Below are 260,000 nucleotides of genomic sequence, written 5' to 3'. Positions count from 1 at the left end.
TGTTTTGACGGTGAATTGACTTGATGGTGAAATGTCTCAGAACCGTATGTTTGGGGTGAGTCAACTGTTCATACAATAAAGGAGAACTTAGCATACGGGAGACAGTGAGGGCTAGTGCTTCAGACTGCTAAAGTGTCTGCACCTACGCCTGTGAATTGTCTTGGAACCTGTGAATTGTCTTGTAACCGCATGTTTGGGGTGAATGAGTCAACTGTTCATACAATAAAGAAGGCAGAATGTAGCATACGGGGGGGGGGACTTTGATGCATGGTCGTGGAGAGTGTAGACGTGTTTTTCGCTGCGCTCTTCTCTAGTATTCAGGGCTGCCTCACCGGCATTAGCTTTTTTTTTTTTTTCACCCTTCTGGTGCTCGATAGGATAGTTAGTACTCATTTTCCTCCTCTTCCTGTTAGTTAGAACAGTAGGTGTCTGTTCCAATAAACTGAGTTTACCTTTGCTTATCGCCCACGGAGGGTCCCCCCCACTGATCGCTCTGGGGCGTGAAGAAACACGGTCGGGCCTCCCTGGAGTGGTTTGAGAGGGCAACATCAGTCTTAGGTGTGTGGTCCCCGGTTGTTTGTCCCTTGGTTGTTTTCTCTCCTTCTTCCCACTTCCCCCGCTAGGGGGGAGTGGTACTATGGAGGACGCCCCTACTGCCTCCCCCCCCTCAGGGGGGGAGGTAGTCCTGACCGACCCCTGACTGATCAACGGACTGACAGGCCCCAGACAGAACGGCCCCAGACTCGATTGCCTCTGGACATAAGTGTAAATAATGCTGAATTTGTTCTCATCCATGCTCTAGGTTCCACTCCCTTGAGCAGTCTCAATCCCTTCATGATTAAGAAGGTTATTGATGGCTGTGCTGGGGAGGTGGAACAAGTCAAAAAACTTGTGAACGGAGACCTCCTTGTAAAGATTTGCAATTCTTCCCAGGTTAAGGACTTGCTGAAGCTGCGCAAGTTTCATATTTATGATGTCGAAGCCAAGATCCCAACTTCCATGAATTCCTGCAAGGGTGTCATCACTTGCAGGGATCTCATGGTGATGAGTGAGGAAGAGATCATAGAGGAACTTGCTCAGCAAGATGTAATCGATGCCCACTTCATAACAAGATATTCGGAAGGTGTCAAGACGAAGACAGCAACCATTGTTTTGACTTTCGGTAAAGTGTCACTGCCTAGCCAAGTAAAAATTGGTTATGAAATTGTTCATGTGCGGCCATATATTCCCAACCCTTTCCGTTGCTTGAAATGCCAGATGTATGGGCATGGTTCAAAGACTTGTCGGGCTTCCCAGCCAGTGTGTGGCAAGTGTGGAAGCCAGGGTCATGATGCGGAACACTGCACATCTGAGACGGTCTGTTGCTTCCACTGCAAGGGCGCTCACTCCACTTCCTCTAGGGATTGTCCCAAGTGAAAGGAGGAGAAGGAGGTCTGCACAGTGAAGGCAACGGAGGGCATTTCCTACTACGAAGCTAGGAAAAAGGTGAAGGAGTTGCATGCAACTCCCACGCCGAATAGGTCCTATGCTTCGGCGGTAATGTCCCGTCCTGTGATGTGCTCTGTCGAGACGCAGACTGATCCTGTCCTTCTCCCTATTGCCACTCACAGTACATCTCCATCTCGACCTCCTGTCCGTTCCAACTCTCTCACTAACATCCCTAAGGCTTCAACTTATTCTCAGGCTGCTGCTGCCTCTCCATCAGTACGGTCTAAAACGAAGCCTGACAAGTCTACTAAAAGTAACATGACCACCCTCACAAAACAGTCTCGTCCTCATGTTCTTCCAGTTCCCACTCCAGCGAGGGAGAGGAAGGTTAGCTCTTCCTCGGGGGAGTCAGGGAACCTCGTAATTGACGACAATATGGAGGTTTCCGTGAACAAGCACCGGGATAGGTCCCCCGGTAGTCGCTCGCCTGCTGGCGGGCGACAAAAAAAGACAAAGCACACTGGCCCCCAACGAAAATCTTAAACCGTCGCTTTCACTATACTACAGTGGAATTGTAGAGGTATTGGGAATAAGTTACAAGATATAGCAATCTTGCTGTCAATACACAGGCCAGACGTTGTTTGTTTACAGGAGACGCGCCTGGAGGATCATCCTGATCCTCCACAGTTCAAACACTACCACTCGTATAGAAGATATGAAGGTCACGGAGTTGCCATTTACACACACAAATCACACCCACAAACGGAAGTGATTCTAAATTCTACTCTGGAAGCTGTCGCGTGCAGAGTAAAATTTCATAACACGTATCTGTCTATTTGCTCTCTGTACTGTCCTCCACATGGCCCCATTGATAGTGATGCTTTAAATTCACTAGTTGAACATCTGCCTGGAAATAAGTTAGTGTTGGGCGATTTTAACGCCCATCACTATCAATGGGGTAGCTTGAGGATTAATGGTCGTGAGGAGCAAGTAGCCGACCTAATGCTACAGTCCAACCTCTGTCTTCTGAACGATGGTAGAGCGACTCGTGTAGATGATCGTACTGGTAACTTTTCGGCCATTGACTTATCTTTGGCCTCCCCTGGTATACATCAAGATCTCTCATGTGACCCTTACGACGACTCCTTGGGAAGTGATCATTTACCCATCTGTCTTTCTTATACACGCGACATCATTTCGGACCCTCCACCTCCAAAATTTAACTATAAGAAAGCAGATTGGGGATCCTTCTCAAGGATCGCCAATTTAGATATATCTGGGGAGACCATAGATGTTAAGGTCGAAAATATAACTACTTCCATATTACACGCAGCTGAGGCTGCTATTCCCAAGACTTCTACAGTTCATGCGAAGCATAGAACACATTGGTGGACGCCGGATTGCCGACAAGCATTAAGAAAACGCAATAGGAGATACAGGATTTTTGATAGTCAGCCCACTGAGGAAAATTTTATTGCATACAAACAGGCACGGGCTGAGGCAAGGAGAATAATAAGAAGGGCTAAACGTGACTCCTGGCGGTCCTTTGTGTCCACGGTGACTCGTACAACACCATTACATAAGGTCTGGTCCACTATAAGATTATTAAATAATAAACGCCCATACTTCCCTGTCACCACCTTGCAGGTGAATAACACCATCTATGACGAGCCCGTGGACGTTGCTAACATCCTCGCCAGGAGTTTTTCTCATGTAAGTAGCTCAGCCAATTATGACCCGCGTTTCCAACATCATAAACGCACGGCTGAGCTACAGATAGTAGACTTTGCCACAGAAGACGTAGACTCCCCGTACAACCAAGAGTTTACGCTAGATGAACTGCTCCTTGCCCTTAAATCCTGTAAAGACACCAGCCCTGGACCAGACACCATCACGTACGGTATGATCCAGCATCTTAATCAGGACAACCTGATTAAGATGTTAGCATTGTACAATGAGATTTGGGCGTCTCGAACGTTCCCAAACTCATGGCACTTTGCGCACGTCATACCGATACCCAACAAGACTGGTCGTCTTATGAATCCCACTTCATTTCGTCCTATTGTGTTGACTTCTTGTCTATGTAAAGTCATGGAACGTATGGTTAACAATAGGCTTCTTTTTGTTTTAGAGTCAAAGAATTTGTTAAATGATCAACAATGTGGCTTCCGTAAATACAGAAGTTCACTAGATCATTTAATGAATTTGGAGCATTGTATTGCAGAGGCATTTGCCAATAAAGAATTCATGATAGGGGTGTTCCTGGACATCCATAAAGCCTATGACATGACCTGGCGACACGGTATATTAATGAAGCTCTATGCTTATGGTTTAAGAGGAAATTTGCCTGTTTTTATTTCAAATTTCTTAAGGGACAGAACTTTCTCTGTCAAATTGCCCCGTAACGTAACATCGGATATATTTATCCAGGAAAACGGGGTGCCACAGGGAAGTGTGCTTAGTCCTACTTTATTTAGTATTATGATCAATGATATTCTGTCATCAGCTCCCATCCCGAGGAATCTTAAATACTCACTCTACGCTGACGATTGTGCAATATGGCACTCTTCCCGTAATGCACAATTTTCGGCTGGGCGGATTCAAGCAGCCCTTGACTCCGTCCACCAATGGGCCTTGCAGTGGGGATTTAAGTTTTCCGTCCGTAAGTGTGCCGCTATAGTTTTCACTAATCGTAACGTGCCTAATTTGTGCTTAACTTTGGATAATCAGGCGGTATCTTTTCAAAATTCTGTAAAATTTTTAGAAATACATTTTGATCGTAGAATGAATTTTAAACTTCACGTTAATACTTTGCTTGCTCGTTGTGATAAACCATTAAATGTCCTCAAGTACCTAGCGGGTACTACCTGGGGTTCATTTTCGTTTCGTTTTCGTTTTTAAAGGCTCCAACATGCTTGCATGTGTCGGCCTTGGTCACCTAATGGCGGCTCTCCATGCTGCACGATCCATTGCAGCCTCCCTGTTCAGTCCCTTAACCCTAAGGTCACACTTAATGACCTCGTCCCATGTCTTTCTCGGTCTACCCCTCATAACCCCACCCCCAATATTAACACTTCTCACCTTCCTCACCCAACTATCATCCCCCATCCGACAGAAAATCTTTATTAATGGTGTATAAGTCCCTTATTCGATCAAAGCTAGACTATGGCGCACAGGTGTATGGCTCGGCATCTGATGCCACGCTGAAAGGATTGGATGTGTTACAGAATAAATGCTTGCGAATGTGTCTTGGAGCTGTCCGGTGTACCCGTGTGGCTCGTATGGAAGTGGAGGCGAATGTGCCTCCCCTCCGTATTCGCCGTGACCACCTGGCATTGTCGTATGGACTACGAACATTAAGGAAAAGTAATATCGGCAATGTGGCCTGTACCACCCTGCGTCAATACCACCACCTACTGCGGGGGGTGCGTCGGCCACTTGCCGCTCGCCTCCACTTACTGACGCAGGAGCTTGGTGTGGACCCCAGTGACTGTGACAAGTTGGTGCTTAAAAATATAGCGCCTTGGGAGCCACCCAGCTTTACAGTGGATGTATCATGGCTCCCAGCACCAAAGGCCAAGGCGCCTGAGGCGGAGGTCCACCACTTGTTTCGTAACATCATTGTTCGTCACTTGGGGTCCCATCAATTGTACACCGACGGCTCCAAGTCGAGTGAATGTGTGGGTGCAAGTGTGTGGTCGACTGAATGTGCCCTCAGGTATCGGTTGCCGACTCATACATCTGTGTTTACTTCAGAACTCTTTGCTATTGACAAAGCCATAGACTATGCTCTCAATTCTAGGCATGACTCATTGGTCATATTTTCAGATTCCAAATCAGCCCTTCAGGCAATTGCATCTTGTACTACGGACTCTCACGAGATCCAGGGCCGCATCGTTAATAAGTTGCATTCATGCAACAAGTCATTCACGCTGATCTGGGTGCCTGGTCATTGTCGTATCTACGGCAATGAGCAGGCTGACTTACTTGCAATGTCGGCTGTAGAGCTCGAGGAGACTTGGGACGTTCCTCGTGATCTACGGTCGAGTCTATCTCTCGGAAAGAAATCAATAAATCTTCTGTGGCAAGGTCAGTGGACCAGACTAAATATTCCAACTTGTAAGCCGTACCTGGGCAACTGGGACACTGCCAACCGTCCCAGTCGCCTAGAAGAAAAAGTGTTGGCACGGTTACGGCTTAATGCCACCATTGTAACCCACATAAAACCATATATGGAAAGACGCTTCCCACCGCACTGTGACATCTGTAATGCGGTGTTATCTATCAGTCATATCATCCTGCGCTGTCGGCGATTTATTCGTGAACGTGCTTCACTTATAAATTACTGCGGCGCAGTAGACGTCCCCTTCACCCTTTCCACCATCCTGGGTGATGGGGACATTGTTATGACTGATAAATTGATGGCTTTCTTGAGAGAGACCGGACTGATCAGAGTGATGTGACTTTTTTACTGCGTGGTTATGGTTTTTATGAACAGTAAATATGTATATATTGTAATATTAATTAGGGTTGACAGTTGACATATTTTAAATAGTTCCTCCTCCCACCGATCTATTTCTAATATAGATGTCCCCTACATTAAGCCAAGTTCCTCGCCTGACAGTCACCAGCTGATGAGTGCAAGTGTGCAATATAGAAAGGTATTGGGCACTTGCAGTCGATGGTGGTCTGCTGGGCGAGGTTCTTCAATTTTTGTACAAATTATGTAAATACATTATATTATCTTGCTTAAGTTGTTCTAATTAGGGACGACAGCTGACGTATATGGAAATGTTCCTGACTCGTCTGGTTCCCTTTCATATATTGATGTCCCCTATATTAGGTTGTGCCTCGACTGACAGTCACCAGGTGATGAGTGCAGGTATGTAATGTAGAAAGGCATTACATATCTGCAGTCGATGGTGTTCTGTTAGTCGAGGTATTTTTACCATTAGTGTAGGTCTAGCTATTTGTCTCTGTAGGATTTAGTATAGGTTAGCGATTTGTCTGTTAGGTGATTAGTTTTAGGGTCTTTAGATTAGTTTGTCTTTATATTATAAGGTATAAAAAATATAAAACCAAGAAAAAATAAAAAAAATAAAAATACAAAAAAAATAAATAAATAAGATTAAAATTATTATATATATATGTACGTTTGTATGAAAATGTGTCTGTATGTATGCATGGAAGTGTGTGTGTGTGTGTGTGTGTGTGTGTGTGTGTGTGTGTGTGTGTGTGTGTGTGTGTATATATATATGTTTGTATATATATGTATATATATTTAAATGTATATACATATATATATATATATATATATATTTTTATATCTATATATATATATATATATATATATATATATATATATATATATATATATATACATGGCCTTAATAACCAGGGGCTTCGGCCCCAATGGTTGATAGGCCGGGGAAAAAAAAAAAAAAAAGCATACGGGAGGCAGTGAGGGCTTGTGCACCAGGCTGCTGAAGTGTCTCCACCTACACCTGTGCTTGTCAGGTTTCAGTGTTAAATTTCTTTCATTTTTGTTGTTTTTCATACTTTATGCTAGTTTATAAGGTGTATGTAGTGCATAAACAGTATTATTCAGATGTAATATACTTAATAGACATGCGTAATTATGTGCACACAAGGGCAGAACATATACGCGAATTTACCACATACACGAAATGTCTGGGAACCTAACCCTCGCGTGAATTAAGGGCTTACCTGTACATATATATATATATATATATATATATATATATATATATATATCTGTATATATATATATATATATATATATATATATATATATATATATATATATATATACACACACACACACAATTCACTTCAGAAATGGCAAATTTGTGCTAATAAACACCTCAGTGCAATTACATACAAGTGTGTGTGTGTGTATATATATATATATATATATATATATATATATATATATATATATGTGTACCGGTACATTAAAAAAAAAAAAAAAAACTGCATACTGGCCAAACTACCTTAATGTCATCAACCCTCATCCTACTGTCCCAAATCCCTCCAGCTGACTGTATCAAAACTGATGGAAAAACTTGTCCTTAGTGGACTAAAACCTTTCATACCCTTCTGCCACTCAACACTGATTCAGACAGTATCACTCAACCAACAGTACAGTATTAACATATGGGATATGTAATAAATGCATATATTCAACATTTTCAACCAGAAACATAAATATTATGTCTTAAATCTTTCTCGTTGCTCCAATTCCCCCAACACAAACTGCACCAAAAAACTAAAAGTCACTGTCAGATTTACATAGGTCATCCTCATCTATACTCTCCAGCTCATCACTGCTTGTAGGGGAGCTAATTTCCTCATCTCCAGACAAACTAGCAGTGTCATGTTCACGTCCTACACTGCCTGCCATGGCCACAGTAGGATCACTGTCATAATTATTAGTTGGATCATTGGCTCCTACAAACTGACGATCCGCAGTCAGAGAAGTAGACCCCTCAATGCCAAATTCAGCTCTGTGCTTCTTGGCTGCAGCTCTGGTGGCAGTATTTTTCAAGTACGTGCACAATGCTGTTATTGCATGTTTTCTGTCAATATCCAGGATTTTAATAGCAATCAGCACCACAATGTTCATAATCGATGGCATCCTTTGGCACATTGCAATTTTTTTGGTGCCTGACCTTCCTAAGGCGCTAATATATTGCCACACTGCATCATCCGCTAAGCACTGCATTGTGGCCCGAACAACATCAACTGGGGTCATGTTAGCCTTCTTGCCTGGTTTCGGGACCAACTGCAGGAGGGTCTTTAATAAAGCATTTCTGTTTTTCTTGTAGTCTGTGTGTGTCTCTGCAAACAGCTGCTCCCGCTCGATGAGCTGTAGACAAATAAAATCACATTAGTATGCACTTTTATACCAGTAAATCTTTTTCATCACCCAGCTCGAACAAACCTCAGCTCTAAGATAGAATAATGATGGATTGAGCCTGTATAGGTTTCTATACGAGGGGTGGTTGGAATTTACTGATCACTTGATACGACTCAAGGGCGTGTGAGGCTGGTCACCCTTGCCTTAAATGTCAGGACCGATTAGCTTAGCCACAGTCTCGTACACTCCTCATAGGACAAATGAAGATTAGCTGATACATATAGATGGAAATTTAAAAAAACTAATGGTCAGACAGTAGAAAGGATATCAAGCATGGCATGTGAACAGAGGAGGTGAAAGCACAGTAACAGAATTGAACAGAGTAACAAGAGGGTATTGACTTAAGGTGATTATATTAATAAATTATGTATTTCAAGACATGCCACTATACAGACAAGACAAATAACTTTTCCCCAATAATACCATACGACTGTTGATTGTACAGTATCACATGTTCTGTACCTCCCTGGCATGGGCCTCCATCCTATCTAACATCCACTACAACACCTTGCAGACCATACCGAACAACACTCTACACATCATCACTGGCTGCACCAATACCACTCCCACAGCTTACTTACACTCTGAACCTAAAAGTCCTCCCTGTTCGAGAATATCTTGACATGAGAGGCATGCAATTCTACTCGGCAACTTGTGCTAACAGACAACACTCCCGTTATCATATGTGAGGCATATACCACAACTAGGTACATAAATCAATCACCACCCACATATTACATGGCCCTCTTCAACAACATGCCACCTCCACACATTCCAATGCAATCCAAATGCAAATAATTACAGACTGTGAGCAAGGAAGGGGACACAGCAATATTACACAGGACAATGATAAGCATCTATGTGAAGTGCTGGGAAAGAATTATTGAGACAGGAGCTACTAAGAGGGCATGCATGCACAGATAGCAATAAAGCAATGCCTTCCCTTTCCCAGTGCTGTACAGGCAAAATCACTCTAGTGCACTTGTGTCAACACAAGCCTAACTCGGGTAACACCACCACCACCATAACCACTACTGATGCTTGTAGGTAGCCAAAATACTGTACATGATACTTAGTACCAATAATCTCCAGGTAGTATGACTGCCATTGTTCCATCACTTGTACTTTTGATGAAATGTTGCATGTTCTCTCTGGATGCTCTGTAATCATGAATGCATCTGCTTAAATGTGTCGTCATTTTATTTATTTATTTTTTTTTTCATTAACATATGACATGCAAGGTTTACAGAGGCTGCACATGTAAAACATTTGCAAGAGACTAACTAAGAACCAGATGGAAAGACAAGCTGAAAGAGCATGTGGGAAGAGGTTGCTGCTGAGTGGGGACATGAATGTTTGGAAGTCTTCATGGGTATCTCATACACAATATGACACAAGGCCAAAAACAGCTAGACAAATATAGGTAGATATATGAATACAAAATGAAAGGAACTGCAGTAATGTAAGTACAATAGTGCAGACATATTGTCAGAAAGTCAATAAAATAAATAAAGTAGCTGTCTCTTGGAGAGAATGTTACCACAAGATGAATATGGTACCCTTATAAGACAAATTGAAATAACAAAAACTTTGTTCAACAGAGCTACAGGACAAAATACTAGGTAATTTACTGACTTCTTCTAGTGTTTTAGCTTTGAAGCCAAGTGAAATCAGCACATCGAAAGGGTTATCAATATAAGCTGAATCTGAGTCTTAAGAAGCTGGAGACAGCCGTTTACTGCCATCTACCTTTTCTTCCACTCTCTGCAGCTGCTCCTTTATGTCTCTGAGCATAAGCAGAATGTCCTGCAAAATATAATTCAGAAGTAAAAAGCAGGCTTACAGCAATTAAATATACCGATAGCTAAAACAAGGCAGAGATGAAATCTTATGTATACGGTGAATACAGTACTTTTACTACAAAAAAGACCCCCCCCCCCACACACACACACTCAGGTCACACTTCCTTTAGAAAGATTCCCCAAATCTCAGACTTACCCTACCTACCCACATGACCTTCTCTAATCACAGATACATTTCTGTGTTGAATATCATTATTAATTATGGCTAAGCTGTGTGGCAAAAAAAGCGAGGTGCCGTGGAAGAAAATTAACTCACAGAAATAATGCACTGTTCTTGATGGACACAGACATGGTCTTTGTGACTCTTATCTTTCAGAGTCGTGTTAACAGCAGGAAGATCATTTGGTTTATGTGTTGCTATGATGGCCTGCTTGTCAGAAGCATGTGTAGGACATCTAGCAGTTGACCTTGCAGTAGCCTGACCTGTAAACATATCAGTGATAAGTGTCATCATATATATATATATATATATATATATATATATATATATAGATAGATAGATAGATAGATAGATAGATAGATAGAAAGATAGATAGAATCTATCTATCTATCTATCTAGATAGATAGATAGATATAGATATAGATATATCATTCAATCCTATGTTGCCCCATGAGGAAGGTAAAAACCCTGGGGCTAGGTAAGTTGGCCTTGACATTTAAGATGAAAGTGATCAGCCTCACTCATCCCTGAGTGGCATAATGTGTACAATAAACCCCAACCAACCTTTGGATATAAACCTACACAAGCTCAATTCGACTGCAGTACCTCAATTACCCAACAACCCACCAAGCGCCATAATTTGGTTATATGGTTAACACCCAGAGTAGTAAATGCTTTCCTGGTGTACAGGCAACCATTTGGCTTGTCACTCAGTGTAGAATCACCCATAGGCAGAAGGAAGAGGAAAGACTGAAGGAAAGACGAGGGAGTGTAAAGTCACCCTTAGGCAAAAGGAAGAAGAATGAATGAAGGTAAGAAAGACAAGAGGGAGTGTAAAGTCACTCATAGGCAGAAGAAAGAGGAATGAATGAAGGAAATAAAGACAGAAGAGGAAGGAAGGAAGACAGAACTGGGTAGACACCCAACGCAGCACCACATCGAGTGAATGGATGGTGAGCGCCCCCACCTACCATACATACATACATACATATATATATATATATATATATATATATATATATATATATATATATATATATATATATATATATATATATATATATATATATATATATATAATTCTGTGGGCATATACAGTATAAGTGTAAGGTATTGTATCCCACTTTCTAGAGGTGACATCTCAAGTGGGAAAAAAAAATTCTAGCATGTAATAGTTAGCCTATGTATCTCTTACTATTTGTAGATAATGTAATAAGCGGAAGAGGAAGGGGAAAAAAAAATAGCTATGCAGTTTTCATATATGGTACTCTTATAAGAATATGACAAAGTGAACTGCAGCATCCGTGGAGGATGCTGAATATTTTTATGAGTGTAAGAGATGCCATTATCAATCGTAAAGCCTATTTAAAATTTTTATGGGTGTAAGATATTATGTCATTATCAATCCTAAAGCCCATCTTTAAAGAAATTTAAGGGAGTAGAAGTTTAGAAGCTATTATTGCAGCATCAAGTTAAAAGTGAGCATCTGCTATTCATCTGGGAACTTCTTGTGGAGCAAGTTGTCACGATAACCCGAAGAAAGCAAAAAGAACCTTAACATTACCATTTTGTGGGGAGATGGTTGAACTCAAGTTGCCTCCAACAGCTCCCATCTCATCTGCTTGTGCTGGCAGTGCCTCCCCAACTGCAACTCTGGCCTGCGCACCTGGAAACACAAACTCTTATTGTTTTACACCCGACACACAACACACACACACAAATACATACGCACACACAGACTGTCCTTGACTAACAACCTATACATCTTATGGCCACATGCACTTACAATCTCCAAAAAATTTCTACACTGTAAAGACACAGAATTAATAACCTGATTTTTTAAAGTTTGATCTAATGATATTTTCAGCTTAGTGATGAACTTAGCATAAATTTTCACACAAGCAGAGAAATTATTAGCCCTAACATGGTTAAAAATCCAGTGTTCGGTTGGAGGTTGTATTGTATTTACGAGTTACAACCAGTTTGAATTACAACATGCCTGTTGGAACGTAACTTGGTCATAAGTCGAGGACTATCAGTATGTATGTATATACATATTGTTACGGAACAGAGAAAGATAACGTACACTTTAAGTGAGAATGCTAAAAATCACTACTGTCCCGTAAAGTTCCAGGTTCAAAACAAAAGAGTTAGGGAAAATTACAAGTTAAAGTTTAATGCTCAAACTAACAACAAAACATTCAGGACTCATAAGGATAATGTAATGGCAAAAACAGGTTAAATATATGGTTAACTGCAATAGCCTCTATTAACACGAAATTAGCAAGAATAAATTTATCTAAGTCAGCCCTGATAAAATGAGATACCAGATAATACTCAGTGAATGCCAGATAAATAATTACAGATACAAACTATTATCAGAAATGACTGACATAAAGAACCCCACACGAATTACAAAAACTTCACTAGGCCTACAAATTAAACTTATGCTATACAGTACAAGAAAAAATGCAACAACAGTTATACTCAAATTACACACAGCTGCTAGATGGTTGGAGATTTCTTTGAGCACTCACAATAATAATATCTGTACAGGGGAGGACAGAGATGTGAACAAAATGAGGAGCAGATCTAAGTGGCAATGATGCAGAGACTGAGCTCATTATATAGGGGCTGGCAGAGCTTGATACAACTTGTAAGAGGGACGCGCAAATGAAGCCATGGGGACAGAGAGCTGAAAATCCCGCAAAGTATAACAGAGAGAACGACTTACTCTACTATTACGGTAGAAGGGGGGGACTGAGGCAGAACACGCTCGTGATCAAACATGCAGCAACTGTGCGTTAAAATTACACAAAGGATGATGAAATCATAGGCTATGTAACACCTCCCCACAAAGAAAAAAGAAATTTACAAAGGAAATTTCTTATTACTCTAAAACAATCTGTAAATGGCATTACAGAACCTGCAAAAGTCTTTCCTAATGTTACAAAACATGAGATCTCCCTAGCACGTTCAGTCATAGGTACTTGCCAGTATCCCTTTAACAAATCAAACTTACTTATGTACCTAGCCTTTCCGATCTTGTCTATGCAATCTTCCACACGAGGGAGAGGGTAAGTGTCTGTTTTAGTTATCTGATTAACACGTCTGTAGTCGATGCAAAGCCTCTGTGACCCACCTGGCTTAGGGACCAGAGTGACAGGAGAACTCCACTCGCTCTGACAGGGCTCAATCATCTTGTGGTCCAACAGGTAGCCAAGCTCCTTCTGGATGAGAGGAACTTTCACTGGGTTCACACGGTAAGGAGGCAATTTAATTGGCTTTGCGTCTCCAACATCGACATCATGCATCAACACAGTGGTTCTTCCTGGAGTGGCACGGAACACTTGCGGGTACTCCTGCAGTAATGCCGAAAACTCCTGCCTTTCCTTGGGAGGTAGATGAGAAAGCTTAGTCTGGAGATCATTCATGATATCAGGATTCTTCCCCAAACTATCACTCAGGCTCATACTGCATGGGAGAGCTTCACTTGCAGACTCGGGTGGAACAGCTACAGTGCAGACTGAATTATTTTCGTCCCGCCTGTGATATAACTTTAGCATGTTGATGTGACATAGTTGCTTGCTCTTTCTACGATCTGGTGTGGCGATGACATAGTTGACATCACTGAGTTTCTTCTCCACGAATTAAGGACCTTGGAACTTGGCTTGAAGAGGTTGCCCATGAACTGGTAGCAGAATCAAAACCTGATCTCCTGGCTGAAAGTGGCGTAACCTGGACTTCTTATCATACCAAGTCTTCATCTTCTCCTGAGCAGCTCCTAAATTCTCTCTCGCCAGCTGTAAAGCAGTGGACAGCCGTTCTTTGAAATTCATCACATACTCCAGCAGGTTGACGTCATCTTCCTCCGACAGCCAGCATTCCTTGAGTAACTTAAGGGGTCCTCTTACTTCATGGCCAAACAGTAGTTCAAAAGGTGAGAAGCCCAGTGATTCATTTGGAGATTCTCTTGCAGCAAACACAACGAATGGAAGACCTTTATCCCAGTCTTTCTGATGTTCCAAACAGTATTTCTTGAGCATCGATTTGAGTGTTTGATGATATCTCTCCAATGCTCCTTGGGTCTGGGGATGGTAAGCTGAAGACGTGATCTGGGTGATGCCCAACTCTTTCAGAGACTGTTTGAAAACGTTTGACATGAAATTACTTCCCCGGTCTGACTGTACCTCCTTGGGCAGACCAAACTTTGTGAAGAACCCTAGCATTTCCTTAACCACGTTCTTTGCTGAGATATTTCTAAGTGGAATGGCTTCAGGATAACGAGTAGCCATATCAATCATGGTCAACACATAAGAAAATCCTGAAGAAGTCTTAGGAAGAGGGCCCACAATATCCACCAACACACGGGTGAAAGGCGCCTCAAAAGGAGGAATGGGAACCAGAGGTGCAACCCCTTCGGTCCGATTACACTTCCCCACAACTTGACAGGTGTGACAAGACTTACAATACCAGGAAACATCCCTGAAGATACCTGGCCAGTAGAAGTGTTTCAAAATGCGTGCCACAGACTTCCTCACTCCAAGGTGTCCTGCCAAACTGGAATCATGAGCCACTCTAATGATAGCCTGCCTACAAACACGAGGGATGACAACTTGATGTACAACCTCCCATTCACAGTCGGCTGATGCTGTTGGGGGTCTCCACTTCCTCATAAGTACTCCTGACTTTACATAATAACAAGTAGAAGCAACAGCTGACTCTTCCTCACTGCAAGCAGAGTTAGCTAGACCTTTCAACTCAGGGTCAGCAACCTGCAACTCAACCAACTCTTGACGAGACAAATTATCAACACTACGGGGTACTGCCTCACCTGGTGAGTGGTCCAAATTAGCAAGAAAAGTGTCAGCTAGGATAACATCATCATCATCATTATCCTCTAAATCACCAGTAACTTTAGACTTAGCCCTAGTGACAGCACATGCAGGGAACACATCAGGGACATCACAATCCTGGGACGCAGCCACTGGCTCACTAGACAACTGAGGAGCTGGACACACTTGACTTCCACGAATATCATTTCCAAGTAAGAAAGTTACACCTGACATTGGGAGTGTCTCAACCAACCCAACCATAACAGAACCATTAACAAAACCAGACTCTAAATTCACTCTGCACAGAGGAACAGAGAAGTAATTATTCCCTACACATTGTAAGATTACAGTTTCATCAGAGGAATTAAAATTAGAGCCTAGAACACTGGTCAGCATAAGGGATTGGCAAGCACCTGTATCACGATATATTTTAACTGATTTCCTGTCATTACTGTCCAGAGGACTGACAAAACCATCAGACAGGAAATTAGCACATGAACTCTTGAGAGTGTCACCCACATTACTGCTCAAAAGAGGAGCTCCATCATGAGAATTTAAGTTACCCCTCAAAGCAGGTTCAGTTAACTCAGTTAAAGAATTCTGGGAACTCTCAAGAGTGGACACTAGACCAATTGACTGAATATTTAAAGACTCCTTTTTGTTCACATCACGCTGTCTCCTGAAACATCTCTCCGTAGTATGACCAAGCTTACTACAATAAGTACATTTACTTTTCTGAAATCTAGAGGTGAAGCTGGTATTTACTTCCTGAGAAACATCATCCTTATTCTCTTTCCTGTTACCTGTACTCTGAGTAGAGGCAACGTACTTACTCTCAGCTTTCCCTTTTTCTCTAGAATATGTCTTGTGAGTGAGAACATACTCATCAGCTAAAACTGCAGCATCATACAAATTATCTATTCTTTTCTCATCAAGATATAGGCTTACATCTTTACTAATACACCTTTTGAAATCCTCCAGCAAAATCATCTGCTTAAATTTACCAAAATCAGAATCCACATTCTTAGAATTTAACCACTGCTCTAACAGATCTTCTTTGATTTTTTGCATACTCAACATGGGATTGCTTATCTTGCTTATAAGTTGTCCTAAATTTTACTCTATAAGCTTCAGGAACAAGCTCATAGGCCTTAAGAATCAAGCTCTTAACTACATCATAATTATCAGACTGATCCTGAGGCAAAGATGCATAAGTTACTTGAGCTTTACCGGTGAGAACAGTTTGAAGGAGTACTGGCCAATACTCCTTAGGCCAATTAAAACCTGTAGCTACCCTCTCAAACAACTGAAAATACTTTGTTAAATCAGATTCATTAAAAGGAGGGACAAGTTTAACATTTTTAGCCACATCAAAATCATCAGAGCTAGATGATTCAGTTCCACCTTGTTTCATGCGATACTCATGGTCTGCCTGAATCTTAGCAATTTCAACTTGTGCCTTAGCCTCCTTAGCTTTTGCCTGAAATTCAGCCTCCTTAGCCTGTGCTTGAAATTCAGCTTCCTTCACACGAGACTCCGCCTCCTTAGCCTTAGCCTCCTGCAGGGCTAGCTGTAACTTAGCTAATTCAATCTGCGTTTGCTCATTTGGAGGAGTTACATTAAACAAGCTTTTATTAATCATGCCAACAATTTGATCTTTAGAATGATGAGAGTGAACTGCAATTCCCAATTGTTGAGCAACAAGCTTAAGTTCATTCTTTGTTCTGTTTTCTATATCACACACTGTTTGCACATTTGACAAAAAATCTTTGGCTTCATCAAGTGTAGAAATAGTAGCCATCATGAATATATCACAGTCACAAAATATCAAACAATATCCTTATGATAATATCCTGAATATCCTGATAAGAGGTCGCCAAATTTATGTTACGGAACAGAGAAAGATAACGTACACTTTAAGTGAGAATGCTAAAAATCACTACTGTCCCGTAAAGTTCCAGGTTCAAAACAAAAGAGTTAGAGAAAATTACAAGTTAAAGTTTAATGCTCAAACTAACAACAAAACATTCAGGACTCATAAGGATAATGTAATGGCAAAAACAGGTTAAATATATGGTTAACTGCAATAGCCTCTATTAACACGAAATTAGCAAGAATAAATTTATCTAAGTCAGCCCTGATAAAATGAGATACCAGATAATACTCAGTGAATGCCAGATAAATATTTACAGATACAAACTATTATCAAAAATGACTGACATAAAGAACCCCACACGAATTACAAAAACTTCACTAGGCCTACAAATTAAACTTATGCTATACAGTACAAGAAAAAATGCAACAACAGTTATACTCAAATTACACACAGCTGCTAGATGGTTGGAGATTTCTTGAGCACTCACAATAATAATATCTGTACAGGGGAGGACAGAGATGTGAACAAAATGAGGAGCAGATCTAAGTGGCAATGATGCAGAGACTGAGTTCATTATATAGGGGCTGGCAGAGCTTGATACAACTTGTAAGAGGGACGCGCAAATGAAGCCATGGGGACAGAGAGCTGAAAATCCCGCAAAGTATAACAGAGAGAACGACTTACTCTACTATAACGGTAGAAGGGGGGGACTGAGGCAGAACACGCTCGTGATCAAACATGCAGCAACTGTGCGTTAAAATTACACAAAGGATGATGAAATCATAGGCTATGTAACAATATAAACACACACATACATATATAAACACACACACACACACACACTCATATATATATATATATATATATATATATATATATATATATATATATATATATATATATATATATATATATATATATATATATATATATATATATATATATACTGTATATATATATATATCCATCATCCAATCAAACATTGCCCCATGAGGAGCATAGGAGCCCAGGGCTAGGCAGTTGGTCCTGACATTTAAGATATATATATATATATATATATATATATATATATATATATATATATATGGTCCTACACTCCTCATGGGGCAACGTAGGACTGGGTGATATATATATATATATATATATATATATATATATATATATATATATATATATATATATATATATATATATTACCACTCTGGAGGGAGATGGCTGAACTCAAGCTGCCTCCAACAGCTCCCATCTCATCTGCTTGTGCTGGCAGTGTCTCACCAACTGCATCTGTGGCTTGCATGGCTAGAATAAAACGAAAAGAAATACTTTACACCTCTGACAAACACTGATGAAATATCGTAATGTCAAAATGGAGTCCAACATTACTCTTAGTTACTAGTTGCAGTGTTACCATCATTATAACTGCCTGATGAATCATTTGGTATGCATTTGAGTGTGTAACCAAAAAACAAAAATACAATCAAACTGTTAGTTAAACCAGTAGGTAAAATTTAGGCATTCACCATCTGAGGAAGTGATGCAGCTAGTCTACCGTAGGTGTTGGTGACAGGTGTGGGAGTATTTATCATTTTAGGGGAAACACCTGTACTGTATATTATTTGAACGTGTGACCAAATAACAAAAACACAGTGAAACTGTTAATTAAATCAGTACGTAAAATTTAGGTAATCACCATCTGGGGATGTGATGCAGCTAGTCTGGGTGTTCGTGACTGGAGTGGGAGTATTTATCATTTTTGGGGAAATAGCTGTATTTGATGGAGTAGTTCCAGATTTAATATACTTTCCTGTAGATCCTGTTGCTGATTTTAATATAGAGCTGGCCCTCACACATGCCTTCTGATCCTTGATATGTTGGGCTGCCTTCTTGCTCAAAGCTGCCAAGCGCTCCATTTCAGTGTCGGTACTTTGAGTACCAAGTTTTTCAGTTATGAAGGCATCTGCTTCTTTTATACTCTTGAAGAAGCCTTTGAGAACCCCTGAAAGAGGTAATCAGTTCTTATGATCTGGTTCTGAACAATGTTGTATCAATCTGTGGACTGATTTTTCATCTGCAGAACCTCTTCTAGGCCAAAAACAACAGGTAGACTTCACATTCCTGCTGCTATTTCCATATTCTGCTGGCTTCTTGACTGCCTTTACCCATGAAGCCGGGACAGTCATCAGGCTACCAGGGCGTTCACTAGTGAAGTCAGAAACAGCCCATCGTTTCTGCATGTAAGATCAGGAAGAATTAAAGTATCCTGTAATAACTCCAGAACCTGACACTGAATGGATATAATATCCAGAAAGAACTTCATGAAAAAATATGTATGTGTACCCTAAAGAATTTCAAAACATTCACCCATGTTTAAATAAGCCAAGCTACAATGATACTCACCTGTGCCTTATCAGACTGCCGTACAGAGAAGCGACAACGAGTAGATGAATTTACGGCACACATCTTGGAGGAAGGCTCGACATCTGATGCCGAGGAGTCCTCTCCATTTTGTGACATGATGGTTAGCTGTCAACAAAAGCACAAAAACATGAAAAATCTTTAAAATATATGTGGATGAGACAAATACAGTATATCAAATTACTTGTAGGTGAACTGGTTATGGTCAGTGCCTAATACTAATGCTGTTTATTGGTCTCTTTCTCTACTGTATATAAGGTGTAAGCTTCGGTACAGTACTCACACTGGGCCTTCCTTGCCTGATCACACCAGTTTTGCGCAGCTGATCCCATACTTCCATACACATCATGAAGTATAACACACTTTTTTTGAATTTATATGTAAGTTTCTCTTTTTCTTAGTTGCCATGCCTTGTTATAGAGTTTAAACAGTTCCCTCATTACACATCTGCCGCTCTCAACTTCTCATTGTCTCTTATACCAGTCATACATCATTCAATAATCTCATCACTATCTTAAATATCCTGTATATTCATCTTTTTTTTTCTCTCATCTGTTCATATGTCTTCATTAAGGCTTAACAATTATGGTACCTAGTATCATACAAAGTAGTTTCTAGGTCATGAAGCACTGACATCAGTATGGATATATTTTAATTGTCTGGCATATCCATCCCCTCTAGCTTCCACAAGTCAATTTTCATTCCCCTTCTAAATTTCCTGATGTTAGTTGCAGCCACTGTGACATACTGGTATTTGTCTGAATGCACACGGTAACAACCAATCTCTCTGGAATCAATAGGTTTGGTATAGAATGGGCCAGTCTCAAGGAACTCAATGCACAGCACTCTCTCACCTCTGACATTAGTCACTTGGTAACACTGGCCTGTTTCAATATTTATGTAGATGTTGTTGGGAGGCTGGGAGTAGATATATGATGGTTTGACATGATCATCTACTTCAGACTCTGCAGCCTGCTTTCGCTGGATTCCCTTGACCAGTGAGAGGATAGGTCGATGACTTGACCTTACCATCTTCTTCAGTTCTCCTAGTTTACTTTAAAAAAAATAAGTGCTGACACTGTCCACACTACCATGCACACTGGCAACTGCTGGGAAGTGAAGCTGTGCATGGACATTATAGACCATGAATGAATTTCCATAAAGTTCTTGGCAGCCATCAACAAATAACTTCATTAACAAATGGCAAAACTCACTATGGTCGGGCAGTCCTTTCATCTACAAGGAGGGCACTTGCACAGTTGTAAGTGACAAGATGCTGGTAGTGCCGGTCTGTAGCCATTAACCCCTTAAATACAATCTTGCCAGTATACAGTTGCAGCTGTCGCACCTCAGTTGCCTTGAAGTAAGCAAGGTCACCGAACGTGCGTGGCTTACGGCTAAAGCAGTTGGGAATGCATTCCCTCAGTTGCATCATTCTCTTATTGAGAACTGCTACATTTCTGCCAGACATACGGCACACAAGATGACTAGTGCCAGCTCTCTTGGGACCAGAAATATTCCACATTAACAACTTCTTCATACATCCTCCTCCTTGGTGCATAAAATCTGGAGGGAAAGCATTTACCATATCAATATCTAGCTTTAAGAAAGGACTGTCTTTGCCGTCAGACCTGAGGTGATCTCTCTGGGACTTAGCTCTGAAGCTGGCATCCGTTCTGAGTGGTAGTTTCCAAGTTCGAGGCCATGTCATTCTTTGGCCATCATGGAACCCCATGCTTTCACACTGGTCACACCCAAACTTTGATGAGTATTGTTTGACATGCTTCACTAGAGCTCTAGCTGGTGCATCACACACTACAGCATTAACACCAACTGGGAAGTTCTTACCATGAAAGTTCAATCCATTGTCCATCAGATGCCTAAGTTCAGTGGTGAAATCCTCCAGGTACTCCAGGTCACATGGTTTCCCTGGTCCAGCAGTTACTATCACTGGAAACACTTTCCTTGGTTTGATATTCGAAATACAAACAAGTACAGGCCATGCAGACACACTATTACTTTTGAATAACGGCAGACCATCATTATTTATCATGATCAGCACGGTATCCAACTTTTGAATATGACTCTCCGGATAAAGCCCTAAATAAAACTACAGCTGGGCCTCCAGTCCAAAGTTGTAGTAATCATGTCCTGATAAACTTCTGATGCCAGGAGTTACGGCTTATAGGTGGCTCTGCAAAGGGTCTTAGCAGACTTTGGCAGCTTCCCACTACGCTTCTCATGTTTGTGGAGGGCAGAAAGTACAGCATCCACCTGAGCTGTGTTCATATTGGTGGCTGTGACAGCAGCTCTCAAATCATACCAGAGAGTACCAGGAGCATCAGCTTTTGCAGTTGCTAAAAAAGAGCACTCGTCATCACTGCCATCACTCATGTCACAGGAACTGTAACTTTCGCAAACTCCCAAATCGCAAACCTCAATATGCTTCACTGCCTCGTCATCAGATGTACTGAGGTCAAGATGGTATGTCTACTAAAAGTACCGGTACACCACCACTGTGGACTTCAGCACGATTATCACTTTCGTTGTTGCTCCCTGGACCAGATTCTGAAGGCATATAGACTTCTAAATCACTGCAATTACGATCCCTGACTGGATGGACATGAGTGGCTGGACCAGGCACCTCCAAGTCACTTTCATCACTGAAAGAAGCAGCAAGAGCAGCAGCTATTGCGGCTTCACGTTTTTCTCGGGTTGCTTTCCTGTGCTCAGCTACTTTTTGTCTAATGTATTCCTTTCTTGCAATTTTCTTTTTCTCAGCATAAGCAGTGTAATAGCTTTGTGTTAAATCTTCTTCACTAGAATTCGAAGCCATTGCTCCACAGAAGTGTCCATTTACATGGACAGCATGGCAAATAAGAACACAAATTAATGCACTGAAAACACAGCTTAAAAAAATAAACCAAACTGGGTGAATAAAATACTTATTACAGCAAAATTACTTCAATAACATATATATATGGTGGCAGGGATCGCTATGCATATTGAGGTTTGGGTACCGGTAATGTACACATGGTCTGGATTCACAACCCTTCGCCTGTATTCCAGGTAGCTGCCATACCTGAGAAAGAAAAATATAGTACAGGCCTACTTTACCCTCTGGTGCAAAACAAGCTTGGAAGAAAAATGGGTAAATTTTTAGAAGTAACCAACGTTTTCGTTTATTATTATTTTTATGGTTTCCGATGCAAAATACCGTGTTTTAATTAGTTTTGACCTTCATTTTTGGGGAAAATCCCCCTTTTGTAATTTTGAGTAAGATTTCCAAAAGTGGGTTTATCCCCCCAAATCAAGATCAAAATTAATTGAAAACACTAATCTGCATTAAACTAACCCAAATTAACCTAACCTAACCTAACCTGACCTAACCTAACCCAACGTAACCTAGGGCCTGACATGGACCGAGTCCAAATGCCTGCACCAGCCAATATGGCGCGACATTCATCCGCTACTGAGAGATAACCTAACCTAAGCCACTACATGACGACCCCTACAAAATTAGCTCCCCCAACTCAAACTGGGCTTAAAAGGTAAGTCTTGGTTAGAATAGTTCAGGGACGTAATATAATGAAAATCGGTAACGTTGGTTACTTCTAAAGTTATACCGAAAAATGCAATGTTATACGTGCCATATATTTTTGGCAACAATGTACAATACAGAACCAATGGTTGTGCTTTTCTATATGTAGTGCCACACATTTGATATTCATGTATGTGTTTAGTAATACTGTAATTTTAAGTTAGATAGGGTGTAACCTGAATATTAGTTTATAAGTTCCTACTCTAAGTAGTAATTCATATATTAATGATTAATGTAGGGTTGACTTTATTTTTTTCATGTATGTATCTCTGTATCTATGCAGTGGGTGATGTAATTGTGGATGTTGAGCTAAGGGAATTCCCCGTCTCGTAGAGTAACGAATAACAGACGCGCGCCACTTTTCTTGTCGTTGTTGGGCGCCGAGTTTAAACCTTAAACAGAGTAATGATGATTATACAATTCTTTCCGTAACCTAGTTGTGAAATGTTTGCTAATGAAGCTGCTAGAACACAAGTATGTAAGATTAGCAGTCCAAAAGGCCTAAATAATGTCATTTGTGAGGATTTAAAGTTCCGTTTATCTTGGCCGTCACTAGATGGCATGAGCTGCTCTCAGATTCAAATTGAGATAGTGATAGGATCAGTATCTAAATTAAGTAAGGAATAAATCCCAAATTTTCCCCAATTCAATCAAAAGTCCTGGCGCCATGGGTACACTGCTAAATAAATTGTAAGGAGAATTGAAACCCACCATATTTCAAAAACACCACCTCATTTGACTTGAGCAGTGGCGTCGCTAGCGTGCCTAACGGAGTCATTCGAGCCCCAGTCATCGTATCTAATGGACGTTCGTTTAGGTGAGTCGTCCACATTTCTTCTTCCTCTCCCTCTTTTTCTTTGTTTAATCCTTATTTATTATGAATATATGAAGTAATATTGTTGAGAGTTTAACGTAGAGTCACTCGAACCCCAGTCATCGTATCTAATGGACGTTCGTTTAGTCCCCCAGACACCGGCGACGTCCGTGTGAGCACGACGTTATTCCCATAGTATTGCCCGTAGACTTTTACACTTAAGGCTTGTCCAGACGATCGAGCAATGCCCGCGGGCACAAGCGAGCAGTTTGCCTGTTGACGGGCTCACCGCTTGTGCCCGCGGGCAAATGTGTAAATTGCCACGGGCAATTTACGCATTTGCCCGCGGGCACAAGCGGTGAGCCCGTCAACAGGCAAACTGCTCGCTTGTGCCCGCGGGCATTGCTCGATCGTCTGGACGGGACTTTACACTTACACTACCCACGAAGTATTTTACAAACCGAAAGTAGTTATGTTATTAATGATCCTATCAAGTGAACTTCTCTTTTGTAGATAAGGAATAGAAATATAAAAGTGATATGATCTGTAACGGAAAGGAAAAATTCAAATTCATTAACTGTTCTCTTTCTTTAAAATTAATTTATTAGAAAAAAAAAATCAGGAGCGTGGAAGGAAACTTACTGATTGTGAGCAATAATGTGATATTTGAGTTGTACCTCGAAGCTAAACAAGCCCGAGTGATTGGGTATTCTTGGTGATTATATTTCTTTTTTTTTAATTATTCCTCGAGACTAGACAAGCCCGAGAGATTATGTATTTCTAGTGACTATGTAACATTGTTGATGAACTGTAAATAATACTGACGATGTGGGAATCGAGAAAATTACATGAGGAGAATATATTATATGGGTGAAAGATGAACACAAATAATCATTCTTATTGATTCGAGGCTATGCCAGCCCGAGCAGACAAGTCATACCTGTAAAAAAAAAAAAAAAAAAAAAAAGTCCGTCTTGAGGCCATTGTTGAGCCCAAGAGTAACGGCCAAAAAGAAAGTAAAGTACAACAACTCCATACCTCGCGTGTATCAAATTGTTTCGTCTGGTAATAATGTTAGAGGAATGATCACCCAAAAACCTTGGTAACATATACAATCTACTCTCATACTAAAATGGGTCATGTAATTAGGAAAAAAGAAATGTTTTTTTGTGGAAATTAACAGAATTATTAAAGTAGAGTAAAGTATATATCATTTTCTTTTCTTTATTAGTATACCTAATCAAGGAAATTATGTCCTCAAGCCAAATTCACTCCCCTTCCAATTCAAGATTCCTTCGCTGAGGGAACGACAACCACCTGTGGTACCGACTAAATCTAAGCTCGGCCAAAAACTGCAAACGCTACCATAATATTTCATAAACATTTATTATAAACTGTTATACTAAGTCGAGTACCACTTGTATATCCATGGATGAATTGATCCGTACCCACAACAGGTAAGAATATAAATATCACTATCATTACCCTGGTGAATACCGGTGGGATAAAAATTCTTAACATTACATATACATTTATCCACTTGGTCAATTAATGGTTTAGTTTATGTGCCAGAGAGGGCTTACCAATTAGCTTTTTTTTTTTTTTTTTTTTTTCAAAAAAAAAAAAAAATCCCTTGTAATTTTTTCCTTATGATGATGATGATGGTAAACGAGTTCTTCGTGATAATTCTGTTTCCTTGTTGTTTTTATCTATGTTTTACTTTCCCAAAACATTTGCTTCTATGATGTAATGACAGACACTTTCTAAAATGTACTCGTATCTACCCAAATTCGTTTACTTTCACATTTTGGCTGGTTAGGTTAGATTAGATTAGGCTAGGTAAGGACAATACTGTACTGTGTAGGTTGGTTTACATTAAACCATTAGGTTAACATATGGTGGATTAGGTTTGATAAATTTACGTTGTTTGCTTAGGTTAGGTAAGGTTAAGTTATGCTTTATAAAATGTTGGTCTAATAATAATAAAATTTTGGTACATCTGACCAGGTTTTAACTTACTAGCGAAGTGGATAATATTCAGATGTCCTGTACTTCGCTTACCTGATTTCACTGTATTTTTCCTGATGTTAAGCTGGTCCAGTAATCAAGAAAAAATATAATTTGGTTGTGCAAATGATATTTCTGGTCGATATTTAAACCAAACTCTACTTCTTGTCCAAATTTGCATAGCGGCTGGCATGGAGCTGAGCAGACCCAAGCTGTAGGTACTGCACAATAAATACCAGTTCTATTATCGTTTCAACTCCTCACAGAATTCATTATTTTTCTCTTCTCCAATGGAGAGTTATCCCAGTGACAAGAATTTTGAGTACCCAGTTACTTCAGTTAATAGAGCACAGCCTCATATAGGTTATGTTGGATTGGTTTGGTTAAGGTAGGTAAAAAAAAAAAAAATGAAGTGAAGTTAGGGACTTATACGATAATTTTACCTAAATAGCTACCACAATTTCCATTCATTATTTTCTACATATTTCACAATAACTATTGTTGATTAGAACTGGTTGCTTTTAAGGTTAGGTTATTTGTATGTATTTAGGTCAATTTTGGTCACTGTTTTTTCTTAGTCAACTGAACATTGACCACCGAACTTAACTAATCTAACCTAACCTAACCTTGAAAGAAATTCAGTATAAATATCAACCAGGAAAATAAATTGCACGAATAAATTACATTTATTTCTTAATCACTGGACTAAAATAACATTGGGAAAAATAAAATGAAATCTGTAAAGCATGACATTCGAAGAAACACCTGATGTCTCCGATGTTGTATTTCAGAGTAACACACGTTGGGAAGCCGTAACAAACATGGATAAAAACAGAAAACAATAACTTACCATCATCAAAATGATTACAGTATTACAGAAAATATAGAGGAAGTTAAGTGATAATCAAGTGTTCCTCATTCTTCAAACTAAACTGTTACTCTACCACCCACTTTTCAATCACATTTCAGAGTTAGCACAAATAATTTTGCTATACTATTTTAGATTTAACATATGCCTAGGTTAACTAGGCCGATTTAAGTTTTGCTGCGATTCCTATCTATCTGGCTGGAGTCTTGAATTACCAGTACTCTAAGTTACAGGATTTTTAAAAAATTATTTGCCGTTAAGAACTGCAATGAATTTTCTCTGCACAGCTACTTGTTTTTCCAATATATGGGTTAGCTACCTGTAGGTCATTACTTACCGAAACGGGGAGAATGTATGTTGTTAATGACAGATTCAGTTATAAAAACAATTATAAGAAAGGTTTTTGGTTGTGCTGCTGCCGCGCTAATAACCATACCTCTTATTACACTTTGGAGCACTTTATATCTTATAATGCGTCAATTTCCAATGCCTGACAGCTGTGTGAATAATCTGGTAACATAGGTGTAATGCTGAGTAGAATTTGGCTCGACTTCTCGTCCCAAATCAATTCAACACTGAGCGGGGTCCTCTTTCGAGACCGGAGCTAGTGCAATGAAGAGAGGCAGGACATAAAAACTTTCGGCAACACCATACACGTGTATTATTTCAGTTAAACACAAGACATTTCAGTAGACATTACATCACAATATAGAGCAATACAAAACCTTATCTAAAATATTGTGTATCTCGCAGGATACTAGCTTCCTAGATATTAATGACAATACAACAAATCTTAGTACTAAGAGTACAGTAAATACCCGTGCGCGCGGAGCGCGTGAGGGGAGAGGGGTTTTGTGATCTACCAGGAAGGGGGGAGAGGTAGGGAGACACGGAGAGTGACTTAGAACGGCGAGGGGGAAGTTATGGTAATATTTAATAAGGCCCGATATTAACAAGGGAGTTTAGGTGTTTTCTGTTGGGAAGAATTCTTTGACAACTCTGGTTCTTATTTGGACTTTAAGAGCGGGGGTGAGGAGTGGAGAGAGTTTTTAGGGATAGCGTACGGAACAGGGGAATATAGTTATTACTCGCTGTCCTCGTTGTTTTGGTGACACTAGATTTCTGTCGGCACAACTTATATATTACACATCTCCCCGGTAGGTTATATAGACTTGCACTTCCCAACGCGTAACAAATTCGGAACCCTCGTAAATTCTATTCCACTATATTACTCAGAGCTTAGCCAATAGCACTCCAATAATGTGTTATTCTTTCTTTGGGCTCTAGAGAGAAGTCCTTAGTAAACTCGGGATGGCACTCGCACGTATCTTCACTTGAGGTCTCTACCCATATTCTCGCCCGTTAATGTAGCATTATGTCCTGGGATACCCCAATGGAAATTACATGAAATCACTGCACTAGTCTTATTCTAAGAGAAAAGGAGTCACACTTAACCTACTTCACAATTACAGGATCACTCGTATCTCTCGTGGAGAGAAACACGGTTACCTCAGTGATGATCCGGTCGGATTGAGGGCGTCGTCAGGGTAGGGCGAGCCGGGAGGGCACGGGGCGACTCACTAGGGCGTCCTCTCACGTCCGGGGGTTTCCGGACTGGGGCCGAAGAGGGCTAGGAACCTCTGGGTCAGGTCCCGGCGTCGCGGGGGCGTGGTGAGGTCTCGCCCGGGTGTCCTGGGGCGGGCCGGAAGAGGCGACGGACTGCGGTCTCCTATGGGCAGGGGCGCCGGCAGGGAAGGACTGCGGCAGCGGCTGTCACGGGGGCCCGACAGGTGGGTCTTCTCAAGGGCCTCGCGCAGGGAACAGAGGCCGGGGGAGACAGGGAGGTCTTTCCTCCTCACTATACCCTGGGAGCGACCATCGATCGTCTCCACCGGGGTGCTGAGGGAGCGACCGTGGATCGTCTCTACCTGAGCTTTCAGGGAGCGACCATTGATCGTCTCTTCCTGATTTTTATATGAGCGACCATAGATCGTCTCTATCTTTTTTTTATGGAAGCGACCATTGATCGTCTCTACCGGTGTGCTGAGGGAGCGACCGTTGATCGTCTCTACCTGAGCTTTCAGGGAGCGACCATTGATCGTCTCTTCCTGATTTTTATGTGAGCGACCATAGATCGTCTCTATCTTTTTTTTATGGGAGCGACCATTGATCGTCTCTACCAGTGTGCTGAGGGAGCGACCGTTGATCGTCTCTACCTGAGCTTTCAGGGAGCGACCATTGATCGTCTCTTCCTGATTTTTATGTGAGCGACCATAGATCGTCTCTACCTGGTTTTGAAGGGAGCGACCGTTGATCGTCTCTACCTTGACACTATTAGAGCGACCATAGATCGTCTCTACCTTAGAGGCGCTGCCTGGAGTACAGTTTCTGACTCCACCCACCCCTAGCTAACTCGGTGATTCCGCCACGCGAAGGTAGTGTCTTTCGCCTACGGTGGCGGCGGCGTGGTGGTTGAATGTCACAGGGGCGCACGGCCCGGGCTGACATACGTCGTTGTTGCCCGGAATGATGGTGGCTGGTGGCGGCTACCCTGTGGGGTCCGAGTGGGGGTGTCGGCATTCTCGTGGGCGAACTCCATTGTTTCTGGTTCGCCTCGTTGTCGGGGATACTATGGTATTCTCCGGAATATTCCGGAGTACCGTATGTGTGTCCGTTAAAGCCACGCATTTCAATAGGAAATCACCAACCTTACCTAGTTATTGAAGGTATTGGTAAAAAATTCGGTCAAATTTTACACGTTGCCCTCATCTGATTTTCGACTTTTCGTTAACATTTTCTAGTAGAATTGGTCATTCTAAGAATCTTTTTTCTATGGCATTTCTCTCGCAAATTTATAATAAACGAGTTAAACGCGATTTACTTCCGCCAGTCACAATCACAGATAGGTGGTATTTTTTCGTACTTACACCCAACTCACTGACGACAAAAGTGGCTAACTCACCTTATACTTTACGCAATTCTAAGCATTTTTTCTTCTATGACACTTCTGTCTTAAATCAACCGTTGATGAGTTGTGCAATTTATTACACTTATTATTTTCTATGAGAGAAATTTTCCCTGCCGTGGTCGGACAGTTGTGTGTGTTCGTTGGTGCGTGTTATGTGTGTGTGTGGGTGGATAAAGCGCATGTGTGGCACATGAATCAGCCAGTCTCAAAGTAGAATTTCAAATGCCCCACGCTAGGGGCAAGATTTGACAGTCAAATCGTCTCCAACCATGGACTGGGAAGCCTGCAAAATTTATTACTTCACCGCTATTTCACAGTTCTACCAGCAAAAAGATAAAACTGTAGCCTTTGTGCGATTGCATGGTGTTTTACCTTCAACAGGAACAAAGTACCCAAATCAAGGCAAAAGTCTCATTTTACGTGAGGATCAGACTGTTGCACTGTCGCCAGTTACCAGTTGCCGTTTACAGCTACAGACGACTCTTCAGATGCAGACGAGGAACTGTAAACTGCTAGGTAAATGCATTATTTCTTATTTACACCCGGTTAGATTAGGTTAGGTTAGATGAGGTTTGGTTAATGTCGTGGGGGGTCTGGGGGGCGAAGCCCCCCAGTTAGGAAGCACGGCCAGGGTTGGGGGGTCTGGGGGGGCGAAGCCCCCCAGTTAGGAAACACGAAATCCCTAAGAAGCTTAAAATTTTCTTCCGAAGGATTTAGTGTTTTTCGTTTGATTTTTATAACAGTTCCAGTAGGAAATCACTCGCTTTTGCGTCCCCCCCCCCAACACCCCGGTTTCCCACAGGTCCCCCAGTATTCTTGGGGGCAGGGGGAAGAACCGAAAAAAAAAAAAAAAATACGTTTCACGTGATAACAGGCATCCAACCTGAGTGTTTTCTGTTGTTTTTGGTGTGATTTTTGTTGATTTGGACCGGTCCTTTCCACCGGAAGTCGCTAGAGGCGTTCAACAAAAACTAGCAACTTGCGATAGAAACGAAGGTCAAAATCGATTGAATCACACCAAAAACAACAGGAAACACTCAGGTTGGATGAAAAAATCGGATGAGGGCAACGTGTAAAAATGAGGAGTACGTGTAAAGTTTGGTCTTCCGGGACAAACTTTCAAATGTGAGCGGGTGAGCCGACAGAGAGCACGCTCGTCTGGGATTGTGATTGGTGGAAGTAAATCGCGTGTAACTCATTATCAATTTGCGAGAGAAATGTCATAGAAGAAAAGATTCTTAGAATGACCAGTTCTACTAGAAAATGTTAACGAAAAGTCGAAAATCGGATGAGGGCAACGTGTAAAAATTGACCAAAAATTCGATGCTTTGGAGTCACCGTTATGTCAGCAATCCCGCGAAAAGTTGTAAACAAACGCGCGTATGAATACATGGCAGGAAACTATAAAGAACTTATGGACTTAAATATGCATAATATTAAATTTAAGCTGAAAATTTTAACTTTATAATCATATAGGAGCAACAAATTCCATTGGTGCTGCAAATGATGGACAACAGTTGGTTTTAATAGTGCGTGGGTCCGAGAAGGACTACGTGATACAGCGGAGAAAGGAGGAGGAATGTAGTTAAGCGGTCAAGTTCACAGGAAGTTTTTGACGTGCTTTATTTTACACATTTAAAAAATCAGTGTTTCTTTCCTAAATGCCAATGACTTGTTTATTAGATAGATTTATACAGGTTTTGCACCTGAATTACAGCCATTACTAATTCACGAACTTCAACGTGCTTGAAAATAACGTTCGTCGAACGTCACAAACTTTCTTGTACCTCCTACGAACTTGACGCAAACGTTTGCTGAAAGCTCGCAAACGTTCGTTTCCGGGGGTGAAGGGGCCGCATCCACAGCTTCCCCACCAGAGCCAACACTTAACATTAACACACACACACACACACACACACACACAGGCAGAATGATCCGGGAGCGACGACAGCACACAACGGCTAGCCTACTCTGCCGTGAATCGTCAGAAATTTTCTGAAAACTTTGATATTACTCACTGTGCCGATTGTACAGTAAAGCAAGATTATGCACTTGCACATGTATGATCAGTGTTACCCGTTACTTGGATGTCCTATAACAATATAAGGTACAATGATATGACTAATATATAGAAAAAATGATGAATAATGAGCAAAGACTCATACATGTAACAAGATATATAAATCATAATTATTGTGCCAAGATAATGCTAAAGATATGGTCATGTTCGCAAGAGAAATAAGAAATTTAATTATTAATACAGTGAAGCAATGAGTATTATGGAATAAAGAAAGAAGGAAATGAACACGGTGAAAATTACTCTCCCCAATAATATGAGAGATGCCAAAGAAGTTTCCCAGTCAAACTGATCCGTTTTCTGTCAGTGTGATCAACCAAAGACACTGCATACTATTGATGAAGAACTTACCTATTTCGGCTACCATGAAATCACGTTACCAAGAATGTAAAGGCTTGTATAGAATGATAAACAAAGACTGTAAATAATAATACGAATCATCTCAACACTACTACAGCACGGGCTGGGAGGGGTCCAATAAAATGAACATACAAGCACACAAGAAGGAGAATCACCAAAAATCTGTCAAAGTGGACAACGTTTCCATTGTGTTATTATTTAACCCTTCAGCATTTCTCTGCTCCATTTCACTAACCTAAACTTCAGCACGAATACGTTTAACAGTGTCTGACTTAGAGAACCCGGTACGTTCATATATATATATATATATATATATATATATATATATATATATATATATATATATATATATATATATATATATATGAAGTTCGTTGATAGGTTGAGAATGACGAGTAGACAGGCGGTGCTAATCAAAAGCTGCTGAACACTTCAGAAAGTTTATACCTTCTACGCACTGGTTCTCAAGCTGGGAGCCATGTATGGCCCCCAAGGGGACCACGACAAGATTTTAGGGAGGCCATGGCGGGCTAGTGTAAGTAGCATAAGTAGTAAATCAGAGTGTTGGCGCCCGCAGCTGCAAGTTTGTCATAAATATCTACTGCTTTGTTTATAGTATTCTAGTGTTACTAGTGTAGGCCCGTAATGTTCAACAGATTTTTTTTTTTTTTTTTGGGGGGGGGCTAGACCAAATGTATATACCTCCATACTACAAACTTAATATTTAACCGAAAAGCTTAAGTTTGCAGACCACCCAATAATTTTAAGTTCGATTGAACCTAAAAGTTGATGTTTAATGTGGCATGTATGTTTAGTGATGGAGCTGGGTGTGTAAAGAAAAGGCTTCACTTTCTGACAATCTGAACTTTCACCCCAAACTGTGACTAAGTTTAATAATTTGGCCATTTTACATTTTTATTGGAGTATGCTACATCCCTATGAAGACTGTTCCAACATGCCTGCGGTAGGATTCAGGTAGAAATGTACCGCCCTGCCTAAGCCTTTATTCTTTTGACGATGGTAAAATAGCCAGCTTAGCCGGTTGTGGGTCATTGTGCTCCTCAAGTAGGCTATGTCTCTCATTCAGTACATAGAGTTACGATAACAAAACACAAAAATACAGTATTATTATAAACACATTAGAGTAGATAATAAAGTCACTGGCCAAAAGGCAACAGAGAAGTTTCGATAATGCTTGGCGAATGACAAGAACAGCATTGCCACACAACGAAAACATTGAATAACATCATAACACTACCACGGTGCGTCTCAGATAGTTGTGCCAACAAAATTTATGGTTATATTCGACATATAGCATCATAATTTCCTTACAAATTTGACAGAATTCGTGAGTTTTTGCTAAACCCTCAAAATTAACTGAAATGTTGACACACACACACACACACACACACACACACATACTGTGTGTGTATATATATATATATATATATATATATATATATATATATATATATATATATATATATACTGTATATATGGATATATATATTGCCAGACGCCTCAATCCCGTTCGGGGTGGCCACAAACAAATCGCCTCCACGTCGCTTTGTCCCTCGCCATTTCACTGCCCTGCTCCCAACTCACGCCCCTCTCTCTCATATACCTCTCCACCCCATCCCTCCATCTCATCCTCGGCCTCCCCCTCCCTCTCCCCCCCTCCACCTCACTCACATACACTCTCTTCGTCAGTCTTTCACCCTCCATCCTCTCCACATGGCCAAACCACCTCGGTGTATTCCTCCTAACGCTTCCTATCACATCCACACCACAACGCTCCTTTATATCCTCATTTGTCAGCCTGTCTCTGCATGTGACTCCACAGGCTCCTTTTATATATATATATATATATATATATATATATATATATATATATATATAAACGTTGGAAGGCTATTGTCCCCCTAGCCCCCCAGAAATTACGGCCCTGTATCGAGATATTTAATGGATATGAGCATTATAAATTGAGATTTTTTTTTTTTTTTATCTCTCTATCTGTAGGTATGTTTAGATATATGATTGGATAATGGATGGCTGGATGGATAGATTTATAGTTTGTGTATTCCTCCACTCTGCCTTCCCGGCTCACTATGGTCTCCCTATCACACATCTACTGTACCTCTGATATTGCTCTCACATAATCTCTTTGTAATCTCGTTTCTCCAAAAAAATACAGCAGTGATTTAAAATGTATGGCGGATTTTAACTAATTCACTTCCACCAAACGATCTGTATTAAAATCACTGCTGAAACAAAAAAACAAAAAAATCACTGTGCAACGTTGAATTTAAATCAAACAGCATACACAAAACCCGATTTCAATGCATATTTAGAAGCTCTGACTTGAAATTTATTATAAACAATGTGAAATGTAAATGCAGTGTAGAGTCGGCTACAAATATAAAGCAGTATTTGCTCTTTGCCACTTTTTTATAATTATTGTGTGTTTGGATTATTACACATTCATATATGGTATCTTGTGTTTCATTTGTAGTGTCTGACACATTTTGCCTGTTTTTGCATCAACATTTACTGCTTCCTGTCAAAACTTGTGCATGAAAATGATACGGCATTGGTTTAATATGAGTATTCAAAGTGTAATGCTACATTTAGCAATTTCACACGATATTTCATATTGTTTTCTTACAATGTACCCACGAATTACTTGATATTTTGCATAAATGGAGGCGATGATGGAATCCAACTATCACACGCGGGGAATTCGGAAAATGTAATAGTCATTATGATGCCAGATGAATTTTGCTTCATTTACACTGATGGAAACATCTACATTATTTTATCGATAGTTTCGTTAATGAAATTATTTCGAACTTATCAGAAAAACAAAAATAACGAATAAATAAATGCAGTATTGTTTGCAAAAACATGAATAATGTAAAATAAATGGAATCCAGTTATAGGATTTAATTCACTTGGGTGTCAATCAACCAATCAATCATTTCCTGTGGCACCCTCGGGGATGCATAGGGCCTCGATGAACTCACACCACCACATCCTATCTTGTGCTAACTCCTCAAGATCTCCCCAACACTCATCTCCAGCTTCCCGTCTCATTGTCCTCACCCACGTCTCTTTTGGCCTTCCTCTACCTCTCCTACCAAGTGCCACCCACCCTGGTGTACCTCGTACTATTCCCTGTCTCCTATACACATGTCCCAGCCATTTCCATCGTGAGAATCTAACATATTCATCGATCGGCTGCACTCCCGTTATTTCTCTAATTCTACTATTTGGTATCCTTTCCCACCACTTAACTCCTAATATTCTTCTAAGTGCTTTATTTTCAAACACCAAGAATTTATTTTCCATAGTCACTGTGCTGTACCAAGACTCGTGTCCATAAATTAAGATACTCCTAACCATTACCTTATAAAGTTTGATTTTTGTATGCACAGAGAAATTGTTATTATTCCAAATATTTTTAAGCATTCCCATTGCCTGATTAGCCTTCTTTAACCTTTCCTCGAATTCAAAGTTCAAAGAACCATCCTTGGCTAAATAAGTACCTAAATATTTAAACCTATCAACTTGCTTTACAACCATACCTCCAATTACACATTCCTGCGCATTTTCCATATTCATATTGATTATTTCAGTTTTTCCACAATTAATAACCAAACCCACCTTGCGACCTTCACTCACCAAACAGTCCAACACTCTCTGCATCTCTTCTGGACCATCACAAATCAAAACTATATCATCTGCATAATCTAAATCCAAAAGTTTCCTGTTCTCTCCCCAAAGTATACCTGCACCGGTTTCTGTTCCAACGCGTTTCATAATGTAATCAATGACCAATATAAATAGTAAAGGCGATAGAACACCACCTTGAATTACTCCGGACTTGACTTCAAACGAATCACTCAGACAACCATCAACCATCACTTTACAAAATGTGTCCTCATGCATGTTCATAATGACCCTCACAAACTCCTCTGGTATTCCGTAATGTCTCATGATCTTCCCCATAGTCTCTCTCGAAACACTATCAAAAGCCTTTTCAAAATCAACAAAACAAAGACTTAACGGTACTCTCATTTCATTAACTTGCTGCATCAAATGCCTAACTATAAAGATCTGATCATTGCAACCACGTCCCTTTCTAAACCCAGCCTGTTCATCCCTCAGAATACCCTCAACCACCGGCTCCAACCTATTTAACAACACTCTACTGAAAACTTTCAAAGCTATCGGTGACAAAGAGATTCCCCTCCAATTACCACATTCACTCAGGTCTCCCTTCTTCGGAACTTTAACAATTACACCATTCTTCCAAACTGATGGTAGTAACCCCGTCACCCATATCTTATTGAATAGCTTGGTCAAGATCATTATTAATCTATCCCCCTCCACTTTAAACATTTCCGGAAATAAACCATCCTCCCCTGGTGCCTTATTATTCTTTAACTTCTCCACTTCTGCAAGCCTCAGCTCTCCTGTTTCTATATTTAAATCTTCCTGAGCAGACGGTATATCCTCTTCTGGTGGTATTGGTCTATTAAGAACTGTCTGAAAATGCTCTTTCCATCTATTTTTAATATCTCCATCTTTGGTCAATAAATTTCCTTCCCTGTCTCTAACTGGTATTTCCTTGCGTTTACCTGCATTACCACTCAGTTCTCTAATCGATTCATATGCTATTCTTTGACTCTGTCCATCATTTTTGTTTATTAAGATTTCAGTCTCTGCAACCTTTCCATCCACACATCTTCTTTTATCTCTCCTAGCTAACCTTCTTACTTCTGAATTCAAACTCCAGTACGCAGCTCTTGCTAATTCAATCTCTTGTTCATCAACGCATTGCATCTCACTCCTCAATTTAGCCTCACCTCTCTTTTTTATCATATCCCACGTTTCCTCTGATATCCATTTCTTTCTCCTGAAGCTATGTCTCCTTCCAATCGTACATTCACCAGTCTCATGCAAAACTTTGTTCACATCCTCCCACATCTCATCTACACTTCTCTCCCCCTCTTCCAACGTTTCCAACACCAAAAACCTATTTCTGCATTCTAATCTGAATTCCTCCTTTTCTTCTCCTTCCCTTCTAAGCTTAACAATATCGTATCTACCAACACCAGATTTTTCCTTCTGATTTTTAAGTTTAAACCTTATTTTTGCAATGCTGAGTTGATGGTCACTACCAATATCCGCTCCCCGATTAACATGAACATCTAGCAGAGAACTTCTATGCCTCCTACTGATAGCGATGTGATCAATCTGATTTTTATATTTTCCACACGGCGACACCCAAGTTGTCTTGTGTATATTGCAATGCTGAAAGAGTGTGCCCCCGATGACTAAGTCATTTGCGAGACAGAAGCTTCCAAACCTCACTCCGTTTTCACTCATCCTACTACCAACTCCCATCTTACCCATACATGCCTCAAATCCCTCATTTGAACAGCCCATTACTGCATTAAAGTCTCCAACGCAGATCAAAACATCATGTCTAGGTACCCTTCCTACTCCTTCTTGCAACTTTTCATAAAATGTGTCTTTCCTTTCATCGAGTGCATCATTAGTAGGTGCATAACACACAAACAGACTGATGTTGCCATGATTTGATTTAAACCGTGCGTATAACAATCGCTCATCTATAGGATCCCACTCACATAAAGCCTTATTTGCCTTACAACCCAGCAACAATCCTACTTCCTGATAATGCATTCCGTCCTGTCGGCCAGATATCAATAAACGTATACCATCCTCCAAATCCAACTTATCGACTCCAGTTAATCTAGTTTCTGTCAGAGCACAAATATCAAGTCCGTAATTTTGAAAAACCTTCACTAACTCATCGATTTTACCGTCACTTGGGTGTAGTTAAAAATAAATCATACTAGTTTTGGTGCAAGTTGTCTGATGCTTGTGGTTTCTTAGAACAATTGTTTTAAATCAATGTAGTGAATTTATTCAGTACATGTGTGTAAATGAGAGAGATGACAGGGGAACCGTGAGGCTGCAAGGTGTAGAGGTGGCAAATGTAGATGAATTCAAATACTTGGGGTCAACTGTACAAAGTAACGGAGAGTGTGGTAAAAAAGAGAGTGCAGGCGGGATGGAGTGGGTGGAGAAAGGTGACAGGAGTGATCTGTGACAGAAGGGTCTCTGTAGAAATGAAAGGGAAAGTTTATAAGACTGTAGTAAGGCCAGCCATGTCGTGCGGAATGGAGACAGTACCACTGACAAAAAGACGGGAGGCACAGTTGGAGGTAGCAGAATTGAAGATGTTGCGTTTTTCACTAGGAGTGACGAGGTTGGACAAAATTAGAAATGAACATATTAGAGGGCCAGCGCACGTAAGTCAGTTTGGGGACAAAGCTAGAGAGGCGAGACTGAGATGGTTTGGACATGTGAGGAGGAGGGATGAGGAGTATGTCGGGAGGAGGATGCTGGAAATGGAGTTACCAGGCAGGAGAAAAAGAGGAAGGCCAAAGAGAAGGTTTATGGATGTAGTGAAGGAGGACATGCGGGTGGTCGGTGTAAGAGAAGCAGATGCAGAAGACAGAGTAAGATGGAGACGGGTGATCCGCTGTGGCGACCCCTAAGGGGATAGCCGAAAGAAGAAGTGAATTTATTCACTTTGGTGCAAATGGGCACGTAATTTTAAACTTTATTATTCGTCTGTTTCTCTCTGTTTGGCTTTATATATATATATATATATATATATATATATATATATATATATATATATATATATATCTGCGATATATATATATATATATATATATATATATATATATATAGATAGATATATATCTGCGATGCCTGCTAGTGTTGCTAAGAAGCAGAGGTACAATGATGAATACATTAACTACGGACTGACATCATTCCTTGCTTGATGAGATTGAGAAACCTCAGTTTTTTCTGTGTTTCTGATTCTGAGGCCTAGTAAGCTGAAGCATCATCAGACAACAATCCACCCGCAGTATGTGGAGAAAGATTCCAGTTTCTTCAAGTGCCATGAACAGAGTTTGGGAAAGCAGACACTGGATGGGAGTGGTGCATTCCAACAACAGAATTTAAGTGAAATAGAGGCATCAAATGAGGTTTCCTTTGAAAGAGTAAGGAAGGAAAAGCCCCAAACGATTGGTATAGCTTTAATTAGGCCGAATGCTGTAAATATAACCAAGCTGGTTCTTGGAGAGTCAAGTGTACATACGATTCAGCAGATTTCCTTGCCAAAGGACAGAGTGAAAGTAGAATTAGTGAAATGCCAACTGATATCATGGAACATGTGGTACAGGAGATTAAATTGTCTCCAAATGGAGTGTTCACAGTACAGCTTGAAGGGACAATGGATGTGAGTTCTTGTGTACAGCTACTCATGTGCGTTAGGTATGTATTCATACGTGACAGCTTGAAACGACCACAAAAACTTCAGATGATAAGGAAAAGTTGACTTCTAAATTCACTGCTAACGGAATAGCCTGGGAATATTGTTGTGAAGTCTTTACGGATGGTGCTCCGGCGATGCCGGAATCAAAATCGGGGCTACAGATACATGTCAATGAAGTAGCTTCGAAAGCGAATGTGGTTCACTGCATGATCCATCGTTTTGCACTGGCGTCAAAAACCCTCCCTGATGCCTTTTGCAAGATCCTGGAGGCAGTGGTAAAATGCGTCAGCTCTGTGAAACAGGACATTTAAACTCTCACCTTTTTCAGAAACTCTGTGAAGACATGGATTCAGAGCATTAATCTCTCCTCTTCTATTCCAAAGCGTGATGGCTATCCAAGGGCAATGTTCCGAACAGAATATTTGAGCTTCGGAAAGAGCTTAAACTTTTCATGGATGATCAAATAAGTCTGGTCAACCAGGCATTGTGGAAGTCACGTCTTGCATACCTGGCCGACATTTTTGAGCCACTGAATCTGAAGCTACAAGGCAAGAAAAGAAATGTGTTTCATCTCATGGACTGTATATGGGTATTTCTTTTTAAGCTGAAGAACTTACAACGGAAATTGAGGGCAGAAAATGTTGCCATATTTGAGGATCTTGCAATTGTTCTTGACGAGACTGAAGAGGATCACCTACTTGACCCATCACTCAAAAGTGAAGTAATTCAGTACTTAAAATCCTTGAAAAGTGAGCTCAAAAGATACTTCCCAGAATTCCAGGAGGAAGAATCCTTTCTCTGACACTCTTGATATTGCTGCCATTCCCGGTGATGTTTAGGACTAATTCCTTGACCTCAAGAATGAAGCCAGAGACCATAATGAAGAAAGATCCCTGATTGTATTCTGCTGTTCTATGTATCAGTCATATCCAAAAGTTAGTGAAATCACACTTAGAGTCCTCTTGCCATTTTCCACAACATATTTATGTGAATCTGGTTTCTCCATCCTTCTACACATAAAAGGTAGAAGTCGCGACCGAATGGATGTGGACCCAGATATGAGATGTGCGTTATCAGTGACCCAACCTCGAATCAGTCGACTGATTGAAAGCAAACAGTGTCATCCATCCCAGTGATATGTAACAATTTATGCATTCTGATTGATAGCTGTAAGCATTAATATAAATGATGAGCACCAAAAGTTATTTCATCATTGTTTGTGAGAGGCTCAAGAGAAAACTGAAGGGGGAACACGAGGATGTTAAGATCCCCACAAGTGGGGAATGAAAAAGAGTATGAGAAACACAGTTCTTGGCACAGCTGAGGTACACTTAGAAAACATCGTGGCTCTTCTTTCTCTTACCAGCCCTAATGACAATAGATATTCTTGTCAACTCTCAAATCTTTCAATAATAATTTTAATAAGACATCATCCATTCTCCAACTAAAATCTTCAGATGGGAACATTTCAAATGACCCGCGTGGGAAAACAGATATCTTTGCCAGTACATTTGCCAGAAATTCTGCCATAGAGGAAGTCAGCCAGAACGTCCCAGTACTAGAACTTGACTCTCCCGAAATTGCTTCACTTAAAATTCGGACAAGGCACGTAAAATTCATCCTGGACAATTTACCTACCAACAGAGCTCCAGGACCAGACGAAATTCCTCCAATTGTTCCGAAAAAGTGTTCCCCAGAACTTGCCTCTGTTCTAGCTATAATATTCAGACTATGCATACATACTTCTTCATTCCCTAATTCGTGGAAAGAAGCCAATATCCACCGAATTCCAAAGGAAGGAAGTACCTCTGATCCTTCTGATTACAGACCAATAGCTGTCACATCTTCTCTTGGTAAAGTATTTGAAATTCTAATTAATAAGCTCATGGTTAAACATCTTGAATCCAGTAACTTAATTAGTGATAGACAATATGGTTTTCATCACGAAAGATCCACCACTGACATACTCAATCTCCTGACTCACACCATTCATCAGTCAATCGACCTACATGGATAAACTCATGCAGTAGCCCTTGATATTTCTAAAGCTTTCGACAGAGTATGGCACCGTTCCCTGGTGTTCAAACTCCCTTACTATGGACTAAATCTTTTGTTTCTCTGCTTTCCTCATATCTCAGCGACAGAAAAATAAAAGTAGATGATGTATATTCTAATTTCCACTCAATTAACGCCGGCGTGCCACAAAGGTAATTTCGGGCGCTATTCATGTTCCTGATTCTTATTAATGATCTCCTATCTGTCACTCACAATCCCATCTATTCATATGCAGATGACTCAACACTTCATAGTTCATTCACACTCAGACACACATTTACAAAGTCTAATATCTCTAATTCTCAACTCAGTACTGTACAGCCATCTCCATAAATCAAGACTTATCTACGATCAATGAATGGGGACAAAACAACCTTGTCTCATTTAATGCTAATAAAACCAAATATATACAATTTACTAATAGACATATATTGCCAGATTCGTATATTACCTTCAATGCTACTATTATTCCCATCTCCAAAAGTATTGAAATTCTCGGTGTCTCACTTAACAGTGCCCTTAGCTGGACCTCTCATGTCAGATCTATTGCTAAAACCGCCTCAAAGAAACTTGGATTATTGTACAGAGTCCGTAACTTCTTCACTGACGAGCAGTTAGCTATAATTTATAAGAGTCATGTGCGCTCCCAGCCTGAATATTGCTCACCCTTCTGGAATGGATGTGGAGAGGTTGCATTAAAAAAACTAGATAAAGTTCAGAACAAAGCTGTTGGAATTATTAATAACTCTGCTATTATAAATAAACTACCTCCCTTACAAGCAAGAAAGAATGTTGCCTCCCTTGCATTATTTTACAGGTATTTTTATGGCAAAGGCTCAGACGAAGTTGCATCCATTGCACCACATCTCCATGCCTTCCCTCGTGCTACAAGGACATCTGGCAGTATTCATGACTGGAACGTCTCTCACCCATATTGCAAAACTTCTGCCTATCAGGATTCTTTCATTCTCCGAACTGCATCTCCGGAACTCGCTTCCCCAGAGTTGTTTCCCTCCAAACTTCAACCCACAGCAGTTCAAGTCCAACTGTTAACAGATATTTTATGAATGGAGGACACCAGTAATTTGGTGTATGATTTTTTTTTTTTACTCATTTGTTTTTCCTTCCTCTCTTCTGTTATTTTACAAAAATGTGACTTGCAAAACAGTGTGGCCTTTCTTTCTCACGTCACCTCAGTCCTTCACTCACTGTTGCTTGCCCTCTGTCGGTTCACTGACTCACCGACTTTAACTGACTGCCTACTCCATCCTTCACTCATTAGCTCTCACTGTCTGACTCAATCACTGACTGTCTCTGTCCGTGTCTGTCCACTAGTGATTCTTTGACTGACTCACTAACTGTTCACTGTCTCACTGCCTGTTACTGACTCTCACTGCCTGACTGGCTCTCGATCACTGACTCACTGTCGCACACAAACTAATGGTCCGTACTACCTGGCTCCCTGCCGCCACTAACTCACTCTTTTCGTTATTGACTAAAACTTAACTGTCCCAGGGGCCGGGAATGAGACGGACACTTAATACCTCTCCTACCAGTACTGTCCAGAACACTCCAGAGCGTAAGAGAGAACTCATATTTCCCATGTAGTAGTGCACGTAAGTTAACAGTACACAAAACGTTAATGATAAAAATTTATTTGTAATGTAAGAAAGTAAACAAAAACGACATGCCAATATCTCCAGAATATTCCTCACATCTCCAGCTACAAACACTAAACAAATCCTACCGGCATAACATATATTTATATCTATATCTAAATATATCGATCAATCTATCTAAATACGAGGTACTACCCAAAAGTTCCCAAAATTTGACTAAAGGAAAAAAAAAAAGACATGTCCTAATCACCACCGCACACTTCAAACTAGTCTCCTTGGACGTGCAGGCATCGATCCTAGCGCTTCTTCCACGATTGGAATGCGTTCTGGAAGTCCTTGAGCATCAGCTTGCTCAGGACCTTCTGCTATCTTCTCCTGGATCTCCTCAGTGGTGTAAAATCTTAGTCCTTTCAGCTGGATTCTGATTTTCGGAAAGAGGAAAAAATCACAGGGGGTCAAATCTGGTGATTACGGGGGGTGTTTTTTATTATTATTATTATTTTTTTTAATGCCAAAAAGAAACTGCTAACAAGGAGGGCTGCGTGCGCGGGTGCATTGTCATGGTGAAGCGTCCATTTGTCTGGACGTTTTCGCTTCATATTGCCTGACAAAAAGCTTTGGCAAATTCCATACGATAAGCTAACAATGTCACAAACATCGTGGATTGTCCTCCTTCAACCTTCGAGGATGGTTGCACGAACTTTGGCCACATTGTCAGGAGATGAACTGGTGGAAGGGCGACCAGAATGGCCATTGTCATCTGTTGATGTTCGTCCGTTTTTACAACGCAACATTAACCAGTCGTAGTTTGTGTAAACAAGCATTGTCACAAAATGTTTGTTTTAACATTTTATGACAGTGCCACTGTCTTCCCGAGTTTCACACAAAACTTAATCCAAACACGTTGCTCTTTTACGTCCTCCATTTTTGACATCACAAAATTCGCAAACTAACACAAACACAATGATAAAAAAAAAAAAAAAATGCAGCAAACACAACAACTCTTCACAACGCCATTTGACATAACAACAAGTAAAGGGTGCGTGCACTGCCACCAAGCATCCACACACTGTCTGACAAGCGGTTTCTGCCCTGCTTCAAAATTCCTGGAACTTTTGGGTAGCACTCGTGTGTGTGTGTGTGTGTATATATATATATATATATATATATATATATATATATATATATATATATTCGTGGAAAAGGTTGGGAGAGGCCTTTGTTCAGCAGTGGACTAGTTATGGCGACGATGATGATGATTATATATATATATATATATATATATATATATATATATATATGATTCTGTGTACATGATGTATGTGTATGAACACGCTCATGTGTGTGTGTGTGTGTGTGTGTGTGTGTGTGTTCTTACCTAATTGTTCTTACCTAATTGTATCTTTACAGGAATGAGTCAAGCTCATATTGTCCCGTGTACTAAACCATTTTGATCATACATATCCCTAATTTTATGAATTATTTTGGGGCACACTATTTTATTTGGTAATGCATTCCACTGATCAGTTGCCCTATTTGGGAAACTAAATTTCCTTACATCTTTATCATCATACTTTTTATGCAGCTTTTTGCAGTGCCGTCTTGCTGTTGTTTCGCCATAGGTTATACACTCATTTATCTCTATTTTCTCCTTCCCTGATATGGATTTATATAGCATGATCAAGTCTCCTCTTTCCCTTCTCTCCTGTAGTGTTGGCAGATTCAGTTTTTCAAGTCTTTCTTCGTAGCTTAGATCCCTTAAGCTTTGTACCCATCTTGTAGCGACCCTTTGAACTTTTTCAGTCTTCTTTATGTGTTTCTTGAGATGAGGATTCCAGACTACTGATGCATACACCAGGGTTGGTCTGATGAATGATGTTATTATCTTTCTCGGCATGTCTTCATTTATGTACGTGAACGCTATTCTCATATTTGCAAGCAATGTATACCTGTTCCATACCTTCTCACTAATGTGGTCAGCCGGAAAGAGTCTGTCACTGATAATCACACCTAGGTCATTCTTTCTTTGTAATATGTGTAGGGTTTCTAGGTTTAGGGTATCGTTTGATATCCTTGATGTTAATTTTGTTTCAGTTAGGCAAACACTATGCGGTTCCTTTTCTTTAATATAATCATTCATTTCTAGTAATTTAGATACCATTCCATCTGCATTAGAATACATAACTTAATCATCTTGTTTACATACTTGTCATGACTTGGGTCTACTACCTTCCTCCTTGGTATTCCCTCCTGTTTATGTACCATTTTCGTACCTGCAATCCAATTACTTTGTAAACAAAATGTGTTCTTCTCTTCCTCTGATCTTCCCTCGTTCTTTGTTTTTGCCTCCTCCCTCTTCTCTTTTAGTAACCCCAGTTCCTCTTGAGTTAGGCATCTTTTCATCCATACATTTTTAAAATCCTCTTTTTCCATAAGATTGTTCGCATTGTTTAGTATTTCCTCCACAGTGTTTACACTCTGGAAGGTTACTTTCATGGATTTTGATTTATTTCTCTCATATTTCCCTAGCCTTTTGTGTTCCTCTATGTCTTTACTACAGATTTCCTCTGATACCTCCTTCAATATGCTCATTACATTTACCATCTCCTTTTTGTCTCTCGAAATCTTGTTTTTTTATTTCTTCCTCCTCTATGGCAGTGATTACTATAGATTTGTTGATGTCTGCTGAATCATTGACCAATTATGGATTGTTTTAGATTATTTTCGTCACTTCCTTTTTAATGATCTTTTCTTCGACTCATGTTTCTATGTCTTTCTTTACTTTCACGATTTCAGCATACGTGGTTTCCACATCATTTTCGTAGCTTTGCATAGCTTCTTTCACCTGAGTTATCTTCTCCTCAGTATCACTGCTATGATCTATCAGGGTGCTTGTCTACCTTATTGTCTCTGTATCATTTTGAAGTCTTCCATAATACTCTCATGGTTGACAGTTGTGTTTGCCATTTCAGTAATCTTCCTTCTAAGTGTACCCACCTCAGCTGACAGCTCATCTAATGTTGTGACTTGTTAACCTCCTTTACTAATTTTTCATTTTCCTCCTTGTGCATGTACAATTGTTTCTTAATTTCATCCATTTCACTCTGAAATGCCTTCTCTAATCTGTACATTCATCCTACCAGCTTCTTGTATATCTCCATTTCCACCAGTTCCTGGTAGAAATTATCATCCTGCCTGAAATACAGCATAGTATCCCTTAGAACGCCCAAACACCTCCACCAGGAATTCAGCATAGTGCCACTGTGAACTCCCAGATACCCCCACAAGGATCCCACGGAGGAGAAGCAGCGGTGCACCAAAACTTGGTGCAACAACGGCCCAAGTCAGCCCGGGCCGTACGCCCCTATGACTCGGAGCCCGCCTGCCGTCACCATAGCAGGAATCCTGCACTACCTTCTGGGCGAGTTTCCACCAACCAACCTTGGGGTGGAGCTGTCTGTCCAGCTCCTGCCAGTGCCCCTAAGGAGTCAGCCTGTAGCCACTCCCGCCTTCTTCAGGAGTCGGCCAGTATCCTCTCTGAAGGTGTCTTCCCTCTTGGGACGGCCAGTAGCCACCAGCCCCTCGCTAAGGAATCGGCCAGTAGCCGACCTGAGGGTAACAAGGAGACGGCCTTTAGTTGCTCCCGCCTTCATCAGAAGATGTCCTTCCGGAGACGGCCTGTAGTCGCTTCACACCCCCTCCTGAAGGAGTCGGCCTGTAGCCACTCCCACCTTCTTCAGTCGGCTGGTAGCTGCTCTGAAGGCATAGCCCCTGAGTCAGCCTGTAGCCGCTCCTCATTCCTGCTGAAGGAGTCGGCCTGCAGCCACTCCCGCCTTCGTCAGATGGCCGGTAGCCGCTCCGAAGGTGTTGTCCCTGAGTTGGCCTGTAGCTGCTCTCCACCCCTCCTGCGGGAGTCGGCCGGTAGCCGCACTGAAGGTGTCTCTGGGTTCGCTGGTAGTAATTCACCCCCTCAGGCCATGGCCAGTAGCCGGGCCTCGGCACCTTGTGGTTGCGCCCCTGCACCATGGTCAGTAGCCGGGCCTCGGCACCTTGTGGTCACGCCCCTGGGAAACCATGGCCAGTAGCCGGGTCCCATGGCCGGAAGCGGCAGAGAGCAGCCCTGCCGCCCCAGCATGAGACGAGTTCCCTGACCCCCGACGCAGAGGAGTTAGAGGAGTATTGGAGAGGCCCTATAGCTTCCCCCGGCCTCTGCTCACTACGACTGACCCTGGAGAAAACCCACCTGATGGACCCTGACGCAGACCGGTGCCGCAGCTCCTCCTTGTCGGCGCTGCCTAACTCTGAGGGCCGCAGCCCTCAGGAACCCCAGGCCCTCCCCAGAATGCCTGGGTGGGAACTCCCTATGCCTTGACGACGGAGGACCTCTGCCTCCGGCAGGAACCTGAACAAGAGGGTCAGGCAATTGTTTGGCCTCAGTCCTGAGGGCCACACACCTGTCCCCAGCCCAGAAAGTATGGGCCCCTTCGCCACCTGCAGCCCCGGACGTGAGAAGACGCCCCTGCGCGTGATCCCATGCCCTCTCGGCACGGCCTCCCCTGGTGGTGCCCTTGCTCCGGCAGAAGTAGAGCCGGCTTGTCTCCCCGCCGCACCCACTGCCCAGTGACCCATGAGACAGTGACTGCGCCCCTAGTGTAATATAACAGTGGCGAGATGATAAAGTGCACTCATAGTACCAGACCAAGTGTTTTAAGTGAAATTGGAATGATGATGGTCTAACAGTGACAAGGCGGAACAGTGAATAGTTCATATAGAGCCAAAGTGATAGTGAATAAGACCAATACACAATACCCATCATATCACAGTAAGAGAAATGCCCAAGCCGTGGAGTTTGTATTAATAATTAACCAAAAGTCCCTTGCTCCCAGAAAATAGTAAAATGAACACACTACCAGTAAACTCCGCCTCATACTAGCATAATCACAATTTGACCCCAGTGCCTTACACCCTTCCCTAGTGAGCCTCATCTTTAACTCCTCCACGTGCTCAGAGACCTTGGACTGTACTAATTCTGATGCTCTGCCTCGAGTGTTATTTTAAATGTATTCTCCCATAGTATCCTGTGAGATACTAATTACAGGTGTCTAGGTATAGGTGTTTGTGATTAACCAAAAATATGTGTTTGTAACATCTGCTGTTGTCCCTTGTCTGACTGAGTACTTACATATGTAAGGTTATTGCCTGGAGTTTTTGTGCCCTACCTCTCTCTTATTTGTCCTAAGCCCCGGTCTCGAAGTAGAACCCCGCTACATGATAGGTGTTTTAGGAACTGGAAGTCGAGCCTTAAACACCTAGCATTACACTGCCCTACCAGCTTCTTGTATGTCTCCATTTCCACCAGTTCCTGGTAGAAATCATCATCCTGCTTTCTACCTTTATCCCTTTTCTTAACTCCTAACAAATTAGCTCTGCTAAAAATGGTGGTCATCTTGTGATACTAAGAGAAAGATTCTACTTACAGTTTTGGATTCCTGTACGTCGCAGACAAAACAGTAAACACTAAACAGCTGATTTGCTTGTTCGATGCATCTGCACTACTTTGTTGTATTGTGTTATTGGAACAACACTTTTACTTAAACTTCCTCTTTTATATTAGAAACACTATTTAGTTGGATCTAGTACAAAGATACTTTTTAGGTATGGCAATTTGTGGCCATGATTGGCCAGTTGCGGCCAAGATTGGCCAGTTACGGAGCGATGCGAGGCACATCTGGCCTTTATTGTGTCTAGTGTGTGTGTCATCAGTGCCTGACGTCTATCTTGAGGTCTGGGGTTTGATTCCCGGTCAGGAGCGTATAAAACATCTGTACACATGCGTATAATGTGTCTCTCCAACATATAAAGACACTCGTGTTGTGTCAAGGATAGATTAAAACTGCTCTGTCACTTGCCGAGTTGCGTTTGGCTTAGAAATAATCCTAATGTGTTGTGATTTAAATATATCATCCCATAATGGATATACCTAGTTCATAAAAAAATTCAGGTGTTTCAACCTTTATCATTTCCTGGTGTAGTGGCATCAGTGCCTGACTTTTATCTAGAGGTCTGGGGTTCGATTCGCGGTCAGGAGTGTAAATAAATATATCTATCTATCTATATATATATATATATATATATATATATAATTGTGTGTGTGTGTGTGTGCGTATTTTAAACTAAAAAAGGACTTTCCATGCTTCCATGTATCAGGCAGGCAAAGAAATACTGTCAAGACTGAAATGTTGACCCACTCCCGGAGGTGAATTTGTTGAGGCTTAATGGGTGAAGGTTTACAATGTCTTAAGAAAAACATAATGTAAGGCCATCACAACCAGGGAATGATAAGGTATTTCTACACTGAAGAACTCTGTTTAGATGTACATTATAAGCTTTTAGAACTTATCGTATATTCTATCTGTTATAACCCTTAACTGGGAAGTATAACAAAGTGGAAAAATTTTGTTGACAGTGGACAAGAAGCAGCACCTTATTTTTTCCATATATAACTGGGGAGTGTAACTAATAGATGGGAAAGTTTTTGTGACAGTGGGCATAAAGTAACACTTTATTTTTATTTTACCATATATTAGTTATATGAATATGCAATGAATATTAATATTAACACACCGTATACCCTATATAATGAGTATGAATATCCGTTCACTGTACCGTATGTAGCGAGCATGAATATCTCTAAACAGAGTGGAAAACCAATGGTTACCTTGGAAAGGTTCGGGTTCATCAACATCTTTGGTTTAGGAAGCACCCAGCATACCTTCTACTGCCTCACTCATAATATTAGCCAGTATTGATTCTTGTACATGAATTAGTTTCTCCACATCACTGAATCCACCTCCTGGAAAGAAGATTCATAAGTGTAGAACTAAAAACAGTAATGGGGGAGAAACATTCAAGTAGGTCTTTTTGACTAAAGTATACAGGCTCATTCTTTAGCACATCTCTAAAAGGAACAGGTCTGTTTGGCCTAAATATTTGCCACCGGCAGTGCCAATAATTACTTTGCATCATGTTTTGTTAGGTTTGGTGTACATAGGTGTTGGTAGTACTCTGTACAGCCCAATGATCCCTACCACCATCCATCAAACAAGGTTTTCTTTTTGTGTGCACTGTAATCCTTGGGAATAAAATGGGATAATTTTATTACTTTGCATATAAACCAGGATGAAAAAAGTGACACATTATTTATGACATGACAATAATTTTAATCCTCATAATTGCCATCACTTTGTAAAGCCACAAATGTACGAAAACATAAATTACTAAACATAAATTGCTAAAACAAAAAAATGCAAAAACCATGAAAAGCTATCAGTCCATAAAAAGAAAAGTCCTGTTTCATGGTATGCCCTACAATACTGAACTGTATAAATGTCTGAAAAGTGCCATTAAATATAAAATTCTTTGTGTTTGCTTTTATAGTATAAAAAAATTTGATTGCAAATTTGACAGTAATTACTAAATCCTGAATTTTACATCTGCTGAGAGTAGATGAAATCATTTATTTTTCGTGGTTTGATTAACAATAAAGCAAAATAATATATTATTGAAAAGGGGGATTTGCCAGTTAGGTAGTGCTAGAGAATTCCCGATGTTTCTCGTAATTCCGTACTTCCTTTACGAGTCAGAGTTGCCAGTTAACCTGCTGTTTGTGATCATAGTTATTTTGTAAGTTGTACATTATTTTTGTTCTCTTTTTCTCTATAATGTTTTAATTAGGTACTATGCAATTTAACTTATGCTTGTGCAGTATGCTAAATAATTTAGTGCGTTATGCAGTGTAAGAAAACTCTGGCATGTTTTGGATGTCTCTGAGTTGGTAACTCTTGTCATCGTTGCTCTCTCGGGAATATACTAGAACTGCGGAGAAGTGTAGAACTCTCTAGATATACAGGAAGCTATTATAAGGATGGGGAAGAGACTAGAGCAGAGTCAGTCAATTTCAATTCAGTTTGAATGCAGTGTTAGTGCAGTGCAGTTTGTGTATCTGGGGTGCTTGTGAAAATAATGAAGTGTTGTTGGCAAACAGTGAAGTGTTATTGCAGTTTGTGTATCTTCAGTGCTTGTGAGAAAAGTAAAGTTAAGTTGAAAGCATTAAGTGTAATTGTCTAAAAATACAATGAACTTATGAAGCCAGTGTTTATTTTTGCCTCAGCTGAAATCTTCTGTACTGTGCAATAAAAGGCTGACCATAGGAAGTACAACTCACTGGGCAACATCCTTCCTATACTGTACTACTGCTGTTGGAGCCTGTGGGAGTGTGGGACGGGGATGCAACACTGGTGTCAGGAGTTTGGATTAAGTGCTGCGCTGAGTCAAGTTTTCGACATGGAGCAAGGGGGTGTGCAGACAAGATCCCGAGCTGGGGAGGAGGATGAGGTGTCATTGGCTGCAGTCATGAAGCTATTGCAAGCACAAAGTGTCCAATTACAAGTATAAAGTTTCAAACGACAAGGACAGGATGAAGAACGGAAAGAACTCGAAGAACAATTACAGGCACAGAATGAAGAACAAAAATAACAGGAACAGCTTCAAGAAACATTACAGGAGCAATGGAGGAAATTACAGCTGAGGATGCAAGGACAGCCAGATGCTTTCTAGGGGATGTAAGGGATGAACAGCAACAGTTTAAGGAGGAAGTAGATACCAAGCTAAAGTAGCAGAAGTGTGAGGTAAGCAATAATGTGATGGAGTGCAGACAGCATGTGGAAAATCAACTGAAGATTAGTGAGGGCATTGTGATGGAGTGCAAACAGCATGTAGATGACCATTTAATTATAATTTGAGAGAATGGAGGCTGTTGAGAAGTCTTGCACTGCTGAGCTTCAGGTTAGTGTACTGTACATGGAGAATATAAAAAGAATGGACAGTGTATGGTGGATCTTGACAAATCCAAGCATCTAAAAGTAGCATTACAGGGTTGAATAATCAGAATGCAGAAGTTTTAAGTCCTGGACTTAATTATGATGCCCCAGTCTTTAGGCCCAAACCAGTGAAGTGCATGGCTATAATGGGTGTCCAATTAAAAAGAAACATCAGAAATTTAATGGTAGAGTATCTTGGGAAGCATACCGTGCATAGTTTGAGTTACTTGCTGATCAGAATGGTTGGGATGATAGGCAGAGGGCAGCACAGCTTGCTACTAGCCTTAGGGGTGCTGCAATGGGAATTCTGGGCCAGATGTCTGTGATGAGAGGAACAGTTATCAGTCCCTAGTAGAAGAACTGGAACACAGATATGGGACCATCAACCAGACTGAGGTTTACAGAGCACGTTTCCGGACCCGTGTATGGAATCGAGGCGAATCCCTACAGCAGCTTCCTCATGACCTCGACAGTATGGCATACAAGGCGTGTCCTGGGGCAGCACCTAACGTGTTGGCTATTCTTCATAGGGACCAGTTCATTGATGCTCTTGATAGTGCAGAGTCGAAAGTGAAGTAGGTACAACCAAGAAGCATGCAAGGAACACTAGACAGGACTCTAGAATTCGAGTCCTACGTCAGGTTCAACATGTCCACTTTTCAGGCAGGCCGTAGTGCAGGATTCAAGGCAAGAAAGGTGCAGGTACATGAAGTGGAAAAATTTGAAGGAAGTTCCTGATACTATGAAAAGACAGAACATAAGGAAGAGGACTGTTACAAGTCGAAGAGGGAACAGGAGAAGATCAGAGGAGGTTGCTGGTGTTGTGAGAAGCCAGGACATCGAAAAGTGGACTGCAACAAGTGGAAGAGAGAACAGGAGACCGGAGGAGGTTGCTGGTTCTGCAGGAAGCTGGGACACAAGAAGGTGGATTGTTACAAATGGAACAAGGAGCAAGAAGAGAGCTGTGCAAGGAAATCCTCGATTGTGACAAGAGGGTGTTGGACATGTGATGAGGTGGGACACTTCAGCTATGAGTGTCCAAATGAGAAGGATGAGGGTAAATTAGTGAAGGCTGGTGACGAGAGGCGATAACCAGCCAGTCTTTCCGAAGAAGCCCCACCACAGAGTAAATGCAGGAGAACCTTGATGAATAATGTGCGAAGAGACAGAAGAAAGACAGCAACCAGTGTTGTATGAATGGGAGTCTTAGCAAGAAATGCTGCCGTACTGTAGTGACTGGGATGGTGTCAGATGCAGAAGATCTGAAGAGGAAGGAGATGGAGGATGCAGATTTACAACCAGTGCTTGAGTAGCTGCAGCAGAGTACAGTGCGACCATCTTGGGAAGAAGTTTCCAGGTTTAGCCCTGTGACCAAGCATTACTGGAGTTAGTGGGACCTTCTTCATATGAACAACGGACTACTGGAGCGTCAATGGGAGACACATGATGGCCTCAGCAAGTACTGGCAACTGGTGGTTCCGAAGAAAATGAGGTCTGGGATCTTGGATGTGTCTCATAACCAGATCACTAGTGGGCACCTGGGAATGAAGAAAACTCTAAGTTCTACTGGACTGACAGACATCAGGATGTTGAAGAGTGCTGTTGAGCCTGTGACGTATTCTGTGCCATGAAGGGACCCAAGAAACATGGTTGCACCCTTTTTCAGCTGTACCAAGTGGGTGCACCAATGGAAGAGTCGTGGTGGCCATTGCTGAACCTGTGCCACTCACTGAAGGAGGAAACCAGTATACATGTGTCGCCATGGACTACTTCACAAAGTGGCCAGAAGCCTATGCCATTCCCAATCAAAAGGCTGTGACTGTTGCTCAGGTGTTGGTTGACCAGTTTTTCTCTTGTTATGGGATGCCTTAAGAGCTACTTTCAGACCATGGTAGAAACTTTGAGTTTACTGTGTTCCATGAGTGCTGCAAGTTATTGGGGATCAAGAAGACCAGGACGGCCCCACTAAGGCCACAGTCAGATGGGATCGTGGAGAAAATCAACTGTACCCTGGGACAAGAACTGGCCAAATACTGCATAGCGGGACAAACTAAATGGGACCAGATATTACCTGCGTTGTTGATGGCATATCGGTCTGCATCCCATGAGTCTACTGGCTACACCCCTGCAAAATTGATGTTGGGCCATGAGTTGCACTTACCCATTGACGTGTTAATGGGAAGATCACCTGGTGAAGAGCTGCCTGCAGACACCTCCAGCTATGTAGAGCATCTTCAGGAAAGGCTGGCTGAGGTACGTCATCAAGTGTGAGGAGCCCTTAGTATTCAGGAGGGATGATGAAGTGCGAGTATGATGCCAAGGCAAGTGAGGTGAGCTTCAAGGATGGTGACAAAGTTTTGTTGTACAGGGTGTCCCCCCAAAAAAGGTTTATTCTTTATTTTTCTCTAGCACAAAAGATATTAGACACAGCACCGTGAAATTTTGACTACAAATACACAGCACATTAGAATTTTATTTACAGTTACAAATATGTCAGTATCATGATTATTATGGGCACTGTGTGGTGTGAATGACATGCTCAATATGAGCGCCACGGCAGACGAGACAATTCCTAATTCTCACAGCAAAGTTCTGGACTGCTGCCTTGCATGTGTCAGCAGTAATGGTTCTCATGAACGCCTCAATCTCAATCTTGAGCTCAGTGACTGAGCCAGACTTTTCCGGTACGCATTGTCTTTAGCATAACCCCACAAAAAGAAGTCCAGCGGTTTGAGATCAGGTGAATGTGGAGCCCAGATGTGAGGAGTTTTCAGGGAAATGATTCTGTCCCTACACTTCTCAGATAGAAGATTTCTAGTCTCAGTTGCTGTGTGGGGTGTCGCCCCATCCTCCTGGAACCACTGCACGTTCAAGGTCAAGCAACGATGATGAAGGCAAGCACAAAATTTCCTTATGACACTGCGACAGTTCACCGGATTAACCATCACTGTATTCTCATCATCATCCAAGAATTGGAAGGGTCTGATGATCCCTTTAGTGCTTAGTGCACACCAAGCAGTGCACTTCTTGCAATGGAGTGGCCTTGTGGCTACAAAATCAGGAGGCTCTGTCCCCCAAAAGCAACAGTTCTGGCTGTTCACTTTGCCATCCAAATGAAATTGTGCCTCATCTGAGAAATAAACGTTTTAAATCCATTCTTCATCCTTTTCCAGCATTTGATTAAACCTTTCACACATTTGGACATGCAGGGCCTTGGCATTATCAGTCAGAGTCTGCTTTATTTGAATTGTATACGGGTATGATTTGAGGTCCTCTCACAAAATTCTTTGGTTAGAAGATTTTGACATGCCATGTTCTTGCGAACACCTACGAAGTGATTTCTTTGGACTTTGCAGTGCTGACTCACGGACCGACTAGATGTTTGCTTCAGTACAAGCAGATTTCTTTCTTTCAGAATTTCCATGATGTCTGTTCTGGCAGGTTCCATGGCTTTCAGATTTCTGGACAATGTTCTTGATAGCTGGTATAGATGGGGCATCTCTGACACCAAAGTGTTTCCGGTATTCTCTCTGAATCTGTACTAATGATTTAGTCTCTAGGTAAAATTTCACAATTATTGTTTGCTGCTCTGCTGCGAGTGTCAGGGTTGAGCTAGAATGATAAAACATTCAGGAAAGAAACTCCCACATGTCTAGAATACAACCTAAAAAAAATGTTGTTAAGTGAAATACTATCTATCTATCTATCTATAGCCCGACGCCCTAATCCCGCAAAGGGTGGCCGCAGACAAAACGCCTCCAAGTCGCTCTGTCACCCACCATTTGACTACCCTTCCCCCAACTCACCCCCCACTCCCTCATATACCTCTCAACTCCATCCTTCCACCTCATCCTCGGTCTACCTCTCCCTCTCCCTCCCTCCACCTCACCTACATACACCCTCTTATTCAGTCTTTCATTCTCCATTCTCTTCACATGTCCAAACCATCTCAGTGTATTTCTCCTAATCTTCTCAACCACATCCACATCCACCCCACAGCGTTCCTTCACTTCTTCATTCGTCAACCTGTCCCTCCACGTCACTCCACATGCTCCTCTCAAGTAACTCATTTCCACTGCTCTCACTCTTGATTTGTTCCCCTCTTGCAAGGTCCATGCCTCGCTTCCATACGTCAGGGTAGGGATCACAATACTATCATACAGTGACTTCTTAACTTCCATACTCACCTCCCTACTTCTCATCACTGCTTTCAGTGTACCAACAACCTTCCTTCCCTGCTGTACCCTTTCATGCACTTCATCCCCCAAAGTTCCATCCTTACTCATCACACTACCCAAGTACTTGAATGCACTCACATCCTCCATATCCTCACCATCTAACCTCACTGCACACTCTGTGACTTCATTCCTCTCAAACATCATAACTTTACTTTTGTTTACATCAACTTTCAGATTCCTCCTCCTACACACTGTCCCAAATTCATTCACCAAACCTTGGAACTCCCATTCATCTTCACTCAACAGTACTGTATCAGCAAACAGCAACACCGGAAGCGTCCAAATCTCACCCTCATTCATTAGAGCCACCCCCACATCCACTGCCCTACCCTGCACCTCCTTTACAACCCCATCCATGTATATATTAAACAGCCATGGAGACATCACACAACCCTGTTTCAGTCCCACATTGAGATCAAGAACTCACTCAGCTCACCAGCCACTCGCACCGTAGCCCTAGCTCCCTCGTACATACTCTTCACAGCACTCAACAATTTCTCCTCTGCTCCATATGTTCTCAATATCTTCCACACCTTGCCTATCTATTCTGTCATAAGCTTTGTCCAAGTCCATGAAGGCAGCATACACTTTCCTTCCCTTCTCTAGATGCTTCACTAAACATCTTAGAACAAATATCTGTTGAGAAGTGAAATACATCACAAGTAATTCAAAAATAAAAAGTTAACCTTATTTGGGGACACCCTGTGAAATTCTCAGCAGAAGGGAGAGTCACCAAAGCTGCAGAGCCCGTGGGACAGGCCTTACACTGCGCTGGACCGCCTATCAGACGTTATGTACTGGATTCGGGGAGACAGGAAGTCTCACCCAAAGGTGGTACACGTGAATCATCTGTGGCAGTACCATAGGCCAGGACAGTACAGCTGGGACATCTCCGAGGAATCGTGCCCTTCCGCAACTGAGGATGTTGAGGAGGACCAACAAACTGAAGTACAAAAGTATGGTGACAGTTTCCCAAGAGAAGTGCATCAGGAAGCGGACCAAGACATTCCAGGAGGAGTGGACTGTGTGGAGGAGCAGTGACGTCATTGGAAGCGGCATAGGAGAAGACCTGATAAGTTGAAAGATTACTTTGTGTATAATTGTTTAGAGTGCATAAGGACTATGTTTGTATATATTGTGTAGTTTTGTCTGGATGACAGAAGGACTAAGGCAGCGTACTGTTGAGAAGCAGAATTTGCCAGTTTGGTAGTGCTTAAGAATTCCCAGTGTTTCTCATCATTGCATACTTCTGTTATAATGTAAGTACGGAATGGTGAGAAACATAGTCAGAGTTGCCAGCTAGCTTGCTGTCTGTGATCGTTGTTGTTTTGTAAGTTGTATATTAATTTTTGTGCTCTTTTTCTCAATAGTGTTTTATTTATGTGATTGTTAAATTATATAATTTAAGAATAATTTAGTGTTATGTAAGAAAACTCTGGCATGTTTTGGATGTCTCCGAGTTGGGAACTGTTGTAATGTCACTCTCTCAGGAATATACTAGAACTGCAGAGAAGTGCAGAATACTCAAGAACATGGGAAGCCTATTTAAGGATGGGGAAGAGACTAGAGCAGGTTCAATCAGTTTCAGTTCAGTTTGAGTGCAATGTCAGTGCAGTGCAGTTTCTGTATCTTTGGTACTTGTGAGAATAGTGAAGTGAAGTTGGAAAGCATTAAGTGTAGTTATTTGGAAAGTAAAGACAGTAAATTTAAGAAGCCAATGTATATTTTTGCCTTAGCTGACCTTATGTGCTGTACACGGAAAGGCTGACCATAGGAAGAACAAGTCGCTGGGCAACGTTCTTTTTATACTGCACTACTGCTGTTGGAGCCTGTGGCAGTGTGGGACGAGGACATAACAATATAGTATGGCCAAATTTATTTGTTGTTAGTATAATGCCCCATTAGCATTTTTAAACAAAAATATTAATTTAATTTAATATTGTTGAAATTCTGAAGATCTAAAAATGCAGGAAGTAAACATTAAACCTATGGTATTGTAATTATTTGTTAGTTCCTGAAACATTTCATAAATATTCAGATTAAGCACTTTTCCTCAACTGACTAATTGACCTCTTTTTAATTTCTTGAAGCATTTCTTAATTATTTAATCAAAGGAAGCATTTTTCTTACAATTCCTGAACAAATATAATTGCGATGTTACACAGAATTTTCCTTACCTAAGCGAATACATTAACTACAAATTTTCTTCTGCATTTTTTCAACAGTAATGCTTCCGTGAATATAAACTGCTTGGGAAATTTTGCCTTTTGACATGACACATTTAACCTTAAGTCATGTCTTATATCTCTCCACAGCCTGATGCCAAAATACCATAAAGGGTGGCCGTTTGTCTTTGAGTTAGTGGTTTGACAAGGATGGGCACTAACCCTCCGCCAACCCACTTGTTGACACGTAGGGAACACGTGTGAGTTGGTTATATGGTTACCACCCAGCGCTGTAAATGGTTTCCTGGCTTACAGGAAACCATTAGGCTTGTCACCCAATTTAAAGCAACCTGAAAAGAAAAGAAGGGTAAGATAAAGTGACAGGAAAGATAGTAGAAATAGGACGAGTGAAGGGCTGACACTGAAAACGAATGATAAAGGTGAAGTAAGATGCAGGCAGCACTACATCAAGGCAGTGGATGCTGGTCACAACCATGTATGGCACCACAAATATCTTAACCCTAGAAGGGAAAACTTGACCAGGTCATGGCCAATGCCACCTTGATCATGTGACCATCGCATGACTTTCCTTCCAAGGCAGTTGGTGGGCTTAGCATTCTCAGTCAACATCTTCCTGCATTTGGGAGAGGTAGTGTTGCACCGCTTGCTCCATGGTTTTTTTTCCACAGTACTACGGTTGGGCACCACACGCCCATTGTTTGTGATACCGGCCTCGTAACAGCCCGGGCCTTAGGGGCCCATAGTTTGTGATAGTGAATAATTGTGTAACGTGTTTTTCCTTGAAGGTATTGAATATTGTAATCTCAGAGTGACATTATAGTGAGTTTATTGAAAAATGGCGCATAAAGCAATCAAGCTTGAAGAAATGGAGGATCTGACGAACACCACGGGTACATTTTCATCACTGGGTGCAACAGGTGTCAGAAACCTGTCTGCCTAGGGCACTGCTACCCTGTCTGTGGTGACTGTGCAATTCATGATTAGTAATGATGCTCTGGGAAACCTGCAAGTCAAAATTATTCAGTATACTAGCACTGCATACACATGAAATAATGTTCAGATACAGAGGGATACAATATTTTTTTTAGTTACCCCCCAAAATTGGGTTTGAATCACTGGGTAAAGCCTTAGAGAGGAAAACATAGCACTTACTGTGCATTTACAGGGGTAACTAGTTATAAAAAACAATGTTATTGAAGGTATGTCCATTTTTCACTCTAAAAAAATACCCCTTTTTTGTCTATCTCCATCACAGTGAGTTGTCCTGCCAGAGGGTTGTGGCTGCATTATGTGAGGCTCTCATGACCTGGGTGTGTGTGTGCCAGAGAAGAAGTTTCCAGCTGCTATCATATCATTACCTCAGACAGCTTTAGTCATGTAGTAAAATTTCCTATGTTCAATGTTTTTTTCAAGTTTTCCCTCTACTGTTAAAAATTGCTTTGAAGTCACTTATTGGTGGGGGAAATGAAAGTACAAAAGATGTATGTTCTATGTATCTTTTTAGATTTAACATATTCTTATTATATATATTTGTTTTTTCCAAAAACTGTGTTTCTCACACCCAACGTTTATGATAATATAACCTAGTACTTACTTAACGTTTGTGTTATAGGGTTAAATAACTTGATTTAAATTATACCAACTCTTCAAGTAGATATTACAGTGATAGCACAATCCTGTTTTGTGTTCGAGTATCTGATAATAATGCTTTCAAGGATGAAGTAATAATGCTTTTGAGAAAATCTTACTTGCTGATGCATCTCGCTCTTTATTCTTGCTGCCATAATCTTCACCACTGACCTTACTTTCTCCTCACTTATTGCATCTCATGAGGAACATTGGCTAACACTTGTCACTGTACTGCCTGAACAAAGCTTTTCCATTCATTGTCTTTCATTTCTTTTGTTCCATTTGGTCCTACCTTTTGCTCCATAAGTTCTTTTCTCTTCACATATTCCCTGACATAATTTTTATCATCATATTGGTTCATTTACATCTGATTATCAGAAATTTGATCAAAAATTTGTTTGATTATTCATTAAAAATCAGGATTCACAGCATAAACTTGCAAAAGTTAGTAGGAATGTTTTTGACTTTAGCACGACAACTTGCCTTGACAGACATTCATTTTGTAAAAATAATTATTAAACATGTAGACACATTTATTTGCACTGTAAGTCAATGTCTATGTGAAACAGAAGATTATCAAGGTAAACTGGCTATTTGAAGAGGAAATACCAGCTACTTTGGCATGCTTTCGCTATGAATCCTGATTTTTTATTAAGATTAACTTAACCCCTAAAGACCGATGCCACACGATCGTGTTTTTGTGTAATTTAACACGCCAGCCTATCCCGCACGATCACTAAAGACACACAAAAACCTGGGGGAGGGTAACTCCGCCCCTTTGGTGACATATATGGGATCAGACCAATGATAGCAAGAGTGTCTGGGATGGTATGGCGTGATTGGCCCCCTAAGGTGGGGGAGAAGGAACCCCCCTCACCGTCACTTTACCTCCCTCAGCCCCACTGCGTCATCTCCACATTCCCAACCAACCATACCCCAACATACCCCCTACACCGGTGTGTGTACATAGCAACCCTTCTTCCCTGTCCCTCCTCCCCCTCCCTCCTCCTCTAGTCCCTCCTTCCCCCTCCCTCCATCCTCCCTCCCCCCCCCCCAGCGATACACACTCCATCTCCACTTTTTACCTGGCTTGTTTTGTTGCTATGGGCATATGCCACACTGACAGCTTGTCCTATCAACTTCTCATTCACATTAGTTATGTACATATAATTATTTACTGTAATAATGCATTTTCTGTACATTTTCTATTTTCGCCCATGGGGGATTGGTAACTTTTTTGCATCTTTGATGGGCAATTGTGAAATAACTATTACATCAATTTGACTGAAACATACATTATCAGGTGTGTAAATTCAGTCTCTTGAAATGTGGAAGAAAAATTTTTACCTTGGTGAAACTCGAAAAATTGACCCTGTTTTGCAGCTGAACGAATTGCGTACTTCAGGGGTTAAGCACAATTTCTGGACCGGATTTCAGATAATGAGGTGTGTATGAACCTATATATATATATATATATATATATATATATAAAGAACCCTTGCGTCCAGGACGGTAATATTGTCGCCTGAGGGCCCCATCTAGGACGAAAAACGTCTTGGACCAACACAAGGCCTTATGGAAAGAATTAATGTTAGTCAGAAAATCTTCGAAAAGTGCCCCAAAAAACATCATCCTAGACCTATTTTGGCATCAAAACAAACTTCTTCACTCTAAAATGTGTGTTTCTGAGCTTGTTATCTTCAGCTTAGTAGCTCAATTATCTCCAGCTTAGTATCCTGAGGTAGCTGGCAGTGCTTCAAGGGGTTAGCAGACGGTTTCCTAGGCATGGTAAATTAAGGAGAGGCAATAACCTGGGAGGAAATGCTGAGTGCAACACACGGTATGTGTGTCCACGATCAGGGGCGCACCCGGGATGAGTGGGCACTTGGCCCAGGCCCCCACCCCTTAGCATTCTGGGTCTTTTAAAAATTTATATATATGTATTTCAATAACAGCAAAATACGAATAACTGGCAAATGGCCCCCTCCCCCCTTAGAAAACTCCTGGGTGTGCCCCTGTCGACGATGCTCTGGTGAGAGACAAAACCAAGCCCTGGTTGCTCATCACGTGACCAGATGCCAATATTGTATCGGTCAACATCTCAACCACGTCACTCTCCCGGGTGTAGGAACCGTGTTGAACCGAGTGGGACCGTCATAGCTGTATTCTCCTCGGTTTTTGGTCATTATGAACCATTGGTTCTGTATTGGACATATGCACCCATATTACAGGAATATTTTGGATTATTATTTATGGTCTCCGTCTTGGACGTGAAACGTCTTGGACAAGACCGTCTTGGACGCGAGGGTACTATGTAGTGTTTGTGTATGTATATATATATCGTCATCATCATCATCATTATCATTATCAGCCATTATATGTCCACTGCTTAACAAAGGCCTCCCCCAACCTTCTCCACGAATTCCTTGACTGAGCCAATCTTTGCCACGTTTTCTCTTCAAATTTTTCTATCTCATCCCTCCACCTCTTGTCTGGCCTTTTTCTGCTACGCTTACAATCTCTTGGTGTCCAGTCAGTCAACCGCTTGCTCCATCGATTATCCCTTCTTCTTGCTACATGGCCTGCCCACCTCCATTTCTGTTCTATTATAACTTCTATAATATCTTTGACTTTAGTCTGCTCTCTCACCCAAGTTGATCTTTTCTTGTCTCTTAAAGATATTCCCAACACTGACCTTTCCATTTCTCTCTGAGAACGAATTAGTTTATTTTCCATCGAATGTGTCAGTTTCCAAGTCTCACAGCCATAAGTCATAGCTGGTATTATACATTCGTTATATACTTTTCGTTTCATACAAACTGGCAAGTTACTTTTCATAATGTCCCTATGTTTACCGAAAGCTTTCAATCCAATTGTAATGCATCTTTTTATTTCGCAATGATTATCTTTCGTTAATTTAAGTATTTATCCCAGGTAATTGTATTCCTCGACCTCTTCAAGAATTTCTCCACTTATTCTGATGACGCTCTTTGATGTTTGAGGATTAACATTATTTTAGATTTACTCCAGTTCATCTTTAGCCCTACTTTAAGGCTTTCTCTGTTCAGGTCATTTAACATTTCTTGCAATGTCTCTGCTGTTTCTGAGATAAGGACAATGTCATCTGGAAATCTTAAATAATTTAGCGTTTCTCCATCTATGTTCACTCCTTTGTTTTCCCAGTCTAGCTTTTTGAAAATACTTTCTAGGCATGCTGTAATTAACTTTGGTGAAATTGTATCTTCCTGACGCACGCCCTTCTCAATCTTAATTTTCTCTGAGTCCTTATGTAAATTAACTGTAGCAGTTACCTCTTTATATATGTTTTCGAACAGTTTTACAATGTTCTCATTCACTCCTTGTTCTCGCAATGAATTTATAATTGTTATGTGCTCCACTGAGTCGAAAGCCTTTTCGTAATCAACAAAACCTAAGCACAGTGCTTCATTATATTCTGTAGTTTTCTCAGTTAGCTAATTCATTGTGTGTACATGATCAGTAGTCGAGTACCCGCTTCGGAATCCTGCCAGTTCACGAGGTTGGTTTTCCTCCAAATTTGTAGTTATTCTGTTTGTAAGGACTTTAGTGAAGAGTTTGTAAATGACTGACAGCAAGCTAATGGGTCGATAGTTACTAAGGTCTTTTGAGTGACCTTTTTTGTAAAGTAAAATAACTATTGCATTACACTATGTTTTGGGAATTTTCTTCCGTTTTATACATTGAGTAAATAAGTGAGCAAATCTAGTTTGTGCTTCTGCTCCTGCATCCAACAGTAAATCTGCTACTATTCCATCTTCTCCCGGAGCTTTCCCTCTTTTCATATTTATGAGAGAATCATTTATTTCATCTGATGTTACCTCAGGTATTTCACTTGTGTCAACTGAAAAGTTTGCTGTTGGTACTACTGTCTTTGATGCATACTAGTTCTTTGTAAAATTCTTCAACTCTCTTCAACATCTTATCTCTGCATTAAGACAACTAGACAAAATTCAGAATAAAGCTGTTAGAATCATTAACAACCCTGCCATTACATATAAACTACCTCCCCTGCAAGTAAGAAGGAATGTTGCCTCCCTTGCATTATTTTACAGATATTTTTTTGGCAAATGCTCAGACGAAGTTGCGTCCATGGTGCCACCTCTCCATGCCTTCCCTCGTGCTACACGGGCATCTGGTAGCGCTCATGACTGGAATGTCACTCAACCATACTGCAGAACTTCTGCCTATCAGAATTCTTTTATTCCCCAAACTGCATCTCTCTGGAACTCGCTTCCCCTGAGTTGTTTTCCTCCAAATTTCAACCCACAACTATTCAAGTCTAATTGTTACAGATATTTTATGAACAGAGGACACCAGTAGTCTGGTGTATGGATTGTTTTTTTTTACCCATTTGTTTTTCCTTCCTCCGTTTTGTTATTTATAAAAAAAAAAAAAATCAAAAACATCTCTCATCCCTCTCAAATTTTTCCATGCATGCTTCCACATTTGCCAAGAACTCTTTTTCCACTCTGAACGCTCTTGCCTTAGCACAAACACACACACACACACACACACACACAAAGATGGCAATTATAATGAGCATATTGAAGTAAGTATCAGAGGAAATCTATGATAAAGACATAGAGGAACACCAAAGGCTTGGGAAATACGAAAGATATAAGTCAAGGTCCCTAAAAGTAGCCTTCCAGAGTGTGGACACTGTGGAAGAAATAATAAAAAATGCAAACAAAATCATGGAAAAAAAAGGAATTTTAAAAAATGTCGATAAGAAGATGCCTAACTCAAAACGGATTAGGAATACTAAAGAAGAGGGAGGAGGCAAAAACAAGGAACGAGGGAAGATCAGAGGAGTAACTGGACTGCAGGTACAAAAGTGGTACATAACCAACACGGAAGAAGAAGGAGGAAGGTAGTAAACTCAAGTTATGGTAAGTATGTAAACAAAATGATTAAATTGATGTACTCAAATGTAGATGGAATGGTGTCTAAATTATTAGAGGTGGAAGACTATACCAAAGAACAGGAAACATATTATTTGCCTAACTGAAACAAGATTAACCCCAAAGATATAGAACGATACCATAAACTTAGAGGAATTCAATACATGAAGAACTGACAAAAATTTAAGAAAAGGAGAAATTATAATCTTAACAAAGGAAAATCTACAAGTCAAAGAAATAAAAGCAGATGTAGAACTGATTGCATTGGAGATTAACACATCTGAAGGGAAATTAAGTGAGGCAAATTTATACATGTCACCCAAAACAAACACTTGGAAAAGAGAAAAATATGATGACCTGGTAGAAAGTACAATGCAAGAGTTTAAGAAAATTACTGCATGGACTGGAAGAGAAATCGAAAGGATTATAGTAACTAGAGAGTTCAATACAAATATACATTGGAATACTCTAGATGTAAGAAGCCATGAAAGCTGTTGGGATCACAGGCTCCTGGATCTTGTGCAGGAGTTTTTCCTAATACAGCATGTAAAGGAAAACACCAGAATAAGAGGACTTGATAATCCATCAGTACTAGATCTTATATTTTTAAAGCAAGAAAATGATATTGACAATATAATATATTACCTTCCATCCGGCAAAAGCGACCATGTGGTATTAAATTACAACGTCAAGATTTCATATGACTTGGTTACCAGTAATGGGAGTTACATAAAGAGTGTAAACTACAAATAGGGCAGCTATCACGCCCTGGAGATGTACTTCTTAAAGATTTATTGGGAAAAGGAGCTCAGAGGACAAGATTTAAATACTACATATAGAGAATTTTGTGATTTTTATGAAATAGGAGTCCAAAATCACATCCCTCAGAACAAAGAAACAAAAATGAAAATAAAGAAATGGTTTAATACAGAATGCAAAAAATCAAAAGAAAAAATATTCTTGCTGTGGAATAGATACAGAAGACAATAGTGAGAGGGCAAATAACATATACAAACAGGCAAGAAATGATTATACAAAGAAAAGGGGAGAGGCTCAGAGACAGTTTGAGGAAGACATTATAAATAAAAGTAGTGACCAACCGAAGCAATTTTACAGCTACATCCGAAGCAAAACCAAAGTTAAAGTCCATTAACCAGCGGCGTCCCGTCGACGTGAATTAACGTCCACACGTTTTGTCACTGCCAATCCCATTGACGTTCATAAACGCGAATCAATTGCAAGGTCCCTAATTTGCACAATTTTCAATTTTCATGAGTGATTTTTGGTACGTATACACAGGACACCTTCCTCTACAAGATGCCAGGCAGGGACAATGCCTTACCCAGCATGACCTCCCCACCACCCCTGCATGCCATTGTCTCAGCAACTCACCTGTTACCAGTGACCTGGCCAGTAAAGCCATGTCATGCCACAGTACGAAATTCAGGGCCAGAGTGATTCCCCAATCGATGACAATGTGGAGGACAAAGTTTACATAGCATTAGAGGAAGAAACAGTCAGAAATGATGATCAGGTAATGTCGCCAAAAAAGGTCAGGTATGTTGATGTGTTTCATGAGTGAAACAATGCTTATATTGCCTATATTACTGTGTGAAAACCAATATTCTCTAGTACTACATATAAATTCGTACCAAATAAATAAATAAATACCATTTATGAATGGTGTGGAATGGTTACACTCCCATAGGACTCGTTTTCTTTGGAGCCAGCCTGATAGAAAACACAGTAAGGTGAGGAGGTACTGGTACCTGTATCAAGTATTTTAAACCTCAGATAAGCGATTTCTCTATGATTTTTCGATGTTTCCCACCAAAAGCGGAGGTTTGAGCCCCCCCCAAAAAAATTCCAAAAATGGTCGGGATTGGGGGGACTCAGTGGTGGAAAAGTGGTCGGGATGGGGCGGGTTAAGGACAAGGGGATCATCTATACACAAGAGGAAGATATTCGTGAAGCACAAAGTAAAAGTTTCCAATAAGTTTTTACAGACGAAAATAATTTTGAAAGAGATGATATAGAACATGCATGCCCACACACATTACCAGATATACAAAAATCAGAAAAAGAAGTACAGGATGTTTTAAGTAAATTAAAGAAAGGAAAAGCACATGGTCCTGATGAAATTTCATGTTTGGTGCTATCTGAATGGGCAGAAGAGATATATATATTTTTTTGTGAAGAAGAATGAACCAAAGACCACGATCCCCACCAAAACTGTTCCTTCCAAAAGAAAACCCAAATACAAGAGAGAGCCAAATTCAAGATCCGTTCATTTCGAGATGCCTGGACACACTGCATTTGAAAGACTAGAGATCATTGGAAGCAGGAAATACAGACAGAGGGAGACAGTTCCAGAGTTGACCTGTTGCATAAATGAAGGACTGGGGATAACGTTTAACTCTTGCATTAGACAGTTGGACAGAAAGGGGATGAGAGTTTGCTGCTAGACGGGTGCTATGTGCCCATTGAAGAGGTGGAGGAATGCATGCAGACAGTTCAGAGGAGCAGTGACCATTGAAGTAGCGATAGAAAAGTGATAAAGATGCAACAGTGTGGCGAAGAGACAGAGGTTGTAGCGAGTCAGTAGGAGGAGGAGAGTTAATGAGACATAAAGCCTTTGACTCCACCCTATTGATAAGAGCTGTATGTGGGGAACCTCCCCACGCATGGGAGTTGTACTCCACACAGGGGCAGAATAAACCCGTGTGTAGAGTCAACAATTGTGCAGGGGTAAAGAAGGAATGGAGTCGGCTTAGCATACCTAATCTCTTGGAAGCAGATTTTACAAAGATGTAATATGATATTTCTAAGATAAGTCCCGAGTAAATGAAACCCCAAGCATGTTCAAGGATCATGCAGGATTAAGCTGAATATTATTAACATTGGTGGGTAAACCTGTGGAAGACTTTGTCGGGTTTATAAGTGGAAGAACTGAGTCTTTGATGCATTAAAAACAGCAAGATTATTTTTACCCCAGTCAGAGATACGAGCCAAGTCAGACATTAGGTGTGCCATAGCCTCATCACTTGCCTGTTGAAGTAACTGCTGAGATGGGAGTTGAAGGAACCGAATGGAATGGTGAAGGGTGGAGTCATCAGCGTACGAGTGGGTAGGGTTAGATGTACAGCTTAGAAGGTCATTGATGAGCAAAAGAAAGAGAGTTGGTGATAGGACAGAGCCCTGAGGAACACCACTGTCGATAGATCTAGGAGAAGTACGATGGTCGTCTACAACAGCGGCTATAGAACGACCAGAAAGGAAGCTAGAGATGAAGGCACAAATAGAAGGATAGAAACCATAAGAGCACAGCTTGGAAATTAGTAATTTATGCCAGACTCGATCGAAAGCCTTTGAGATGTCAAGTGCAATGGCAAAGCTTTCGCCAAAGTCCCGAAAGGAGGATGACAATGAGTCTGAAAGGAAGGTGAGAAGATCGCCAGTGGAGCATCCCGACGGAACCCATACTGACGATCGGAAAGAAGATTGTGATTGGAAAGATGCTTTAATTTTTTTTTTTAATTAAGAACTGACTCGAAAACTTTTGAGATACAGGATGTTAAAGCAATTGGTCGATAGTTGGAGGGTTGGGAATGGTCACCCTTCTTTGGGACTGGCTAAATGAGGGCAACCTTCCAGCAAGAAGGAAAGGTACAAGTTGACAAAGATGAAAGAGTTTGCAAAGGCAGGGTGTAAGCACAGAAGCACAGTTCTTGAGAACAAGAGGAGGGACTCCATCATGCCCATATGCCTTGTTAGTACTGAGGCCTGTGATGGCAGAAAATATATCAGCTGAAGAAATTTTAATGTCAGACATCAGGAAGTCAGAAGGGTGAAGTGATGGAGGAACAGCACCGGAATCGTCTAAGGTGGAATTGGAGGAGAAAGTATGAGCGAAGAGATCTGCTTTATTAGTAGAAGAAATAGCTACAGAGCAACCAGAGTAGATAAGAAGAGGGAAGGATGATGAGGTAAAATTGTTAGAAAGGTTTTTGGTAAGGTAGCAGAAGGAGCGGGAAGAATTCGAATTGGAGAGTTGAGAGCATTTAGTACGGATGAAATTATTTTTAGCAGAGTGAAGAACAGACTTAGCACAATTCCAGGCAGAAAAAAGATGTGATTCAGGGGTGGGTTGGATACGGTACCTTTTATAGGCCGTCTCCTTGTTGCGGATAGCATTAAAACAAGCGTGATTAAACCAAGGCTTTCTTGCATTAGTCAAAGGATATGAAAAAGGAATGTATGCTTCCATGCCTGAGAGAATAACCTCCGTAATGCGCAAGGCACACTCAGATGGCTCCTGACCATAGAAGCAATAATCATTCCATGGAAAATCAAAGAAGTACTGCCTTACGGCCTCCCAATCTGCAGCTCCAAAGTGCCACAGACAACGTTTCTTTGGAGGGTCCACAGGCCGTACCAGAGCAATAGGACAGGTTAAGGTGATAAGGTTGTGATTGGAGGAGCCCAACGGAGAAAAATGATTAACAGTGTAAGCAGAAGGATTAATTGTAAGGAAGAGGTCAAGTATGTTGGAGCTCTCTCCAAGGCGGTCAGGGATATGGGTAGGGTGCTGTACAAGCTGCTCTGGGTCATTAAGGATAGAAAAGGTGTAGACTTGTTCACCAGGTGGATCAGTGAAAGGAGAGGAGAGCCAAAGGTGGTGGTGAACATTGAAATCTCCTAGAATGGAGATTTCACAGAGAGGAGAAATGGATAGAATGTGTTCCATCGTAGAAGTAAGATAGTCAAAGAATTTTTGATAGTCAGTAGGATTAGAGGATAAGTAATCAGCGCAGATATATTTAGTCAGAGAATAACAGGAAAGTCGAAGCCAGACTGTGAAGAATTCAGAAGAATCAAGTTCAGGAACACAAGAGCAAAATAAGTTGTTGCATATATACACAACAGCCACCTTTGGCTTTAAAATGAGTATAGAGAAAGTAGGAGGATACAGAAAAGGGTTTGCTGTCAATTACCTCAGACAGCTGAGTCTCAGTTAGGAAAAGAAGGTGAGATTTAGAGGAGGAGAGGTGGTGCTCAAAAGAGCAAAAGTTGGAGGAAAGGCCACGAATGTTGCAGAAATGAAGAAAGAAGTGAGTCAGACAGTGGCTCCAGGCAGCTCGGGTCATTACCGGGAGAAGGGCGGAAGGTGGGGGCATTTATGGTCCCCCCCACCCTGGGGACTCTGAGGCTATGTATGTTGAAGCCATGATTACGGTACTTTTTTTAATTTTGTAAAAGGAAGTGTAATGTGTTCTGTGCATGTAGTCTGGTGTTAATAGTTAGAGAGACTTGTATTGTAGAGCATGCTGGCCTACTCTCCGTGTTACTGAGACACTGTAAAAGTTCAGCAAAGGGGGATGGTCGGGAACAAGTCCTGAGAGCTGATGAAACGGTAGCTCCAGCTCTCCCTATCATCAGCTTTCCATCCACCTTGGGGGTACTGCCCTGCCCGATTGGTGCTACAGTCTACCATTGTATTTGATATTCAAAGAATCCTTAGATCAAGGTAAAGTACCTGATATTTGGAAGAAAGCAAACTTTGTTCCCCTCTTCAAGAAACAGAAGAGTCAGAATCCACTCAGCTACCAACCAGTGTCACTGACCAGTGTTGCAACATACTGGAAATGCTGATAAAAGGTTGGGTAAACCATGTAGAAGAACATAGGACAATAACAGAGGCAGTTCGGTTTTAGAAAGGGAAAATTAATCATGTGTTAATAATCTCTTAAGCTACTATGATAGAGTTGCAGAAACCTTACAGAAAAGAGAAGGATAGGTGGACAGTATCTATTTAGATTTCAAGAAAGCATTTGACAGAGAACCGCACCAAAGACTTTTATGGAAATTGTACCATCAAGAAGGTATCCAAGACAACCAGTACTGTCAGATGCAGGATCTTCTCAGAAAAAGGGAAATGAGAACAGTACTAAGGGGAAATTACTCATCATGGAGGGAAGTCCGGAGTTCCACAGGGCTCAATGCTGGCACCAATTAAGTTTTTAGCATATATAAATGACAGACTGAAACACTGGAAATGGAAGCTATCTGAATATGTTTGCGAATAATTCAAAAACACAAAGGAAGATTACTAACACAGATTCTTGCAAAGAGCTACAAGAAGAATTAAATAAGCTTCATGAATAGAACAATAAACAGCAAATGGAATTTAACACCTTAACCGCGGGGCGTCACTTTCATGATGCTTGGGAGCAAGGGATCATAACGCAGGGCGTCACTGTTGTGATTCTGTGTTATTTTAAATTCGCCCGGGCTTTCAAGTGGTGGCTTCTATCATCTATCAGTACTGCCAATGTCCAACACTATCTCATATGTACTCCCATTCATTGTTGACAATTTAGCCATTTCTTCCCGTTCTTGACTCCCCTCCTTAGCTCCCCTCCATTACCCTCTCCTCTCCCCTGCCCGGCCGCGCTGCGCTAAGCAAATCTTCCCCGGAATTTTCCACTGATTTCATCCATTGAAATAAGCCCTATGCCCTATTCTTATACAAAATAATATATACAAAAAAGAAATAAGGTAAGTGATAGTGCCATACACCTGGAATTGGCTAATTATCACCTGACAACACCTCATGTACACTCATTCGCTAATTTTCCCTGTTTATTTCCCCTTGAATTATGCTGTATAATCTATTCTCGTAATAAAAATATATATAAGAAAGGAAGGGAGAAGCCTAAATGATATTTACATTCATCTGGAACTACCTAATTTATTATATATTGTCCAGATTTCCTGCCAATCATTTCATAGCATATACATTAGCAGCTGTCGCCACGCTGACACTGGCAGCCTTTCACTGCCCCTAGGCCACCATAGCATTCAGTTTACTGTTGTCTTTCAAGGTGAAACCACGCCGCTTTTTAGCCCCATGCAAAGGGCCCTGTGACCTCTACCCCTACTAAACGTCGTGTGGAAAGGGGTAAAGGGCTAAGTGACTGCTGTGGAATGTGAACTGGCTAATTTATCAATGAAAACGATGGACAGTGACTACGATCTTTCTGGTGAGTAAAACAGTGCAAGTGGAAATGTAAATAATGTGTAAACAGCATGTGAAAGCAATGAATGTAAATATATGAACAGTGGAAAATAGTTTTATAAGTTACTGCAAGTGACAGTGCATAACACAGTGTAAATAAAATAGAAATGTAAATAATGTAAATAAAATAGAGAATGTAAATAGAAATGTTTATAAGTAGTAATATAAAAACATGAGTATATATACTAGGAGTAATGAAAGTGAAAGTTTCACTCTAGCATGTATGAATACTATGAGTTATGAAAGTGAAAGAGACAGATTCGCTCTCAACGCTAGTATACTGGACGAAAAAGTGAATGCTACGTATTTTACTGAAAGAGAAATTGAATGCCTACAGGGACAATAAACTACAATTACTGAAGGAAACTTATGGATAAAGACTGTAGATATATATAAGTGTTATATAGTAATAGAAATATCAAGTGTGAGTGTTTTTATGAATAATAAATAACAGAATACCAGCGGCGAACGAGAGCAAGTGGGAAGCTGGTATGCGCTCGTAATTTCTATTGCTTTCACAATTTTTTTTTTTTTGGAGTATGGATTCCAAACTATTTGAAAATCATAGAACAGTGTTTCTAGTGATAATATCAGGCTGTGGTAATCATATTACGGGGTGTCGGGGAGGGTAAAGTGGAGACTTTGTTACCCAACTTCAGAAGTCTCCACGGTACTCGTTGAAGGTGCAACAAACATCCCAGGAGAAAGCTAAAGGTATGTGCCATAAGCATATGTAATTAAAATATTCTAGGACTAATAACTGATTTTTCACAAATATTTTTACAAAGTCTGTTGGAGCGCGAATATCCCCCTGGGACACGCAAGGAGCTCCAAAACAACCCCTCGGTTTAGGGGTTAATGTGGACAAGTGTCATGTTATTAACCCTTCATACGCCAGGTGGGAAAACATAACACGGAGCACCATGTGGGGGCCTGAGAGACCCAAACTTAACTGGAGGATGTCTGCCATATGCACAAAGTTACAAACGTTTAATTTTGTACATATGTTGCCCAGGACACGGCACGTGGAGCCAATCCACCATGTGTCCCTTTTGTGTGTGTGTGTGTGTTTTCTTTTTTGAGTTTTTTAATAAAAGCAAAATTTGATTGAATTTCTACCAAATTTTTGAACGTCTCCAGATTTAATGACTGATGCGGCATATATTCTTAACTTACATCATTCTTATTCATTCAGCATGATCTCGACATAATAAAATAAATGTGTTATCAGTTATAATACCATAGAAATAAAAATTGACCCAAATAGGGCAACTGACCAATGAAATGCACTACCGAATGAAATACTGTGTGCCAAAACCATTAATAAAGTTAAGATGTATGATAAAAATGGTTTAAGACACAGGATAGTATGAGCTTGACTCATTCCTGTAGAGATACAATTAGGTAAGAACAATTGCCCGAGTTTATATTCGCACTTTCAATCTTACCCACACAATCCTTGAACCAACTGACCCATACCCTTATTCTTCTTCCATCTCTTGCACACAATACATACACCCTTTTTGGCCTTCTTTTTGTCACCTACTCCTGCGTATATACCTTATCCATATTCCCACTCTCTGACATTCTTACCTTTACTTTTGTTCTAAACTAATCCACATATGCTCACTTTTGCTCCCTCATGCACCTGGATAATCTCTCACCTCATCAGTTGCACCCCTTACGTTCCATGTTGCAATCGTACCATGTCCTTTGTCTGGTTCTTGGTCGTCACCTGTTCGTCCGTCCTGATCCTAGGCTTCTTGTTTATAATTTTAGTTAGTTGCTTTCTGGAGAGAGACACTAACTCTCTGCCAACCCACTTGCTGGCACGTAGGGAACACGTGATGGTTGGTTATAATGCTACCACCTAGGCTATTAACTTATTTCCTAGTTTACAGGAAATAATTAATAGGTTTGTCACTCTATGTGACACTACACTGGGTGAGTGGAAAATGGGCATCCCCATCGAATGAAATATATAGAATTATATGACCTGAAAGGTCGGATTGCTGGAAATCATTGCACGTAGTGCATTAGTAGATGATCTGTTTCCGCTCAGCATTGCTTGCATTCTTTCTATATCCACTCATTCGATTGTTTTCCTTTTGGTCCTGCGCTGCAGCCTCAACCTGCTAAGCCAGAGTTGCACTGATCGGATATGACCTTTTCCGCTAAAGGGTTTACCATTTGTAACACGTTGATAGAATTTTCCCTGCTGTAACCCTTCCTATTCTTAACGATTGATCATATGTCGTTTCTCTCACTGTTTTCTTGATTTTTAGATTTATCTGATTGAGATTGGGTGAGACATCGATCCTCATCTAGGTGTTCCTGCTGCTTGACAAGTAGCTTCGTCTGCCCTCTTGTCGTCTTATATTTCAATATAACTGGAAATCTTGTATAAAGTTCCCTTTGTTTTGTGTCTACAGGTTTCATGCAATATGTCTAGTGTGAACACTGCAAGGCTAACATTATGCCTGGGGATCCTGTGTGAGAGTGCTTGGAGTGCGCTTTTAGAGCACTGTAGATGACCATTGACTTTTCCCTTTTTGCCCTTCCGTGTTGAAATGCTGCACATATTGCTGATAATTCAATCTGCATTGGTAAGCATTCACTGCGAGTTTTCCATGTTATCAAGTCTGTTTTTGTTATAAAAGCTGACCCAACTTCATATGTTTCTTGATTTACCGATCCATTTGTACAATATATGCCTGCATCTTCTGCACTTGTGTCCTCTTTACTGTGTTTTCTTAACAAGTTGCACCGTACTATTATTTACTCTGCGGCAAATGATGGACAGTTGTATTAGCTGTGGGTGGTAGCCTTGGGGAGTTCTTTTAATAGTTCTTCAGTTGGTATCATTGCTGGGAAGTTTGTTGGGTTTTTATGGATGTCTTCATGCATGTATGACCACATTCCTTGTACGAAGACACTGCAGTCGTCTGTTATATTTCTTCTATCTATCTATCTATCTCTAGCCCGACGCCCTAATCCCGCAAAGGGTGGCCACAGACAAAACGCCTCCAAGTCACTCTGTCACCCACCATTTGACTCCCCTCCCCCCAACTCACCCCCCCTCCCTCATATACCTCTCAACTCCATCCCTCCACCTCATCCTCGGTCTACCCCTCCCTCTCCCTCCCTCCACCTCACCTACATACACCCTCTTAGTCAGTCTTTCATTCTCCATTATATTTCTTAATATGTAAAATTTTTGCAGTGTTGTCTCCTCGCCTATGGACTACTCTTGGCACATTGCTGGCGTTCATCTGGTCATCTCTTATTATTAATGTGCTTACTGTAACTTTGTTTCGCCAGGCATGATGGAAATTTTTGTCTACCAACAGGAGCCAAGTATAATCCATATTACCTGGTTTTGAACACTTTAAGTTTCTTTTGTGTATCTGAAACTGAGGCCAGAACAGGAGCACCACATTTTAGGCTGCCCATTGATCTCAATACACTTACCCTTGTTTCAGTCCTTGTCCTTAGGTACTGAGCTTGTTTGGCGAATGAAAGGCTTTTAACTACTCCCAGAAATATCCAAGTACGAGTCAGCCCATTCCAGTCTCATGTCATAAATTTTCAGTTTTTCAGTCAGGTTGTTGCCATTCACAATCGTTATCTTGAACTTCCCACTGAATAGCCCCTCATTTCTTTTTTCTTCTTTTTTCAAAGATTTAAGCCAGGTTAGGTTGTACCTTTCTTATCCGGTCGCCTTCCTCACTGACAACGAGTAGTATGTCATCTGTGTAACTCAGCAACTGTGCCTCAGCTCAGAAAGGGAGTCTGGCCAGGTTTTTCATTGACAGGTTTTATAGATACGGACTTAGCACCCCGTCATGGGGCATTCATTCCTCCTGATTTTTGTAATCAGAGGTAGTCTTGAATCCATGCCAGAATTCTTCCTTATCATTCCATTTCCATGAGGGTATCACATAATGTTCACAGGCTGGCCAGCTCGAAGGACTTGTCCAAGTTAAGGAAGGCCAAGATGGATTTCTTTCTCCCAGTCAAACGGAGCAGTAACATGACACTGGGTGAGGTTCAAAGTCCTTCGGCAAATCCATTGATGGTTTTATAAAATGGGGTCCAGTTGTCACTGCTGCCTGACCTTTATCATTCTCTGTGCTGTTTGGCAAAGACAGCTCATGAGAGACATTGGCTTGTGTTTGTTGTTGTTGTTTTTGGCTTAGTACTGTTGCTCTTCTACAGGTAGATGAGAGTGAGCCAATACGAGTATCACAGGAGTCATCAAACATCCAGACACTGCCTTTTTCCCAGCCTTTCCGGCAGGTGAAATCATGGCATTGGATACGTTATAGGCGCCAGTTGCTGTATCTTTGCCATAAGATTCGGCATGTTCCAGTTCTTCGAGGGTGAAAGCTGTGTCAGTCGATTCAGTCAAACGGCACGCACACTATATTGCTTCCCTTTGCAGCCTCACTAAGTCGTGTGCATACCTACTGTTGGAAGGGAACAGACTCTTGTGGCAAGCTTGTTGACGATTGTGTCAGCCCCAGATGTTGTGTTATATGCTCTGGCTGTCTATATTTACTGGTAGCTATCCTAACTTTATTCCACTTTTCAGCTAGACTGGTGTTCTGGTTGAAAATGGAACACCATTCGTTTCACTTGTCGCGTATCACGTTTCTGAAGAGTACCTTTACCTGAGCAATTGTCTCCCAGAGGTATTCCAGATTTGTGTGGGCTGTGTACTCCTTTACAGATTTTGGCCCTGATTTACTCTTCTATCGTGTTCTCTGCCTTCTTCGTTGTAATACCACCAGTCTCGTTTGGGGATGCTTCCCTTCTCACGAGGACATGCTTTTTCTGTAGTATCTTGAAAGGGTATAATAACGTACATTTTTCTTCATCCTGGTCACCGTCATCTCGCCTTGAACCATCATTGTCCAATCAATGCCTGGAACGTCCTCTAATCGGACTTTTTGACGTTAATTCCTGTCGTCCTTCTTCAGTAAGTGCTGATATGTATGGGCTGGTCCTGACTATCTTAAGAGTTACGTAATAGTTGCCAATTAGGGTAGGATATATATGCCAGCAGCAGTTAACTAGTTTCTTTGACTCGAACATCAAGTGTAGCCTTTCCCTGACCAGATGAGTTGGTTCTTCCTTGTTTAGCCATACATTATCCTGAAGCTCTGTCGTTAGTTCTGCTGTTTGTAGTCCCGAGTGATTCGCCTGTTTGAAGGAGCCCAGACTTTGATGTTTGGCATTAAAATCGAATGCCACTACATCATCTTTGGTAGTAAGCACCATCAGCTGATCTAAAGTCGTGGTCATAAATAATCACCTATCCTCCGGCACCCCCTGCCTCAGGCTGGCTCCTATATGCTCGACAAGTTACACAAGAGTAAGAAGGGTTGAGAGGGAGGGGCCAGAGAGAGGGGGGAAGTGGGTGGGGGGAGGAGTGATGGAGGAGAGGGAGGGTAGGTACGGGAGGGAGAATGAAATGCGAAGTGGTGATCACATTGTTTATTTATTGTCTTTCATTCAGGGCATGATATAAAGGAGTTAATACACGGTGGATAATGCTGCATTACACCTTGCATAGCGGCGTCAGATAAGAAGCTTTAGAATGGTGATAGCCAGGGCTAGCTTGTGAGAAAAAAATACTGACATGACAGATCAAACTTTAGTTCAGAGCCAGATGTTTCCAGCACAGCCCACTATTGCCTTGTCCAGCAGTTTGTATAAACAGCTGTTTTTTTGTTGGAGCAAAATATCATTCCGAGATGATGAAAGGGTGTTCGGGTTGTTGGACGGCCATACAAACCTATACCGGCATGGAGTCCAGGCAACGCCGTGCCATGCAACGAGGCTGCATTATTGGTATGCATGAGGCTGGCCACAGCATAGCCGACATTGAGAGAGACCTCGGGTTGACCAAGCAAGTAGTTCAGCGCTGGATAAGGAAGACCAGCTACCATAAGATATTACGTAATTATATAGTTTTTTTTTACATATTTAATCAGACTTACGGTATACAGTATATATATATATTGTTATTATTTGGCTTATCTTTCCTGCAACTGTTTATTCACATATATAAATTGTGTGTTTTATATATTTATTCATTTATATGTTTGTGCATTTTTGTTATCTACATTGCTTATCGTTCAATTTAGTTACAACTTTATTATATTTTATGAAATCTATTTACTAATCGTCTTCTCTGTTTGTGTATTTTACTGTTTCTTTAACCACTTAACCACGGGGCGTCACTTTCGTGACGCTTGGGAGCAAGGGATCATACCGCGGGGTGTCACTTTTGTGATTCTGTGTTATTATGAATTCACCCAGGCTTTCAAGTGGTGGCTTGTATCATCTATCAGTACTGCCAATGTCCAACACTAGTCAGCACTCTTAATCTCATCTGTACTCCCATCCATTGTTGACATTTTAGCCATTTCTCCCCGTTCTTGACTCCCTTCCCTGCCCCCCCCTCCATTACCCTATCCTCTCGCCTGCCCGGCCGTGCTATGCTAAGTAAATCTTCCCTGGAATTTTTCACTGATTTCATCCATTGAAATAAGTCCTATGCCCTATTCTTATACCAAATAATATATACAAGAAAGAAAAAAAGTAAGTGAGAGTGCCATACACCTAGAATTGGCTAATTATCATTTGACAACACCTCACGTGCACTCGTTTGCTAATTTTAGCTATTTATTTCCCTTTGAAATATGCTGTATCATCTATTTTCGTAATAAAAATATATATAAGAAAGGAAGGGAGAAGCCTAAGTGATATTTACATTCACCTGGAACTAGCTAATTATTGCAGGACACCACACTGTATTCTATGTTAAGTAAATCTTCCCTGGAATTTTCAACTGATTTCATCCATTGAAATAAGCCCTATGCCCAATTCTTATACCAAATAATATATACAAAAAAGAAATAAGGTAAGTGATATTGCCATACACCTGGAATTGGCTAATTATCACCTGACAACACCTCACGTGCACTCGTTCGCAAATTTTCGCTGTTTATTTCCCCTTGAAATATGCCGTATAATCTATTTTCATAATAAATATACATATAAGGAGGGAAGGGAGAAGCCTAAGTGATATTTACATTCACCTGGAACTACCTAATTTATAATGTATTGTCTAGATTTCCTGCCAATCATTTCACTGCTATATATTAGCTGCTGTCAAGAGGCTAACGTTGGCAGTAATGCATTTCCCTAGGTAGGCCACCACCCCGGCCCACCCTTATCAGTTCACTCTCATCTTCCAATGTGAAGGTACGTCTGTTTGCTCCTGCTAACTTCAGGCACTTTTCACCCCGATGCAAAGGGTCGTGTGACCTTTACCCCCTACTAAACCTCGTGTGGAAAGAGGTAAAGGGCTCACAATTGATAAAACAGTGACTACAATCTTTCTATTGAGTAAAACAGTGCAAGTGGAATTGTAAATAATGTGTAAATAATGTGTAAACAGCAAGTGAAAGTAATGAATGTAAATATACGTGAACAGTGGAAAATAGTTTTATAAGTTACTTCAAGTGACAGTGCATAACACAGTGTAAATAAAATAGAAATGTAAATAACGTAAATAAAATAGAGAACGTAAATAGAAATGTAAATGAGTAGTATTATAAGAATACGAGTATATACCCTAGGAGTAATGAAAGTGAAAGTTTCACTCTAGCATGTATGAATACTATGAGTTATGAGAGTGAAGGTGAAAGTGACATTCACTCTCAATGCTAGTATACAGGACAAGAAAGTGAATGCTACGTATTTTACTGAAAGAAATTGAATCCCTACAGTGACAATAAACTAATACTAATGAAGGAACCTTATGGATAAAGACTGTAGATATATATAAGTGTTATATAGTAATAGAAATATAAAGTGTGAGGGGTTTTATGAATAATAAATGACAGAATACCAGCAGCGAACTAGCGCAAGTGGGAAGGTCATACGCGCTCGTAATTTTCATTGCTTTCACAGTGGTTTTTATTTGGAGTATGGATCCCAAACTACTTGATAATCATAGAGTAGTGTTTATAGTGTTAATATCTGGCTGTGGTAATCATATTACGGGTTGTCGGGAAGTGTAAAGTGGAGACTTCGTTACCCAACTTCAGAGGTCTCCACAAGTCCTACGGTAATCGACGAAGGCTCAACAAACATCCCAGGAGAAAGCTGAATGTATGTGTCATAAGCATATGTAATTTTATTATTCTAGGACTAATAACTGATTTTTAGCAAATATTTTTTGAGAGTCTGTCGGAGCCCAAATAACCCCGCGGGACACGCAAAACGTTGGGAAACATGCCTGCGGTGTAAGGGTTAACAAATTCTTCGACTCTAAAACAAAAAGAAGCCTATTATTAACAGTTCATTCCATGACCTGACATAGACAAGAAGTCAGCACAATAAGGAGGAAATGAAGGGGGATTCATAAGACAACCAGCCTCTTTGGGTATCTGTATGATGTGCACAAAGTGCCATGAATTTGGGAATGTTCAGAATGCCCAAAGCTCATTGCACAATGCCAACAGCTTAACCCGCCCCGTCCTGACCGATTTTTCACCACTGACTCCACCCAATCCCAACCAATTTTGGGAAAAAAATGGGGGGCTCAAACCTTTGCTTTTGGTGAGAAACATCGAAAATTCATAGAGAAATCTCTTACCTGAGGTTTAAAATACTGAATACAGGTAGCAGTACCCCTTACCTCACTGGGTTTTCCATCAGGCTGGCTCCAAAGAAAACGAGTTCTATGGGAGGGTAACTATTCCACACCACTCATAAACAGTATTTATTTATTTATTTGGTATGAATTTATATGTAGTATGAGAGTATATTGGTTTTCACACCGTAATATAGGCAATATAAGCATTGTTTCACTCACCAAACACATCAACATACCTGACCTTTTTTGGCGACATTACCTGATCATCATTTCTGACTGTTTCTTCCTCTAATGCTACGTAAACTTTGTCCTCCACATTGTCATCGATTAGGGAATCACTCTGGCATTGAATTTCGTACTGTGGCATGACATGTCTTTACTGGCCAGGTCACTGGTAACAGGTGATTTGCCGAGACAATGGCGTGCGGGGGGGCGGAGGTCATGCTGGGTAAGGCATTGTCCCTGCCTGGCATTTTGTAGAGGAAGGTGTCCTGCGTGTATGTACCAAAAATCAAGCATGAAATTTGAAAAATGTGCAAATGACAGATCTTGATATTGCGGTGCGTTTATATACGTCAACGGGACTCAGTGACAAAACGTTCAGACGTATATATATGTCAACGGGGCTCGGCGGGTTAGGCAGGTTGTCCTGATAAAGGTGCTGGATCATACCATACGTGATGGTGTCTGGTCTAGGACTGGTGTCTTTACAGGATTTAAGTGCAAGGAGCAGTTCAGCTTGTGTAAACTCTTGGTTGTATGGGAAGTCTATGTCTTCTGTGGCAAAGTCTGATATCTGTAGCTCAGCCGTGCATTTATGATGTTGGAAACGCTGGTCATAATTGGCTGAGCTATTTACATGAGAAAAACTCCTGATGAGGATGTTAGCAACATCCACGAGATCGTCATATATGGTGTTATTCACCTAGAAGGTGGTAACAGAGATATAAGGCCTTTTATTTTAACAGTGGACCAGACTTTAATGTGTAGAACGATTCATCGTGGACACAAATTTCTGCCAGGAGTCACGTTTGGCCCTTTTTTTTTTTCTCTCCTTGCCTCAGCCCATGCGTGTTTGTATGCAATTAAGTTTTCTTCGGTTGACTGACTATCAAAAATCCTACATCTTCTATTATGTTCCCTTAATGCTTGTTGGCAATCCAGCACCCACCAATGAGGTCTGTGCTTCATATGACCTGTAGAAGTCTTTGGAATAGCAGCCTCAGCAGCGTGTAATATGGAATGGGTTAAACTTTCGACTTTAACATCTATGGTCTCTCCAATTATATCTAAAACGGCAATCCTTGAGAAGGTCCCCCAGTCTGCTTTCTTTTAGTTAAATTTTGGAGGTGGAGGTTCCAAAACAATGTCGTGTGTATAAGAAAGACAAATGGGTAAATGATCACTTCCCAAGGAGTTGTCGTAAGGATCCCACAAGAAATCTTGATGTATACCTGGGGAAGCCAGAGACAAGTCAATAGATGAAAAGTTACCAGTACAATCATCTACACGAGCCACTCTACCATCGTTGAGAAGATAGAGGCTGGACTATAGTATTAGGTTGGATACTTGCTCCCCATGACCATCAGTCCTCAAGCTACCCGACTGATAGGGATGGACATTAAAGTCACCCAACACTTACTTATTCTCTGAAAGATGTTGAAATAGTGAATTCAAAGCATCACCATCAATGGGGCCATGTAGCAAACGGTAGAGACAGGAAATAGACGGATACATGTCATTAAATTTTACTCTGCATGCCACAGCTTCCAGAGTAGAATTTAGAATCACTTCCATTTGTGGGTGTGATTTGCGTGTGTATATGGCAACTCTGTTACCATCATATCTTCTATACGAGTGGTAGTGTTTGAACTGTGGAGGATCAGGGTGATCCACCATGTGCATCTCCTGTAAACAAATAACATCTGGCCTGTGTATTGAAAGCAAGATTGCCATATTATGTAGTTTATTCTCAAGAGACCTACAATTCCACTGTAACTCACTGAGTGCGGCGGTTTAAGATTTACGAGTAGAGTTTGTCCTACAAAGCTCAAGGGGTGCTCAGAAGAATGCGTCTGCACTCCCTGTGACCATATGTAAGTCCTGAGACTCAGTTTTGCCCACACTGAGTATACCTGACTGCTGACTAATGGATTAAGTGGTAAGGCATATTTTTCCAATCTTATATGTAAATTTCTTGGACATTTTCTTGCATACTCAGCATATATAGAATAAATTCTCATTATTTTTATATTAATCACACTGTAACCCTCACATTTGTATATCACCCTAGGGTTTATTATAACTAAAGCCAAAATGTTTAGGGCTGGGCATCAGCGATTCTGATAAGGTAAACTTATAATCAATTCTCAACTTTGGAATCCATTCCCAAGAAGCGGTTCCACCAACACTAACATACTAATGGATGCAGCAGACAGACTGGCTGGAGCCAAGCAGGTGGCATTGCGGCAACGCAGCTGTGTGTCAGTCAGGCCCCAATCACACTGCAGGTACGACTTATCGCAAACCACCCGTGACCTGGAAGTCGTGGGTGGTTTTGGTGAGGTTTACGACCGGTCTTCATATGTCTCGGTCTAGCCGCAGGCCACCATGGCGACCAAAAAATCGTCGTGAGGTTTTTTGTGCTGTACGAAAAATCTCCCCGCGACCACCGTTTTCGTGGCACGGAAGTCACCCAGTGGGTGGCTGGACTGCATCTGGCCGGGTTACGGACTGTGACTGGTTGGCGACACCTGATTTTTAAGCGGTGGTTGCCATCCAGACGGAGGTTGGTTGCTGCCCTGTCTTTGTGGTGGCCGTCCCCACCCGTCAAGGCGATGACTGGACTGCAGCGGCCGCCATCCACAAGCCTCCTGTCTGGGGTGGTGGTTGAAGTCTGGCCGCTGTCGAGCCGGCGATTGGTTGAGTGCCAGGTGGTGGGCTGGTCTGAGACCAGCCGCCGACCAATCTGCGGCTGGTGTCAGTCTAGTGGTCGCGGTCTAAACTGAGACAGAACATGAACCGGCCGCCAACAAATGACTGGCCAGCCACCCATCGGTGTCTTGACCTGTGTATACCTGGTCATGGTCGCCGTTCGGCCTCACACTGGACGGACGCTGGACGGACTCTGGACGACCACTGGTAACCAATTGGTGGCACGACTGCTCGGAGACCTTCGTGGTCGGGGACTGGTTTTGCGATTTTCAGGTTTGCGACAAGTCGTACCTACAGTGTGACTGGAGCTTCATACAGTCAGTGCGACGGTCCTCGTCCACCCATGCATTGGCTCAGTCGGCAGTTGCTCACTCACGGACGGCTTAATCCTCTGTCACCTGTCAGTCCTTTCATTAAATTCATTGGTGACGATGCAGATATACTGATTATTGAGTTCTAGTGCAACACCAGTAAAATATTATCATATAACTAATTTCGTAGCTGGAGTGTACAGTTACCACTACCAGTATACTGTATAACAGGCTACAGTACAATCTGTTTCATGCTCATAATTTTATGAAAGAATCTGAAAATCTCTCTCTCTCTCTCTCTCTCTCTCTCTCTCTCTCTCTCTCTCTCTCAGATTGTTGTTTATTCAGCTTAATCTGGATACAAGTTTATTGCCACGATATCCTAGCATTTGTTTTTTCTTGTTTCAGATCATAGTCATGGCATCTAAAAGAACAAAGACGAATCCTGTGTGGACTTATAAGAAAAAAAAAAAAAAAAAAAAGACCCAGGAATTGTTAGTTGCCTCCTCTGTAAAGACAGATTCAAATACAATGGTAGCACTTCATGCATGACAAAACATATACACATCAAACATCCAATAGAGTATGCAGAACTCCAAGAGCAAGAAGGTCATTTGCAAGTCCAGCAGCAGCAGGAGCCTGCAGGTATTTCAAGCAAAATAAAAACCACACAACCCACCTTGCTAGAAACAGTCGACAAGAAGAAAATGTACAAACATGATTCTTATAGGAAGAGGCAATTGGACCAAACTGTATTACAAATGATCATCCAAGATCTACAACCATTTTCTGTGGTGGATGACAAAAGGTTTAAACGTCTGTTTAATGCACTGGATCCAGGATACGAACTTCCTAGTAGGCGAGAATTAACAAGAAACCACCTTCCAAACATTTATGACCAGGAAGTTTAAAGAGTAAAGGAAGAGTTGGAGGAGACAAATGCTGTTTCACTGACCACAGATATATGGACCTTAAGAACTACAAAAGGATTCATCACACTTACAGCTCACTTCATTTCACCGACGTGGAAATTAAAGTCAGTGGTTCTGGAGACACTTAGAATGCTCCACACCCACACTGCAACTAATATTGTTGAACTGACAAAGATTTGAAACAACTGGAACATTTTGAACAAAGTCTGTTCTGTTGTGACAGACAATGCAGCCAGTATGACTTCAGCTGTTAGTAACATCATGAAGCTATATCATCTACCATGTTTTGCGCACACGTTGCATTTAGTCGTAAGAGGCGCTATTAAAAACACAGAGGATGTTCAACATTCGCAAGAAAAAGTTGAACATATCATCGCCTACTTTCACCACATTGTAAAGGCATCAGATACATTGAGTCTTCAGGAACAACATGGTGTACCTGTCAAGAAACTTATCCAGGATGTTGAGATAAGGTGGAATTCAACGTAATTTATGAAGCTCTTCGTACAACAAAACTAGCTCATTACCACTGCTCTCTGCTTGATGGAAAGAAATGAAATGTGTCTGAATAATGAGGAACTGGAACTAATAACCAAGACTGTGAGTGTTCTCGAGCCATTTGAGGAAACTACTAGAGAGATGTCAACAGAAAAATTCACCTCATTATCAAAAGAAATTCCTATGGTTAGGGGATTACAAGACTATATGCACTCTGGCGAGGTCAAAGAAACTCATCAGTTGTACACGACATTCCTTCTTGGCATAGAATTCCTTTGGCATATGAGATTTCCCACTATGGAAGGAAGTTTTTTTTTTTTTTTTTTTTTTTTTTGTAGAAGCAGCAACCTTACTGGATCTTAGACTGAAAAAGTGCCCTTTGCAGACCTTAGTAATGTGAAAACAAGTGAAGATCGTTTAGTTAACCAAATGTGATGAACAGAAACAAAACAATTCAAGAACCATCTATAAGCACATCAGTACAAGCAGTAACCCCAGATTCCTCACCAACTGTTACAACACAGCAAAAGAGAAACTCCATGTGAACGAAATTCGATGCTAAGGTTGAACATATTGCAGAAGTTTCTTCAACATACCCCTCGACAAGACATGCTGAAAAGAGAAGATATATAGAAGAATCGCCAATTCCCAGAGAAAGGGACCTGCCAGAATCTATCTATCTATATACCTAGGCTGCTTTCCCCTAGGAAAGGGAGGTACCCGAGACAGGACGACACACTCCCATTTTACTCATTCACTCAAACACATTCATTTGCATCTTAGCCCCAAAGGGGAGAAGGGACAGATCCTCACTGCACCACACCACACGAGGGTCAACTGCACAGTGCAATCAGTGACATTCACAACAGAGCCTGACAGCAAAGCTGGTTTACCCCTGCCACATCATAATAGACCCATCCCCTTACTCGCACCTGACCTGATCAGCTGATCAGACCAAATGCGGGAGAATATCCCCTCAGCGCTATGTCATCAATTAATCATTCACAATTTCTCTCCATTTTTTTCTGTCACGCACAGCTACTCTTCCTTGCTCAACAGACATCCCTTTCGCATCCAACGCCCTCTTCACACTGTCCATCTATCCTATTCGTGGTCTTCATCTCAGCCTTACACCTTTCACATCAGATCTAGTTATCTTTCTCACCAGCCGCTCATTATCCATTCTCTCCTTATCCACAAACCATCGTAACACCCTCTGCTCAACTCGATCAACCATCTTCCGAACAACTCCAGTTCTCCTTCGCACTTCATCATTTCTCACTTCATCATTTCTCACTCGATCCATACACGTCACTCCACACATACTCCTCAGACACCTCATCTCCATTACATTCAAACTTTTCCTCTCTGCTACACCCATATTCCATGTTTCAGCCCCATATAACGCAGTCGATACCACAACACCCTCATACAGCCTTGTCTTTATATCCATTCTAAGTGAACGACATCTAAACACTTTTTTCATTCCTCCCGGCACCTTTCCCACTTCATTCATTCTAAACTTCACTTCTGCATCTATTCTTCCATCCACAGCAACATGTGACCCTAAATACTTAAAACACTGTACCTCCTCAAGCAACTCAGCTTTCAAAATTATATTCATCCTCCTACCATCTACCAACCTCGTACACTTCATCACTTTACTCTTATTCTCATTTACTTTCGGTTTCCTCCTTTCACACACCCTTCTAAACTCCCCTACCAACTGTCTCAATCTCTCCTCTGAATCAGCCACCAGTGCAGTATCATCTGCAAACAGCAGCTGCTTCAGATTCCACTCTCTACCATGAACATTCAACAGATTCAGACGTCCATCTAAAACTCTTGCCCGCTAGAATGGTGGGAGAAAAAAAAAATGACACTTTTCCCAAAACTACAAGAGCAAGTGAAAATGTATCTCTTCTTCCTTGCATCATCAGTACCATCAGAGAGGCATTATTTCTAAGGCTGGCGAATTAGTGTCCCAATGACGATGCTGTCTTAAGAACAAGAACGTAAACATGACAGTATTCCTCAACAAGAATATGAAATAAGTGTCAAGTGAGAAATATTTGTTAACTGCAAATTAGTGTGTTTAATTAACAAGTTAGACATCGGTAATTTTATTTCATAATAGCGGTGAATTAAATTTTCCAAAATTATTGTTTGTTTTTTAATATGGAAAAAATATTTTATGTTTTGTTAACTACAGTCTGTCACTGACAGCAGTGACATGAGACACGTTTATTTTTTATTTCACAGTGGCTGGGATAATTATTTTTGATCAAGACTAGGTGAAGCATATATGTTTATTTAATAATTCCCAGTGATTTAATTGTTTAACATTATTATTTTCGATAAAGCGAAGCATATGTTCATTTAATATATCCCAATGTTTGGCATTACTATTTTTGATAAAACTATGTTTTGATTAATTAATTTTTCTCTTCCCGCAAAATAAATGAAGAGGTAAAATTGTAAATATTATTTGTTGCACCTACATCACATGCCTTCCTTCTCAGCTTGGAAATTAGGGTTTTACAATAGAAAGAAATTATGCTATTCAGCAACGCTTAGGAACCGGTTCTTGAACAGGTGCCAGCGATTCCTTTGGCACCAAGAATCGGAACCGTCGGCTCCAAATTTTGTGGTTCTTGACCAGCCACCCAAATTCTTTTTGTATAGCAATTTACTTATTATTATTATTTTTTTTAACTGAATAATATTTTATCTGACTGATGACTTCTGTATCATGGTGTGAACATTATCTTCCCCATTATTTTCGGTAATTTTCTTGGATATTTTTTTACTAACTCAATAAAGAAATGGAATTATCATCACTCTTCAGTTTTCAAACCACAATATGAATATATTTTTCTAGGCTGATGATGTCTAAACCCAGTTATTTTGTCGCATTTTAAACTGAGCCAGCGTTCGTTCGTTCTTTCAAAGAATCCCGGGCAATCTATTAACCCGATGAATGACAGCTTGAGTCAGATCCATATATACTACCTGACTGCTGGCCTACAAATAGATTATGACAGATCTTTCCCAAGTTTTTTTTTTTTTTTTTTTTTTTTGGGGGGGGGGGGCAAGGGTTTCTTGACTAGTCACTGAGAGACGAAACTCATATAATTTATACTCTGCAGTATAAGTAATATTAATATCATTTACAGCTGATCACTGATACATTGAGGCAAACATTATAGACAGAGATAGATAGATATACACAAATATTGTCTGACTGCTTATATATATATATATATATATATATATATATATATATATATATATATATATATATATATATATATATATATATTGCCTGACTGCTGATGCACATATTGAAGGGTAAGGCACATCTACTGTATTTTTTGGGGGGGTATTTTACTTGAATATTAGTATTGTATTTTAACACGACTGAGTAATAAATTTGTCTTTTTTTTTTTTTTTTGTAAGACTATGACTTATATCATTTTTTGACTAATTATCAACTTTTTTTCCTTTACAAATAAAATGTACATACACTAATTTGTTTTCCTAGATGTGGCTATTATCCCAAGGGTCTATATTTCTAAAAACAATGTGATGCACGCTTTGTACAGAGTACAGCAATCTCAGTTTAGTTTTGTACAATGCACATTAGTCGTAGTTGGGTTGTATAGCTGTAATGTTAACTACAATTCAGTCTACACAGTATACTGAAAGTATTGTACATTACTGCAAAGCATGCAGCAATAGTTGAGCTGGCAATAATGTGAGTAAAGTTTTCATTCATCCTGCATTTCCCAAACTGACAAACATCTCATATATTTCATCCTACGTGAGAAGGCCTGTTTTGTTTACGAGTACTCGTCACCTGAGAGCCAGTATATCCAAACATGATGATTGGTTGAAGCTTCTAGGCAAAGAAGCATCCTGTGCTATGACTGGTCAAAGGGATTATCAGCTGGGCGGGGAAGAATTCCTCAAAACACAGCGAGTTCTCCCCTGCTATTAGCCTTACAAAGTGTGATGGTGGGAGAAATGTTGGAACACACTACATAGCAAAAAGCTGACCATCATACGGGTACCGTAGAGGCGGCGTTCTCTCAGGGATGCGTTAGTACATCGGCTCCCTGACCCTGTCTTAAGGCAGAGTTAAGTTTAACCCGTTGGCCTTAGCTAAGGCTGGCCTTAACCATAGGGAATGTTAGGAGGAAAATCTCATGCGCCAGTCGAGACCCTGTCGCCAGACAACAGAAGAGAAACGTTGGCCCAGTCACAAATTTGTTCACAGATTTTTACAAATCAAGCCACATCGAAGCCACCGGCTGCACTACAGTAAAATGATGTTCAATGCCAGCGGTTAAAAATTAAAAGAAACATCCACAAATTTGTTTCCTAGCTGGGGTTTTTATCACAGAGGCCTTTTCTTCTAGACATAGAGTAATGAACAAAAGTGTGCAATGTACAGCAGTGCCAGTTTATGTTCAGTGCACATTAATGCCGTTGTTGAGTTGTAGCCTATAACTGTAATGTTAAATATAATTCAGTCTGTGCAGTATACTGAAAGTAATGTACATTATTGTATAGACATAGTTACAGCATGAAGCAAGAGCTGTACGGCTAATAATGTGATTAGTCTTCTGCTCACTCTGCATTTCCGAAACTGTCAAATATTTCATATATATCATCCAAACGTGAGAAGGCTTGTTTTATTTTTGCGTTCTCTTTAGCTGCGGGTCAGTGTCTTCTAACACGATGATTGGCTGATGCTTCTAGGCAAAGAAGCATCCTGTACAGTGACTGGCCAAAGATATCATCAGCTGGACGGGGATGAGTTCCCTCAAATACAGCGAGTTCTCTCCCGCTCTTTGCCTTACAAAGTGCGATGGTGGGAGAATTGTTAGCACATAGTAAACTACTGACCATCGTACAGAAACCGTAGCAGCGGCGCCCTTATGGCCACTTTAGTACATCCGCCCCCTGGCCCTGTCTTAAGGCTGACAAGTTTATCCCATTGGCCTTAGATAAGGCTGGCCTTAATTACAGGGAATGATCTGGGGGAAATCTCATGCATCATCTGAGACCCTGTCGCCAGTCTGACGATAGAAAAGAATCGCTGGGCTAATAGTGAGCTTTGTGAATCGACTGTGAGTGAGAGCGTGTGGTTTACCTGTGTGACGAAATACTGAATCGCCGGTCATTTACCAAGTCAGCACAAAATCAACACTGAACCAGAACTTTTAGTGGGAATATATATATATATATATATATATAGGATTTCTAATTAACCCCTTAACCGCGGGGCGTCACTTTCGTGACGCTTGGGAGCAAGGGATCATACCGCGGGGCGTCGCTTTTGTGATTCTGTGTTATTTTGAATTCACCCGGGCTTCCAAGTGAGGGCTTGTATCATCTATCAGTACTGCCAATGTCCAACACTAGTCAGCACTCCTAATCTCATCTGTACTCCCATCCATTGTTGACAATTAAGCCATTTCTCCCCGTTCTTGACTCCCCTCCCTACCCCCCCACCATTACCCTATCTTCTCGCCTGCCCGGCCGTGCTACGCTAAGTAAATCTGCCCTGGAATTTTTCACTGATTTCATCCATTGAAATAAGCCCTATGTCCTATTCTTATACCAAATAATATATACAAGAAAGAAATAAGGTAAGTGAGAGTGTCATACACCTGGAATTGGCTAATTATCACCTGACAACACCTCACGTGCACTCGTTCGCTAATTTTTGCTGTTTTTTTCCCCTTGAAATATGCCGTAAAATCTATTTTCGTAATAAATATACATGTAAGGAGGGAAGGGAGAAGCCTAAGTGATATTTACATTCACCTGGAACTACCTAATTTATAATGTATTGTCTAGATTTCCTGCCAATCATTTCAGTGCTAGACAAGCTGTTTCAAGAGCTAACATTGGTAGCTCTGAATATCCCCTAAGTAGGCCTCCACCCCGGCCCTCCGTTATCAGTTTACTCTCATCTTCCAAAGTGAGGGTACGTATGTTTCTTCTTGCTGACTTCAAGGACTTTTTCACCCCCATGCAAAGGGCCCTGTGACCTTTACCCCCTACTAAACCTCGTGTGGAAAGAGATAAAGGGCTGACAATTGATAAAAGAGTGACTACGATCTTTCTATTGAGTAAAACAGTGCAAGTGGAATTGTAAATAATGTGTAAATAATGTGGAAACAGCAAGTGAAAGTAATGAATGTAAATATACGTGAACAATGGAAAATAGTTTTATAAGTTACTTCAAGTGACAGTGCATAACACAGTGTAAATAAAATAGAAATGTAAATAACGTAAATAAAATAGAGAACGTAAATAGAAATGTAAATGAGTAGTATTATAAGAATACGAGTATATACCCTAGGAGTAATGAAAGTGAAAGTTTCACTCTAGCATGTCTGAATGCTATGAGTTATGAGAGTGAAGATGAAAGTGACATTCACTCAGTGCTAGTATACAGGACGAGAAAGTGAATGCTACGTATTTTACTGAAAGAAATTGAATCCCTACAGTGACAATAAACTAATACTACTGAAGGAAACTTATGGATAAAGACTGTAGATATATATAAGTGTTAGTAATAGAAATATAAAGTGTGAGGGGTTTTATGAATAATAAATGACAGAGTACCAAGAGCGAACTAGTGCCAGTGCGACGATCAGACGCACTCGTAATTTCCATTGCTTTCGCAGTGTTTTTTTTTTTTTTAGTATGGATCCCAAACTACTTGAAAATTGTAGAATAGTGTTTATAGTGTTTGTATCTGGCTGTGGTAATCATATTACGGGTTGTTGGGAAGTGTAAAGTGGAGACTTCGTTACCCTACTTCAGAGGTCTCCACAAGTCCTACGGTAACCGACGAAGGCTCAACAATCATTCCAGGAGAAAGCTGAAGGTATGTGCCATAAGCATATATAATTTTAGTATTCTAGGACTAATAACTGATTTTTGGCAAATATTTTTTGAGAGTCTGTCGGAGCCCAAATAACCCTGCGGGACACGAAAGTCATTGGTAAACAAGCCCGCGGTGCAGGGGTTAACAGAAATCTTGCAGACAACATTGTTAAATTCAGCAGTGTATCTGACAGAGCGGCAGTGGTTGTAATCAGACTGTGCAAAAAATATACCCTGAAAGTAATACAAGTATATGCACTGTAATGCTACGTGTTTAAGGCTCGACTTCTCGCTCTTAGAACACCTAACGTGTAGCGGGGTCCTCTTTCAAGACCGGGGCTTAGCACAAAAAAGAGAGAGGCAGGACACAAAAACTTCAGGCAATAACCTTTACACGTGTATTACTTAGACAAGGGACAACAGCAGATGATACAGCACAATATTTGGTCAATTACAAACTCTTAAAACTAGATTCTCAGTATCTCGCAGGATACTACAGTAGTACGTACGTGGAATAACACTCAAGGCGTAGTGTAGTTTAGTATAGTCCAGGGTCTCGGTGCACGTAGAGGAGTGAGGGATAGGGCTCACTAGGGAAGGGTGTAAGGTCTAATTGTATTTATGGTAGTATGAGGCATAGATTAATGATAGCACGTTCAACTTATATTTTCTAAGTGCAAAGGGTTATTTGTTAATTATCACAATACGGTCCAAGGTTGTTGCACGTGTGGGGGGAGTTTAAGGTAAAGCTCACTAGGGGAGGGTGTAAAGCACTGGGGTCTAATTATGTTTATAGTAATATGAAGTGGACGGTATTGATGGCGTAATTGATTTATTATTTTCTAAGAGCAAGGGACATTTGGATAAATTACTAATATGAGTTCTACGGCTTGGTCGTTACACGGATTATAACGTGAAGGGAGTCATACATGAGTCTTATTCACTATCACTTGGATTTCACAGGAATTATTCACTATTCTGCCCTGTTGTACATTAGGCCATTATTTCCCTGTCATGTAAGCACTTGGCCTGGTGCTAGGAAAGTACACTATCACCTCGTCACTGTTTCACTGTACTTAGGGCACAATTACTGTCTCACAAGTTACTGGCAGCAGGCGCGGCGGGGAGACATGCTGGCGACAGTTCTGCCAGGGCAGGGGCACCGCCAGGGGAGGTCGTGCCAAGAGGGCACGGGATGGGGCGCAAGGGCGTTGTCTCTCATCCGGGGCTGCAGGTGGCGAAGGGGCCCGATTTCTCTGGGCCGGGAACAGGAGTATGGCCCTCAGGACTGGGGCCGAATAATTCCCTGAACCTTGAGGTCAGGTCTCGGCCGGAGGTGGAGGTCATCCGCAGTCGGGGTGTAGGGAAGTCCCGCCCGGGTGTTCTGGGGAGGGCCTTGAGTTCCTGAGGGCTGCAGCCCCCAGAGCCAGGCAGTGCCATCATGGAGGGGTTGTGGAACCAGTCTGCATCAGGGTTCGTCAGGTAGGTTTTCTCAAGTGCCAGGTGTAGGGAGCAGAGGCCGGGGGAGGCGATAGGGCCTCTCCAGTACTCTCCTACGTCCACTGCGTCGGGGGACAGGATACTCATCTCACACTGGGGCGGCAGGACTGCTCTCGACTGCTTCTGGCCGTGGGGCCCGGCTACTGGCCGTGGCCTGAGAGGAGGAATATAAACCAGCGCACCTCGGGACACGTTCGGAGCGGCTACCGGCCATCTGATGAAGGCGGGAGCGACTACAGGCCATCTCCTTCTGCTGGTATGAGGAGCGGCTACAGGCTGACTCAGGGGCAACACCTTTGGAGCAGCTACCGGCCGTCTGATGAAGGTGGGAGAGGCTACAGGCTGACTCCTGCAGGAGGGGTGTGGAGCGGCTACAGGCCGACTCAGGGGCAATGCCTTCGGAGCGGCTACCGGCCGTCTGATGAAGGTGGGAGTGGCTACAGGCCGACTCCTTCAGGAGGGGGTGTGGAGTGGCTACCGGCCATATCCAGAAGGACACATTCTGACGAAGGTGGGAGCGGCTACCGGCTGTCTCCTGATTACCCTCAGGTCTGCGTCGGGCCGATTCCTTTATGAGAGGTAGGCGGCTACTGGCCACCCCAAGAGGGAAGACACCTTCATAGAGGTTACTGGCACACTCCTGTAGAAGGTAGGAGTGGCTACAGGCCAACTCCTGAGGGGCGCTGATCAGAGCGGACAGACAGCTCCACCCGAAGATAGTTTGGTGGAACCTCGGCCAGAAGGTAGTGCTGGATTCCTGCTATGGTGATGGCATGGCTGCTCCGGGTCATAGGGGTGTACAGCCAGGGTTGGCTTGTGCCATTGTCGAGCCGAGTCTCGGTGTGCTGCTGTTGCTCCTCTGTGGGGTCCTTGTGGGGATGTCGGTGAGTTTCTGGGGGCACTATGCTGAATCTCTGGTGTGAGGGATTGGGCATTCCCGGGGACACTATGTTGTATTTCACCATCATCCCCCTGGAAAAAGTCACGTCCCTGTGACTGGAGGTGATAAATGTGTCATAGGTGGCGTAGGTGGGTTGGAGGTGCTTGAGGAGGGCTTGCGAGGTAGTGGTGGTGAGGTTCTCCTCCTGTTCTGCATCACAGGTGAGGAAGAGGGTAGAGGCGGTGGGGGAGGAGGTGGAGTAGGTGGTGCGGCCCTCAGAGCCTGCAGTTCCTACCAAGGGTAGGTGCCCATACAGCCCTTCTGATACGCATCGTCGTTGTTGTTGCTGGTGGTGTGGTGTGGTGCTGAATGCTAGAGACCGAGGGTAGGAGTCGGGTTTTGTGCTGGGGTAATGTGGCGTAGGGTCTCTGGGGAGTATAGTTGGCTTGGATTTTGGCCTGGTGTATCATGACGGTGAGAAGTTGCGGGGAAGTAGGTGGGGTGGGAGAATGGGTGTATCGGGCCAGTGGGCGTGAAAGGCGGCCCGAGCGGGTGGTGGTAGTTTTGAGGGTGGGTGTGGACGGGGAGGTGGGTGTGCATGGTGGGCAGGGGCGGGAGGTACGTGCCGTCGGGCGTGGGGTTGGGGAGGTGTGGTGTGAGGTGAGCGTGGGTGTGTGTAGGGATGGTGGATAGGAGGGGGTGGTGGTGGGAGGGGGTGGTGGCAGTGTGGTGGCATGAGCGGGACACATGGAGCTGGGCGTGGAGGATGGGGTGGCAGGAGGAGGTGGTGAGGGGTGAGGGAGAGTGGCGGGAGGGTGGTGGTGGGGTGGCAGGAGGAGGTGGTGAGGGGTGAGGGAGAGTGGCGGGAGGGTGGTGGTGCAGGTGAGCTGTCAGGTGGGTTAGCAGCCAGGGAGGTGGAGGTGGTAGGGGGAATGGAGGGGGAGGGAGAGGGGGAGGAGGAGATGTAGCACTCGTATGTGGAAGGTGGGGGTGGCGCCCGGCAGGAAGGGAGATGGGATGTGGGGCTTGGGCAGCAGGGGCTGGGGCACGGAAGGGACATACGTGGCAATTCCGGAGTGTGCGAGGGGCGCCGTGGTAATCGATGGTAACTTGGTAAGGGCTGAGGATGCGGGTGATGGTGTGGGGCCCCGTGAAGCAGGGGGCAAGTTTGTGCGGGGTGGGGAGTTGAGCAACCACGACGGTGTCACCAGAACGGTAGGGGTTGGATGCTGTATCGGGGCTGAGGTCCAGGTTACTCTGCAGGTGCACCAACCAGCTCTTAAGGTGGTGTAGCGGGTCTGTAGTTGGAGCAGAGGTGGGTGGTTGCAGGAGCTGCCGAAGGGGTAGTAGGAGGGGTGCTTCACCAAAGATCCACTCGTAGGGTGAAACTCAGTCTTGTCTGGGTCAGGAATTGATGCCCCATTAGACAATTTTGACGTGAACAGGCCAGTCATCGTTTTTAGTGGCTTTGATGCATGTGTGGAGTTGGTACATAAGGGGGCAATGGCTACGTTCGCACACTGCGTTTCCATGTGGCCAATAGGGGGATCAGTGGGAGATACTGTATCCGAAAATTTTTGTGAGCTCCTCCCAGACTTTGCCTGTGAACTCAGGGGCGTTGTCCGAATGGATGGCCTGGGGAATGACAAAGTAGGGGAAGACGTGTCGGAGTAGGGTGTCTGCTACGGCGACGGTGTGATGTTCCTTGGCTGGGCAGCCTATGATGAATTTTGAATAAATGTCCACGAATGTGATCACGTACTTGTAACCCGATTTTGGGGGAAGAGGCCGCACCATGTCGATTGCTAAAAGTTGCCAGGGTTTGTGGGTGGTGATGCGGCCCGAGGGTCCTGTGGTCCATGTGATGTCTTTTCCGAGCGCACAGGTGCGGCAACTTTGAATAATTTCCTTCGCGAGGGTGGAGGGGTTTGGTGCCCAGTACGTGTCATTGAACACCTGTAGCAGCTTTTTGGTACCCAGGTGGATGCCATTATGGGCATGAAGGTGGCGTAAGGCATCAAGAGCGGTGTCAGGGGCCAGGATTATATGACCGGAGGGGGTTAGGAGGTGGTCGCCCTGCCGGTGTAGCTTTTTGAATAAGTGGGGGGGGATCCATGGAGGTTGCTCCTTGCGGTGCCACTGCTGCAGGAGGTCGGTTTCAGGCTGGATGGTGTGGATGGGGAGCCGGGAAAGTGCATCCGCGTTGGTGTGGAGCTTGCCTGGTCTGTAGGAGATTTCATAATTAAATTCTTCTAAGGTCTCACAACACCTGATGAGTTGGGCATTGTGGGAATCCGACTGACATAACCACTGAAGGGACTGGTGGTCCGTGATGATGGTGACCTGAGTCCCGGATAGATATGCCTAAAAATGCTGGAGAGCCCATACTATTCCTAGGCATTCCCGTTTAGTGGCGGCGTAGTTCTTTTCTGGCTGGTTCAGGGTACGGCTGGCGCAGGCAATGATGTGCTCACGGCCCTCCTGAACTTGTGCTAATATGGCGCCTATGGTGGAGAGGGAGACATCAGTGTAGAGGTGGAAGGGGAGGGCATAATCAGGGAAAGCTACAATGGGGGTGGAGATGAGTTTATCTTTCATCTGCTGAAAAGCAGCTCATCTTTCCTTCATCCAGATGAACGGTTCCCCTTTTTGGGTCAAGTCATGGAGAGGTTTGGCGATGTGGGCAAACCTCTTTACGAACCGGCGGTAGTAGGACGTCAATCCTAGGAAGGCACGGATGCCGTGGACGTCTTGTGGTGGGGGAATGTCCGCAATGGCACGGAGCTTTTCGTGGTCAGGGGAGATTCCTGCCTGAGAGATATCGTGTCCCAGGAACGAGACGGTCCGAGCGGCCAGGACACCCTTAGTGGGGCGGAGTTTGAGGCCTGCCTGGCGAATTCTGGTGAAAACTCGGCGAGGTGCTGCAGGTGGTCAGCCCAGGTCTGGCTAAAGACGATAACATCATCTAAATACGCTAGGCATATTTCCCATGTCAGGCCACTGAGGACAGATTCCATCAGCCTGGAGAAGGTGGCGGGGGCGTTGCAAAGTCCAAACGGCAAGACATTAAATTCATAATGCTTGCTGTTACTTGTTGAGAAGGCTGTTTTGCCTCGGTCTTCTTGGCGCACGGGGACTTGCCAATATCCAGACTGGAGGTCCAGAGTGGAGAACCAGGATGCTCCGTAAAGGGAATCTAAGGAATCGTCTATTCGAGGGAGGGGAGTGGCATCTTTGATGGTGACATTGTTAAGGCGGCAGTAGTCAATACAGAATCGCATCGTGCCATCCTTCTTTTTCACTAGGATGAGGGGGGAGGATCAGGGGCTGGTGGGGGGGGAAATGACGTCAGCCTCTATCATTTCCTGCACTTGACGGTCCTCTTCTTCCCGTTGTCTGGGGTTCTTCCGCCGGGAGGGTTGTTGAATCGGTGGGCCTGTCATATGAACTTCATGCAACAGGTAAGTGTGTGCCCTATATCTGCTGGTCCTGCTGTGAACAAATCCTGGAAATCCAGGGGAAGGCGGCGTAGGGTGTCTGACTGCTGAGTGGAGAGATGGTCAGGGATGGATGGCAGGGGGGTGGGGGAGTGGGAGGGGGACGGGGCACAGGGCTTGGCTTCTTCCGTCTCTCTGATTATGAGCCCTTTCGGGAGGGTGAGGAGGGAAGGAGCGAGGTTTGTGATGCGACTGCCGTGTGATGCGGAGGAAGGAAAGTGGGAGACAACAGGCAGGCCGAAGGGGCTCCTGTTGGCAGGTGGGGGGAGAATAAGACAGAGGGGCCAGAGGGCTGGTTGACGGGCACCCAGGCCTAATGATGGGGGGAAATGGTAATGGTGGCAGAAACAGCAGCTGGGAAAGAGGGAGAAGGGTGGTGGGGGGGCACAGGGGGGAGGGAGGAGGAGGGGGGGGAAGGGAGCGGGTGAGTCTTCTGGCCGGGGCTGTGGTGTACAGGTGCTGACAGCCCGGGTGGGTTTGGGTGGGGCGCGGAACTGGAGCTGCCGGTAGCGGCAGTCTATAGTAGCTTCCAGCTTCTGGAGTAAGTCTAGTCCCAAGTACCCATCGTAGCTCCAGCAGGAGTCAAAAACTATGAACTGGTGCTGGGTCGACACTGGTTAGTGGGTATCAACCCGTAGGGCCCGTGTCTCCCCACGGATGGGCAGGAGTCCATCCCCCGCTTCCACAATCTGAGTGGCTGTGGGGCAGAGCGGACCAAAGGTCGATCTATGGCGGGAGAAGTAGCGGCTGTAAAGGCAGGATCTGGCTTCTCCCGTATTGACTAGCAGTCTGGCCTTTATGCCATTAAATTTCATCTTGTGGTACACTGGGGGGCGATATTTGGGGGAAATGGCCTCCGCCACCGTGGGTTGGTGCGGGGAGAGCCTAAAAATCCAGCTGTCTGGGGCCTCCTTCCTGCTCCTGCTCCTGTTCCCCAGAATCAGTCTCCTCTACGGTTGCCAGTTTGTCCTTGGGGGCCTCGTCCTCCAGCGAGGACACTTTACGTGAACCTGTGGTAATGGGCTTACGGCGTGCAGCCTTTAGCTGGTCCCGTATGTCATGCAGGGGACACTGGGAGCTGCAGGCCGTGAATTCCCAAGGATTCACCAGAATCAGGTTAGGATTTTCCCTGGGGGCGGGGCACCGGTACATGAGGTGTGCTCTAGGCTGGCTCGGTGCCGGGGTGGGGCTGGTGTGAGGCATGGGTGGATGTGGCTTAACTGGGGGAGCCGGAGTCTGTGTGGGAAACTTTTTCATCACACTGGTCTGCTGGGATGTCGGGGGGGCGGTCAGGAGGCATCGCATAAGCTGGATATTTCTATTCATGTCTCCAGTCGGGTCATGGATAGTAAAGTGTTGTTTTACAACACTAGGAAGCACTCTCAGAAGAGTGTCAAAAGTGTGTTGATCCCAGTTTTCCTCATCTGCCTCTGGGTAGGCAGCGATCACTAGGCGTTTTGCCTGAATTAGGGTATTATCCAAATCCCCGTCAAATGTAACACTATCCAATTGGGATAGTGCCACCACTTTCCCTAGTGATGGGGTGATGGCCTGAATTACAAACTTTGTGAAGTTCTGCCAGGTGAGCTCTGGGACGATTTTCGGTGCTATGTTCGCCGCCGCTTTGCCCAGCACTGGGAGTGTGACTGCGATCTTTTATTGGTCATTATCAAAACCAATATCTAGTAAGGGCCTGATAATCGCCAGATATGTATGTACAGACGTCGGAATAAGTTCGTTTCCTTTTCTGTGGACTAAAGCGTTTGTAACACTGCTCGATGGAGAGCTACCCCCTCCTCCTCCCTTCCTCATAGTCCCCCCCCCACCCAACCCCCCCACTTTTCTCTCCTACTCCATAACCCCACCCGGTACCCTCCATACTCTCGCTCACAGCCAGCTAGGGGTTTCTGTACTTCAAGCACCTCCCTAATGGGGTGCTTTCAAAGCTAGTATTCGGGTAGATGTCACCACCATTCGGACAACACATTCCCCACGTTGTATTTAATAAGTATATTTTTCTTTGTTAAATATCTACACTGTCGTGTGAAACAGTGAATCATAGTAATGTCATATACTGTAATATAAATAATACAAATAGAACACATATAAATAACGTAACGTGAATTGTTCATATTTATCATAAATGGAAATTAAAATATCATTCATGGAATATGATGGCACCTCGCCATTTCAGTGTTCCTATATTATTTCATTTCTGCTACATTTAGTGCAAGTTAGGTTCTTAATACATAGTTTGTTCAGACTGTAAATTACGCCTAGTGGGTGTCTTGACTCATTCAATCTCTATGTGAGCAGAAATTTAATGTTGAGTAAATACTGGGACTCAACATTTTGCTCACTCCCTTCACCCATGCACACCACAAGACCCTTGTGCCACGGTTTGAGAAGGCCGTGGTGTTGACCCCTCAGACCCTTTAAAGCAATTACAGTACCTTACTTTATCTAACCTAACTAGACCACACATAGCCTAGTCTAAATTGTATTATTTTAAGCATTAGCCCTAGGGCGTTTGTTTTGAAAACAAATCTCTCGTGAAAAAACGTAAACACTGGACTGTCTTGTGCGCATGCATGAAGGGAGTGAGCAAAATGTTGAATCCCAGTATTTACTCAGCATTAAATTTCTGCCCACGTAGAGACTGAATGAGTCAAGATATCTAGTAGGTGTAATTTACAGTCTGAACAAACTATGTATTAAGAACCTAACTTGCACTAAATGTAGCAGACATTAAATAATATAGGACCATCATATTCCATCAATGATATTTTAATTTCCGTTTATGATAAATATAAATAATTCACGCTACGTTATACATACTTGTTCTATTTGTATTATTTACATTACGGAATTTGACATTACTATGAATCACAGTTTCACACAATGTAGAGATTTAACAAAGAAAAAAATGCTTTTTAAACAGCGCGGGGACTGTGTTTGTCCCAATGGTAGTGACATCTACCGGAATACTAGGCTTTTCAGAAGCACCCCATTAAGTGTAGTCCGAGCAACTAATAAAGAAATAGTACAGTATATATCATAAACTAAGTTAGGAAAAGGTTTACCACACTGTGTGTGTGTGTGTGTGTGTGTGTGTGTGTGTGTGTGTGTGAGAGAGAGAGAGAGAGAGAGAGAGAATAAATCTGCTGTTAATAAATGTTGCAGTAGTAGACACCTCTTTTACACACACACACACACACACACACACACACACACACACAGAATAAATCTGCTGTGATTAAATGTTGCGAAAGTAGACACCTCTTTTACACACACACACACACACACACACACACACACACACACACACACACAGTGAGAGAGAGGAGTTGCAAGGAAGTTAGGATCTTAATGACTATGCAGCTCATACCGTGGAGATACTTCTTGTTTGCCTGTGAATGCATATCCAGTTCACATTTATTCTAGTGTAAGATCCTGCCAACGAATCCCTTAAACTTATTTACTGTAGTGTTAACAACGTCCATGTTGAGTCAGTTCCATGTGGAGCAGATCTTGCACGTGAAAAAGTTCTCACGTATTTCTGCTGGTAAATTTTCTCATTTACAGCTTCCAATCATGGTTGTGTGCCAAGTCCTTGTTAAGAGTAAGCAACTTTCTATGTAATGATTGTGAAACCCATTCAGATTTTAAACACTTTAATGAGCTGACCTCGTAGTCTACGAGTTTCTACTAAAAAAGTCCCACAGCCCTCAGGCGAACCTGATCCCTTAGTCTCCTGAACTCTTTAAGTCGACGTATGTCTTTTCCAAGCGACCAAAATTCCACAGCAACTCAACAAGTGGCCGTATTAAGGAGATATAGACTGTGAGAACAATCTCTTCATTCCCAGAGAGAGAGAGAGAGAGAGAGGGAGACTTTGAATGGTAAGAACAATCAGGAGAAATGCTGATAAGAAAAGTAAGAGGAGAAACTGAAGCAGGGAAGAGGAAAACACTCAGGTGAAAAAATGGAACAATGTTATAGAAGTGACACAGGGATGGAAGCACGCGCGCGCGCGCACACACACACACACACACACACACACACACACACACACACACACACACACACACACACACTTTCTGAATATTTGTTGACCTATCTGTCTGTGCCTGTCTGTGTACTGCCCCTGCACCCCCCCCCATCTCTCCCTCTGGATCCTTTGTCTCACCCCCAGTTTCCTTTTCCCTCCTTCCTCTTTCTAGCTATCTGCTTAGTCCCTACCTTCCTCCCTCTCTCCTTTCCTTCGTCTGTCTCCCCCTCTGTCACTCCCTCCTTACCTCACTCTTCTTTCTCCCTCCCTGTGTCACAACTTTGTCTTACTTTTTTCATGTCACATGTGTTACCTTTTTTTCTCCATTATTCTCTCCGTATTTCTTTACTTGTACTAAACACATTTCCTTCACTGCTTTCTTTCCCCATTAATAACTGCATGCTCCTTTTTCTCTCTCCTCTCTCCGTCTCTCCCTGTCACCCGAAATCTCTTCTTTCATTCCGCTCTTACCACTGTCCCTCCCTTCCTCCCTCCCTCTCCCTCCCCTTGTCTTCCCTTCTTAACATCCCCCTCCCCTTTCTTGCCCTAATAATTAACCTGTTTTCTTCCCACCAGTAATCTGTACTTTCTCTCTGCAGATTTCGCTAATTTCTCTATTTCTCTCCCTCCCTTTTCACTTGAATGTCATTCTTTCTACTCAGCCTCAATGTTTTCGTCCCATCCTGCTTAGTTCTTTCCCTGCGTCCTTACCATAATAACACATTTTCTTCCTCCTCCCCGTTACCTTGTCTTCTTTTCTAATTTTTCTCATATCGTTCTCAGTGTTCCGTTCCGTAGCTCGCTTTCCCACTTTCTCCTTTTGTTATCCCTATTTCTGTGTTAGCTCCATTCCAATTTTCTCTCAGCTGTCTCCCCTTTTGTCTCTGCTTCCTGTCTCCCAGCCTTCCGATTCACATCACCCTTTTCTCTTTCCCTTTCACACTGTTTGTATCTCATTTCACCTCTCACTGTCTCTTCTTCTCACTCTCTGTTTCTTAAATCTCGTTGTTCTCTCCTTGCCTCTCCTCTTTTTACTTTCTCCGTAACTGCACTCTCATTTCTCATTATTCCACTCACTCTCCCTCTCCGCCTGTAGCCCCCTGTCTTTTAACTCTCACTCTCTCTCTCTCTCTCTCTCTCTCTCTCTCTCTCTCTCTCTCTCTCTCTCTCTCTCAGTGCAGTAAATTTTTCCTAACTTGGTTTATGTATATACTGTGCTATTTCTTTATTAGTTGTTCGGACTACAGGTAATTTGAGAGGTGCTTGAGGTACAGAAACCCCTAGCTGGCTGTGAGCGAGAGCATGGAAGGTACCGAGTGGGGTTATGGGGTCGGAGAGAACAGTGGGGGGGTTGGGTGGGAGTGTGGGACTATGAGGAAGGGAGGAGGAGGGGATAGCTCTCCATCGAGCAGTGTTACAAACGCTTTAGTCCACAGAAAAGGAAACGAACTTATTCCGACGTCTGTACATCATACTGGTCGGGGTCAAACTTGGGCAATTGCATGTGTGGTTTTGTTGCCATTTTGCCGATATTCCTTCACTACCTCTCTCGTACGCCCGGGTCAAGAACCACCGCTGTCCACCAGTGTAATGCTAGGTGTTTAAGGCTCAACTTCTCGCTCTTTGAACACCTAATGTGTAGCGGGGTCCTCTTTCGAGACCGGGGCTTAGGACAAATAAGAGAGAGGCAGGACACAAAAACTTCAGGCAATAACCTTTACACATGTATTACTTAGTCAGACAAGGGACAACAGCAGATGATACAGCAAAATATTTGGTAAATTACAAACTCTTATAACTAGATTCTCAGTATCTCGCAGGATACTACAGTAGTACGTACGTGGAATAACACTCAAGGCATAGTGTAGTTTAGTATAGTCCAGGGTCTCGGTGCACGTGGATGAGTGAGGGATAGGGCTCACTAGGGGAGGGTGTAAGGTCTAATTGTATTTATGGTAGTATGAGGCAGAGGTTAATGATAGCACGTTCAACTTATATTTTCTAAGTGCAAAGGGTTATTTATTAATTATCACAATACGGTCCAAGGTTGTTGCACGTGTGGGGGGAGTTTAACGTAAAGCTCACTAGGGAAGGGCGTAAGGCACTAGGGTCTAATTATGTTTATAGTAATATGAAGTGGAGGATATTGATAGCGAATTCGATTTATTATTTTCTAAGAGCAAGGGACATTTGGATAAATTACTAATATGAGTTCTACGGCTTGGTCGTTACACGGATTATAACGTGAAGGGAATCATACATGAGTCTTATTCACTATCACTTGGATTTCACAGGAATTATTCACTATTCTGCCCTGTTGTACATTAGGCCATTATTTCCCTGTCATGTAAGCACTTGGCCTGGTGCTAGGAAAGTACACTATCACCTCGTTACTGTTTCACTGTACTTAGGGCAAAATCACTGTCTCAAAAGTTACTGGCGGCGGGGAGACACTCCGGCAACAGTTCTGCCGGGGCAGGGGCACCGCCAGGGGAGGTCATGCCGAGAGGGCACGGGATGGCGCGCAGGGGCGTCGTCTCTCGTCCAGGGCTGCAGGTGGCGAAGGGTTCTGATTTCTCTGGGCCGGGAACAGGAGTATGGCCCTCAGGACTGGGGCTGAATAATTCCCTGAACCTTGCAGTCAGGTCTTGGCCAGAGGTGGAGGTCTTCCGCAGTCACGGTGTAGGGAGGTCCCGCCCAGGTGTTCTGGTGAGGGCCTGGAGTTCCCGGGGGCTGCAGCCCCCAGAGCCAGGCAGCATCATCAGGGAGGGGCTGTGGCACCGGTCTGCATCAGGGTCCATCAGGTGGGTTTTCTCCAGGGCCAGGTGTACGGAGCAGAGGCCGGGGGAGGCGATAGGGCCTCTCCAGTACTCTCCTATGTCCACTGCATCGGGGGACAGGATACTCGTCTCACACTGGGGCGGCAAGACTGCTCTCGACTGCTTCCGGCTGTGGGGCCTGGTTACTGGCCGTGGCTTCCCAGGGGCGCGACCATAAGGCGCCGAGGCCTGGCTACTGGCCATGGCCTGAGAGGGGGAATATGAACCAGCACACCTCAGGACACCTTCGGAGCAGCTACCGGCCATCTGACGAAGGCGGGAGTGGCTACAGGCCGACTCTTGCAGGAGGGGTGGGGAGCGGCTACAGGCCAACTCGAGGGCAACACCTTTGGAGCAGCTACCGGCCATCTGACGAAGGTGGGAGCGACAACAGGCCATCTCCTTCTGCTGGTATGAGGAGCGGCTACAGGCTGACTCAGGGACAATGCCTTCGGAGCAGCTACCGGCTATCTGACGAAAGTGGGAGTGGCTAGAAGCCGACTCCTGTAGGAGGGGTGTGGAGCAGCTATAGGCCGACTTGGGGGCAATGCCTTCGGCACGGCTACCAGCCGTCTGATGAAGGTGGGAGCGGCTACAGGCCAACTCCTTCAGGAGGGGATGTGAAGCAGCTACTGGCCGTCTCCAGAAGGACACCTTCTGACGAAGGCAGGAGTGGCTACCGGCCGTCTCCTGATTACCCTCAGGTCGGCGTTGGGCCAATTTCTTTACAAGGGGCGGGCAGCTACTGGCCATCCCAAGAGGGAAGACACCTTCAGAGAGGCTAGTGGGACACTCCTGTAGAAGGCGGGAGTGGCTACAGGCCAACTCCTGAGGGGTGCTGATTGGAGCTGGACAGACAGCTCCACCCTGAGATGGTTTGGCGGAACCTCACCCGGAAGGTAGTGTCGGATTCCTGCTATGGCAGCGGCAGGGCTGCTCCGAGTCATAGGGGCGTACAGCCCGGGCTGGCTTGTGCCGTTGTTGCACCAAGTCTCGGTGTGCTGCTGCTGCTCCTCTGTGGGGTCTTTGTGGGGGTGTTGGTAAGTTTCCGGGGGCACTACGCTGAATCTCTGGTGTGGGGGATTGGGCATTCCTGGGGACACTATGCTGTAGTTCATGCACCAACTTCTCAGAGCTCAGATGAAGAAATTGAAACATTCTAAGATGACATCTCCCAGATTATGGAAGAGGAAAAGACCACCTATACTATACTTACGGGAACTTCAATGCAAAAGTTGGAAAATCAAAAATGGAGAAACATGTATGGGAAAATTTGGAGTGGGAGAAAGGAACGACAGAGAAGAAATGCTGGTAAACTTTGCAAAAATGTTTAATGCAACCTCTCCACAACCATTCCACAAGGGTGAGCAATATTCAAGCTGAGAGCGCACATGACTCTTATAAATTATAGCTAACTGCTCATCGGCGAAGAAGTTGTGGACTCTGTACAATAATCCAGTTTCTTTGAGGCAGTTTTAGCAAGTGATCTGACATGAGAGGTCCAGCTGAGGGCACTGTTAAGTGAGACACCAAGAATTTCAAAACTTTTGGGGATGGGAATATTAGTAGCACTGAAGGTAATGTACGAATCTGGCAATATCTGTCTATTAGTAAACTGTATATATTTAGTTTTATTAGCATTAAAAGAGACAAGGTTGTTTTGTCCCCATTCACTGATTGTAGATAGATCTTGATTTATGGAGATGGCTGTACTGAGTTGAGAGGTAGAGATATTAGACTTTGTAAATGGATGTCTGAGTGTGAATGAACTATGTAGTGTTGAGTCATCTGCATATGAGTGAATGGGATTGTGAGTGACAGATAAGAGATCATTAATATGAACCAGAAATAGGGTTGGTGCCAGAACTGATCCCTGCGGCACGCCGGCGTTAATTGAGTGGAAATTTGAATATACATCATCTACTTTTACTCTTATTTTCCTGTCACTAAGATAAGAAGAAATCAAAGGAACAAAAGACGTTAGTCCATAGCAAGAGAGTTTGGACAGCAGGGAACGGTGCCATACTCTGTCGAAAGCCTTAGAGACATCAAGAGCTACTGCATGAGTTTCTCCAAAAAGATCAATTGATTGATGGATGGTATGAGTTAAGAGACTGAGTATGTCAATGGTGGATCTTTCTTGGCAAAAACCGTATTGTCTATCACTAATTAAGTTGTTGGATTCAAGATGTTTAACAATATGCTTATTAATTAAAGTTTCAAATACCTTACCAAGAGAAGATGTGACAGCTATTGGTCTGTAATTGGAGGGGTCAGACGAACTTCCTTTCTTCGGAACTGGGTGGATATTGGCTTCTTTCCATGAATTTGGGAATAAAGAAGTACATATGCATAGTCTGAATAATTTAGCTAGGACAGAGGCAAGTTCAGGGGAACACTTCTTCAAAACAACTGGCAGAATTCCATCTGGACCTGGAGCTTTGTTGGTAGGTAAATTGTCTAGGATGGATTCTACGTATCTTGTCTGTATTTTAAGTGGGGCAATTTCGGGAGAATCAAGTTCCAGTACTGAGACATTCTGGCTGGTATCATCTATGGTAGAGTTTCTGGCAAAGGTACTAGCAAAGATATCTGCTTTCCCACGTGGGTCATTTGTAATATTGCCATCTGAAGATTTTAGTGGGGGAATGGAAGATGACTTGTTATAATTATTATTGAAAGAATTAAGAGGTGACCAGAATATTCTATTGTCATTAGGGTTGTTAAGTAGTTTTGATGCTTGCTTTTGAGGAAAGTTTGATTTAGATAGATTTAATACAGCTTTTGCATGATTTCTAGCAATTTTAAATTGGGAGAGTGATTCAGATGTTTCTGATTCCAAGCAAGAGTTACATGCTAATGACTTTTGGGCTGTTGCTCTGGCACAACTGCCATCAAACCACCCTGGAGAGCTCGATCCCTTAGTGAATTGTTGACTTGGTATGAACAAATCCACACCAGCCAGCATCAAGTCGCAAATGTGGGACTGGGCAGAATCGGGATCACCAGAGAAGAAAGACTGCCACGGAATGTCAGCAAGATAATTTCCAAATCTATCCCAGTCAGCCCCGTCAAAGTGCCATCGGGTCACCCTGACAGGTTCAGAATGGGGAGGTGTGGGAGGGTCAACCAATGAGGCCTTGATGAGATTGTGGTCAGAGGATCCAAGTGGTGACAGTACCTCCATCCTGCATTGATCCGGATTATTTGTCAAGAATAAGTCCAAGAGATGGGCATTATGGTCAGGACCATCAGGTATTCTGGTTGGTTGCTTTACCAACTGGGTGAGATTAAACGATTCTGCAAACAGCTCGCATTCTAGACCAGCGTCGTCAGTCCGGGCAGAATGCAATAACCATTCAACATTGTGTATGTTAAAATCACCCAAAATGGTCATTTCATTGCCAAGGGCAAGGGCAAGGTTACTCAACTGAGTGGATATGGAATCAAATACACTGGGTTCCGAAGAAGCATTGGGGGAACGATAAACTATACAGATATATTTGGTAATGTTTTGGCAATTTAATTTATATAATGAGTAATCAAAACTGGGTGAAGTGAAGTTTAAAATAGTGTCAACTGCATATTGGGACTTGATATAACAACAGGTGCCGCCCCTGTTACGAAAGTTTGTAAGAAGATGGTAACCAGGAAAACAAAATGGAGATATATCGGTAGAGGGTGAGATTTGTGGTTCTGTGAGGAAAAGGGCCAAAGGGGATACAGACTGAAGGAAAAAATGAACCGAGTTTAAATTTGTGGTAAGGCCACGGATGTTGGTAAAGAATAAGGCCGCACCGTCACCTCTTCGCCGACGAGCATTCCCGGAAACAGCAACAGTCGCTGCCGGCACAGTCGCTTGATGGGGACCGGGAGGACCCTGTGCTTCCAGCCCTACCCTGCCGGTTGTGGCAATCCGAGGTACCACCTCATTTGATAATAAGATTGCAGTGGCCATTACTAAAGATGTGAATAGAAGGTGTGATATGTTATGCGCATGTAGTGTGGTGTAGACAGTTGAAGGTAGAGGTATTAGGAGAGCATGCTGGCCTACTTTCTGTGTAAATGAATGCACTGAAAATGTTCAGAAAAGGGAGATGGTCAGGATCAAGTCCTGAGGGCTGGTGAAACGGGAGCTCCAGCTCTCCCTATCACCAGCTTGCCATCAACCATATGAATGGAAATGTAGGGAATGTGAAGGTGGATGGAGTAGTTGGTGAATGGTGTGTGACTGCAGAAATGGATGAGGATGGCAGTGATCTAGTGGACATTTGAGCGGGAAGAGGGTAGGTGATAGCCAATACCCTCTTTAGGTACAAAATGATCCACAGGTATACATGGTGAGTGATGAGAAAAGTGGGTGGTGAACTGAATGAACGGATGGCAACTATTAAGTATGTGTGTGTGGATGAAAGAATTAGATATGTAATGGATGCAAGAGGATACAGAGGTTAGAGGAGTGGTCTTTCTGACCACCAGTTGGTGGTGGTGAAATGTAAGGCTTAAGTGCAATGGAGAAATAGAATGCGGGAAGGAGAGGAGGAAGTAGTCCATAAGAGGACCGTAGAAAGGTTGCAAGAGGATGGATAAAAGGCAGAATAGAAGAGGGAAGAGCGATTGGGTGAATATTATTTGCAGCAGAAGGGGAGGTGGATAGCACGTGCAAGATTTTCACAGAAGAAATCTGTGCAGCATGTGAGGGGGTGTGTAGGGCGAAGAGAAGACGAAAGGGGCTGGAAGGAAATTCATGGTCGAATGAAGAGGTGAGGCAAGCTGTGGCGGAAATGAGAGTGCAATTAGTGAGTGGATGGGAAGCAGAGGCATGGAAAATTTGAGAGAAGGAAGAGGGCGTTATATGGAGAGAGGAAGAGAGTGCTGAAACCATTAGTAAGAATAAGAAGAGAAGGAATGAGGAATTTGGAAGGGAATTTGAATGTAAAGTGGAGGGAATGTAAGAAAATGTTCTGGAAAGAGGTAAAGAGAGTTAGACAGGGTGATAAAGAACCTAGTAGGGAAGTGAAAGTTAAAAAATGGTAGATTGATAGTGGAGAAGGGAGAAAAAGTGCACAGGTGAAGAGAACACTTTAAAGAACTGTTAAACATAGAGACTGAAAGTAATGTGAGCATAAATGACTGGGGAACTGCTGGGAGAAGGAGGGTGGTGACAAGGGAGGAACAGATCAGTATGAGGTAAGTTGTGGAAGCAGTGATGAAAGTCGAGATGGGCAAAGCCCCAGGAATTAATGGAGCCTGTGGTGAAATGCTGAAGCATGGGGGAGAGGTGGTAGTAGCATGGCTATGGAAGATGTGCAGATTGGCCTGGGAGGAAGGTAGAGTCCCGGAGGAGTGGAAGTCAGATATAATTATTCCCCTGTACAAAAGAAAAGGGAAAAAGAAGTGTGTGGTAATCACAGGGTCATTTGTCTTCTTAGTGTAGTAGGCAAAGTATATGGTATGATACGTACTGATGGAGTTAGGGAAATAACAGAAGAATTAGCTGGAGAAGAACAGGAGAGTTTTAGGAAGGGATGAGGTGGTGTAGATTGGATATTCATCCTTAGGTCTTTAGTGAAATAGTTTTTAGAGAAGGGAACGAAGTTGTATTTGACCTTCATGGATTTGGAGAAAGCATATGACAGAGTGGACAGACAAGGTAGCTGGCAATAGATAGATAGAAAGAACAATGAAAGCCCTCGAAGTTTGTTACAGAAATCGCTCACAGCTGTAAGACTCTGACAGTTTCTTAAGAATGATGAAAAATACTTGCCTGCTAGAAACGCCGCAGTTTAAATTTGCTCTCACGAACCAGAACCACCTACTGAACCTTAATTTTCTCCCCGTCTTTTTAAAATCCAACAACTCTAAGCTCATTTTTCACGACTACAGAATGCTCTGACTTCCGCATTTGAGATTCCATGCTCTTAAATTTACCCTGCTACTAGAATTTTCCTTTCAGGGCATTGACATAAAAACTCAAGCCAACAGTTTTCTCTCAAGCCACTCGACTGCACCATCATATGTATTTGCTGTTCAGAATACTCTGATCGTTCATAACAGAGATTCAAACTTCTTGCATTTATCTCAACTATCACTAAAATTAGCCTTTCCGTTCTTGGCAGTGAAGCTCAAGGTCCTTTACTCCTCTCCAAGCCAAACAACTCTTTGACTGTACCCTACTAACTCATTAATGTTCAAAATCCTCCAAGGTTTTCAGTTCAGTGATGCAGTCATACCTAGCACTAAAATTTTCCATTTCAAATGTATACATAAATGCTCAGATCCTTCACTCATTCATTTTGCCAAGCATGCCATGACTATACACCCGTTCTTCATCACTGTCTAGAAACCTCTGGTTGAATCCCTCTTCTACTTATCCTAACTGAAACTAAAATTTTCCTTTCTAAAGACTGTCATTAAATCTCAAACTCCCTTACTTTTTCCAATAGACAAACAACTGTTACTATACACACATACATCATAACTGTCCACAATACACAAATTTTTATGTGCTCAGTTATCAGCTATTACTCTTGGTAAAGTTTTTAGGACAGAGGGTCGAGATGCATAGAATCATAATATCCGGCTGAAAGCCAAATGTTGAGCGTTTAACGATATTCAGCATAGGGCTTGGGTGAATTACAATGGATATTAGTCTGAGAGTTTGCTGTAATAATGTAGGGTACCCACTTTATTCCAGATCCCAGCGACGATGCTAAAGACAGAGAGACAGAGTGGGAGGGAAGTGTGGTTTCTGTTATAAGGTTGATGATAAGAATACATTAGTGTTCTCTAGCAATGGAACTTAGTATCTTTTTGGCTCAGTTGAATGAGGAAAACAAAGGTCGCAGTCTGTGCAGAAGAGAACCAATTAAACCTTTTTATATACACTTCGTTGTCACGACAATAAACATTTTTGCTCCTAACGGTGTCTTAAAGAAACTTATTGGACATTATTTGCGATATAGTACTGTGCGTTAGTGTGTAAGTGAATGTTTGTCTTAGCTGTGTCACTGGAATTACTTGTGGGCATCTGTTAAATAAGAGGTAGGAATTAATCCAAAGAAAACTATTTCCCCTGCACAGTGTAGTGAATTTTATTTTCTACTGGGGTGGCCGCAATCCCAGGTGATTAAATGGGAATGATTAGAAAGTCTTGTCCTGCAAGTGTATCAAGTGAATGCAGTGAACACACAGTGAATAACGAATAAATGTTGTAAGGCACTGCTCGCTGACTTACTTGATTTAGTTTCTGCAATTATGATGGACAGAAATAATTCTGCACGTCACCTCATGCACTGGACTTTTTTTTGACTGGAAACTGTCCTGCCATCTCTACCCACAGTGCTCCCTTCTCTCCCCTCCCCTTCTTCCAAGCCACTAGACTAGTCTAGATCCATTGATGTAGCTGCAGGCACTCAGTAGGTCAGAAGTCTATACTGTTCCATCTCTCATCGATCCAATCGGTTCGAGAATTGACCTTGAAGATCCTCTGATATATGATACAAGGACGTCACTGTTCTGACTTGTTGCTACACACATTAGTCAGTTACCTATAATCATCGCACCAGACTGCCTTCATACAACGAAATAACGTCGCCAGTTACTATCATATTATCGAGCTACGTAAGCCATTGCTAACATTGTCATCACCATCACTACTGTCACTGTCAGTTACATCTCTGCCACCATCACCATTACCACTACAAAAATAACCTACGCTTGGCTTTCCTGCATTCCTTTCTGTCACCACAACAATACCACCATCACCACTACCACCATCATCATCATCTCCTTCCATCATTATTACCCTTGCTACTACCGCTATCATTTATCAGTACCAGAAAGAGTAAATGTCAGTTCACTGAAAAGTTAACAAGGCATAATTCACTGTCCTTATATGTCGGCTTTGGCTGCACACACACACACACACACACACACACACACACACACACACACACACACACACACACACACACACACACACACACACACACACACACACACACATCTGTTTATCTATCAATCTATCTATCTTTCTCTGAGTAAGTCAAAAGAATTATACCGGTATAAAATCTACAGGCCTTTATTGTGGGTAATGGCAGAAAGGAAGGGCGAAATGAGCTGCAGACCAGAGAATGAAAGGGTTGGGATGAGACAAGGTGGAGAGAGGTCTGGGTGGAAGGAGGGCTGAGGTTTGCAGTTTGGAAAGAGAGCTGGGGGTGCAGCAGGGCGGAGGGAGAGCTGGAGTGAGGCAGGGGTTGACTGGGGTGAGACAGGGGGGAGGCAGAGGTTGGATAACTTAGGGTGGAGGGATAGGTGGGGTGAGACAGGTTGGAGAGATGGGTGTAGTGAGACAGGGTGGAGGGAGGAGAGGGGTGAGGCAGATTGAAGGCAGTGCTGGATGATGGCAGGGTACAGTTAGGGTTGGGGTCAAACAGGGTAGAGAGTGGGCTGGGGTGAAACAGAGTAGAGGGAGTGCTAGGGTGAGTCAGGGTGAAGGGAGGCTGGTGTGAGGTAAAGTAGAGGTGTGTTGGAGTGAAGCACAATGGAGGGAGGTTGGGGTAAGGAAGCATCGAGGGAGAGTTGGGGTGAGGCAGTTTGATTGGAGGGTTGTTGTGAGGCAGTGTGGAGGGAGGGCTGGGGTGAGGCAGGGCGGAGTGAAGGTTGGGATGAGGCATAATGGATGGAGAGCTGGAGTGTAGCAAGACAGAGGGAGAGCTAGGGCTAGGTTACAATAGGCTAGACGAGTCGCTCCAGCATCAGGGTGACAGAGGCAGCAACCAGGCCCAGCACCAGCATGATGAAGGCGCCCTGTAGTTGCCCCAGGTTCAGCACCCCGTTGCCATGAACCTAAGATGGAGTTAAACGCCAATACTCACATGCTACACACATCACTTGACTTATGTTTATAACCATGTATCATGTAACTGGAAATCCTGCCAATATACAGTATACATTATATGATGAGAGAGAGAGAGATCGCTTGATGCATGTTTATAATCATGTATCAAGTAACTGGAGATCCTACCAGTATACTGTATAAGTTATACGATGATATATATATATATATATATATAGTAGTCCCTCCAATATCCAATGTAATAAGAGCCAACGGCATGTCCCGATAGTGATCATGTCCGGATATTGGGCCACAGCCTTCTGGACTTGTACTTATGGACCCTAACTCAGAAAAACAGCTATACAATTCCCTCTGGACATGCATAGCACCTATTTAAGACCCAAATCACACTAATAAGGGACATAAAAGACGGAAATAAATGCAAAAGAGCCATAAAATGAGGTTTTTGAGGTAGGTTTATACAATATTAAACATTCTGGGTACTTGCAACAAGTCCCTGGCTCCTGGACTGGTAGTTATGGACCCTAACCTAGCCTAACTCAGAAAAACACCTCCCTACTGCACATGCATAGCACCTAAGACACTGTTCACACCAATAAGGGACATAATAGAGTGAAATGAGGTGTTAGAGGTAAGTATGGAAAAAACAGTACAGTACAATATGAAACATTTTGGGTACTTACAGCAAGACCCTGGCCATCTCGATGAATAACCCGCCTCCTCTCAGACTCTGACAGTAAGAAGGAGTTCCTGAAGCACTTTCAGTACATTGCTCATGAAGTCTTGCACAGAACTTAGTCATTTGCACTCAGAATTCCATTCTTTTAACACTGCGCACTCTTGTCTTACTTGCATTCTATTGTACCTTAATGAAATAAGTGTTGCACTCTGCACTTTAAGTCTTTCCACTCGTAAAACCATTTTCTAAACAAAACACACTCAAGTTAATTTACGTTACAGTTACAGTCCATTAAATTTTTGTCTTTTCACTCGCAACTCTAAATCCTTAACACAATGCACTGTTTTTTTCACTGCACAACACTGTAAATTCCAGTGTGGTCTAGTGGAGAAGTTCTTGGCGTCCAATCAGTCAGAGTCTGAGAGTAGCACATGCAGGTGACCTAGGGGTGCGTCGCTGGGTCGTGGTGATGGCGTACCCACTGCAATCGACTCTGAAGAGAGGTGCAAACTCACTTCGAATGGTGGCTCCACCGTGCCTGATGTGCTGGGCTGTGGCTCGGAGCATGAGGGCCTGTCTTGGGGAGGCAATGGAGTGGAGCCAGGGCTGGGCACAGCGGGGGTCATGGGCCTGAAAAAGCTGTCAATCGTTGATTGATGCAAGGAACGACGATTTTGATGATTAATGATGCTCTGCCTGAAAGCACGCACTTCCTCCACAAGTCCCAAGGGCCCCATCTTCCTGTCGCAGTCCGGGTGCTCCAGGTAGTCCAGAACGAACTCTAGGTGTTCCCGGAGTGCGCTCAGCTTGGGGATGGCTGGAGTAGTGTCATGCTGAGAGGAGTCCGCATCATCGTCGCTGTCCTCGTCGGAATCTTCTGGCTGGGGACTGACACCTGCAACTGAAGATGCGATATCAATATCAGACATGGTCTGATACCAAGGATCGCCCTTGTCGTCATCCAACCACTCACGCATTTCGTCCACATCAACATCGTTGCCATGCGCATGTAGACGTGCATGGAAGTCATCCACGTCAAACCTAGGAAATTGTGCTCCACATCCTTTCCGAGAAGCAGACGAGACCAATCATTTTCTAGAGTCTTAACAGGGATTTCCTTCCATGCACTGGCCCAGTTGTAGATGGCAGACTTGATGTTGTAGCGGCGAATGTTTTCCAAAGTCCGCTGGCCTCACATGTCCCGTCCCTCCCTGCGCTCGTCCTCGTCCTTGAAGACAACCATCACCTCGTCCAGGAACTTCTGCCGGTACAGCCTCTTCGTTGCCACGATCACTCCTTGGTCCATTGGTTGGATGAGAGCAATAGTATTAGGTGGCAGAAACATGCACCTAATGCACCCATTCTCAGCCACCAACTCCTTGTCACACGGGTGTGCAGGTGAATTGTCGAGGAGAAGGAGGGCCTTTACCTGGTTGCGTGGGATTCCCAGTTTTTCCTTCTGGTAATGGATGACCTCCTTGACGAAATGGAGGTGGAACCAGTCTTTGAAGATCTGGGCTGTGAACCATGCCTTCAAGGAATGGTACCAGACGACAGGAAGGACATCCATCACCCCACGAAGACACCGAGGCTGCTTTGCGCATCCAACAATAACGGGCTTGAGCCGGTGCATGCCATTAGCATTGGCACAACACAAAGCAGATATCTGTTGCTTGCAGAGCTTGCAGCCAGGTACACGCTTCTCCATCTCCTCGGCTAGAGCGTTCGTAGGCAAAGAGTGATAGAATAAGCCAGTTTCATCAGCGTTGTAGACTTGACCGAAAGTTAGGCCCTCCCTGTTGATCAAGCGCTTCACCTTGTGCTGAAACTCGTCAACTCCATCCTCGTTGGCATCCAAAGCTTCGCCATGAGACTTACGGTAGGTAAGGCCATGTCGTAACTTGAACACGAAGAGCCAACCTTCGGATGCCTTGAAGTCTAGGGCGTCGTGAACCTTGCGAACTTCTCAGCAACAGCCTTCAGCTCCGTGCCACGCACCATCACACCATCACACTAGCAGCACGTTGCTGTCAATACCAAATCAACGTAGAGTGGTCGACTTCTGCATACTTGGGAGTATACATCACCTTCCTCTCCACGTTGCGTTAGCTTTTTGACGAGAAGTCAGCCATGTACCGCATGAGTTTGTCGTGGGATCTCTTGATATCAAACAAAGTAGACTGGGCCAAGTTGAATTCATGGAGGATACGTGAGGTAGACCATCCCGCATCCATCTTGTCCAATATCTCCCTCTTCTTCTCCAGAGTCAAAACCACTCTCTTCCTCTTCTCAGGCGGCGGGGCCATCATCACACACACGAAGGAGAGGCACGAGAGCAGCAGGAGAGCCTGTAGCAGGTAAGGCACCACCACAAAAGCGAGCTTGTGGGCAGCCATGACGATGAGCGTACACACACAAGAGATGGGTGGTAAGTGGGGAGGATGCAGGGACACTCTACCGGACATCGGTGGAACAACGCACCAAAACACAGCTCGCCCGCACCGCACGCGCCAACTTCAAATCACGGGCGGGAAAAAAGTCGGATTTTTATTGAATTTTTTGCAGTTTTTGGCCCATTTTGGGAATATTGGATCCTGGGATGAAAATGTCCGGTTATTGGGGATGTCCGGAAAAATGGGCGTCCGGATATTGGAGGGATTACTTATATATATATATATATATATATATATATATATATATATATATATATATATATATATATATATATATATATATATATATATATATATGCTTGGAACACAAATATTTTCCATGTAAAGTAGGTAACAATCATCTGAAATGCTGAGTGCAATAAACTGATATTATGAAATGCCGTATGAAAATAATTCTATCGGTGCTAATTCCCTTCTGGTCTTTTTCCTACCTCTCCCTCTGTCCTCCCCCTCCACTCTCTCCTCCTCTCTCTACTGCTGTCCTTCCTCCGACTATTTACCCCTCCCCCTTCCTTAGTTCCTATCATCTCCCTTTCCCTTCTTTAATCCTCTCTTCTACCCAAGTGTTCATCTCCATCGTTTTCGTTAGCTTCATGCATTATTCTACGGCACCAACATCCCTGTTTACACGATACTCTTTCAGTAATGATGACCCATGTAGAAAAAAAAAAATGCAATTTGTATCATCAGTTACAGGGTGACCATAAACTCCAGAAGCAAACCATTCAAGAAGAAAAACATAGTACTGGTAGGCCTATATACCTTCATACCCACACCTGGGTTAAGGGTATAGTTGAGAAGCAGGATTGCTAGCTAGATTGTGCTGGAGAATTCCTGAGGTTTCTCATAGTTATGCTACTCGTCAGAGTTGCCAGTTGCTATTTGTGAGTGGATGTGGTTTGTAAGTTATACATTGATTTTTATGCTCCTTTTCTCAATAATGTTTTATTTATGTGATTGTTAAATTATGTAATTTTATCTCAGTTTGTATGCTTAACCCCTTAGTTCCCAGGTCTGCTGTGCGACGCATTTTGCTGGAAGGCTGCTAGGAGCACCGCCCTCCGCCTGTCGGCTCATAGTCGCGAAGCTCATAGGTCCCTACCTGGGGGTTCCCTTCTTTATTACAGTTTGAAAACGCCCAGTTCCATCCCATATTAAGTGTAAGTAAACTCTGGCATCTTTTGGATGTCTCCATGTTGGTAACGGTTGTAATCATTGCTCCCTCGAGAATGCATGAGAACTGTGGGGAAGTAGTAGAACACTCTAGAATAAAGGAAGCTTATGTATGGATGGGGAAGAGACTAGTGCAGTTTCCATCGGTTTTCACTTCAGTTTGAGTGTTGTTCAGTGTCCGTACAGTTAGTGAAGTTTGTATATCTTCGGTACTTGTGAAAACAGTGCAGTGTTGTCGGGAAGCATTAGATGTCAGTGCAGTTAGTGAGGTTTGTACATCTTCGGTAATTGTGAAAACAGTGAAGTTAGCAAGCATTAAGTGTAATTATTTGGGAATTAAAGACAGTGAACTTCAAAAGCCAGTGTTTATTTACAACACCTGCGCTGTTGTGTTTTAGTAGCCTACACCAAAAGGCTTCCTCTAGGAGGAATAACTCACTGGGCAACGTCCTTACTATACTGATCTACTGCTGTTGGAGCCTGTGCTGTGGCAGTGTGGGAAGGGGACGTAACATTATTAAAACGACGTTGGCTTTCGAAACACCCATTGATCGATACCTCGATAAAGTTTATCAACTCCAGTGAGTGAAGACACAGAAGCAGCACTAATATTGCATCGTACTGATGGAATATATTTGGAATGGGTAAACACTGGATCCTTGGGTCCCACTTGATTCAACTATATGCCACCCACAGAATTTTGCATTGTTTGCCGCAGGGGGATGTGTGACCGATTGGTCATAGTACTGAAATAGTAATTCTAATAATGCAGGGTCGGATCCCAGTGTAATTGCCGTGCCATAAAAACACCCTTGCTGTTGATAATGCTCCATACTGGATAAGGTTTCACTGTTTCATGAAATTCGTGGGTATGAAGGAATGAAATTACAACTAATGGCATATGTTTATATTACGTGGGGCATGGGAACTCAAGTTGTTAGCGCACAACGAAAACAGGTATTGCTGGGCCTTTCGGAATGAACTGATCTATCTAGGGTCCGATACATATGAAAAGGGTGAACATAATATAAACCTATATCGCCATGACATTACATGCATGGCAAAGAGAGGTAGGAGGAGCTATGAGGGTGTCATGGGAAGAAGACTTGAGGACACATTGAATGGGATGTAGATAGGGAGTAACACAGAAATACAACCCTAATGCCAGACCTCAAAACTACCTGTATCTCGGAAGTGTCATTAATAACTGAGGGAGGACTCTAAGAGAAAGTTTTGAAAAGGGGACTAGAGCCTGGCGATGAGAGAGAATAATAATGATAAACCATGGTTGTAGTTGTGTTGATATTGAGACTAAATATCATGTTAATATGAAATATTATTATGTGTCACGAGTAATAATGGAGTACTGTGCAACAAGCATGCGCTGGCGCCTAAAAAAAATTGAATGTGTAGCAACAGAGGTTGCAGGAGAGACGATATGGGAAAAAAGTAAAAATGGGAGAAAGAGAGGGAGAGGGAGTAATAACAAGTGGAGAAGGGAAGGAGGTATAGGGAGGAGACAGAGTGGAGGATATTTTTTTTTTTTTTTTTTTTTTGCCTATCGACCATTGAGGCCGGACCCTCTGGTCATTAAGGCAAAATATATACATGTATATACATTTACACATATATACATATATATATGAACATATATATATATATATACATACATACACACATCCATGCATATGAACATACACACTTTCATGCATACGTACATATATATATATATATATATAATAATTTTTATTTTATTATTTTTTGAATGAGAGGGCAAAGGAAGGAGTATGTATAGTTGTGAGTAAAAGATGGAAGAGGAGCATAAGACAGTATGGATCAGTTGGATCAAGGATTGTGTGGGTAAAGTTGAAAGTTGGAATACAAATGTGGGCGATTGTGTGTGTGTGTATGCGCCAACGCAAGATCGTGCTAGAAGAGTGAGAGAAGAGTTCTGGACAAATGTAGAAGTGTGCATGGAAAAGTTTGGAAGGAATGAGAGAGTGTTTTTGATTGGTGATATGAATGGTAAAGTTGGGAATGTGAAGGTGGATGGAATAGTTGGTGAGTGGGGTGTGCCTGCTGAGATAGATGAGAATGGGAGTGCGTTAGTGGACATTTGTGCTGGGAGGGGGTTGGTGATAGCCAATACCCTCTTCAGGCATAAAATTATCCACAGGTATACATGGCGAGTGATGAGAAGGGTGGGTGGTGAATTGAATGAAAGGAAGGCAATGATTGATTATGTGTGTGTGGATGAAAGGATGCGAAGATGTATATTGGATGCAAGAGTTTATAGAGGATGGGGGAGTGGACTTTCTGACCACTACTTGGTGGTGGCCAGAATTAAAGTTCAAGTAAGATGGAGGAATAGAAGAAGGGAAAGACGAGAGGAAGGAGTAGTTGCAAGGAGAGTGGAAAGGTTACAAGAGGATGAGAAAAAGGCAGAGTATAAGAGAGAAGTGGAGGAACGATTGGGCAAATATGAATTGGAGCAGATGGGGGATGTGGAAGGTGTGTGTAGAATATTTACAGAAGAAATATGTGCAGCATGTGATGTGGTGTGTGGAAGGAAGAGAAGACGGAGAGGGGTGCAAGGAACAGCGTGGTGGACTGAAGAGGTGAAACAGGCTGTGGCACAAAAGAAGAAAGCATACAATGAATGGATGAGAAATAGGGGCGTGGAAGAGGTTGAGAGGCGGAAGAGAGAGTTATATGTAGAAAGAAAGAGAGAGGTGAAAAGATTAGTAAGAGAGAGAAAGAAGAGAGTGGATGAGGAATTTGGAAGGAATTTGAGTGTAAAGTGGAGGGACTGTAAGAAAATGTTCTGGAGAGAGGTGAAGAGAGTAAGACAGGGTGGAAGTGAAGTTAGCAGGGGAGTGAAAGATAAAATTGGTAGATTACTAGTGGAGAAGGGAGAAAAAGTGAGCAGATGGAGAGAACACTTTAAGGAATTGTTGAACGTGGAGGATGGAAGTAATGCGAGTATAAGTGGCTGGGGAATGGCTGGGAGAAGGAGGGAGGTGAGAAGACAGGAAGAAATCAGTAGGATAGAAGTTGTGGAAGCAATGAAGAAAGTTAAATCAGGGAAAGCCCCAGGAATTGATGGAGTGTGTGGTGAAATGCTGAAGCATGGGGGAGAGATAGTAGTAGAATGGATGTGGAAGATGTGCAGATTGGCCTGGGAGGAAGGTAGAGTCCCGGAGGATTGGAAGTCAGGTATAATTATTCCCTTGTACAAAGGAAAAGGGGAAAAAGAAGTGTGTGGTAATCATAGGGGCATTTGTCTTCTTAGTATAATAGGAAAAGTGTATGGTAGGATACTTATTGACGGAGTTAGAGAAAGAACAGAGAAATTAGTTGGAGAAGAACAGGGAGGCTTTAGGAAGGGAAGAGGTTGTGTAGATCAGATATTCATTCTCAGATCTTTAGTGGAAAAGTTTCTAGAGAAGGGAAAGAAGTTGTATGCGGCTTTCATGGATTTGGAGAAAGCATATGACAGGGTGGATAGACTAGGATTGTGGAAAGTGTTAAGAATATATGGAGTAGATGGGAAGTTGTTGAATGCTGTGAAGAGTATGTACGATGGTGCGAAGGCTGCAGTGCGTGTGGATGGTGAACTAAGTGAATTTTTCTCTTTGAAAGTTGGGTTGAAACAGGGATGTGTCATGTCTCCATGGTTGTTCAATCTGTACATGGATGGGGTAATAAAAGAGGTACAAGGTAGGGTAGTGGATGTTGGAGTGGCCCTGGTGAGAGAGGATAGTGTTTGGAAACTCCCTGTACTGTTGTTTGCATATGATACTGTGTTGTTGAGTGAAGACGAAGGGGAGCTGCAAGGCTTGGTGGATGAGTTTGAGAGAGTGTGTAAGAAACGGAATCTAAAGGTGAATGTAGGGAAGAGTAAAGTGATGGTCTTTGAGAGAGGTGAAGTCAGTGAATGTACAGCGAGGTTGGATGGTGAGGAATTGGAAAATGTGAGTACGTTTAAGTACTTGGGTAGTGTGATGAGTAAGGATGGAGGTTTGGAGGGTGAAGTGCTTGAAAGGGTACAGCAGAGAAGAAAGGTTGCTGGTTCTTTGAAAGCAGTGATAAGAAACAGGGAAGTGAGCATGGAAGTGAAAAAGTTACTACATGATAGTATTGTGATACCAACTCTAACGTACGGAAGTGAAGCTTGGACGTTGTTGGAAGGACACAAGTCAAGAGTGAGAGCAGTGGAAATGAGTTATTTAAGAGGAGCCTGTGGAGTCACATGGAGAGACAGGCTGACGAATGAGGATATAAAGGAGCGTTGTGGTGTTGATGTGGATGTGGTAGGAAGCGTTATGAGGAACACACTGAGGTGGTTTGGCCATGTGGAGAGGATGGAGGGTGAAAGACTGACGAAGAGAGTGTATGTGAGTGAGGTGGAGGGGGAAAGAGGGAGGGGGAGGCCGAGGATGAGATGGAGAGATGGGGTGGAGAGGTATATGAGAGAGGGGTGTGTGAGTTGGGAGCAGGGGAGTGAAATGGCGGGGGACAGGGCGACTTGGAGGCGATTTGTTTGTGGCCACCCCAAACGGGATTGAGGCGTCTGGCAATAGATAGATAGATAGATAGATTTTTTTTTTTTTTTTATTTTTTTTAACCTTATATTACTTATAAACTAAAATGCCTAATGTCAAGACCCTAAAACTAATCACCTAACAGACAAATCGCTAACCTATACTAAATCCTAAGAGACAAATAACTAGACCTACACTAATGGTAAAAAAGCCTCGACCAAGAGATCACCATCGACTGCAGATATGAAATGCCTTTCTACATTACATACCTGCACTCATCACTTGGTGACTCTCAGTCGAGGCAGAACCTAATATAGGGGACATCAATATATGAAAGGGAACCAGACGAGTCAGGAACATTTCCATATACGTCAGCTATCGGCCCTAATTAGAATAACTTAAGCAAGATGGTATAATGTATTTACATAATTTGTACAAAAAGTGAAGGACCTCGGCCAGCAGACCACCATCGACTGCAAGTGCCCAATACCTTTTTATATTGCACACTTGCACTCATCAGCTGGTGACTGTTAGTCGAGGAACGGGGTTTAATGTAAGGGACATCTGTATTAGAAATAGATCAGTGGGAGGAGGAACTATTTCAAATATGTCAACTGTCAACCCTAATTAATATTACAATATATACATATTTACCGTTGATAAAAACCATAACCATACAGTAAAAAAGTCACATCACTCTGATCAGTCCGGTCTCTCTCAAGAAAGCCATCAATTTATCAGTCATAACAATGTCCCCATCACCCAGGATGGCGGAAAGGGTGAAGGGGACGTCTACTGCGCCGCAGTAATTTATAAGTGAAGCACGTTCACTAACAAATCGCCGACAACGCAGGATGATATGACTGATACATAACACCGCATTACAGATGTCACAGTGCGGTGGGAAGCGTTTTTCCATATAAGGTTTCATATGTGTTAAAACGGTGGCATTAAGCCGTAATCGTGCCAACACTTTTTCTTCCAGGCGACTGGAGCGCTTGGCGGTGTCCCAGTCGCCCAGGTACGGCTTACAGGTTGGAATATTTAGTCTGGTCCACTGACCTTGCCGTGGAGGATAGGAACAGAGGGAGGGGTCGTGGAAAGACCAGAAGGAAATTGGCACCAAGATTATTGTATATTTTTATACATAATTTCATACCTTCAGAGTATTGCATTCTGCATTTCATTTAATTATTACCTACCTTACATAGGGAATACTGTGTTCCGAGTATGCCTCCGAATGTTAAACATAAAGTTAGGGCATTACTATGCATATCTGTCAACTCTTCACCATACGGTTTTAGCAGACGTTCTGGCCCATGTCATACCTGCTGGTCTAACACGAATTTTATGCCTCCGGCTGTACAGTCACCCATAAAAGAAGTGGTACCCCGCTAGCCAACCTCTCCGAGTTTCGTGTAATGACAGTATAACTTATACTGTACAACATCATGTGATTCGACCCGGGCTTCGAGATACCATGCCTGAGTGAACCCCGATTCGAATTCAGTTTCACTTCCTGATGAACTAATGTAGCTATGCCGTGTGCGAAAATGCTGTTCATAATAATATTACTGATTTGTATATTTAATAATCGCATCAAAGTGCAAGCAGCAAATCCTTTGACCTCAGTAGATAATCTGATGTTTAACACTTTCATAATGTAGCATCTATCAGCCACATTAAAACGTGATGAGTGGATGCACAAAAACAGTTCGATGTCGTATCTGCCAATGATTTCCAACTATTCCCCACACAGTTCAATGCATTCCGTTGAAGTGATTGTTATAACTTTCACACCGTACCCTACCCTGTGATGTTACGTAAGAAAATTTAATGTCACATTACTGACTGGGAGTTGCTATGTCGGTATATGTCCCGGATAGACCAATAATTAATCTTTTTCTGGCCCGCACGTTATTTATAAACATTTTGGGGCTTAAAAAAACATAAAAAAGTTTCATTCACATTAGGCTGCTTAATTTTAAAGGTGGCATGTCTTCATGATGTACGGTAATTTTGAGGTAGGCTACAGCACCATGGAGAAATAGGGACACCTCTCTGACATTATAATGGTTTCATTGCTTTCACGAGATTTGTAAAATATCTGTGATCTCGATGACCTCGTCAGAAGAAAAGAAATTCTTTGATGCATATTCTACTGTACATCCGATTTTATGACGTATTACTGGATAAAACATTACCGTGGGAATGATACTGCTATAACTAAAACATCAATTTTACTGCATAAATAAAGATGAAAGTTATACGTCTATTCGGTTAAGAGTTCTACATCACTTCTGTAGAATTACTGCATTATGTGCCTGGTGGCAAATTAAACAGAATATGAATTTCTGCATTATCGTTCGTTTACTGATTTTTTTTTCTCCACGTTTATGGTTAGGTATTTCATGTTTCTCCACAAATATAACACTGAAATGTGTAACTTCATCAGTGTTACGTTTTTGTGCAATATGTCTTAGATAATACGTCCTCTAAATATCTTACACAAAATTTTAGCATTTCACCGCTGGCGCCATAATGATCATGCAGTAGAAGAAGAATTTTTTCAGTGGCTAGGTTACGTATCACTGTTCGAGTTGCATTTAATGCAAATATTACCTTTATCCTCTCAATCCCCGAATTTCATAGATTATGCTTGTCCTTAAAGATATAAAGGTACTGTAATTTTAATGTCCAGTAACTGTGGAGATACTACTGTATCATTTAATTCAGAAGCTGCAGTCTCCGTTGTGGACTGTGATCCCACAGCTTGAAGTTCAAGAGCCGAGTTTGTCTGCCCAGATTAGTATCAATGTCAATAATTTCTCTCCTGTAGCCTACCACATATCTGCGAGTGAGGGGATGTGTCAGTACCAGAGTAAATGCCAGCTTGTCCACATCCCTACAACATATGCGTGAGTGAAGGGGATGTGTCACTCTCAGGGCGAACGCTAGCCTGGCCACGTCTCTGCCATATATGCGTAAGTTGAAATGTCTGTGTCAAAGTGAACGCTAGCCTGGCCACATCTCCACTAGATATGCGTGAGTTGAGGGGATGTCTCACAGCCAGAGCAACAGCTAGCCTGGACACATCTCTACCACATATCCATGGGTGAAGGGACGTGTCAGTCCTAAATCATATGCTAATCTGGCCATATCTCTGCACATATGCATAGATCGTCATCATCACCATCAACCTGTTGAACAAAGGCCTCCCCTAACCTTCATGAATTCCTTGACTGAGCCAATCTCTGCCACTTTTTCCCTTCAAATTTGTGCATCTGATCTCTCCATCTCCTGTCTGGCCTTTTTCTGCAAGGCCAACAATCTCTTGTGTCCAGTCAGTCAGTCTCTTGGTTCATCGGTTATCCCTTATTCTTGCTACTTGGCCTGACCACTTCCATTTCTGTTCTTTTATAACTTTTATAACTTCTGTAATGTCTGACTTTAGTCTGCTCTCTCACCCATGTTGATCTTTTTCTGTCCCTTGAAGATATTCCCAACATTTACCTTTCCATTGCTCTCTGGGAGCGGGCTAGTTTGTTTTCCATCGATTTTGTTAGTTTCCAGGTCTCACAACCGTACGTCATAGCTAGAATTATACATTCGTTATATAGTTTTCGTTTCATACAAACTGGCAAGCTACCTTTCAGAATATCTATGTTTACCGAAAGATTTCAATCCAATTGTAATGTGTCTTTTATTTCGTTATCACGGACTTTCCCTGATTATAGTATTTGCCTTAAGTAATTGTAATCCTCGACTTCTTCAAGAATTTCTTCGCATATTCTAATGATGTTCCATGGTATATGTGGATTAAACATTAGTTTTACTCCAGTTCATCTATAACCATACTTTGAGACTTTCTCTGTTCAGGCCATTTAACATTTTTTGCAGTGTCTCTGCTGTTTCAGAGATTAGGACAATGTCATTTGTAAATCTTAAATGATTTAGCTTTTCTCCATCTATGCTTACTCCTTTGTTTTTCCAGTCTAGCTTCCTGAACATACTTTCTAGGCATTTTGTAAAAAATTTTGGTGAAATTTCTTCTTCCTAACACACGCCCTTCTCAATCTTAATTTTTTTCCGAGTCTTTATGTAATTTAACTGTAGCAGTTCCCTCTCTATGTATTTTTTCCGAGCAGTTTTACAATGTTCTCATTTACTTCTTGTTCTCGCAAAGAATTTATAATTGCCATATGGACCACTGAGTCAAAAGCCATTTTGTAATCAACAAAACCTAAGCCCGGTAGTTTATTATATTCTGCAGTTTTCTCAGTTAGCTAGTTCACTGTCTGTAGATGATCAGTAGTCGAATACCTGCCTCAGAATCCTGCCTGTTCACGAGATTGGTTTCCCTCCTGATTTGTTGTTATTCTGTTCGTAAGGACTTTAGTGAAGAATTTGTAAATGAGTGGTAATAAGCTAATCGGCCGATAGTTGCTAAGATCTTTTGAGTCGTCTTTTTTGTAAAGTAAAATAACTATTGCAGTACACCATTTTCTGGGAATTTTCATCTATTTTATACATTGATTAAGTAAGTGGGCGAGCCTCTTTTGTACTTCTATTCCTGCATCCAACAGTAAATCTGCTACTGTTCCATCTTCTCCCGGAACCTTCCCTCTTTAAATATTTGTAAGAAAAATGTATACTTCGTCTGGTGATATCTCTCGTATTTCATTTGTGTCAGCTGAAAAGTCAGCTATTGGTAGATAGATAGATAGATAGATAGGTATAGATATATAAATTGGGGAAAGCCCCAGGAATTGATGGAGTGTGTGGTGAAATGCTTAAGCATGGGGGAGAGATAGTAGTAGAATGGATGTGGAAAATGTGCAGATTGGCCTGGGAGGAAGGTAGAGTCCCGGAGGATTGGAAGTCAGATATAATTATTCCCTTGTCCAAAGGAAAAGGGGAAAAAGAAGTGTGTGGTGATCATAAGGGCATTTGTCTTCTTAGTATAATAGGGAGAGTGTATGGTCGGATACTCATTGACAGAGTTAGAGAAAGAACAGAGGAATTAGTTGGAGAAGAACAGGGAGGCTTTAAGAAGGGATAGGGTTGTGTAGATCAGATATTCATTCTTAGATCTTTAATGGAAAAGTTTCTAGAGAAGGGAAAGAAGTTGTATGCGGCTTTCATGGATTTGGAGAAAGCAAGATGACTGGGTCGATAGACAAGGATTGTGGAAAGTGTTAAGAATATATGGAGCAGATGGGAAGTTGTTGAATGCTGTGAAGAGCATGTATGATGGTGCTAAGGCTGCAGTGCCTGTGGATGGTGAACTGAGTGAATTTTTCTCTTTGAAGATTGGGTTGAAACAGGGATGTGTCATGTCTCCATGGTTGTTCAATCTGTACATAGATGGGGTAATAAAAGAGGTACAAGGTAGGTCAGTGGATGTTGGAGTGGCCCTGGTGAGAGAGGGTAGTGTTTGGAAACTCCTTGTACTGTTGTTTGCAGGTGATACTGCGTTGTTGGGTGAAGACGAAGGAGAGCTGCAAGGTTTGGTGGATGTGTTTGGGAGAGTGTGTAAGAAACGGAATCTAAAGGTGAATGTAGAGAAGAGTAAAGTGATGGTCTTTGAGAGAGGTGAAGTCAGTGAATGTACAGTGAGGTTGGATGGTGAGGAATTGGAAAATGTGAGTACGTTTAAGTACTTGGGTAGTGTGATGAGTAAGGATGGAGGCTTGGGGGGTGAAGTGCCTGAAAGGGTACAGCAGGGAAGAAAGGTTGCTGGTTCCTTGAAAGCAGTGATAAGAAACAGGGAAGTGAGCATGGAAGTGAAAAAGTCACTACATGACAGTATTGTGATCAACTCTAACGTATGGAAGTGAAGCTTGGACGTTGTTGGAAGGACACAAGGCAAGTGTGAGAGCAGTGAAAATAAGCTATTTAAGAGGAGCCTGTGGAGTCGCATGGAGAGACAGGCTGACAAATGAGGATATAAAGGAGCATTGTGGTGTGGATGTGGATGTGATAGGAAGCGTTAGGAGGAATACACTGAGGTGGTTTAGCCATGTGGAGAGGATGGAGGGTGAAAGACTGATGAAGAGAGTGTATGTGAGTGAGGTGGAGGGGGGAAGAGGGAGGGGTAGGCCGAGGATGAGATGGAGGGATGGGGTGGAGAGGTATATGAGAGAGGGAGGTTGAGTAGGAAGCAGGGCAGTGAAATGGCGGGGGGGCAGGGCGACATGGAGGTGATTTGTTTGTGGCCACCCCAAACGGGATTGAGGCGTCTGGCAATAGATAGAATGGATAGATAGATAGTAATCTGCCCAGTATCCAAACGCCCCAAAACCGGACACTCCATTACCCAGACATTTTGAGCCTGGGCCTTCGGAACCCCCAAATACCCAAAAAATGTATAAAAAAAAAAAAAATCCCTTTTTTTTTTTTCACCTATAATTTGAACTTGGCGTATGGTGCCAAACAGCTTTGTTTACCTGGAGCCTCTTCCTTCCTATTCTCCTCCCCAGTTACTGCCTAAATACCATTCTGAGTAGACACTCATCACAATGGATACGGCACATGCTCGTTGTGTGAATAAACTTGCAATACCTCGCCACTAGACCACATGGGAATTTACAGTGTTGTGCAGTGTTAAGAAATTAGAATTTAGAGTGCAAAGGATTAAGTGTGGAGTGCAAACTGGTGGTTGAAATTGGTGTGGCATAATTAAGAACAGAATGTGCAGTGTCTAACAATTATAACTCACAATGCAAAGAATTAAGTGCAGCAGAGCACTGGATTACTGTACGTGCTTCAACAGCATTTTCAACACTGCCAGAGCCTTAGAGGAGGCGGGCTAATCTGCGTAACGGCCACGGACGTGCTGTAAGTACCCTGTACAATACTAAATATTTTCCATACTGACTTCTAATTCCTCATTCTCTGATACTTTTTCATTTATTTCATGTTTTCTGTCCCTTATTTGTGTGAAAAAGGTCTTAAATAGGTGTTATGCGTGTCCAGTAGGGAGTTAGTTAGGTGGCTTTCAAAGTTAGGATGGGTTAGGGTCCATTTAAGTACCAGTCCAGGAGGCAGGGTCCCGGTATCCAGACAAATCCACTTTTCGGACATGCCTTTGGCTGTATTACATCGGATATTGGGATGATTACTGTATATACATTCATACATGTACAAATACCGTATATATATATATATATATATATATATATATATATATATATATATATATATATATATATATATACACACACACACACACACTAGTACTTACCAGAATATCATATAATATTTTTCACAGTCATTACAACACTTGATAATAAATGATATTATGATTACAATTGCCGTAAAGCCGATTGTAATCATAATTGAAATTCAAAAATATACAAATACCGTGATGAAAGATTACGTAGAGATATATTGCAAGGTTTATTTTATCAGTGTAAAGAAAATATCACGTACTGTGCATGCTGCTTACTCTAAATTATGATTTTGTAACACTTGTTAAATGACCTAATTTCCTTAATACCACGGACTATTAATTTCACAAACTGAACAATGCCTTCACTGAACAGATAATATTTCACAGTTATATGCAAATTAGCTTTAAGCAGACTGCAATGTACAAAAAAATTAGGTTTGTGCATCCTTTTCTTGTACTTGCACGAGAATGGTTTGATTCCCATACTGTGGTTGACTGATAGTTTATTTAAAGACTCATCTTAGTTGATATGTTTGGCCCTAGATTGTTCAGTCATCATTATACTGTGTTCACTCGGTCGTGGGCTGAGTGGGGATGTTTAGGGTGGCGTCAGCAATTTTGTGCGTGTGTGGAGTGGGGGGCATCCCTCGCCCAGCGTTCATCCCGGTAGCAATGCTACTGCTCCGGACAAACAAGAATTTCAAACGCACCTTCATCTTTCCTTCATTAACCCATCAGGATCACAGAAGACACATCTGAACTACTGAGGTAATCTGGATGCACACATGACCTTTTCTTAACATACAGACAACATAAATCCAAAGGCATTCTTAAACTCGATAACACCATCAGGCATTATCAATGAACTCCAGAAAGAATATGTGAAGACAGTCAACAAACAGAACATAAGGACGACACTGAATTATGTTAGACCAAGCTGATCTCATCTAAAGCACCACAAACAAAACGCAGAATGCTTTAGTAACATTCCTTATCTTCCACCCAACACCGCACTTCACAAACTATCTATTGCCAGATGCCTTAATCCCGTAAGAAGTGGCCACAAACGAATAGCCTTCATGTCGCCCTGTCCCTAGCCATTTCATTGCCCTGCTCCCAGCTCACACTCCCCTCTCTCATAGACTTCTCCACTCCATCCCTCCATCTCATCCATCACGCTACACAAGTACTTAAACGCAATCATATTTTCCATTTTTTCCTCATCCAACCTCACTGTACATTCACTGACTTCACTACTCTCGAAGACCATGGCTTTACTCTTCCCTAAATTCACCTTTAGATTCCGTTTCGTACTTAAACGCACTCATATTATCCATTTCTTCCTCATCCAACCTCAATGTACGTTCACTGACTTCACTTCTCTGTTCCCTATATTCACCTTCAGATTCCTTTTCTTACACCCTCCCAAACTCATCCACCAAGTCTTGCAGTTCCCCTTCGTCTTCACTTAACAATAAGTATCATCCGCAAACAAGTGTACAGGTAGCTTCCAAACACTGCCCTCTCTCACTAGGTCCGCTCAATACCCACTGCCCTACCTTGTATCTCTTTTATAACCCCATCCATGTACAGATTGAACAACCATGGAGACAAGACACATCCTTGTTTCAATCCAACCTTCAAACAGAAAAATTCACTCAGTTCACTATCCACACGCACTAAAGGCTTAGCACCGTCATATATACTTTTCACGGCCTGTGCCAACTTCCCATCTACTCCATATATTCTTAACACTTTCCACAATCCTTGTCTATCCACCCTGTCATATGCTTTCCGAATCCATGAGGGCTGCATACAACTTCATTCCCTTCTCTAGAAAATTTTCTACTAAAGATCTAAGAATGTATATCTGATCTCCACAACCTCTTCTCTTCCTAAAACCTCCCTGTTCTTCTCCAACCTATTCCTCTGTTATTTCCTTAACTCTGTTAATAAGTATCTTACTTTTCCTGTTACACTAAGAAGACAAATGCCCCTATGATTACCACACACTTCTTTTTCCCCTTTCCCTTTGTACAGGGGAATAATTATACCTGACTTCCAGTCTTCCTGGACTCTACCTTCCTCCCAGGCCAATCTGCACATCTTCCACATTCATTCTACTACTATCCCCCATACTTCAGCATTTCATACACATTCCATCAATTGCTGGGGCTTTCCTCATTTTAACTTTCTTCACTGCTTCCACAACTTCCATCCTACTGATTTCTTCCTCTCTTCTCACTTCCCTCCTTCTCCTCGACATTCCCCAGCCACTTATACCCGCATTACTTTTATTCTCTAAGTTCAGCAATTCCTCAAAGTGTTCTCTCCATTTGCTCACTTTTTCTCCCTTCTCCACTTGTAATCTACCATTTTTATCTTTCACTCCCCAGATAACTTCTTTGGCACCTGTCTAACACTACCTCTTTCCAGAACATTTTCTTACATTCCCTGCCTAACTCTCTTTACCTCTTTCCAGAATTTTTTCTTACATTCCGTCCACTTTACACTCAAGTTCCTTCCAAATTCCTCATCCACACTCTTCTTTCTCTTACTAAACTTTTCACTTCTCTCTTCTTCTCGACATGTAACTCTCTCTTCCGTCTCTCAACTTCTTCCACGCCCCTGTTTCTCATCCACTCACTATACAGTATGCTTTCTTCTCTTGTGCCACAGCCTCTTTCACCTCTTCATTCCACCATGCTGTTCCCTGCGTCCCCTTTCGTCTTCTTTTCACCCCAAACACTACCTCACATGCTGCACAGATTTCTGTGAATATCTTGCACACACCTTCCACGTCACAAGCACATACATAAAACCATATCTGTCATCCAAAGCATTACAACAAACAATATTTTTCACATACCCCCACCAGACATCCACCCCTCAGAAACTTCCATACCCCCCAAAAACATGGATATACCAAACCAGATTTTGATGTGGCTATCACTTAGCACTACTTCGGTGACAGCACAAAATGCAACTGAAAAGAAAATCAACTCTGCTCACAGCACAGTTCAGCACCCTATTTATATTACAATTAATCACTTCATATCGCTGATCATCCACTCACTCGATGTAGTGCTGCTCTCGGGTGTCTGCGCTTTCCTCTCCTCCATCCTTCATTCATTCCATCCTCTTTTTTCTTTCCTTCATTCTTTCCTCTTCCTTCTCCCTGTGGGTGACTCTACACTGAGTGACAAGCCAAAGGATTTCCTGTACACCAGGAAACCATTTACTACGCTGAGTGATAAGCATATAACCAAATTTTGGGGCCTGGTGGTATAGTGGGTAATTACGACGCTCCAGTCTTTTGAGCTGGTGAAGGTTTATATCCAAGGGGTGGTTGGGGTTTATTGCTCACGTAATGCCACTTAGGGATGAGTGAGGCTGATCACTCATCTTAAATGTCTGGAACAACTTGCCTAGCCCCAGGCTCCTACGGTCCTTATGGGGCGACATAGAATTGGATGATGAATGAATGATGAATGATGTACCTATCACATTACGTACACTCCTGCAACATGACCTCAACAGAATGCCTGGTTGAAGTGTCCGGTTACCTATGATCCTCTGTGCTCACATTCAGTTGAACCTGGTGTTGGAATTACTGCTACTACTAGCCATAGTCATCCTGATGATCCCTTATGTTTTTATGAATTTATCCTTTTACCACATAAAATTGGTGTAGTATAAATAGAAGTTTTTCTTCCGACCTTCTAACCTATGATAACATGAAAAATCATGTTCAGCATCATCACTGTCATAACTTATCCCAAGGCAGTGCCATCCCTGTCAGGCACAATACTGTTTATATATCAAACTAATATTTCCTTTACGTAATCACTTCTGAGTAAAAATACGAGTGGCTTACAACAGAAATTCGCAGTGGACTGTGTGGGGAAAGATAAGCGGGAGTGAACATATCCTGTTCACCCTGTCTTTGGCCACACATTGAGAGATCGATCCCTGAGGAAAGGAAGTCAAAGTTGCCAAAGAAGATTGCAACGGTTGCATGATAAGATGCACACACACACACACACACACACACACACACACACACACACACACACACACACACACAATACGTACTGCTTGGTGCTAACCAGTGATTTTAAGCATATAAGGTAGGTGTTTCATTTAGTTCTTGAGAGATTTCCCATAATTATGAAATATAACAATTTTAGTGGTTTCTGAATTTGCACTGTATTTCACCCTACTAGCAGATTTTTGTACACTAAATCGATGACAAAAAATGTAACAAATCTTTTCCAGAACTACGCCTTCAAATATGATTTTATTTTCAATGTCGGACAGTAATATAGGATGGGAATATGGGCTGGACACCCCTTTCCCTTCTTAACGGTGTTGCTGGGCGTATTGGCCCGACTGCCAACGTATAATTGTGCTGCAAACAGCCTTGTGACCAAAGCGTTTTTACATATGATGGTGAAATATATGTACAGAACTTCTCAGAGCACTCTGACCCCAGATGACTTGTTTTAAGTCTCCCCATACCATGTGAACATGTTAACTGGTAAGCAAGCGTTCATGTACACTGATTTGGTAGTTCTTTGGTGAAGAAGGAAAAGTTTTAGGGGAAGCCACGGAATATCAGTTATCGCATGTCAAGCGTAAAATTAATACTGGACTCTGTAATGTGTCAACGACTGTATAACTTTAGATTTCCATTTCCTTCTTCTGTGTTGTGAATGATGAAAAGCATGGCTACCTAAAACTAATCCTGATAACTGACTTACTTGACTTTCTTGTCCGATGAGGCTTCCTTTATGAGTGTCAAATATCTTGGCCATTATTCCAGTCTCCACTAGACGGGTGAGGTGGTCAGACAGGATGGTGGTGTAAGGAGTGTTGCGTCGTATGAACCACGACAAGTAGCCTTTATAGAGCTGTGAAGATACACAGTAAATTGACCATCATTTTTTTAAAATAAAGAATCTGTGCAACGTAGACACCAACACCAAATTTATTTATCACATGTGCTGAGTAACGCTTATTTATTTTAAGCAGTGCAGTAATACTATATACTTATTCAGTAGGAAGCAAAATTAATGAAAACAATTATCTATCAGCAAAATTAGGTGAACTATGTGGTATCAAGATATTTTATGAGAAAGACAGGATAGCAGAGACAATGAAAAAGGCATGATATTAACCTGGTCATCCATTATGTAGGTAGAACGAGTGATCTTTTTTTGATGCTGGGTGAAGATGAGGTAATCATAGGAGACGATAAGGGCATGTGTACCACCATGAACCTTTTTTAACAAGAGCCGGTAAGGGTCCGTAACATCCATGTGAAGGTCTAGAAACATATTTTTGCCGAGGGTTGACAGGATGGGGTTGTTGGAGGACTTCAGGGCTTCAGGCACAAAACTTCCATAGTCAAGCATACTAGGTCTTTGTGGGAAGGGGACAAGAAGGAGATAATAATGAAAGGTTATTATAGGGGAGACAGTGATATCTGCATTCTTATTTCAAAGTAGATCTGGTTGATCATCACCAATATAGCACAAATAAATAGCTGGTGTTTTGCAGGGTGGTCCATATATTGCTTCCCATTTGCCAATTGGTTGGAAATGTTTGTGTGCTGTGGGACGGCTCCTCCAGCATTACCAGTTCCATCCCAGAATAATTCTGCTTTCCCGTCACCTCTTCATATTTCCATTGGGTAGAATAATAAGTAGGAAATGATGGAAGGTATACAGTAATTTGTAAGGCTATCTGAATCGTCCCCGCTACACACAAGAATTACCTACCTGAGGAGGATAGATTATGTGGCTCACTGTGTATAATACACGTACCCATTATAAACTGTTTCTACAAATGGTCAATTTTCTTTGTATATAGATGAGTGACTGTCACCTCCTTAGTACATAAAGACTAATTTCCAGACGGAGTCCCTCTCTGTCTGTCTCACACACACACACACACACACGCACACACACAAGCACACGCACGCACACACACACACACACACACACACACACACACACACACACACACACACACACACACACACACACAGAAAACAATGTAATAACAGTAAAAAAAAACTAGAATGGCACTCAGTAAAGCTTAACATGAAGTTCCTTTTAATTCAGTCAAGTCTAATCCAGTATCAAACTCATAACCCTGTAAGTTGTAACACCAAAATTTTGAACTACCCATAACTCTGTGAATCATCAACTGCAAATGAATCTGATTTGCTTTCAGCTTTGCTTATATAACAGATAAAAATGCTGATGTCAGCACCCACATCAGCATTTTTTCCATTGTCACTCTTGTGAAATACAGCTATTGTGAAATACAGCTATTGTAAAATGTGTATGACAGCTACTGCGAAATGCAGCTATTACACAATACAGCTATGACGAAATCCTCACCTTTGTTACTAGGTACAACTCTACAAGTTTGTAGCCCTATTTGTTACTCTACTACAGCTGGGAAAGACTGACCCCCAATATAAGCATATTTAAATCCGCTTGATCAGGAATTATATATGGATCTGCGCCAAACTGCACACATTAGTAGATACCAACATCCTAAATATACCTGATTTTTTTTTCATCAAGATCCATGCAATATTCACTGAGAAATTTACGAAAATGTCGAAAAACGCCCTATCTCGCAATGTTAAAGAAAGTGAAAAAAAAAAAATATCCTGGATCCGCACCTTTATCCGGAACCCCACCAAAATTTATTGGAATCTATTCTGGGCCAAGGGCCATTCTTCTACCAAGTTTCGTGGAAATCCGTCGTGAAATTTTTGTGAAATCTTGCTCACAAACCAACCAACCAACCAACAAACAAACAGACCTGGGTGAAAACGTAACCTCCTTGGCGGAGGTAATTATTTCTTCATCCTTTACTTATGTCGTAAGGTACTCAGTATTATCTCGAGTTACTGCTCCTCAGAAGTACAAATTGTTCTGGCTATAACTCATGATGTGATAAAGCGAAGTAGCATAATTCAAGCAAACTTACCTTCCCCCCCCTCTCTCTCTCTCTCTCTCTCTCTCTCTCTCTCTCTCTCTCACTGCATCACACCGCATGAGGGTCAACTGCACAGTGCAATCAGTGACATCCACTGCAGGGACGAAAAATAAAAGAGTCTCATTGCAAGGCCTACGTGTGTGCGGAATCCCCTTATTTGAATCTGCCCATCTGAAATTGAGCATTATGAGAAGTGCCATATTGCACAATCTGCAGATCAGAGTGCACATTTACGATTTCTTGGTCCGGGTGCTGATGAAAGAATATCACTGTCGATATTACTAAACAAACTGGGACAAGGCAGTCTTATCAGAGGCACCCTCTTTAATGTATTATTATATCCGAGATTGTGTTATATGGGTGATGTGATAAAGTTTATTTCCCTTAAAAAAAAAGGGAAGTAAAAGTAGGCAAATTACTTCTTAAACCATAAGCATGGAGCTTCATTAGTATATAGTGTCGTCACGTCATGTCATACGTCCAAAAACACTGCTATAATGAAATCTTTATTGGCAAATGCATCTGAGGTGTAATGCTTCAAATTCATTGTTATCTAGTGAAATTATGTATTTACGGAAACCACACTGTTGGTCATTTGACAAATTCTTCGAATCTACAGCAAAAAGAAGCCTATTATTAACCATTCCTTTCATGACCTTACATAGACAAGAAGTCAACACGGCAAGAGGAAATGGAATGGGATTCATAAGACGACCAGTCTGTCTGAGAGTCAGTATGACGTGTGCAAAGTGCCCAAAGCACTCTGTACACTGCTCAAAGGTTAATCAGGTTGTCCTTATCAAGATGCTGGATCATACCATTTGTGATGATATCCGGACCAGGAGTGGTGTCATTATTTGATTTGAGGGCAAGGAGAAATTCATCTAACATAAACGCTTGGTTGTGAGGGAAGCCAGCATCTTCAGTGGCTGAGTCTAATATTAGTGGCTCAGCCGTGCATTTGTAATCTTGGAAATGCCGGCCGTGCTTGACTAAGCTACTTACATGAGAAGCGCACCCTGCGAGGATGCTGATGTCCCCCACGGGATGGTCATAAATGCTGTTATCCACCTGCAGAGTGTCAAAGGGATGTTGGGGTGTTTATTATTTTAATGGTGGGCCAGATTTTCCTGCATGAGGCAAAACAATTCACCGTGGACACAAAAGAATGCCCGGAGCCACGATTAACCATTTTCATTATATTCCTTGCCTCAGCCCTTGCCTGTTTGTATGCAGTAAAGTTTTCCTCAGTTGGCTGGCTAACTATCAAAAATCCTATATCATCTGTTGCTTGTCCTTAACCCGCCCCATCCCGACCACTTTTCCACCACTGACTCCCCCCAATCCCGACCATTTTAGGATTTTTTTTTTTTTTTGGCTCAAACCTTCGCTTTTGGTGAGAAACATCGAAAATTCATAGAGAAATCACTCACCTGAGGTTTAAACTACTCATTACAGGTAGGAGTACCTCTTTACCTTACTGGGTTTTCTTTCAGGCTTGCACCAAAGAAAACGAGTTCTATGGGAGGATAACTATTTCACACCACTCATAAACGGTATTTATTTATTTACTTGGTACGAATTTATATGTAGTACAAGAGTATATTGGTTTTCAAGCAGTAATATAGGCATTATAAGCATTGTTTCACTCACTAATACCTGACCTTTTTTTGCCACATTACCTGATCATCATTTCTAACTGTTTCTTCCTCTAATGCTATGTAAAGTTTGTCCTCCACATTGTCATTGATTGGGGAATCACTCTGGCCCTGAATTTCGTACCGTGGCATGACATGGCTATACTGGCCAGGTCACTGATAACAGGTGAATTGCTGAGACAATGGCATACGGGGGGGGGGAGGAGGTCATGCTGGGTAAGGCATTGTCCCTGCCTGGCATCTTGTTGAGGAAGGTGTCATGTGTATACGTACCAAAAATGACTCGCGAAAATTGAAAATTGTGCAAATTAGGGACCTTGCAATTTTTTCGCGTTTATATACGTCGACTGGATTGGCAGTGACAAAACGTGTGGACGTTAAAGTACGTCGACGGGACGCCGTGGGTTAATGCTTATTGGCAGTCCAGCAGCCACCAATGAGGTCCGTGATTCGGATGAACTGGAGAAGTCTTGGGATGTGGAATTTGTTAAATTTTGGACTTTTATAACTATGGTCCCTCCAGATATGTCTAAACTGGTTACCCTTGAGAACGATCCCCTATATGCTTTCTTAAAGATAAATTTTGGAAATGGAGGGTTCAAAAAATGTCACATGTATGACAAAGAGAGACGGCTAAATGATCACTTTCCAAGAAGTCGTCGTAAGGTTCCCACAACTGTGATACGTACACCCGAGGAAAGTTCTGTATTACACACTTGCACACAACTTCGAAATAGTAATAATGAGACAAATGGCAGCGAAGCAGTTGTCAATGTTCATCTATCAGGTACCTGTATGAGAAGGATGGGGATGGAAGAGGGAGGAGTAGGAAATATCAGTTCCCCCAGCCTTCCTCCTTCCTTAATCTCTCCCCTGCCACACAGTGATACCAGACATTCCAGTATTTGGCTATTGCTTCACTAGTGGTTGTTTCACCCATAAAGGTCCGAACTGGCAGGCAGGTGTATAAAGCGGAACTTTCCTCTGGGGGTGAGAGAGAGAGAGAGAGAGAGAGAGAGAGAGAGAGAGAGAGACAGACAGACAGACAGAGACAGAGAGAGACAGAGAGAGAGATCGGAGCAGAGAAGAAAGTTCGGCCAGCAGACATGGACGAATTTCTCCGGCTACTGCCTGTGACCCACTGAGGGGGGGCATCTTCAGCAGACCACAGTCTCCAGCTGCCCAGAAGATCAGGGGAACCAAGGTTTGGTTCAACGTCAGGGTGGGGTACGGTTTCATCAAGTTCCAAGATACTGGTGCTCATGTTTTCGTGCAAACCAGGCTGTCGTTGCACCACCCCTCAGCATTTCCAGTGCTCCCTTGGGGACGCTGAGCCAGTGGAGTTTTGTCTCTTTGGGACTCCCAAGGGTCCTGAGGCTCGGGATGTTACTGGACCAGGAGGTGTGGCCGTGCAGGGTTCTACCTATGCACAGCGGTGTATCACGGCCTGGGGATGCCAGGCCAGGGATCTTGGAATACTGGGGAGATAAGCACCATCATGGAGATGTGCACTGTGATGGTGAAGGTTTTTTGTGAAGGTGTGAAAGGGGCTTTGTGCATTCTTCTCCCCAAGATCTTTGAGGAGATCGGGCTGCCTTGCCTTGTCATTCCTGAATGCTTTGCCTGTGATGTTCACTCTGTTCCCCGCCATCAGGAGTGCTGGGACTGGCAGCCACGACCTGCTGTCCTCCCCTCTCCATAACACCACAGAAGAGGCTGAAGCTGGATGCTCCCCTAAACTAAAAGATGGTAACGTCAATCACTGACCCAGCTCCGGACCTGGCAAAGATACAGACCGCTGCTGATGTCCACCAACCACAGTCAGTGATCGAGGAGGGGTAGGACTCTTCTGACTCTGTCTCCATGACCGAAGATGTGTCAACCGGCTCCTCGGCCGAGGAGGAGGTCAATAAGTCCTCCCCCTCTCCAGCAGTGGAAAGCAACCCATCTCACCTTCCCATCATGGAATACAAGGATCGGCTAGGCTTATCCTCCTACTAACACTTCCTGGCCCTCGATGCCCACACCTGGTCGTACCAACCTTAGAATGGCTGTCTGATGCAGTGGTCCTTCTGAGCTGACATTGTTGCCCTCCAATATACTATTTTGGCCTAATCCCCTTCGCAGTGGTCGATGGCCATAAAAAAAAGAATATCTTCAAGTGTGCCTGGGGATTCCAAATATAAGTCAGTAATCGAAAAGCTCCCAGTACGATGGCCAACATGAGTCGCTCTACCATCGTTCTGAAGACAGAGGTTATGCTTTAGTATTAGGTCGGTTACTTGCTCCCCACACCCATTAAACCTCAAGCTACCCCAATGGTAGAGATGGGCGTTAAAGTCACCAAAAATCATTTTATTTCCAAGAAGGTGTTCAAAAAGTTTATTTTAAGCATCACTATCAATGGGCCAAGGGGAGGACAGTAGATATAGCAATTACAGATACGTATTATTACATTTTACACTCCACACGATAGCTTCCAGAGTAGAATTTAGAATTACTTCTGTTTGTGTGTGTGGCTTGTGTGTGTATATGGCAACGCTATGACCTTCATATCTTCTACATGAGCGCTAGTGCTTGAACTGTAGAGAAGTGGGGAGATCCTCCAAGCACATTTTCTGTAATAAAATAATGTCTGGCTAGGGTACAAATATCAAAACTGCTATGTTGTGTAATTAATTCCAAAGAGCCCGACAACTACATTGCAAGAGAGTGAATGTTATGGTTTAAGATTTAGTAGGTGGGCCATTGTGCTTAGTCTTTTTATGCCGCCCACCACAACGCGAGTGACTACCGGGGAAACCTATCCCAGTGCTTGCTATTGGAAACCTCCATATGATCTTCAATGACAAGACTCCCAGCCTCCTCCTCCGAAGAGCTAACCCTTCTCTCCCTCGCTGGGTCAGGAGTGGGAAGAATATGAGGACATGACTGCTTGGAAAGGGTGGTCAGATTAATGTAATTTGACTTGCCAGACTTTGGTTTAGGCTACTTGTTCTCAAACTGGGAGCCATGGTCCCAAAGGGGGCAACGGCAGGATTTTAGGGCAGCCATGGTGGGCTGCTGTAACTAGTATATCGGGATGTGTCTGGCTTACACTCTGGTGATGGGGGCCACATGTTTTAATTTGTCGACTTGTTCCCTCTCACTCCTATGTTTCGACACTGCTGAACAAATGAGTGGGCAAGAAAAAAATATGGCTAAGTGACAGCACTGTGTATGCTATATGCAGCAGTGAACTTATTGTGGAGCAAACAATATATAAAGTTCTGCTGCCAAAGGCCTTTATGAAGAAAAATATCTGACTGTGTTCTGGTGCTCCATATATCAGTCATATCCAAAAATTTATGAAATCGCACTTAGAGTCCACTTGCTATTGACAGCTGGGCCGATTCAATTAAGGGAATTCCACCCATCAGTGGGCTTTCCAGTGGGGCTCTTTTATTTTCCGTCCCTGCTGTGGATGTCACTGATTGCACTATGCAGCTGACTCTCATGCGGTATGGTGCGATGGGGATCTGTTCCTCCTCCCCATGGGGCTAAGATATGAGTAGATGTGTGTGTGTGGATGAGTAAATTGGGAGTATGTCGTCCTGTCTCGGCTACCCCCTCTTTCTGGGGGGAAAACAGCCTAGGTATATAGATAGATAGATAGTAGTTTGTAGTTTATACAATCTGTATTGTCTCTGTTATGCATTTGACTTTGGATAATCATCAGGTACATCTTCAAAATTCGGTCAGATTTCTGGGCTTGCATTTTTGGGGGAGACTGAACTTAAAATATCATGTTTATAATTTAATTTATCGTTTTGGTAAAACAATAAATGTCTTTAAGCACCTACTGGTATTGCTTGGGGGAACCAACAGGAAATTATTATAAGTATATAAGTCCCTTATTAGAATTATGCCAGAATATGGAGCACAGGTGTATGGGTCAACATCTGAGGCCTGCATGAGGAGGTTGCATGTGTTGCAGAACAGAAGTTTGAGACTGTATTTTGGGAACTTAAGGCGTACATGTGTAGCACCCAAATGGAAGTGGAGGCGAATGTACCTCCCCTTCGTATTCGCCGGGACTACCCAATTTTATCATACAGCATACAGACCATAAGAAAAAGTGACATCAGCAATGCGGACTGTACCCTCCCCCCTCCCCTACTTCAACACCACCATCTTATGTGGGAGCCTCGTTAGTCACTTGCTGTTCGCCTTCACTGAATGACCCAGGAGCTATATGTGGACCTCAGTGACTGTAACAAGATGTTTGACAATGTAGCACCTTGAGGGCCACCATACTTCACTGTTGATGTTACATAGCTCCCAGCACCAAAAACCAAGGTGCCGGAGGTGCAGGACACGACGTGTTCCGTTCTACTGTATATTCATGCATCATATGGGGTTGTACAAATTGTACACTGATGCCTCCAAGGCGAGTGAATGTGTGGGTGCCAGTGTGTGGTCGTTTGAAAGTTCTCTCAGGTTTTGGTTGCCGACTTATACATCTGTGTTTAACCCTAACTTTTTGCCATTGATAAAGCCAAAAATTACGCTCTAGATATTTGGCATGAATCATTTGTCATATCTTAGGATTCTGAGTCAACCCTTCAACTAAATGCTTCTTGCACAGCTGATTCAATTGAGATCCACCACTGCATCATTACTAAATTGCACTTGTGCAAAAAGTCCTTCGCGCAGGTCAAGGAGCCTGATCATTCTAGTATCTTTAGCAGTGACCTGGCCGACTTACTTGAAGTCGGCTGTGAAACTAGAGGAGACTTGGGACAATCCTCATGATCTTCAATCGAGTCTCTCCCTCGGAAAGAATTCAATAAATCCTCTGTGCCAGGGTCAGTGGACTAGAATGGATATTCTAACATGTAAGCCACTCGGTGACTGGGCTCATCTCAGTCGTCTGGATGGAAAAATACTGGCACGAATGTGGTTCAGCTGCACACTTTTTGCCACACTGTTGTCATATTGAAAGAAGATTCCCACCACACTGTAACATCTGTGATGGGGTGACATTTATCGGCCATATCATCTTGGGCTGAATATCAACCTAGGCTGACGGTGACTTATGCGTAAACTTGTTTGACGTATACAAGTAAATTATCGTGCAGCAGTAGACGTCCCCTTCACCCTTCCCACCCACTTGGGTGATGAGGATCTTGTTATGACATATAAATTGGTGGGTTTCTTGAGGGAGACCGGACTCCTCACAGTCATGTGGCCTTCTCTGCTGTTTGGTTACGGTTTATATATATATATATATATATATATATATATATATATATATATATATATATATATATATATATCTATCTATCTATATATATATATATATATATATATATATATATATATATATATATATATATATATATATATATATACATACATATATATATATATATATATATATATATATATATATATATATATATATATATATATATATACATATATATATATATACATATATATATATATACATATATATATATATATATATATATATATATATATATATATATATATATATATATATATATATATATATATATACATATATATATATACATATATATATATATATATATATATATATATATATATATATATATATATATATATATATATATATATATATACATATATATATACATATATATATATATACATATATATATATATATATATATATATATATATATATATATATATATATATATATATATATATATATTATATATATATATATATATATATATATATATATAGATAGATAGATAGATACACAGATAGATATAGATATTGATAGATAGATTGATTGATATAAACAGATAGGTAGGTAGATAGATAGATGTAGATAGATAGATAGATAGATAGATATGGACTATGTGGTTGTGTCCAAGAGTGTAATAGGAAGATTGTTGGACGTGAGAGTTCTGAGAGCAGAGTGTGGAGATATGTCTGACCACTACCTGGTGGAGGGAAAGTTAAGATTTGGTAAGAGATGAGTGAGAGCTAGGAGATTTAGGTGTGGCAGGGAGGTTTTGAAAGTGAGTTGGATAAAAGAAAGAAAATGACAGAGTATCAGGAGAAATTGAAAGATGAGTGGAATGTAGTGAAATATCAGGAAAATGGTAGTGTGGAGGAGAAATGGCAGTTGTTTAAGAGTGCTGTGATGGGCCATGCGGAAGAGGTGTGTGGTGTGAGACGTGTGGGTGGTGGTGTAAAAAAAGGAAGTGAATGGTGGTGCAAGGAAGTAAGTATGGCTCTGGCTGAAAAGAGACGTGCATATGAAATGTAGCTGCAGAGGAAGGATGAGGTGTCATATGAGATGTATAAGGAAATAAGGAATAGGATGAGAAGGGCTGTGCGTCATGCTAAAGTGGCAGCAGATGAGAGGTGGGTTAAGTGGTTGACTGAGAATTTTGAATAGAAGAAAATGTTTTGGAAGGAGGTGAAAAGGGTGCGAAAGGGAGAGGCTGGGAAGGAAGAGTGAGTAAAAGCAGAGGATGAAAGGATGTTAACTGAGATGGATGAAGTGAGGAAGAGATGGGTGGAGTATTTTGAAAGATTGTTAACCCCTTCACCCGCGATGACACATTCGTCATCATGTGGGCGTGGCTGCGACTATACTCGTTGATGCATTTGTCATCATTTATGCATAAAAACCTTCATCAGAGAAAAGTTTTCAGCCAATTGGCATCATTTTTAGAGACATCATTGTTTCTGAACCCCTCATCAAAAGTAAGGAGTTTGCAACTGTGGGGCCCGAGACACGCAGCAGCCAGAACAGGTTGATTAGTGCCATACTGGCTGTCAAGGGAGAAGGTAGCGCACGGCAGGCCCTTTAAATCATACTCTATATACTCCCGTCCTGGGTGTGCGTCATATTCCACAATACCAATAGTGCTTGTGTTTACTTTTTGGGCACTATTGTGATTAGATTTGGTGTTTGCAATAGGGAATTAGGTTTTCGTGAATCATTCCTGGCGTTATCAGCCGTTGGCCCAACAAAGATTGTGCTAGGCCTAACCTGTTTTTTGCCATGTCCCAACAACTACATTCTCTCTACTCTGCACGCAATGTGAGTATTCAGCCATTGAACAATAGTGACAGTGAATCAAGTGAATATAGTGTGCAATAGCTAGTGAGCAAGGACATGGTGAAACATTTAGCAGGGGTAGGCGGGAAACCACCTTACAACACGGCGTTGTCTTGAGCGGAATATTTGCCAAGGTCTTGATGAAGTCCTTGTTTTATGCTGATATATGGTGAATAGTGTTATTGTGCAATAGACAGGAGTATAGTGCAATGAGTGTACATGATAAAATATTGGCTAGGGCATGAGTCACATATGCCTTACAGCCACGGATGCCATTGTCAGGAGGGGATTAATAGAGGAGTTTTATAGGGATATTTGATTTTATCATATTGTTATATTTATTCGGTATGTTTTTTGCGTGAAATAAAGCATGAGTGTTATAGTGATGTGTTTATCGTATGCTTGTGTGGATGAACGTAAACACTGCACCACGTGCTAGTCAGAAGATAATATCATCTGCAATACCTTGGGTACTGCAAATATGACATACAGAGCATGTTCATGTACTGTTGTGGTGAAATATACTGTATTTCTCATAAAACGATGAATTTGGTTATGCGTATTGGGAAATGAAAGCTTAAACACTGCAGCATCTTCTGGTAAGGGAAACATCATTTGCTACACCTTAGCAAACAGGTAAGGGCCACATAATTGACCTACGTAAGAAGTGGATGTACTTGTAGTGATGTAATAAAATGTTTATCTCATATATTGATAGATTTGGTTAAGTTATATGTGAAAAGACAGTGAAAGACTGACCCACGTGCTCGTAAGAAAGAGTGTGTTGTACACCTGAGTTATATCTTTTCTTGGGGGTCGTGCACATGCCGATCATCAGGCACTACTAGAGGAGCTCTGAGCTTCACAACTATGCTAGGGTCCAGCTGACAATGAGTGGAAGGCGCCTCACCACCATCCTCAAGCACTTCCACACCTTCAACTCGCTCGCCATACACCGGGACAACCAAGATTGGCTCATCCGCGCTCGCATGGTCATGGAGTACCTCCTTCAGCGGTTCCAGTCAATGTACTAACCTGAGGAGCAGCTCAGCCTGGATGAGAGCTCTCTGGGGTGGAAGGGCCGGCTGTCCTTATGTCAATACAACCCCCAGAAGCCCACCAAGTATTCCATCAAGTTGTACATGTTGCGTGAGTCGTCCTCGGGCTCCATCTGGAACCTTGAGGTCTACACAGGGGTGTAACGGACCCTCGAGAACACCGTGTGAGGTCTCGTGGAACCGTTGAAGTACCAGGGCTACTACTACAATTCTGTAGCCCTGTGTCAACGACTCTTCACTGCAGGCCTTTACGTGTGTGGGACCCTACAGCTGCCTAGAGGAGCACCACGCCAGCTGCAGGCCATCACCAGGGCTAAGAGCCTGCCTGAGGGGAGCATGGCATACAGGCACAAGGACAATGTGCTAGTCCTGTTGTGGAAGGACAAGAACATTGTGAACATGGTGTCCACCTTCCACACCGCTCACATCATTCTGAAGAGGGTTTGAGGGAAGGTGCAGGGTAATGACGGGCGGACAACTTATGTGGAGAAAGTAGTTAACAAACCCATAGTTGTGGAGGAGTACAACAGGTACATGGGTGGGGTGGATCATTTTAATCAGATGGTCCAGTACTACCCCATCCAACAGCGAATTGTCAGGTGGATGAAGATGACCTTCTACTTCATCCAAATGGCACTCTTCAATGTGTTTGCCTTGTACAAAAAGTACAGATGCAGGACAGTAACTCTCCTTGAAATTGTGGAGCAGATCATCTATGATCTTCTGCATTCCCATGAAGAGGGCTGGCCCGTGTCCAGACACGTATTCCACCACGCCCCAGACCTACCTACCCGCGGCCAGCACCAGCAACACCTGACACCCAGCAGCCACAGGTATCAGTGCCAGGATGGGCCCAGCCACCACCAGCACCAGCATTGCCTGCAGGACCACCACCACGGGCCCCATCACCAACACCAGCACCACCTGCAGTGGGCCCATTACAAGTGCCATCATCACTACCAGCACTGCCTGCTGCAGGCCCATCACAGGTGCCACCGTTGCCACCAGCACCATCTGCAAGAGGCCCATCAGGATTACCAGCACCGCCACCACCTCCAGTTGCTGGTCCATCGGAAGAACCCATGCCTGGGCCTGCAGCTCCTGCATGACAAGACCACAGAGCACGAGGGTATCCAAGCAAGCATCGCCAGATGATTGATGATGACGTGAGGTTGGATCGCACTCTGGGCTACCACTGGGCAAGGATCCCCAACAAGAAGAGGCTCAGGTGTACCATGTGCTTCAAGATGAGGGGGAGGAAAGACACAAGGAACGTGTCCTGTATGTGATGTGCCACCTTTTGCAAAGGCAATTGGTTTGACCTTTACCATACAGAGTGATACCTTCACTAGTGGAGCACACACACACACACACACACACACACACACACACACACACACACAGTACAAGACTCCTCACATCCCAACCCATCTGGTCCTGAAGGAAGATCATCGCCACTGGAAAAGTACAGTACGTGACATTCTTTTTAATTTATCTATTTACGTATATTTACACATACATATATATTGTTATTTACCTCAACACAAATGACAGGGAAATAAGTACAGCTTCAGTTTCAGGTTTAGTGTTCATGTGTGGTTTCTGAGAGGACTAAAAACAAAACAGAAGTTATTATATAAAATAGCTGTTGGTATAAAACCAAAGAAAGCGTAGCTAGCAAGCATAAAAATGTTAACACGCTACGGGAAGATAACGTAAGTGAGCGTGGCTGATGGTAGTTCAGCACGCAATATAATACACCATAGTTTTTTCATTTTTCTCAAAAACTATGAGGCCTAGGATCACTGACATTGGCTCAAATGAAATCCAATGAAATTCTGCATGGGATGATAAAATAAAAACATAACGGTGGCGAGAAAAGTTTTTCGCCAAGGCTCCCCGAATAAAAAATCTGTATTCTGGAGGAGAGAAAAGCTGGTGCGTCATGTTCCAGAGAACTTATTAACTTATCCACGTGCGAAAGGGTTAAATGTAGAGGAGGAAAGGGAGGCTAGGATTGTGGCGGATGGAAGGGTGCAAGGAATAAGTGTGTTGGGTGAGCTGAATGATTCTTTGATCAAGAAGCAGGATGTGCAGGAGGCAGTAAAGGAGATGAAAACAGGGAAAGCTGCAGGTATGGATGGGTGTGCTGTGGATTGCCTGAAAGGTGGTGGAGCGACTATTGTTGACTGGTTAGTAAGGTTGTTGAATGTGTGTTATGTAAAAGGTATGGTGCCAGTTGACTGGCCAAGTGCTTGTGCGGTCCCGTTGTATAAAGGCAAGGGTGATAATTATGAATGTACGAGCTATATGGGTATAAGTCTGTTAAGTGTTGTAGGTAAGGTGTATGGTAGAGTGTTAATTAAGAGAGAGAGGGTACAGAGGGGGTGATTGGTTAGGAGCAGTGTGGCTTGAGGAGAGGGAGGGGATGCGTGGATCAGATGTTTGCTGTGAGACAAGCATGTGAAAAGTATTTAGCGAAAGGTAAGGATGTGTTTTGGTCATTCATGGATTTAGAGAAAGCATATGATAAACTTGATAGGGAGGCTTTGTGGACTGTTTTAAGATTGTATGGACCTGATGGTAGGTTACTAGAAGGAGTGAAAAGTTTTTATGTAAATAGTAGAGCGTGTGTAAGAGTGGGAAATACTGTGGGTGATTGGTTTCCCCTGAGAATGAGACTGCGGCAGGGACGTGTGATGTCGCCTTGGTTGTTTAATATTTATATGGATGGTGTTGTAAGGGAGGTGAATGCAAGAGTGCTAGGTGGAAGTCTGAGTCTGCTGAATGTTAATGGCAGAGAGTGGAATCTGAAGCAGCTGCTGTTTGCAGATGATACTGCACTGGTGGTTGATTCAGTGGAGAGATTGAGACAGTTCGCAGAGGAGTTTGGAAGGGTGTGTGAAAGGAGGAAATTGAAAGTAAATGAGAATAAGAGTAAAGTGATGATGTGTACGAGGGCAGTAGATGGTAGGAGGATGAATATAGTTTTGAATGGTGAGTTGCTTGAGGAGGAAGAGTGTTTTAAGTATTTAGGGTCACATGTTGCTGTGGATGGAAGAATAGATGCAGAAATGAAGTTTAGAATGAAAGAAATAGGAAAGGTGCTGGGAGGAATGAAAAAAGCTTTTAGATGTCGTTCGCTTAGAATGGATGTAAAGAGAAGGCTGTATGAGGGTGTTGTGGTACCAACTGCCTTATATGGGGCTGAAGCATGGAATATGGGTGTAGCAGAGAGGAAAAGTTTGAATGTAATGGAGATGAGGTGTCTGAGGAGTATGTGTGGAGTGACGCGTATGGATCGAGTGAGAAATGAAGTACGAAGGAGAACTGGAGTTGTTTGGGAGATGGTTGATCGAGTTGAGCAGAGGGTGTTGCGATGGTTTGGGTATATGGAGAGAATAAATAACGAGTGATTGGTGAAAAAGATAACTAGATCTGATGTGAGAGGTGTTAGGCTGAGAGGAAGACCACGAATAGGATGGATGGACAATGTGAAGAGAGCGTTGGATGCGAGAGGGATGTCTGTTAAGCAAGGAAGAGTGGCTGTGCATGATAGAAATGAATGGAGAGAAATTGTGAATGAATAAATGATGACGCAGCCCTGAGGGGATATTCTCCCGCATTTGTCTGATCAGCTGATCAGGTCAGGTGCATGTAAGGGGATGGGTCTATTATGATGTGGCAGGGGTAAACCAGCTCTGCTGTCGGGCCCTGCTGCGGATGTCACTGATTGCACGGCGCAGTTGACCCTCGTGCAGTGTGGTGTGGTGAGGATCTGTCCCTTCTCCCCTTTGGGGCTAAGATGCGAATGAATGCGTTTGAGTGGATGAGTAAATTGAGAGTGTGTCGACCTGTCTCGGCTACCTCCCTTTCCTTGGGGGAAGCAGCCTGGGTATATATATATATATATATATATATATATATATATATATCTATATATATATATATATATATATATATATATATATATATATATATATATATATATATATATATATATATATATATATATATATATATATATGTTGACAATGGATGTATGTGAACTAGTTCCTGCTTCTGACAGTTCTTTTTCGTATATTGATGTACCTTTTATGAAAGCACATGCCTTCTGGTTCTTTCCTATGTTGATAATTCCTATATTAATCCATGTGCCTCGATTGACAGTCAGTAGGTGATAGGTGCAGGTGTGTAATATAGAAAGATATTACGTATCTGCTGTCGATGGTGTTCTGTAGGTCTACGTATTTCCCCTCTTAATTTAAGCATACTACTTAGGTTTAGCTATTTGCGTGTTTTGGCTTAGGTATTGGGTAGCAATGTGTTTGTTTGACTTATCAGCATTAGGCTGTTTTATAAGGTTTCTTTTTCTTGAGCCTTATCGCCTCCTGTGCTTACAGACAGTGTGCCACAGAAATTGAGTCGATATTGTCTCAGGAAATCAGAGACCGGGACATTAAACAAACTGAAATCCATGAAGATCTAAACGTAGACTGTAAGAAGCCTTGCAGAAGATTACATACCGATATACCTTAGTGACTGAATAAAAAAAACATTAGATTGGATACTGTGATAGTGAGTGGGATCCACAGAATAAAGAAAAATTAAATCAACTCTAGGACACCAACCACCAATTACACAACATAGGTTGGCAAAATGAAAGTTAGTAGTGTAAGATTTCTAAGTAACAGAAAGCTTGGAGAGAACACTGTTAAATTCAGCAGTGCATCTAAGCAAAAGATGCATCCTCAAAGTATGAGTATATGCAGCAACTTCGCATAGCACTGATGAACAAACAGAAACATTTGATTACATCCCGCAGTTTATGGACAAAGAAAAGACCAGATATACTATACTCATGGGAGGCTTCAGTGTAAAAGCTGACAAAAAAAATAGAGAAGCATGTATGGGAAAATTCGGAGTGGGAGATTGGAATGAATGAGACGAAATGGCAGCAAATTTTGCTAAAATGTTAAAAATGAGAATCATGAACACAGTCTTTCACAAAAGAACAGGTAGAATTTTATTTTCTTAGAGACGTTGAATGGAGCAAGGAAAAACAAAGGAAAAAAAAAAGTCCATGTGCTTAAAGGCATCCTCCATTCATAAAATATTTATAACAACTGGATTTAAATATAAGTGGATTAAATGTTTGTGGGAAGCAACTCCCAGGAAGTGAATTCCAAAGAGTAGTAGTTCTGAGGATAAATGAATTTTGATAAGCAGAGGTTCTGCATTGCGGGGGAGAGAGTGTGAGTTCATGGGCACTCCCAGCTGCCCGAGTATTTTGGAAGAAAATGTTAAGGGGAGGCACAATTGAAGCCAGTTCGTCAGAGCACTTACTGTAAAAAAATTGATAAAATAATACTAAAGAAGCAACATCTTTACCTACTGAGAATGGAGGAAGGTCCTGTGTAATGGCAGGATTATTGATTAATCTATTGGCTTTATTTTGAATTTTGTCCAACTGCCTTAATGCAACCGCTCCACATCCACTCCAAAGTGGTGAACAGTATTCTATCTGAGAATGCACATGACTTTTCTATATTGTGGCCATCTGCTCGTCAGTGAAGAACTCAAGAACTCTGTACATAAGTCCCAATTTTTTAGAAGCATTTTTAGCAAAGGATTTAACATAAGCTGTCCAGCTTATGTTGGGGTTTAGAGTAACACCTAGGATATCAATTATAGTGGATATGGGAATATTGGCATAATTTAAAATTATGTGAGAGTCTGAGGGATTCTTTCTGTTGGAGAAATTAATGTATTTAGTTTTCTGAGCATTAAATGAGACCACATTTGTTTGTCCCCAGTGATTAATTTTAGAAGGTCCTGGTTCAGAGAAATTGCTGTGTTTATTTGGGAATTTAAAATATCAAATTGTGTAAAGGAGGTACTAAGTGTGAAAGAACTATGAAGGGTCAAGCCATCAGCTTAAGAGTGTAATGGGTTGTGAGTGACAGATAGGAGGTCATTTTTATGAATGCGAAAGAGAGTTGGCGCCAAAACTGATCCCTGAGGTACGCCAGCGTTTATAGAATGAAACTAAGAATAAATTCCATCTACCATGACCCGTATTTTTCTTTTATGAAGGTAAGATGAAATTAGAGGAACCAGTGATGCAAGGCCATAGTGTGATATCTTAGACAATAAGGCCCGGTGCCATACTCTGTCAAATGCATTTGAAATATCAAGTGCTATTGTGTGTGTTTCACTGTGTTGGTCTGCTGTTTTGTTAATCTGATTGGTAAGAAGGCAAAGAATGTCTACAGTTGAATGTACTTGTCTAAATCCATACTGACGATCACTGATTAATTTATTGATTTCTAGATGCTTGACTATGTGTTTGTTAATTAGTGTCTCAAAAACTTTACCGAGAATGGAAGTTATTGCAATTGGTCTATAGTTTGATAGATCAGAAGTTGCCCCCTTTTTGGGAACAGGTTAGATATTTGCTTCTTTCCAAGAGGCTGGAAAACTTGAGGTACGGATGCATAAGCAGAAAAATTTTGCCAATACAAGAGCCAATACTGAGGAGCACTTTTTAAGTACTATTGAAGGAATTTCATCTGGACCAGTAGCTTTGTCTGCTGAGAGATTCTGTAATACAGCTTGTACGTATCTGGTGTGAATCATGAAAGGAGGTATTTGAGGGGAATCAAAATCATGTACAGGAATATTGTGATTTTCTGTATTTAGGGTTGAGTTTGTTGAAAAAATGTCAAGAAGAAGGTTGGAATTTCCGCGTGGGTCAATTACTAGATTACCACTGGGGGACTGTAACGGTGCAATGGAAGAGGTGGTAGTGAAGTTAGTTCTGAATGAATTAAGGGTTGACCAGAATATTTTGTTATCATTTGGGTTGTTTAGTAATTTGTTAGCTTGCCTATGTAGAAAGATTGATTTAGAAAGATTGATAATAGTTTTGGCATGGTTTCTGATATTTCTATAACAGTTAAAGGCTTCTTTGGTTTTGTTCCTAGTATAAGTGTTACAGGCTAATTGTTTTATGTTCTGTTACTTTAGCACAATTGTGGTCAAACAATTTAGGAGAATTACATCTTATTCTGTAAGTATGATGGGGAATGAATGTTTCCATGCTGACTTTAATGAAATCCTGTATGTGGCCCAATGTGGAATTTGCATCTTGGGAGAAAAAGAAGGTCCAAGGAACATCCATGAAAAAGTTTTGAAGTCCCTTCCAGTCTGCCCTGTTGTAGTGCCATTTAGTCACCACGACAGGTTCAGAACAGGAGGGTGTGGTAGGTGCTAAACTGGTGGCTTGAATCAGACAATGATCCGAGGATCCGAGGGGGGACTTCACGTCAACATTATAATTATCTGAATTGGTTGTTAGAATGGATGTGGAAGATGTGCAGATTGGCCTGGGAGGAAGATAGAGTCCCGGAGGATTGGAAGTCAGGTATAATTATTCCCTTGTACAAAGGAAAAGGGGAAAAAAAAGTGTGTGGTAATCATAGGGGCATTTGTCTTCTTAGTGTAATGGGAGAAGTATACGGTAGGATACTTACTGACAGAGTTAGAGAAAGAACAGAGGAATTAGTTGGAGAAGAACAGGGAGGCTTTAGGAGGGGAAGTGGATGTGTAGATCAGATATTCATTCTTAGATGTTTAACGGAAAAGTTTCTAGAGAAGGGAAAGAAGTTGTATGCAGCCTTCATGGATTTGGAGAAAGCATATGACAGGGTGGATAGACAAGGATTGTGGAGTGTATTAATCGGGACCCCAAAAGCTCTGCAACATCCTTGGGGAGACCGAGGTCTCTTTCTAAATCACGGAGTTCATCCTGAGAGAAAGGCTGTGGCTCAGTGGTCGAATACATTGGGACAAATTATTCATCATCAACTGCAGCACTTTCTTCCTCAGAGTGAGTTTCTGCATAATCAAGACTATCAGGTGGAATAGGGATTGGCAAGATCAGGTCAGTGTGGTACAGGTCTTATTGCTGATTGAAGATTAGGGGAAGAATTCTTATTCTTTTTATTGTATCCTTAAATTTTGCGGGAACAAAAATAACAATCATTGCTATGATTTTTGCATTCCCTGCATATCGCTGCTATGTCAAAGGCAAGAGCCTTCTTTTTAACTTTAGCCCGATGTCTTAGCTCCTCAACATAAACAGAGCAGGCACTGTCAGGGGACAACTTTTTTTCCTAGTTACCATGTTTTACTTCAAAGTAGTCATAATAAGCTTTTTTCTACACAAAATCAGTCATGTTCTGTCTCTGTTTTTTCACTACAAACTTTCCACAAATGTATTAAAAAAGATCAGGACAGTTCACACAACCTCTTGACACCATTATATGATCATTGACAGTAAAAAACAAAAATTAATTTACCTGTAAAGAGAAGAAAAACAATATGTATCACTATTTCTTAAAAAAAAAAAAACTATTTTAAATAAATATCAATGTGATTAAAAGGAAAAAAAACTCCACTGAAAGTCACTTATAAATGCATTAGTCAACTGAGTCACAGTGAGATATGTTTGCTGCACTCCAATACTGGTATCACTCATCACTGTGTCGTGTTTAAGCTATATTTTGGCTTATTATCAGATTTTAAAAATCTGTGTTTTTATAAACATGGATTTTAATATTAGAAAATATTATATTCAAACTTATTATCATTGTAATAAAATATCCTTGTGTAAATAATTATATAGTGAAAAAAAAAAATAAAAAAAAATATATAAATATATATATATATTATATATATATATATATATATATATATATATATATATATATATATATATATATATATATATATATATATATATATATATATATATATATATATATATATATATATATATATATAAAACAAAATGAAAAAAGGGTTTTGTGAAAAAGAAAATGTTACGTGATGGAGAAAAATGCTTTTCATTTTTAGATTCAGCATCCTATCTATCTTTCTATCTTTATACCTAGGCTGCTTCCCCCAAGGAAAGGGAGGTAGCCGAGGCAGGACGACACACTCCCCATTTACTCATCCATTCAGACACATTCATTCTCATCTTAGCTCCAAAGGGGCATCCTAAAATATATAAAAAATCACATGAAATAATAAAAACTTTTTGTTTTTCAATATAAACCTGTTATTGTTATTAAAGGTACTTATACAAAAAAATGCAATAGTTCAAAGGTTATTTGACCTAAAACCTTCAACCTTGGTCAGCTTAGTTGGACAGCTGTTCATTTCTTTTGGCCAAACAAAATTGTCAGTCTGTCAACTGGATCTCTGGATATTATCCAGAACACAGAAAAGTGAGTCAGCCAGGCTATATCAAGAACCACTTCAGCTAGGAAGCTGATGTCTTACTGCAAAATAACCTTAACCCATTTCCGCCCAGTGTCCTCAATTTAGGACAGAACGAAGCATTTTAAAAGCTTAATAAAGAGAGGAACGCCAGGGTAGGGACCTAATGAGCTTTGCGATAATCAGGCAACAGGCATACGGCAGTACGCTTAGCACCCATCCAGTCAAATCCCTCGCACAGGAACTCTGGGAGCTAATGAGCCAAACACCGACAAATCTGTCAGTTTCCTTAATGCAGATGCAGGCCGGAAGGAAGTATGGTTAGAACTGATTGAATTATTCTCTGAGATCGCCTGGGGTAAAATATTAATACTTTCCTGGATATTCCAGATGAAACCTAATTTTCCATGAAGGATTAAAGTTAGAGCAACGAAACTTGCTCGACACGACTATGATGACCTAAGGTGACATGCATAGGATCAGTGACCTTGACCTCAAGGTCCTTTTATAACTCGGCTTCTAGTATACAGTGCCTGTGGGAAGTTTTTCTTTATCAAAATTGTTCCATGACAAATTTCAGGCTTTCTATTTACTCGTATTACTATGAATCTTCTTTTCTCCTTCTTCTTCTTCTTCTAATTATTATTATTATTATTATTATTATTGTTATTATTATTATTATTATTATTATTATTATTATTATAATTATTATTATTATTGTTGTTGTTGTTGTTGTTGTTATAATAATAATAATAATTATTATTATTATTATTATTATTATCGTTATTATTATTATTATTATTATTATTATTATCGTTATTATTATTATTATTATTATTATTATTATTGTTATTATTGTCATGCTAGATGTTTTTAGGTCGGCTTCTCGCCCTAAAGACACTGACTACTGAGCGGGGTCATCTTTCGAGACAGGAACTAGAACACCTAAACAGAGGAACAGGGCATAAAAACTCGGCAGGCTACCTTAACACATGTATTGCCTTAATTCAACTCTCTTACAATATACATACAATGGTATACAAAAATAGGGCACAGGTGCAGTGGTGGGCTTATTAGTGGCAGTACTCACAACATACATAATTCATACAATGAGATTACCCTCCGTCTGGGACACATACAAATAATACAAAGAGCTTGGAGATACAGTTCACTTATAGCCTTTCTCTCCACAGACCTTGTGTATAGATCTCTGTTTCTAGACCCAAGTAACACACACGGTATGTCAGAGTTCACTGTTCTTAGTTACATTCACTATTTGATTCCACTGTCCACTGCTCTCAGTTCCAACACAATGTGAGTATGGTCTATCTCATTTTCTTGGCGGACACAAGAATGACACTACAGAGTTTCTTGGGTGGCTGACACCTGGGTCATTAGTCAAGGTGGCGCCCGGGAGCAGAAGGTGGGCCCACAGGCGTGCACGGGACCACTGCCGGGGGCATAGAGGCTTGAGCGTGGTCCTGGTCAGGGGTGCAGGGAGGCTCCCTCCTGGCAGAGCCTCAGCCTGGGGAGTGGCCCTCGGGACTGGGGCCAAACAGGGTCAGGAGTCACTCCTGATGCTTCCTGCTCCGGGCAGAGGGCCGTCGTCGGGAGGAGCCCAGAAGGTCCCGCTCTGGGGTCTGGATGACGTCCCTGGGAGGTGGGAGATTGTGGTCACCACACTGCTGGGGTGCCGTCAGGGGTTGGCTGTGGCATCCCTTCCGGGTGGCATCCAACAGGTCCGGGTGCCGGCCGGGGGCAATCAGACACGTGTGGATCCCCTCCTCGGCAATCGGGCTCTGCCACCACTCCTTGAACTGCAGCTCCTCCTTGGAACTGTACCTGTGGAGAGAGTGGGGAGAACGTTCCACGCAGCCTCTGGGTGGAGGGCAGGCCGCGCCATAGACTACCTCCGATTGGGAAGCCCTAGAGACTGCGGATGATGGGCGTAAGGTGGCCAACCCATCCCCAGTACTGACAGAGGCTGATGCCACTGTGCTGCTCCCGAAGGAGGAGGAGGAGGCGGATGAAGGGTGTACAGTGGCCGACCCTTCCCCAACATGGACGGTGGCCAATGTCGCGGTTCTGCCTCCCTCTGGAGTAGCAGCCGACGTGTGTACAGTGGCCGACACATCCAACCCAGGGAGTATGATGACTGGCACCGCGGAGCTGGTTCCGGGTGTGGCTGCAACAAAAGGACATATGGTGGGTGATCCTTCCCCGACATGGACGGTGGCTGATGCCGTGGTGCTGCAGGGAGTAACAGCAGAAGGACGTACAGTGGCCGGTCCTGCCATGACACAGACGGTGGCCAATGCCGCGGTGCTGTCTGGGACTGTGCAAGCACAAGTCCCACCCTGATCCTGGCGAGCATTCCTTCCACTGCAGTGTAGTGTACTTTTCCTGTAAGGTTGCTGCTGGTGATGTTGAGGGGAAGAGGGATGTAAGAGTGTGACATACCGGAATCCGACTCACTCAGACCTGGCGCATTCCTTTCCTGCCCCACCGTGGTATCTTCCTGGGCTGGGGGTGGGGTTGCAGCTCAGTTCTAGGGTGGGGGATTCCTCGATGGTGCATATCTCAATTATTATTATTATTATTTTTATTATTATTATTATTATTATTGTTATTATCATTATTATTATTATTACTTATTATTATTATTATTATTATTATTATTATTATTATACCGTGTTAGATATGTCCAGGTACTCTTTGTTACTTGTAGGAAATGCTTTATTCATCATGAGGGGTAAAAAAATTTTCATCACGATAATTCTCGGAAACAACCGTGTGTGTGTGTGTGTGTGTGTGTGTGTGTGTGTGTGTGTGTGTGTGTGTGTGTGTGTGTGGATAAATGTAATTTATTATCAGTAGATGTAATGAGCATATGACTGTCAGACAGGAACGACCAAAGGTCTTTAGCTTATATGTCAATGGGAAGGTGTTCTTCGCAGTCCCAGTAGATCAACATCCTCACATGGCATATACAGTAAGTATGGATAAAAAGAGCTGCAAAACACTGAACTTACTAGTTTGAGAGAGAGAGAGAGAGAGAGAGAGAGAGAGAGAGAGAGAGAGAGACTCACATGTAATGGGACTTGGCCAGCTCATCTACTGTCTGGATGCGGCTGGGGTAGGCAGGGATGGTGAGGACGGCCATCAGGTTGCCGGTGTAGACAACAGCCAGGATTTCCACCACCATCCACCAGGACATCAGCCACACCCGTGCCCACCACATCCGCAGCTTCCTGTCATTCATGGCTTGACCCAGCAACACGGCAGCCACCTGAAATATCAACACCCATGCTACCAGACATAATTACCAGCTGTGATAGCAAAGCTGGTATTGTTTTCAAATTGTCCATCTCTGTGTCTGTTAGCACGATAACTTCACAGCAGTTCAAGATATCACAAAATTTCATGTGTAGTAGGGATGAAAATCTCCTACGAGTTCGAAATTGGTGAAAGTAGGTCTAGGTCTGTGTGTCTGTTACCACAATTATTTCGTAACTGCTCAAGATATCACAAAATTTTACAGATGCGTACTAGGGATGAAAATCTTCTAAGACTTTGAAATTGGTGAAAGTAGGTTAAAGGTCAAGGTCATACTCCAACCCGTGCTAGATATGTGTCGACTCGCGTCTGGTGTGATTCCCCTTTGGGGGGTCTCTAGTTATAGCCTGTTCAGCTGAAGACGTCCTCATTTGATAGTGTTAAACATATTCGACCGAATGCACTTACTGTTGTTTATATTTTAACTTCCAAGAATTTGCACTGGTTACAAACAGCAATATTGAAGCTGGTACTGTTTTTAGATTTTTTGTCTGTCTGTGTGTTAGCACGATAACTTCACAACCACTCAAGATATCATCACAAAATTTTACAGGCGTAGTAGGGAAAAAATTGACAATGCGAGTTCGAAATTAGTGAAAGTAGGTCGGGGTCTGTGTGTCTGTTACCATGATAACTTCGCAACCACTCAAGATATCATCACAAAAAATTATAGGCGTGTAGGCCAAGGTCAAGGTCATATTCGAGCCGCGCTAGATATGTTTCGGCTAGCAGCTGGTGTGATTTCCCCCTAGAGGGGAGCACTAGTGTGATGTCGTTTTAGTAATTCCCGAAGTAAACCAGTGTCTCATACATAATTTGGTACTTTTGGGGTATGTTAAGCAGTATGGTTGCGAATTTTGTTTAAAGCAACTAAATTAAAAATTACTTTCCCACAAGTTCTTCAACGATGTGCGGTCCTTTTTTCACAGTTTGGGAGCTCTCTGGGACTTGAACGTTAAAACTGTCGGTATGGGATTCCTTAAAATATACACAGCGAAGCCCTAAACGTTTTTACAGGATTTATAAGTACTGCAGCCACTGTGAAAGTGTGTATGCAAAATTATATTAAAAACAACTTTTGAATCCCTTTATGCATTTTTTTTTTTTTACTGACACTAAAGACTTAGCTATTGTTGTCGAGTTGGTACCAATGTATACATTGTATGTATGTATGTATGTTTGTTTGTACATATGTATGTATGGATGGATGGATGTACATATGTATTTATCAATTTATGTGTGGTATGCATATGTACAGGCATATGTTAATATAATATTTCGTCAATGCTTGAACCAAACTGGATTAAAATTGGCACATAAATAATGCCTGGGTACAGAAAAATGTGATTCAGTTATAACGCAAATCGACCACAGGTGAAACGGTTATGACTAAAGCACCGCAGTGAGGGAATGTCAGTATCTCAGGAATACCTGATCCGTTTAGGATCAAACTTCCCACGTAAACCTTCCTCCTGCCCTATTTAAAAAAAAAAAAAAAATACTCAAAGACTTTGATACTGGATATGAAAATGGGCAGAATGTAGCTTCATATCTCGGAATAGCTAGTATTCCCGAGTTTGAACTGACGCACTTCGAAACCATTACAATGGTGTGTGGTACAGTAGCCATTACAGATACGGATAGTCAACAGGCAAGCTGGTTTTAGATTCTTCAGTAATATATTTCAAAATGCATGGTGCTTAAGACTTCTGCACAATAAGTTGTGCATATATATATATATATATATATATATATATATATATATATATATATATATATATACATTATATATATATATATATATATATATATATATATATATATATACATTATATATATATATATATATATATATATATATATATATATATATATATTGTAACATAGCCTATGATTTCATCATCCTTTGTGTAATTCTAACGTACAGTATGCTGCATGTTTGATCAAGAGCGTGTTCTACCTCACTCCCCCCCTCCTCCCTTATAGTAGAGTAAGTCGTTCTTTCTGTTGTTCAGAGCAGGAGTGTCAACTCTTTGTCCCCTCTGGCTTCATTTGCGCGTCCTTCTTACAAGTTGTATCAAGCTCTGCCGGCCCCTATATAATGAGCTCAGTCTCTGCATTAATTGCCACTTAGATCTGCTCCTCATTTTGCTCACATCTCTGTCCTCCCCTGTACAGTTGTCATTACTGTGAGTGCTCAGGAAGTCTCCAACCATCTAGCAGCTGTGTAATTTGAGTATAAGTGTTATTGCATTTTGTTCTTGTACTGTATAGCATAGGGTGTTGATTCGTAGGCCTAGTAAAGTTTTTGTAATTCATATTGTCAGCCAGTGGTAATAATATTTTGTGTCTGTAATAATATATCTTGCGTTAACTGAGCATTATCCAGTGTTTTCTCATTTTATCAGGGCTGACTTAGATAAATTTACTCATGCTAATTTCGTGTTAATAGAGGCTATTGCAGTTAACCATATATTTAACCCGTTTTTTGCCATTACATTATCCTTATGAGTCCTGAATGTTTTGTTGTTCGTTTGAGCATTAAACTTTAACTTATAATTTTACCTAACTCTTTTGTTTTGAACCTGGAACTTTACGGGACAGTAGTGATTTTTAGTATTCTCACTTAAAGTGTACATTATCTTTCTCTGTTCCGTAACATAAATTTGGCGACCTCTTATCAGGATATTCAGGATATTATCATAAGGATATTGCTTGATATTTTGTGACTGATTTATTCATGATGTCTACTATTACTACTCTTGATGAAGACAAAGATTTTTTGTCAAATGTGCAAACAGTGTTGGATGTAGAAAACAGAACAAAAATTGAACTTAAGCTTGTTGCTCAACAATTGGGAATTGCTGTTCGCTCTCATCATTCTAAAGATCAGATTGTTGACATGATTAATGAAAGCTTGTTTAATGTAACTCCTCCAAATGAGCAAACGCAGATTCAATTAGCTAAGTTACAGCTAGCCCTGCAGGAGGCTCGTACTAAGGAGGCTGAATTTCAGGCAAATGCTCATATTCAGGAGGCACAGGCTCAGGCACAAATTGAACTTGCTAGGATTCAGGCTGACCATGAGTATCGCATGAAACCAGGTGGAACTGGATCATCTAGCTCTGATGATTTTGATGTGGCTAAAAATGTTAAACTTGTCCCTCCTTTTAATGAATCTGATTTAACAAAGTATTTTCAGTTGTTTGAGAGGGTAGCTACAGGTTTTAATTGGCCCAAAAAGTATTGGCCAGTACTCCTTCAAACTGTTCTCACCGGTAAAGCTCAAGTAACTTATGCATCTTTGCCTCAGGATCAATCTGATAATTATGATGTAGTTAAGAGCTTGATTCTTAAGGCCTATGAGCTTGTTCCTGAAGGCTATAGAGTAAAATTTAGGACAACTTATAAGCAAGATAAGCAATCCTATGTTGAGTATGCAAAAATCAAAGATCTGTTAGAGTAGTGGTTAAATTCTAAGAATGTGGATTCTGATTTTGGTAAATTTAAGCAGATGATTTTGCTGGATGACTTCAAAAGGTGTATTAATAATGATGTAAGCCTATATCTTGATGAGAAAAGAATAGATAATTTGTCTAATGCTGCAGTTTTAGCTGATGAATATGTTCTCACTCACAAGAGATATTCTAAAGAAAAAAGGAAAGCTGAGAGTAAGTACGTTGCCTCTACTCAGAGTACAGGTAACAGGAAAGAGAATAAAGATGATGTTTCTCAGGAAGTAAATACTAGCTTCACCTCTATATTTCAGAAAAGTAAATGTACTAATTGTAGTAAGCTTGGTCATACTACGGAGAAATGTTTCAGGAGACAGCGTGATGTGAACAAAAAGGAGTCTTTAAATATTCAGTCAATTGGTCTAGTGTCCACCCCTGAGAGTTCCCATAATTCTTTAACTGAGTTAACTGAACCTGCTTTGAGGGGTAAATTATATACTCATGATGAAGCTCCTCTTTTGATCAGTAACGTGGGTGACACTCTCAAGAGTTCATGTGCTAATTTCCTGTCTGATGGTTTTGTCAGTCCTCTGGACAGTAATGACAGGAAATCAGCTAAAATATATCGTGATACAGGTGCTTGCCAATCCCTTATGCTGACCAGTGTTCTAGGTTCTAATGTTAATTCCTCTGATGAAACTGTAATCTTACAAGGTGTAGGGAATAATTACTTCTCTGTCCCTCTGTGCAGAGCGAATTTTGAGTCTGGTTTTGTTAATGGTTCCATTATGGTTGGGTTGGTTGAGACACTCCCAGTGTCAGGTGTAACTTTCTTACTTGGAAATGATATTGGTGGAAGTCAAGTGTGTCCAGCTCCTCAGTTGTCTAGTAAGCCAGTGGCTGCGGCCCAGGATTGTGATGTCCCTGATGTGTTCTCTGCATGTGCTGTCACTAGGGCTAAGTCTAAAGTTACTGGTGACTTAGAGGATAATGATGATGATGATGTTATCCTAGCTGACACTTTTCTTGCTAATTTTGACCACTCACCAGATGAGGCAGTACCGCGTAGTGTTGATAATTTGTCTCGTCAAGAGTTGGTTGAGTTGCAGGTTGCTGACCCTGAGTTGAAAGGTCTAGCTAACTCTGCTTGCATTCAGGAAGAGTCAGCTGGTGCTTCTACTTGTTATTATATAAAGTCAGGAGTACTTATGAGGAAGTGCAGACCCCCAACAGCATCAGCCGACTCTGAATGGGAGGTTGTACATCAAGTTGTCATCCCTCGTGTTTGTTGGCAGGATATCATTAGAGTGACTCATGATTCCAGTTTGGCAGGACACCTTGGAGTGAGGAAGACTGTGGCACGCATTTTGAAACGCTTCTACTGGCCAGGTATCTTCAGGGATGTTTCCTGGTATTGTAAGTCTTGTCACATCTGTCAAGTAGTGGGGAAGTGTAATCAGACCAAAAAGGTTGCACCTCTAGTTCCCATTCCTCCTTTTGAGGCGCCATTCACCCGTGTGTTGGTGGATATTGTGGGCCCTCTTCCTAAGACTTCTTCAGGATTTTCTTATGTGTTGACCCTGACTGATATGGCTACTCGTTATCCTGAAGCCATGCCACTTAGAAGTATCTCAGCAAAGAACGTGGTTAAGGAAATGCTAGGGTTCTTCACAAAGTTTGGTCTGCCCAAGGAGGTACAGTCAGACCGGGGAAGTAATTTCATGTCAAATGTTTTCAGCAGTCTCTGAAAGAGTTGGGTATCACTCAGATCACGTCTTCAGCTTACCATCCCCAGACCCAAGGAGCATTGGAGAGATATCATCAAACACTCAAATCGATGCTCAAGAAATACTGTTTAGAACATCAGAAAGACTGGGATAAAGGTCTTCCATTCGTTGTATTTGCCGCAAGAGAATCTCCAAATGAATCACTGGGCTTCTCACCCTTTGAACTACTGTTTGGCCATGAAGTAAGAGGACCCCTTAAGCTACTTAAGGAATTCTGGCTGTCGGAGGAAGATGACGTCAACCTGCTGGAGTATGTGATGAAGTTCAAAGAACGGCTGTCCACTGCTTTACAGCTAGCGAGAGAGAATTTAGGAGCTGCTCAGGAGAAGATGAAGACTTAGTATGATAAGAAGTCCAGGTTACGCCACTTTCAGCCAGGAGATCAGGTTTTGATTCTGCTACCGGTGCATGGGCAACCTTTTCAAGCCAAGTTTAGTGGTCCTTATTTCGTGGAGAAGAAACTCAGTGATGTCAACTATGTCATCGCCACACCAGATCGTTGAAAGAACAAGCAACTTTGTCACATCAACATGCTAAAGTTATATCACAGGCGGGACGAAAATAACCCAGTCTGCACTGTAGCTGTTCCACCCGAGTCTGCAAGTGAAGTTCTCCCATGCAGCACGAGCCTGAGTGATAGTTTGGGGAAGAATCCTGATATCATGAATGATCTCCAGACTAAGCTTTCTGATCTACCTCCCAAGGAAAGGCAGGAGTTTTCAGCATTACTACAGGAGTACCCGCAAGTGTTCCGTGCCACTCCAGGAAGAACCACTGTGTTGATGCATGATGTCGATGTTGGAGACGCAAAGCCAAGTAAACTGCCTCCTTACCGTGTGAACCCAGTGAAAGTTCCTTTCATCCAGAAGGAGCTTGGCTACCTGTTGGACCACAAGATGATTGAGCCCTGTCAGAGCGAGTGGAGTTCTCCTGTCACTCTAGTCCCTAAGCCAGGTGGGTCACAGCGGCTTTGCATCGACTACAGACGTGTTAATCAGATAACCAAAACAGACACTTACCCTTTCCCTTGCGTGGAAGATTGCATAGACAAGATCGGAAAGGCTAGGTACATAAGTAAATTTGATTTGTTAAAGGGATACTGGCAAGTACCTATGTCTGAACGTGCTAGGGAGATCTCATGTTTTGTAACACTAAGAAAGACTTTTGCATGTTCTGTAATGCCATATGGTATGAAGAATGCACCAGCCACGTTTCAGAAGCTCATGAATGTTGTAACAGAGGGTTTGGCAGGGTGTGTTGTTTATATTGATGATGTATTAATCTTCAGTGACAACTGGAAAGATCACCTATGCCATGTCAGTAAATTTCTTGAGCGTTTGGTTCAGGCTAATCTTGTAGCTAATTTATCAAAGTGTGAGTTTGGTCAAGCTAAAGTTCAGTACCTTGGGTACGTAATTGGTGATGGACATGTTGCACCAGCTGGAGCTAAGGTTCAGGTTATAAGTGATCTTCCCAGACCTAAAAGTAGGAAAGAGCTACAAAGATTTTTGGGAATGGTAGGTTATTACTGGAGATTTGTTCTTAACTTTTCAATTCTTGTATCATCACTTACAGACCTACTGAAAAAGGGAGTTAAATTTGTCTGGACCGATAATTGTGAATGCTCTTTCAACAAACTTAAAGCTATCCTATTAAGTCAGCCAGTGCTCGCTACTCCAAATTTTGCTAAGCCTTTTAAGATGGCTGTTGACGCAAGTGAAACAGGAGCTGGGGCTGTTTTGCTGCAAGAGGATGATCAGGGTATTGAACATCCTGTATCTTATTACAGTAAGAAGTTCACTACACCTCAAAAGAACTACTCAACTATTGAGAAAGAGCTTTTGGCCTTGATTTTGGGTTTCCAGCATTTTTCATTTTATTTGTGTTCTGGTTTTGACCCCATAGTCATTTATACCGATCATAACCCACTGAAATTCCTTAGTAAGTTTAAAGATAAAAATCAGAGATTGACAAGATGGAGTCTACTTCTTCAGCAGTATTCATTAGACATACAACATGTCAAGGGGAAAGAAAATGTTATTGCAGATTGCTTATCTAGACTTTAGACAGATTGTTTTAGAGTAATAAGAAATTTCTTTGTAAATTTCTTTTCCTTTGTGGGGAGGTGTTACATAGCCTATGATTTCATCATCCTTTGTGTAATTCTAACGTACAGTATGCTGCATGTTTGATCACGAGCGTGTTCTACCTCACTCCCACCCCTCCTCTCTTATAGTAGAGTAAGTCGTTCTTTCTGTTGTTCAGAGCAGGATTGTCAACTCTTTGTCCCCTCTGGCTTCATTTGCGCGTCCTTCTTACAAGTTGTATCAAGCTCTGCCGGCCCCTATATAATGAGCTCAGTCTCTGCATTAATTGCCACTTAGATCTGCTCCTCATTTTGCTCACATCTCTGTTCTCCCCTGTACAGTTGTCATTACTGTGAGTGCTCAGGAAGTCTCCAACCATCTAGCAGCTGTGTAATTTGAGTATTAGTGTTATTGCATTTTGTTCTTGTACTGTATAGCATAGGGTGTTGATTCGTAGGCCTAGTAAAGTTTTTGTAATTCATATTGTCAGCCAGTGGTAATAATATTTTGTATCTGTAATAATATGTCTTGCGTTAACTGAGCATTATCCAGTGTTTTCTCATTTTATCAGGGCTGACTTAGATAAATTAACTCATGCTAATTTCGTGTTAATAGAGGCTATTGCAGTTAACCATATATTTAACCTGTTTTTTGCCATTACATTATCCTTATGAGTCCTGAATGTTTTGTTGTTAGTTTGAGCATTAAACTTTAACTTGTAATTTTACCTAACTCTTTTGTTTTGAACCTGGAACTTTACGGGACAGTAGTGATTTTTAGTATTCTCACTTAAAGTGTACATTATCTTGCTCTGTTCCGTAACAATATATATGTATATATATATATATATATATATATATATATATATATATATATATATATATATAGTGCCAGACGCCTCAATCCCGTTCGGGGTGGCCAGAAACAAATCGCCTCCACTTCGCCCTATCACCCGCCATTTCACTGCCCTACTCCCAGCTCAGACCCCTCTCTCATGTACCTCTCCCCCCCATCCCTCCATCTCATCCTCGGCCTCCCTCTCCCTCTCCCCCCTTCCACCTCACTCACATACACTTTCTTCGTCAGTCTTTCACCCTCCATCCTCTCCACATGGCCAAACCACCTCAGTGTATTCCTCCTAACGCTTCCTATCACATCCACAGCCACACCACAACGCTCCTTTATATCCGCATTTGTCAGCCTGTCTCTCCACGTGACTCCACAGGCTCCTTTTAAATAATTCATTTCAACTGCTTTCACTCTTGACTTGTGTCCTTCCAACAACGTCCAAGCTTCACGTCCATAGGTTAGAGATGGTATCACAATACTGTCATGTAGTAACTTTTTCACTTCCATGCTCACTTCCCTGTTTCTTAACACTGCTTTCAAGGAACCAGCAACCTTTCTTCCCTGCTGTACCCTTTCAAGCACTTCATCCTCCAAACATCAATCCTTACTCATCACACTTCCCAAGTACATAAACGTACTCACCTTTTCCAATACCTCACCATCCAACCTCGCTGTACATTCACTGACTTCACCTCTTTCAAAGACCATCACTTTACTCTACCTACATTCACCTTTAGATTCCGTTTCTTACACACACTCCCAAACTCATCCATCAAGCCTTGCAGCTCCCTTTCATCTTCACTCAACAACACAGTATCATCTGCAAACAACAATATAGGGAGTTTCTAAACATTACCCTCTCTCACAAGGGCCACTCCAACATCCACTACCCTACCTTGTACCTCTTTTATTACCCCATCCATGAACAGATTGAACAACCATGGAGACATGACACATTCCTGTTTCAACCCAACCTTCAAATAGAAAAATTCACTCAGTTCACCATCCACACGCACTGCAGTCTTAGCACCATCATACATACGCTTCACAGCATTCAACAACTTCCCATCTACTCCATATATTCTTAATACTTTCCACAATCCTTGTCTATCCACCCTATCATATGCTTTCTCCAAATTTATGAAAGCCGCATACAACTTCTTTCCCTGCTCTAGAAACTTTTCCACTGGAGATCTAAGAATGAACATCTGATCTACACAACCTCTTCCCTTCGTAAAGCCTCCCTGTTCTTCTCCAACTAATTTCTCTGTTCTTTCTCTAACTCTGTCAATAAGTATCTTGCCATACACTTTTCCTATTCTACTAGGAAGACAAATGCCCCTGTGATTACCACACACTTCTTTTTCCCTTTTTCCTTTGTCCAAGGGAATAATTATACCTGACTTCCAATCCTCCGAGACTCTACCTTCCTCCCAGGCCAATCTGCAAATCTTCCACATCCATTCTACTACTATCTCACCCCCATGCTTCAGCATTTCACCACACACTCCATCAGTTCCTGGGGCTTTCCCCAATTTAACTTTCTTCATTGCTTTCACAACTTCTATCCTACTGATTTCTTCCCGTCTTCTCATCTCCCTCCTTCTCCCAGCCATTCCCCAGCCACTTATTCTCGCATTACTTCCATCCTCTATGTTCAACAGTTCCTTAAAATGTTCTCTCCATATGTTCACTTTTTCTCCCTTCTCCACTACTAACCTACCATTTTTATCTTTCACTCCCCTGCTAACTTCACTTCCATCCTATCGTACTCTCTTCACCTCTTTCGAGAACATTCTCTTACAGTCCCTGCACTTTACACTCAAATTCCTTCCAAATTCCACATCCACTCTCTTCATACTCTCTGTTACTAATCTTTTCACCTCTCTCTTCCTTTCTACATATAACCCTCTCTTCCGCCTCTCTACTTCTTCCACACCCCTATTTCTCATCCATTCATTGTATGCTTTCTTCTTTTGTGCCACAGCCTATCTCACCTCTTCATTTCACCATGCTGTTCCTTGCACCCCCCTCCGTCTTCTCTTCATCCCACACACCATATTACATCTATCTATCTATCTATCTATTGCCAGACGCCTCAATCCCGTTTGGGGTGGCCACAAACAAATCGCCTCCAAGTCGCCCTGTCCCCCGCCATTTCACTGACCTGCTCCCAACTCACATCCCCCTCTCTCATATACATGCTGGACATATTTCTTCTGTGAAAATTCTGCACACTCCTACCACGTCCCCCATCTGCTCCATTTCATATTTGGCCAATCGTGTATATATATATATATATATATATATATATATATATATATATATATATATATATATATATATATATATATAATATAAACGAAGGGGGATGATCGTTTTGTAAATAGAACCAGAGTAATTGCTGAATGCAGTTACAATGAAACAGGCTGATGTAACATGCTGATGTGGGGAGAAAAATGCAAATGTACTGGATTCCTCTATATTGTGCACTACTGCATTCTGATGCATGGTCCTAAAAAAAAAAAAAAAAAAAAAAAAAAATTATTATGGAGGTGTAAGACTTTGACAAAAAAAAGAAAAAAGAAAAATGGTATGGTATCGAAATGATTTTCTTATACTTTGTGGTCTGCTACTTGTAGTAACTAAATTTAATAATGTATAAAAAAAAAAAACATTGAATTTTGTAAACAAGCATCTTTATACAGAAACATATGTTTCTATAGCGACGCATATAGTGCTAATCTCTTTAAACTGATATATATAATTTATATCTTTAAGTATCTCTCCTTCACAGCCAGAACACATGCTAATGGCGATGATAATGATTAAGATTCTGGATTCGATTCTTGCCCTGCGTCTGCTGCAAGGCACATGGCACCCCGTATACGTACCTAATTTCGGCTCAAAGTCCGAGAGTGTCACAATACTGTTTAACCAGGACTGACTGGCACATCCACCACTGGCTTACGTCTGTTTCTCTTACCATATCCAGCAACAAATGACACATGTTGCATGTAGTGTTTGGCAACTCACTCGCTCTCAGCTTACTGCAGTGTTAGCAGAATCACTGGTGGGGAATCGGTTCCAGTGAACTTGTTATAAGGTGTCTCCCAAGAATCACAAGATTCGATTCCGGCGTCGACTGTTTTCTAGTCCTAGATGTCAGATCACCTGCATTTCACCCACAAAAGGATGAGCATCTCCACTGCTATGTATGAGTCAGAAATTCTAGGAAGTGCATCTTCCCCAGCATCTGACGTCCATCTTTTTGGCATGGGGCTCACCCGGTAACAAGGGCATTAAAATCTACCTAATTAGGATTCATTTTTATCCACTAACGTTTTTAACACCTTCAGGGACAGGAGACATTTCACAACCACTACCTATTTAAATTTCTTTGGTGGCTGGCCTTGGGAGACTATTATGTAGGATAAAACTCAGGCTAAGATTTTTGTATTACACAGTTTTCTCCCCATTGACATAGTTACTTATTAATGAAATGTCATGAGACATGAAAATGCATAATTTTCACATGAATACCTAAAAAAAAAAAAAAATAACGACGAGAGAGAGAGATAGATAGATAGATAGATAGATAGATAGAGAGAGAGAGAGAGAGAGAGAGAGAGAGAGAGAGAGATTTTGACGCACCTATGTGAAAAATGTTAAATAAAAAAAAAAAAAAATTTTTCCCTCGATAACTATAGGTCTGCTATTTATTTATGGACATACATGTGGTACTGACTGGAAGAATTCATGAGGAAAACGATTCCCCAGTACAATAATATTGAATAATGTAAATAATTGTGAAGATATACGGTTTTTAAAATGTCTTGACATGGTTGTGTTTATGTTTCTGCGCTATTATGGTTTTGCGAGGTTCACCTACAGATTGCTGATAAGTATGTTTATACCAGTAGTGTGCCCTTTGTGAGCGCAAGTCGAACGAGCGAACACCATGTTATCAAAATTTTTCTCTGAATTCAAATTATGGGTGGAATCTCCGATATTTAATTACAAGATTTGGTGCCCCCTCCCCCCAGAAAAGGTGTTGCAAAGGAAAATATTTAAAAATTTGATTTCGTAATTGAGGCATTCACCTATTAGAGCTGAACATTCCATTGGAAAACTAGAGATTCCAAGGAGTTAGTACGCCTTCATGGGTAATGTTTTAGTTGGTAACAAAATTTATTGAATGAATCACATGCAAGAAGAAATTCAATTCTACTTCACATAGAAGTAAAGTCATTAGCTTCTGCCCAGCGTGGGTCGATTGGGTCGGGCCGGGCCGCTCATTTCCAAACTTAGCTCATAGTAAACATCACTCACTAGCTCGTAATTACTGAATCATCAAGTACAAATCTTTACAAAGAGCAAGGACCAAAGCGGATGATTATATCATAAAAAAGAATTAGACAACGTGAGGCTTGAGAGTAGTATTACAAATGGCAATCTACCACCGTATATAAAGGGCAATTTCTGTCTGCTTGTTCACGAACTACTGCCTCAATTTTCATTTTACCTGGCCTTAACCTACGTATTTGGAATCCTTATGACCCAAGGAAAGTTTTAGGGGGTCAAAATTCAAAGCTGGGTCGTTTGAGGTCACTGGTTGAGTGTTCACCTTTTTGGCTTGGGCAATGCCAGGTACACCTGCAACCCAATTTTTGGCATGGAGAATCACATGACCTCCAGTTCAGACATAGGCTATGTGAGGATGACTCCGAGGTCATTTGAGGTCACCGATGATAGTAAACAAGTACGCACAAATACTGTGCGTTAGTCTGTGAAAGCTTAAATAAAAAGTTCATATAATCCCTCTTCAAAAGCATGAGGGGTACATGGTGTTTCTGGAGCAGAAAGAAATATTGAACTAGAACCAATAGGATTGGAGTGGTCGTGTTTTTCGTCTTATGACCCAAGGAAGGCTTTACGACCAAAACGACTGATGGTTTGAGGGAGGGGGGGGGGCAAAGTAGTAAGAGTCAGATAAATTAGGAGGGGGAACGAGAGAAGGATGAGAGAGAGAGAGAGAGAGAGAGAGAGAGAGAGAGAGAGAGAGAGAGAGAGAGGAAGAGGAAGAAAAATAAGGAGGGAAAGGGGGAGAGCCGGGTACGCCTGCTAGTGACACTAGACAGGGTGATCCACACATAGCGCTGCTCTTCCACTTCGCCCAGGATCAATTTCTCATGTGTTGTGGGGAAAGCTCAGTCCATGTTATCCGTATCTATCCTACATCATCAATTAATTTCCAGCTCTCACTGCCACAACCCTAGTGGGGTGGCTTAACTGAATTTTAGTGCACATCCGGATAAAAGCATGAAATTTGGCATGAAGCTTCCCTCTAACGTACTAAATGAATTCAGAAGGGTAGCCATCTTGAAATATGTCTGTGACACAAAACATGGCTGCCATCTTGAATTTACAGTTAGCGACAGGCCAAAATTCAGTCTACATGACATTTTTCCTTAATATATATGTGTGACACATGAAATCATGGGTTTGGGGGGTCGGGAAATTCAATTTTTATGGTTAGAAAACAGTAGAGTTAATTATTTTCAAGATATTCCGCCATTTTGAATAATTAATCTGCGAAAATCGAAATTTTCAATATATGTACCATGTGCATGTGTTTGATATGATCTAAATTATGAGTTACTGCAAAATGTACCATGTGGTGTGATAATGCTAAACTAGCTTCTTTTACATTCAGTTATGGGCACAATAGTAGTTGCAACCTATTATAATCACTTGCATCTTATCTAGTCTTATTTGTTAATCATAATTATAATACATGTAAATACATTGCTAACTCACCTTTTTTTGTCTCTTTTTTTTTTTCTGCTTTCAGGTAATATACCAATAAAGCAATATGGATTTTAATTGGAAACTCTGCATTATTTGCCAGATAAACAGTTCAGAAACATTGAAGTGTCCCATGAGGAGTAAGTCTGGCACAAGTGATGAGAAAAAAGAAGCGTACAGGTCATTTCTGAAAAATGTGGCAGCGTTCAAAGAAATTGATGCACTTCCAGAGAAACTTCAATTTGATGATGGCGATGAAACAGCAGACAGCTTAGCTGATCATTATGCATCTTGGCATCAATCATGTCACCTGAAGTTTAATAACTCAAAGCTAGAAAGTGCACAACAATCCGCCGCAAAGAGGAGAAGGCAACCTGACCCAGATGAATCTCCTCAGAAAAAGCCCAGGGTAGAGCGCAGATCATTGGACCAGCAAATGTGTATATTCCGTGAAAAGGGAAAAGAAGGTGAAGTACACAATTTCTGCACATTTGATGCTGATGAGAATGTGCGCACCATTGCTACAGAATTAAAAGACACTAAGCTTCTTTCAACACTTGCTGGAGGAGACTTGATTGCAATAGAAGCAAAATATCATTTGAAGTGCTTAGTCGGACTGAGAAACAGATATCGTTCATTCAAAAGGAAATCTAGAAAGATTTTGCGGAATACAGAGGAGAAAATGATAGAATCAATTGTCTTTGTAGAACTAACAAACTACATGGAAGATCTGTTAATGGTGGAACTTTACTGTTTACACTCAAAGAGTTATATGCCATGTATGTAGACCGTCTCCAGAATCTTGGTGTCAGAAAATATGTGCACAGGAGTAGGTTCAAACATATCATCCTCGAACATTTTCCTGAGGCACAGGAACAGCAAGAAGGGAAAAATGTAGTCATTGTTTTCAAAGAGGGCATGAGTAACATGTTGAGAGAAGCACTGAAACAGCGAGATTTCTCTGAAGATGCCAATATTCTGGCAAAGGCTGCAAAAATCATCAGGAAAGATATTTTCGACCACGAGGGAATCAGTTTTACAGGCAGTTTCACACCAAATTGCCAGGAAGATTCTACCAGCTAGTCTCAAATCACTTGTTTCAATGATCCTGAATGGTACAGGTCTGGATGACCAGGACAGACATGTATCTCAAGCCTGTCTTACCATAGCACTGACCATGCTTTTCAATACAAAGAGAAGAGCTTCAGATCATGATGTTCAAACAAGACACACCCTGTTACATGAGCCTCCAACTTCCTATCTACCTTGGGCTGAATATTCATGCAGCAGCACGGAGCAAGAAGCTTTTTCAGTTGCTGTATAAAATGGGCATTACTATTTCATATGGCAGAATTATGACACTAGAGGACTGGTTGGCCACATCTGTGTGTGAACGTTTCAAAGAAGATGGTGTAGTTTCTCCTGCTTGCCTTCGAAAAGGACTCTTCACTGTGGGTGCGTTAGATAATCTAGATCATAATCCTAGCTCAACCACTTCCACCTCGTCCTTCCATGGAACAGGCATTAGTTTGTTTCAATATCCTACAAAAGAACATGATGGAGAGTACAGAGCACCAGTAGCAATACCACCATCTGGTACCAGTGAGCACACACTACCTGACAACTATGCTTCTGTGCCAGCTGTAGCATTGAAGGCCAGTGCAACTTGTGTACCAGCATGTGAGATGCTACCGATAGTAAATTGTCATGACACAGCCATAATCCAAGAAGACAGCTGGGTAAAGCAAGCCTTGGATCTCTTGCAGAAGAAAGAGCTTTCCAAAGACGACTCCCTAGCGTGGGCAGCCTATCATGCAAGTGCACAACCCATTGTTAAAGATCCTCCAGCTTTGTGTGCACTCTGTCCCCTCTTCTATGAAAAAGCTGCCACTCCAGCAATGGTAAAGGATGGTATGAACGTCCAGAAGTTGGCAACTGACTTTCTTAATCCTGGCCAAATTCCTGTTACCACTTTTGATCAGCCTCTGTTTGCACTAGCAAAATCTGTGCAATGGAACTGGCCTGACACACATGGGGAAAAAGTGCCAACAATTAATCAATTGCAACTGCAAAGGTGATTGTTCCCACTGTAAGTGTGGAAAAGCAAACTTGGCCTGCACACCACTTTGTAAATGTAGTTGCAAAAAGTAAAAACGGTCTTAAATATAAAAATATGCCATGTGTATTGGTGTAAAATAAAATCTCATGGTATTTCATACCATCATATGTACACGTGATGTGAAGATGTTTATCAACAACGTTCACATATATTTTTCATCTTTTTACTTGTCTGGTATTTTTTTTTATTAAATAATGTTTTCAAATAAAGTTCTGGGGCTTATTTTCAGTCACTGACCTCTTTTAACTGTTTAATGGTGCCATATGTGGCACTGTGTAACATATACACTTCTTACCATGTTTCCATATGCATGATTAGCGGCCATGTTGGATTTTGATTTCTACAAGGCAAACCACACTAAATCCAAGAGGGCTACCCTTCTAAAATCAAAAAGTAACCTCTTAGCAACGCCTGTGCCAAATTTCATGCTTTTATCCACTTTTGCACTAAACACCCAAAATTGGTCGCTAAGCCACCCCACTACCCCGGCCACACTAGCCTGAGCCAACCATACAGTACGTTACAAAGATTCTACATGAGCTCCTGTAGAGCGCTATTTACGGTACTCCAGGTATTTTTGTTAAAAATGTGAAAAGCTCCTGTTTTACCCTTCACTCTGTATCGTCGCCTTCTAATGTATGGACATGACTGTGGCACTAAGGAAATAAAGGGGAAGGCGATGGAACAAATAGAACTGAAATAAACCCAGTTGGGTGAAGCTATACTCGTATAAGTTTAGAGAAAATCGGTTACTAAGCATTCATATGAATTGTTTATTCACTATTTTACAATTTGGATGTTTTCATCAATTAACTGTTAATTACGCATTTTGTTTTTGTTACTGATTCGTAAAGTACAACTTTTTACGAAGAACATGAACAAAACTCGATGTTTCTATCTTAAACAGTACTAGGCCTAAAAATGGTTACTGTAAAAAGGGTTAATGTACCAAACATGTGCATAACCACTGTATTCACTCTCTCTCTGTATCTCTGGATTATGATGTATGGCAATGACTGAAAAATATTATAAGACAGATGAAGGGGCAAACAGATCTGATTCAAAGCCAGTATTTGAAGGAGGGAGGAGGCAAGGTAGGCCAAGGAGAAGGTAGGGCACACACACCACAAAACCAGCAAGAAGGCACGGCGTGTGTGTTGGGTGGCCTCTTCGGGACCTCCCAGGCCCTGCCTTCCCCCATACTATTTAACAAGTCAGCTCACACCCCACTGACTGGGCCAAAATATGGCCCGGATCCCTCTATAGGAGGGATAAATCATAAAATGAGGGAACGGAGAAGGTGGAGGGATATATTGGATGAGTGTGTGAGGAAGAGAGGTATGGAAGTCGGTGAGGCGAGGGGACTGACAAGAGATCGAGCTGGCTGGATCAGTGTTGCGAGAAGAAATGTGTGATCAGGGATTTAGCACCCCTTGTTAACGTGGCAGCGTTCGGACTGACTCTATCAGATATGTTTATATGAAGCTACAGAATGTGGTGAAAGTTTTCTGGCGTATCAGATAGAGCCAGGATTCCGGGGGCTTGAATGATGAGTGAATGGAAGTGTGGCCCACTGGATTGGGCAAACTTGGGCTGTCTGGACGTTGCTACTCATCACCCTGCCCTAGCGTGGGAAAGGAGGTTCGGATGAAGATGATGATGATGATACTTTATGGACCTATATAAGTCTGGAGAAAAAACTGCAAATACAAGAATTGTTTATAAACCATTTACTCAATTTATTTCCACCAACGGCTCGTTGAAAGGGATTTGTTTTCTTTATTTTACTGCAAAGAGCAGCTCTTTACAATGCGTACAAACTAAGCTGGGTGATTTTATTGGATATTAAGTACAGATGGGGACTGTGAGTTATGATAAGAGTTACTGATAATGACAGTGACGAATTAATTTTGTGTATAAAACTAAGTTCATGGTCTTTCTTTTTCATTATAGTGGTTTATCAAGATATTTCTATGAAACCTGTAAGGCTACTAGAGGAAATGAGTGAGGTTGAAAATAAAATAAAAGTCAGTCTCATATTGCAAGTAAGAACAGACGTATTGGAGTGAAGAGAAGCAATTGCTGTTCTGAACATTACATTTACTATAGTCGCGTCGCACGACTCTGAGGTTATCATTATCGTACCCTGGCAACTTACCACTCAGAAGTGCGTCCAATTTCGTATCATATTATAAACGAATCATATTATTATGCACGAATATAATATACACCAGTATTATTATACATTAATATATTATACACGAATCACATGGGTCTCATATTATACACGAAATCAGACGCACTGCTCAGAGGTACGTACGTTGCCAGGGCACGATAATAGCAACCTCAGAGTCGCGCGCCGCGACTATAGTTTTCTTGCTGGAGGAATGGATAAGTACTGACTATTTTCTTACTGTTTTTTCAGACGACTACAATTTTGGAAGAGCATGAAGTAACCCAAAATTGATTAATGAATTCATATCACATGGAAAGAGAGAGAGAGAGAGAGAGAGTGAGAGAGAGAGAGAGAGAGAGAGAGAGAGAGAGAACACATAAGCAAATTTAGGTACCTTTCCTCAGGTATTTTTTCCAGGACTTCATGTTTTGTGTGTGTGTGTGTGTGTGTGTGTGTGTGTGTGTGTGTGTGTGGTTGTGTGTGTGTGTGTGTGTGTGTGTGTGTGTGTGGTGTGTGTGTGTGTGTGTGTGTGTCTGCAAGCTTGGGTATGAGAGTGTGTGCACGTGTGCGTGCTGTGAATATGAGAGCATGTGATTGCGTTACTGCCCTGATACACTTCAAAGAACACTACACCCTGCTCACCACACACTCAGGTCCAGATTTTTTTTTTAAAATTAGTAATATGAGGAAGTCGCATAAAACACCAGCATTACGTATGCATGTTTCTGAAAATCCGATAATAGTTCCGTGTTCATTTTGCCCAAAATTTCTCCTATATTCTTCATCATACCTCAATATAAAGGGGTTTAGAGGCCAAATCAGTCATTTCTACACGAAAAACACTTTCTCTCACAGCACTTCACCTAATGTACTACACAACACACAATGGACACTTCAGTGCACTGGATGGTAACAAATAATTGCATGAGATAATTTTTCTACATGTTATGCCACGTTCCTGTTTATGGTGTGTAATTTAACTGTCCAGGGAGTCCACCTCTTTCCTGCGCATTTGTCTGGGTCAGACTTATTGCACTCGCAGGTGGGGTGTGATGCTGTTGCGTTCCCTATTACAGTGCATTCCTGAAATTTTATGGTGCCTTACCACAAAACACCAGTACGCAATTGGTGTGACATTATAGTTTCAAGCAAATCGACAAACTAGTAACTGAAATATTGAAAAAAACAAATACACGATTGCATTTTCAACCTAAAAAAATGCCACTCGGGTGTCTAAATCTTTCTGAGTATTAATTTGGACTGATTAACCTCTCTACACTATATATGTGCATAAACTAATGGAGTCTATAATCCAGCCCAGGTCAAGCACATGCTTTCACCTTTAAATAACACTTGGAAATCACAAACATGGTGTACAATACTGCTTATTTTATTAGAGATTAAAAGTATTCATCCACAAATTTGACATTTACAAGTCTTGACCCACACGTAATTAATAATATATTCCTGGGAGAACACATGTGTGCTCGAGAATTTTGAGACGCATATCAATATGTTGATGTAAAGTGAACACTCGAGTACATAATAGCGTATCTTTTTTCTGTATATGGTTTTACTGTACTGTTCGACAAAAAGTCTTAATTCTTGTTATCTTTACCATACAGATAATAGAGACGTTAACCGTACAGCAACTGTGAATACACCACAAATCTGAGATGAAACATACCTCAGACAAACTGTGTATAAATAGCTACTGCTTTGATAACTACTTCACTTTCTGCATGGTATGTGATAAAAAAATAAGAATTTTTTCATGCTTCCTGTGCATTACAATGCAACCAAAGGTAGAGCAAAAACTACTGTAAAGTATTATGTCTGAATGTCAAAATATTCTTTTACAAAACTGTGCTGTTTCAGTCGCCTGTCTGTGCGCGTTTCTTTTCAGGATAGTAATTTATCCAGAAAAGTTATTAAAATAGACTGGGTTAACGAATTCTCACCGCACCTTTTTTTTGGGTAGCACCATCGTCCCTCTTTATCTTACGACAAATGCCACGTGGGGGTGAACTGGTCAAGGGAGTGTGATCAAAGGAGAGTAATGGAGCACATTGAATGTTTTTCTTAGGACTCAAGAAGATGCCGCTGAACGAAGATTTTCTGGTTCTTGAACTGTGCCCATTAATGATCTCCAAATAACTGTCACTGAGAGTGAAGATGTATTCCATTTGCAGGTTGTGCAGGATGTTCAGCTGGAGAGCAGGGTCATCCATCTGCAGTGAAACTGACCTGATACCCCAGATCTAGGTTGTGAAAGCCTTCACTTTAAATTTGGTCTTTAAGGCGGTATCACACGGTACCTTGTTGAAGTTTGCCGAGGAAAAGTTCCATGGAACCAGCCACAGACCTTATCACACACATTCCTCATTTTGTCGGCGACGACGCTTCTTCTCTCACTGCTGCCAATGCCAGTCTCGCTTGTACCCAGTCAAGGTCACTGGAGAATGTAATCGCCGACTGGGTAGAGCAAGAGAAACAGCACTGTTTACAAATAGATGGAATTGTCCAAAGGACCCCATCACTTACCCCCAGCGTGCCGGCCACTTCAATCCCTAAGTGTCACCCTTGTGCCGGCCAATTTTTCTTTTTTTAAAGGCTAAAATGATAGATTTTGATGTGAAAAAAACGAATATGACCATAAAAAAACTCACCGGAGGCTGGAAGTGCGTTTTTCGTAGTCCCTCCGGGCGCCCACAGGTGTGAGCGAGCGAGGAATCTCCAGCAGTGGTGAGAGAAAACCCGTTTAATATGCAAATGTAAACTCAGGTATTCTCGCCAACATGACTCAGGGAAGGTATAGGAATGGTCTTAACATTTTTCTGTCCACTCTACACCCACAAAAAAAAAAAATCATTATTTCATAAAGAAATCGTGTTTTTTGGGGGGGAAAAATCACGTACTCATGCAACACTATACATATCACTGTGAATGCATTGTCTTACAGTTATGAGAAATTATTCGTAACTTGACTTCACAATGTACAGCCCTTTCACTTACAGTAAATTATTTACAACATGCCTTCAGCATACACAGACATTACCAGAGTATTTTTTATCATTTCACTGTGAATACATCGTCTAACACTTACGAGAACATACGTAAAACTTTACTCCACAACGTTCTGTCCTTACTTACAGGAAAATATTTCCATGTCATCACTGTCTGCAGTACTTATAACACTTTCTGAGCGTCTTTTTCGTATTTACAACGCTTTTTGAGCGTCTTTTTATCGTTCGTCATTACCACACTATTGTTTCTCATAGTTAGCGAGAGTGTGATACTCCTCGAAGCATGGGTATATGCACAGTCCTACATCACACTCTGCATACATATACCTTGAGTCCTTCCGCTGAGTACGTGGCCTTACAGAGCTGTTTGCACACATGTGACACCTCCTCTGGGGATTCTGACATATTCCACTTGCAGAGCTGGGAATAGCGCCGCTACTATTTTAATAGCGATGGTGGTAATGCCATTACTTTTTCTAGCCAGTAGCGGAACTGAGAGCGCCACTACTTTTTGGCTGTATTCGCGCGTTACCTCACTCCTCGCTACTCACGCGACGACTAAAGGTCCGGAGTTGGTGCGTACATATAGATATGCCGACGGTTTGATTGTATTTATTAATGACGAAAAATAATACTTTCGTCAATTCTGTCAGTTAAGGATGTCACCTAGATGTAGGCAATGCTAACACACACACACACACACACACACACACACCTCTAACTATTCCAGTCTCTAACTTCTGCTCTCTCCCTCACTCTTTCTTTCAGACTAATTCTTACTCACTACGTTATTTTTTCGTAAAAGTATGTTATTTTCAGCTTAAGATAATGGAAAAAACATTGCTATTGTACAGCCTTTAACTCTTATACCGCGGGCATGTTTCCCAATGTTTTGCGTGTCCCGCGGGGTTATTCGGGCTCCGAGACTCTCAAAAAATATTTGCCAAAAATCAGTTATTAGTCCTAGAATATTAAAATTAAATATGCATATGACACATATCTTCAGCTTTCTCCTGGGATGTTTGTTGAACCTTCATCGATTACCGTAGGACTTGTGGAGACCTCTGAAGTTGGTTAACGAAGTCTCCACTTTACACTTCCCGACAACCCGTAATATGATTACCACAGCCAGATATTAACACTATAAACACTACTCTATGATTATCAAGTAGTTTGGGATCCATACTCCAAAAAAAAACCACTGTGAAAGGAACGAAAACTACGAGAGCGTATGACCTCCCCACTTGCGCTAGTTCGCTGTTGGTATTCTGTCGTTTATTATTCATAAAACCTCTCACACTTTATATATCTATTACTATATAACACTTATATATATCTGGAGTCTTTATCCATAAGTTTCCTTCAGTAGTATTAGTTTATTGTCACTGAAGTCATTCAATTTTTCATTCAGTAAAATACGTAGAGAGCCACGGATTCACTTTCACTATTATAATATAAAGTATTTGTACTTATATTCTTGTATTACTAATTACTTACATTTCTATTGTAATTTCAATATTTACACTTCTATTGTACTGTCGTGGCCATAAATTATCATCTATCCTCCTGTACCCCATGCCTCAGACTGGCTCGTTTATGCTCGGCAAGTCACATTGGTGTAAGAGGTACTGAGAGGGAGGGGCCAGAGAGAGAAGGGAAGGTGGGTGGGGGGACGAGCGATGGTTTTGGGGTGGTGTGAGGGAGGGGAGGGAGGGGAGGAGGGGAGGGAGAATGAAATGCGAAGTTGTGGCCACATAATTTGTCTATTTTCTTTCATTCAGGGCATCATATAAAGGAGTTACAACTCGGTAGATAAAGCTGCATTACACCTTGTATAGCGACGTCAGATAACAAGCTTTAGATAGGTGGAGATATCAAGGACTGGCTCGTAAGAGAAATATACTGACGTGACATCAAATATTAGTGCGGAGCCAGATGTTTGTGTTTATCTGTGTATTTTCACTTCAGACGCAGAATGGAATCTTGATGGGTTTTGACTTCCGTAATGTTTGTGTAAGAAACGTCCTCTACCCTAACATATAGTTAATTTTTGGAACTAAATATTATATGCAACCTTTGGCTGTGTCCAAGTAAATATGATCAGCCTCGCGGTATACACTCCCTCTATACAGTCACCATCATGTCAATTCAATAATTATTAATGACATCTCAGTATGAAAAGGCTATTTAAAATAATTCTGAATAAAAGGTATATAAATATGATGTCTGAGCTCATGGGTGGATATGATAACGGTATTTCTTATAATCTGTTAGAGGGAAAATGAAACAAAATCCTACCCAAACTCCCAAAATATATCTTTGTCAATGTTTACCGACACTGGTCAAGCCAAAGCAACCAGGAACGCCTTAGTAAGTAGTCCAGTGGCCTCATGCCTTAAAAACCTCATGCAGGCGTCGCGGCACCGGGGAAACAATGTTGTTGATGGTTTGCTGGTTTCGTCTGAACAGCTCCCACTCGTCCTTGATGTGCTGGAGGAGCCGGGTTCGTGTCCTCTCGTTCTCTGGCTTCCTCTCTTTGACAATCTGGGCCCACACAATCTCCATGGCTCTGCACTAATATTTGATGTCACGTCAGTATCTTACGAGCCAGCCCTTGATATCATCACCTATCTAAAGCTTGTTATCTGACGTCGCTATACAAGGTGTAATGCAGCTTTATCTACCGAGTTGTAACTCCTTTATATGATGCCCTGGATGAAAGAAAATAGACAAATTATGTGGCCACAACTTCGAATTTCATACTCCCTCCCCTCCTACCCTTCCTCCCCTCCCTCACACCACCCCAAAACCATCGCTCGTCCCCCCACCCACCTTCCCTTCTCTCTCTGGCCCCTCCCTCTCAGTCCCTCTTACACCAGTGTGACTTGCCGAGCATAAACGAGCCAGTCTGAGGCACGGGGTACAGGAGGATAGATGATTACTTATGGCCACGACTGTACTTACACTATGTTATTCACTGTCACTTTCAGTAAGACAAAACTATATTACACTGTTCAGTCATATGTACTGTACATCCATTGCTTTCACTTGCTATTTACACATTATTTACACATTATTTTCACATTACTTTCCTTTCCCACTTGCACATTTAGAACTGCTTCTAGCTGTGGTAATCAAAGAAGCAGGTAACACAGAGGGGAACCTGGCACTCAGCGCACTGCCAAGAGGTGTGTTTGTGCTCAGGTGTGCGTCGGGTGGTATGTGCAAACACCTGGCACCTGAAGATCGCAGCCTTCCTCTTGCCTGTGGCAAGCATTTGCACCAGTCTGTGCTGATCCATGTATGCCCTCTGCTCAAGTCTGTCGGGAAGTCTTACTGCATGGCGCCATGGAGTTGCTGCTGTCACCCTACCATATCTTTCAAGCAGCTGCTGAACACAAGTCCTGGCGAACAGCCTCAGGGAGAAGGACTTGGGTGGTTTGACCTTCATCTTCTACAGGATGAAGGTGTTCAGCATCGTCATGTCTATGAGATGCAGAAAAACTTTCCTGTACCACCTAGTATTCTTCCTGAGGCAGTCAATCTCTCCAATCATCATGTCGGACTTGTCCACCAGCCGCATGTTGATATTGTAGTCTAACACAGCATCAGGTTTCCTCACAGGTTCGCCTGTCCTACGGTCGACCTTCCCACTGTCTGCCATTTCCCCCTTATGTACGGTGGTGAGCATGTGCACGACCCTCTTGTCATGCCACCGTATTGCCAGCATCTTCTCAGAATTGCGTAGGTGCACGTCTCTTTGCTGTGAGGTTCCTGCCTCTGGGAATTTAGGGAAGTAGGCACGATTACTCTTCACAGTGCCGCAGGAGCCGATGCCGTGCTCTGAAAGGTATTTGGGAAGTTATGGTGCTGTATAATAGTTGTCTGTATACACCACATGATTCCTACCAAAATACCTTTCAAGGAGCACTTTCACTACACAGCCTGAGAAGCCAAGGGGGTGTGTTTTATCAAGATCGACAGTGCTGGCTGAAAGTCAAGGATGTACCCCGTCTTACAGTCGCACAGTACAAAGAACTTGATTCCAAGGCGATGGCGTTTGCTTGGAATGTACTACACAAACCTAAGACGTCCTCTGAACAAAACCAAAGATTCGTCAATGACAACCTTCTGAAAGGGGTGGAGGAATGTCATAAACTTATCCTTCATTCTGCTCAGAATCTCCTGGATCTTCCAGAGTGGGTCGGTTTGGGAAGGTACATCGTTGTCAGCAAAGTGCAGGTTTCCCATGATGTTAAGGATGTGATCCCTGGCCACGTACTTATTGAAGGTGGGTGAGGGCAGTAAGGGGTCCATGGACAAGTATTCTTCCAACTCATGCTTCTTTGAGTGTGGCATAAGAAACATGAGGGCGAAGAACACATACAGCTCCTGCACTCCCAGCATGGACCACTGTTGCATCTTGGCTGCACCTGTACCACTTGCAGCATGTTGTGATTCATACCTGTTGGTCTCATCACATATGTGCTGCATGACTTCGTCATCTAGGAAGGCTAAAAGGAAGTCCATACACTCAGCATCCTCGTCAAGAGTGAAGGCAGGCTGTACTCCTGAGGAACTCTCGTCAAAATTGGGATGTTCTGGGACAAAATCGGACCCTTCTGTCCACACGAAGGCGTCCAGGATTCCCTGTTGTGGCGGTGTAGGGTGGGTGAGGGTGGTGGGTGGCTGTGAAGCAGATTTATCACGTTCAATGTCACTCGCACTGACCCTGGGTTGCCGTACAGCACTAGCAGCCCTTACTCCACTAGCAACTCTACTTTTATGGGTCAGGGATATACCTCTTCCTCTACGGCCTGCCTTCACTGTTGATGCTGGTGGTGACTCCGGAGATAATTCAGCAAAAGAAGAGGAAGAAATGAGTCATGTGGGGCTTGGGGAATGGGGAGGTGAATCAACTCGGGACTCATGGAGGGCTGGGTCACGTGGGGCCATTGTTCCAGGGTTAACACGCCGCCTTTTCACTCCCTTCCCAAATTTCTTCCCTTGCTGCACTAACGGCTCCTTTCCCTTGGAGCTAGGGATAACTTGGGACACTGAAGCACTCGTACTAGTACTTTCTGGCACGATTTCCTCACCCGGCTCATCACACGAATCCCCCGAAGGGTCAAAATCACTATCCATCATCACCATAGACAATTCCGCTAGTTCATGTTCCACAGCAGAGTCACTTAGTCCTTTCCTGCTTCCCTCATGAGTTTTTCTGGGTGTAGAGGTCACAGGGCCCTTTGCAATGGGTGCAGAAGTGGTAGAAATGGCAGGGCACGAGTGCGACATGCTTTGACCACAGCGGAGGACAAGAAACTAAATGCCACGGCTTATCTGAGAAGGCAAGGGTTGACTGACAATGGGGCTGACAGCTGCTAACTTACATGCTAATAAATTATTGGTAGAAAATCTCGGTAATACATAAAGAAATAGGTAGTTCCAGGTGAATGTAAATGTCACTTAGGCTTCTCCCTTCCTTTCTGATATATATTTTTATTACAGAAATAGATTACTAGGCATAATTCAAAGGGGAAATTACCGTGGTAATGTAGCGAATGAATGCATGTGAGGTGTGGTCAGGTGATAATTAGCCAATTCCTGGTGTATACCACTATCACTTACCTTATTTTTTTTTTTGTATATATTATTTTGTATAAGTATAGGGCATAGGGCTTATTTCAATGGATGAAATCTGTGGAAAAATCCGGGGGAGATTTGCTTAGCGCAGCGTGGCCGGGGAGGTGAGAGGACAGGGTAATGGGGGGGAGGTAGGGAGGGGAGTCAGAAACTGGGAAAAATCGCTAAAATGTCAACACTGGATGGGAGTACAGATGAGATTTGGAGTGCTGACTAGTGTTGGACATTGGCAATATTGATAGATAATACAAGCCACCACTTGAAAGCCCGGGATAATTCAAAATAACACAGAATCACTAAAGTGACACCCCGCGGTATGATCCATTGCACCCGAGCGTCACGAAAGTAATGCCCCGTGGTATGATCCATTGCGCCCGAGCGTCACGAAAGTGACGCCCCGCGGAAAGAAAGCCCCAGTTCATTTTTACTTTCATTTTCGTACATATCTTAAATACAGTAGGTATAATTGAAAATATAGTAAATCTATACAAAATGTATCAATGGTAGACCACATTATTTTGCCTTTTATTTACATATGTTACTTTCAGTAGGTATACTAGGTAACAGTGTAAAAGAACATTTGTTACATTATACAGTAAATAGCTTTTTCCTGTACCTTTGGCTCTAAGCTTCATTAAAGTGATGTTATGAGTCCATATTATAATTACAAATCATAATAGATAGATAGATAAATAGATAGATAGACAGATCCATGCGAGCCTGGGAAAGGGAAATGATCTTGCAAGTTAACTGAGGAAATGTCAACGACAGATAGGAAGTAGCAGAGTCAGGGGATGATGTAGGTAGTGTGTCAGCGAGATAGCAAGTGAACAAAGCCTAGTGACATACACACATACTCACACACAGGTTTCTGGAACTTTCCAACCACAGTGTAATACACGTGACATGACCCCTGTTTCACCAGAATTTAGGAAAGAGAGCTCAGAAGGAGGCTAGCGATTGAACCAACAGGTCGAGGAGAGAGTGAACAAGAAAGGGGGGCTTAACTAGACTTACTTATTATATTGTCGCTGTAAGACATACCCTGCTCAACTTAGATTTCTCTGAAGATAATAAATTAAGATCAACTCACTGTATTCATCTTTAATTCCTACTACAAGAAATCGAGAGTGACAACTAAACCACAAAACTTCTCTACAAGTAACTACAAAGTCTTTTATGACATTATTTCTAAGTCTTTCATGACATTATTTGGTGGCAGCGGTGGGATACGGACCTCGTCTTCGAATCAACAGCGAATTTCTACAAAAGCAGGTGAGACTCTACAAGATTAGCTTCAGTTCTACAGTGAATTCCTACAAAATAAAGCCTACAATGGAAATAGCCTACAAGTCTACAAAACAACTCTATAATCTTCACGTAACTTCAAGTAGCAGCAAGAAGAATAAAAAACAAAGCAAGTAAAGAAGAGGAAACACCAAAGCAACAAGCAAACAAACTCCCACCACTCTCTCCCGACTACCTCCATCGCTGACGCAGAGGTCAAGACACGCAGCAAAACACCAGAGCCACATTTATAAGGTGACTTACTCACCTTTCTTCACCCAGCTTACTCATCGCTACTCAGTATTCATCACAGCTACCAGTGTGGGAAGCAAACGTCACAATGTGCTGAGATGACATCACAACGCGAGTTTGCCACGCCAAGCAAAGTGTGACTGACACCAGGCACTTCTCACCCACTACCCATTACTCATTATTCACATAGCTCCTACTCATACTCATTTATTTCCACAGTATTGAGCTGGAAATTCGACGTTCTATGCTGAGGTTTGCCCGTGACAGCTGTTAACCACCACAAGCACCAGGCCATGGAATTTCCTGAGTAATATTGTCCATCAACACAGCACTAGAATTATCAAGAGATCTTCAGCCAACCCTGCATTTTTCTTCCGAGATCGACTTTTGCGTCGACACACCTCTACGATCTGTATCAAGTGGGTAAAATTATACTTACTCATTTCTTCTCAGTGCTAAAAATAGCTATATTCAACTTCTTTATTTATTTCTATATATACACTTATACACTCACTATCTACCTTTTATTTCAACTAATTTACTCATCTATTTTGTTAGGACATAAATAAACAAAAGGCGTATTTCATAACACCATATCTTAATGACAGGAATATTTTCGCCACCACCCACGTTAATACCAGATGACACACAATTAGCCACAACAACAGATTCATAAATAGGAGAGCACCAAGGCAACACACCCCTTGTACAAACCTCACTACAAATTAAAAACCAAGAAATAAATATGGCAGTTCCAGATGATGAATGGGTAACCCCCTCTGACGTAGCAAGTGAGGACTTTGTCGCTGACTTGCACACGTATGACAATACACTTAACAGAGTTCACCGTTGCAGCCGAATATATTCCACCATTCCCTCACACAACGATAAACAAGTCCAAGTTAAATTAACAGAGCAAACAGTGATAATGAATCATGAAACAAATACCGCGAATCTAACAACCCCACCCCATGTGTACGTGTACCATGAAGATAAAACTGCCCCAAAATTCTCTGGCACAGTAAATGATCGCATTGATGTAATTTTATTAGTTAGTCAGTGCAAACAAATGTTCATCAAGCGCCACATACTAGATGAACAAGAGAAAATTGCCATTTTTTTCATTTTGCATAAGCCAGGAAAGATGTCCAGCAAGCAATTTATTGAGATCAGACAAGCTCCTGAAAGCTAGGACATATGATGAATTTAAAACTGAATTTTTGAAGAAATTTTCTGGAGGTATGAACTTCTTGCCAGGTTTAATTCCAGAACTACATAAGATTGTAGATCTTGTAAGAGAGCACACTACAAACCATGAGCTCAGTGAAATAACTGCTGATGTCTCCACAATCAAAAGAACATTGTTAGTTACTTTGGAAAACTCAAATTGGATAACAGATGATGGAAAGATGTCCCAAAACCTTGTCGTGCACATCACTGGTTATGTAGCTGCCTCGTGTAAATTACCTGATAGGACCCTTAAGATCGCCAAGACGATCGTGTACACCCCAGGCATGTGCTTACTAGACTTAATGAACGAGGTAGAGATGCAGTGCAGTAAAGCAGGTATGGTCAACACACCCACACATTCTAGTAGAATGAGAGTACCTGAGACAGTATCAGCTGTGAAAACATCTACACCGACCGCAAACAGAGGACAAAATCGATCGCGACCCGAAAGCAGGCAGAACAAACAACCAAACGTGACGAGGTCTCGATCACAAACACCAAGCTACAGGCAATTTCATAAGTTTTCGCGCAGCCCGAGCAGGTCTCGTGCCATAAACAACACTACTTATGGGAAGTCACCTCGTAGGTCATCTTCAAGAGATAGGTCCATTCTATGTCATTATTGTGCAAAACCAGGACACACAAGGTATGAATGCTTTATCAAAGCAAAAGAGGACAAACAAAAGACACAAGGATTTGGTCCTTACTGTAGGCATCATAGATACCAAGGGCACTGGACCAGTGACTGCAAAACAGTAGAAAAAATTGTGTCCATGTTCAATTCGGGGGAAGACCAAGTCATGACAAAAAACGAACAACCGTAAAGAAAAACAAGTCTAAAATTCACATCGGAGGCATGTTAGGAAATGAGTGTATCTTGATACCAGCTGTATGTGAGGATCAAAACGTTTCCTTATTTTTAGATACAGGCTCTCCAGTGAACTTAATAACACATGAAGAAATAAATAGAATTCTTAAAAATAAGAAGAAAGTAACTTTTATGGATGAAGTTGATTTAGATTTATATACGGTAGATGAAACCAAATTATAGTGAAAGGTATGATAAGATTAAATATCAGTTTCTCAAAGACTACAAGACCATTCTCTGCATTTTTCTATATCGTTGAAAACTTAGCAATTAAAGCTCATATGCTACTGGGCTTGAGAGCCATGAGAGCAGAGACCATAACTATACTCTCTCAAATGAATGGAATAGACTTTGACAATGAATTCATAGAGGAAATACCATCAGAGCCCTCACCGATTGGTAAAAGACAGCCAAAAAGAATTGGTAATATTAAAGGCTTAAACAAACATACACAAACAGATGAGTGTATAGATCCACTCCCACCACAGCCCCATCCTCCAGAATTCGTGACCCAGATAACAGTACTGATTTATCAATTTTTCCAGCCCATCTCACCAATGATTTAGTTATACCACCTAATTCCTACATGAAAGTTACCATAAAGAGCAAATTACGGAATAGTACTGTTCTTGTCTTAGAAGAATTATGTAAAGTAAAGGGATTGTCAGTAGAAAACGCATTATGTCAGATGAACGATGAAGGGCAAACTCAGATATTCATAATTAATCACATGAATGAGGAAGTTCAGTTGAAAAAGGGGACTTGCATAGTTAATACTGAAAAATGTCCTGCCCCTGTGAAGGAAATAGTTATAGCTGGAGTGACAAGTGAGATAATATCTACGGATAGAGAAAGAATAAAAGAGAATTTAATTCACTCAGGTGAATTTGATGAAGAAAATGATTTGTTAACCTTGCTGGAAACACACAGGGACACCATAGCGTTACCCAGAGAACAATTAGGGTGTACTAACTTGATTAATCACATGATTAACCCGCCCCGTCCTGACCACTTTTTCACCACTGGTATCCCCCAATCCCGACCATTTTTGGACCCAAATTTTTTTTGCTAAAACTTTCGCTTTTGGTCAGAAACAATTGTCAATCACCAAGAAATTGTTCACCGGGGTCCATAAGTGGCCTAAACAAGTATACCTTCGTCACACCTGGTACCATGTTCTCTGTAGGTGGTCTGAGGCTCTCACGTTTTCTATGGTATTATAAGTCTAGGAAACCAATGAAAGTAAGTAGATATGTATTTATTACAAACATAAAAACATGTGATACAAGAGTATATTGGATTTTATACAAAAATAGAGCTGAAATAAGCATTGTACCATCGTGCGAACCAAGCAAAATCGGGCAGACTGGTCACGATGAATCGCTAACATTCCTGAATCATGATACATATCATTTTTTCTACTTACATAATGCATCTCCAATAGCATTATACCATTTTACATTTTATTGAACTGTTTTTACGTATTCACAGGCCTTTCGATAACATTTAGCGTAATGTTAGCGTTTATTTACATAGTGAGTGAACTCGCTGTGACTGTTGTTTCAACTCGTATTGTGTTTTTTCTACTTACATAATACTTTCCTAATAACATTATACACTTTTCCACTTTTGAGAACTGTTTTGAGATAGTTTCAGGCCTTACGTAAATATTTAGCGTAATAAAAGCGCATAATAACACAGACGGTGAAGTCGCTATGACTACTATTTCAACTTACAACCTATTTTTGTACTTATATAATAATTCTCCACTAACATTGCACATGTTTTCACTTGATATAAATGATATCACATAATTTCAGACCTTACGATTCTACCGAGCGTCATATTATCGCATATTTACACAGTGAGAGTTATTGCGATATCATTTGTTTCATCTTACACAAGTATTCAACTTATAAATTACTTTCCTACTAACATTACACTCGTTTCCAGTTTATATTCTTGCTATCACATATTTACTGACCAGAGTGTTATACTGAGCGTCATATTTTCGCAGATTTACACAGTGGGTGTACTCGTGACATCAATTGTTACAACTTACACTATTTTTCAACTTATACGTTACAGTCATGCTAACATTACACCCGTTTCCACTTTATATTCTTGCTATCACATATTTACTGACCAGAGTGTTATACTGAGCGTCAAATTTTCGCAGATTTACACAGTGGGTGTAGTTTTGATATCACTTCTTTCAACTTACACTATTTCTCAACTTATACATTACTTTCCTGAAAACATTACACCCGTTTCAACTTTATATAAGACTTAGCACATACTGACTGGCCTTACCATTATACTGAGCGTCATATCGCCATCCCACACAGTTTCAGTAGTGTAGGAAGTTATGGTACTCTCTGAAACATGGCTGAAGGCACAACGCAACATTGCACTCGACACACTCGTACCTTGTGTCTTTTCTCTGAGTGGCTGGTCTGACTGTCGAGTGCTTGCATACATGGCAGCGGCGCTGGGGTTTACGACGGTTTGGGTCGGAAGGGATTGTGCTAGGATAGTGGCGTCCTGCGAGACGTAGGGGAGTCTGGGCAGCCATGGGGGTGCGGGTGCGGTGTGTGGGTCTGTCCTGGGCATGCCTGGCGATTATTTCACGTGCCAGCTCCCTCACAAACCCCTCAAAGGTCTCTGATACTCCGGTTGTCATGGCGTGCAGGTAGTGTGCTTTCAGGACCGTGATGTCGAGCAAGTGGAAAAAGAGCTTTTTGTACCACTTCATCGTGGTCCTGGCACAGTCAACACTGGAAATCATCGAGTCTGACTGATCCACTTGCCTCATGTTCAGATTATAGTCCAGTACAGACTCGAGTTTCCAGACGTTGCGCCTCCTCTCGCTACGGTGATCCACGGAGTCTGTGCAGTGCATCAGGGGGCTGTGTACAGCTGATAGGAGGCAAACTTCCCTGTTGTGGTTCCACAGGGTGGCAAGGATGTTATTTGCCTGGAAGAAAACCACCTCGTTCTTGTCAAGTTTCCTCCCTATCTTGACCATATGGCGACGGTTTCTTTTGACTGTACCACAGACTCCGGTGTCGTGTTGGTGGAGGAACCTAGCGAGAAGAGGGCTAGTGTACCAGTTGTCCAGGTACAACACATGACCACGATGAAGGTACTCCTCTATCATTGTCTTCACCACGGCCCCTGAGAGTCCTATACTACGATCTTCTGTTATATCTGTCTGTGCGCCCGTGTACAAGACTATGTCTTGCACATAACCAGTCTTACAGTCACACATAACAAAGATCTTGAACCCAAAACGGTGTCTCTTGCTGGGTATGTACTGGCGAAAGGAAATATTGCCTCTCCACAACACAAGACTCTCGTCTATGATGAGGTCTCTGTAAGGATAAAATGAGGAGCTGAACATTTCCATAAATGATCAAATACCAGCCTAATTCTCCTCATTTTATCAGTGTTATTTGCATTAGCTGGATCTTCTGCATCAAAAAAGTGGAGGCGGCCGAGAATATGCTGAAATCTATTACGACTCATCACCTTTCCAAAGAAAGGTGTGAGGATCATTGGGTCAGTTGTCCAGTAGGCAGGAATTTGGTTTTTTCGCACCACACCCATCAAGAGAACCAGGGCAAAAAATAAGAACATCTCTGAAATTGTCACAGGATAGTCATATTGTTGGGAATGCCTGCTCGTGGTTCCCAAACGTTCACTTTCACGGCGCTGTGTTCGTGAAAATATGTTGTTCACACCTGGAGCCGTGCAACCAGACCGCCACTCCTCAGTGAAAGGGTGAATGATGGGAGTAAAATTACTCCCATCTTCCCAGTTCCACGAGACACCACCGTCTCCAGCCACGTCCCCATCGTTGCCTTCGTCAGGGTGGGGAGGTGAGGGTGGTGGGGGAGGTTGGGGAGGTGGAGAGCGCCGCCTTTCATCACTCGCACTTTTCTTCCCTCTCCCTTTTCCTTTACCCTTTCCCTTCCCTTTCCTTCCTTTCCCCACATCCTGGGGCTGTGGGGAGGAAGTTTGGGAATACTGTGGGGCGAAAGACATGCTGGGGAGTGGCTCCACCTCCTCTCCCCTAGGCCTACGTGCACCACGTGCTCGTGCTGCCTCCCTCACACCACTTTCCCTTTCACCCCGCACTCCCGCCACACCACTTTCCCTTTCACCCCGCGCTCCCGCCACACCACTTTCCCTTTCACCCAGCACTCCCACCACACCACTTTCCACTTCCCCAGACAAAAGACTTGCACCATACCTTATTTGTCTTCTCGCCCCACCTTCTGATCCTCGGGGTGATATTTTCTCCTTACCCAACCACGAGGCGATATCATGTCCTAAGCCGCCGTCATTGTCATCGTCCTCATCCTCGTCCTCATCAGATTCGGGATGGAGAGAGGTCAGTGCACGTGGTTGGGGTGCAGGCTGGCCTTCCCTTGCCTTACGATATGTCACATACCGCTTTTTCCGGGGCGAAGGGACCTCTTCATCACTGCTTGTTATTTCTTCCTCTGGCTGGACGTAATCGCGATCCACCACATCATCATCAAGTGGAGAATCACTATCTCCAGTGAAGGCTTCCAGGGCGGATGCAATTTCGTCGTCTGAGAGACCTTTCCGCGCCATGTCTGACCTGGGTCACTGCTAACAGGTGAGTGACCGAGACAAGGGCGAGCGCGGGTCACGCGGGGTCTGGGACGCTGCCTGCCTGGCGGCAGGTAGGGGAGGCTTGGGTAGGTGGGCGAATCGAAAATCTTGCACGAATTTTGACAATTGTGGAAATTATGAACCTTGCAATTGCAGGACGTTGAAGTACGTCAACGGGATTGGCAGTGACAAAACGTGAGGACGTGGAAGTACGTCTACGAGACGCCGCAGGTTAATGTGCACCCAGAAACACCACCAATTTTCGTACCAGCTTACCGCATACCACACTCCCAACGTACACTTGCAAATCAGTATGTCAGTGAAATGTTAAAACTTGGAATTATTGAACCTTCAGTCTCCCCGTGGAATGCCCCATTATTCTTCGTGCCCAAACGAAATGGAGAAATGCGTGCAGTAGTAGATTACCGTAAACTAAATAATCACACAATCCCAGACCGATTTCCCATGCCATTGCTAAGCGACGTTCTACAGAATATTGGCCGAGAATAACATTCTCAACCATCGATCTCCTAAACGGCTATTATCAGATACCAGTTTCAGAGGAGTCACGTAAATACACTGCCTTTTCCACAAACAGAGGCCATTACCAATATACAAGAATGCCAATGGGACTGAGGACAGCCCCAGGCACATTCCAGCATCTTATGAATTACGTATTGTCTGGAATTTTAGGACAAGGAATATTTATTTATCTTGACGATATTATAATCGCAACGAAGAATATTAAGGATCATCTCAGGAAATTACACTTACTCTTACAAAAGCTTAGTGATGCTGGTTTAAAAATTAAACTTTCTAAATGCAAATTTTGCTTAAAGGAAATAAATTTCCTAGGCCACAAATTAAGTTCTAATGGTATTCACACCACTGATGACAAAATACAGGCAGTGAGAGATTTTCCTGAACCCACTACGACTGACTAAGTTAGACAATTTTTAGGTCTGGCTGGGTACTATAGGTCATTCGTACCACAGTTCTCTCATATAGCCTTTCCTCTATTCCAACTACTCAAAAAAGATGCTATATTCCAATGGGAAGAAGAACAAAAAAGGGCATTTAACAATCTACAAATTAAACTAACAAATGCACCTTGTTTAGCATATCCAGATTACACAAAATCATTTCTTATTTGTACAGACGCATCAGTTAAAGGATTAGGGGCTATACTGATGCAGGAAGATAAAAGAGGAAAAAAATCAACCACTTGCATTTCCCAGCAGACAAACAAGAGGTCCAGAGAAAAATTATTGCACTATAGACTTAAGAGGCACTTGCAGTGGTTTTTGCATTACAAAAGTTTCGAGATTTGGTATATGGTTACGAAATCCACTTATTCACCGACCATAAACCACTAGTGGGTATGTTTAAAAAAAACTCCTCTCTGGAAGGAGAGCAAGATGGAAATGTACAGTTGAAAACTACGATGTACAAATTCATTATATACAAGGTAAAATGAACATAGTAACTGACGCATTATCTAGGAACCCGAACACAATTCAGGTCGCGGCATTAGATCTCAAAGGAAATATCCCAAACCACGATGATATCGCAAAGGCACAAAGACTTGACCCAATATGGTCTAAAGTTATATACAAGTTAGAAAGTGGAGATGACATACAATTACCCAAACTGCATGTCCCACTCGAACAATTCACAATGGTCAATAATACATTATACAAGATTAACTCTAAACAACCAAAACGCAAAAGAAATACTAACCAGTTGGTAGTACCTAATGACACAATACCCCAAGTATTACGAACGATACACGATAGCCCACATGCAGGACATCCTGGAAAGGATAAGATATTTAGACAAGCCCAGCTGTTATATTACTGGCCTTCATTAAGAAAAGATATAAGCAATCATATAGACAGATGCGAATCATGTGCGAAACACAAAGGATACCCAATCACACCTGCACCGATGGGTAATTACCCTGTACCACATCAACCATGGGACGTTGTCGCTGTTGATTTACTCAGGATGCCATTATCATACAATAATAACCTATACCTATTCGTAGCAACGGATAATTTTTCCCGTTATGTCATTTTATCTCCAATTAAAGATAAGACAGCAGAGACAGTAGCAAAGGCAAGAACAGATAATGTAATATGTCGCTTTACTACCCCAAAGGTACTAATAAGTGATAATGGAGGAGAATTTAATTCTTAGATCTTACAAGAAATATGTAAACAATACAACATCAAAAAGGTTAACGTTTTAGCCTATCACCCTGCATCGAATGGGTTGGTAGAGAGACAAAACAAAAAAGTATAGATGTGCTACGACACATTCTCAGTGAAAATTATGCAAGCTGGGATGATTGGATTCCCAGAGTAGAAGCCTCAATTAATGGATCTATAAATAAATCCATAGGTGACACACCACATTTCATTATGTATGGGACAGATAAAAAACTGCCATATGAGCTCATAGAAGGTGACAGTCTGCCCATATACAATTACGATGATTACTCTAAACTCCGTTTACTTGAATTCCAGGACATACACAAAAGAGTCAAAAGACAATTAACGATGTCCAAGGAAGAAATGACGGAGGCATTTAACAAGAAGGCACGAGATTCACCTATCAGCTTAGGTGACATTGTTTATGGTATCATTCATACGAGAGACAATAAATTATCCTCAAAATTTGAGGGCCCATACAGAGTAATTAACATAAAAGCAAACAAAGTTTTAATTAAGTCACTGTCAAGTGGCGAAGAGAAACAAGTTCATATTGACCATTTAAAACGAGTTTCAAGGGAATTATCCAATAATTATTCAGCATCGGATACAACCGAACAGGCGAACGTACCTCAAGGAACCATGCAAGAAAACAACAATAATTACAAAAAGAAATTAAGGTCATATACCAAACAATCGAACATAGGTGCAACTGTTCCAATAAAATCTACAGTACATCATTTACGAGAATTAAATATCGATCTAAACTCCTTCTGTAAATGAAATAACAATCAACCGTAACGCACATCATCACTATCATCGACCACAGCATGACCATATTAGGAAATTAAGAGTTTTTTTTCGGTAGGTTACGATGAAGGAACTTATGCTATCCTCTACATAGCAAGAGGATATGCACACTTAGACCCCCAACACATAGTACGACAAGGATGCCTCATAGCTCCAACGGCCACGACTTCAATCGTTAAGGACGTCATCAGTACTGAAATAAGTCTAGATTACTTGTATGAATTACCTACTTATCTAGACAATCTTGTGAAGCCTATGCGAACTCTGGACTTCATGATAGGAAACTATGTTTCACAAGTACATAACACAAAGGAAGTGAATGAAATAGTGAAGTTAGCGAAATGGAAACTAGAACAGGCAAAGTCAACTATGCTCATCATGATCCAAGATCTCCCATCTTATGGAACCGAGGTACTGAGCAACAGGAACAACATCACACGTTCTCGCCAAGAGCGAGGTTTGTTCGACCTGGGTGGTGCAGTTCTTGGGAACATCTTTGGATTGGCTACAGAGGATAACCTTAAAGAAATAAACAACAAATTTAATAAAATAGCTCAGATACTAACATACCAAGATAAATTCATCACAGGACAGAACTCAGCAATGAAGACAATTGTGAAAAATCTGAAAAAGGCAGAAAACATAACTCTCGAAAGTGTAGATAAAATAAATGAAATGGAAGGAAACATTACACTTTTCCAACACTTCTCCATCATCACAGAACATATTGACACGATTCTACTACAATTAGACAACACTAGAGATCGTTTCAGGGCACTTATGCAAGGAATTTCCAATGCTGGTGATGGCAAGATCACAATTGACTTACTCCCAGTTCATAAGCTACGTCAGATAATTAGGCAAGACATACATAAACATAAATTGAAGCCTTTGTTCCGCAGTAGGAAATTCATGCAATATTATCCATATTTGGAAGCAACACTAACACCTACATCAGTAGTAGTTCATGTACCACTCATAACTGAAGACCTGTTCACAGTATACCAAATACACCCCTTCCCCTATAAAAATAACAACACTTTGGTCATCATCAACATCAACACAGACACCGAACTCATCATGGTCTCCAAGAGACGGGACACTGTCACTTTCGCAAGTGAATCAACGATTGAACGAAAGTGCCGCACATCCTTACATGCTGTTCATCTTTGCCCTGCGTACATTTTCGCGTTCCAGGCTACTGATACGGTCCCTTGTGAAATGGCTATCATCAGAAATGACAATATTCATAATCACTGCAACTTCATTTTTGCTCCAGATAAACTTGTACACCATCAACGCATCGGACACTCACATTTTTTTATTTCACTCATAACACATCAGTTTACATAGTCTGTCCAGATATACCACCATCTCATACTTCAGCATCAGGATTATACATAGCACCAGACTACTGTGCGGTATTTACACCAGCCATGTCTACTTTATCCACCATCAATCACTACGCCATCCTCAATCATACACACAAACATTTCCACCCACTGCCTGATATGGACTTAAACATGAGCACAAGTATTAAGTTGACTTCACCTAATTTTGAAACTATGCAGCTGATCAATGAAACAATGAAGCCCTGGGAAGATTTGAGTTTGAGTATGTTCAACCCATATTATGTGTATAGCCCAGCACCTACTGTCTTTATAATCTTCTGCATTGTGTTTGCAGTACTGCTGTTCGCAATGCACAGAATGCATGCAAGAATTGCTAATTTGGAGTCAGTATTTAGTGGGGGGAGAGTTAACATCCGAGTTAACCCCCCTGAATGAAGTGTACATATTTTGTATATAGTATTAATTATCTATATATCTATCTCTCTCTCTCTCTCTCTCTCTCTCTCTCTCTCTCTCTCTCTATATATATATATATATATATATATATATGTAAAAAAAAATACAAAGAAGAATAACCCATGATATAGAAGTATCGCATACCAGTACTATTATCTTTAAATGAAATATTAATAACTCTTACCATAATCTTAATTTTAAACTATTTTTTTTTTCTTGCATGTATGCATTTCACTACAATAACCCAAGTACATACTGTATTACAGTTAAATAGTTTACCTTTAGTGCATTTATTCAAATATGTATGCAACTTGTTTAAAATGCAATATTACTGGATCATTGCAATTTACTATGAATATTACATGTATACAATATTATAATCAATATTATGTACTAATAGATTAGCATATGTCAATGATGATTGCTGTCGGAGGACCTTCAGCGGCATGGCCGAGCAATGTAATGAGTCCATATTATATTTAAAAATCATAATAGATAGACAGATAAATAGATAGATAGACAGCTCCATGCGAGCCTGGGAAAGGGATCTTGCAAGTTAACTGAGGAAATGTCGACGACAGATAAGAAGTAGCAGAGTCAGGGGATGATGTAGGTAGTGTGTCAGCGAGATAGCAGGCGAACAAAGCCTAGTGACATACACACATACTCACACACAGGTTTCTGGAACTTTCCAACCACAGTGTAATACACGTGACACGACCTCTGTTTCACCAGAATTTAGGAAAGAGAGCTCAGAAGGAGGCTAGCAATTGAACCGACAGGTCGAGGAGAGGGTGAACAAGAAAGAGGGGCTCAACTAGACTTACTTATTATATTGTCGCTGTAAGACATACCCTGCTCAACTTAGATTTCTCTGAAGATAATAAATTAAGATCAACTCCTGTATTCATCTTTAATTCCTACTACAAGAAATCGAGTGACAACTAAACCACAAAACTTCTCTACAAGTAACTACAAAGTCTTTTATGACATTATTTCTAAGTCTTTCATGACAGTGACCCCGACATGTATATGATTTTTTTTTTTTTTTTCAATGTAAATGTATACTGATATTACTGGTACACAACATAACCACTCAGACTGATCAATAATATCAAAATAGTATATAGTGTATTGTTATATAACAGATTTTTGTTAACCTTTCCTTCGTGTACCTTTTTCTTATCCAAAGTAGCAGTAGCGGGAGCACCACTACACTTCGTATCAAGTAGCAAAACCAGTAATGCCACTACTTTTTCGAGCTAGTAACGGGAATGAGAGCGCCGCTACTTTTTATTAGTAGCGTTCCCAGCACTGTCCACTTGGAGGGACAATATTGGAGAAGTGTCTAGAGGTGAGGCGAAGAGGTGTGGCGGCAGTGTGGCGGTGGCGAGCAGTACTTCTATCTTCCCCATATTCTCCCACTATTTCCCGCACCAGCTCTCGAATATAGCCCTCGAAGGTCTCCTGGATGCCAGTGGTATGTGCGTGGAGATAATGAGCGTTGAGGACGGTGATATTGAGGAGATGGAAGAATAATTTTTTATACCACTTCACCGTGGGCCTGGCACAGTCAACGCTGGAAATCATGGCGTCTGATTGAGCCACCTGTCGCATATTCACATTGTACGCCAAGACAGGTTTTGGTTTCCAGAAGTGGTGCCGCCCTTCTGCCCTGTAATCTACACTGTCTGTGCGGTGTACAAGGGGCCGATGAACAAATGAGAGGAGGAATACTTCGCGGTTGTGGTGCCATGCTGTTGTGAGGATATTAAGTGATTTGTAAAAAACAACCTCGTTTTTCTGAAGCTTCCTACCCACCTTCACCACGTGCCAACGGTTCTTCTTTACAGTGCCGCACAGACCAGTTTCCTGCAGGTAAAGGTACCTAGCGAGAAGGGGGCTTGTGTACCAATTATCGAGGTATAAGATGTGCCAACGATGAAGGTATTCCTCGATCATCATTTTTACCACAGCCTCTGGGAGTCCCAAACTTCTATCTTCTGTGATGTCCATCTGAACACCTGTGTACGGGACTATGTCCTGCACATACCCAGTCTTAAAGTAGCACAACACGAAGATTTTGAAGCCAAACCTGTGTCTTTTGCTGGGGATATACTGACAAAAAGCAATATTACCTCTCCATAACACTAGACTCTCATCTATGATGAGGTCTCGGTATGGAGAGAAGGAGGTATGGAACTTCTCTCAAAGATGATCAAAAACCAGACATATCCTCCTCATCCTGTCCGTGTTGTTTGCGTTAGCAGGGTCAAGGGTGTCAAAAAAATGAAGGCAGCTCAGGATGTACTGAAAACGATTCCTTCCCATCACCTTGCCAAAAAATGGTGTCACCACAGTCCAATATCAGGGAAGCTGATTTTTTTTCAATATCCCCATCAAAAGCACAAGTGCTAGGAACACATACACTTCACCCAGGGCCATGTCAGGTTCAAACAATTGGCTGTGTCGTGTATGTGTTGTTCCCCCACGTTCAAATGCAGCAAAGGCGTTGGTCAGGGCCATAATCTTCAAAAGAAACTCCACAGGAAAGTAGTTCCTGAAAAAGTCAAGCCTACTGGAGGTATGGTGAAGTTCACGGACACTACACCCGGCCTCATTTTCGTGGGTGAACGGGTGAATGTGGGGGACAAAGTCACTACCATCTTCCCACTCCCACATCGTTTCCTCATCATCATTATCGCCTCCGTGTTCCTCGGGCTGTGGGGAAGCATGGGGAAGTGTGGGGAATGGGGGAAGAGTTTCACATGAGGTGCTGGGTGTGGGGAAGGAGGGAAGACTGTCCTGCAGTGCTGGGCTGAGCTGGGTCACGTGGAGGGAAGGGAGTGCGCGGGCGAGATGAGTCACTCTCCCCCAACAATGGAACTTTCCCAAATCTTCCATGCTTCCTCCTTACACTTTCCTCCCCACGTGGTGAAATCCTTTCCCTCTCCAACCACCCCTCAGCTGCAGGACTACCTTCCTCCTCCCTTTCCTCCTCATTGTTGTGACGTGCAAGACAATGATGTGCAGGTGGCCTCCTACCACGTGTTGCCCTAGCGTAGCCCACATACCTGGATTTTCTAGGTGAGGGAATTTCATCACTATTACTTTCCTCCTCAGGTTGGATGTAGTCCTTACCATGCACGTCGTCATCCTCCAGATCACTTTCCCCAGTGTAGGGAACCCTCAGGAGGTCCTGAATCTCCTCATCAGAGAGACCGCAGTGAGACATTACTGCACTGTATGACTGACACAAGCAGAGTAAGGCAGAGCGAGCGTGAGGCGGGAGTGTGTGGGTGTATGGGCCAGGCCGCCTGAGGGCAAATAGAGGAAGGGTTGCCCTACAAGCACACCAATTTTTGATCACCTAGCTCAAAAATTGCGGTCACAATGAATTTTTGAAATTGAAACCATTTTAAAACGGCACTCTCACGGGGCGGGTTAAAATGGCGTTCTCAGAGTTTCTAGATGCGAGACCAGTTGCTGCTAAGGTCCTTGCAATGATGGCTCTTGAGGAAGAAGAGGAGGAGGAAGCTGTGTGGGTGCTGAAGATATTGTACTGCACAGAGGTGATGCTCTCCTGTGTTGTGTTCGTCTCACTTGGAGTGCCTGGCGGCCGAGTCCCCAAATGTAAACACATGATTATTTTATCAACATCATCACAGTTTTCATCAATGCATGAAATATTTACTCTTTAAGGCTTTCATAATTTTTATCATTTATTTAAAATATTAAGTATTCTACCTTGGGTTAGATGTTCAATGCTAAAATGCGAAACATTCTCTTTTGAGTCACCTAGTTGGTCACACTGTTTTGTACCTCGTATGATGAGCGAGAATCCGTCCAAGAAGGATTCCAAGATTGCCGAGGATCCCGTCGACATTTACCACGATATCGTGCCAGTTTACTCTCATTTCCTCGGCAAACCTCATATGAGGTACCCTGTGATACCCCCCTTACCATGCCCTGGGAATCACTTGTTCCACGTCCGACAGCAGGGAGATATGGTACCACATCCAAGTCTGTCTTCATCAAGGGTGGAGACCACTGAGGAGCAGAGCAGTCTAGCCTGTACTTCTCACAGTGGTGGTGGCCTGCACTCCGATGACTAGCACTAATGTGGTTGCAACACATGCTTGATTAGGCAGAGATTTCTACTTGCTGTTCATCTACTACCACCTCTCACCTGCTGACACAGATATGCCACTGCTGTTGCTGCTCCTGTATGATGCCCGTACTGCTCTGCTGTGCTCCTAACTGTTGACACAGCTTCTCCGATCGATCTCCTTGTCTTGTTGTCGTCTGTCTTTGTGTTGCTGTACCTTGTCTGTCAGTATTTTTCTCACAGTGTATCTTTTTTTTTTTTTTTTTTTTCTCCTCTGTGTACCTCAGGGGAGTTAGTGGAAAAAGGGTCTCCCAGTTTCCAGGGAAAATATAATATATTCATGCGGATGAAACTGGGAAAATATAATATATTCATGCGGAAACTGTGTCCAGCTTCGGTGCTACGTGTAATCACTGTGTCCTGCCTATCTTCACCACTTCAGGGCTCGCTGATACTTTTGGAACTGAGGTTGCTGATACAGAGGCTTCTGTGGCCAGGGAGCTATCAAATACCTCTTTCGTGGACCTGAGATTTGCCCGATTCAGATAACACTATACGTCATGTGTTTTAACTTCGCCCAAATTTTCGATCTTTTACAGCTTATTTCACGTACTTAAGTTGTAGAAAAAGACAATGTTACGACTCTGCATCATTTCCATGGAAGTTCTTCATGACTAGCACCATATTCTAGTGTTTATCTCTTGCTCCATTTTATCATTCATGAAGGGAGAAATGACACTCTTAGAACAAGTTATAGAATTGTTCAAGAGGAAACTTTCAGATATCAGAAGAGATAAATCAGTTGTTTTCCTTCCCTCTCGTAGAATTATGACTTTGTTCCTGGAGTCTTGGGGGATGATGTTTGGTGTTCGGGTTTAAGTTTTCATATATTTTATCCTTACCTTTGTTTACGATGAAGTTAAATGAATACTAGGTTATAAGAGTAAGGTCCTTTATATTTAAACAAGTGTTGATAATAAAACTAAATTTATAGGTACACCGTTTCATGAACGACGTCTGACATTGGTTACTGAATTAACAAGAGGCATTACTGGATAGTTATTCTCACATGACTACCAGTATCTTAACAGGCAAATGTCTTGTTGTATTAATGTACTATTGTGACCAGGAGAAGCGATCCAGCATCCTTCAGCTAATCCTTGTATGTAGCAGCGTCGCATTCACTAGCACAGCAAGTGCCTAGTGCGAGTTTCTCTCGAAAAAAATCTGTTACTCAAAGGTTGTACTAATCGATATAGCGATAGTAATAACTACTGTGAGGGTTTGACTCTGATAACATGATTAACAATACTGTATCACATAATCTTAATAAATATTTTGTTTCTTTTATATCATAAAATCAGCAACCCAAATAAAAGTGTTTATTTGGTTCCATTCACTAATTTCCTCTAGATCTGAACCATCGAACACAATACACAGTATCAAAACATTCATTTGTTACCAGAAATTAGGGGGAGAGAGGTGGGTACCTGTGTGTTTTGGAGAAATGGGATGGATTGGCGAGGCCGAGGCAGCTGGGCGTAGGGGAGTGCGGGGGATAAGAGGTGTTGAATTTCTCACTACTTCATAGAAAATGCAGATGTCTATAACAGGAATATTCCTTCCATGAAAAACCAAAACTCATCTTGTTCTCTGATCATGGAATTATTTTTCATTAGGACTGCTGTCAGAGGAAAATTAATGAGGAGAGAAATACTGTTGATTTAGCAATAAGTAGTGCCTAAGAAAGTAGTTTGGCTGGCATTTCACAGTAGGATATTCAAATAATAAATGAAATAATCTGTTTTTAGCTAAAAGTGTATGGGCGTAAATCAGAGGAACAACCCATACATTAAAATTACCTAGCCTGGCTGGAGACATAACAAATAAAGGAACCGGGCGGTACTCAACATAATGGCCATGTTTCACTCTATCGACCTTTCTTTCTCTCAAGAAACTATAAACCCATAGATATACTTTCCACACAGAGTCTATTTTCCCCATGGCTTGTTTTCCCATATAGACATTTACTCCCCACTGAGAAGTGTGCAGTTCATATACTGACCTCTTAATCAAGAGAAGTAGGTTACTTTGGACCTTTGGCATGATTCCTTACCAATTTGCTTACTTTGGCATGATTCCCTAGTAATATTTCGTTCGTTTGGACCTACTGTATTTCCACACACTGACTATTCAAAAATTGGATCTATTTTCCCAGTATCATCCCATCAACCTACACCCCCACCGATCAACGCAAATACCCACAGGCTTAAGTGCAGTCTGCCAGAATTCCAGTAGGACGACAGAAAACTGTCTCCTGCCGTTGTCCTCCATGTAGACACCCAACCAACCCACTTAAAAAGTACACAAAACCCACCCCACCGCACCTCAGCTAACCAAACCAACAACCCAACCCAACGACAATTGACCAACCCAACGACCTAACCCCACACTCTCAAACCACCCACTCAACTCAACCCGTCTATCACACCATTTTTCTACATGAACCTACCCACCACCCGGCCTGCTCCACCTCCCTGATGGCTCGCAATTTTACACACACACACACACACACACATACACAGAAAGCGAGAGGGAGAGAGCAACTTACACTACAGGTTTGTGAGAGGCAGTGGTCGAATCGGTAGAGAGGTGGCCTGCAGTCCTAATGGACCCAGGCCCGAATCCCGGCTGGGGCAGGGAACAGTTTAAGGATTTGAATTTCATTGAAACAGACGTTACTGTTTCTACCAGAAAACCCGCCGACATGTAAAAATATCCCCGCTAATACCAATATGAGACAGTCCTAGCATGTATTCAGTATGGACGGTGGGTGTTAGTGCCGAAGTGGTGACATGTGGAGGTGTATGTACAGTCTCCAGGGAAAATAGAGCGACCGGCTCGAGAGCAGGTTGGTATATGTGGCACCGCCGCACTCCCAGTTTCACCCCCCCCTCCCTCGTTCCCATTCATTCGTCTACCCTCCACCCTCCCCACATCCAAGGGCAAGAGAATAAGGCCTACTCGCATTGTCTCAACCACTCTTCCATCATCCATCTGTCTTGGGAATAACTGTTTTGTTATGGTAACGAATAACAAGACATTAGACAGTGTTTTACTCCATAGTACATTTTTTTTATACACCATGATCTGAACGCAGGGTGATATAAAAGTAATATATTCATATGATAGTGAGGTCTGTAATCATACAATTTATCATTTTGACGGTTGTATCCAGTCAGTGTGTAAGATTAAACAGTCAGAACCTATAATTAGGTAGATGTTTGTAGTGGTCGGTGATGTGTGCGCGGGGGGGGGGGGGGAGCTGGCCGTCACACGTTGTGGTGGGGACATGGAGAGAGGGAAATGGGCCCGGGGTCGATAGCTTTGAACGGGGTGGATAGTGTGTGTTCTTACCTAATTGTATCTTTACAGGAATGAGTCAAGCTCGTACTGTCCCGTGTCTTAAACCATATTTATCGTACATTTCCCTAAATTTGTGAATTGTTTTGGCACACACTATTTCATTCGGTAGTGCATTCCATTGATCAATTGCTCTGTTTGGGAAACTGAATTTCCTTACGTCTTTATCACCTCTCTTCTAATGCAGTTTTTTGCAGTGTCCTCTTGCTGATGCTTCTCCATATGTTAAGTAATCATTTATGTCTATTTTTTCCTTCCCTGATATGCACTTATATAGCATTATCATGTCACCTCTTTTCCGTCTCTCCTGTAGTGTTGGTAGATTCAGTTTATTTAGTCTTTCTTCGTAGCTTAGGTCCCTTAAGCTTGGTATCCATCTTGTAGCGGCCCTTTGAACTTTTTCAATCTTGTCTATGTGTTTTTTGAGATGAGGACTCCAGACTACTGATGCATACTCCAGGGTTGGTCTAATGAATGATGTTATTATCCTTCTTAGCATGTCTTCATTTATGTATATTTGCAAGCAGTGTATACATGTTCCGTACCTTCTCGCTGATGTGGTCAGCCGGAGATAGTCTGTTATTGATAATCACACCTACGTCCTTCTTTCTTTCTGATGTGTATTGGGTTTTATTTCATAACTTATAATCCCAATCAGGCCTTTTTCCACTTTTACCAAACTTGATTACATGACACTTGTCCACATTGAATTCCATTTGCCATGTATTACTCCATTCATGAAGTTTATTTAATTCTTCTCATAGCTCATTACAAGAGTCTGTGTTAGTAATTCTCCTTTGTATTTTTGCATCATCTGCAAACATATTCAGATAGCTCTCATTTCCAGTGTTACTGTTTATATCATTTATATACACTAAAAACATGATTGGTGCCAGCACTGAACCCTGTGGTACTCCAGTAGTCACTTCTTTCCATGATCAGTAGTTTCCTCTTAATACTGTTCTCATTTCTCTTTTCTGAGAAAATCTTGCATCCAACAAAACGGTTTGCCTCGAATTCCTCCTTGATGGTACAGTTTCCATAAAAGTCTTTGGTGTGGTACTGTGTCAAATGCTTTCTTGAAATCTAAATAGATACTGTCCACCCATCCTTCTCTTTCCTGTATTGTGTTTGTTACTCTGTCATAGTAGCTCAACAGATTAGTAACACGTGATTTTCCTTTTCTGAAACCAAACTGCCTTTCTGTTATCATACTGTGTTCTTCTAGATGATTTACCCAAGCTTTTCTTATTTGCTTTTCTAATACCTTGCTTACAACACTGGTCAGTGATACTGGTCGGTAGTTGAGTGGATTTTGTCTATTCCCTTTCTTGAATAAGGGGACAATATTTGCTTTCTTCCAAGTATCAGGTAGTTTACCTTGACTCAAGGATTTCTTGAAAATTAAAAATAATGGTTTACTTAACTCCTTTGCACATTCTCGTAGTACCCAACATGAAATTTCATCAGGACCACTTGCTTTTCCTCTCTCTAATTTACTTAACTCCTCGTGTTTTACTTTTTTCACCTATTTGTATATCTGGTAGTATGTGTGGACATGCATGTTCCACATAGTCCCTCTCAAAATTTGTTTCTTCTGTAAAAACTAATTGGAAGTTCTTATTTAGTGCTTCACAAATATCTTTCTCTTGTGTATAAGTGATTCCCTCGTCCGTAATGGATTGTATTATATCTTATACTTTGGTTTTGCTTCTGATGTAGCTGTAAAACAGCTTTGGTTGATCACTACTTTTATTTATTATATCCTCCTCAAACTGTTTTTGGGCTTCCATCCTTATTCTTGTATAATCGTTTCTTGCCTCTTTGTAATTATTGTACGCCCTTTCACTATTGTGTCTCTTGCATCTATTCCACAACAAATCTCTTCTTTCTTTTGAATTTTTACATTCTGTATTGATCCATTTCTGTATTTTCTTATCTGCTTCTTTGTGCTGTGGGATGTACTTCTGGACTCCTATTTCATAAAATTCATAGAATTTTTTATATACAGCATTTAAAACTTGTCCTCTAAGCTCATTTTCCCAATCAACTTCTAAGAAATACTTCTTTAGGTCTTGATAATTTCCCTTTTTATAGTTTAGGCTCTTTTTGTAACTTTCATTGCTGTTAACTATGTCATATGCTATCCTGAAGTTGTAATTTAGTACTGCATGATCGCTTTTGCCGAGTGGAGGGTGACATATTAAACTGTCAATATCATTTTCTTGCCTAGTAAATATTAGATCTAGCATTGAAGGTACATCGAGTCCTCTTTTTCTGGTGGTTTCCCTCACATGTTGCGTTAGGAAAAACTCTTGCACGAGATCCAGGAGCTTTTGGTCCCAACAGCTTTCTTGGCTAATTATGTCTAGAGTATTCCAATTTATATTTGTATTAAAATCTCCAGTTAGTATAATTCTTTCCGATTTCTCTTCCATTTTATGTAGTAATGATCTTAAACTCTGAATTGTACTCTCTGCCAGGTCCTCATATTCGTCTCTTTCCCATGTGTTTGATCTGGGTGGCATGTACAAATTGGCTACAATTACTTTCCCTTCAGATGTGTTGATCCCTACTGCATTCAGTTCTACTTGTGATGGCATATCTAGTTTTATTTCATTGACTTTTGGATTATTCCTAGTTAATATTATAATTTCTCCTCCTTTTTTTAAAATTTCTGTCTCTTCTCCATATATTGTATTCCTCTAAGTTTAGTATGTCATTGGAAATCCTTGGTGTTAATTTTGTTTCAGTTAGGCATATTATTTGTGGTTCATTTTCTCTGATATAATTATTCATCTCTAGTAATTTACATACCATTCCATCCACATTTGAGTACATCAACTTTATCATCTTGTTTATATACTTGTCATGACATGGTTCTACTACCTTCCTCCTTTTTATTCCCTCCTGTTTGTGTACCACTTTCCTATCTGCAATCCTATTACTTTGTAAAAAAATGTGTTCTCTTCTGATCTTCCCTCATTTTTTGTTTTTGCTTCCTCCCTCTTCTCTTTCAGTAATTCCAGTTCCTCTTGTGTTAGGCATCATTTTATCCATACATTTTTGAACTCCTCTTTTTCCATAAGATTCTTTGCATTTTTTGGTATCTCCTCCACAGTGTTTACACTCTGGAAAGTCACCTTTAGAGGTCTTGTCTTGCTTTTCTCGTATTTCCCTAATCTTTTGTGTTCCTCTATGTCTTTACTACAGATTTCCTCTGATACTTCTTTCAGTAAGCTCATTACATTTGCCATCTCTTTTTTGTCTCCTGTGATCTTGTCTTTTACTTCTTCCTCTTCTATACCAGTGATTACTATAGATTTGTTTATATCTACTGAATCTCTGACTAACTTTGGATTGTTTTGGATTATTCTTTTCACTTCCTGTTTAATGCTTTTTTCCTCCACCCTTGTTTCTAAGTCTTTCTTTACTTTCACCATTTCAGCATACATGGTTTCCGCATCATTTTTGTAGCTTTGCACAGCTTCATTCACCTGTGTTATCTTTTCAATATCACTGCTCTGATCTATCAGACTGCTTACTTGCCTAATTGTCTCTGTATCATTTTTGAACTCTTCTATAACACTCTCGTGATTGACTACTGTTCTTGCCATTTCACTCATTTTCTTCCTAAGTGTACTCAATTCCACTTTTAGCTCACTGATGGTTGTGTCTTTCTTGTTGGCCTCCCTTCCTAGTTTTTCTATTTCGTCCTTTTGCAAGCGCATCTGCTTCTTTATTTCATCAATTTTGTTTTTGAAAGCCATTTCCAGTTTGTGTGAACGTTCAACCAGTCTATTGTGAGTCTCCACTTCAACCAGTTCTTGGTAGAAATCATCATCTTGCTTTCTACCTTTATCCCTTTTCTTTTCCAAATTTGCTTTACTAAAGTATGTGTCCATTTTGCAATACTAAAAGCACAGAGTATATGTACTTACATTCCCCGTGCAGCTGTAGTCTAAACAAACCTCAGCTGACTGAGCGAATTCTTTCGCCTCTCGGTTCTCTTTTCTGTTTGAACAAGTCTTGTTTAAACTTTTTTTTTTTCTTTTAATAATGAAAAATCATTTAGTCTAACCTGGTACAGAGCTTGACTCTTATAAATATACTAATTTAGGTAATGCCACTGGCCGTGCTGGCTCAGTACAGAGCGCCGACGTCACACGTCTGCTCTCCCTGACTCCCAGTGTGTGTGTGTGTGTGTGTGTTTTCCACCAATGCTCATAAACACGTCTTTATTATCACCATGAAGTGTGCTTTACAATATTGTTCACTGCGCCATATAATAGTGATATTTATAGCGTAACGATATTGCAAATAAGCATTTAATGATCAGTATACAGTAAGACCTTATTTTCTAAATGTTATTCAATCAAAAAAGCGGATTATAATACATTAGTTTGAACGTTGCCTTTAACTCTGCAGGGTAAGTCAGGCTAAAACACCAAACACCTAGTAAAACATTCACTATTGTCAATATACCAAATGTTATTGTAGGACAACTGGAACAGGGCGCTAGCAAAGGTGGTGGGTGGTGCTACTCGGTGTTGACAGGGTTACCTTATCACTCTCCTAGTTACCCATAACATTCCATCATATAAATCCAATGTCTGACCCCATTGTTTCATATCGTTTTAAAATGTGTTCTTAAATATACCAGTAGGCAGATAGTCTTCCTCATTAAATATTTGCGTAACCAAAACCGTTTGTTCATTTTAACATCCTTCCCTCTCTGAGGCAATTGACGTTTCAGCTGACGATAGTTAATGGGAAAAACCATGGCCACACAGAGACAGAGGAAAGTAGTAACAGACATGGGACACAAGTTGAAGAGCAAATAAGCATATGGTTAACCTGACCGCTATGTCTATTACGTTGCCATAGGTAACACAGGCCAGTGTGAACTGTAACTCGTCAAACCTTTGTTGAAAACATTCTCGATGAAAATGAATAAACTGCATTGTCTGTTGTAAGGCATGCTAATGTTGATTAGCGTAAGCTGCAACTGAGACAAGTTTGTTTGGTTACTATGCAGATCATCCATTCGACCAATTTAGTTATTGGGTACCTTTTTCGAAATACGTCGTGTTATAATCGTGTGAATCGCAAATTACACCCTATTGCAGTTATAACTACATAAGGCAAGGTTATATTCCTGATATTGTTATCAGGTGGTGGCGGGTCTCTTGCGGGAGTGAGTGACAATTAAGTGGCTGAGGCAAGGGGTGGAGGGGGTTGGTTGTATGCAGCGCCCGATTAACCATGCTGTGGCCTGGTAGGCAACGCAGACTGTTGGCCTGCAACATATAGATCTGTTTTTTTTCCGTTATTTCCAGTGAAATTTTGGCATGACCTTTAATGGCCTTTTTTGATGGCCTGATAGGTGATGGCACTTATTTGGACGCCCAAAGCGTATATTTATTCCGCTCTGGAAGTCTGAATGGCCTGTAACAGGCCGTGGCCTGGTAGGCAGTTGCTCAATTGGCCTATACCTGGTAATCTGACCCTGGTTGTATGGTGTGCGTGAGGTCGGCACACCAAGCGGCTCACTCTACTGTTGGCTGTCCTGTGTATGAAATTGACCTTGATACTTGTAATACTGTCAGCAGCAATGAATGGCATCTAAATATTGACTGACCTTTGGTAATGCCAGCAACCACGTCATGGCCTCGGCTTGACTAGCTTAGGCTGTTTAACCATCAGACAAGCTGTCATCCAGTCCCTGTTGCCCAGCGTTATCCGATATCATGTAATAAGACATCAATAACCAAGATAATACTGATCCTGTGTTATTCTTATCAGCAACACTTTGCTATTATCACACATGGCGTATTAGTAGTAACGAACGGTATTGACCTATAATAGAGTTTGCAAAAGTAACAGTGATTGCGTCGAGTAAAGGAACTAGCACACCACCGACTACTACAAACATCTACTTACAGCTTCCGACTGACTGAAGCTGTAAGTAGACTGTCTGAATACAACCGTCAAAATGATAAATTGTATGATTACAGACCTCACTATCATACGAATAAATTACTATTTTATATTACCCTGCGTTCAGATCATGGTGTAAAAATAACTATACTGTGGAGTGAAACACTATATATATATATATATATATATATATATATATATATATATATATATATATATATATATATATATATATATATTCATTATCTTAACAAAACCACTACTTCCCAGGACAACAGAATGACGGAAGAGTGGTTGAGACAATGCAAGCAGGCCTTACTCTCTTGCACTTGAATGTGGGGAGGGTGAAGGGTAGATGAATGAATGGGAATGAGGGGGGGGGGAGGGGTTGAAACTGGGGGTGCGGCGGTGCCACATATACCAACTGCTCGTCGAGCCGGTTGCTCGATTATTGCTGGAGACTGTACTTCCACATGTCACCACTTCTGGGCCTTGGGAACAGGCTGTGGAGCCTATGCCCAGAGTCAGACACATTAAGAAAAAAAAAAAAGAAGTCAACTTCAGGGATTAACTAAGTCTAATGGCAGATCACGCACTCTTTGCAGCGAAGCTGCCAGGGCGATTTTAGGTAAGATATGGTCACAGTTTTAGGCATTATGGGAAAATATTGTGCTCCACAGAGTTAAACAGGGGTTTACTTTGGCTGATAACAGACGAATTTACCCATCACGAGAAAACATCTCGCCTGTCGGAGTGACACATGGCTTTTTTTTTCCGAATACAGCCAGCTTACTTTACTTGTTATATTCCCAGCCAGTCTGCGTACACTTCGGGAACTGCCATATGCTCCAAACTATGGGATACTTCCCTAGTTAACACCTGCAAACTTTTTTCTGAAAATAGATTGTTTTCCTGATTAACTGGATATCCTACGGTGGAATATGATCCAAATTACTTCTTAAGCACTAATTTTTGCTGTAGCAGCAGCATTTATCTCCTAATTATTTTTTCCACCGACAGTACCTCTTATGACAAAATAATAGTCCCTTCATGACAGAGCAAGAGAAACTTTGCTGCTTCGTGGAAGGAACATTCATGTTTTCGACATAAGCATTTTCTATGAAGCGTTCAGGAATCCAAGACCTCTTATTTCTTGCAGTCTCCTCCGCCCGCTTGCCACTACCACACTAGTGTTTTCTATGCGTGTGTGTGTGTGTGTGTGTGTGTGTGTTGTGTGTGTGTGTGTGTGTGTGTTTTGCTATATTCATAAATCATCCGTGTGTGTGTGTGTCTGTGTGTGTGTGTGTGTGTTTTGTTGTTTTGTTATATTCATAAAACATCCGCGCGTGTGTACGTGTTCTTACTAATTCTACTTACCTAGTTGTATCTTTACAGGAATGAGTCAAGCTCGTACTGTCCCGTGTATTAAACCATATTTATCATACATATCCTTAAATTTATTAGTTTGTTTTGGCACACACTATTTCATTCGGTAGTGCATTCCACTATCAATTGCCCTATTAGGGAAACTATATTTCCTTACTTCTTTACCGCCTCTCTCTTTATGTAGTTTTTTGCAGTGTCCTCTTGCTGATGCATCCCCATAGGTTAAGTAATCATTTATGTCTATTTTCTCCTTCCCTGATATGCAATCATATGGCATAATCATATCTCCTTTTTCCCTTCTCTCCTGTAGTGTAGGTAGATTCAGTTTTTCTAGCCTTTCTTCGCAGCTTAGATCCCTTAAGCTTGGTACCCATCTTGTAGCGGCCCTTTGAACTTTTTCAATCATATCTATTTGTTTTTTGAGATGAGGACTCCAAACTACGGACACACATTCTAGGGTTGGTCTGATGAATGATGTTATTATCTTTCTTAGCATGTCTTCATTTATGTATGTGAATGCTATTCTTATATTTGCAAGCAGTGTATACATGTTCTGTACCTTCTCACTGATGTGGTCAACCGGAGATAGTCCTTCTATCTTTCTGATGTGTGTAGGGTTTTACTTCCTAACTTATTAACCCAATCAGGTCTTTTTCCACTTTTACCAGACTTTATTACATGACACTTGTCCACATTGAATTCCATTTGCCATGTATAGCTCCATTCATGAAGTTTATTTAATTCTTCTTGTAGCTCTTTACAAGAGTCTGCGTTAGTAATTTTCCTCTGTATTTTTGCATCATCAGCAAACATATTTAGATAGCTTTCATTTCCACTGTTGCTATCCATATCTTTTATATACCCTAAAAACATGATTGGTGCCAGCACTGAGCCCTGTGGAACTCCACTAGTCACTTCCCTCCATGATGAGTAATTTCCCCTTAGTACTGTTCTCATTTCTCTTTTCTGAGAAAATCTTGCATCCAACAGTACAGTTTGCCTCGGATTCCTCCTTGATGGTATAGTTTCCATAAAAGTCTTTGGTGCAGTACTCTGTCAAATGCGTTCTTGAAATCTAAATAGATACTGTGCATCAATCCTTCTCTTTTCTGTAATATTTCTGTTACTCTATCATAGTAACTCAACATATTAGTAACACATGATTTTCCCTTTCTGAACCAAACTGTCTTTCTGTTATCATATTTTGTTCTTCTAGATGATTAACCCAAACTTTTCTTATCAGCTTTTCTAATACCTTGCTTACAACACTGGTCAGTGATACTGGGTGGTAGTTAAGTCGATTTTGTCTGTTCCCTTTCTTGAATAAGGGAACAATGTTTGCTTTCTTCCAACTATCAGATACTTTACCTTGTCTCACGGATTCCCTGAAAATTAAAGATAATGGTTTACTTAACTCCTTTGCACATTCATGTAACACCCAACATGAAATTTCATCATGACCATTTGCTTTTCCTCTGTCTAATTTACTTAACTCCTCTTGTATTTCTTTTTGTGACATTAGTATATCTGGTAATTATTTGTGGGCATGCACGTTCCATATCATCCCTCTCAAAGTTATTTTTTTCTGTAAAAACTAATTTGAAATTCTTATTTAGTGCTTCACAAATATCCTTCTCTTGTGTATAGGTGATCCCTTCATCCGCAATGGATTTTAGGCTATTTTATCTTTTACATTGGTTTTGCTTCGGATGTATTTGTAAAATAACTGCGGTTGATCACTACTTTTATTTATGATGTCCTCCTCAGACTGTTTCTGAGCTTTCCTCCTTATTCTTGTATAATCGTTTCTTGCCTGTTTATAGTTGTTACATGCCTTTCACTATTGTGTTTTTTGTATCTGTTCCAAAACAAATCTCTTTTTCTTTTGATTTTTTTTTGCATTCTGTATATTAAACCATTTCTTCTTTTTTTCTTTTCTGCTTCTTTGTGCTGTGGGATGTACTTCTGAACTCCCATTTCATAAAGTTCACAGAATTTTTTATATATAGCATTTAAATCTTGTCCTCTAAGCTCCTTTTCCCAATCTATTTCTAAGAAGTACTTCTTTAGGTCATGGTAGTTTCCCTTTTTATAATTCAGGCTCTATTTGTAACTTTCATTGCTGATAACTATGTCATAATCCTGAAGTTGCAATTTAGTACTGCATGGTCGTTTTTGCTGAATGGAGGGTGATACATTAACCCAGGGCGTCCCGACGACATATGGATATGTTGCTGCGTTTTGCCACAGTGACACCCGACAACATATCCATTCATTTTGCAATTGCGAGGTCCGTCATTTGCACAGTTTTCAAGTTTCACGGGTGATTTTTGGTAGGCATATGTGGGAGACCTTCCTCTACCCAATGCCAGGTGAGGATAATGCCTGGCTCCACCTGACCCCCCCTCTCCCCCGCCAGAGGCCATGGATTACGTTTTTGAGAATGTGGAAAATGACAGCCTTGTTATCATTCATACAGGTACCAATGATGTCAAGGAAACCCGATCAGAGGAGCTGATGGAGAAGTACTGTACAGGAAGATGATTTAATGCTACAAGGAGAAAACTATCCATATTTTAATTTCAGGCATACTCCCAAGGATTAATGCAGGGAATGCCTTCTTCAGCAGAGCATTTAGTATTAATAACAGAGTCATGTCACTTTGCTTACAGAAAGGAGTTAAGTACATTGCCACTTGGAACCAGTTTTATGAGCAACGTACACTATTTGCGAACGATGGACTACACTTGAATGCCTTTGGTTCTGCCCATCTCAGTCGTTTGCTTAATGATGCTGTAAGTTTTTTCTGGAGAAAAAACAAGCATCACAGGAGGCAAACATAGATGTCATACAATCTGATGAATCAATTAATAATGGACACTCCCCTCATCAGAAAGGAAAACAAATTAAAGCAAGCCTTGCAAATGCGCATAGTCTAAGTAATAATTTTTCTGATTTAGAGGCCCTTGTCTTTACCGAAGATTATGATGTAAATGGTGTAACAGAATCATAGCTAAATACTGAGCAGAGATTTTCTAGCAGAGTTTAATTTACCAGGCTATTACATTTTCAGTAGTGAAAGGAAGAATCGAGCAGGGGGCAGTGTGTTGTATATTAAATCAGGATTTCATCCAGTCGACTATACCAAGCCGCATGTATTGAAAACATTGACACTATTTATATTCAGCTTAGAAATGAATCTTGTCATAAAATCACTCGAGTTAATTTATTGTCCACCCGGTCAGCCACTCAACATCAATAATGAAATCTACAATCAAATTGCGGAAATATCTTGTATGCAAAGCACTGTATTATTTGGTGACTTTAATTTACCAGTTCCAAAATGGGGAGAAACGCTAACCTTACACACAGGGTTAGACCTATATACAAACTTGCAGGAAAGTTCTTTGTATCAATTTGTAAATTATCCGACACATGGAGCTAACATCAGATTATGTAGTGAGTGTTATTGTAGGAGAAGAATTTAGTGCAAGTGATCATCACATAGTTACGTTTAACATTAAATTCATTATCCGACACGTGGAGCTATCATCTTAGATCTTGTTTTAGCTGCATCAGAAAATGTAGTGAGTAATGTTATTGTAGGAGAAGAATTTAGTACCAGTGATCATCACATAGTTACGTTTTTGTTTTCGTTTTTAAAGGCTCCAACATGCTTGCATGTGTCGGCCTTGGTCACCTAATGACGGCTCTTCACGCTGCACGATCCATTGCAGCCTCCCTGTTCAGTCCCTTAACCCTGAGGTCACACTTAATGACCTCGTCCCATGTCTTTCTCGGTCTACCTCTCATAACTCCACCCCCAATATTAGCACTTCTCACCTTCCTCACCCAATTATCTTCCCCCATCCTCTGCACATGTTCAAACCATCTCAATCTACCTCTCCTCATCACAACACCAATACACTCCAGTCCCATCCTACCTCTCAACTCTTCCATCATAAACCCAGCCCCCCCGGATCTTGCACGCAGGGACGAACTACACATCCACCTAATCATTGTCATTACTGTACGTCTGAGCTGGTGAATATCTTCCTCCTTCACTGCCCAGGTCTCACTACCATACAGCATTACATTCCTAACACATGCTGCATTCAAAAACCCCTTAGCACATAGGGAGAGTCCTCTCAATGTCAGGAGAGGCAAGAGCTCCCTGAACTTCTTCCAACCGCTTCTCACCCTAGCCATAGAGCTAGCTCCAGCCCTACCTCCAGCACACAACATGTCTCCCAAATAACAACACTCTTCCACACACTCAAGAGATTCACCAGCAAGTTCAATCCTTTCATGTCTGACAATCTCCACCTGCTCACCCCGACACGGCATACACATAAAATCAGCATTATCTCGCAGTCTACCTCTGATACCACAACATCTCTTATGCACCCATTTATCACAAACACCGCACAAGATGGAATTACTTCCCATGCCGTTGTGGCAAACTGCACATGGCCACTCTCCCTCGTCTTTGACAGTACCGCCACCAACCCTAGATATCATCACTTTTGTTTTATCTGCATTTACCCTTAAGCCCTTGTACCCCATACCATCTCTCCACTTCCTAAACCTTTCCTCCACCTCCCTTTCGTTTTCTGCAATCATCACCAAATCATCAGCATACAACTCCCACGGGAGTCCGTTTCTAAAGTCACGTGAAAGGGCTTCAAGCACCATGATAAACAACATGGAACTCAAGACTGACCCCTGATGCATACCAACATTCTTGGAAAACTCATCACTCAAATCTCCATTCACTCTTACCTGGGTGAGAGCACCCACATACATAGCCATAACCACCCTAACCAGCCACTCCTCCAAGCCAAGCTTTCTCATTGCCCACTTCATCACCTCTCTAGGGACTCTGTCAAAGGCCTTTTCCAGATCAACAGAAACAAAATAAAGATCCCTTCTCCTACCAATATATTTTTCCTGAAGCTGTCGAACAATGAATATGGCATCAGTGGTCCCCCTACCTGGCATAAACCCAAATTGCATCTCATCAATATTCACTCTTTCTCTAATCATACCTTCTAAAGCTCTCTCCATTACCTTCATTATCTGATCTAAAAGCTTTAAACCTCTATAATTTCCTCTTTCCAGGCCATCACCCTTCCCTTTATACACATTAACAATTACACTCTTCAGCCAATCATCTGGGAGAACACACTCATGAATAATCCTATTTATCAGGTCAGTGACTAACCTCACCCTTATATCGCCTGAGGCCTTCAACATTTCGGCAGTCAACCCAGACACACCTGCTGCCTTCCCCACCTTCATCCTGCCTATTGCCTCACAGTAGCAGCATCAATCAAAGGCCAAGGGCAGACACTGGATCTGGTGGCTCCAAACCTTCCCTGTCCCAGTTAAACTCCTCATTCAACAACCGGTTATAATGCTCTCTCCATGCATCTTTAATATCCTCACTGTTCACCACTACCCTTCCTTCATCATTCTTCACACACTGCTCACCTATAATATCCCGATTATCCCTCTTCACCTGACCTGCCACCCTAAATATCATATTTTTCCTTTCCCTATGATTTAGGTTATCAAGTAATAGTCTCTGTGACTCAGACTTTGCCATGTATACCTCTCGTCTAGCCCTCTGCTTGGCAGCCAAATATTCCTCTTTGCTACCACCCTTCTTCCATTCCCTGCTTTTCTCCATAACTGCAGCTTCTACACCCTCATCCCACCACCAAGTTACTTTATGTCTTGGTGGTCCTCTTGTCCAACCGCATGTTACATCAGTAACTCTTAATAAATTGTTCTTCAGGGCTCTGTACTGTTCATTAACGCCTCTGTCTACAGCTCCCTGTTCAGCCACCACTCTCTTCAACTCGCTATAAAAGGCATCCCTTACTACTTGGTTTTTCAGCTTCCATATTTTCCTCCTAGGTACATAAGTCCTCTTTTTCATCACTTGTTCTTTAAGCACCATATCACAAATCAATAGTTTGTGCTGCTGCACACACTCCTCACTTCCTACAACTTTAATATCCCTCACTAACCTCCTATCGGCCCTCTTAACCAGAAAATAATCTATCTGACTGCTATTTTCCCCAGACTCATACGTAATTAACCTACTGTCTCTTTTCCTAAAATATGTGTTGCACACAGTCATGTCCGTTGCCTCCCCAAACTCGAGTATCCTTTCCCCTTCTGCATTCCTTATACTATATGCACATCCCCCATGCACTCCTTCATAACCTTGTGCTGCTTCACCTACATGACCATTTAAGTCCCCTCCCAAAATCACTATCTCATCATCCCGCATACCACCCACTACACGTATTAAATCATCCCAAAATCTATCTTTCTCTGCTTCATCCAATCCTGCCTGTGGAGCATATGCCAATATAATCACAGCTATCTTTCTACCCAACAGAATTTTCACTACCAATATCCTATCGCTTACTCTCAAAACATTCATAACATATTCCACCCATTTCTCCGCAACCATCACACCAACACCTCCATATCTGTCTGTCCCCCTCGTGCCAAAACAACTTATAGCAACAGTCCTTCCCAACAACCTTTCTGGCTGATCCACCCCTGTACCGGACTTCCTTGAAACACGCCACATCCACCCACCTCCTACTGAATGCCTCAGCGACTTCCCCCACTCTTCCCCTCAAACTTCCCACATTCCATGAGCCCACCCTCATCCCCTTGGGTGATTTATTGTCCTCAGGCTTGCTTTGAAACTAATTTTGTTTTGTCATCTTTAGTATTAATAAAGGGGGATAGACATAGCACAGGCCCCACTCACTGCACAGTCCCAGGTCCAGGCAATGGATCTGGGACCCCTAGCCCACCAGCTTACCAGTGGCTGTGGTAGTGGCCTCGAGGCACCCTGCCAGGACAGCTGCAGGGACACCCTCCAAGCGCGCCTTGGCACTGCAACTATCCCGCCATTATTACCCACTGATAGGGCAGCCTCCTGGGGCGCTACTCCCAGGTTCGGGCCCCTCTCTATTGGGCGGAAGCAGCAGCCTGGGAACCGCAGTGCCCTGTACCCTCTAGCACAGGCCCGACCCCCATCTCGCCCTGGACCCATGATCTTTGCCGGCGGAACCCCTGCCATCCCTCCCCCCAGAAGTCCGCCACTAGGTGGCGGGGGCAAAGTTTTCTGGCCGCATGCCCTTGCTGGCACCAACCCCTGTAACGAGTCGGCTCGTGACATTAAATTTAGTGGGAACCGCGAACTCTAGTGGAATCCCAGTGTTTATCGTTCAGTTAACCGCTCACCCGGTCGGGAGTGTTTTCAAAACAATTTTTCAATATCATAAATGATGTCTTTGTAAAAGACATTAGCGCTTCTGCTGAGCGATTTGTTGTGGGCGTGTTTCGCTCATTCTAGCCGTTGGTAATGTGGCCACAACTCTTCCCTCTTTCCCACAATTTAGTCAGTCAAGGTTTGAGCGCCACAAAAGCAGGTTGGGCCAGAGAGGGGGTGCCGCCGTTCCTGAATTTCCACATAGTGCGATAGGCGAGACAGCAAATGCAGTGTCCTTCCAGTAACGAAGCCCAGTCATCCGCTTTGTCCACTTTTCTGACCAGTATATCTTTTCGTATTTTCCTAAGTTTAAGAGTTTAGCTTCTGAGTGAGCGAGTGAGTGCGATCTCCCTATTTGAATTCACTTTGAAATGTAACGTAAATTTATTTTATTGTGATCAATAAATTAACGGTTCTTTTTCTTTGAGCTTAATGTAATGTAAACTCGTGTTTCATTTTTCCATACTAAGCTTATTTCCCTTATAGCTCCTAGCTTGCATAAACGCTTTGCTTTTCATAACTGGTACTTAGGCCAGTCTTTTCGTATTAAGCTTAAAATCCGTTGTGTCATCTAGGAATTAATGCATCAGCAAGAACCTGATACCATTAATAGTATTAGTTATTGATTGTCAAGTGTGAAGTCACTTTCTCCAGAGGCCAACAGTACTAATAAACAGCATTTGTGAGTAATTAGTCTCTGCTGTGTACTGTTGAGAAAGTTTATAAATTCTCGTCCTGAGAGAGTCGGCGAAGCAAGGCAGGATAAAGTAATCATTGCTTGATTTTTAGCAAGACAATTCATTGTCCTGTTTTCAGTATTATTGAAAATTTTCCTTTAATATTTCATATTCTTAAAAACCCCGTGACACGTTGTGTGAAATGTAAAGTGCATGTGGTGTAGTGCATATAGTTAGAGGAAATGTTTGGGAGAGTATGCTGGTCTACTCTCCATGTTACTGTCACACTGAAAAGGTCAGCAAAGGAGGATGATTAGATAGCTAGTGAAACAGGAGCTCCAGCTCTCCCTATCACCAGCATTCCCATTCCCCTCGGGAGTACTACCCTGTTCGGCCCATGCTACGGCCTCCTCCTAACATTTAACATTAAATTCAGTGAAGACAGTGTCAAAGCCAGTTGTGAGAAAGTGCCCGACTTTAAGAGAGCAATTTTTAAGAAATTAAAGGCAATTGCAGGTGCAGGTGATTGGCATCCCATTGTTGAAGCTTTAAATATCAATGACGCGTGGAATTACTTTACAGAAACTCTCAACAGTGCCATCAGGTTATTTATTCCAATGCACAACAGAAGACCCACCAAAAATTCTAAAGTGGTGGAACTCCGAAATTAAGCATTGTCTGGAAGTAAAAAATCTTGCATATAAGAATTATAATACCACAAAGACTCAAAGTGATAAATATGAATACGATGCCCTTCAATGAAAAGCCAAAAAATTAAATGCAGTAAGAAAAACCTTGAGACACATATTGCAAGTATCAGTAAATCAAATCCCAAAGAATTTCTCAGTTACATAAGAAGCAAAAAAGTAGTAACTCCAATAATCGGCCCCTGAATCACAGATAACGGAGAGCACACTGATGATGAAACTGTGATCGCAAAAATTCTTAATACTTTCTTCGCGTCAGTATTTACAACAGAAAATATACATACGATTCCTACTGTTTCCCCCATTCCTATAGAAGAAGGCAACATAATCCCTGACATTACAGTTAGCAATCGCGTCGTACTGCTTGCAATAAACAAATTAAAAGAGAATAAAGCATCAGGACCGGACAAAATATCGCCACGTGTATTGAAGGAACTACAGAATGAAATATCTAGGCCCTTATCTGAACTTTTTAACTTTTCACTTAACCCCTTAAACGCAGATCGTCACGATTGCGACGCTCGCCAAAAAGGACATAATTGCAGAGCGTCGCGTTTGCAATTTGAGTTAATTTTGAATAAACGCAGGCAAGGATGTTCCAGCTGGTATTGTCTATCAGTACCACCACCCTTTAGCTACAATTAGCATACTTTATCTTTGTACTACTGACCTCTGTTGTTGCCAAGTATCGCGTTTTTCCCCCCTCCCCCCCCCACCACGGCCCGGCCAGCCTGGCTGTGATACATGGCAGTGCTCTGACTGCTCAGAACTGTAAATCTGCACTCTCCTCTCACAAGCAGTTTATGCTAATAGGAAATGCTTGTTTCCCCAGTTGTAACACTATCTTTTTTTTTGCATGGTTTGCCCCTGTTTAGCGTCAGTTTACCGCAGGCTTTCAAAGTGACATTATGGCGAGTTCTAGCTCTTCCGAGTCAGTGCGAGCGGCCGACAGGAACGAGAATAAAGTGACGGGCGTAAGGCAGAATAAAAAGCACGCCGCGGTGATCTTTTGGGAAGTAATATGATTGAAAATAATGTAGTATACATGTTTTTAACTGTGAAAATGGAAATGTTTGTTGAGTGACGGGAAGACCGCTGCCATGCTGCATGTCGGCCGTACGCTCCATTGATTTTAGCTTTATTTTCAGTGCTCATTGTACAAATACGGATTCCAAACTACCTGTATGTTGTAGTATAAAGTTTACTGTGACAGAATGAGGCTGTGGTAGTGGGGAAACCGGGTTGTTGGAGGTGTGAAAGTGAAGATTTGGTTACCCAACTTTGCAAGTCTCCACAACTCCTTGGGTAGTCCACGAAGGCTCAACACCTCTTTCTGGAGAAAGCTGAATGTAAGTACTATCTGCCATACCAAGTATAATGTTCTATGGTTAATATCTGATTTTTGGCTAATATTTTCCTACAGGTACTCAGAATGCGATTGAACCCCACCACCCAGGGGGGGTCGGCTATCCATGGCCGCACATTAGGGGTTAAGAGCAGTAAGGTGCCACATGAATGGAAGCTTGCTAACGTAACCCCAATATTCAAAAATGGCAACAGAGCCCAACCAGAAAACTATCGCCCAATTAGTTTAACATTGGTGGTTTGCAAATTGCTTGAAACTATTATCAGAGACAAGTTTGCGAAACACTTACAAACAAACAAAATCAAAAAAGATTCTCAACATGGTTTTCATAATAGTCGCTCTTGCCTCACAAATCTGCTGGACTTTTTGAATGATATACTGAATATGTATGACAAGACTAAATCTGTTGATGTGGTCTACCTCGATTTTCAAAAGGCTTTTGACAAAGTTCCACACAAAAGACTCCTTCAGAAGCTAAAGGCACATGGTTTCAGCGGCAGTGTTCTCGGGTGGGTAGAAGATTGGCTTACCGGATGAAAGCAAGGAGTTGTAATAAATGGAAAAGAGTGTCACGAGTCGGCTCGTGACATCAACTTTGGTGGGAAACCGCGAACTCTAGTGGAATCCCATTGTTTATCTTTCAGTTTAACCGCTATGTATTCACCTGGTCGGGAGTGTTTTCAGAAAAAATTTTCACTGTGTCATAAATGATCGTCTTTGTGGGAGACATTAGCATTTCCGCTGAGCAGTTTATTATGGGCATGTTTCGCTCATTCTAGCCGTTAGCAATGTAGCTGGACACTCACCTCTTTCCCACGATTTGAAATCAGTCAAGGTTTGAGAGCCGTGAAAGCAGGTTTTGGGCACAGAGCTTACCAGTGCCGCCGTTGTCCAGTTCTTGAATTTCCACCTAGTGTGATTGGCGAGAGACTCAGCATGTGCAGTGTCCTTCCTCAGTAATGACACCCGGTCATCCGCTTTGTCCAATTTTCTGACCAGTATTTCTCTTCATTTTTTTCTAGGTTTAAGAGTTAGCTTTTGAGTGAGCGAGTGAGTGCGATCTCCTTATTTTGAATTCATTTTGAAATGTAACAAATTTATTTCTTTGTAATCTATAAATTTAACAGTTCTTTTTCTCGAGCTTAATGTAATGTAAACTCGTGTTTTATTTTCCATATTAAGCTTATTTCACTTATAGCTCCTAGTTTACACAAACACTTTGCTATTCATAACTGGTACTTAGGCCAGTCCTTTTGTAATAAGCTTAAAATCCATTGTGCCATCTAGGAGTTAATGCACCAGCAAGAATCTCTTATCATTAATAGCATTAGTTATTGATTGTCAGGGGTGAAGTCACTTTCTCCAGAGGCTAACAGTACTAACAAACAGCAATTGTGAGGAATTAGTCTCTGCTGTGTACTGTTGAGAAAGTTTATAAATTTTCGTCCTTAGAGAATCGGCGTAATAAGCTGGTATAATCATTGCTTGATTTTAATATGACAATTCATTGTCCTGTTCTCAGTATTTTTTAATAAATATCCATTAATATCGGATATTCATTAAAAACCCTGTGACAATTGGCGACCTCGCCAGGACATTAACTCCTAGCTCTAAAGTTATTCACGAGATAATACTCACTCGTTCATACTTAAGTATTTATCATTAGAGTCTATAGGCACTATCTTGCTGGTGATTATTAATTCATTTTTATTAATTTACATAATAGTTTTCACAGTCAGTTGTTTGTTTAATTTTTCTTCTTTACCAGTTTAATTAGATAAAACTGGTCACCACTAACCTGTGCCTATATTCTTTATTCTTGATTATTGACATCTTTCTCTGAAAAAATTGCAGTCAGTACTGAGTCGCTAGTTTACTAGATTGAGTTAGCATCATGTCCACCAGTGTCTATGAACAGGAAGCCAAAGATATGGGTCTTACAGACCCAACTGAAATTAAGGACTTTGTCCTCTCTCGGTTTAATTACGAACAGCAACGCGAGAATGATGCTTGTGAAGAGCGTCGAATTCAGCGTGAGGAACGCGAAAAGGAGCGCGAACACGAGCGAAAACAGCGTGAACTCGAGTTAGAACATGAGCGAGAACAGCGTGAGGAACGAGAGAGAGAACGAGAACACAGACATGGCGAGCGAGAAGCACGCGAAAAACATTTGAAATGTTGAAGCTCAAGCGAGATTCCTTGGCTTCAGACACATCTGGTGCAGCTGGCCCGAGCTCCACGAGCGCTATCCCTGCACATATTATGGTGACCCCACACATCAAGCTTCCCCCATACAAGGATGGAGAGCGAATCGAGCCATACATAGCTCATTTTGAAGACATGGCTCAACTTTACCAGCTGGATGATGCAGCTAAGCAGCTTCAGTTTCTTAGCCTGTTTGAGGGCCCTGCCCTCGATATTCTCCACAGAATTCGTGGAGACAATCTCATGTATGAGATCATCAAAGCATACGGTCTCACAGTTCATGACGCCAAGAGTCAGTTCATGAGGGCGCGTTTACAGGAAAAAGAGACTGCCGTTCAGTTTCTTGACCGGCTTGCTGCTTACTTAGAAGAGTGGATGGAGAAAGATGAAACTCCTTCCACACGTGAGGGGATAATTGACCTTATGCTGCGCACGCAGCTAGAAAAGTCGTGGCATACTGAACTTATGGCTCAGCTTAAGATCTGCCAGGTAAGAGATGCCAGCCAAATGGTGAAGAAGGCTGATGCATTTTTCACTGCATACGGGTATCAAACTCGCAAGCAGCACACCTGGAACAGGAAACTTGATAAATCTGGGAAACCGTCTCAGACTGAACCCCAGCAACAAGGCAATTCTCAGAATAATGGCCAAGGTCCAAAACCACAGAGGAAGGACCAGGGGCAAAACACTGAGTAGCCTGAGTGGAAGAGGTACAACAGGTACCCTAACCAGCAGCAGTATCAGCCACGCAACCGACCGCCGGGACTGTCCTTTTCACCACCAGCTCAAGTGAATAGGAGGCAGGAGGCGAATGCGGCCTTCATTCCTCAGCAGCAGCATGGTGGTGTCGTCCCTTGCAGTACGGGTACTCCCCCACAGTTCTCTAGTCCCACAGCGACAGTAAACCCCCCTCCACAGATGGCCAATGTTCCATCTCCCCAGGCAGTGAGTACGACCCCTCAAGTTTCTAGTTCACAGGGCACCATGTTTGCCGCATCATTTATTCAGCAGCCTAATCAGTGGCTAGCTGCTTCGTCCACAGGCCCTCCCACAGGTGACAGTGCCTTCCTTGTTCAGCCAGGGTTTCTAGGAGACATTCCTGTGAAAGGTCCTGAGAGACGATGGATCCTCAGGTTGCTCTGTCAAGCTGAGTCTAGTTCGGTCTGAGCAGTACACAGGTCGACAGAGCCAAGCTAACCTTATTGATGGATCAGTGCGATTGTTCCCTGAGGCACGTATCCAGGTGGCATCTCCATTTTACACTTGTACAACACTCACAGTTGTCATGCCAGAACCTTTATTTGACCTAATCATAGGCAATATTCCAGGTGCCAAGCATAGTTGCACCATAGATGACGCTACTCAGACTTCGGCTGCAGTAACACGAGCCATCACTGAGGCTCCAAATTGTGTCACCCCTGTGACCATTGAGTTGCTGCAAGATCTGATGTGTAGCCAAGTTGTTGTTCAAGAACAACACTCTGACCCAACACTTGCTGCCGTGCAAAAGAAACAAAAGGGTAGAGTGATAAAGTATTCACGGGGAGGTCAAGCCAAGTTCCTTCGCAAACAAGGATGGCTCTACCATGAGTCACAAACACCCGAGGGCGAGGTTCGACTGCAATTCGTCGTCCCCACAAAGTACCGCCAAGCAATGTTAGAATCGGGTCATTGTTCAGCCTCAGGAGGTCACATGGGCAAAAGGAAGACCCAGGGCTGTATCCGAGCTGACTTTTTCTGGCCAGGGATGGGACGAGAAATAGATAGCTTTGTGCATTCCTGCAATGTGTGACCACGTACCACTAATCAGGGACATGACCTTCCTGTGCTGTTTAAACCCACACCCATAATCTCTGAGTCAGTTGAGAGACAGGGCAGCGGTAATGTGGGTGCAGACCTGATGTCTTGCCCGTGGGCCCCACAGGACACAGTATTTCCAGGGCCTGTACATACATATGTACCATAAGTTAAGGGGGAAGTTGAGAACCCCGCAGAGACAGTCCGAGGCTGTGAATGAATTACCTTGTGGAACGTCTCGAGCTGTGGGCCTCTCAGAGGATTCCCGGAGAATGCACAATATCCACATGAGTGTTCACACCCATGGTGGGTGTTAAAACTTGACCTGCCCGAGATTGCGTAGGGATTCTCAGCTTCCTGTCATTAATCGTAAGCGTAGTTATTTAACCACTGCCCGAGATTGTGTGGGGATTCTCAGCTTCCTGTCATTAATCGTAAGCGTAGAGTTATTAACCAGTAAACCAGGTTCCATTAGCGAATCGCAGTGTTTGATGTCCTGCACAGACGCCCAGTCTTTTCGCTCATGACCACGCTCCCTGGTTAATTTAGCGAATTGCAGTGTTTGATGTCCTGCACAAACGCCCAGTCTTTTCGCTAATTAGGTATAGGATTTAACCAGTAAACCAGGTTCCATTAGGGAATCGCAGCGTTTGATGTCCTGCACAGACGCCCAGCCTTTTCGCTCATGACCACGTTCCCTGGTTAATTTAGCGAATTGCAGCGTTTGATGTCCTGCACAAATGCCCAGTCTTTTCGCTAATTAAGTTTAAGGTTTAACCAGTAAACTGGGTCAGCGATTGATGTCCTGCAGAAATGCCTTGACTGTGTTTCCTGGTTAATAATGTAAATAGTGTACTTTTTGTAACATAAGTACTGATTGCTAGGCAGAGAGAGAGAAATGACACTTTTGATGCTCCACCTTGATTGTTTTCGCAGGTGCAGCTGGCGGGTGCAGCATTGCCGTGCAGATCAGCTGGTCATCCCTGTCGCATGCTGCCGCCTCTTCTCTTCTGCCTAGTCGTCATTATTTACTATAAATTTGCATTATGTAATTTTACACATAGGTACAGTTACACCACAACTATCACACCTACACCATGTATTACATACATCACGCTACATAACAATTAGTTGTTAATATAAATGTAGCAAATTTTTCGCTCGGTCTGACCTGAGTACAGGATTTTTCACCATCGTCATGGAGTTTTTCCCTCAAGCTTGTTTCTATTAATGTAAATACGAAGTTTTTTCGTTCACTGGCAACTGTGACTTTCTCCTGTAGCAGGATAGCACTCACACACCACAGTGTGAATCTTGTGTGATTGAGCAGGATTTATATGTATGTATATTGAAATTTTTTTCCTGAGAAAAAAATTTCACTTTTGATGGGGCGTAATGTCACGAGTCGTCTCGTGACATCAACTTCGGTGGGAAACCGCGAACTCTAGTGGAATCCCAGTGTTTATCATTCAGTTTAACTGCTACGTATTCACCTGGTCAGGAGTGTTTTCAGAACAATTTTTCACTGTGTCATAAATGATCGTCTTTGTGCAAGACATCAGCACTTCCGCTGAGCGATTTATTATGGGCTTGTTTCGCTCATTCTAGCCGTTAGAAATGCAGCTGGACACTCGCCTCTTTCCCACGATTTGAAGTCAGTCAAGGTTTGAGCGCCATGAAAGCAGGTTGGGCGCAGAGCGCAGCAGTACCGCTGTTGTCCAGTTCCTGAATTTCCACCTAGTGTGATTGGCAAGAGACTCAGCGTGTGCAGTGTCCTTCCTCAGTAACGACACCCAGTCATCCGCTTTGTCCACTTTTCTGACCAGTATTTCTTTTCGTTTTTTCCTAGGTTTAAGAGTTAGCTTTTGAGTGAGCGAGTGAGTGCGATCCCCTTATTTTGAATTCATTTTGAAATGTAACGTAAATTTATTTCTTTGTAATCAATAAATTTAACAGTTCTTTTTCTCAAGCTTAATGTAATGTAAACTCGTGTTATATTTTCCATATTAAGCTTATTTCACTTATAGCTCCTAGTTTGCATAAACGTTTTGCTATTCATACCTGGTACTTACGCCAGTCCTTTTGTATTAAGCTTAAAATTCGTTGTGCCATCTAGGAGTTAATGCACCAGCAAGAAACTGTTATCATTAATAGCATTAGTTATTGATTGTCAGAGGTGAAATCACTTTCTCCAGAGGCTAACAGTACTATACTCCTTTCGCAGCAAGGAGTCCGTTCAGGGTGTGGCAGAAGTTGGAATTTCCCCAAGTGCGACGTTGCCAATTTGACCACTAATTATCGGATTATCACTCTGTCTCCCTACCTACCCCCATCCCAGCTGTTTCTCTCTCCCTCTCTCTCTCTCTCTCTCTCTCTCTCTCTCTATATATATATATATATATATATATATATATATAATATTATATATCTCATATTTATATATATATATATATATATATCTATATATATATATATATATATATATATATATATATATATATATATATATATATATATATATATATATATATATATATATATATATATATATATATATATATATATATATATATATATATATATATATATATATATATTTTTTTTCAACTTTTTTTCCACACCACCTATGAGGTAAAAGTCTAGGCACGTTTTATTTTTAAGAGGTTTCCCCTGTAGGCCTAATCCTCTCTTTGATATTTAATCATAATCTTCTTCGTCATCAGAACTTTCTGTTATATTGACGAGACAGAGAGAAAAAGAGGGAGAGAGAAACAGGTGGGATGGGGGTAGGTAGGGAGACAGAGTGATAATCCGATAATTGGTGGTCAAATTGGCAACTCTACGGCGTGGCAACATGGGAAAAAAGCGCTGCCACATGTCATAGAATTCATTCAAATCGTTGTTATAATTCTAAAAAGTGATACTCAGTGTACTATATAGCTTCCTTTACTATATACAGAATATAAAAAACAATTTCAAATAGCACATAGATGGGAAATAAGAGAGAGAGAGAGGCATGTACTACGGTTGATTTGGCAACATTGCTAGAGGTGATTCACCAGGTGGGCCCCACCCTGAACGGACTTCCTGCAGTGAAAGGACCATAACAAACAGCAATTGTGAGGAATTAGTCTCTGCTGTGTACTGTTGAGAAAGTTTATAAATTCTCGTCCTTAGAGAATCGGCGAAATAAGCCGGTATAAAGTAATCATTGTTTGATTTTAACAAGACAATTCATTGTCCTGTTCTCAGTATTTTTTAATAAATATCTTTTAATATCGCATATTCATTAAAAACCTCGTGACAAAGAGTCAGACTGGATAAACGTTACAAGTGGAATGCTACAGGGTTCAGTGTTAGGTCCTATTCTTTTCTTAATATATGTAAATGATATTGACGAAGGATTGTGTTGTAAGATTTCAAAATTTGCTGATGATACTAAAATAGGTAACAGAGCAGACACAGCACTGCAAAGGCAGGTAATTCAGAGAGATCATGATGAACTGTTTAAGTGGGCCCAAGTTTGGCAAATGGATTTCAATATTAATAAATGCAAAGTGTTAAACATTGGCAGTAAAAATGTAAGAGCAAGTTATAGCATGAATAACGTTCAACTTGATTGGGTAAACCATGAAAAAGACTTAGGAGTTATAATAACAAACGATTTAAAACCAAGCAAACAATGTACAGAACCTGTGAAAAAAGCCAATAAACTGATTGGATTCATAGGCAGAGCATTTGAATATAAATCCGATAATTTTGTCCTCACTTTGTATAATTCCTTAGTACGCCCGCACTTGGTGTATTGCATTCAGTTTTCGTCACCGTATTATAAAAAGGATATCGAAAAGCTTGAAAGAGTGTACCGAAGGTTGACAAAGACGAAACCTAGATTGAGAAATATACCGAATGAGGAACGTTTAGAAGCCCTGAATCTCTTTACCCAAACAAAAGGGAGAATATGAGGAGATTTAATTCAAGTATTCAAGATATTCAAAGGACTTGATAACATGGTTGTTGATAAATACTTCACAGTTGATCACTCAAATTACACTAGAGACAATGGGCATAATATAATTGGCAAACGATTCCAGTCGCATGAAGCTAAGCATTTCTTCTTCAGTAGAGTTGTAAATCTGTGGAGTAAATTCACCTCCAATGTAGTATATTGTAATACAGTACATATCTTTAAAGGTCCCTTGGATACGTATTTGACATCTAACCCCCAGCTTAATATGTTTACTCCTGAATAAAACACTTGTGTATGAATAATTCTCTATTCTATTTTATTTTAGTTTTTTTTAGATCCTGGATCAATTTATTAAATGCAAGTATAGTATATGCACAGACTAGGATATGCACAGATAGCCCTGAGTTAACGGTCACTACTCATACTTTCGACCTGTGATGGGCTGTGGATCATTGAGGGTCCCTGTTAGTTACGTGGCCACCATCAGGATTTTTTTAATGTACCAGGGGTCCCTGCTTCAGGAGGTGACTTGTGTGCAAGTCCCACATGGGAAAGTTCCTAGTCTCAGTGGAATGAACGGAGCTGTGGCCTGATTGACTGCTGCCTACCTTAATAGCGCCAGGGAAGGCTGCCGCACCACCCCTGAATATCCACACTGTGCACTGTGCAATTTCCACACTGTGTCCGAGACGCCCCGTCAACTTAACGTACCCGTACCTAGTGACATGCATTAGTTTTTTATTTATTCGATTATTCAGTTTACTTTACTACTTTCTCTTTCAGGTTATTCATACTGATAGCTTATAGATAATGTATTATAGAATGTAGCTTTTCCTTTTCAGTCTTTCCGATGAAATTTCCATGTCAGTTTTTCCATACTGCATGGTGGTTTGTCTCACCCTTTCTTGCCAGTTTTAATTGGAGGGTTTGGAGGCAGGGGGAGCCTTCTTGCTTTACTATCCTTATCCTTCAGTATGTAGAGTTAGATCTCGTAAGCATAGTCTACTCTGTAATAAACAGCCTCGAAAGGACCATAAGGTCTGTTCCTGTTTGGTTTCCTTTGTACTCCTTTGAGCCTGGCCTGAGAGAACACGGTACCCAGGTAAAGGTACTGGTACTTCTACCGTATTTCTAAACTCAGTTGAGCATTTTCTCTGAATTTTCGATGTTTCTCAAAAAAAAGCGGAGGTTTTAGCACACACACACAAAAAAAAATCTTTTCGAGAATCCGCCGGGATTGGGAGGGAGGGGTCATTGGTGAAAAATTTCCCGGGATGCGGCGGGTTATATTGTCAATATCGTTTTTTTGCCTAGTAAATATAAGACTTAGTACTGAGGGTACATCAAGTCCTCTTTTTCTGGTGCTTTCCCTTACATGTTGCTTAGGAAAAACTCCTGCACGAGATCCAAGAGCTTTTGGTTCCAACAGCTTTCTTGGCTTATTATATCTAGAGTATTCAAATTTATATTTGTATTAAAATCTCCAGTTAGTATAATTCTTACTGATTTCTCTTCCATTCTATGTAGCAGTGCTCTTAAACTCTGAATTGTTCTCTCTGCCAGATCCTCATATTCGCCTTTTTCCATGTGTTTGATCTGGGTGGCATGCATGAATTTCCTACAGTGACTTTCCTTTCAGATATATTGATCTCTACTGCAATCAGTCCTGCTTGTAAGGTTATATATAGTTCTATTTCTTTGACTTTTAGATTTTTCTTTGTTAATATTATTATTCTTCCTCCTTTTTTTAAGATCCTATCTCTTCTCCATTAATTGTATTCCTCTAAGTTTAGGATGTCATTTGATATCCTTGGTGTTAATTTTGTTTCACTTAGGCATATTATATGTGGTTCATATTCTCTGATATAATCATTCATCTCTAATAATTTTGATAACATTCCATCTACAATTAAGTATATCAACTTAATCATCTTGTTTACATACTTGTCATGACTTGGGTCTACTACCTTCCTCCATTTTATTCCCTCCTTGTTATTTACCACTTTCGAACATGCAATCCAATTACTTTGTAAAAAAAAAATTATTCTTCTCCTTCTCTGATCTTCCCTCGTTCTTTGTTTTTCCTTCCTTTCTCGTTTCTTCTAGTAATTCCAGTTCCTCTTGAGTTAAACATCTTTTTATTCATACATTTTTGAATTCCTCTTTTTCCATGAGTTTCTTTGCATTTTTTAGTATCTCCTCCACAGTGTTTACACTCTGGAAGGTTACCTTTAGGGGCCTTGACTTATTTCATTCATATTTCCCTAGCCTTTTGTGTTCCTCTATGTCTTTATTACAGATTTCCTTTTATACTAACTTCAATATGCTCATTACATTTGCCATCTCCTTTTTGTCTCTAGAGATCCTGTTTTATATTTGTATGTGTGTGTGTGTTTTATGTTATATTCATGAAACATCTGTGTGTGTGTGTGTGTGTGTGTGTGTGTGTGTGTGTGTGTGTGTGTGTGTGTGTGTGTTTACATTAACCACATGAATGTTTTATCAAAACAAAACACACACACACACACACACACACACATTATATATATATATATATATATATATATATATATATATATATATATATATATATATATATATGGTAGTAGGTGGTGACGACCATCATCCACTCACTTGATGTAGTGCTACCTACTTCTTCCTTAGCCTTTATCAATCTTTTTCTGTGCCTGCCCTCCTCTCTTCCCATTTCTCCCATCTTTCCTGTCACTATTCAATGCTTTTCTTTCCGTTACAGGTGGCTTTACATTGAGTGAGAAGCCAAATGGTTTCTTGTAAGCCAAGAAACCATTTACAACGCTGGGTGGTAACCATATAACCAAACCATACGTGCTCCCTAAGTGTCAGGTGGATTGGTGAAGGGTTGGTGCCCCTCCCCGTGCAGGATTATGGCGTCTGGCAATATATATATATATATATATATATATATATATATATATATATATATATATATATATATATATATATATATTTACAGTATACATAGAGAGAGAGAGAGAGAGAGAGAGAGAGAGAGAGAGAGATGTGGTGTATGAGAAAACATTCAAGGCAAGCTAAAAGTTGAAATAGAGAATATTGTTCCACATACTGTACATATACTGATTAGCAGAAATTTGCCTGTTAATGGATCAGTATTCTTAATGTAAAAATGTTGACTTGGTAAGGAATATAAACTGACTTGACAGCTACTGCTCCAGATGAAGTACGGTACTACATAAGGAAATAAACTGCCAAAAAGAAAGCATATGGCAAAGTCTACAATCTTATCTCTTTATTAAATGGTGCTCACCATCCACTCACTCGATGTAGTGCTGCTTTGGGTCTCTGTCCTTTCCTCTCTTCCTTCCTCTTCTGTCTTTCTTTCCTTCATTCCTTCGTCTTCCCTCTGCCTGCGGGTGACTTTACTCTTCTTCGTTTTTCTTTCCTTCATTCTTTCCTCTTCTTTCTGCATATGGGTGACTCTACTCTGACTGACAAGCCAAATCGTTTCCTGTACACCAGGAAACAATTTACTACACTGGTTGGTAATCATAACAACAGATTATGGCTCCTGGTGGTCTAGTGAGCAATTAAGGCGCTCCAATCAGATTGGGCCTGTGTAGGTTTACTTCCAAGGGAGGGTTGAGTTTTTTGGCTCATGTAATGCCACTCAGGGGTTAATGAGGCTGGTCACTCTCATCCTAAATGTCAGGACCAACTTACCTAGCCCCGGGTTCCTACACTTCTAATGGGGCGGCATAGGATCAGATTAATGAATTTTGCCACAAAGTACACAAACATGCATGACAGTAACATACAAACCAAGAATGTACAAGGTACTCTTAGTTCAATCAGTAGCATGAGCTACAGAGATGTTGTACTTGCCTGGGCGACCGAAACCACTCCCAGGTTGTCGGGCCCAGTGAGAGGCCGTGTGGGTTTGCGGTGTTTTCTCTCCCATGCTGTCCTCCTCCTCCGCTTCGACAGCCTCGGGGGGTGGAACCACGATGAAGACGCCACCGCTCCAGGCCCACCACAAGCAGACTCAATAATAGCCCCAGCCAAATCTACAGTGAACCTTCTCACAAACTGGACAGCAGAACTTGTCACATTCCACACCCCACCATAAACAACACCCCCCTGACACACACACACACACACACACACACACACACACTCACACACACAGACACACACACACACTCACACACACACACACACACACACACACACACACACACACACACACAATCCTTGATGTAACATACAATATATCAATGCCACTTAAAAAACACATCACAAACATGAAAAATAAATTAACACAAGACTCAGTGCCCTAAGATCACTTGCCAATACAACATTCGGACACAATAAAGAAACCACTAACACAGTATACTGTATTGCCCAGAAGTGATAATGAGCTGTACTTTATTTTATGACCAAAAGTCCGGTTTAGTGAGAGAGTGTAGCCAGGGTATGGCTGCTTCCACGTGAACGTGATCAGAATGTAGATTAAGTTACCTAGTGCTTAACCCCTTAACCGTGGGGCGTCACTTTCGTGATGCTCTGGTGCAATGGATCATACTGCGGGGCATCACTTTTGCGATTCTGTGTTATTTTGAATTCGCCCTGCCTTTGAAGTGGTCGCTTGTATCATCTGTCAGTACTGCCAGTGTCTAACAATAGTCAGTGTTGCTATTGTCATTTGTTCTCCCATCCACTGTTGACAATTTAGCCATTTCTCCCCATTCTTGACTCCCCTCCCTACCTCCCCTCCATTACCCTCTCCTCCTGCCTGCCCCAGTTGCGCAGTGCTAGGCAAATCTTGCCTGGATTTTTCCACTTATTTCATCCATTGGAATGAGCCCTATGCCTTATTCTCATACAAAATAATATATATAAAAAAGAAAAAAAGGTAATTGATAGTGCCATACACCTGGAATTGGCTAATTATCACCTGGCAACACATCACGTGCACTCGTTCGCTAATTTTCCGTGTTTATTTCCCCTTGAAATATGCTGTATGACCTATTATCATAGTAAAAATATATATAAGAAAGGAAGGGAGAAGCCTAAGTGATATTTACATTCACCTGGAACTACCTAATTTATTATGTATTGTCTAGAATTCCTGCCAATCATTTCATAGCGTATATATTAGCAGCTGTCACCACGCTGACGTTGGCAACCCTTCATTGCCCCTACTAGGGGCCCCCTAGACCCAGCAGTCAGATTGCTCTCGTCTTTCAAGGTGAAATCACGTCGGATTCGCGCCTGTCCAATTCTGCTGCTCTTTAGTCACATGCAAAGATCCCTGTGACCTCTACTCCTACTAGAGCTTGTGTGGGAAGGGGTAAAGGCTAAGTGACTCTGCTGTGGAACGTGAACTAGCTAATTTATCAATGATAATGATGAACAGTGACTACGATCTTTCTGGTCTCTAAAACAGTGCAAGTGAAAATGTAAATTATGTGTAAACAGCAAGTGAAAGCAATGAATGTAAATATAAGTGAACAGTGGAAAATAGTTTTATAAGTTACTGCATAAAAGTGTAAGTAAAACAGTGCATAAAAGTGTAAGTAAAACAGAAATGTAAATAATGTAAATAAAATAGAGAATGTGAATAGAAATGTAAATAAGTAGTAATATAAGAATACAAGTATATATACTAGGAGTAATGAAAGTGAAAGTGAGAGTAATGAAAATGAAAGTGACAGCTTAGCTCTCTATGCTAGTATACACGAGAAAGTGAATGCTTGGAGTGAAAATAAACTACTAGTACTGAAAGAAACTTATAGATAAATATTGTAAAGTAGTAATATGAAAATATGAGTATATATACTAGGAGTAATAAAAGTGAAAGTGAAAGTGAAAGTAATGAAAACGAAAGTGACAGCTTCGCTCTCTAAGCTAGTATACACGAGAAAGTGAATGCCTGGAGTGAAAATAAACTACTAGTACTGAACGAAACGCATACATAAATATTGTTTATAATTATAAATAAGTGTAATAAAGTACTATGAATATAAAGTGTGAGTGTGTTTATAAATAATAAATGACAGCTCCGCCTCAGAATACCATCAGGGAACCAGCACAGGAGGAACGCTCGTATGTGCTCATAATTTACATTGCTTTCACAGTGTTTTTTTTTGGTGTATGGATTCCAAACTACTTGAAATTCATAGAATAGTGTTTGTAGCTATAATATCAGGTCGTGGTAGCCATATTACGGAGTCTCGGGAAGTGCAAAATGGAGACTTCGTTACCCAACCTCAGAAGTCTCCACAAGTCCTACGATAATCGACGAATGCTCAACAAACATCCCAGGGGAAAGCTGAAGGTATGTGCCATAAGCTTATTTAATTATAATATTCTAGGACTAATAACTGATTTTTGGCAAATATTTTTAATAAGTCAGTCGGAACGCTAATATCCCCGCGTGAGGTGCACTGACCGCCTCTGACATGCCCGTGCTTAAGGGGTTAAGTCATTTTTTTTCCTACCGTAAATTTATTAGTATTAAGCCTCTTTATAATATTATAATCTTGAGCGGGTAGGAATATGTGCCTATGGTTATGTAATCCAGCATAATGTATGCATGCGCAAGGGGGTGCGAGGCATGATGATTTTTAGTGTTTCTTTCGATGCAAAGGTATAGAGAGAGGTTGGTAGAGAGTAATTATTGTAACTAGGGAATGTTATTTTTTTGGGGGTAATCACTTGTAAGGGGAAAGGCATCACATTGAGTCAATCACGAGTCTATATTAATGAAAATTTTATATTGCAGAAGCCGCCATCCCCCCCCCCTTTTCATCATGCAATACTGGCGTGTCACTCGCTCACCAACTGTGAACTGTGATGGATGGTCGGCCCTGTCATCATCCTCCCCCCCCCCTCCAAGTTATTCTGAAGTGTTGTGTTGATCACGCAAGGTGATGCCATTGGCCTCATTGGAAGAGCGAGTCCTGAGAGTTCCCACTCACCTCCCTTGTATTCTTTGAGCTGGATAGTAAGCAGGTCCAAGTGTGGAGGTCGAAGTCCCAGTGCAGAAGTCAAAGTCCCAGTGTGGAGGTCAAGGTCCCAGTGTGGAAGTCATGGTCAAGAAGACCAGACCAGTGAACTATGAACTCAGAGGGACAATTATGGAGAGCTATATTGGACTGAACCTGGGACAAAGGAACTAAGTTTTGTGGAATTTGATATTAGGGTCATATGTTTGTTGAATAACGTGCCAACTGATTCAGGATTATTCTGTAAGGCTAGTTGATGGGAAGATTTCTACATTTTTTTTGGTCTTGTTAATACACATTTGTATAACCCTTGAGAACTGGTGGTATAGAATTGACCTAGTAGCTTGTTAATGTGTAACCCAGGACCATTTTGGGAAATTGCGGTCAGGCTTGGCTTGGCTGAGTTGGAGACTGACCCCATCATTTTGGCATGCTACCACTCTTAACTTGGCCACTTGAAAAGTAACAAATGCAACCGAAGAGGACGCTACTGGGAGAGAGTCTCCGTCAATCTGAGTTCCCGACCGTTCCAGCACGCAGTGATCATCACCAGTAACTTGATTTTTGCCCCTTTTGACCACGCAAAAGTCTGGATCGCAGAGTGTATTTTTACAAGTGGTGGCAGCAGTGAGATGACCTATAAATGTGAGGGTAATTAAACTGGTAAGCAATAACTGAGAGGTCATCTAGAGGATTGTCATTAAATCTAATTAAGGTAATAGCTCATCCCCCAGTTCTCAGAGGTATATGTGCTTGGCATTATATGTAGAATTATAGGGTATGTGTATTTGTAGTGTGTACTATCTTTGTGTTGCAGTTGGGGATTTTAATAGTTGAGCTTCGCCTGCTGGGGTTGCTCGTGTTTGTATTATTGATGATGGAGTCCCATGTTGAAAAATTAATTGACCTTGAGACTGAAATGTCTGAGGAAGTAGGTGTAAAGCAGGAACCATCTGCAATTGATGAGTGTTTTGAGCGTATTAGAGCTTTGGAGGAGATGTTAAGCCCACCCTGACTCACCCCAACCAAGATTGGAGGCCCATCACAGTATACCCTCATGAAGTCTGGAAATCCATTTAGGCAGTCAATTCCACAATGGTCACATTTGCCTGTAGGAGGTATGCAAGAGCTGTCAGGGAAATTCGGTAGTACTAGAGTGCAAGGATGTTGACATTCTAAGGATGAGTGAAATGTATGGTCTACATACTAGGACCCTTGTAGATTGCTTTTTAATGCAGATGAAGTCAGTAACTGCTAACTTAGAACAGCGGAAGGTGGTAGCATTCACCCGTATGGCCACAGAGTTGCGTACATATGTTCTGGGAGAGTTAAGCTTATGTGAGGCAGGTGGTACTTATGGGGACATCAAGACATTGTTGCAACAAGAGTTCAGAGGTCCCACAGGGATCGCTGATGTATTCCGTGAACTTGTACAAATGGAGTATAACTCTGAGGATCCACCTAAGAGGTTTGTTAGACAGTTCAAGAGTAACTTTAGGGCAATTTGTAGAGAACATCCCCATATTGACCCTCCCAATGTAGAGCAAATGTGGAAGAAAGCTGTGCTACCTAATGTACCCCAGGAAGTTAAGGAACAATTAGAGTTATTTAAAGATCTGGGAATAGAACTAGAGAGAGAAAGGGCTTATAGACAGTGGCATAGAGTGGCAAAAGTGGTGGATGAACAAGGGTCTGGTGTTAACCCGAGGAGTCCCATCAACGTATGGGTACGTCACAACGTTTTGTCACAGCTAGACCCATCGACGTCCCATTATGTCGTGCAATTGCAAGGTTCAAAATTTGCACAATTTTCAAATCTCGCGCTTGATTTTTGGTACATAGGGCCAGGAGTCCTTCCCCTACCTGCCACCAGGTGGGGACATTTGGTGACTCTGTGCAACCCTTACTCACCCTCGCCTTGGTCACTCACCTGTTAGCAGTGACCCAGGTCAGACATGGCGTGCAGAGGTCTCTCAGAAAATCAAATTCAAGCTGCCCTGGATCCCTTCACAGGCAACAGTGATTCGCCCCTCGATGACGAGGTGGCAGATAAGGATTATGTACAACCGGAAGAGGAGGAAAGTAGCAGCAGTGATGAGGAGATCCCGTCCCCAAGGATGCGACGCTACGTCACTTATCGTGCCACTAGAGAGGGCCAGCCTGCACCAAAACATCATGCAATCACCTCTCTGCAGCCCCTACATGATGTGGAGCCTGAAACCAAGGATGAGGATGAGGACGAAGACGAGGACGGAGCCGTGGGACATGCTGCCACGTGGTACGGCCGCGAGATCATCACTCATCGTGGCCCTGAGTGGACAGCATGTCGTTCTATCAGGTATGGGCCTAGTGTTTTATTTGGGGAGGGCGGAAGTGGCGTGGAGGGAGTGGGGAATGAAATTGAAAGTGTAGGGGCGGTAACTGAAAGGGAGAGTGGTGGGAGTGAGTCATCACTTTCATGTGGTGGTGTGAGGGAACGGAGCGTATCACCCAGGGCGGTGAGAGTGCATGGTGAATCACGTGGTGTGGTGATGGAGCGAGGAGGTGAGGAGGAGCCCCTCCCCAGCACATCTTATGCTCCCCAATATTCCAGGACTTCCTCCCCACAACCCCCTGATGTTCCCCAAGGCCGTAAGGGTAAGGGAAAGAGGAAGGGTGAAGGCCGAGGGAAGAGGAGTGCGAGTGGGAAAACCCTCTGCACTCCTCCTCCCCAACCTCCCCCACCAGCATCTCCTCCCCACCCAGATGCTCAGTGTAATTATAAGGCCCGTAAATATATAAAATGTAGTATAAAGTGGAAACAGGTGTAATATGAGTGGAAAATTGTTATGTAAGTGCATAAATATATATTCTAAGTCGAAACATTCCTAGTGAGTGTATAAAGCTGCGATATTCTGATGCTCATTGTAATAAATAAGGCCCACAAATATGTAAATAGTAGTATAAAGTGGAAACGGGTGTAATGTAAGTGGGGAAGTACACTGGAAGTGAAGTAATAAAAAGAAATACGAGTGTTAGCGAGTGTGCTTGCTACGTGAATATGTGCTAACATTTCGCTAAATATCCTCGTAAGGAATGTAAATAGGTGAAAACATTTACATTGGTTGAAAAATGGTACAATGTCATGGAAACAATAATATGAAAGTAAAAAAAATGTAATGCATGTTGCGAGATGAGTCATAGCGATTGCGCTGAGTAGGCAAATATGCACAATCATTTTGCTAAATATCATCGTAATGAATGTAAACAGCTGAAACATGTACATAAAGTCAAAAATAGTAAAATGTCATTGAAACAGTATTATGCAAGTAGATAAAATGATATGTTTCCTGATACAAGAAACTTAGCAACTACCGTGTAACCAATGTGACCAAACTCACTATGCTTGCGCAATGGAACAATGCTTAGTTTTCCTATATATCTCATTAAAAACCATTATATTGTTGTTGTGATTGTTTATTAGTTCCAAATCAATAAATGTACACATGTTCTTTGTTGTTTCTCCCATAATTACCTACCATAGAAAACGTGAGAGCCTGACACGTCAGTGGCAGAATATGATACCTGACTTGAGGAGGCTCACCTGTTCTGACCACTTATGGACCCTGATAAGCCCTTTCTTGGCGATTTTCCTTTGTTTCTCAACAAAAGGGGATGTTTTAGCCAACAAAAATTTTTTCCAAAATAGCTCGGGATTGGGGGGTATCGGAGGGGGGATATCGGTCGGGACGTGACAGGTTAATTAATACGCATAGATGATGGGTGTATGGTGTATAAATTGTATATAATCATTTCTTTTTCTCTGAGCACGTCTTGTCCTTGCCTTAACTGGCTGGGAACGTGGAGTCAGGTATGCCTTTCCAGGTCTCTCCAGACTGTACCTGCGTATTAATTTTTTTCTACCAGTACCTATGAGTTGTAATTTCGGGTTGATTAATAGGGTTGAGTAGTTGTTTAGGGTTTGTCCAGCTTTTGGAGAGATGAGGCGTGGAGGCTGCATGTTGTGAAATCGAATACACTATGGTGTATAGACTGTCATTTTTCCCTTACCTCGATTCTTTTTTTTTTTTAGGTTAGATTGTTACGCTTAGTTAGGGAAAATGAGATCTCACAATTAGGACTTTCTTTTTTCCCCCAGAGCTAGAGAACTGTACATGTGAGGGGAAGTTCTACCTGAAGGTCTCCGCTTGGAGGTTTCCTACTTGCTTTGAGAACCTTGAGCGCCATGTGTATGTAATACCCAAACTGCAGTATAGGATTGCTCAGAGAGAGAGGGGAAGTTTCCAGTTTTCCACATGGCTTGGACAAATTGAACTATGGGGCTCTCGCATGTTAGGACAAGTAGGTTGGCTTCGCTTGGTCTCTCTGGACGGAACGCAGTGGAGCAGCTCGTGTTACTCTCAGCTAGGCACAAAGTTTCTCCTTGCTGCAGGGTATTCTCCTTGTGAGTAATATACCTGGCGAGAGACATACGTCATTGGTTGCTTATCGTGAGTAGCGTGAGAAAATTTACTCATGGTAGAGAAATTTTTTTTGGGGGGGACAGGATAGCTGCCGACTGGTCTCGAGCACAGAGCTTACGTAATATCCCACAGTCGCAGTATAGGAATGGCCGGCCGGTGTCTTTGAAGGTGTGTAGATTGGTTTCCCTCACAAGCAAGGAGCCTGTGGAACACCCCACAGTAACATTATTGAGGGAGACTGGTCAAGTAGGTGAATTTAGGTACAGAGTTTAAGTATGGGTACTGGGTATTCTGAGGGGTTCAGGTCCAGTCGCCCTGAGCTTTTGGTCTTTCCAAACCGTGGGCGGATGTAATGCCTGGAAATGATAATGAGTGGTATTTTGTTTATTTTCCAACCAAAAGTCTGATTTAATGAGACAGTGTGGCCAGGGTATGGCTGTTTCCATGTGAACATGATCAGAATGTAGATTAAGTGACCTAGTGCTTAAGTCATTTTTTTTGCTACTGTAATTTATTAGTATTAAGTCTCTTTATAACATTAACCCTTAAACCGCGGGCTTGTTTTGCTTTGATTTGCATGTCCCGCGGACATATTAGCGCTCCGACAGACTCTCTAAAAATATTTGCCAAAAATCAGTTATTAGTCCTAGAATATCAAAATTACATATGCATATGGCACATGCCTTCAGCTTTCTCCTGAGATGTTTGTTGAGCCTTCGTCGAGTACCGTAAGACTTGTGGAGACCTCTGAAGTTGGGTAACGAAGTCTCCACTTTACACTTCCTGACAACCCGTAATATGATTACCACAGCCTGATATTATCACTAGAAACACTATTCTATGATTCTCAAAGAGTTTGGAATGCATACTCCAAAAAAAAAAAAAAAAACACTGTGAAAGCAATTAAAATTACGAGCGCGTATGACCTTCCCACTTGCGATCGTTCGCCGCAGGTGTTCTGTCATTTATCATTCATAAAAACACTCACACTTTATATTTCTGTCACTGTGTAACACTTATATATATCTACAGTCTTTATCCATAAGTTTCCTTCAGTAATAGTAGTTTATTGTCACTGTAGGCATTCAATTTCTCTTTCAGTAAAATACGTAGCATTCACTTTCTTGTCCTGTATACTAGCGTTGAGAGTGAATCTGTCACTTCCACCTTCACTTTCATAACTCATGGTATTCATACATGCTAGAGTGAAACTTTCACTTTCATTACTCCTAGTATATATACTCGTATTCTTATATTACTACTCATTTACATTTCTATTTATATTCTCTATTTTATTTACATTATTTACATTTCTATTTTATTTACACTGTGTTAGGCACTGTCACTTGCAGTAACTTATAAAACTATTTTCCACTGTTCACTTATATTTACATTCATTGCTTTCACTTGCTGTTTACACATTATTTACATTTCCACTTGCATTGTTTTACTCACCAGAAAGATCGTAGTCACTCTCTATCATTTTCATTGACAAATTAGCCAGTTCATGTTCCACAGCAGTCACTTAGCGTGAATCCGACGTGCTTTCACCTTGAAAAACGACAGTAAACTGAGTACAGTGTGGTGGCCTGCCTAGGGTGAGTGCAATGCTGCCAATGTCAGCCTGGTTACGGCTACTAATATATACACTATGAAATGATTGGCAGGAAATCTAGACAATACATAATAAATTAGGTAGTTCCAGGTGAATGTAAATATAACTTTGCTTCTCCCTTCCATCCTTATGTATATTTTTATTACGAGAATAGATTATACGGCATATTTCAAGGGAAAATAAACAGGGAAAATTAGCGAACGAGTGCACGTGAGGTGTTGTCAGCTGATAATTAGCCAATTCCAGGTGTATGGCTCTATCACTTACCTTATTTCTTTTTTTAATATATTATTTGGTATAAGAATAGGGCATAGGGCATATTTCATTGGATGAAATTAGTGGAAAATTCCAGGGAAGATTTACTTAATGTAGAATACGGTGTGGTGGCCTGCCTAGGGGCAGTGCAATGCTGCCAATATCAGCCTGGTGACAGCTGCTAATATATTTGCTGTGAAATGATTGGCAGGAAATCTAGACAATACATAATAAATTAGGTAGTTCCAGGTGAATGTAAATATCACTTAGGCTTCTCCCTTCCTTTCTTATATATATTTTTATTATGAGAATAGATTATACGGCATATTTCAAGGGGAAATAAACATCGAAAATTAGCGAACGAGTGCATGTGAGGTGTTGTCAGGTGATAATTAGCCAATTCAAGGTGTATGGCACTATCACTTACCTTATTTTTTTTTTATATTATTTGGTATAAGAATAGGGCATAGGGCTTATTTCTATGGATGAAATCAGTGGAAATTTCCAGGGAAGACTTACTTAGCGCAGCAAGGCCAGGCAGGCGAGAGGAGAGGGTAATGGAGGGGAGGTAGGAAGGGGAGTCAAGAATGGGGAGAAATGGCTAAATTGTCAACAATGGATGGGAGTACGGATGAGATTAGGAGTGCTGACTAGTGTTGGACATTGGCAGTACTGATAAATGATACAAGCCACCACTTGGAAGCCCAGGTGAATTCAAAATGACACAGAATCACAAAAGTGATGCCCTGCGGTATGATCCCTTGCTCCCAAGCATCACGAAAGTGACGCCCCGCAAAAATCTCGAACATGTAGGAATATGTGCCTACGGTCATGTAATCCAGCATAAAATATGCATGCACAAGGGGGTGTGAGGCACAATGATTTTTAGTGTTTTTTTTATGCAAGGGTATAGAGAGAGGTTGGTGGAGAGTAATTATTTTAACAAAGGAAAGTTATTTTTTTCAGGTAATCAATTGTAAGGGGAAAGGCATCACACTGAGTCTGTCACAAGTCTATAATAATGAAAATTTTAAATTGTGTAAGCTGTCATCCTCCCCCCCTTTCCACCATGCAATACTGGCGTGTCACTCGCTCACCGACTGTGAACTGTGACGGATGGTCGGTACTGTCGTCATCCTCCCCCCCCCTCCAAGGAATTCTGAAGTGTTGCGTTGATCACGCAAGGTGATGCCATTGGCCTCATTGGAAGAGCGAGTCCTGAGAGTTCCTGCTCACCTCCATCGTATTCTGTGAGCTGGATAGTGAACGGGTCCAAGTGTGGAGGTCAAAGTCCCAGTGCGGAAGTCAAGGCCCCAGTGTGGAAGTAAAAGTCCCAATGTTGAGGTCAAGGTCCCAGTGTGGAAGTCAATGTCAAGAAGACCAAACCAGTGAACTATGAACTCAGAAGGACAATTATGGAGAGCTACATTGGACTGAACCTGGGACAAAGGGACTAAGTTTTGTGGACTTTGATATTAGGGCCATATGTTTGTTGAATAACGTGCTAAGTGATTCAGGATTATTCTGTAAGGCTAGTTGATGGGAAGACTTCTACATTTTTTTTTTTTTTTTGAGTCTTGTTAATACACATTTCCTCCCTCTCAAACTTTATTGTTTGTATAACCCTTGAGAACTGGTTGTATAGAGTTGACCTAGTAGCTTGTTAATGTGTATCCCAGGAGCATTTTGGGAAATTGCGAAGGTCAGGCTTGGTTGGCTGAGTTGGAGACTGACCTCGTCATTTTGGCATGCTACCACTCTTAACTTGGTCACTTAAAAAGTAACAAATGCAACCGAAGAGGCCGCTACTGGGAGAGAGTCTCCGTCAATCTGAGTTCCCGACTGTTCCAACATGCAGTGGTTATCACCAGCAACTTGATTTTGTCCCTTTTGACCGTGCAAAAGACTGGATCGCAGAGTGTACATTTACAATACAAACAATATACAGTATACGTTCAGCGATGAATTATGCAAGCCATATTTGGGCCTCTAACCTCACTAAAACATTGTAGAACATCCTACAAACCATACACAACAAGGCCTTAATGATAATCATAGGCTGCACAGCTACTACACCTACAGACCACCTACACCAAGAAACCAAAGTCCTCAAAGTCAAGAATCATCTAGACATGAGAAGCAAACAAATTCTTGTTGCAGCCTCCACAAACCCACTCCATCCACTACACTACATGGCAGCACAGCCACACACACACCAAGGAATATCAAAACAACACCCAGTACACAATATCATGCACAAATACTGTCATCTCTCCCACCTCGCCCACTCAAATCAGCTTCCAGAACCATATCCATACTCATATCACTCGCCGCTTCATTCAGTCACTTAAAGACAACACACAGCCACATATCCACAGTTCTGAATCCTACCTCCCTCGTGGGGACAAGGTCCACCTGGCCAGGCTGGGATGTAGGCATCATCCAGCCCTCTTGAGTTATCAGAAGAGGTTAGATGACTCAGTTGCTGATGCCTGTCCAGGATGCAAAGCAGTACCCTATACTACTAAGCACATTATGGAAGACTGCATTGCACACAATCGCCTGCGCCAACAACACAACATACACTCCTTGAGAGTTCTGTGGGAAAGCCCGGTCTCTTAGGGAATTGGGGCTGTTTGGCCAGACTGCCTAGGGAACAACAACTACTACTACCACTGTACTTGATTTACAGAAGTTATATATGTATATCCCTGCGAGATTTTTTAGAAATTTCTGGAGGTTAATCCAGGTCTTATTTTGAGTACAAAATAATTATTATCAATATGGGTCCAATGCTTAACCGTTACAAAGATACAGTTGCTTATGTCCTTATGGGTTAATTACTCGTGGCACTATTTTCGCTCTTAAGATCATCAGTAGCTCTTGCTCGGTAAAGACTGAGAATTGGAACCTAGTTGATAATTATAAAATTTTTCAGTCAAAAATTCTCCATAGGGTAACCTCCTTAAGTTTCTAAAAAATCTCACAGGACACTCTGTATAGCTAGTAGCAACAGTGAATCCGTTTTCCCCCAGTAAGTTTAGCGCTGATGATACGTACGTTAGGCACTGAAATTGTGTTCAAGGTGAGACAGTCCGGAATACGAGAATGAACACTTCCAACAGAGAAGGAGTGTCTTATTCCTACAGGAAAGGAGATGGATCTATGCAAAAGGAGATAGAATGAGTGCAGTTGCCACAGGAACATGATGTAGTTTGACTGATCAAGGATAAGTTCTTGGAAACCAATGGAGATAACAATGACAAAATAAGTGTTCTGCCAAAACAACTAATACATTAAATATTGTCAAGGACAAGTTAATTGACAGATCACAAAGAAACAGGAGATGAGATCTGGAAATAAAGGGTTAGTTCTTTTATGACATAGGGAAAGTAAAGTGCGGGTTGTGTCTGTATGGTTTGTCACCTGGAGAGCGATACCGATGGGGTCGCTGACGTGATGGAGTCTGTGAACAAGGAACGCCAATGCAGAGGAAATCACCACCGTGGTGACAAACACCAAACCCCAAGTTAATGGGGAAAAGGGGTAGAGGATGTTCCTCCATTGGGGTAATGGCTGAGGTACCTCCAGAATGATTCCAAAACTGGTTTCCCAGTATGGGTAGGTCCAATCAAAGTCACTGATTGCATCAGCACTAATGTCCTGTGCATTGATCACTAAATCTTTCCCTTTATACATCAGCTCACCAAACATTCCATCCCATGTCCCATTCTTTTTGGCACCCCACACTACTTCTTCCATTTCGATGTATACCATCCCAAAGTTAAGTTTTTTGGCTATGATATGTGCAACTTCTGAGTTTGCTCCCGTACAGCTACCTTTTTTGTCCAAATAAAGGAATGGTTCATCATAGCACAGCACTGGCACCTTCAGAACTTGACCTCCAAAATCGTAGAAGCGAGGAGGAAAGAGTGCCAGCCGACTGAGAAACTTATCAGGACTCCACACTCCCATGGGCGTCTTGGTGACAGACCAACCCAATTTGTCACGGTGTACTGGTCTGGAGGTGTAGATGAGGAGGCGGGTGTGACTGGCATGGACTGCTACCTGGAAGAGTAGGAAGAATCTGGAGCGCTGGATGACAGGGTGGCTGAGGAAGGTGGTGGTGCTGAGGTGCGGATCTAGACAGAAGAGGACGAGGTAGCTAGGGTTCCAGTGTTTGTTGTCTGCCAAGAGAAGCAGGAAGGCGGTGGGATCCTGGTGGAAGAGGAGGATGGCAGTGAGGAGGGAGCCTTGGGTATGGTGGGCAGGATGAGTGGTATGGAGGATTGAGTGTTGGGAGGCAAGGATGACAGGCGTGTGGAAGGTTTCAGCAGCCGACACCACCTGACCCACGTTCAGCAGAGACTGACTGTGGTCGTCTGTGACCAACAGAACGGTGTGACCTCGGAGCGTCCCCGATACCAGCGTGGTAAGAGCGTCTTGAACCAGGAATCCGTCCTCTGGAGGAAGGAATGGTATAATAGAGTGATATTGGTCTACTTACGTAGTGGAAAACTACTTCACTTTATAGGACTAAAGAAACCTTTCTGAATTATACTATGAAAAATCTGAATAACATGTAAGAGACAGATGAATATGAATGAAATTTTAGGTGTTCACATGGTTCACTTTGTAAAGATAAATTAACAGTTATGGAATCATTACTGTGAATGCTTGGCTACAAATGATAAGGCTGTGTATTGTGTTGCAAGGGTGTCGACTATTAAAACTGGAGGAACAGTTCTGAAGGGATGTTTAAGCTCAGAGTAAGAAATGAGAATTTGGCTAGTCAATGGAAAGAGCGCAGGTATTTCAGGTATTAGAGTGGTCTGCTCAGATGTAGTTCGAGTTTTCGTAGTTGAGTAGCTTACTGTACTAGAAAAGTCAAATAAATTATTTCTTTGAAATTAATATTGCATCAAGTCGGCTAAGGTTAGTTCTAAATACAGTATATGCTGTTGTTGCAACCCCAGGCTCCTCTGGACGTGAACTCAGTGAATCGCAGGCCTCCGGTCTCTTCGACCAGACACTTCCAGAGGCCTTTTGTTGAGGTTATGTGAAAGGTTTGTCTAGGCTGTAATACTTAGGTGGATGAAGTATGTGTATTGTGGTGTGGGGGTTCTGCATTGCCGTGTGGGCATAGTTTTGGAACTGAATTTTGTGTTCGAACTGATGCAAGGGAGAGTGATGGCTGTATTGTAGTATGGCTAGATGCAATTGTCTTCATGGGTAGGACAACTTTGGAGCAGATCTCTGTTGGTGGTTAATGGAAGATGTTGTTTGACTAAAGTTTGAATAGATGTGGTGGCTATGTGTGTGTCTGTGTAGTGCTGAGAGGATAGGGATGGATAGCTTTTCAGTCATTCCGAGTTGAATAATTTATTGGATGGGTTTTCTGTTGTGAGGAATGACATAATACTGTATTCAGAGACATTGTTGGGATGGGTCCTGATATGAATCAATAAACTGTCTGCTTCTCATTATCTTACGATCCTAAATTAGGAATTTGTTGTTTTTCGATTATTTTGTTAGCCCTGTAATTTTTTATTTTATGTTATTAGTCATTTTGCTGTGTCCAAATTTGTGATGAAAAAGGTGGGCCTATGTCACTGTCGTTCGTATTAACTGTTTCTACAGCATGCCCTTCTCAGAGATTCTTATGATCCCCGAATGTTGTACTTGCAAGTGTTTTCAAGACATTTAAGAGATGCTCTTGTATTGATCCAAGGTAGATCCCAGAGATTTAAGTTGCTCTTCCAACGGAAGCAATTGGTTAATGAGGGGAATTGAAGGGTGTTTTTAAATTCCTGTCTGTGTAGAGTGATGGAGATGGTTATTAAATTTGGTAAAGAAGCTATTTTATATAAGCCAGTATTCAAGGAAATATAGGTGCTGTACTGCTGCTGCTGGCCCGGTACATGTTGAGTCTTTGGACTGAATACTGTCTTTAGCATACGACAATATTATTCCTGTAAAGAGAGTGGGAGTGGTTGGGAGATTGAAGTTAAAATGTGCTCTCTCTCTCTCTCTCTCTCTCTCTCTCTCTCTCTCTATATATATATATATATATATATATATACACATATATATGAGGCGCTGAGTTCATTACCGGGCTAAGCGCCAAACTGGCCGCCAAGCACCTACACGCACCAACAAGTAGCTAAACCATCCCTCTATACATTATAAGTAAAAAAGTGCTAAGATACAACCTACAAATGGGTCAAACTCCTGGTTAAGTAGACATGTGTGTTGCGCTGTCGTGCCACGCAGCAAAAAAAAAACCAGTCTGGTTCCACACTAGTGCTCAAGGCGGGCAACTAGGTCCAGAATTCTGCCAGCTGTATGGTCGCTTTTCCTATGAGTTCAGCCTTTCCTATGTTCCTTGTGTCGACTCCCCCTGGTGTTGAAGAGAATGTGAAAGCATTACCAGGCTATATCCCAGCCCCTTTCCTTACCCCCCTTGAAGCTGGCCAAGCAGATAGTCGGGTCGCACTGCAGCTAGCCAATAAGCTGACACCTGACACTATTCCCACCAGCAGCTGTAGTGCAAAGTAACTTGCTGCTTTCCCATTATTATTATAATATTTTTTAACCATTATTAGTATTATTATTTTCTCGCTGTGTTTGTGAAGTTACTGGTACTCGTGGCATTTTTTTTTTTTTTTTTTAATCAGGTTACGGGTTCATTTTTTTTTATCATTCAGGTTACAGGGGTTTTCTAATAATGTCCTCATACATTGAATGCTGTCTTACTTTTGTATTATTATCAGCAATATAATAATTTATTATGTTTTTCTTGATGTTTGTGATGTGGTTCGTGTTTATAGGTGGTTAAAAACTCCGAGAAAAACACGCACAAATTTCCGACCTTTCAACTGCTATTATTGTGAAAATAATAATAGTTATGTCATAGAACTTCGATTTTATTCAACAGTATGACACTCCTGAGACATTACGCTAATATGTTATTGAAATCTTATGATGAATTTCTTTAGTTATTATTACGATAAACATATTTTCTTGACCGATCGGTCCAGCAGTGGGGGACAAAATTTTACTTCTTCACACGATATCATCATGATTAATGACAGATAGTGCAAAACAGAGATTATTTGCAATAAAGAAAATACCGTAAGCTACATAAAAAAACACACACACACATCAAAAAAACACAAGCGATTACCAAGATATCAAAGTTTTAATGTCGCCAGACTTTAAATGGATTTTCTGGCATTTTCTACTTTTGGCGCTTAGCCCGGTAATGAACTCAGCGCCTCATATATCTATATATATATATATATATATATATATATATATATATATATATATATATATATATATATATATATATATAATCAGTAGCAGCAGCCGTTTGAGTATCCACTGCAGGACCAACCTATACCGACCGAAGTCGGGATGATACAGCCAATGTATCTCTACCAAGTGGCTTAGGCTGTCTGGTAGAGATTGAATGAAGGGTGAGAAATGCTTGTAAGTGTAATTGTAGTGTTGGAGTAGCTTAGGATGTGTGTGTAGTCTGTGAACCAAGTGTAATCAGCCAGCGCAAGCCGACTGTGTGCAAGCATACTTTACAGTAAGCGACACTGCTTCAACCACAGCACCCCTTGTGTCCGCCAATGCAGTACGTGGCCGGGTGAACACTCTCAAAGTTTATTAACCTGGCGGGGCGTGAACCCTGGTCGACGCGTGTACAAAACGCACACTCTACCACTGTACCACAGAGGCTGCACACATATATATATATATATATATATATATATATATATATATATATATATATATAATATATATATAAATATATATATATATATATATATATATATATATATATATATATATATATATATATATATATATATATATATATATATATATATATAGATACATACATCAATCAATCAATCAATCAATCATTTCCTGTGGCACCCCACGGGATGCATAGGGCCTCAATGAACTCTCTCCACCAATATTTGTCTCTTGCCATCTCCTTCAGGTCCCACCAACACTCCTCTCCTGCTTCTTTTTTCATTGTCCTCAACCAGGTTTCCCCCTGCCTACCTCTACCTCTTCTTCCTCTAGCAATCCACTCTGGCACATCCTGTATTAAACAACCTTCTTTTCTGTATATGTACCCCAGCCACTTCCAGCGAGACAGTCTCACATATTCATTAACTGGTTCCACTCTCGTAATATCCCTTACTCTTTCATTTGTAACTCTGTCTTGCCACTTTACCCCAAGAATCCTTCTCAGTATTTTATTCTCAAATCCTAATACTTTCTGATCTGTTGCAATTGTACTGTACCATGACTCATGCCCGTAAATTAAAATGGGTCTAACCATGGACTTGTAAATTTTCACTTTAGTATGTACCGAAAGCATATTATTATTCCAAACAGATTTCAACATTCCAACAGCTCGCCAAGCCTGTCTAATACTCTCCTCAATTTCATTGTTTAATGATCCATTAGATGATACAATCGTTCCCAGATATTTAAAGTTTTCTACATTCTTCACCACATTATTCCCAATTACACAATCGATTTAGTTCTCCACGTTCATATTAATAATTTCAGTCTTTCCACAATTTATTACCAATCCCACTTTTTCTCCTTCCTCCACCAGACAATCGAGCACCCTCTGCATCTCGTAAATACTTCCGCAAATCAGTACAATATCATCAGCATAGTCCAAATCCATCAGCTTCTTATTTTCTGTCCAGTTAATTCCTGCACCTGTTCTCCTTACAACCTTTTTCATAACATAATCCATAACCAAAACAAACAACAATGGCGAAAGAACTCCTCCTTGAATCACTCCTGACCTAACTTGAAATGGATCACTCAAAGAACCACCAACCATTACCTTACAAAAAGTACCTTCATGCAGGCTTCTAATAATATTTACAAACTTTTCTGGTATACCATAGAATCTCATAATTTTCAACATAGCTCCACGTGAAACACTTTCAAACGCCTTTTCAAAATCCACAAAACACATGTTAAGTGGCATTTTCATCTCATTAGCTTGTTGCATTAGATGCCTTACAATAAAAATCTGATCATTACAACCTCGACCCTTTCTAAATCCCGCTTGTTCTTCTCTTAAAGTTTTATCAATTACTGGCTCTATTCTGTTCAACAAGATTTTGGAAAAGACTTTTGCAACTACAGGTGTCAAAGTTATCCCCCTCCAATTGCCACACGCACTTAAATCTCCCTTTTTTGGTATTTTAATAATCACTCCATTTTTCCACTCTTCTGGAATTCCACCATTATCCCATATATATATATATATATATATATATATATATATATATATATATATATATATATATAAATATATATATATAAATATATATATATATATATATATATATATATATATATATATATATATATATATATAAATATATATATATATATATATATATATATATATATATATATATATATATATATATATATATATATATATATATATATATATGGTAGAGTGTGCCTTATGGACTGTTTTAAGATTGTATGGACTTGATGGTAGGTTACTAAAAGGGGTGAAAAGTTTTTATGTAAATAGTAGAGCGTGTGTAAGAGTGGGAAATGCTGTGAGTGATTGGTTTCCCGTGAGAGTGGGGCTGCGACAGGGATGTGTGATGTCGCCTTGGTTGTTTAATATTTACATGGATGGTGTTGTAAGGGAGGTGAATGCAAGAGTTTTAGGTGGAGGTCTGAGTCTGGTGAATGTTGATGGTGGAGAGTGGAATCTGAAGCAACTACTGTTTGCAGATGATACTGCGCTGATGACTGATTCAGAGGAGAGATTGAGGCAGTTGGTAGAGGAGTTTGGAAGGGTGTGTGAAAGGAGGAAATTGAAAGTAAATGAGAATAAGAGTAAAGTGATGAAGTGTACGAGGTTGATAGATGGTAGGGGGATGAATATAGTTTTCAATGGTGAGTTGGTTGAGGAGGTAGATTGTTTTAAATATCTAGGGTCACATGTTGTTGTGGATGGAAGAATAGATGCAGAAGTGAAGTTTAGAATAAATGAAGTAGGAAAGGTGCTGGGAGGAATGAAAAAAGTGTTTAAATGTCGTTCGCTTAGAATGGATGTAAACAGAAGGCTGTATGAAGGTGTTGTGGTACCGACTGCATTATATGGGGCTGAAACATGGATTATGGGTGCAGCAGAGAGGAAAAGTTTGAATGTAATGGAGATGAGGTGTCTGAGGAGTATGTGTGGAGTGACGCGTATGGATCGGGTGCGAAACGATGAAGTGCGAAGGAGAACTGGAGTTGTTTGGGAGATGGCTGGTAGAGTTGAGCAGAGGGTGTTGCAATGGTTTGGGCATATGGAGAGAATGGATAATGAGCAATTGGTGAAAAAGATAACTAGATCTGATGTAAGAGGTGTAAGACTGAGAGGAAGACCACGAATAGGATGGATGGACAGTGTGAAGAGAGCACTGGATGCGAGAGGGATGTCTGTCGAGCAAGGAAGAGTGGCTGTGCGTGACAGAAATAAATGGAGAGAAATTGTGAATGAATAAATGATGATGCAGCCCTGAGGGGATATTCTCCCGCATTTGGTCTGATCAGCTAGTCAGGTCAGGTGCAGGTAAGGGGATGGGTCTGTTATGATGTGGCAGGGGTAAACCAGTTCTGCTGTCGGTCCCTGCTGCGGATGTCACTGATTGCATTGCGCAGTTGACCCTTGTGTGGTGTGGTGTGGTGAGGATCTGTCCGTTCTCCCCTTTGGGGCTAAGAGGCGAATGAATGTGTTTGAATGGGTGAGTAAATGGGGAGTGTGTCGTCCTGTCTCGGCTACCTCCCTTTCCTTGGGGGAAGCAGCCTAATATATATATATATATATATATATATATATATATATATATATATATATATGTCACAAGTCGGCGCAATTAAATATATGAATAAACTCGTGATATTAACTTTGGTGGGAAATCGCGAATTCTAGTGGAATCCCAGTATTTATCGCTCAGTTTAACTGTTACGTATTCACCCAATCGGGAGTGTTTTCAGAACAATTTTTCACTGTGTCATAAATGATCGTCTTTGTGTGCGACTTTAGCACCTCCGCTGAGTACTTTGTTATGGGCGTGTTTTGCTCATTCTAGCCGTTAGCCCGTGCGGCTCGACACTTGCCTCTAACGATTTGAAGACAGTCAAGATTTGTGAGCCATGGAAGCAGGTAGTGTGTGTGGCAGTGTCCTTCCTCAGCAACGACGTCCAGTCATCCACTTTCTCCACTTTTTTGACCAGTATTTCTTTTCGTTTTTCCTAGGTTTAAGAGTTAGCTTCTGAGTGAGCGAGTGAGTGCGATCTCCTTATTATGAAATCATTTAGAAATGTAACGTAAATTTATTTCTTTGTAATCAATAAATTAGCAGGCCTTTTTCTTGAGCTTAATGTAATGTAAACTCGTGTTTTATTTCTCCATAAGCTTATTCTAGTTGCAGCTCCTAGCTTGCATAAACACTTTGCTATTGATAACTGGTACTTAGGCCAGTCCTTTTGTATTAACTCAAATCCGCTGTGCCATCTAGGAGTTAATTGCATCAGCAAGAACTTGTTTATCATTAATAGCATTAGTTATTGATTGTCAGGGGTGGAGTCACTTTCTCCAGAGGCCAACAGTACCAATAAACAGCATGTGTGAATAATTAGTCTCTGCTGTGTACTGTTGAGAAAGTTTATAAATTCTCGTGCTTAGAGAATCGGCGAAGTAAGCCGGCATAAAGCAATCATTGCTTGATTTTCACAAGACAATTTATTGTCCTGCTCTCAGTATTATTGAATATTATCCTTTAATATTGCGTATTCTAGAAAACCCCGTGAGAATTGGCGACCTCATTCCAGGATATTAACTCCTACCTCTAAAGTTATTCACGAGAAAATACTCACTCATACTTAGGTATTGTTATGAAGGGGGATTTGCCAGTTAGGTAGTCTCGTACCTTCGAGACGTTTCTGGTACCGTAATTCCCTTATCGGTACGAGTCAGTTGCCAGTTAGCCTGCTGTTTGTGAGCGCAGTTATTTTGTAAGTTGTGCATTAATTTTTATGCTCCTTTTCTCTATAATGTTTTATTTAAGTGACTGCTTGTTATATTATGTAATTCAAGTTCGTATGGTAAATGATTTGGAGTGTTATGAAATGTAGGAAAGCTCTAGCATGTTTTGCTGTCTCGTAGTTGGTAACTGTTGTTGTTAGGTGCTGATGCAAGACAGTATGTCCTAGAATGTTGGAGAAGTGGACGTTTCTAACTTATATAAGGATGGGGAAGAGCTTAGTTAGTCAGTCAGTTTGGAGTTTAGTCGAGTTTCAGTTCAGTGTGAGTGAAGTGCAGTCGGTTTTGGTGCAGTGCTGTTAGTGAAGTTTGTGGAGAGTTGCTTTGCAAGCATTAAGTGTAATTACTGTCTGTGAATATTGTATATTTTTGGTACTTGTGAAAACAGTGGCAAACAGTGACGGGTTATTGAAGTTTGTATATCACTGGAAGTTGAGAAAACAGTGAAGTGTTGAGCATTGAGTGTTATAACAGTTAGTAAAGTATGTATAGCTCCAGTGCTTGCGAGAACAGTGAAGTTGGAAAGAATTAAGTGGAATTATTTGGAAAATAAAGACAGTGAACTTTAAGGAGTCGGTGTTTATTTTCGCCTCAGCTGATCTTGTGTACTGCACACCTAAAGGCTGACCATAAGAAGAACAACTCACTGGGCAACGTCCTTCCTGTACTGTACTACTGCTGTTGGAGCCTGTGGCAGTGTGGGAACGGGGACGTAACACTGGTGTCAGGAGTGGGGATAATTTCACGGTTGCAGTGAGTCTAACCATCGACATGGAAGCGGAAGGTGTGAAAACAAGGTCAAGAGCTGGTCAGGAGGAGGAAATTTCCCTGGCAACAATCGTGAAGCTAATATAGGAACAGAGTGAAAAACTAGAGGCACAGAGTGAAGGACAGAAAAAACTCCAAGCACAATTACAGGCCCAAAGTGATGAACAGAAAAAGTTCAGAAACGAAATTAAAGAACAACTACAGGCAGCACAGAATGCTGGACAGAAAAAGCTCGAAGAACAATTACAGGCACAGAAGAAAGAAATCAAAGAACAATTACAGGCACAGAATGAAGAAGAGAAAGAACGATATGAACGTCTTCGGGAGGCATTGCAGGAGCAACAGGGGGAATTACAACTGACCATGCAAGGACAGCCAGATGCATTCATTGGGGAAAACAAGGAAGAACAGCAACAGCTTACGGAGGAAGTGTTGCCAAGCTAGACCAGGAGAAGTGTGAGGTAAGCAATAATGTGACAGTGTAAACAGCATGTAGATGAACAATTGAAGACAGTTAATGAAGAAATAGTGACGGAGTGCAAACAGCATGTGGAAAACCAGCTGAAGATTAGCGAGGGAATAGTGACAGAGTGCAGACAGCATGTGGACAACCATCTGAAGATTAGTGAGGGAATAGTGGCGGAGTGCAGACAGCATGTAGACGACCAGTTGAAGTCAATTAGTGAAGAAATAGTGATGGAGTGCAGACAGCATGTAGATAACCAGTTGAAGCATGTAGTCTATCATGGGAAGATAAATAGTGAGAAATTTGAGGCTGTTGAGAAATATTGCATTGCTGAGCCTCAGGTTAGTGTACAGGGAGCGTATGACGGATGGACAGTGTATGGTGAATCTTGATGGATCCCGGGCATCTGAAGATGGCATTACAGGGCTAAATAATCAGAATGCAGAAGTTGTAAGTCCTGGACTTAATTATGATGCCTCAGTTATTAGGCCCCAAACCAGTGAAGTGCATGGCTATAATGGGGATCCAGTTAAGAAGAAACCATAAGCTTGTTCTAGTTGCAGCTCCTAGCTAGCATAAACGTTTTGCTATTCATAACTGGTACTTAGGCCAGTCCTTTTGTATTAACTCAAATCCGTTGTCCCATCTAGGAGTTAATTGCTTCATCAAGAACTTGTTTATCATTAATAGCATTAGTTATTGATTGTCAGGGGTGGAGTCACTTTCTCCAGAGGCCAAGAGTACTAATAAACAGCACGTGTGAATACTTAGTCTCTACTGTTGAGAAAGTTTATAAAT

General features: G+C 41.7%; 1 protein-coding gene across 1 annotated transcript; it reads right to left on the bottom strand.

The window, feature by feature from the left end:
* Positions 1-113,957: 113,957 nt before the first annotated feature.
* LOC145397953 (glutamate receptor ionotropic, delta-2-like) lies at positions 113,958-251,782 on the bottom strand. The gene is made up of 6 exons (XM_080270929.1): positions 251,761-251,782; positions 249,286-250,322; positions 159,326-159,525; positions 135,282-135,525; positions 134,865-135,014; positions 113,958-114,068 (listed from the first exon to the last, which is right to left on the bottom strand). The coding sequence occupies exons 1-6, from the start codon at positions 251,780-251,782 to the stop codon at positions 113,958-113,960; spliced, it is 1,764 nt and encodes a 587-aa protein (XP_080127055.1).
* Between the last annotated feature and the right edge of the window lie 8,218 nt (positions 251,783-260,000).

This window comes from Coenobita brevimanus, chromosome 44 (assembly GCF_032717465.1).
Source record: "Coenobita brevimanus isolate Jiangsu-jjx chromosome 44, ASM3271746v2, whole genome shotgun sequence".
NCBI classification, from domain to species: Eukaryota; Metazoa; Arthropoda; class Malacostraca; order Decapoda; family Coenobitidae; genus Coenobita; species Coenobita brevimanus.
This window is presented reverse-complemented; position numbering and strand designations above follow the sequence as displayed.

Excerpts from the sequence above, each read along its gene's own strand:
- LOC145397953 (XM_080270929.1), bottom strand. The coding sequence starts at position 251,782 with ATGTACCGGGCCAGCAGCAGCA. Across the intron at positions 159,526-249,285 it reads CCATCGGTATCGCTCTCCAG|GTGGCTGCCGTGTTGCTGGG; the intron begins GTGACAAACCAT and ends TTGATATTTCAG. Across the intron at positions 135,526-159,325 it reads CTGGCCAAGTCCCATTACAT|ACCTAGTATGCTTGACTATG; the intron begins GTGAGTCTCTCT and ends CTTCCCACAAAG.